Source organism: Bombus fervidus, chromosome 7 (genome assembly GCF_041682495.2).
Source record: "Bombus fervidus isolate BK054 chromosome 7, iyBomFerv1, whole genome shotgun sequence".
NCBI classification, from domain to species: Eukaryota; Metazoa; Arthropoda; class Insecta; order Hymenoptera; family Apidae; genus Bombus; species Bombus fervidus.
The window spans coordinates 6,920,467-7,208,824 of NC_091523.1; the positions used below are offsets into that span (position 1 = coordinate 6,920,467).

The following is a 288,358-nucleotide window of genomic DNA, read 5'->3' on the forward strand; positions in this document are numbered from 1 at the left end:
CGCCAATTAAATTAACGTTAACGCTCCATTTATCACAATGCTGAAGACCCGTAAATTATCGACTAATTTATTGTTTCAACCGGATGCTCAAGTTGAAGCCGCGATGAAAAAAAAGATGCATACTTGGGGAGCATTTTATTCCAAGAATGCAATTGTAACGGGCATATACGGCGGCGGCTATGAAAGCATACGACAGCAATGCAAATGCAAGTGTAGAGGGAGGAAAAACGAGAGAAAGAAAGGGACAGAGTCGGGCGAAAAAGAGAGAGAGAAAGAGAAGAAAAGGTTGGGTAGTGGCCGCGGTAAATGGTGCGAGAGAGAGGAAGGGAGAAGCCACGACGCGACGGTGAGGAGCATTCGAGTCAGCTTGACGGTGCCGGTCGCCTCAGTATGCCGCGCAGCGCGCAGGCTCGCGTACGCGTATTGTTTCTCTCTGTTCTCGTCTCCCTCGCTCTCCTTTCTTTCCTTGCTTTCCCTCTCTCTCCCTCTTGTTGTCTCGTATGCACGCAGCGCGGCTAGAATACGCAAGTACAAAACATCTCGCGGGTCACTGTTTTTGCGTTTACGTGTCGTCGTTCCGTTAAGGTTTTTTTTCTGCTTCGTTGGTCACGCGCGCGAGGAGAACCCAACGAAATTCAGGTTCTTCGTATACATATCGTAACACGTTAGACGTGTACAACACGACGAAATTTCTTCGAGAACCAGTTATCGACGCGTGTGCGTGCATATACGAGGCCAGTATACGTCGTGACACAGTGACACGGTGCGTAACGTTCGTAGTGAAGGAGAGTGTGGCTCGTAGCGAAAAGCATCGCGAAAGAGCGGGAAACTCCGATATACTCGACGGATTTTCAAATCGTTTGACACATCGGAGATAGGGACGAAGCATGGTTGGACACTGGAAAAGACCCGAAGCGGATAAGATGGTCTGGCAAGACGTAGCGAGTGCTGGAACGGTTACGAAACGCGGTAGAAGGAGACGTGGCACGAAATGAAGCGAGTTTATCCTCGTACGATCGATAACTATAGCACCACGGTGAATATCAAGCGGTTCGTATATCCAACGTGCACGAACCTAACCTAGCGAACTACCTGTTCGTTCTACCTTGTACCTTCGTAAACACGGTCGATGAAATTGTCTAATAATTTCTGGCTCGTCAGAAAGATGTTGACGTGAAGTTAACATTTCACACACGAAGACACAGCGTAGAAGTATCCAGAATGTCAGAATGAAAAGCTTCCAGTTATTCAGGAAGTAATTTTCCTCGCGCGCCATCTTGATCCGTCGATAAATAGCGATGACAGGTGGTGGACGCGATTGTTGATCGACGACCGCGCGCGATTCGATCGCTCATGATCGAACGCTCGATACATCTTGGTGCGTGCGCGCGTGCAACGATCGCGAGTAATCCCCGGAAGATTTCTTCCACGAGGGACGCCTACTTACGGGAAGACAGAAAATTACGAGAGGCGAGTGAAACAGCGAAGAGAAGAGAGAATTCGAGGCGCTTTTATTTTTAGCCAACGCCGGTTCGCGCATCGCAAAAACCGGTTTCCAAGTCTCTGTTCGAGCTCGGGCCACGAGGTAGTAAGGTGCGTATATACGCGAGAAGGGTTTTAGCTGAAAAGGGAGAAAGCGAGAGGGAGAGACACGCGATATAAAGGTGGAGTATGCTTCTTTCTCTGTCGGCGAGTAAAGAAAGAAAGAGTGACACGGAACGTGGAATTCTCCTAAGCCGATACATACCTCTCCCTACTCCTCTTCTTTATTCTCCCACCTCGAACTATCGATTGCGTGTATGCACGCCTGCACGCGCCTATCCATACTCGACGTGTTACGTGACATCGTATCGGGAGTGTATGATATTCGATTATCGAGTAAGTCGACGACGAAATGTTCATCACCGATGTAATTAGCCACCATATACCTTGGTATATGTATATGTCACGGGGCATCGATAAATCGTTAGTTTCTCGAATCGATTTTATTAAACAAGTGTAACAAGTCGGTGTGCATAAAGAAGAGAATGTGAATCGAACGAACGCAAGAATTAAAAAATAACGAAAGAAAGAAGAAAAGTAAAAGAAGGAAGTGTTTGTATTGGATTGTTGCGTGGCACACGAGATCGGCGAAGACACGAAAACGGCATGAAGAATGGCAACCGATTCGAGCAGCCGTCAAGGTGTAAGGGCGGTCGCCACAACGACAACCGATCCGCAACGAAGCGAAAAGCGCGCCGTCGCGGCGCGAGGCGCCGCCGGTGCTCTGGCCCTCAGTATTCTGGCCTTGGTCCTCCAATCGGCGACCACCGCGACCCCCACATGGGGATACTTCACCAATCCTGACGGTGAGTCATGCTTTTGAAATTCTTTTGATTCGAACGCGCGTATTTCCTTGATCCATCGTACGATGATGCGCGCAGACCAGTACCCATCGATTGCGCATGCTCAATATTTCTCGCGGTCAAATTGCCGACTCTCGAGTTCATAGTTACGATATCGATCGCTTATCGATTTATTTCACTGTTCGTGTCAAATACAAAAAGTGCGTCAAAGAGAGCAGGAGTTCGAAGTTTAATAAATTTGTTTTGTAAATAAAATGACATGCGTATAGCTCTTGAAATAATTAGAACATTTTGTATTCAGATAAAATAGTCAATGTAAATACAAAACTGATTACTTTATTAATTCTGCTGCTCTTTTCGAGTTTATATGACTGGAAATGAATGTTATATTTTAATAAATATTATTAGAATATAGATGGTTTTTAAATATTTGGTTTTAGTACTCAATATTATACTATCTTTCGCGTATTCTTTGCTTCTTATAGATAAAGTATTAAAAAGGAAGAAGATATCTAAAAAATACAAATATGAAGAAGAAGCGAGAGCAACAGCAGGACTAAACCTATCAAATTTTTCTAGTTATACGAAAGAAATCAAGTTATATACTTTTAGTCAATATTATATGCAAATATAGTAGGAAAAGTGAAACTGAGTCACAGTCATTTGAATATAACGAAGTAAAGCGTGAGTTATTACTGTTGCGCAACTAACTAATGCGGTTATCTTTGTGGTTCCTATTTCATAATTTCCATAGAAATTGCGTGCAATATGATTCTTAATAGCGGCTTGATAGTATCACGTAAATGGCTGTATCGAGAAGTGTTATGGACGCTAAAAGTTTTTGTAATTTAATATACCTATAGAAGCGAGCTTTTTCACAATATTAATATTTAGACGCTTTTATGCATCCACTTCTTATTTAAGTGTTACAAGGACATTCTTATAACAACTGTGTACAGGATGTCATTGTACACGAATTAAAAGTTCCGACGGATTACTCAATGTATACTTTTCGACAGAAAGTAGCACAACCTTTCTACATATATATGTTTCCTCGTAATCTTCGTATCTCTGGATAAAATACGTCGATCCACTTGCGCTATTGCTCAGAAGTAGCATCAGACTATGTCGCTATTATACTATATGTACATATTTGTTATTTGAATATCATTGGTTCTACTAAGACTAATAAAAAGTCTTTTTACGCTGACTTCTAATTCAAACATAAAAAAATCTGAAAATGGAAAATTTGTTATGTAACAAACCAGTTCTATTTAGTTTGACAATTATTAATACTATTTTTTATTATCGTATATTGTTTTTTGAAAACTAATTTAATCGCGTCACAACATTCCATTTTATATAGCTACGATGATTAAAAAGAATAAAGTCACGGCATTTCGATTTAGCCGTAATTTTCTAATTAACACCTCGTTAATAACATCTGTAATAACATCTTATTAAAAAAAAAGGAAATGTCCGTATACTTTTTGAGGGATAGTGTATGTTTCGATGATAATCTTTTTATTTTTGTCTCTATTCACGATGAATTCTTAACTCGGAACTGTTCTTTTCCATACGAACAAAATTCGACCCAATTCAGAGCACGATTTCCCGTGTATCGAGTAAATTAATTCCAAAGGTAGTTTTTACAGCTGCTGCGCATCGTATCTTTCATCATCATACCTCCCTTCGACTTATTTCCTCTTAGATAGCAGATACAGGTTGCCCGCCACTGACTCGTTCTTTATCCTCCAGCTTTTCCTGCTAGACTCGATGGAATGTTCAAGTACGAGCTAATATAGTAGCACGTTTATTGCATTATGCGACTTAGTAGCATCGGGTTAATCGCGCATCTCTAGGCGAAACATTCTCAATGACTGCACAGAAGTTGAGGAGCTATGGGTCGTAAGAAGTTTCGTTTATGACTACGGTAAATAATATGTATACGGCTAGAGTAATTACAGTTCTGCAGGGTATTAAGAAGTTTATTAGCAATAATCACCATACTATTTTTTTAGTGGTAGTCTAGATCCTCTACAATATCCTACAGGCGATATTTTACTATGTGCACTAAATAAATAAAATATATATTTTTACCAACTGCAATCTGTTTTAATATATTAAATAGTAGTAAACTATTATACACAAACATATACATATATATCAAACTTGTCACGCATACTGTGGTGTGCAAATATTGATACGAGTGTCGCTGTATGTACTATATTTCACACCGTGGTTCAAATAAATCAGAACCCCGAGTTTCGCATGCAACAGCGAAACACATATCACATCATAGCTGTAAAAAGATCAGTAGCATAAAACATGTACTATTTACGTAAAACATTCTCACGCGATTGAGTTATCGAAAGATTGTCCGAAAATTCGCGAGATCATTTTATTAATTAACGTAAAAAGCAAAATGTTACGAATCCAATAAGTAATCTACACTAGAATAATTTAAGCAAGTACCATTCGTTAAAAAAAATAATATCGTACATTTTATTCTTTGAACAGAGGGGTTCTGAGGATTTAAGAAGTTTGCTCTTTTGAATTTCCGACACGAACAACTTTCCATTTGCACGATACTGTATAAATCCTTTGTCTGCAGGAAAATTGAAATTATTTCTTTTGCGACGTCTGAAAGTCAGACGGGAACGAGAACGGTATTAACATTGTCCTTGTTCCGCTGGTTGTTTCTTGAAACAGTAAATACGTTGTAATTCTCATTATAATTCTCGACATATATCCTTTATTTCTCAGTGTTCCATGAAACTTCGAAGTGTCGCTCAATGCCAGCGTTCGTTAGACGTTGCGTAATCTTACTGAACTAATCTTACTTAAATGCAAATTACGCGCAGATCCTCGCTTCGTACGCGTTGCGTGTCCAAGTTTATTGGACTCGTATAACAAAATCTAGATCCGAGGTTTAGTAGCATAAACGGTAAATGAACTTGCGGATTAATCTCTTTATCTTTATAGTTTGTAACGTTTCATCGTGAAACGCTTAAGCACTTTCTGCATTTTCTAAGCGTGATAATTCCTTGCAATTTTATCATTTCTTTCATCATAAAATACGCTGAAGTATCTTTATCGCGGATATAGTTGACATACAGTTTTAAACATGATAAAATCAGAAAACAGAATTTATTGGAATAATTGCATAACAACATGCATATGAACTCAGTCGAAGATCACAGGGAAACCTACATACATGTTTTAAAATTTAAGGTGCTGTCATTTTATACTGTGTTTTCATTCGCCTTGGAGTCAATACGTGTTTCAGGAATATTATCATAAAAGTAGTCATGTCATTGATTTTTCATACAAGTTCATGAATTTAAAGTGTTTAAAGTATTAGGTTGTCCCAAAAGTATCTATCGTTTTATAAGGAAATGCACAACATGTTCCGGAACAAAAAGAGTCATACATAATTTGACAAAATAATATAAAATAAAAGCTGTTGTGCATCCATTATTTCCTTATAAAACGAAAGAAACTTTTGGAACAACGTAATATTTAAAGCATTAAAAGAACTTCAACTGTACCATATTATACTAATTTACACGTGCCAGAATTTTTCGTAATATTTTTCAAAATAATTTAATAGAAAAACGTTTAACTATCTGGTTAGGATAGAAATAAAGAACAAAACGTTTGCACAATTAGCCGCGCAAATAATCGATACCGAGATGACCATTCTATTGTGGCTGTACGAGGAACAGAACAGGTGTCGATAACCTCTCGTTTCTTTATCCATCAGTAAACGCTTAAATACAGTCGATGCGATTGACTGATCGGTTTTCATGGTTCGTTGTTCCATTGCGGTTTTTTTATTCCCTGGTCGATATTCGTTCCACACTTAAGCACAATTATCAAGGTGCATCATGGTTGCCCAATCCCACGAGTTGCAGACTTTCCGCCTACCGAGTACGAGGTCTACCTGTTGTCTGAAGAAAGTCTTGTGAATGCTTTATATGCACTTGCTATGTTCAGGTATAAAATACTGGTAAAGGCTGGTGTAACGACATGGTTACAAGATTATTCGATGCATAGTGTTGTGCTAGTTAAAAATTATTTCGAATACTGAATACGATGATTATGGATATATAAAAATTATTTCAAGTTAATAGCGAATAATGAATTAATCAAATTTATTTGTTATCTTTTATTCATTATCCAAAGTCTTCAAACAAACGAGAAGAATATAATTCTTCTTTCAATGAAATTTATCTGAGTTTTTAGCATTCTACAGTTATTGGAAAAGTAGATGATAGTAGGCTGCGAGTATTTATATAAATTTATATTTTATAAACATTTAAAAAGTAGCCAAAGGTATTCTTGTATCAGGTTGTCCGAAATGTTTCTTTCGTTTTATAAGGAAATAATAGACGCACAATGTTTTTTGTTTTATATTAGTTTATTGAATTATACACGAATATAATAATAGAAATAGAACGAAATGGATCATACCTAATTCAATAAAATAATATAAAACAGAAACTGTTGCTCATCTATTATCACCTTATGAAACGAAAGAAACTTTTCGGACAACCTAATATATCATGGATTATGTATTTTGTATATTAAAAATCAGCAGCTTTTATTTATATATACATGTAAACAACTTTTTTCAATTATTGTAGGATAGTAAATAGAAATTGGTTAATCGAAAAGCTGCACTGTGTATTGCAATAAAAAAGCTGTGCCGTGTGAAAAAGAGTACACATAAATATATTTCTTCTTAAATATAAAATTTATTTGAGTAACTTTTAATGTTGATATAATGTGTAATTAAACACGATGCAGGGTATACGCAATCACGATAAGTCCGGTCGATGTTTCGTTTGATGTATTCCTTTCATAGAGAATTTTGGTTAATCGAAACACAATGCAAATATTATACTGATTTTTAAATATGATTTCTCTCTCTGTTGGTATGTTAATAGAGATTTTGCAATACTAATGCAACGAACACACAGTTTGTTGTGGTAATGAACGTGGGGGTAAATGAATGAAAAATTTAAATTAGCGTGAAGTAATGGAACTTTTACGTGGACGAGTAAATGGAAAAGTTTAATGGGTATTTTTTTGTGATGCATCCAAGTTATATGAATGTTATTAAAGAATATCAGTACATTATTAATGACTTAGGTATGAGTAAAAGATATATATATATATAGAAGACATAAATAATATATTTACGTTAATAGTGAATTTAATATTCTTCGTGTATTATACTATGCATATACGCTATATATGGATAAATGTAGCTAGAATGAAACGGTATGCGTGACCCTAGCAGGTGGTTACTACGATGCTCTACCTGTGGTAAATATTTTATGTGTGTGAACGTGAACGTGTGTTTACGAAGGGTGCATGTGTGAATGAGCGTTACAGGTGCGTACCTACCCGTAAGGCTTCTTTCATTAAGAAGAATCCTACACTATCTTCTAAGGCTCTTCCAGCTCGAATATCTTAAAAAATTTTGAGTCACTTAAAGCATACTTAATTCAACGACAACCTTTAGTTCGTTACTTTAATCCTCTTAACATGAATTTTAATATGTAAAAAATTGCATATGAAAAATTTTTTCGAAAATTGTATCATATAGGATTTCGATCGAAGTCGATGATTTATAACAAATTACAGTATCCGACTTGCTTCTTACGTTACTTTCACGTTTTCTTTGTGCAAGAAGGTTCTCGGATTAACGCACGGTCAGCATAGAGATGCTAATTAAACCCTGAGAAAGGTTCCGCGATTAGTGCTTCGAGATTAACACGTGACACGAATATTCCACGCCTAAAGCTTCGTTTGGATTCAAGCAACGACTTAAACCACTTTATCACTGACAACGCGTTATTTATTCCACTTTAAATATCTTCTCTATTCAACTTCCAGAATACGTCGTTTTAAGCATCAATTTTATTTTGTTATTCTTTTGAAATCAGATTACACTAGAAATCCATTTATCTGATTTTAATTAATGTCCGATTAAATGAATTTCTCTTTATTTGACAAGCGAAATGACTCGAATTAAAACGTTATTAAATAAAAAGAAAGTTGTCGAGGAAATGGGTAATAAGGTAATAATGGAACAAAATTAGTGACTTCAAAAAAAGATAAATTAGGAAATTTTCTTCATCCTTTGCGATGCACACAACTTTCAGGGACGTTTTATCGATCCTGTTTTCTAGACACAGAAGCCCGAGTTTCTTTCTGTCCGCAAGACAGAATGGTTCTCAACTGTAAGAATTGTGGCTTTGAATACTGTTACTCGCGTGATTCACGTCTCGAATAATGTGGCCGTCTTTACAATAAAGCAACCAACTACCGTTTGTTGGCTGACTGGAATATCGCAATTAGAATGTGCTACATACATGTGGAGAACCTTCACCGTGTAATTTTTCTCGTCTTTCGTGGCCACAAAGCGAAACAGCCGGAGGGAACTGTCTGGCATCGATTAAACTCTGATATTCTAAGAGATAGATGTTCTTGTACGATGGTTAAAATAATTTACGAAGAGGTAAAGAGCAGAATGTTAGCACTTTAGGCTGGGTATAAGCAACTTTCCATAGGTTGTTCTTATAGTAGGTTTTTCCTACAGTTTCAGCAGTGTGTAATATCGATGTTACTAATATATTACAAATTTCTGTCTGTGGAATTTTTCATAGAATTAGTTTCCTCATATTAAAATATTAGAGTCTTCACTACGTGAAAGTGCATCCTTAGGAAACAGTAAATAAAAAATGTAGAAAAGAATTTTTTGATTGTCTCTATAGTTTCTAAGAAAAATAATTTTAAGTGGAAGCTTTGAATGAAAACTATTTTGTAATTATTCAACAGTGTAATCATTCACAAGTGTGAAATTTCTTGAACAAATATATAATAATAATACGTGTATACGATAATCTTCGGCTCATTGGAGGTAATCATTTTCCAATTACGTCAATCAAAATTCCTTCTGAACCTACTACATAGCCAATGAAAAGTAACTAGAACAACTGGTTTGATCGATTTTAGTATTTCCGTTGATTCCATTAAGAAGCAAACGTAAAACGTAAAGTATACGTCCCGCGTGTATCGCCATAAAAGAAGCAGTACGATACGCTGGTACGCCAGGTACGTCGTCCATACATAGTGGAGTAGCAACCTCGCAGGTGTAAGTAGGTGGCTTTGGATACTGTTACACACGCACACGCGCGAAACGCCACGGGGAACCGTGCAATGAGCAGGGAATACCTGAGTGCGTGTGGTAAAAATGATAATCAGAGCCTGAGAAACGGGAGCTACCGGAAAGGTTCCGTGATAGGGTTGATAAGTTTCGAGCTAGCACGAACATTTTTCGACACTCGATCGTAGCGGAATTGTGACATGTTTACATCGAGACGAGTGCTTTGGAACATCTTGAATCTCTTCCATAATCCATACACTCGAAGATGATGAAAAATTCAATTCGCTTCTTATATAGGTTTAAAGGTGGCGAGAAATTTGAATCGTTTAAAATTTAAACGATTCGGTACCTAATCGATAAGTCATAAATACTGAACTTTTACAATTGTTGCAAGTCTTAAATCTTGATTCTTGCATCTTGAATAACGTGTATCGAAAATCCTTGGACGTTCTGAAAGTCTTAATATAGATCTTGCAAGTCTTGAAACTAGGCCGTGAAAGTCTCGAATGACAGTTTTAATAGATTCCAAAGTCTTGAAACGTGATGGGTAACGAACATTGTATTCACAATCTCTTACATTATATTCCATCTTCAATTTCTTGTATTTACCTTCGATATCTTATGTAAGATATTGTTTACTCGATCTTTCAATACTTGGAAATTTATCAAGTATCAGTTGAATACCATTATCGAAGCTCTACAATTTTAAGACTCGTCGATTCTCTAGATCCGAGGTTTACCAAGGTTTTAAATATCGAGTCATGTCAGAAGTAATTCGAATCTCCACAGTACCGAGAATCTTCTAACTATTTCGAAACTTAGATCCAATCGATCATCGTTATTTACACGTAGACAATACTTGGAACATGCGTATTTGCCCGAGGTTCGTGGTGCAGGAGCTAAAATAGTTCCCGGTAGGAACCGTTCGATAGACGGGTTAACGAACGAATAAGTATGTATGTTCATACACGGTGGAAAAAGTGAGAGTATTACGAGGTTCGACGCTCGCACCGTCTATCTCCGTTACTTGCCACGGCGAAAAGATCGAGATTACGAGTCCGGTAGAGGGTGATGTTTGATGGTTACGGAAAACAGGCAGAACTGGTATAAGAAGTGGTTGAAGTAGGTTAATGGATTCGATGAAGTATCGCGTAGAACGGTGGAAATAAACGACGGAAGACCGGTTAGGAAGGATAAACGGGCGTGTGCGTAAAGCGGTCGTAAAATCGCGGAAAAACGACGAGGCGAAGATGTTCGAAGATATGTAGCCGCGTTGAATGGGCCCAGTGGTCGATTCGAATCGTTCCAAAGGATAAAGTTAGCTTAATGGATGGCATCGAGTCGTTATACCGTGCTTGCGTGGTAAATTACTCGTACGTACGCGTATGAGCATTATTCGATTTAAGACGATTCCCTCGCCGGAGAACCTGTTATAGCAATGATTACATCGCATCTGCTGAACGTATCGTCTGGAATACGCGATCATCTGATTCATTGGTTATACTGTTACTTGCATATTAATCTTGTTTTCGTTATACGGACCGTGAGGGATGCTGAAAAACGATTGATTTAATGTGGAAATTAAATCGTCGAATGTTACGTTAAATGTACTTGACAAACGGTCAGTTTCCAAGCTCTGCTTCATAGTCTCTTTTTATTGATATTAGTAAAATGTTATTAACTATTCCGGTTAGTTTTATTTGATAAAGCTTGAGGTCTTGTCGAGATTGGCCTTAGTAATGAGAAATGTTTTATTTACCCGCAGTAAATTAAATCGTTGCATAGCTCCCTTTAATTAAAATATTATTGATTATCACGTCTATCAATATTTCATAAAATTTAAATTCTTGTCGGGTCTAACCTTCCCATTAGAAAGAAGAATTACGACGAGACCTTTGGATTCGTTAGTTACGCTTTTACATGTAAAACAAATCTTGTTTTTCTTGCACGACTGTAAGGAATCTTGAAAATATTTGATTTATGCGCAGCACGTTATATAGTTGAATAACCAGTTTTCTTTTAAGATTAAGTCAAAGTTAGAATATACGATTTCCTTCAGTAACTCCTGAAATATCATCGATCAAATATCGCTAAAAGAAAGATTTCTTTAATCTCTAATTTGTTAAATATTTTTTGTGTTACTAGCATATACATACATACATATATAATTATTGATTCTTTTAGTGAAAGAAAATAAATTTTAACGTTACGCGTATTAAAACAGTGGTTTGGTGAAGGTTAAAGTCTAAATTTGTGCATGGTTTACTTTCAGCAAGCTATTAATCTAAACAGCATCATCATACGTTCGAACATCATACTTAAGGATCCATATATGTACCCTCAGAATTCTGGATAACGTAAAATCTTAACAAACACGCATTATCTCATTTCCCATCGATAGAATCATTCGTACCGCACACGTTATACGGATAGCATGTTTCGCGACGATGGTTTAGACTTGCATAGCTAAACTTCAGCGTAGCTTGTCCTCGGTAAGAGTTGCACAAGCGCTGTAACGTCTCTAATGTTACAGCGTAAAACTTTAAATAACTACAAACTCAGTGTTCGGCCTGTGAAACCTACGAATAAGCTGTTACTTCGAAGAACATTGTAATTCGTCTCTGGCAGTCTTTAATTCCCTTTCAACATGCGTATTACCTCTGTGGGGATCCCAGACAACATAAAATCTCTGTAAACGCTTTATTTCATCCTCCATCGATAGAGCCACTTATCGTTCGCATATACAAATACCTTTACCAAGTCAAAGGCAACACTCTCGACTTCTCTATAATGTTCGTACGAGTTGTGGCATTCTACGAGGACGTTTTCATTCGATCACGGGAAAAACCTGTTGTACGTGTACGTGACTATGCGTATTCTGCTGCCAGGCCAAATTGATGTGTCATTGTCGATTCCTCAAGCAGCACAATGTGCCGCAACGTAACACACCATTACCATTGGGAAAACAAGTATGCCACCCCGTCGTGAGTGTTACGTACGTGTACATATACACATATACGTAAAACGAGAGAGAGAGAGAGAGAGAGAGAGAGAGAGAGAGAGAGAGAGAGAGAGAGAGAGAGAGAGAGAGAGAGAGAGAGAGAGAGAGAGAGAGAGAGAGAGAGAGAGAGAGAGAGAGAGAGAGAGAGAGAGAGAGAGAGAGAGCGAGAGCGAGAGAGAGCGAGAGAGAGAGAGAGAGAGAGAGAGAGAGAGAGAGAGAGAGAGAAGCGTGTAAGTACCGCTATGCAGAGGACCAAGAAAGTCTTGGAAGAGCCATGGCGTGAGTGCAACGGCCTTTACCTGGACTCTTTCACTCGCCACTCGCCACGACTATGCCATCTTCCTCTGAAAGTTATAGTCAACGCGAGCCACTCGTTTACCTCAGTGCGAAGAGGCTCGTCCGTAACGGAACACGATACATTATTATAAGTCGTCGTGGCCCCACTGTCTTCTGTATTACGACACCGCTGTATCTAATGGTTCTCGGTTGTCTACGATACATAGCTAGTCGAAGGCATTGCGCCATTCGCGTACTTTCTTCAGCATCGTTAAGATCAAGTCAATCGGTGAAACGAGTACTTTTCGGTAATAAAGGCGTTTCAGAAGGTTGGATGATAGGTGGGTTGGGTAATTTATTCGCCTTCGTATAGTTAAGTCTTTACGGTTCTATATGTAGACTTAAACTTGACACTGTGTTATATTCTATCGGTTTTGGCTTCGACGTGTAGAAACGTATTCTTTTGCGTTATCATTTAATTCGATAGAAGTATGTCAATATAAGCAGGCGTTATTAGTTATAAAATATAGAAATACATTAAAATTATGAACATCTTTGGAAAGTATCTGATTGAATATAAATCGGTTGGGTTAATACGTCGAACGCTGCTCGAATCACAGAGGATTAATCACAGAGTTATAATCGAGGTGGACTCCAGAGAAATGTACTACTCGTGGTGTATGAGAAATAGGGTTCAGCAGTTAGTCGATGAAATATCACATGCGTGGTGGAATATATGTTTATGGAAATAACGAATAACATAGTACAATTTGTTTCTCATAATATATTGCAATTGTGCGATATTGTATGGAATTAATTAAAATATCATCGACTAGTTATGTTAAAAAGGATCGAGGTTTAGTTCCCGCGATTTCTCACCTCTGCTCACGTCTTTCTTTAAGAGATACAAATTTCTAATTTAAAACTGAATGATACGTTGAAGGATAATTGTAATAAACATTAGAAGCAATTCTTTTGTGCATCCGTATTTTTAACAAAGTAGTCTGACTTTGCGTAACGCACTTGTTCTCACGATCTAGTTACTTTGCTGTAAACTCGTCCATGAGGTAATTCATATCATATTAATCTGACTAGAAACAACCTGTAATATCCGGTCGAGCGAAGAAGAAACAGAACCCGAGATCACGATACCGATACAAATTCCCGCGGGAAACATATTGGACGGATATGGGAACGTCTGGTCGTCTGTGAAATCTTGAATCTTCTATTTTTCTTCTGTGATTAAACGACCGGATATAAGTGATAAATATCGATAATATTCTTCCGCGTTGGACATTTACAAGTTGTCGAGTAGGTCGACTGATCATAGCTTGATTGTAATTCTCACGGAAAATATTTTTAAGTAACCTTTAAGCTAGATTCACATTGGTTGTTACAGAACTCGTTGACAATGTATAAGTGGCTAGGAACATAACCGTTTTACAGTTATGGACAAGGTACCTCGCGATGCGATATGTCTTCTAATGAAAACATATGTACGCGAAATATCTTGATATTAAACCGTCGTATGGACAACGTTGCGCTACGAGATATCTCATCCATAAATCAAAGAAAATGAAATTGTACAACATGGTAAAATGGTCATAAGTAGATTGCGAATGTTTATGCATTTACGGGAAGTTTAAAGGTGAAAAATTTATAAAATTCATGTAATATGCAAAAATGTATAAAATATTCAAAATAAAGTACACACCTATTAAAACATTTAGCAGTTTGAAATTTTCTATTTATGTTCCATTTCGTTAGTTATGAAAATCTGAAATTGCAACTTCACTTAATATCTCATTTAATATTTGTTTCTCAAATTTTTTCTTTTTTTTTTTTCTCGCATCTCGTCGTTTCAGTTGAAAGAGGAGTTATTGATTGCAGTCGTTTCCTTCAAAATACGTGCGAATTCATCGAACTCTTATTCTGCGATCAGGCCGGCGTTCAATGGTGTATTTAGCGCTGGAAGCAGCCCTTTCACAACTCCTACTCAGCCATCATTTAAATCAGTCAAATTCACGGAAACATCGACGCGTGGCATTTCGTATGCGGAATATCAGCTCGAAAATCGCGCTTTCACGGTGTACCGTGGCTCGTTACTCGGTCCATTTGCGTAATTTCCATTTCGTCCCCATTTTCATGCTAAGTTTTTCAGTATTTAACGACCTACGAGAATTCACGAGAGAGTTATCCCAGTTACCGCACTAACATTGTATCTCGATGTTAACGAGAAATTGAATTTTCTACGATTTCGATCGAAATTCCATTCGCTAACAGTAAATATCTTTAGGATTATTCCTTTTGTTTCATTCGGCTCTTCCATTCGATGTATTCATTAACGCTAATTAGAACGTACGTAATTGTATTGTTATTACATCTTTTGCTAATTTTATTATTACATAATTTCAGACCAATGCTCTATATACGGATGATAATTCTTTTTGTTTATATAAATTCTTTACGAGGGAGTTTTCTAAGATAACGAAATTCCAAGTTGTCGTTTTTTTAAATTCTTAGTTTCTATAGAGCACACAGTGATTCCAGTTCTTCGCCATATTATAATTGGCATTGTTATAAAGACAGAGTTAATTTTCTAAATTTTGTATGGGCGAAGGAGGACAATATAGAAAGTTATACCGATATACTAGGAAATATAATCTGGCGATGATTGAAAGTGTTGTTGCGCAAGAGAATTGGGTAAACAGATATCTACGCGTAGTAAGTACGTACGTTTCGTCCATGACATTCTTTTCCGAGAGTAGACACGAAGTTGTTCTCACGATTGAATCGCTGCTGTCGCGTGGGCCGTCGCGTTCTGAATATTGCATCGATATTTGTGATATTTCTCTCTAAATGCGAAAATACCGTTGTCGCTTGAAAATAGACTCTGAACAAGGACGTCTTAGCGTTTATGCACGTTTCATTGTGGTTGGTTACCATTCTAATGTAGGTGGTTTGATTCTAATGTAACCAATATATTATGTTATGTATGAAGAATATGGTGACTCACCAAGGTATTTGAACGATTATAGTGGAACATTTTTATGGATATATTATGTGTCGTATAACACATTTCGAAATTTCATTAGCATCGTAACGTTACACGTATACGGCTGCAATACACCTCTTATAACTTGTATGTAAATTTTCCAACTTGTTCCATAGTTTATCAACGTGATCGTAATAGCGTATATCACTGTAGTGCTAATGAAATGTCCAAATATTTTTTCTAATGCATATAATATATTCGTGTGTAGCGTTGCTACGTTTTCCAAAGTTGTATATTTTTTCAGCCTGTAAAAAAATATTTTCTTAACAATAGAAAAAGGCTTTTTCGTATGATTTCGTAAAGAAGACATAAAATAGGAGATCACTTTTATTAAAAATAAATACATTTGTCGTTTAATTAGTAACTCTTAATTAGTTACGTATACACAATATTAACTGTAAAAAGGTTTATAATCATATTTAACTACCTTTATTGTACATAAATGTCTTATTTGTTTATCATAAAGGAATTAATTTTGGTATCAGTAAACTAATTAACTCTATACTATGCTAAATTGAGTTATGAAACTTATTAACCTACGATAAGCTTCTGTTATATTACTAAATATTACTAAATATTACTAAATATTAGGTTGTTCGAGAAGTTTATTTCGTTTTATAAGGAAATAACAGGCGCACAATGTTTTTTGTTCTATATTAGTTTATTGAATTATGCACGAACATAATAATAGAAATAGAATGAAATGGATTATACCAATTTCAATAATATAATATAAAAGAGAAATTGTTGTTCATCTATTATCACCTTATGAAACGAAAGAAGCTTTTCGGACAACCTAATATAATATATTTTTACCTGATTTTGAACGACGCATTCAAAGAGAAATTGATTTTATTTTTCTTTCTTTTAATAGCGTAGGAGATGAGAGTTATTTTATATCGATATGGTAGGGCTTTAATCTTTCCGCTATAGCGGAGAGAAGAATGTCAAGGAGGTGAAAGGAGCTGTTAGATTTAGAACGAACGAGGCCCCTAGTTCTCCGTTGCTTAATTTCCGCTTCCTCTTCCAGGTCGCCACATATGTACTAACGTAGACTCTCTTTTGGGAGGAAATTTAAAGCCCAGTCCTTCGTGTAAACGAGTGTATTTTGTTTCAGACCAAGTGATATAATATCAAAATAAAATAAAAATGAAAAATAGAATAACAATAAAACAAAAGCGTTGAATGTAAAATATTACTTTATTCTGTAGATCTCTAGAACATAGAATATCTCTCTACATTGTAGATCGTTCGATATTGTTGAATATTTACAATAGAGATGTCGATAGTTTCGATGCTTCGGGCATCAAGTAACAAGTTCATAGGAACTATCGAAAGAAGATCTTTTTCGATACCTGGAGGAGAATGTGAGTTTCAGTGAATGATTTTATTTAACCGATTTAACCTATCCCGTTAATTTTATACTAGTCGAGCTTACACCGGTTATTAATTTTAGCGACTGGTTATTAATTTCTGTGGAAACTGTAATCTACATAAATGTGTCTCGACAAGATCGTATTTGAAACGGCGTGATCCTAAATTAAAAATGACATTCTCCTTCGAGAGAATGGCGAAGCAATCGATATCCGCGATACACGGAGGTAAAGGAAGAATTTAAATATAGACGAGATATTTCTATTACCTTCGGAATTTAATTACACCATGGATCATGGATACATACACATCCACTGTTTACGCATCCGGCGAAGTTTTGCGCTAGTGTAATGCTCGATGCAATTAGCGAAATTTGCAACAAGTGTAAATGCACTGTATATTATACGTGCACAATTGTAAATTATACACCATAGACTAGAGTTTCCTTTCATATAAAATTTAAATATAAAATTCCTATAAAGATCGTATTATCGCTTGAGACTTATGGACGATTCTTGATTATAGTCGCCGTTAGAACCGGCATAACAATGTTGCTTCGAGGCGTAATTAAATAAAAATATCTGACGTATTCCGGAGGATGCGAATATCTTACCGATTATTCAAACATTATCTTACAATTATTCAAACCAGTATCCGAGTACAACAAGATTTCATGTAGTTATAGCAATACACAGTTCACTTGACACGCAGTAATAACAATTTATATATCATGTTTTAAAGGATCAAGTGCATATTTATTATGGAAGACCTATTATGGAAACCTAATTTATGTTTTGTGAAATAAAATATAGCACAAACAACTAGATGTAATTTTTTACGATGTAGAAAGGAAGCAAATTAATGGTTCGATCTTGTCCTTTTCAAATACGAAACTTTATCCGTTAATCAAATTTGGGTGTTTTCCCTTAATTCTCTTCAGAATTCAACAAGGAGAAATATGCATATAATTTATATTAACTAAGAAATCCTCTTCTAATCTCATCGAATCTCCGAAAAATATGTTGGCTAGTAAAAGCTTTGAAGCCTTAAAAATTTGCCAAATAACCTAACGAATATCAACAGATCATTTAATAGTACGTTATAATAATGTCTTATAGAAAATACGAAAACTTTCTATTCAAGCAAATCCTAATTAAATCATAAATTTCATCCCAGATGAAAGATCAATATAAAGATGCGAGCACACAAGTAATAAACTACAAAACGAGCAGTGGACGTTGTAGCAGTTAGATTGGTGCTTAGCAAAGACAGGATGGTTCCCTGGGAGTTGAACATCCGGCGCATCAAAACGGAAACGGGAGTGCACCGTCTAGTACAGTAGATAGAAGACTGGCCTCGGTCGCGGATATACACAAGGCGCGTGATTCGCTCGCACGCTCGGCTTTCGTACCAATTACAGATGGTTGCTTCGCTAGTAATAACCCTCGGGACTTAATGGAAGTCGAGGGGACCATGACGGAACGACGGATAGGACGTCCCACGGGTTTCTAGACCGCGCTCGCCGCCATTCGCCATGAGAAAATAGCGTAGCACGAGCCTCACGACTCGCGGAAACCACGTGCACTGGCACTCCGCACGATTGTTACAGACTTTCGCCGTGGAAGTTTCGCGCTAGTAGTCGACGTGGAAAGTCACGAAATTGAGATGCACGGCCAGTCACGCTGTATTGGTACCGTCGAAGTTGTGATTAGAGCAGTGACGCTTTTCGCAAATTAATCTCTTAACACACGTGCCACTGATACTGAACGCGTATGTATGTCGATTCACTTGTTCAAGCAACGCTATTGATATAATTTTTATAGTTTACGCGTGTTTTGACAAAATAACTTTTTCTCGATTTGAAATGAAATTGAAATGAAAATGATCAAATCTTTTTGCAATCGGAAATAACTAACAATGAGAATGTGATATATCTTTTGTAGAATATAAAATATATGTTCGTATAAGATATCGTAGCTGGAATTCATACAGATCAATAGCTAACATAATAATTGCCAAATGATGAGATTCTATTAATATAGTTAGTATAATATGAATTAATATAAATGTAAATTAAAGTAATATAACTGTATAACTATAATACGTAAGTAGATAAGCCTCGTCTAGGTCAGGCAATCGAAGGCAATTATTGGAAATTAAATTCAAATAAATAACAGATTTACGCTGGTCAAGAGGTTACTTAGATTACTAGACTAACTTGAACGAGGCTTAAGGTCGATCGTGTTCAATGACTACTAATTCCTTTTGAAGAAAAGAAAGCGTAACAGAGAATCGTTCTAACCTTTGCGAGATCACGAGATACAAAAGGAATCGAAAGATTATGCTACGGATTTTAATCAAAATTATTAACTTCAGTTCGCATGATTGAAGTCGATTGCGGGGTCACGAGAGGCGCGGTCATGTCTGGGTCAGGTACAGATCTCTGGTTCTCTGGTACCGTTCTAATAAAATCTGCGATATTTTTCTACTATTACTATTTTACAGCTATTATTTCGCAATCTTCCAACGAATAATTTTGAGAACAACATTTGGTCCGTAATTAGCGAGAATATGGGAACTTTTGTGCATTCGTAAGCCTGCGCTATTTGTGGAACGATGTGAATGAAACTTGCTATTTGTGGGAGATAATACAGGAGAAAATGTGGGCTGCAAGATACAAGGAAGATTAACGTGCAGTATTTTCTGTTTTTTACACTCGTTGCACTTCGTATCATTCTCTTTGTAAATACGAGAGAAAAGTTGATGGTTTTCCCGGTGTGATAGTTCAACTAGTTTCGAGCGAGGAAGGAAGGACGTGTGTACTCATCTCCGGACTTGCATTATTTGATTGCGACAAAAAGATAACTGATCGCGTTACAGAGACTCGTAATTTTCTTCATTCAAGAATAACGGGCGTTCCCTTTTCAAATAGCAATCGTCAGGCTGTATTTAGTCGATAACGATAAACAGATTCGTTTAACGACGTACTTCGTTACGTTCGCGTTGTTTGCGGCACCTTTCAGCAAGAATTCCATCTCGTTCTTTTTATGTCTTCTCTTTTACTTTACTATTTTCTCGCGATCTCGATATTTACGAACCTCTTACACCGTCGATTATCTTCCATAAATCGGAATTGTTGCAATTTCAACAGGAATAGAGCGCTTTGTCGTTTACGCTTTGTTGGTTTCAATGACTTTCTCGTGCATCTTTCTCCCTTTGCATCGTATACTAATTGTCCTCGTGGAAACAATGATTACGTAAACGAGCGACTATTCAACAGGTCTCGTACTTCACAAAAGTGTTTCGTTCTACGTCCACTGGACAAAATGTATCGCTATTGCTTGCCTGCTCGTGAAGAATCGATCTTACGTAATTCATCGTTAATGCTTTTGCATTCATTTTTCACGAACAAATAGCATTATTTCTGCCATGATCTCTTTGTCTTGTGTTCATAATTTAAAATATAGACAAGTAGAAATTACTGGCGGAAATTTAATGCATAAATAATTTCAGATAAAAAGCTTACCTCCGAATCTCATGAAATTGCTACGTTTTCTCCTCGAATTTTACCACTGGGGAAATAGAAAAACGAGTTTAAGGAATGTTACAAAGAATATCGTATTTGTCACTATTTTCTATCTTTCACCCTTACTATGCAAATCTGTTTTTACAGTTCAAGCAGGCTACACTGCTTTCTACTATCATTGCCACACTTTCAGAAGAAATATCATTTTTCTTTCTCTAACATGAAAGCTGAATTTCGATTGAATTCATAAGCGTTACACGGCGAATAACTCGTCACGGCTCAGATGTAGCCGGATAAAGAACGGAACTGTCGTCATTTTTATTTCGCAATAGTGATTGAGCGGTAGGCTAACGTCTATCATGAGCGGCCGATGGTTCGCGTGTTCGCTATGAACGTGACACGACACCGCTCGAATCTGCAGGATGTCATGCCGATGATACACCGATGTTTATGATAGTTAATCATTAGAACGATACTCGCGGGAAGCGGAACAGTTTTTTACTCTCCGGGTCCAAGACGGTATGCAAGGAAACAGGAAACGTTTAGCCGCGTTTCTTCAGGAGCAATTTACGAGCCCGTGGGTTCAAGGAAAGTCGAACGAATTAAATGTTAACGAACTATGTTCAGAGAAAGACGCAGCGTGGTTAGAGTTACAAATATTTTTAATATTTCCAGACTAAAAGAATAATATCGTAGATATCGTCAGAGTGCAGTAGAAATATTTTTGTTCTTTTTTGTGAGAAGAAATATCATTATATACTTTTTCTATATTATACTGTAGTATCTTGTACTACTATGATTAGTTTATTTACAATAATTGGATTAAACAGTTGTTGATTAAACAGGAAACGATGGTCATTTAACATGAACTAATCACAACAATGTATTATAATTAAGACAACTAAATAATTAATTAGCAGCTCTCGTCACCACGGATTCGACAACGCAATTCGCAGTCTCTGGCTTCTCAACTCATACTGCTGTTAATTCGTTTATGTCCCTTAGCAACCTCTTGTCTTTTGTCTTAGCCTCATATCTTTTGCCTTAGTCCCATTACGCCATGTTCAGCAACAGCTTGTTTATAATTCATACGACACCCCCCAGGCTCCTCGTCCACGATACTACAATACAATTATCTGATTTTTATATAAAGAAGATACTTGTTACTGAATATGAAAATTGTAAGAAATCTAACACGATCGAGGAGCTTAGCGGAAAATTTAAAAAAAAGAAGAGATAAATACACAAAATGATACGTAACGCCCATATTTTGATTTAAATTTTCATTGGCTACGAAGAATAATATATTTTAATATTTAGAGACATTCCTATATCGAAATTCAACCTGATTCGCAGTTTTTTCAAGCGTGGGAAGTTTTTCCGCTTTTTCTTCGAACTCTGTGCCAATCTTCACAAATATTTCTGAAAATCAAACACACAGTTCTTTGCGTAAATCCAATCGCGCGAAACATTGCCACGACCCGCATGGAAGTATCAGCTATAAAAATATACGAAATTCTGGGAAAACGGTCAAAAGGTTGCGTGAAACGATCGGAAAAAACGAGAAGATAAGTCAGAGACGTGCGCGACGTATTTGATGGCCGCAAAAGAGATATGTGGAACAAATCCAGGGAAGGTGTCATAGGGGCTGTTGGCTGGAATAATCCCAGCAACCACTATCATCATTCTACGATATAATCTACTTAAATCCGTGGATGAGCTCGAGTAGAAGGATGAAAAGGCTCGGAAACTAAGTAAAGAATTGGACATCGTGATGATATTTTTTCCAATCCTCACGTACGTAAGAGGGTTCTCTCGTTCGGTATTTCCATTGTCGTTATCGTGACAATACGTGGCTACACGTACACTTGTATGGATTGAGAAAAGGTATATCGTACACTGTATCGAGAAGTCTTTCGATAGAGCCACGGGATTTCAAAGCTGACGACGATCTGTATTTTCGTGCCAAATGGCGCGTACTATGGGAGCAAATGTGTAAAATGTGCATGTTATAGGATAGGAATATAGATATCGAGACGCATCGATGGGGTGTAAAGAAACCTACGGGAGTACCGCGAGAAATCGTAGAAATAATGCAACTGAAAGTAGAAAGAAAACTATTGCATATTTCGTTTCTCTGTTTTATAATGCAATGGTTTAACGAGATAATGAAATTTTAACTCTTCGTAGACAAATCGAATGGTTTATGTCGAAGACTAGTTTTTTTCTGTTTCTAGGCTTTCAAGAAAGCTAAACAAGCTCTGAAATAACTAGAAATATTATTCTACTACATTGTGCTCTCATTGCTTAAACCAAATATTAAAAAGTTTTTCCATTGAAAATACAAATTCGGAAGAGAAGCATTTAAATGATTGAAAGTTCGTTTAACGCTGATGCTTTTGCTGATGCTGTAATAATCTATACATGACGTTACTTGATCAGAAAATCCGCTGTAACGCGTAGCTTTATTTGTAAAATGTGCGTGGTTTGCCTACAGATGACTACCAAATTCGAGCCATCGTCTTGTAATATTTTATTTGTCGAATAAACAAAAGTAATCGTAGAAATCGAACGATTTACTGTAGAGAAATAAAGTAAAACGCCGTTAAAGGAGAAAATTACGTTCGATTAAGGTCGATTCTCGTTTTTTCACTCGTTTTCGAATTCCTAGTTGAAGCGGAAAAGGAGGCACGAACTTTGAGGAATACGTGGTTAGATAATCACGCAAGAAGGAACTGTGCAATGACATTCCACGAGCAGAAAGTCACACGATTGTACTGTTAAAACGGTTACACAGTGAGAAGCGTTCTGCGGAAGGGATTCGCGGCATTTTTACGGACGTCCCAGCGTGAACGGAAAACCGCTCGCTCGTTAGAAGATTGCGTGGTCACCTGATCGTTTTAGCGTAGCTACGTAGCCGGTTTCGAGATCCTTAGAGACTCCTCTGTTCTCTTCTTCTCGCACCGGCTGGTTCGCGTTCTCGCTCGAGCGACTTTCGTGTTCCGGGTGGCGGCCACCGGAAGTCCTTTCGACTCGCCTCGGTCCTCTCTATGCTATTCTCCTCACTTTTCTGCGTAACTCGTATTCTAGTACACCGCGTTTCATATTCTGTCGATGTTGCGCGGTTGTTTTTTAGGAAATATACCAACAACTATTTATAGATTACGATACTGTTCGTTTTAATAAAACAGTGTTGTGCGTTTGTTATATGAAATTGATACCAATACGCATTGTTTAAATAGAACGTCGCTTACTTAAACGACCTGATTGTTCAGTGACACGTCTGTTTATCATAGCGTGAAATATCTTTAATCGTTTTACTATTTTCGATACACTTACGAAACATTTAATCCAGGATATTTGAACGGAACTACGCTTGATAACGTTTGCTACTTATATTTTTTTTATACGTATTTCCAATTTCTTTCTCCTTATAGAGCCTCAGAAAATTCTTGTCCCATGATTTCCGGTCTTACTGTTAAGTCGGCCACCTGTCGCGTTACTTCTTTTTAATTCTTCTTTCTTTAATTAAGTCAATCTGCAATTCCAACACGTATCGAGCAATGGTCTTGGAAGTTCGTAACACTATCATTTACTATTAGAATTATCGTTACTAACACCGTTGTGTTTTATTGCGCTACCGTCCCGTGCTACTATTCTACTACATCATACAAGCGCAGACACGTATAACATCTAAGGCTCTGTTGTCCATTCTTTATATGGTGTAGAGGCTATGAATATTTCATTCAGTTGCACGAAGGTTATCTACCAAGAACTGCTTTTAGGTCAATTTTCGATTCTACTGAAATTTCTACATTGTGCGATTAATACTCATACGAACTTATCTTCCATTTTGGTCTATCGTTATATTTTGTTTTCATATCTTTTATCGTACATTTAGCCGCTTTCGTTGTTTGTAGTTGGATTCTTATTTTTTCACGTTGTTTGAACTGTTTTGTTTATATTTTTTACATTGTTCGTATTTTTATAGATTATTTTAAAGTATGAATTACAATGTGTAGTACGATATAAAAATCTACGTATATATCGTGTAGTACGTGTTGCAATGAATTCATCGAAACGACAGTTATTTTATTGTTTTTTATTCTACCTATAAAAGTACATATGCTGTTTCGTTTTATGCCACAGGCTGGTTATATTTATTTATGGAAACTATTTGTTTTAGTTAACTCACTCGTAGCTTCAAGCAGAATTGTATACAGCGATGTAAATAGGTTTTCTTTAATTTTATAAAGGCTGGCATGTTTTATTCACAACACATAGAATATTTTATTTCAAAGAGTCGAGATAAAATAGAGTTGGACTCGTTAGAATTCACGAAAGAAAGAGTCAGATAAAGTACAAAATATATAACTCGCATAAAATTAAAAATATACATACGTAACTCTCTTTCATATTAACAATTGCTCTCAAGGTTTCATAAATCGACGATTATTTTCTAAGAAACAGTTGCGTTTGAATATTTGTATCTCGATAATCTGCACGAAACTGTTTGCCATTGAAAGTCGTGAGAATCGAACGGAATTCATTGTACGGGAAGTATCGCGACGAGAAACTTTAGTAGAACATTTCTTCTCGCTGCTGCAGGAAAAAAGAAAAGACATTTTCTATCGGCTCGATGGCTTAACGGTAGTGGTCGATTGAACTCTATCGTTCTTTAGTTTAGACAGCAAACCAGTTAGTTTTTTTCGATTGTAAGCGTACACGTTAGCCTTTATCCTGCTACGAATCGTTTATGAGTAACTTTCCTTTTACGATACGCGAATAAAACTTCCATTGATGTAGAACACTTTAACGCGCGTTAACGTGCTTGTCGCACGTTCACAACGAAATAAAAGTTTTCATGAAAAATCTCGGCTACGATTAGATTTTCATTTATCAAGTGAAATCTCAACTTCTCACGTGGGGGATAGAATTTTCGTTATTGAAAGAATGGCGAGGAAAATTAATTAATTTCTATTGCAAGAACTCTTAGACGAAGATTTCTATGGGAATTTGGGATTCAATTTTATCTTTCTATCTAAAATAAAATACTTAATGTGTTCATGCGTAGATGTAAAATTAAATATAGCGAAAGATATGTAACTAGAAATTGTTTTTCCTATACGAAACAATTTTCGAATTATACGCGAGCGAAGAAAGTGTTATCGAATAGAAAGCTTGTGGCTGATAATAATAATACGCGTTTCTATAAAATTTTCGATACGATGGATAATATTAAATAGAAGTCGAATTACCATACCTCGGATCTTTGGCGAGCAACCCACGTATCGTTGCTCGCCCCCACGTATTCGTTCGCGTTGCATTGTTTTCAAGAACAAAACCATGCGCGGCTTAATATTACGACAATGATGATAAACGTTCCATCTTTTGTGCCCTGTAGCTACACGCGGTATAATAAAATTGTGTATTATATTATGCAAATAAGGATATGAAATTTCCGTGCAACCTAAGCACGATAACAAATGTCACACGTTTCATCAGCAATTGCAGCTGAAGTAATTTTAAATATACGTAGAATCGCACATTCAAACTAATACGATGATGGATATAACGAATTTCAGAAGATACGCAATATGAAAGAAATATCGTAATTTGCCAAAACGAAGTTACAGGTACAATAGATATAATATACATACATACATAATTGAGAATAAACAAATATTATTAATACAGTAAAACGCTATCATGCAAAATGTAGACGTTGCACGATATCGTAATTACAAAATTAAACTATGTTTCGAACATTTTATTTCGAATCTGTTTTATTACACTTAAAATTAGCAGGTGTCTCATAGCAAGCGTCAATTCCAAATTTTCTTCCAACCCATTCGCGTGTTTGTATTTCGCTCACGTATAAAATGCAATATCGATGGTATTTCAAAAATTCATTATGGACAGTAAATGAGATCGAAATCGCGTTACCTACAGAAATTTGAAATCTATTGAAATCAGAGAAGTTAAATCGCCGAGATCTTTCGTTCCTACGTTAATTTTGATGGAGTTGTAAATTAAGTTAACGCTATTACGGTATATGCGATTCAATGGCACCGTGGAAAAAGACAGGAGCGTTGTTTTCTCACGAACAAAATGAGGTACGTCGTCGTGTCGCAACAATTTTCATTCTGTTTGCCTTTAACGGTCGTAAAACTGTCGTTAGCGGGTATCATCGTGTCTGGATAACGTTCCACCGTTGTGAGAAGGAGAAAGAGAGAAACTCAGGCTCAGAAAGTTTATTATCTGCAGGAAAATTCTCATTTCCTTAAGGAGATTAAACAATGAAGGAAATAAATTCTGCTAGGCTCCCCTATAATTTCACGTTCGACGAGACAAGGTCGAGCAGAGAATAACTCTTGCCCACCACCCTTATCTTTGGCATACTCGTTTTTCTTTTCTTTCACACCCGCTGCGACTACGCTACCTGCAAATGACTTTATCGCTTAGCAAGCTGACTGTTTTGCGAATTCTCACGAGTAGCACTCGATCCGTGAAATTCTGTTATTCACTGGATTTATTCAGAATTTTGGTTCTCTGTCAGAGCTCTGGTTTTTCTTGGTTCATTGTCAATGATTATACGCGATGGGCATAGGAAGTCACTACTTAACGTCATTTATCCTTTTTCATCTCGGAGAATTCTAACACTTGAAGACGATACTGAAGAATAACGTGCGAAGTTATATTTTTTGATCTCTTAGATCTTTTAGATTTTTTTCTGCTTTTGGTTTAAGACGTATTTTTTAATGATAATAATATTATTGTCTTTTTATCAAATGTAATAAATTTGTCGTTCTACTTTTACAAGGTTTATATCTTTTATTCGTAAGTAATTGTTCTCCTTTTTAGTTTTATCATATCAAAATCGTCATATAAGAATAAAAAAAATAAACGAAAATAGCGTTATCGTATACCGTTGCTTGCGATCTTCATTTTTAGAGAACGTAGTTTTGTTCTCTAAACAAGGAAGCTTTTAACTTGTAACTTAAAAATGGGTTTCTGGTACAGGTGCTTGTATAATCAATCGACAAAGGTATGAATTTGCGGTATGAATTCGACATTCCCAACGATTCTTATTTATACCTTTGCACATGCAGCGTTCGTAAATGGATGTCGCAACGTATAACGCTGCATTTGTGCGACAATATCGTGGAACGCGATATTACACCATTCGGTCGCAGGAATGTCAACAGGCGCAAATATTAACGTTAATTTTCCTCTGTTGTTCGACTCAAAATTATATAACTTCAAGACTAAATCATCTACTAAAATTTCCTTTACATGATAAAAAATGTAGTTAATATAACCCTAAGCGACAATCTAGATGCACGACAATTAGTTAGTAGATATAAGTAATACTGTGCAATACATGTTTCCACGTTTATCATCAGTTAGATACGTTTAAGAGAGGAGCACTAACGAACAGGAGAGAAGACCTGAATATCCTTGTATGCTCTTGTTAGGTGGCCTCGGCTATGGTATTGTGTTAATGGTGAAAGTTGCATTGCTATAGTGAATTTTTGTCGCGATAACCGTTACTAGCTCAACATCCTTTCATTTTACGCAGATAATTATTAATTACAGTTGTATCCGTTAGATCTGTTCTTTTCGTAGAATTCGTCGTTTTAAATAATAACAATTTTGATTTATGATTTTAAATAAGTACACCAAATATTTCGTTAATTTACTACGATTGAAATTTCATTCATTTGTACGTAAAAATCATCATTTGTAGACAGATTGATCTTTAGACAAAAATTGATATAAAACGATGTTGCAATGGCAAGTGTATTCAATATTGAAATATTACTATATTTGCATTGAAAAATACTATATTTATAATTATATTATTTACTAATAATGCTATAGTACCATATATAACAATCAGTTTTTTACACAGTAAAAATACTACAAATTATAAACATTGTAATAAAAATACCAGAGAAAGGCGAACAGCATCAAAACTTGTTAATGTGAATTATTAAAAAAAATCGGTCTGAAAAAAGTAACGTATACAAAATTACTGACAATGTACTACAAGAAAACAACGAGGAAAGTGAAGTGGTCTTGGTAGCCGATTTCATCGTTCCTCGACGTAGTTGGCGGTCAAAAGCCGTCACACTTCGTGCATCTTTCGAAACGAATGACATTGAAGAAGCAAGGAATCATTTTTCTCCGCATGGGATTGATTCGTGGATCCCCTGTAGTTACGGTCCGGTAGTCGATACGGCAGACGAATCGTCGTGAGACCGATTTGTGCATTAATCGCGTGTCGTGTTGCGAATCTGCTTCCTCTACGTCGATCCTTTTACAACGTGTAAATTGTTTCCGTGATCGTGCACGCGATCACAAAAGATCGATGGCTTGCCCTCAGTGTCAGATTATTACAGAATCGCTCGTATATATAGGTAGGTCATAATCTGTGTCGTAAAAGTATCATTCAACTGTAATAGGGTCTTTAGTTTCTGTCAAAGTCTATCTATTTCTCAAACAGATATACTTAGGTAGGATAAAATAAAGTTCAATGAGATCGAATTATGGAATATACGTAAAATAGAAGCTGTAGAATTTCCAAGCAGATGCAGAATAAAAATCTAATAAAATAGAATTTAATAGAATCTAATAGAATGAGATGGAATTTACAAAGTTATGTCATTTCTCGGGATCTGCTATTTTTCTGGATTTGAATAGTTTAGTCCGCCTGGCCAGATCGTTCACTTTATTATTAAAAGAAACGTTGTAGGCTTAATTGCTAGTTAAATTTTCGGTAAAAATAAAGCTAACGAAAGAAACGTTCTGTTCTTGAATTTTCCTAAACTTTGTGAATTTCGTCATCTACTAAAGATTTCTGACATCTGTTTCACTTCATCTTTTTTTCTCTCTCTCTTATTTGGAATTCAATCGTCGATCTTTGTAAATATCTGTACTTTCAGCTGTAAACTGGAACTCAGTATATTTTATAATTTGGATGGAGGATAATTCTTAAAAAATATAGATACGCAAGCACACAGCTGCCAAGTTGTATTATAGAGAGTTAATTTACGTGGATCGTGAATCTTCGATAGAAAACCCAACAGAAAACCCAGATTCTTTTGGCTACGTGGTATAATGTCGTGACATTATATAATCCGACTCGAATGTACTCCATTAACGTGGATATCGTAACAGTAGCACCTCGTTAATTAATTTTGTTCATTAGACCTGTGCGCGATAAAACGTGTCCGCCGGATGCTTCTGTACGAAATGAGCAGACGCAAGAGCACGACTACATGACTATATATAACTATACTCATCCTAGGAACGAAGGTCAAGCACGTTTGACCTTGCCATTGGATTCATTATTAATACTACCGTTGATGCAGCCACTGCAAATACGCGTTGCGTAATTCACACGCGCATATGGAGTTTATTCCACGCGTCTGCATTACAGTATGTTTGTGCTTACACGTGTAATTTTTCGCTGCTTTTACTGTTGTATAATCTTCTGCGTCGTTTCCAACGATGCAGTAATTTCGAATATTATTTCGAATTTGTGTAACGTCATAAGGCAGCGAGGTTAATAAATTCGTTCCATGATGGTGATATTTTCGAGCAAATTAATTGAATCGACACTTGTCCGTGTTTGTGCATTTCCAGAAAAGCGAAAGAATATTTGAATATCTTTGAAAGATCTTTAGTTCTTGTCCGGTATATTTCTATTTCTTTGAACAAAATATTCATCATGTTACATAATTTTTCTCGTTAATTATCGGTATTTATGTAATATATTAATATTTTAATCGGTAATTATGTAACAGAGGGATATATATATATCTAATTAAATCAAGATATTGAAAATGAGAAATTTTCCAGAGCTGAATAATTTTCGATGATGAGTCAAGATGTAGATTATTTTTTATAATATCGATTCCGCTATGGCGCGAGTGTAGTTTTCGATTATTAAAAGTTCGATCGTGGTGAGATTTATTTTTAAACGCGTAGAAAGATCTAACATCGTTGCTAATATTTCGTTTTGCATTGTCACAGCTGATATTATATTTCCAATATCGAAACGTACCAACGAAGGGGGTTTCTTTTTTCGACGTACCAATTTTCACCGAATTGCAGAGTGTATGTTCTATTGAATTCGTCTATTGAAATTGACAAAAAAGAGAAAAAGAACAACGAAGGTAGCGCATCGTACTGTAACATTCGGCTACGGTCGATAAAGCGCGTTTATGCCAATACATAAATAAACGAGCACTTTATTTGATTCGTGCTGTGACGATAAAAATCGTTAGCAACTACAACGCTAAAATAAAACGTTGTTTCATGGCGCGAAACCATAAATAGAATACGATGAATTCACGGTGCTGGAAATAACAGCTATTGTTACAGTATCGGAGAATCGTATAAATCCTACTATGAAAGTGTATTTCTCACATTTTCCAATAATGACCGCGTTGACCAACAAAAGATCGTTAATTAATCGCAAGAAAACGAAGGAGTACTGTAAAATCAAACAACTTAAATTTTACGAGAAAATTGAATAATCCGATAAATCATACAAAAGGAGTAAATATTCTTCGAGTTTTCTCTACGAGGAAATATTTATGCGCTCCCATCGGCAACTGTTTTTGTATTTTCCAATAATCAATCCAACATTCCTCCAGCGAAGACCATCAATTAATTGTAAAGAAAGCAAACCATCCTATAAAATCAAACAATCGTGCAAATTCTGCGAACGAATCGAATAATCCAATAAATTTTACAAGACAAAGTTATACAATTCGATAAATCTTACGGAAAAAGATAATTCTCTTCAAAATCGTTATATCACTTCCTTTTCCAACGTTTCGTATCGGAAGAAGCATTTCGATATAAAATTTTCATATATATAATATAAAAATAACTTTCTATTCGTCAACTGGCGTAAGAGACAGAAAATGAACAAAAATCAACTTATCATAGTTTTCACCCGTGATCAGTTGCAAATACGTATTCTTCATTATTATATTTACGGCAACGTGGATTTAATGTCGCGCTATTATATTCTCCCCTCGTTTTAATTTTCACATCCGTGTCTCGTACGCGGAACACAATCGTCTAATTGTTTCACGACCTAGAACATTGTTTTCGAAGCCGACATACTTGTTGTTAAAGTTGCCGATTTCACCGCGCCATTGCAAAAATTCATACGATCGCTTCTTGTATGTATCGTGAGACGCTTAGAGTTCACGCAACGAGTTCGTTAAGTGTATCGCGAAACAGCTCGGCGCGAACCAACGATAATTAAAGTGGAAATTATTACGCGAACCGTGCATGACGTCCATTTCTGGATTAGGTTTCTCTCCTACGGGGCAATTGTTCGACGATTAGAAACGCCTGGCGATCGGAGTCGGCGCGGAAGGTCGTAAAACTGGTCGAAGCGGCGATTAGATTAGCTGGTTAGCAAGCGAACCGGCACCCACGCGGCCCTTTGACTGATTTTCAATGATCACGACGTGTATAGAACGCTAGTCACGTTGGAAATAATAATTCACCGTTGCGTTTCGTAACCAGTGTGGGTATATCACAGAAAACGGCTTGATATGGTTATTTCATAGAACTGATGGTTTGTCGGATTCTACGGATAGTATTATTGAAATTGATATTCGATTCTCTTCGTTAGCCAATCACGTTCATCAAATACTGGATTTACTATTAAGAAACGTGGGAAGCTTGTCGATGAAAATATAAAAGAATATTTTATTGAAGAGTTGAAGATATAACAAGTGTCGTTCGCAAAATTTGATGGATTGTTTGAACTGCTGATTATTCAATTTCTGCGTGATATTAATGGGGTTTTATCGATTTTATCTCCTTGCAATTAAGTATCTCTTTTAAATATTCTCTCTCTCTCTGTTCTTTTGAAAAGAGGTAATGAGTTCACAATGTTTGTAGGAGACGTATGATATTAGTTTAACATAATTAATATTTCTCTGTAAAATTGATATTCTTATCCTTTTTTTAAATATCCAGGAAGGTTACAAAAACACAAATTTTTATTCCAACATCAAACGCAAAGATGCTTTTAGTATGGAACTGACAACATTTTGCATTTTAACATTGCTCTTCTATGAAACTCAGGAAATACGACTTATCATATTCTTCACCCGTGACCTTCAATCTATTAGCAATTATCTTTTGCACGAACACTAGTCATTCTCAACCAATGATAATATTCTCGTTTTTGGTACTGAATTTTTGAAATGTTCCATCGAACCGTATGCATCGATGAAACAGTTGAGAATCACTATGCACAATGCGATAGAATACAGAGTGGAAGAATGGCGTTTCCAATGAAACTGATGCAAGTGCGACTCATTGTATCGAGCAGACGGTTTATGAGCAGACTTGAGAGAGAGAGAGAGAGAGGGAGAGAGAGAAAGAGAGCGGTGCTAATTGTGCACAACATTGATTTCAATGGAAACTTTTTAGATTCGATGAAAGATGGTCCTCGATTAATATCAGATTATATGATAATTATTATGGAATTAGGTATGCTTAAAAATGTATGAATAATTTTCTTAATTTATGAAGTGCGATATAATTTATAGATAGTAATGTGTGTTAGACTGTATCGATAGCCTACATATATTATTTAATGAAATGCGAAACGGCAAGTCCCAGTTGAAGGAACTCGACACCGATGCAACTCTGATCTCCTGAGACTATGTAGAAACTTCTGACCCGTAGAACTGCAATCAACTACTTCCTACACCCTGGGAATCTGTTACTATCGTACACAGAACGACGATTCCATTACGGATATGCAAATTTTTACTCATAAAGAAGTGAGACTGGAATGAAAATGTGTCTTACGTTGTAAAGATTCTAATATATATCTATTTTAATTTTAATATTTTATCTACAAGACTGGAGAAAATCAAGAAATCTGTAAGAATTCATTGTAAAACGGATTTAGGATAGAAGCGTTATAATTGTTAAAAAAATTGCACTATATTTAACAGGAACGATATTAAAATTTAGAATAGAACGATCTTAATCATTTTTTTTTTTTTACATGGAGTGCACGTAAATATTTTATTGGAGATTCTCAGAACCAGTGGGAATTATCTATAATATAAAGGAAACAACATTTTTTCATCGTTACGTGATTGAGTATAATAATTTTCTACTGCAATTAGACCTTACAGTTCGCTGTTAAATAATTAGAAACTAGTCTATCTACAATCGTAAATGAATTCTTATTAATTGTAGGAATTTTTCAAACAGACTCAAATAACATCAAGGAATTGAATTAAAAAACGAACGTTTCCTTAATTCCTTAGACAAATTGCGCACTAGTAAATGCAATAATTGCCATAATTACCGATCAAAGTTTTCAATTCTCTTACAAATTATTTCCACGATAGTCGTTTGAATTTTCAAACTTAAGATATACATCTTTGACAAGAAATTGGCTTGGCGATTTCCTTAAGTTCATTTGGAAATGACGGGCTTGATAATTAGTGGGAAAACGTAATCTGAACGCTTCTAACTTTCGAGAACTGGTGGTGGTGGTGGAGTGGACAACGAGATCTGGTCTTCGGGAACGCCGCCGAAGCGGAAAAGACATTAATACGAATTGCAAGGAACGCGTGTTGAACGTTTCTTGCCCCAGTTACTCGATTTTTTCACACGTCGTGTGCGAATACGCGAGCGCGAGCCACAATGCCGTGACAAATTGCATTTTTGTTCGCGCGCCCTGACGAGCTTACGATTTTCGAGAGGAAACCAAACCAGGCCGCGAGCACACGAACCATTCGGCAATCTGACACTATGTTCAACGTTTCGAAACATTCGCGTGAACTTGATAATTAATTCGCTTCTTCCAAGTTATTGATTCATATCGGCGTTATTTCGTAACAAAATTCCAAGTTGACAAATTGAATGGGTCGTTTGATGTTCTCGAATGATGGTTGTTAGGTTCCTCGAGCATCTTGATCAGATTTCAAGAAAATAGAGAAAGACCTTAGATCTTACATAACGTTTTGTTCGACTTCTTATTTTTATTTGCTTGAATAGTTACTTTTTTCTTTGTTATTTATTGTTCATCAAACTACTAATTGGGATTTATTTATCGAATTAATCAGTTGGATATTTATTCAATTATTTTATTTAATTAAACGTAATTTAATTGAATTAACTACTGAATCTATGTTGAATGTCTGCGTGGAGTTTCGTTAATTTTGCTATACGATAAGAACGTTTCGTGGATTATCTAGAATATTTACTAGATTGTTGCGTGATTGGTGATCGTAGGGGGAAGAGAAAGTTTCCTATCATCTTAACGAGATTAATACTGCTACGACTGGAGGATCTTAGACAATTATTAGTGATTGTTTAATAACGAAGATGTCATACACTTCGGTAAAACACAAGCCAACAAAGTAGAATAGCAAGGGAGAGGTAAATGGTGAGATGCCAAGGGAAAGCGGATTGTCTATGTCAGACATATTTTCCAGTCAATTTAACAGCAACTGTGTCTTTCTATAATTTCTGTGTTGTATGTTCATGACTTTAGACTTTTCTAAGTAAATGTTAGTAGAAATCTTATTTTACATTTTTACATTATTCGTATAAAATATAATAAAACATAATAACCAATTAAATATTGATATAACAGTATCTTTTTCTGTTTCTTATATTTTACCATGTTAAATGTACATTAAGCTTTTATGAAAAGAAAACGGATAGAAAATAGAACACCACTAGCCAATTTTCATTTAAAGTTATCAACGCCCCAGATTTACACCTCAATGAAACGCCTCACTATCACCTATCACGTTTCCAAATGTAACACCAAATGATAACACAAAAACCGTCTGCAAAATATTCGCAGGAACATACACTAATAAATTATCCATCCATCATTTTCTCGACTCGAACCGCACCCTGTCTTCCGCAATTTTTAATCCGCCACCATTCATCGGTCATGTAACAAAGCAATAACAGCGGAAACCATATTTCGTCCTGTGAAATATTATACGATACATCTTTCAAAATGCGTCCAATACTAAACGCAATATCCTCCTATCAACGATCTTTTATCAAGGATGAAACAATTACATACTACCGAGTAGAAATTGCATAAAGAATTATATAACAATACATTTAAATTAGATTTTTTTGTACTGATAAGTCAAAAATATTCGAATAATTTGGAGCTTGACCATATCACGCATACTACAGTATTACTTACTATACATACCAAATTTCAAAATTCTTTACATAAATTAGATTTCCTTAAATTATAAATTCTAAAAAAATAGGAATTTCTTTGTTTTAATATCAGAGTGCACAATATTGAATTTTTCATTAACCACGACAAAGTTGATCGGTGTAGCTTCTATTTGTTTTATATCTCAATCCGCTTTCAAGAAACGCGATTTCTAAATTTTAAACGTTAGCGTATCACTCCAAATTTTTGCCATTAAATGATAATATCTATTTTCCATTCGACGACGCAGGATAGATTTTCCACTTTTATTCTAGCAACTTCTGAAAGAAAGAAAATGAACGCAGAAGAAAAGCAAACGCACGCAAAGTATAGGTCAACTTTATGGGCCGTTTGAACGGCAAAACGAGCAACGCGAAATTGCGGTTTTCAATTGTCCGTGCTCTCCTCGAGATCGTCGTTGAGATCACGTTCTCGCGACTAGGAACGTCGCTCTGCCGCTCGTTATCCGTCTTTTTTCTCCTTCGCGGTCACGAGCTGCTCGAGTAGTTGCGTAATACTCGCGACCAGGAAGGATTTATCGGGTTGAAGATTTGTCGAGCTCAAACGAGTACGATAAAACCGATGACGAGTTGGATTTGTTATCGGTTTCGGAGACCGCGTCGTTTGCTCCCATGTTTTATGGTATCTACGTGCGTTAACTAGCTTGGACGCTGTGTCACTTATAGAAGGGGACTGTGGTAACGCTTCAGTGACTTTCTGATCAAAGAGAATCTTGGGTCGTTACGTCACAGAAACTGAGGACTTGTAGCTTCAACTTTGTGACAGTTGATCGTTGATGTTGAAACTAAAGTAAAAGAGAAGATATAATTATGTTAAATACTTGTAATATATTCTAAAAATGAGTATTACAATTAATAAATTACACGAGTATTTGGTAAACGTTCGTAGCAAACGACTAAGTACCAAGTGTTAAGAAGTCATGGAAAAACTGAGTATTTGAGACTAGGATAAGAAAGAAGAGTATTTTCGAATAGTCTTATATCATTTTACCGAAGATTATCAAACGTGATTTTACTTTTGACTTTACAGCTGGTTCGGCAGCCGAGAAAGGATACTTTGGTCCTTGGAGGCAATGCAAGCTTCTATTGTACGGTAGAGAAAGATGCGGCCAAGGGGTTTCCAGATTCCAGCCAGTGTGTGAGTTTATTTTAGATGTTATTACCTACCTTACCTCCCGTAGTCAAAATCATTTCTCTAAAAAAAAAAAAAAAGAAAAAAAGACATTTAACATATAACATTTTCATTACGTATAATACAATTAATAGTTAAATGAATCTTATCTGTAATAAAAGAAATGTATCCAACCAATGACCATGTTTCCAACACCATGAAATAAGTCAAACGCTTTCACTGCTTATTCCAGCATTTCTGCTAACAAAACATAAAAATCCTTTTGCAAAAAGTCACAGAAGATTCACATTCGCAAACGAATGTCTTAATATTATACGTTCATTGATATTACCCATAAAATACCTAAATAAGCCAAGGCAAAGTCTCCAAGACTGTAGAAACTTGGAAGTAATCTTTATCATGGAAATAATCCTTTTATCGAAGCAAATGGATCGTGGAAGATGAATCGAAAGTGACACAAAGGTTTTCTCTTTTTCAGTGGCTGTGTGGGTGGCAGGATTAGCCGCTGCGGCCGCCTCTGCCCTTTTGGCGATCCTGGTCGGTCTTGCTGTGCTACAACTGGCGATGGCTTCCTCGGCCAAACGAGTTATTATTTCGTACAGCACTGCTCTGATAGGGAAAGTGGCTCTTGCTACATTGGCCAGTGAGTATTTCTAAGAATATAATCGTTCGAATTAATGCGATAATATCAACTATTATTTACCATTCAGTGCAATGGTTAGACCGCAGATTTTTATATACAATTTTTTTTATATAGTTATATAAACATATAATATATATATAACGTATTCAAAGTGCTCGTTATAATATTTTAGAAACAAAATGTACCTAGGTTCTATTTTTAAAATTATATTTAGAAAAACATGCATTTGCATAGATATTCGCAGTCTAAGGATGTTTCGTATGCGCATATTATACTTTTAATAAATTAGGCATTATTTAGAAGACTAAGTAAAAACATACGTTTTTACTATTAATAGCTAATAAAAAATTTTCTATAAGGAAAACTTCGATTCTGATAAGGTTAATTACGACCCGCTTGAAATTCTTCTTGATCATTTACATCTGTTTAACATTCGCTATTGATAAATATCGGATAATCAGGTTGCAAACAGGAAACCATCTTATGCGAGTTATCTGTAGATAACTCGTTTATAGTTGAGTTCCATTGAATAATTGATAATTGCGAAACTGGTCTTCGAAACGGGATTGTTTGAGTGAAGTAGGCGTGAATATTAATTAAGCGTGAAATATACGATACAACTAAATGGGAAAAGAGAAGCAGCAAATGAAATTTGTTATTTGAGAATATTATAAATTGGAACGAAATAGTCGAATATATGGCATTGGGTAAATATTTCACTTTAATTGCAAATTGATTAACACACGTGTCTGATACAGATGGAACTTTATGATAGTCTGAATGGTCTCGTGGAAAATATAAATGGAAATGAATTTTAAGATTTATTTAATTATGGAAATATGCCTCAGTTTCATTTTCTACTCGCCGGTCTCTTTGTTTAATATGACTTTTTTTTATTTCTACCCCCACAATTGCAATTAACGATATATTGATTACGTTTGGCGTCTTTATTTTCCGAGATTGCAACTTTTATTTATATTTTTTATACATTTTAACGAGGTCGTATTACGCGTAGGGGAATTCGGTGTCTATACGATTCTTTAAATTGTTATAATTTGCAAAATTACGGAACACGTGGAAATTGTAAAACGTAATTCAGCCGGAGAAGTCCTTTTGCATCAGACAGTGTTGGAGAGTTTTGCAATAGGCTGACCACGGTAGGATTACCAGTCACTTGTCTACTTACTGGCCTACTTACCCTTAGACGAAGAATCGAATATCTGCGGTGGATCTTGTTGCTGTAAAGTGATACGCGTTAAACTCATAGATCGTGCAGTCAACCGCGTTTAATGAATGAATTTTTCCTCTTCGGTCAATGTTGCCTCTTCAAAAAAAAAAAAAAAAAAAAAAAAAAAGAATGAAAGAAATATTGCAATTTTTTAAAAATATTTTAATCGTTAAACAACAAAATAATTATTTGCTTACTGAATTAAAAAAATCTACATACGTATTATGTATAATATATTTTCTATGTATGAAAACTGTAGAGTATGAATATTTTTGTTCCAGCTTCCTTGGCAATAGTAGCAGCGAGTCTGTTTGCCCTACAAACCGATGACAGAGCTAGCAGCTTCGTTATCACGAGGGGAGAAGCGTTTTATATGCAGGTAAGCCTGAAAATCCTGTTTCTAAGTCTTTATTCATGCGCCTACAACCAGTCCACATACCAGGTTTCGTTGAAAAAATATATTTTTAAATTTCCTGAAGAAAAATGGTTGAATATTTTAACAGGAGGTATTTCTCAGAGAAGTGTTTAATTTACAAGATAAAGCTCTCGCGTGTATTCTTGTTATTCGAGCTTTGAGCCAGTATTCTCTATATATCTCTATAATAAGAGTTTTGCTCTAATGGCTCCAACTCTGTTTTTACTACGTTTATACATATATGCAAATATATAGATTTTAATTCCAGCTTATATTTTTCTATGGAAATAATCTCATTTGTTATCCTCTATTCTTATCTCATTTCCATTACACTAAATTACTTTATGCAGTCAATTCTATTTGAACTATCGACTCTTAGTGGTACACAGAGATGATTAGAATTGAAGAGATATGATAGAAATAAATACATATATACGTATAACTATTATATAAATATTTATGGAAGTTTATATTTTTATGAATATTTGGGTTACGATTGTCTATTTTGTATTTTTTCAAATATATCAAAATTAAATTTTCCACTCATTTGCACACATTTTAATAATGGGAAATACAACAAATCTAAAACCAACCAGTGTAATAACAAGTTTGGTCATTCAACTACTTCAATTCACTATCACAGCTGCTTTAATTCTCCGATTCCTTCGTTTTCCGTTGACTAAGTTCCTTTAGCTTTTTTTCCAAAATTTCCTCTCCGCAACCTCTTCGAATCTCCGTTTCGTTCGTGCTGATAAATTAGCCTGAAACTTTCACCAGCGTAATTTTCCTCGAGACCGATTAACTCGTCCATCGAGCTAGTTTCCTTCAGGATCCTTCTCATTAGCATAGTACACTTAACGAGGGAAACTACCGACCGCTGCTGTTTCTCCACGATTTTTCGATGGAGCGCGTTGCCTCTTCGTCGAAACCTGTTGCTCCTATCTGAAAGGAAGTGAAACCGTTGCACGTTCACCTGTCGAGGAACTAGGCTCTCGTTGTCTCGATAGTGGAATATGATTTATCGTGACAATTTCCTGACGAAGTCACTCGAGGACAGATGTTACGACTCTGTGGACAGATTAGCCTTGGTCCCGTGGCTTTTCCGAACAAATGCTACCTTGCACTTATAGTTACGCGTGATAAAGCTGATCTTAGTTCTTGTAAGTGTTCGCTATGTTATATCGAAGTAGACGTGTGCCGCAGGATATTTTAGTATTTCATATATGGCAGGGGAACTAGTTATTGGAATATTGCGATGAAACACGAGTGATAGCTTGGCGTTTAATATTAAGAGGGGCTTTTTGGATTTGTTACAGTAATTGTATTTACACAAGGTGGTCTGTAACTGCTAGTATAATTGGATACAGAGTGATTTTACATGACAAAAATAAGGCGAGAACACGAGGTAACATTTTTTCATATGACGCTTCGTTTGCTAGAAAATCGTGTGTGAAAATTTATCAAGTCTACTTAAAGTTGGCTAAGTGCAGACTAGGTAAAATAACATTCTTCCAATTATTTTCAAGAAAATAAAGTTTGAAGAACTTTAGGAACGTTAACTTGTCTGGTACACGTGCACGATACCAAAGGTTTTAAATTTATTTTTATCGAAAAGAAAGCCTTTTATCAAAAGTTGTATTTTTTTATTTATCTACTACATGTTTTACTTATCTTCGCATGTATGTCGATTATTTACTCTTGTTCAGTTTGGAATTAGCAAAAAGCTGAAGCATATTTGATTTTCAAGCACGATTTTCTCGGAAACGAAATGTCATATGAAAAAATTTGATTTCACATTTTCATCGTATTTTTCTACGTAGAATCAGCCAAGTGTACCCAATTGTACCAGCAGTTACGGATTATCTTGAATATTACATATGGAACCTCTTGTACAGAGATTTACCAATTCGTAATATCAGCGAATTGATAATTAAAGAGTTATTTTTGCACTACGATCTTTTGTCTTTGACGAAAAATAATAGAAACATTAGTTACTTGAAATTTCGAATTTTCCAGAATATAATCCGTTTCTTTGTCATCGTTTGGTCAAAATTATGTCATTAATTGATTCGTAGACTCATTAACGATGGTACACACCGATAGCCTTTTTATTCGTAGATAGAAAACTCCGTGGTCTATCGACGTTAAAACGAAACTGGTACGAATTTGCATGTAGCATAATGATGTCAACTTGTAGAAATATTGCGGTTATTGGAACACCGCAAGAGATAAGGATGGTGATGACGATACGCCTCGACTATCCATCGGTATATCGTAACATCGTACCGATGCGTCGAGTTTCTCTTTGACTGCAGCCAAGTTATTAGAACAGTAATCAATGGAATGACAAATGTATTTAGGTAGGAAATTCCGACTTCTTTTCACCGTTTTCCACGGTACACTTAAGTCTCGAAGTGACATTTGGAACGGTCGGCATATATAATTTTATGAAAGAAAGTTCTAGAGAAACTTATGGTGATTCCTTACTTTCGTATTTAAATGTAATAGCTACATTATATTAAAAAAAAAACTGTATTAAAAATGTTATTTAAAAAATATAACTTTTTGTAGAAAAAGAAATGCTAGATAAATTGGAAATCAAATATTGGAATATTTGAACAATTTGGAATTCCTCTGATATTACAACAGAGATTGACAATATGAACATTTTTATTTGGCTTTATTTTTCCGATAACAGATAAAAGATAAGAAAGAGGAACATGCACTTCTGTAAATAATTTTACAGCTATTTATCAGTAATCTCGTTTTCGAAACAAATCTTTTAAATACAAACGACGTCGTTGCAAATATTAAAATTGCCGATCAATCGTATTATGAAAGTTTATCTAGTGCACAGGATAGCAGAAAATAATTCCACTCGAAAGAATTGGAGGAGAAATAAAAAGAAACTTATGCCATACAACAGAAGGAAGCATCGTTCGTCGCTCAAAAGTCTCTAAAAATCTACACGCAAGAATCGGAAACAGTGTCTCTTAACAAGATTACGTAATATCACACTGACGTAATCATTGTTTCCGACAACGTATCGTAATTAGACACTCATTAACCATTATCATTCTTCTTGGCTCAACTGAAATTATACTTATCGCAGTACATTTACTATCTACCTGTATGCATTGAATAATTTCCACGTTAAATGCAATTAACACGCGACGGATTTTTTATCTGGTGGATCGAATCGATGCCACAGAAATCGATCGTTCTACCGATAATCGTACGGCATGTTTCAAATATACGTATCATATTGAAATAAATGTATGTACATACGTAATATGTGTACGGTACGCAGATTCCAAACGAAGTGTGAAACGTATACGCGAGTCGCGCACGATCGAGGAATTAAATACTTAAAGGCCACCTGATCAGAAACAGCTCGCAGGTGTTTCGTTAAGCCCCCCGCAGGGGCTTAGTTAGTATGTGTCAGAGCACCCACGACTGTTGGACACTTTAAAAACAATGAGACGACATTGGCGGACCCTCAGTGAACGTTTTGGCGCGGATCGTTTGCCAGCAACGCGCGTCCCCGTTCCTTCGTTTTACCATACAACTTTTCCACGATCGTGTACGCGGCCTACGAACTTTAGCAGTGATTTCTGTTCCCGTTTCTTCCTTGCAATTATTTTATTTTAACGACAGAGATTTTATATTCCATAATTTTGGTGTAATTCGATTAAGTTTGATTAGCGGATTGTTTCTTTTATTGACCCAGCTGTTGTTCGACGTGTAGAACAGAGATTTTGTCGATCAGTTTTCTGAATGTCGACAAACTTCCAGCGAGTGTTTGGTGTGTTAATTTGTTAATTGAGATTCGATAGATAAGCAGTAGATATATGGTGATTTTAGAGCTTCTTTTTTTATTTTTCATTATTAACAGGCTATTAACGAATGTGTGTATCAAGCGTATGTAAAATAATTTTCAAGAAACGAGATTGCGATTCGGAGCAGCCTCATCGCAAAAACGTAAAGCGTTTCGTAAGGATTGTTGTGTTTCATAGCGAAAGTTGTTAAACAGGTTGCCATTCGGTAGCTAGCTACGATGAAACACGAGATCGAGACGCGTTATCTATCGATACTGTTGCACGATTGATCAGTGATACGGCTCGCGTGATCGGTGGACGTTAACCTTAAGGCGAACATCTTCTTTGATCTACGTTCACCGATTAATTCAAAGACTATATAAAATTTCTAATTATGATAATCTATTGCTTCGAAATCGCTTCATCAGACCTTTGAAAACTTCTTCTAAAGAAATTTGCACAGTTAAATCTATAGAAGAAATTTCTATTATAAAAGAAGTTCTTAATTCTTCGACTAAAAGAAAGTGGAAAGAAGAATGGAGCGAAAGTTGAGAATGAAAAGTTACGAATGTTGAAGCACATGGAACCGTCATATTCGTGAATATAAAACTGTGCTGTGTGATACGTATGAAGTTTTTTTATGAAATACGCTTTATCAGTGTTACGTGACGATCGCCACACGGGTGTAGTACTATAGTACTGGATGCAAGATGATGGAAAAGAAGAGACGCAGCCTTCTGAGAGAGGCCAAGGACGAGATCGAGTTGGATAAAATGAACAAACAGAAACAGGGCAAGGTAAAATCAAGCTGCGATTTATAACGATGTAAAGTTAAGCCATGGGGATTTCACATTCGCCGGAAGTGCGTTTGGTATTCTACGATCGTCGAGATTCCATAGTTTGACCTTTTTTTTTTATAGTTTTTTTGTGAGATATAAGAGACATTTATTTTTTGTCCGTGACATTGATGGAAAATGAGATTAAGCTTTTTGTTGGAGAAAACGAAAGATACCAAATTATATTGGGACAATTATCATAATCGGTAATTACTGTAGATTTGTGTTGTTCGTTAAATTAAAGAATTTTTGAAAATGTTCACATTCAGGAATTTAGGAAAAATTGAAAAATAATTTATTTGTATAAAATCAATATTTTATTGAATAATACCTAGTAATTTCCTAATTGTTCTTTTAAAGAATTTGCTTATTTCAATTGCGAATTTCTCGAAGCATTTCTTTCAGACCTTGAAAATATTAGAAATCTCGCCATAAAAACGTTTTACGAGGAGGAGAATAAAAGAAAAAATAAAAAGGAAGATAATAGAATAAAAATAATAGTAGTGGAGTCGATCGGATGGAGTTGAAGGTTCGAGTTAAGATCTCACATCTTTCACCTCTGTTTCATTGAAAGATATGATCTAATGTTCCTATAGAAAACCGATGTTCCTTTATATTACAAAAATAATACCGTATACATTTTTGTCTCGAATCGATACATTCAATCTTTTCCTTTCATCAAGTATGGAATATTCGAAATATAATAAAATACATTCACTGTTGAAAACGTTACGTACTTTCCAGATAGATATTGAAAGGCTCGGCGGAATTATTTAATGCGTATTGTATTAATGAAAATTGTACGTTTCTTAATAAGAAAAGAATAAATTTGAAAATGTGGTAAAATTAGCATATAAATGTCTTTTAACACTCGAAGAAGAAATATGAAACTTTATTCTTGACGCCAATAATAACGCCCTTTCTACCCTTCCATGTGAACTGAACAAAAGAAAATCAGAGTTTGTATCATAAAGGTAATTTGTTGGTGAATATAGCTCGAATGTAAAGAGGGAGAGGGTCTACCCTTATCTTATTGAGCGGAGAAAATCTTTCCCTCGCAAGGGAAGAAATAATCGTTAGGAAATCTTTTTTGCAATTTCCAAAAAGTATGTTACTTCTGATCTATACTATTTTTATTTCTTTTACGAATCGAACAATTCCCCTAAACGCTTAAAGAATAATTATGTCGCGTCGTTCGATAAATAGAACAGAATGTAAAATAGAATATAAAGTAGAATATAAAGTATACGCCAGCAATTGTATTGAAAAATAAATTCATATTAAGTTCGTGAGTCATATTCAAATATAAAATATTTTATTAAAATAAAATACAGGTTTCCTACGATCTCGAGGGAGCACGTACGAAGTCTAAAATCCCCTTGCGAGCATCCCCTAATACCATGGCTTTATTTCACCAGCTTGATCTCTGTAGTCTCTTCCTGCGTACAAGATTTAACCGTGCTTCGACATTTTTTCATTCGGTCCTTACGTGTTACGCGTGGGTTGATAAATAAATCCCAGAGGGAGCAGCGTTTGTTAATCAAATTGTCACCGTATTCAGACCGTATATTTGGTTTTCCCGTTTCCTCTTTCCTTTTCTTCGGGCGCAGGTCGATATGGTGGAAAGGCACAACGGAAGCTAAAGAAGCAACGGTGAATTAATTATTGCGGTGAAACAATGGCTTCCCTGTGTCTTTTGTACATCTTAATTAAATCCCCTGTTTTCTTCCACCTTTTCTATGTTTTTTCCGCGTTCCCACCCTCCTCCGTTCTTTTTCCTACGTTCAATGATCGAGCGTATTTCACAACAAGAGACAACATCAGTTGACTACATGAAAACGAACTGTTTAATGTGTTGAAAACAAGCATTCCGTATAGAGCAATACGGACGAATTTTAGAACAATGGGAACGTATGATGTCCAGGTGGACGAATTAATGTACCACTGTTGCAATAACTGGAAGATACTGATGTAATTAATTAATTAGAACATTTTAGTAATGTTTTAGTGATGGTAAATTTTGGCGCGACAATGTCGAAAAACTAATTGTACGTCGTGGTGCTATGGATTGAAAGAAGTTTCTTTTTTCCGATTAATGAAATATTTTTTAGTTTTTTTCCTAGATAATATATATCCTAATGATATCAGCGTTCTGATAATTTTTGTTTACAAAAGTCCGTTTTTAAAACTAAAAGAGATAATTTATTTTTATGAATAATTTATTTAAAAATAGACCATGTTTTTTAAAGTATTATATACAATTCAGCCTTGTCCGTTCGTGGTAATCGTTAATTTATTGGTATTCTTTTGACAAAAGGTCGATAATTATGCGGCTTAGAATTGTCCATGATAACGAACTCGCTTCATTGATAATGAACGTGCATAATCGATGCTCCATCAGACTGCAAACTTTCGGTACGATAATTGCGAGTATTTGCGTTAATTGTTGGACGTCGTATTTATCGTGCTTTTTATGTTCCGATGGTCTTCTGATTTCATCGAAAGATTTATCAAGAATTATCGGCACAAGCAACCGTGTGTTTATCCGATGAACCGAAGTTTAATTTTTTTGGGGAATAATTTTACGGTAAATCGGCTACGACAGGAAACTTATGCTCGCTTTATAAATTCTCTCGATCTATTAATCACCACGATCTATTTTCCTAAGAGAAAATGAAACTTTATTTTAGAATATTTTGTAAAAATCGTGGTAAATTTGGTCTTTGTAATCGTGAATTCGAATGTTATCATTCGAATAATGCAAGGTATACATATTAAATAATAATTTACGATAAAATTATGTTTAAAATTAAGAAATAATTTATCTAATCAATCGTTCAGATATACATAGTTAGTTTGAAACTTTCATCAACCAAAGGATATGAAATTTATTGTTACAGTTGGCTGCTATCGCTTTGAACTTTGGTGTGCTGGTCACCGCAGTATATGAAGGTATTTATGCTCGACGAGGCGGTGATCCGACGAAGATTAGGGTTGTCGGTGATCCTCGTGCAGCTACCATAAATAATCCTGGCTACCGGGAACATCAACCCACGAATGGTAAGTTTGCTAGACACGTGATCCCCTTTTAATTACTAAACTACTCTGCTTAATTAATTTTTTTTCTGATCTCGTCTAAATCTAAAATTATAATAATCAACCGTACAATAGCGAAAAAACTATTCACGTTAACCATGAGCCTATTTATAAAAAAATATATTGAAACTCGTTTAATAAAGAAATCAAAATTTCATAAATTGTAAATTATGCAAAATACCGAATATTCTTCCTTCTGTGTTTGTTCGCATTCCAAGGTCACGTTTCTAAAACCTCTGTCATAATCGTATCGTCGCGTGGAAAATTTCGTGGGGAGCAATAATACTTCATAACAAAGGACAAAGTATTACAAAATGTATGGAGTGCGTGTATGGCATGGCAAAACGAAGTCGATCGAATTTTAGTATTCGTTTTTGTGTGAATGATACGTGAAGAAGTTCAGTAATTTGCTTATTCGTGTGGAAGGGAATCGGTAGATGCGGTAAGCAAATTGACACGATTTCAAAATTCTTGGAAGCTCGTGGATATTGCATTGTAGAATTGGACATTTTCGTAAGGCTCGTATCGAAACTTTCCACCAACGAATTTAGAAGCTTCGATATTAAATTCTGGAATTAAATAATGTTAAAATATTAAATTTCACGATATCGGATGATAGATTACTGTAGAGATTCGTTTGAAACATTTTACTAACTATAATTGCTATTCGTTTCGATTTATGGCTATTTGTATTCAACCTCTACATCATATCGTGAAGAGCGTCAGTAATTTATTTATATGATGCCCCAGGGATATGATGCTATGATACTAAATACATTTGTTGCCTGTAGTTTTGCGGCTCTTCGTTCGTCTTTTTAATTTCTGTTCCACATTTCATTTAAATTTCACATCGCGAAATTAGAATTCCTATCGCGTATTAAAAAGAAATCTGTTTGAGATAGCGCAACAAGCGACATTCGCCCATTTAATACCTTTATATCGCATTTGATAAACACTTGTCATAAGTTTTTCCCCACGTGCGATGTTACTCAATTTTCTACGGAACAAGGAGAAAGCTCTTAGCTCTCAACTTGAAGGTAAAGCTTTTCCCTCGTCAGAATATTATTAATGTGGTTAAGGAGGCAACATACCATTTAGTTCCTAATAGCTTCGCTTCGGTGCACAATTTCGAACGAGTTACGTTCAAGGTTACACGTCAACCAAACGAAACATTATATTGTGTACCTGATTTTCATGAATATTTCAATCAAATTTAGGAATTAACATATCATTCGTAAATTGCCATTTTTGGATCATCTATTATATTTCCTATTTCATTGAAGATAATATGAGATCAGGATTTTTCTCTTAAAAGATACTCGAGGTATTTTTAACAAATCTTCGGAGATATTTTTCCTTTGTAGAAAGATTTTTATAAAATGATCTAAACTTTCAAAACTTGTTACGTTCAAGGTTACGCGTCAATCAAGCGAAACATTATATTGTGTATCTGATTTTCATGAATATTTCAATCAAATTTAGGAATTAACATATCACTCGTAAATTGCCATTTTTGGACCACCTATTACATTTCCTATTTCATTGAAGATAATATGAGAACAGGATTTTTCTCTTAAAAGGTACTCGAGGTATTTTTAACAAATCTTCGGGAATATTTTCATCGTAGAAAGGGTTTTACAAAATGATCCAAGCTTGCAGAACTTGCAAGCAAATGAACCGATGTTTCAGTTCCCCTTTTTAAACGTTTCTATAGAGGGTTTCTCCAGCAAGATAAACTTTAAACATCTTCGTGCGATGCTTGATTTACTTGAATCGAGTGAAGTTCTTCAGGTTCCTCGCTTGTGGGAGAAAGTTGCTGCGTGGCTGGAAGTCGAAGGACCTTCGCCTAACAGCTGATGGAAACTCAATATGCCCGAGAAATGTGTTCGGATGTGAAACGCGATGAAACGTGACGGGAAGTCAAGGTGAAGGGAGCAAATAGATAGATCGTACTCGAGGGATCAGAAAAATAAAAAATAACGGGGGAGAACTTGCAAACTTGCGAAACTTGCAAAGAAAGGGGACAAGGAGCAAAGTTGCAGAGAGAAAGAACTAAACTGTAACACGAAACATGGCGTCACAGTAGGAAGGAAGCGCAAGTAATAGAAGAAAAACTAAACAGATAAACAGACACGAGGGGTAATCGAATAAAACGAGGAAATATTTGCTCGTATCTCAAGTAGAAAGATAGTGATTAAAATTTAGGGGGAGGAGGGAATAAATTAAACGGATGCTGTATGCAAAAAGAATCTTCTTTTTACAGGACATTTTACAAATTAAACGAATGCTACTGCAGTTTACGAATTTTGTACACATCTCAATCTGCCTCTCGTTTCGACCAACAAAAGTGATTGATCACGTTTTACAAAATTCTCCGGCATGAAATTTCCATATTCTCTTTCGACCTGGGAACTTTTTATCGATTGAAAAATGTGATGGAATCGGAAATAATACGATAAGGTTAAAATACATAGATGAGAAATTACAGTTACTTCTTCGTGTGTGTGTGCGATGTTAAAGCGTTTAGGAAGATTAAAAAAAGAAAAGATATCGAAGGCCATAGAAGAAAGGATGGACACGGAGTCGAGTGGAAAGGGGCGATGTAAAAATTTTTTCCCGAATAACTTCGCGTTTGGATGACACATAGAGTGGAAATTCAGCCGAGTGTTCATCGCGCTCGATCGTGCCTCGTGGTGAATTAAAACGTCTGGATGAATTTCCACGTAGCAAGAGTGCAGGTGCGCTTAAATATTACTGCCGCGTACGTGGATGCATGCGTGAAACGTGACACGCGTGTTCATCGAATTGCAACGTGCGCGATGCAAGATTTTTCATAGATTTCGATTTGTGCTTTTTCGCGAAAAATTATCTTTTCTTTTTGTTCTTGTGAATCTTCGATCGATCGAAAATTACGAAGCTCATCAATTATAGTTGGTTACTCGTAGCATAGCAGACTATGTAAGAAGCGTTTTGTGAAGAGTATTATTTATAGGTCTATTCGTCTAGTATTTAAAAGATGATAACCAAGAGTCTACCTTAATGAGAAATTCCAGAACTAGCGGTTGTTATACGTTGTTCCGGCTGCTTTATGCAATTATTTTGTTCTGTAGCTGAAAATTATGGTGTAATGAGTAATTACTCTTATAAATGATATTAAACGTTCTTACGTTCTTATTAACTATGATTTCTTCACAAAGAGATTCAAAGAAGCCCTGTAATTGCAAGAGTCTTCGCGACTATAAATTTTCTAATTATTACCGAATACCATGGAGAGACTATCTATTTCACGATTGTGCAATCTTACGATACCTTTTTAACGATTAAATTTGTTTATAAGTAGTTGTACATGAAAATATATTCATTATTTATTGTATAAAATGATTATGTGTAGGTTGTCCGAAAAGTGTCTTTCTTTCGTAAACGTGTTTTTTACAACAGTGCACCTTCATACAAACGTGGAACCAAGTCTGTGAAATGTCGTGATGTTTATCTCAACAGAACAAACTGGATCGTACGTAATTGGACAAAATAATATAAAACGAGAAAAGGTTGTACGTTTATTATTTCCTCGTAAAACAAAAGAAACATTTCGGACAACCTAATAGCATTTATCGATAATAATTATTTTTTATTTATTGAAGTTCCACGTGCCTCAATTAAAGTTAAATCGTGGAATTTAATTCAATGTACTCGAATAGTTGAGAAACCTGTTGACCACCTCGGCGGACAATCAATTTGCGAACTTTTTTTCCTATTATCGTAGAGTGAAAGGTTGTGGGACAAATCCACTGTCACACACACACAATTATCTGTTTTATAGACCTTGTTTGCTGTCTTTAACTTTTACGACGGTTAGTTTCTTTGGTTAATTAGTCGAAATTTATAGTCCAGTTTGTTTTCAATTAAACGAGTTTAATGTATAAAATTATACATTTAATGTCGAGATTATTGTCGCTACCTTCCTAATTCCAGCCAGGTTTCACATTCAGAATAGAAATAAAATTAATCGAATTAAAATTAGTCTTAATAGCCCCAAATTACAATTATAAACAACATTTTAATACATTCTATCGTGTAATGTAATATATATCGTAATACACACTCAGTCGTTGCAAATGAAATATGCCATTACTAAAAAAAATATGCTAAATTAGTATACACATAGTAGGCTATCTCATTAACGCCATTAACCACAATGTTTACGCAAACTCGTATTTTTACGATTACGACTAAATAAATGGAACCTAAATAAAAATTTATTTCACTCGTCTAATAGTATAATAAGTACGTACTTTATTGAAAATATTTTGTAAATTATTCCATGCTTTCTCACGTTTAAATTCTCCACAAATACAGAAACATAAATTATTAACATATTTTCTACGCGATTTCACATAAGTATACTAATCTAATAATATAGTTATAGTGTAGGTATATCATATATAAAATAGGAAACTTTTATATTTTAAATAAATAAAAATATATATTTGTCATTTGGAATTTCAGGCGGCAGCATCTCGATGACCGACGCTAGTGGCAAGCCCTACGTAGGCGGAGCCGGAAATGGTTCGATGGCGTCGGTAGCAACTTCCGGAAGTGTGACAAGTACGGCTTCGCCGCTTCGAAGCTCGTTGAAGAAGCCAAAGCCGCTCGGTATCCACAATCCTGGTTTCTCGGCGCACAGTCCGACTCTATCGAGGAACGGCTCGCAGAAAAAAGTGCGAATTCAGACGCACTCTACCGAGGTTTAAACAACTTGCGCGAAGACGAAAGCGTCGATGATATTTGTCCTCGTGCGAGTCTACTCGCAGCCGATTTCGTCGAAGAAGCATTCCGATACGAAACAAAAGTTCAGTGACGAGCGAAGCAAAGCAACAAAACTCGACGAAGTTCTTTATCACGAAAGCGGAGGAACAGTCCGCTAATTCTTTCTAGTATTAACTTTATTTAGGCACTCGTAAAAAACGTCGCGATACTTATCGATGAAGTCTTCGTTACTTTATCGGGTCTTTCAGAACTTTCCTACGCGTGAAAATAATATTGTAACCCTCTATAGCGAAAATGTTGATTTGTTTATGGAAAAGCAAATAATTGGATCAATTGTTCAAACCATCTTTCAATGGAAACAGAGTAATTATTCAACTATAGATGTTTCTTCAAGTTTACATCTTTCTCAAGGCAACTGAGAAAACAGAATTTACATTTGATCTATGCGCTAGATATTATTATAACAAGTAACTCTACTATAATTATCTTGTACAGTGGTGTTATGTTCCGTTTATTCTGTACATTTAAATTTCGCGTAGACGAATAATCGTGCGCAGTCTACGATAATAATAAGAATTTATCAGAAATTATACAGCGACGAAATGTAAATTAATATGTACATATGTAATTTTCAAGCGTGATAATATAGAGGGTTGATAGATTTTTCTCTTTACATAAGGAAGGACAAATAGGAAGCGCGAGGTACCTTTGAAACGCGGATGTCCTCGATAATTGCTCGCTGGTTTCGTTACTTGAGAACTTCCGACGATGTGACGCTCTCGAGGTGAATCGAAAAGACTTTCTTGCAATCTTGGACTATAAAGTTGCAACTGAAAGACCCAGATAGTGTTATCGCGTGATTGAAGGACGACCGTGAGGACGTAGGAAATAAACCCTGTTGAAAGTGATCGAGGGAATCGCAGAGGGAAATTGCTTCGACTACAATCTCTAACGGCGTTGCTACGTCTTCGAGAACATTGTAACCTTCGGCTCAAGGCGCCAAGCGTCTGACGTCGACCGATATTTATGGTAGACGTGACAATACTGATTCAAAGGTGGAGCTTATGATCCACCCCCGCAAGGATTTCGTCGTCGATTTACTCGATAAGAAACTTTCAACGATTCTGTAAGAGTTCCAGTTCTCGTTCGTTTTCTTCTTTCTTCGAGTCGCGCTCGTTAAGACGCGAAAGTCGTAATTTATCGAAGAGTATTTTACTTCTTTTTTTGTATTTTATTTCTTTCGAAACTGATATTAAATTGAAAGATGTAAGACGTTTAAAGATGTCCACGTTTCGAGAAAGAGGATGCTGATGGATTCAGTGCGCTCGATCAGCCGAGGATCGAGAAAATCAGCCAGTCGTGTTCGCTGAGATTACGATTTAAGTTCCCAGCGGTTCCAACCGCGAACAAGCAGAAATTAACCCTTTGCGGTCTGGTTGCTTCGTGCAGTAAGCTGTCCTGTGGTCCAGCTTGTTTCAGAATCGTATCGATTACTTGTACGAGCAAATTTTTCCTGAGTACTGTGCGAAGTAGATGTTGGATGAAAATATCGCTCTGTTCCTTCTCCGTTTTGAAAATCTTCGAAACGTTTCAAGTTGAGCGTATACGATTCGAGTGACGTTTAAAAATTCTCGACTATCTACTTCTTCGTGAAAATGTCCTTTTTTAACATCTTTCCACTTTTCAAGGTACATCGAAGTATTTGAAGTTTGCCGTGTTCTTTAATTAAAGTTATTTCGTATACAGGCTGTTGTAAAATAACGAGTACATAGCTGAAATTGATTAAAGAAAGGCAAAGACAGGACAATAAAAATGGTAAAATTTCAGTTATCTCGGATATTTCAAAATGCTAGATGGGACATTTTGATTGAAAGTAGTTCAATTAAAATCACTAATTTTCTTCGCTGATTTAACCAAATAAAAATATCCAAATCCACGGACGCCAGTCTAAATATCTGTGTAACATCGATCCGAAAATTTTTACTCAGCACCGTTTACGAAAAACATGACGAGAGTTTAGTGTAAACTTTCAGCTGTCCGATAAATATTCCGGGATCACGATATCATCCCACATCGTGTCCAGTAGACATGTTTGGGCCGCGAATGGTTAATAGAATTTGATCGAATCGATCGATAAACCGTATCAAACATGTGCATTTAATATTCTACGAGCAACTTGTAATTGTTTAATCGAGATTGGCGCGTCGCTAAATGACAAGCACAACGTCGAAGTGAAAATCAAGTGGCTCAACCATGACCGATATCCAGGATACATGTGGTATTTGGCGAAGAGATTTAATTATGCATTTACAGATAGAAGTTAATTAAATCTGGTAACGAGTCATTGATACGAAATGAATCGACGAGTATGATTTAAAAAACAGAAGAACGATAATAATTTTTGATACTATCGTCGTTCGATTTATGTCACGGTTGGAACAGCAATAATGCTATGGGTATTACGTTGTAAAGTGATGGTAAGGAGAGAATTAAAGCCGATTGTTAACTATCGTATTTTAAGCGTGAAATAGCCAGATCGAAACTAAGCCCAGGATATGGCGTACAATTAAAGTATAGGATTAAATTCGCGAATGGACTGACGTGTTATTACTGAAACGTACCAATCGATCCATGTTCAACAGTTTTTTCTAGTTACATGGCTTTTCCCGGTTGTGTTTCTTTGAGCGTTCTTCATCTTCGATTATTGCAATTACGCTCACGTGTGAGATATTTAATTTGGATTTCTACCAAGTATTTACCGTATGGATATGGGACGCTTGACGAAATTAATTTCATCGTTGGTAAGTTCGACGTGGCGAAAGCTTTCAACGTGTTCTAAAATCTGTCTCTTGAACGTTCAAGGTAATTTTCTATATTTTCTATCGAGCTAGTACCCTGGAATTACGTCTGTTTTTACGTTTATTCGCGCGTCTAAAGGAAATCCCATACGTACAATTTTTCCTTTGCGTATCCGGCAGAAATAAGGTGCAGGAGCTTCTTGCATCGAATATAAAACGCGATGAAATGGCATTCGAGATAGCTTACGGGCACATTCTCTTCCTATTCTTGAATTTTTACTCGAACAATTGTATCTCTCGCAATCGAGAGAAGCAGCATGAGAAACGAGAGAGAACCTGCTGTATTCGCTAGATTTGGAAAAAAGAGAGGAGGAAATGGTCAAATGGCGCGTTCCAGTAACAACACGTTGTCGTCCGTCTTGGAAGTCGCAGGATACGTGATATGTTTTTCTACCTTTTCCTCTCTTTTTCTTCCTCCCTCTCCTTTCTCCTCTTATGTTTCCCCTTTTTTTCGTTTTTTAATCTAACACCTTTCTCTTTTCCCTGTGCGCTCCTTGTTCGTCGCATTGTAGTTTCAACTCGGCGTTTCTTCGTTCGAGGAACGAAGTATAAATAAAATACTTATTGCGTCGCATCCGTCCAGCCCTACGTAGGCAGCTAGCCGTAAAACGGCAAGAATTATATATATATACAAATATAAATATATAAATATATTTATATTTTTTAGCGATTGTTTTAATATATATATATATATAAATATGCAGAAGAAATTTATATATAAATATAAATATATATATAAATATATTGTATGTTGCGCAGTATACTCGATACGTATGAGATCTTGTTTCTGCTCGTGTCATTAGTCTCGAACAGGAGAACACGTTTTACTCGTTAGAAATTATTATTATTATTATTAATATTATTTTTTATTACCGTTACTGTTGGTATCGTGACACTGTTTCTCTTTTTGTTTAAAAGAAGTCGTTTTCATGCTTCTTTCGCCGATGATTCTGGAGCTATTTATGATTTGTATGCGAAGTCGACAGGCGAGTCTTTACTGTATATCTTTTTCTTTGTAATTCGTTTTCTTCTCCTTTTCTTCTTACGTGTAGAACTGTGTGTGGATAGTTGTTGACGCTTATTTATTTATATCGAATGAAGTTCGATTGAAATTAATTTTCCAATCATTCCTATATGAATTTTACGAGTTATTTTTCTGCCCCCCCCTTTTTTTTTTGTTTGAAAGATTATTTTATTACGCTATTGGTAAATTATGAGTTTAATCGTTCTACGGTTAAACTGTACATTTTTCTTAATATCTTTCTTCGAGGTAATTCCTTTTGACGTTAGCATTTCTGGCAGAGAGTAATTACGTCGATATTATGTTGAGTGAAATACTTAACGATGCACCTACGCTGATTTTTATTGTTGATATGATTTGTCGAAACGAATCACACGAGCCGAACGTGTTTATAGGACCTACGCAAGAATTATTTCGACATCCAAGAATTAAACAATAAGAAGAAGCTCTGCCTTACTGAATCCAGAATTTCTCCATCTTACATATCTTTCAATGGTATATATATATCCTTAAATAATTGACTTTATAGTCATAAAAAATTATTCGTAGAAACATTTTCTCCTTTATTCGAAAATATTTCATCACCCGCGTGTTCAGTGTTAAGGTTTCAAAAACGTGAGATTCACTATCGTCTAATAAATCGTTGAAATTGTTAAAAAATAAAAGCACAAGAAATGAATAAAATTGCGAAAAAAAAGAGTTAAAGAATAAAAATTAATAAAAAAAAACAATTTCTCTGGATTTCGAAAAAGCGCTTGTGTGATTCTAACTATACCTTTGAAAAACGTAATAATAGAACACAGAGTGAGATCGAAACGCAGTTACGCGCGCGTAACAAACATAATTAGAACTATAAAGAAATCCGTGTTTTCACTTTTTGCACATTTTGCTACCCATTAAAGCGAGAATGTTCGCCTTATATCGCGAAGTTTGTGCGTCTCGATGAATTTTCTAACGACCAGTATGATGCTGTTTGAATCGTGTGAGGACTGTATGCGAGGAAATTGATAATAAAGGAATTTTTATGATTCACGATTACCCGAAGGTCCTCTTTCTTGCGTTTCATCTGTTCAAACAAATCCACGATCACAAATATTGAACGTTCAATGTAATGTTTGTGGAATCCTGATCCCAGTTATTTTCTGTTTTTAATACTGTAATCTGGCGTGAAGTTATTAGTAGCTTATATAGCAAACTATATAATAGCTATACGGCAAGTAAGATTCATCGCAACGAGTTTGATCAGCAAATTTTCGCGATAATTATGTGGAATAATAGAGGAAACTGGAATACAAGGTACTCAAGATAGTAAAAAAATTAACCTTCATTTATTAGCTTACAGACTGAAAATGAAAACTTAAACGACGAACAACAGCGTCTTTCGGGCCACGCGTCCCTCACGGCAGTACACGAATTCTTTCAAGACAACTTCTCGTGAACGAAGAGCGATTTAAAAAAGAAAGACGAAAAGAACCGAGAGAATCTCCCGGCGAGAAAAAGGAAGGAATAGAAACAGAGAGAAAGAAACGAAGAGACGAAATTCGTTAGTTTAGCTGTTCTGGCTCGTCATCGCTAGATCACAAACTACCGGTTCGATTAGGTACTTGTAATAACTATACAAAAATAATAGTCTACGATCGACGAACCACGTCTCGACAGAGCAACGCCGTATCATTCGTCACATCAAAACCAACAACGATGTTCAGCCGATCCAGAGAGATAGAATGGCCCGACGCGAGTTCAAGGGACTCGAGGCTGGTCTTCTTTCTTTCATTTTGGTTCGTCGAGGATTCCATCGTGCACGCGATAACATTATGGCTTTCACGAATTATCCACGAAAGCTCGATGGAAATCCTTCCATCTTGAATAGTAAAAATAATTTACAAATCGCTACTAACGTGTCGCTACTACATCAGAATGTTACGTTCGTAGATACAAGATCAATGTTCCATTTTGTTTTTTTCTTTTCCGTATAAATTAACCGCAAGGTAGAACATCCTCCCGTTTGATTTGTTTGTTACACGCGATTAATCTCGTTAAGAGAACGAGAAAAGTGGTAAAACGAGATAAAAGAAAGATCAAGGGAGACAGAGAGTGTAGAGAGGGGTCGTGCGTTTCGTCACGGAGATCTTTGCGAGCGCGAGGACGGTAGTCTAGGAACCAATAGACACCCCACGATACGTCGATCACACTTTCGAAGCGAGAAACGTGTCGAGGAACACTTTGCCAGGCCACGCCTGATCGGCAGTGACTATATTGTTTTTTTTTTTCTTTTTTTCTTTCGCGGACACTTTTGACGATCGAATCGTATGCTCGGTCCGGACCTCCTCGGGTTTCTTTTCAAAGTTTCTCGTAGCTTATCCAGCGCACAATTCAAATTTCTTCGCGTAGAAATATATAATTCAGCTGGATACGATCGAAGTGCAATTTACTTGTACGTTGCTCGAATAAGACTAGTTCTTTATAATCGTTAAATAGCTTAAATTAAATACCTTATCGTTTAGGGGAATACGTAATACTTTGGAATTTTAATACGTTAAGGCACAATGTTTCGTTGGAATATAATCCATCAGAAGCTATATCAAAATATTAGTCAAGCAACGTATGAAGGTGTTTCGTTATTTAAGTTCCTCTTCGTAACACGCTTCAACATAGGAAGATCTGTACAAGTGCGCAAACTATTCAATCTTATTGTCGTCTTTTGTATTTCACCATAGCTGACTGAAGATTGAATTTTCTAATTCGACCTTTTTACATGCCATACCTAAGTGCAAGCTTAGGGTACGATCTGAAGCAAGTAATCAAGTAGGTCACGCATTCGTACAAACTTCCTCGCTGAATCTCCAATTATCGTAATACGGAACGCTCTTTTTTCAATTTAAAATCAATGCGAAACTTTGATCGTGCGCTTAACTTTTAATAGAACTGTTTTGAAACAAGCTCTAAAAGAAAAATGTTCATCGAGATCCTTCGACATTCGATTCGATCGCCCACAGGGATATTCAGAGGTATCCCTCCCTGTCCTTGGGCGCGCTGGAAATCAGTTCCCGTCGTTTCCAGACCGGCTGTGCTCTAGTTCTTTGATTCTGCGTGCCAGCCGCCGAAGACGAAGTGGACATCGTCACGGATGGCAAGGATGAAACTGTAGCCGTGTTTTTCCCCGCCAACGTATCGGAATCGGGGATGTGACGAGTTTGATGCCTCGAGTCCGTGTAACGTCTCTTCGTATATTTCTTGCTCTCTGAGGACGTTGAAGAGCCGGTCTTACCCTGCTGCGACATCGAGATGCCTGCATCTGGTCTAGAGATGTGCAACATCCTCTCGATGTCTGCGGTCTTCGACCTGAAAAACGAACAAATAATTAAATTATTTTTGAAGAATTTCTCATTGACATTCAGTAATGTAATAATATATAAAAAATAAAGAAATTAAACGAGCAACCAAGTTAAAAAAATAATCGTAATTCACGCCTGATCAAAGTTTCACTGTAACAATTTTTATCGTAATACAAAATTCGAGATAGAACCAATTTCCAGGAACTCGTTCCAAACCGATTTAATTATCGAATAAAAATTATATTTTAATAATTCTATATCGCAGCTAATTCCACCTACGTCTGTTTATAAAGATCAGCTACGTTAATCAGTACACGAAGGGACAACGGAAGCCTAAAAATAAAATAGAAATGGCTAAACTGAATAAGAAGAAGGACCAGTTAGTACATATATATATGTAAATAACGAAACCCGATAACGAAAGAATGATCGATAGAATGAATGAATGAACCACGGCAAGAAACGCGAATAACCTAACAACGACCTAATACCGTGATTACAAGGTGAATGCACCAGGAGTGCATTGCACTAGATTCGAGGGGGGTGAACGAACTGTCCCAGATGTTGCGCGCGAATACCAGAACAGTATAGCCTGAATCATCCGGCCAATTCCTGTCAGCTACACACGGAAGCCAGCATAGTTTAGAGGAGCAGGATTCTCACCTCAAAACCGCACCACCGATGCTAGTGATGCTGGGTGTGTACGGGGCCGCGGTGCTCCTCGACGTTTCCTGACTGCTGCTCGACCTGGTCACTTGACGTAACTCGCTCGAGGTGGTGAACGACACCCTTTGGAGGACGGCCTGCTGATCGGGGATGTAGGAGACAGCGGTGACCGCACTGTCAGGGCTGGCAGGTGGCGATGACGCCCACGACGGAGGAGAACTTGGAACCTGATCGCCCGATAACGTGGCGGAGGAACCGACGGCGCTGTCGCTTCCGTGTCTTCCACCTGGTAATAAATAATTTTATGGAAATATAGTGGTTTCTTCCTCTTTGTTTCTTCGTTTCGTGACTATTGCGTTAGAGGGGAAAATGAAAGAGGAATCCTCTAGGACAAGTTGCTGGAGGAATTGTGTTTGGTGGTAGATATTTTGATTAAGGAATAACAAATTAGTTGTATGTATTTATGGATTGTAGGGTTAGTACGAGGTAAAATGGTGTAAGATTTTCATAATTTCAGAGTTTCGGTTGGTATGTTCGTTGGTTTGCTTCTGACAGAATTGTTTTTTTCTTATTAGCAAGTTTCTTAAGTTTGGAGAAAAGATATTTTGTTCGTTTTCATTGCGAATATTATTTTCTGAACTCTTGAAGAAATATTATTTTATGAGATCAGTTGTTACGATGTTCTTTGTTGTCTTTGCTGATTTGATAAGCAAAGAGAACGATATTCCGACAACGCAAGAATGAACATTACAACTGATTTTAATAGCTCGGATTTAACCATAGAACGTTCCAAATACTGTGAGAGAATTCAGGGAGGTCATACCTTCGCTGCAACCGGAAATCGATCGCTGCCTCTGCCTTCTTGGCGGTGCACTGGGTTGCTTAGGAGTTTCCTCGATGTAAGGAATGTCCGGATCGTCGAGGTTCAATGTGAACGCTCCAGACATCGGTATGGTAAGACTGGCGGTGATTACCATGGGCGAGGATTTTCTTCGTGGATCGGCTGGATCTTCGCTGGATCCACTGTCCACGCTATTGCTCCTGCCTTCCTCTTTTCGTCGACTTCCAGGCCTCTTTGGTCGTCTCGGCCTTGGACCTATATCACCGCCCACGCCAGCTGTTTGGTGCAGACACTGTTCCCTAGTCCACATCTTTAACAATCAAAATTGACCCAGTTTTCTTTTATATGGAACGTTAGTTTCATACAATTTTTATTGAGAATTTTAATCGTTGTTTCCTTAGAACTAATCATTTGAATGTTCAACGATGATAAATATATTTTAACCCGTTAAAGACCGATGTCGCGTTAACGCAACATTTCATTTGCAATTGTTTTCGATTATGTGCATTACCAAATCCTGTTCTTTCACATTGTGACTATGAAAGGAAGTTTCATGGATTCGTTTGTATTTTTTGTTTCGTCGTTATTTTCTTCCTTTCTAAAATCTACAATTTTATAACGTTTAAAGAAAACGTGAAGTATTTGTCGTGGTCGATTATTGTGCTTGGTCCTTAATGGGTTAAATTACTTTTTCTTTAACAAAATGTAAAGATCTTGCATTAAGAAACTTGCAGTTATATCTGAGAACGAATAAGAATCTTATTTGTGCACACAGAGTGATATGATGTAATTAATACAGCGTTTATTAGCAAAACATAACGCGTTATCATTGAGGATTATCAGATGAATTTTTATAGAAATAAAATAAAATTATCTAAGCTCTTTGTAGTACACTTGGTACTTTAAATTATGACAGTAACGTTAAAAATATTAAAAATCTACAAATATGATTGTTTATCCAAATGTTATAATTTTAACATTATCGCTTGTCAATGAACCCAATGGTATCATTAACAAGTCCAACATCCACTGCCACTAACGACTCTCATACCAACATTTAAGTGAACGTGTTAAAACATAAAAACTCTTTATTTCCATGACACAAGGAACTTAACTTAAATGAAACGAAAAGTAAAAAATACAGTGAAACAGGACCATTTAAAACGAAACTACTCAACAGACCGAGAAGAAGAAGAACAGAAGGAAAACGGGGAAATAAAAACGTCCAAGGTGTGGAAGAAGATTAGCCCCTGTGAAGTCAAGCCATATCTTTCCTCGATCTCGAAAATGTTCCAGGCGAAGACGTCAGAGTAATACCGCGAAATGGTCGAGGGATATCTCGTTCGATCTGGATCAGTTACCTTTCTGGTAGACGTGGTCGTCCCGGCCGTGGTCGTTGTCGACGTCGTCAGCGTCTCCTCGAGCGAGAAGGTTTCAGCTTCGCTGCACGGGTCCGCCTCGTCTCCGCATTGCCTGCGAAAAATCGTACGAAACACGCTGTCAGCTTTTCCTACGCGACTCGCCGACTGACATCATACGCGAGAACTTCGTTGGCTTTGTGCCACCAAGTCTCGCAAGTTGAATTAAAAATCGTGGAAAAGACGGAGCGCTCGAGCGTCTTTGGCAGAAAGATAAATAACGATTAGAATATTCACGATCGCCTGTTTAACTGCATAAAGGATGAAGAATGGCGCGTTTGTCTCCAATGTAAATTTAACGCAACATTAGTTACCAATATGAAATATAAAATTGTAATCGACGATAAGAGAAATTTAATGAAAAAGAGAATTTTAATTTAATAAGAATTTACTGCTTATATTAGAACTGTTATATTACTATTTCATATTAAGTTTCGTATAGCCAAAAATGAAGAGTAACGATGGAATTTTAAGAGAAAGTCAAATATAATAATTTTGCGATAATTGTGTAAAAATAGCAATACATAATTCTTGATACTTTAGTTACGTTTTATACGAAGTAGCGCTTGTTACACAAAATGGTCAAAATCGAATCGTCAGCGTTTCCTTAAGCATCTATTTCGAAGAAGAAGAGAGAAGGGACTTGATGGGATCGAAGATTAAAGATAGAAAATGCCCATATAAGTTACTCACTCTTCGGCACGTCGAGAAAGGGCGAGATCCAAATCGGCCGGATGGGTGTCCATCATGTGCAAGTAGACTTCGTCTAGAAGAGCGGCTGGCACCTTAAATAACGTCGCGGCGTGTTCCAAAAGAGTTCTGACCACATTTATCACGTCTATCCTCTCTTCCGCCCTTTCCGCGGATACTTCCGACCTTTGTCCAGGTTTCACGCAATGAAGAATATTTGGGGCAAATACCTTATGAAAGAAAATTGAAGAAAATTCATGAAAGGCTTTGAGAAAATCTGAGAAATTAAATATGTCTATGTAAATCACTACGGTGATTCGTTAGAGTTCGCTACAGCTGCTTTCTAAACATTTCGAATTATCCGAAATCTTCGTATAATTCGTCGTTCGATGGGTTTGGTTGTCTCGATGTTTTCGAAAGAAAAACAAAATACGAAAAGAAATTCCCATTTGAGAATCACCTTTTTCCACCACATGGATCTCTTTGAAATTCAATTGTTTTTTCTTTTACGATCCCTAAATAAGCAAAAATTGATAAAAACATTCAACGAAACGTGTGTTGTATAAATTCACTTTAGAAATCACTGCTATAAAAATGGAAAAGCTTCGCAAGTGGCGACAATGATTCCTTACGAAGATCTAGAAGAGCGAAACGTAAAAGATATTTAAAAAATAGCACCGATGAACCTCGAGTTCGAAGCTGATGTCGAACGAGATGTCGATTTTTCCACTCGTTCGATTAGAAATATGAAACGTCCTATCATCGATCTCTACACCTGTACTACGTGTCTTTTCCTCTTCGTTCTTTTCTTTTTCATTAAAATCTCACGGTAAATGGAAAATGAGAATCCTTTCGATTGGATTCGCGACAAGAGGACGCGAATGACACTCACCGTGGCCAAGTTGGTCGTGTCCATCTTGTTGCCCGGTATCCACTCGCCTGTCTTGTTCTTTTGATCTTCGCTGTTAGCCGCCACCACGCTGAGAAAACTCAAAAGTGCCCAGAGCGTCTCACGGTTCGGCGTAGGCAGCAGCTGAACGAGATGCTGAAGTGCCTCTTGCTGAAGTCGCCTGTTCCGGATCTCTGCGGGGAACGAGGGGTTCTCTTTCAGTCCGCGTAGACAACTTGTGCGTCAATGTCGCGAAGGGAAAATGTATCGACGAACAAGGATGGCAACGAAAGATGAATTGAACGCAAGCTCTTAACTCTTTCACCCCTATAAATACTTTCTGTGCAGCAGAATTGGCTCAAGACTTTCTACTACGTATGATAATTAGTTTGTACACTTACGAGAAAAAACAGCACTGAAATGTATAAAATATGTATTCGTAGTTGTTGTAATATTTAATCGGATTAATCTTTATTTAGTTTCCATTTCTTGTTTGTAAAAATTGTACTCGTAGAGGCAATTCTATTGATAAAAAAATTTAGTCGAATATTTAGAATATAATATTTTCATTCCACGACGAATATTTTGCCTGAAGACTGCTTTTTTATAGACTTGATAGGGTTAATGATTGTCAAGTTGAGAATTCAGACAATGTTACAGCTGACAGTACTAAGAATTTCATTGGCAACAATCATAGACGGAAGTACGTAAGAAAAATCTTGGAATTATTCTTTCTATGAAAAGATTGAAAGAGTTTAAAGAAATCTTGAGATACGTTTATCCTTACTTTGTGTATGGACGAAGGCTTGGTAGAGATCCCTGCAGAGTAAAGGGTCCGGAAGATCACGAAAAAACTCTTTCAGAAGGGCTGCTACATCATGAGGACATTGATCGGGTCCAATTTTTGTCTCGCGACCACAATCGAAGTCTTCTCGTAACTGCGGAAACAAAGAATATAATACGCTTTTGTAATGCGTAAAATGTGCAAATGTGTCAAACGTCTTCTTAATACTTGTAATAGCTGTGCAAATACGTAAACTTAATGTAAAATTAAGATACGTAAGACATACGAGAAATATGATTTTCAAATATCAGATGTGCTTTGATATTTCCAATGTAAAAGTCTATATGGTAAGAATCTCGTTGATTAAATCTCGTTGATTATGGGACATTCAATTTCAATTTACTGATTTAGATACAATTTAATTGCATCTAGTATAATGCAATGCAATTACATGTTTCGTGCGGAGAAATAAATAAACACGAGAATATTTAACATGGTCGAACACTCACCTGTCTCACTCTCTTCTTGGAAGGTGACACCCGGAAGATACCGAGCGTCCGAAGACCCGTGCTTTCCAGGTGCCTGATGCACTGTCTGACTACGCTTGGAACCAGGTCCCATTCCCCTGGAGGGCCTCCTCCGCCGCTATCGCTCAGCTCGAGCACCCCGGAGTCGCTTCCGGTTAAAGCTCCGCCTTTCGACGACAACGACTCGTTCGAACCACCCTGAAACAATTTCATTTCTCTCAAGCCCTGTGTTACATCTGCGAATAGTAGAATCCGACCTTCCAAGAATATGAAAAATTCCAGGAAATTTATCGAACGAAAAAAGAAGATAGATCTTTTGCATAGCGCGGTAGTCTCTTTTTTTCTGTAATATATATTTATATCGGCTATCGGGAAGCGAGTGCGAGCGACAACAAGCGTCGCGACGCGGCAGAAATAAATTTCAGAAAATAATGTCCGCGGGTTTTCATGCACTTCGTGCGAAATTTAAAGACGCAGAAATGCGGAGAATAATGTTCCGAATATTTAAAGAGTTTAACGAATAAAACAAAACTCATTAGCGTAGAAATAGAAATTCGCATAAAAATTCGTAATGCGATCATTAGCTTCCGCTACTTTTCGGACTAGAAAATTGATCGTACGATCTTTGCGCTGTCCACTGATTCGACTAAAATTGCATAAACAGTGGATCGATCCACGTGTCTGATGATAACTGTTAGCGTTCTTAATGGACGATCATCGTGTTCGTCCATCTAGTCTGACAGAAAAGTGTTGGAAATTTGGGGATCTTAATTAACCGGGGGCTAAAATTATCGCTCTCTGATCTCGGTTCTATTCGCGTCCCCGATCTGTGACGTCACGCAGCTCGGGATACGCGTGACGTCGACGAGGAAAATGCAACGTTGCGTCATTCCCGGATCGCTTTAAATCGATCAATCGGGCTACTTAAGCACGTGGCGTTTCCATCGAGTCATCGGCCAAACATCCCGACCGCGAACTGTTATCAATAAAACGCACATGTTCCGTGTTTCGATATGACGTTTTGTTGAAAAGCGAAATCAAACGAAAAATTGTATCGACTTACTGATATCGTTCGTCAACTCGGTTATCTGACTGTTTCCGGGGATTTCATTTATCATTGATATCTTTCTGATAATTGCTTTTATGGAAATTAAATATTGTTCGTTTTATCTATATTTTTAATTAAATTTTACATTGAATAAAGTTACAAAACGTATATTATTCAGTTGTATCTCTTTTTTTTCATAGCTTCTATTTTACAGAAACGCTAATTACATAAACTATCGTAGAATTTGAATGAAGCATCGGCGAATTTGAAACAGAAATTAATAACAAATTATAAAATGTTTATCGAGACGTTAACGAAGAAAATAGTTTGCGTTGAAGAGAAAATTCAAAGTGAACGTACAGGAAGAAACGATACATTTTTGCATGCCATTTAAAGCAACGACGAGCAACGATACAGATAAAATGGGTAAAATGAGTAAGAAATTAAACTTTACAATGACGCGTGAAATTGTTAAAAGATACGCGTCAACAGACCGAATGCTGACTCATCTTTTCACTAATATACACAAATCGAATATATATTCGATCGAGTAGCGGAAGTTGAGGGTGGCATTGTCGAAGTTGGCGCCACGATAAATCAATGCTATTTCCACAATGTGTGAATGAGGGCTCTCTATTTTGCCTGTCGATCGACTATTTTTAGAAAATGCTAAGAAATTTCACACTGGAATGCCTTAGCTTTCCTGTCTATCCCGAGAAACAACGCTAAAATTACTCGTGATTTACTAAAATTAACAGCGATATTTATCTCCGACTCTTAAAAGCTCCTATCGAGATTTTAAAAGTAATAAAGTCAAACAATACCACCAATTCAATTATTAATCGGTATTAAATAAACAAGAGGAATGTTATTATTTACACTGGTTACAAATGTCATGGTATTACTGGATGGTAATATTAAAAAGAAATTAAGTTAAAGTTTACACAGGGTGAAAGTTCATCCGTGATAGCCTTTAACGATTTAATCAATCTCAAAATACTTCAATGCAAGCTTTTTCCTCGAAAATCAAATATCGAGGATTTCTGTTTCTTCTAATTTTCCTTCTATTTTCATGTTCTAGAAACGTGCATGATCCAACAACTTGTGAACTATCTCGGACCAATAGCTACGGATCAATGTGTAACATCAGAAACTTGCAGAAAAAGGGGATTCACGTGGTAGATTTAGTTTCTGACTCGCAACCGGCGGAATTTCTCTCCACGTTGGAAAAATTCCGCCCACGAACAGAATGCGTCACGAACGAGCTCGCGAGCTCGTAAGGGACCCTCAATTATGTATTAACATTCCGAACAGATCGCACCAATTTTCTTGCGCGGAGTAAGTCGAGCTTCTTTGTATATACATTCGTGTAACAGTTGACGCATTGAATTTCGAGTTATTGCCTTTGCTATTAATTGTAAGAATGTTAGTTTACTGCTCTTTTGTATATGCGTATCTATTGTGTGTTTTAACGTAATGAAAGACAAGTCTGAGTTCTTTGAGTGTTCGCTACGTTTCCCTCTATACTACTCTATGCTACTATACTAATTTTGCATCTTTCAAATAGCATCTTTTTACAGGGTGCGTAGAATTTGTTATATTCTATAGAATTATCATATTATTTCAAAATTACGTTTGCTTCTCTTTACAGAAAATGGTAATTAACGCTGGAATTGTCGATCGCTAAAATGTAGAATTTCTAGCAAAGAGATGAAAATGAAAAGGTTGACGAGAGAATATTCGTATACTTTTGAAGTATGACATTGAAATTCTGAAAAATACTCTGTTCAAGATTTACAAAATTTCCACGAGGAAGTTGCAATTGACCATTTTGATCATTCTGATAGTCTTGCCATTAAAACACGAGCTATTATTATTTGAAACTTTTTACTTTCCAAATCACGAGAAAATCATTACGGTTGACTGGTAAATTGGTCTCGCGGGACGACAAAGTATCGAATGAAGATGACAGATTGACGTTGGAGCCAAGTAGACGCGATGAGATAAATTGATATGGAAGAGAAGAAGGCTGGAACAAAAGGCGCGCGTGGCTAAAATAAATTCTCGAACGTGAACAAATCATCCCGTTGAGCCGCTATAAACCGAAAAATCAATACGCAAAAACGTAAACGCACGAAAATTAGATCGGATCGTGTAAATCAAGAAGCGCGGCTGGAGTCTTCGACTTTCTTAAAATAACGCCTGAACATTCGAGTTCTTTGCGTGGAGAACGTATGAAAAAAAAAAAAAAAAACTGAAGAGAAGAAGAAGAAGAAGAAGGAGAAGATTCGTGTTCATCGACCAGGTGGCGCCGGTACTTCTCAAATCAAAACATTTACTTCCTGTCACGATGAAGATAAGTAGTTTCTCAAAAAAAAAAAAAAAAAAAAAAAAAAAGAAAATAGTTTTGACATGCATGCATTGCGATAGACAAACATAGAGAAAATTTCTGAATCTCGTTACTGATAACGTAGCAACGCAAAAGTTACGATGGAACCATTTATCTACATTTTTTAAACGTCACTTATAACTTCTTGAGCGAATAGTTTCTCTTCAATTCGAACATTTCATAACGCCTAATGTATACGTGTAGATTATTGTTCTCGGAAGAATAAAAGGCAGTCGAAGAATTTGGAGGGAAATTATCGAATTTTTTTTCGCAAAAATAATGTAACAATCGTTCGTATCGATGTGGTATAAATAGTCCCGAAACCTTAGTATTGAAATTACACTTTCTAAAATACGTTGATCAATACGTAATTAAAAATTCTGTGTAGGAACAAATTATTTTTCTAAATCGCTGTTTACCTTTAACCCTTTGCACTCCGAATTTTATTTCAATTTCGTTAGTCACAGTTCCCAACGTTTTTAAGCGTTCTATTTGAAATTTACTTTAACTAAAAAACAAGACAATTTAAATAAATAAAGGAAGAAACAAATTCACTTAAATACCAGTTTTATTCACACTATTGTTGTATTTTCTAATTTTTAAGTGTATGATATATCTCGAAACAATTTCCAGGTGCAATCCTAGTTTTCTTTCGCACGTTTCACAAAAAAGGTGAGACTGAAAGAATGTCAAGTGGGGCTCGACAAAGGGGCTCCTGAGATAAAAACTGCTGTCGAGTCACACTCGACATAGGAGTGCAAAGATTTAAACGAAGTATTATAACAGTGACATAAAAACCTAAAACAAAACACTCGTATATTTAAACGACATATTTAAAACATTTTTACCCAGTTTTTCTTGCACAATGCTAATTCATTTTCGCATAAATTTATACGCATAAATGGTGGAGCGAAATAGGGAACAGGCATCGTTGAAAATTTTTATTAATCACCGCTTCGCTCAATCTATTTTTTTTTTTTTCTTCCTTCGTTTTCCAAATTTCATGCAATCTAAATCGATCGTCTCGACCCAGAAACGTTGAATGGTAACGTCACAGGGTCGCCTATTGGCATTTAATTGCACGAAACTGTTAGCTTAAATCCGGTAAGAGAATCTGGCAACGAATATGTTGCCTCGGCCGTCTCGGCCGTCGTACACACCACAGAATATAGAATAAGCGGCTGTAAGCCGGCGTCGCGGCGCGTCGTTCTGACGTATCCATCAAAAAATAACCACTTGCGGTCCGTCGTTCGAACGTCTGGCCCCTGACTCGCATAGTGGCCATCGATAAACGCTCTCGTCGTGATCCGCGGACACTGACGCAATCGATGACGACGTTTATGATCGCATTCACGATCCGTCACGCGACGCTGCCTCCTCGAGCCCCTTCGCCGTGTTCTCTCGTAGTTTTGATAAAGCATCATCGAACGATCATGATGCAACCGATACACAAGTTACAAGTGGAACGTGCGTACGTCGCCATTCTGATACTTTGATATTGATTCTTCCGGTTTTGTACGTTTTATTTACGCAATGTTGTTGCGGTCAGGATATTAGAACTTGGTGTGAATCTCTCTAAAATGATCGAGATTTTTTATTCTTTCGTAGCGTAGCACGTTGCATTTTAAATTGATTTAAATATCACCGTATGATTGAAAATCGTAACGACGCGGACTAAGATTTTCAGAATTTGCATTCGATCTTTGGACTTAGTAAACTATGATGCGTAACGCAATTAGTAAAATTATTTATTGCCTGTAAGAAATTGTAAATATGTATCCTTTGTATCTAATAGGAGAAATATGAAAATCGAAATTAATGATATAAATAATATACATTTGCAATTTCCACGACAACGATTATGGCAAGTCGTAGTTCAACGATTTGCATATTCATTTACGTGCAATTTCTCCCCAACGCTACGATCGAGTAAATTACTTGGCGTGATCGATTAATCTATCCACTTCGAGATACTTTGCTTGAGAAATACAGAATAAGAAGAAAAAAGAGGAGGGAACGAGTAGAATATAGAAACGTGGCTATTCGCGTTTATTGCGTCTATTTTTACGGTAACTATATTTTCGCATTGAGAGACACTGAAATTTCTATCGGCTACGTTGAGAACGCGTTCAGCGTGCAGATTAGTTCACGTCAATCTAAAACAGGTGACTCGGATTTCTATTCGCGCGTGGGCGTGCTCCTCTATCGTGTTCTCGCCTCTTCGACCGAGCAGTCATCGAGAAAACCGAGTAAAATTCCTGATTGTGTATTCGTGCTAGCCATTCTCAACAATCTACTTGCATTTCATGTGTGTAATTTTGGTTTGTACGATTCGACAGTCCCCATCTGCCAAAATAAACGCCACATTGTTGCCGGTATCGCGATAAAATATAATACACCGCACGCATAATTTCCTTTTCCAAGTATTCCACGATATCTGTCGCTGATTTCACTGTAGAAATCCCCTTAATGTTTGAAATAGTAGCGCGAGTATTTGTGTGGAAAGATTGATGACAGAATCGATCGATTAGCGATCGACACGCTTGGCTGACTGGATACGATCTTATACTACTGCAGCAAGGACATTCTCGTTGTACATAGCGAAATATAAAATAGAATATATTCTAGGAAAGGAAGATGATTGTTTTTAGCATCGAATACGCTATTCTAAGAAATTAATGCTTTTTATTTTCTTTAGTAACTAATCGTAAAAAAATATTTTAAATTAATCAAATGGAATTTAAATGAAATTAATGAAATGTAGTGGTTGATCGAATAAATTCCACGTACCTGGTGATGTATATAACTCTGATTAAAAGATTAGATAAATCTTTCCAAGTATACAAGTATATCCGAAATACATAAGCATACTGCTACCAAGTAATATTTAATAGAAATTTGCTATAAGGATACAAATAGAAAAAGTGTAAAAGATAAAAGCAAGAAAAATTCTTCGGTTTTTAACTCTTCTTGACACTGATATTCTTCGAATCCGTATTGCTACATTATTACGCGATAATTGGGTTGTTGGTTGACACGCCTATGACGGATGAGAAACGAATGTATCTTGCTTATACTTACCTCGTCAGTCTTAGCCGCGACGGTGGGTTCGATGAGGCTCGTGAAGCTCGTCCTGCTACCGTGTCTGCTGTTCCTCGACAAACAACCAACGTCTGAGACCTCACCAGCGGCGATTCTAGCGATTCTATCGTTCTCCAAACACTGTGACAGCGGTATGCCAAATACTAGGCCACCCGACGACTCTGAAATAAAATACGAAAGAATAAAATACGTCATGGATCCTGTCAATCGCCAAACTATTCTTCCTTGCGTTATACAAGAAACGAACAGTGCTGGTACTTGAAGAAATAAACGATGCACGCGATGGAAGAAACAGAACGAACTATCAGTGACGTATTTGTAGATCGTTAAACTTTGGCTAAAGGGAAGGGGGACAAATGATATTCGCGTGAAAGTGATGGATTTACAAATGGAAAATTAGACGTGTCGCACTTTCTTAGTCGATAGTTTTAGTCGGTTCATTTGTTCATTTATTTTTTATTTCGAATCGCTTCCATCAGCCGACCAAAAAGGAGATTTGTTCTGTTCTACGATCTGTGGTGGTCAGCTGCGTCCCATTCGCGTAAACACGGCTTATTTACTCGTGCGCGAACAGTTCGCGCAATTCATAGGAAATTGTGTTTGAACGCTTGCTACCGAAACTACTGTAAATAGTTGCTTTTCGTACGGTTCTTTTAAATTTAAACGTCGTGTAAACGAACGTAACTGGCCATAAAAATTGCTCTGTATATTTGTTAAATATAACAGTTTAGAATATTACGCTTCTTTATTTCCCGATATACTAGGAAATACGCAGTGAGAGACGAATTTTTGTATGTATACTAAAGTAATATATTATAGCGTGGATGCAATGATATTAGAAAAAGTGAAATTTGAAAATTCGCGTAGTCTCTGGTCACCACTGACGACGTGAACGTTTGATAATATTCCGGCTGGCCATGAATGCTTCGGCCACTTTATTTTCGGTACTAAACCGCCCGTTTATTCGGCTAAGTTCGCGGAAACGCGCCGTGCCACCTTTCGAATTTCATCTTTTTACTTCTTAATTGCCTGCCGTCGCTTGCCAAATACACACGCGCGAATAACAATCATCGTCTTTTTTAAAGTCCTCGATTCCTCCTATTCCTGTTCCTGGAATACTTTACTTCGGAAGACCTCGTGTTCTTGATTTCTCTTTGTTTTATAGGAGAGCAATTATGGACGTTGATATGCTACCGATTAATTACTACAGAGAAACGCAACAGAAACGTAATTTTAAAAAAGGAAAAATATAAAAGATCACAAGTTGAGATTTAAATTGAAAATAATGCTTATAGATTATTATAAGATAATTATAATTATAATTATTATAACGCTTTGAATTCGAATAAAATTTTCATGACAATTCTTCTGCATCGAAACCGAAAGAAAATTCGTTCACCCTTTTGAAAGACACGTGTGCGTGGCTCACGTGTTTCAAATGTGGCAGCGCTCTAAAAGAGGACGTCATTTAAGTGACGTCCCCTCGTATGATCGAATATGTCAGACTTTCACGGGGCTCTTGTCTTTCTTTCTTGCACGACGTAGTCCCGAAGCCAGCTAAAAGCCGAAAGGCAACAAACCGTGTCTCTATACCGGTCCGATTATAGACCACAATCTGGGCCATCCCAGCCTCTCCAAACGACCTCTCTCTCACTCTCTTTCTCTCTTTCTCTCGTCGTGAAACGACCACCACTTTCAGAAGACGACAATGGACCCAGAGTACGAGCCTTTTCCTCGAATTCTCAAAATCATCCGCGACACTTTTCTCTCCTGTTTCCTCTACCGTTGGTGTATCAGTCGGTGTTCCTCTCTTTCCTTCGTCCTTCTCGTTTCGCTGAAATCCCCTCGTTGGTTATTTGGTTATTTGATTATTTAATAGTCTTGCATTCACTGTTCTTCAAATTATTTTCATTTCTCTCCTTATGGAAATAATCTCCATCTGAAAATTTATGCTTGCGGAATTTTATGGTGGCGATGTAAGACTATGGAATTAGATTATACGGAAACGAAGACGAAGGAAGAAAACTATTCCAGATTGCTTTATCCATAGATTCTTCCTACATACATTTTTCCATTTTTAGACACATGTTGAAATTTTCAATTTTCCAAATTTCCACAATCATCGATTATTCGTGTACTAGAACCAAACTGTATTACGCTTAATCCTAAGTTTATCAGCCAAGTATCAAACAATTTACGACTAAACAGATCCAAAAATACCACCCAGCACCTCTTGCTTCGCGTTTCAAAAGAAAAAAAAAAGAAGAAAAAAAATTCGCTCATAAAAGCTTAACAGAACCAAGTAATATAACACACCGCCGGCACGTGTTCGCAAACGACCCGATGGAAGGATCGCCGAAGGGGGTAAGCTCCAAACACGCGACCCCGTGGAAGGGCCATTCCGGTTCCCGTTTGACGTCCGGTGTCCCCGCGGCACTCGTACCCGGCGTGCACCGCAAATAAACCTGGTATATGCGGAAATATGCACCGCCACCAAGCACCCCGTGACTAATTTTAGCCAGCGAAATTGTGTCTCATACCAGGCTGGCCGACGTTAGTGCCGCGGTCTGCTGTTGCTCGCACATGGGCAAGCGCTTGCATTCCCTTTTTCCACTTCGTTCTCCAGAAGATCAAGAAGGTGCAGAATAATCGAGGGGCTTAGTTAAAGATAGAATTTGATACAAGTTCATTTTTTAATTTATAGAAATACATCATAGGAAACGATACGTGACACTTATTCTACTAGACACGTTCTAGATTTTGTTATAAATTTCTTAGATTTTCTGAGTAGATGTTATAATGCGGTTTACTTGCAATTACTATTTACCATTCTAATTTCCAAATTTAAGATTTTACACTTTTCTGGTGTGTTCTCTGAACTTTTAACTCCGTTTCTCCTCTATAAGATTTCAGACATCTTTGTTGTCTTTTTGCAAGCTTAATATTTGAGGCTTTTCTGGTGTATTTTCTAAGATTTCACATTCTTCTATCCAATTTTCTTTGTGTAAGATTCTAGATTCTTCTATTCTATTTTCCCAGGTTTATCTCTATCCAAAGTCTTATTTACAAAATGCTGCAAAAAGTTATAAACAAACGACATCCATGTTCTTCGAAGATGCAACAGAAATACGAATGAACCAAAAAATTACGGACTGCCAAACACACGTACACATACGTCACACGACTACTGAAGTACCTCGTGGTTAAGCAAACACTATTTTTTCCACGTTCGCACGAATTCCACGCGCAATTTTTGCCGAAAGTCGTCACTCCGTGAGTGCTTGACAAACAGAGTCTCACATCCACACGGTGAACGTAAAGCTGCTAGCGTGTAACAGCGTGGCATCCGCGAAACACGTCACTTGAAACGAAATATATTAGATTCCTGCAATTTCCTTGATTAATCTAACAATTAACTCTGAATAGTCGACAATTTCGTAATTATCAGTCAACAAGTAGAAAGAACAAATATATTCAGATTTTAAGTGATAAAACTCTCTTGGAATACTGACAAATACTAATTATATATAATAATAATAGTATATAAATTATACATAAAAATAATTCTTAAAATAGAACCTTTCAACATCTAACAATTAAAAGGTGAAGAAGAGAAGTAAAAAGTTGCTGTTTCGTTGCTTTAAATGAGTTTAATGAACATTTCCAATTAGAATAACAATTATATAGAATAATATATATAGAATAGAATTCTTTCGAAGAAAACAGGTGAAACAGAGTTACATTTTCTCACAGGAGTATCAAAGAAAGGTCGAATTTATTTTGTATAAATAATTCATAGGAGAGATCCTGTTCAACTTCCATCTCGAATTACAGTAATAATTTCTTTTGGAGAAAACAGGCAATGTAAACAGGGGTTAACATTTTCTCATGAAAAATCAAAGAAAGGTAGAATTTATTTCGTATAATTCATAAGAGAAATTCTGTTCAATTTCCAACTCGAGGAAATCTTTAGAGAACGATTTAATATTTTCCCATATGCTGAGAAACAAAAAAAAAAAAAAAGAAGAAGAAGAAGATTTCTTGTTTGATAAAATTCATACGCGAAGGATTCTGTTTAATTTCCAAGAAGAAGATGACGGTACAATTACGTAATTATTAGCGAAGCAATTCGAAATGGGAAGACATAGGGAAACAGTGCAGCAGCCGGAATTTGTCCTAAGGATAATATTTGTCTTTGCTTGGATTTGGTTAGATCAAAATACAGATATGTAAGGATGTCGTAAACGTATAAAATGATAGAAACACTACCTAGCGAACTCTTGCAAACAGAATCACACCTGAAAATAGCTGAACTAGTTATTCTCCAAACAAATAAACGGCCCATAAATCTCTGATCGTTAACTGTGCTGCTTTCCGCACATTAAACTGCGCACTTAATTTACCGTGTTTAATTATTGACTCTCTATCTACAATTACTATCAGCCAATTACTATCGCGAAAATTATGCTATCCAATTACAATAAATAAGTTGAAACTGTTGCGAGTATTAAAAAATATTGGTCGTCGAGAAATTGAATTTCCTGATACATTGGGATTTTGCCGAAGAACGGTACGAGTACATTTTTCTCAAAAATAAAACGAATACTTGAACCGATTCATGATATTCATATGTATTTATTTAGAGGAGTTTATTATCGATCTCCAAATCCTTACGATCTGATTTACCATCAAAGTTCCATTTCATTGATAGTTTCTTCCAATTAGAGATTTTGTCACTTGTGTCGTTGTTCCATTGAAATTCACATTTCACCATGAACTGCTGGGTATTGTATTTTCTCTACCTATTTTCGTTTTGGCTATTTTTATGAGACGATAGCTGAAGAATGTCTGTTCCTCGTCACAATGAAACAGACAACAGCTACTAGAACCTAGACAAAAGCTCAGACACAAATCTTCACAACGATACCGCGTATCCTTTCTCTTAGACAAAATTTTCTAGCAAGCTATACCTACATTGTTCCTATGGGATAGAAACCTTGATCTTTGGCATTTAGCTTCTTACACAACCTATCGCAATCTGCCAAATGAACTGTTTCTCAGTTTAATTCAGTAATTTAGTAATTAGTTAATTCAGTAATAAAGAGGAATTGAAAAGAGAAACAGTTTGAACGAAAATAAAATTTTCGATATTCAAACTGTAAGCTTTAAAAAATACGAAAATTAGTATCAAAGATTAATCTCTGAAGAAGATTGTGAGAATAAAATTAGTACGGCGTAGTCTGTAGCATTGAAATTACAAACAAAAGATGTTTCAGACGATTCAGCCATTTTTTCTTTGGTTAAGCCTCTGATAAAAATGCTCAAGCGAGATCACGCGATTAACAAATTTCTATGTCTGCAACTCACCTTTCTCCTTATCATCTTTTCCTTTATTGTCGAAGAAACCAGTGGTAAGAGCTTTCCTCTTGAGCAAAGGTGCTCTTCTTTTGGGCTTGGTGGCAACGGCACTGCTACCGAGTGACTCTGAAAAAGAAGAAAAAGAAATATGAAGAATGAAACAAAGATCCAAATTTATCGCTATTGTTGAACGTCGAATTTTCATGATGCAAGCGTAAATACGAAGGAGAAATTCTCGTAGCCTCTTGTGGCCCTGTCGTGGTTTCGTCTATTCACTTCCGCCTGTATACGGAAATGAAACAAAGAAACGTAGAACGAACACGAGGAAATGGAACTCGATGAAACGCGATCCCCCCTTGATTGTTGAGTAACGTCAATGACCACACCGAAGTGTACCGCGAAAAATTAGTTTATCATATTACGAAACGTACGGAGTATTTCTTAAACAACGTTCATCGTACATGACATCGCTTCTGGCTAATTAATAAATCCTTAAAATATTCTATTCTATCAATAAAACATTACAAAATTTTCGATCATTCCTCGTCTGGAACAATTTCTTATCAGTTAAATTTCATTTAATGCAAGGTAAAATATTCCACGTTTTGAAATAATTTACTAGCGATTTAGGTAGAGCGAAAATTTGAAAGTAATTTGCAGAAGGGTTTTGAAATAATCATTTCGAATAAAAGTAAAATTTGCTTAAATGAAACTCCATTAAGTAGTAAATTAAATTGTATAGTAAAATTGGTCTAACTACAATTACAGTTTTAATGCAGTAAAAGTAAATTTGCAACAAATTTACGACCATACTCGCCTGATACATTAAACGACTATCTTCCATTCTGAATGTGCACGACTATGTATAGCAATATAAGCAATCTGCATGAAACTAGTAATAAAACGTTCTTAAAGATTCCTTAAGAGCATCATAAACGATATCTGGTAAATTTAGAGAGAGAGTGTGTGCACGTGATTCCTTGAGAAAGAGGATACTTCGACGTTGAAGTTACACCCTATGTTCGTAAACATGTCAATCATCTAGAAGGCAGCCGAGATTCCATTCTCGACATTGAGTTAAGACACTAATTTTCTTGAGAAAAAAAATAGAAAATATACTAAAATTAATTACTTAATAAATACTAAACATTAAGAAATAATTACCAAATATTTTACATGTTTCCAAATTTTCAAGCTTCTAAACGCTAAATTTTTAAAATAACAATTATTCCAAAAAACAAACTTACCACTCGGCGGCCTAATGTGAACGCCCAAGTTGAGGGCCTGGAGTTTCGCGACAGCTACCTTGCATAGAACCTTCCTCTCGATTTCTGACAGTGACCTTAGCGGAGTATCCTGCAGGGTGACACGTCGTCCACCAGTGCCCGCCCATGTACACTTTCCCTGCAATTAAAGTTACACGCTCTGAATGTTCCCTCCACGATGCGATAACGTCGATTTACGTTACGTTGAGGAAGGTCACGCCGCGTTACGCGCAAGGAATTAATTGTGGCGGATTAACTATGTCGAAGCTAATCTGTACGACAATCCGCAGCTGTTGTTAAACTTTGCATATTCGTTTCCTGTACAAGATACTGCAGAAATTGATGGCATAAAGTTTCAAATTTCATAACATTTGAATATTTCAATGTATAACTATAATTATAATATTTCTTTAATACTATTCTATTTGCATAATTTTTGAAGAATTGAAATACCAAATTAAATAACAAACATTTCCTATTATCTAGTGAACGATATTTTTCACGTAATGCAGATGAAGATAAATTTCTATGAAAATAATAAGAAAAAGAAACGAAACGATGAAACCTTATAAAACAATGATACGGATGATTTCATAGCAGTCCGCAATAACGTGTATATAGGTAAAATGAACTTAAATGTGTGTTCAATTACTACGATGAACCAAGTGAAATTAAATACGAAGTTGAGCTCGTGTGGAAAAGTGGAAAGAACGGTGGTATTACGCAATAGACGTGATGTGTTAAAAGTATCGCGTTAACCATGATGAGCGAAATAAAATAATGTTGTTTGAGAACTTATACTTTTTATTAAACACGTGCTTAAAAAAAAGCCATTCTTTAGGATTTTTTAACGTAAATTGAAATAACGATGAACTACGTTGAAATGAAATATCCCAACGAAACTTTTTTCCTATTTGTTGCTCCTTTTTGAGTCCGGTAAAATAATGATTTCCTGGTACGCACGTGGAACAGGACAGGCAGATATCGTACTTTATACAATTTTTATTAGTACAGTATTAATGTTTCGCTGAATAGAGAAAAGAGAAAACATGAACGATGGTGGCTTTAATTAAAACTACGTCGAAAGAAACCACGTTATATTTTATATCCAATTTTTCATTATATCAAAGTTTTCCCTCAATGAGTCTTACACGATATGGCTACACGATAGAGTTAAAAGTTCTTAAGACATGATTTTATCGTCCTTGTCATTGACGTTCTTTTTAATTAAATAATACAACATCCAAGGAATTGAACATCGATGGATCTCGCGGAAACAAGGTCGACATTTTTTATTTTTTTAATTCGATTACCAGACCAAAAAGAAAACATCGCCATGCGTGAAAAGGGATTTTATTCTTCAGGCAATCTGAATATCCATTTTCGCGAAAAATGTGACAGGATTAAATAAAAGTTAAAATTTTCATAACATTAATAAAATTCTGCTTTTCTAGTTACAACATTTTATACAATATCGAAAGCGATGGTCGAGAAAAATAAGCTGCAAACGAAGTGACAGCGAAGATGAGTTCTCAATAAGAATTCACACTCCACGATAGATACAGAAAAACAAGTTCTCTGTAAATTTTCCATTCTAGTCCTCCTTAATCTATTTCTTTAAGATTCATTTTACACGAAGCACTAAACGTAAATTATTTACGATAATTAATTCAATTGAGTACGAGAACCAAAAAAATAGAACTCAGATGTACAACGTCTCCAAATTAAGTTAACTTCATATTAAACACGTGAAATTAGTGATATGAAAACATGCAATATGCAATTCTTATATGTGACGGAGCAATTTTGTGATCCATCTATGGAAGGTGCTCTCGGAAAACCCGGCGACAAATTCATTACTTCTGATGTAATGAATTGGCTCCTCGTCAATTCCGAGTTCGAATGTTATCCGGCTTTACTGCCCGAGAACAACAATGTCCAATAATTTACGATCACACGGTACTCTGGTTTATCGATTTCAGGAAGAACGCACAGGAGTAGGGTAATTTACTGTTGCACGTTTCCTGGACCCTGATATTCGAAAAGCTTAGCCGATTATAACAGACGATAAAATCAAAGCCAATTCCATTCCGTCAGAAAATTCTGTCGAATCGAATTTACGTAAAACGACGACGACGACGAATATTATTACTCAACTTTACAACTTTCAATTTATTCTTTTTACAAAAGAATTCGTAACCTGAATGATGAATCTTGTTAAATTGCGAATTCTTCAATTGTCTTAATCGCATTAAGTAATAAATTAAAACATCTGATCTATCCCATTAGAGGGTTAGATTCCGATTGTAAGTAATTAAAATGTAATCGTAATTTCGTACAAATTTGAAAAATTGCACGAACCAATGATATAAAAGAAATAAAAATCTGATATTAAAAGACGATTCAATGTTAAAGATATTCGGTGATGTTATGGCATAATAATAATAAAAGATGACTAGCCGATGGATGTATCGCAAAATTTGTTTACAGAGGAGGCTGAAATCGCGACACGTGGGTGAATGCACAGTAAAGGAGACAAAGGTGAGACACGATACGTTCGCAAAGGATTACTGCCAAGACGTGAATTCTACGACACGATCTATTAAAACGTTCTATTGTTACTTTCTCGTCACCACGACCATGGACAAGATATCTTTTGTACTGTGACATTGAAGTACTCGTACAAAAATATAGTATAATAAAAATCAACGAAAAGTGAGACACGTAGATTTAAATTTCGCAATATATTTCAAATCGAAGAACGTGAGAAACGTAGTTGTTTCTTAATCCGTTTAAAATTTATTCGAACGAAATAACGAAGAACTGCGTGAGGATCGAATACAATAGGCTGAAGAACTTTTTTTACGATTTTCGGATACCTAATCGATCTTTGGAACAAGTTTCATCCACTAAAAGTCATTCTTTGTATTTTTATTTAATTCTTGTACGATTAGTTGCGCATCATCGGGCAATTAAACGCTTCGAGTATCTTTTTAATTCTCGAAGAGATTAACGGAAGAAGATAAAAGAGAAAGGAAGCAAGACTAAAGGTTTTGTAAGATGGTTGAATGGAAAGGAAATTACATCAAGTACATCAAAGTGAAATTTCTCGAAGAGGGGAAGCGAATTAGCTCGTTCTTTTTTCTAACTCGAAAACTGCATGCAAGTAAATAAAACAACTTAAAAGTTCCTATCAAACGAAGCAATAGTTTTCATCGTTATTAAAATAAAAGCATATTCCATCCAGTCTTTATCGACGGAATAACGAACTTTCTTTAAGATGTTAACGATTCGATTCGAATATCCAATGGTCCATTCTACTCTTCTAATCATCGACTATAGATAGAATGCTTTATTCCCTCCGACGCGACGAGTAAAAAAAAACTTATCAAAAGATAGTTTCAAAGCAAAACAACGTGTGATCAAAATATTGATAAATTCTCTTCGAGTGATCTCCGTGTATAATTTAAAACTTTGAGGAACCAACGTGCGCTAGAGGGACGATTTTATAAAAAGAACCTCCTGCCCCGACTAAACGTTCTGTCAATGTACACGGTTGATAAATTCGTGTCTGAATCCCGCCGTTTTTCATCGTTTCCAACGTTAATGAATCGAGAAACATATATTTTCCAACTTTTCCTAATCTCGCCATGCAAGAGAAACTAATAAAAGTCAAAATACAAAGAGAAGAAGACGCTTTTACACGATCTATCTTTCGCAACTTTTCTCGGAACTTTTACTGGGTCTACCTTTACCAACATATTGTGGAAAACGCGCGTTTAGGGCCACGTGCGTATAGTGACTCTATACACGGCGTACATACATGTACATGTTAATTTACAACATTATTTAGTTTACTGCTTCTTATACAAAAAAAAAAAACTATGCGCATCAACTAAATCAAATTGATATTTCTACTAACTAGAATGAGCGTTGTAATATATTGGATACGATCGATTCAACGATACTGTTATGAAGAGATATGTTGAGCAATAATATCTTCCAAACACCTTAATGTCCGAGTATTAATAAAAGTAACTGCAGGAGAAGTAGAATCATCGTTTGTAGTGGCGGCACATAAGCTGTGGTTAGCAGACACGTAGTAGTAGTAGCAGGGGTTAAGTATAGTTTATACACACCACCGTTGGCTGACTATTTCTGGCGGCGCCGGCGAAATTCCGAGGCCCTAAATTGGTTATCGCGCTTACCGCTTAACGAGATGCCTGCCGCAAGGTCGACCTTCTTCTTCTTGTTCTTACATCTCGTCTTTTTCCTCTTTCACATCCTCCGAATACTCGGTCACACCACGGAGATATTAAACGTCGGCCGGGTCGGACGGTAAAGAAAAATAGACGAGCCGTCGAAGCTAAGATCGTCGAAGCGCGCCGTGAAGCGCCGTGAAGCGCCGGGAGAGAGATGAAAGCGATGAAGAAATGGGAAGAAAGGGAAGGTTAGAGTGCGGGGGAGCTGCAAGGGAGAAGAGATATATAGAACTTGGAAATAAAAAAGGTTGTTATATGTGAAAATTAGAAAAGAGGCAAATGTATCGCAGAAGAAGTTTGTGATAGGCGAAAATTGGCAAAACGAAATGAAATAAGTTCGGAAGAGAAAGAATTTTAATATGTAGAAATTAGGGAGAAGAACGATGGATTATTGCAACGGTTAGGAAAGGAGAGAAAAGAAGGAGAAGAAAAACGAAATGATATATATCAAGGAAGATTGGAAGGACAAAAGTCGTAACGTTAAATTTCTGGAAAAGAGATTAATTATTGAGAAGAAAGAGATGAAATCGAAAGGAGGGGAACGTAATTACGTAGAAATTCAATTGTAATACGCAGATAACGACTAAGGTCAATGGAAATCGGCAGAAGAAGATTGTAATACTGTAACAGAGCATGGAATTGTAGCAGAAGAAAGCTGAGATTAATGGGAATAAGAGAAATAGGAATTTTAAATGCGCGGATATTAAAAGAAGGAAGCTGAAGTCAATGAAAAACGAAGAAAACATTTTCCTCGTGGTAATTATTTATATTTTATCGTAAAATCTAGTTATTTTACCGTTCAATATAAATAACAAAGAATAAAAATATGGAACGAGGGAATTTTTATAAAAAATACCATAAATATTAAATTATAGGAAAACTAAAAAAGCTCACGGTAAGAAAAGAGAAATTGCCGAGTATCAGGGTTCTTCGTCTTGAATTCTTTTTCGAAAGAGGGTCGATAAAACGAGAACGACGAGAGAAGGTTTGACCCTTTTCCGGATGAACTTGCCGGGATCTTGCCTTCGATTCGGTGGCAAGTAAAATTAATTTACAAGTGCTATTAAGAAAGCTAGGCAGGCGAGTATTGTTATTAATAGCAACGCTCTATTTTCGTAACAGATGTTAATAGCGGCATCGTTAATTCGTTTTCTTTCTTATAACGAGGTGGACACTCCACGCTATACTGCGACAGGTGGTTTAAGCAAATTATTCGTAGACATGTTTTGGCAAGACAAAACTCTATATATAGAGTGCGAGATTCGTTTCTGCTTCGTTTACAATGCACGAATAAAATGCATCGAAATATTCAATAAAAGCTTTTCATTCTGGACAAGATTCGTATTATCGATCCGATTCAATTCAATCATTCTTTTATACTTCAACTTTATTTCCTTCCAAATATCTCTCTTAACCTTTTAATCTTCCAAACAAATATTGTCAATCTCTCGGGTATAATAATCTTTTTATCCAATAAACTTCTTCGTTTTTACGTGTTATTTCATTTCGGTTGTTTTAGAAACAAATCTTATTAACTTTTAGTCATATCCTTAACTTAAACAGAAGTTCCAAGATTGACAAACAAAACTTCTACCAAGAATCACAAATTTCATAAAACACTAACTACGTATCTCCCCCCACCCCCCAAAAGGAAAGGAAAAGAAAGAAAGGAAAACATGCGATCAAACAAAACGACAAAAATAAAAGAAAAAAGAGAACTCACCTGTGGTGTCCAGACGGAGGGTTGATTGGACGCCCTCGAAGTACTCTTGCTTCTGGACCTCCATATCTTCTTGGCGACCAGACGGCTGCCGTGATGCACCACGCTGCTCGAGGACTTGCTCTTCTGCATCGCTGTGCCACCTGCGGAATTGGTGGACGATGACGTAAGTGCTGGTGAACCCGGTGCCGAATGCGGTTTATCCTTGTGCGCGTTGGAACCGTGTAGGAGATGGGAAAGGAAGGACTGATGATGATGATGTTTAGGGGTCAGTGGTTCTTCCGAGCCAAGGCCAGCATCGATGCTGCTTCTCGAGCTCGCGTTTCTACTCGGTGGCGAGGTGGTCGTTTCAGCGTCTGACAGATTCTCCGATGGATTCTCAGTCGAGGACATCTCTCTGTAATTAACAGCCCAGTTGTCTTCGGTTTGACAGCCCTTGTTATTGCCATCGTCATCGCCGAGGCTCGTGGTCTCTCCTTTGGCCTTGATGTTCCTCAAGTTTCTGTCATAGTTCACTCGTTTGAATCTGTCCACTTTGTCAGCGTCCATCGACTTCTTTCTAGCCATTCGGAGATACCTTTTGATCGTATCGCTGACGGACGGTGAAACGTCATCGTTGTCTACGCTGCTTCGCCTGCGACCAGTAGACTTATGCATTGCCGCTTCTTTCATAGATAATTCCTCCTTTTCTCTCTCTAGAAGAATGGCGTCGAGAACCTCACGAGGAACAGGTTCTGTTTGTACACCGTTGTCTATGGGACCACGATCTGTACTGGGCTCTTGCACGGCTATCAGAGGTGGCAGGGAACTAGGATCTCTCCTGAGCGAAAGCCAATCTTCGGATTCCTTCGACGGTATTCTGGTCCTTTGATGAGTCCACCAACGAGAAGGTGGTGACGTGTAGGCGCCGGTAGCACGTGGACCTCTGAAACCCCTGGTGCACCTCAAGTCAAAATACAACTTCTCCAACAACTTTCGATCCGTTAGAATCGCCGAGATCACGTGTTCTCGAGTTGCAGATTTACTATAATAACGGCCGATAGTTTCCATCAACGATTTGTGCACGTAATCGCCCTGATACGGTTGCATGGTCTTAGAAACGTTTCCCGTGTGTTTCACTGTTGGCAAAGACCGTTGGACCGAAAGTTGCTCCAGTTTCGTCTGGGCAACCATCAAATCCAGATATTGTTGAAGCTTGTTTATCAAACTCTGATAATCGAAAGGTTCTTTTCCATCCATCTGCCCAAACACTTCTGATCTTTCTGTCGGTTTTGTCATACCAGCGACGTCGCTTTGCATGTTCAGGTACTTCTGCAGCATATCAGCCAGTGCTTTAGTCTCAGAGTCCTCCTGTATGAATTTCCTATGCTCTACAGGACTCGATGGAGTGCTCCCTCTCTCCGATGCCAGCAACCATTCTCTTTTAGCTTTCGCTAGGTCAAATTTTCCGGCCGTGGTGGTCTGAAAAATGAAATTTTGAGGCGGATTTCTAACATCGTCAGCCTCGTCAGCGGAACTAGCCTTCGTTCTACAACTGCCGCCCTTTATATGTCTTCGACGTCTCTGCGATCGAAAGCTTAAAGTCCCTGGATAGGAAGTTTTCCTCCAAAGCAGAAACCTTGGCTCTTTTTGACACACTTCCTGAAAGTATTGCTCTATCTTTGGAATATCTTCTGGCCTATTGTGCGTTCCATCGGGTATTAAACGTCTACCGGCGTCAGCCATGTACCGCCATGTTTTCCTAGTAAGCAACCACCGCTCTTTCGATGGTTTGCTCGATCGTTTAGTCCTCCTGTCTTTGGAGGTCGGCGGCGTACCCCGTAACGATCCGCCTGTTTCCATACTGTCCCGACGCGAACGTCTCCTACCCCCAGGACGCTCCGCCATCGTCGCGTCCTTTTCCTTCTTCGCCACGCGAACCACTTTCGCGGAATTATTTTTACTCTTTAAACACGATCATCCACCGACGAATCGAACAACCAACCATTTGCTCGAGAGCCACTAAATCATTACCGAAGAGGCGCGTGGCGATTCACTCGCGACCACGTCACCCAAGACGCTCGCTATCTGGACACATTCGACGAATTTGACCATTCGACGAACACTCGGAGATCTGTTCGTCTAACAGACGAATGGAATGGACGGGACACCTCACTTTTGCACACTGTGGAATCTGTCACAGCCGAGGAACTGAGTCACCGGTGAAATATTGCGTCGAGCTTTCTGCTTGATCTATAGACGACGTACTTTCGAGGAGAGCGATATCGTTTAGACAAGTAAACGAAAATTCGGTGAATTTAAACCGATGTAGCTTGCTCGTTTATGCTTGGACCAAGCTAGAGAATACGTGAACGGAATGATACAATGGTGTGTGGATCGGAAGGAGGCAGGCGAAAGTTTGCGTTCTCTTTTCTCTTTTTCGAAGGAAGAATACCGTTGCAATAGTAAGAACTTTCTTCTAACACAAAACAAAAGTAGCCACTTGTTTCGCTGAGTAGGAAATTACCGGTTGTTTCTGCAGCGCAACACGTGTAACCCTGCGTGTGGCAAAGCTGATCCAACTCTCTCGGTTCCCCGTATCACGCTTATTTTTATTCCGCGTACGAAACTTTACGCTCTTTTTACACCGGCTAGCAGCAGGCCCGCGTTCGGAACTTCAACAACAACGGGCTCCAGATTAATTTAGACTTCGCAGATCCCACCGAATTTCAGCTAACCACTGCTTCTCCTCACCTTCTCCTTCGTATCCGAGATCCACCGCGAACGACACGCTGTCCTTCTCCTTGGAAACGATCCCCGCGAACACCATCGACCTCGCGAGATCGCAAAGAAACAAAATCACAAAGACTTTCCCACCTAAACCTTCTTAAAATGGAAATCCAAGGCGACCAACTGTAATCTTTCAGAGATTCTTTGATAAAGTAAAATAATCCTCCACGTAAATTTAACTCTCGTCCTTGTTGCAAGAGGCTCGATGAAACTGAAACTGTACTGGATGGAAAAGAATAGGACGCACGTTTTCAGCAATTGAGAACCACTGGTTCGTGCTCGTTCCTTAAGCGTTCTGTTTGTTGTTCTCGGTAATGTTCCAGGGATCGGAGAACATCCAGAGGCGAGGCAAAACGAACGCGACACGAGGAGTGTTCGCGACAGCCGATGCTGCGTCGAGCAGAAACGTCGAGGAGAATCACGTTACATACGGCCGCGAGCCGGCAAGGTGGAAGCTGCCTAAGGTACGCGACTACTGCTTCTCAAGGCGTCGCGACGCTCGTGGACGCTCCGTGTCTAAAAGCGTCTTTGCCCCTTCTCTCCTCGTGCCTCTCTTACGCGAGAAGAGAGAAGCGAGTGAAGCGAGAGACGGAAAAAGGGGAGACAGACGCAGAGAGAGACGGTCGAACCGCGGGCGCGAGTTAGGGCAATAGTGGAAGAAGAGGACGATGACGACGATGACGAGGAAGATGAAGAGGGAACGACAGAGACGACGAAGGGTGGATAAAACGAATGGACGGTTGAAAGAAGATAGAAAAGAGCATGGAACGATGGAAGAAAAAGATGATGACGATAATGACGAAAAAGATGAAGACGGAAGGATAGAGATGAAAAACGATGGGCGAATGGACAGAGACAAGGATATCGCGATAGAAGAGGAGAATGATGACGATGATGATAGAAAAGATGAAGAAAGGGGGACAGAGAGGAAAGAAGATGGACGAAACTAAGATGAACAGAGACAAGTGTAAAGCAGTGGAAGAAGAGCGCTCTTCTTGCACCGAGATGACGACGACGATGACGAAAAAGATGAAGAGAGAAGGACAGAGACGAAGAAAGACGAAGGAAGATGAAAGAATACGAAGGACAGAGATGAAACGAATGAAGGAAGAGGAGGATGGAGGAAGAGGCAGAGGCTGCGGTCTAGGATACCTGGGACCGCAGACAAACCGGAGATGGTGTCCACGACGTTGTCATCGTTTGCCAAATACCGACGCCGCTTTCTGGCGAGCCACGTCTACGTGCACAGGCTCTCGCGTACCTCATAGTACGATAGTCCCCGCCTTGACGATTTGTTTATAACGATCTCGTGGCTACGCGTACGGTAGAGAGACGTTTTTTAGCAACGCGACGCCTGTTTTCGTAAGACTTGTCCGTCGTCCCAGTTCGACGATTGTGTTTCAGACATGTTGGAACGCCAACGTGAAAAACCAAGCAGCCTCCATCGAATCGAGTGGATAATATCTTTTCATATAGTAGCACGTGAAGAAATGGAATTTTCTTGAATGTCGAGACGCTGTTCATTTGGTCCAAGTTTCGCGAAGAATGTTTGGAAGTTGAAGATTGGCAGAAGATGTCTAGTTGTGAACAAGGATAACTAGCCTGTAACTGTAGGCACTACAGATCGGAAACTAGTAAATTGAAACGATATAGGGACCACCGAGGATGAAGAAGATCAGGAAAGGAAGGAAAGCAAAGGTAGCGAAGTAGTAAAATCCGGCAAATCGCGTAAGATTCTGTTGAAAATATCAATTCTGTTTGCCAAACGCTATAACAAATTCCTGGCGAACGTGCAATTTCTAAATTCGTCGGTTCAAGCAACTCTGCCGCGAACTTTTGTCTTCATACGAGTATACATACATCTATAATTCAACGAAAAAAATCTAACTTATCTAACGCACATTTTCCTCCATCGATCTGTATTAAATCGAAAGAATTGGGTGAAATAACCGCTCCGGGTTATATTTTCGTGTTTTCGTTCACCCGCCAAGCTTTCACGCGAATCTATAAAGAACATAAAGCGAAAGAAAACAAAGGAAATTTAAGAAGTTGAGATACTAAAACAACAAGCTATGCTATCCATGTACACGCGGTTTCCACAGTTCTAAGTGTGTCTATGAACAAGGTAGAAGAAGAAAAGTTGAGAAGTCGAAAAAAGTGAAGTTCGGATAACCGTAGATTACCTAACGTTTCACGGCGAAAATGTAGGACATTTCTTTATAGACGCGCGCCACTGACGTAGTACGATAAAAATCGCCATGAGGGCATTGCTTAATATTCTTAGGGATGTATTCCGCGTCCGGAACTATTTCGAGACTCATTCTCTAATGCAAGTCGGACCACACCTCGAGCCGCCTATAGGGGTGATCGTAAATCAGAGCTGGCCTAGCTCGCCGTGACTTTATTTTTTCGAGCGGAAAATTGCCGTCTGATTTATCGACGAATGCGCTCGGAATTTCTAGGCTGCGGGCGTTTAAAAAATACGAAACAACAATACGGTAACAATTTTGCGAATTCGTCCACGGCCTATGTCCCTTTCCGATCGATGTACTCTATGCGGAGGATGCAATAGCAAAGTTGATGGAATTTCGAAGCGAGACACGGATATGATTGAAAATATTTGATGACGATGGGATATAAGCGTATTCTTTCCGAAAAATGAGGTAAATAAAGAAAAAAATAGAAGGATCATAAGCCCCGTGTTCCTTTGGAGAATCTGTAAGATTCGTACTTTTGTATTATTTGTATTATATGTGTTACGTATCTGTAATCTATACGTATCTTACACATTTATAATATCGATAATCTGTTTTCATATTCGGAAGCATACAGATCTTTCTATTAACACGTTAAAATTACTAGTCTACAACGAAATATTTGCCACAAATCATGTTTCGTTCCTAGTACTTTTGTACAATATACGGATTTAATAATACGATATACTTTTATACTAATAATATTAATGCACTCTCTCCCTCTCTTGTATTATTCAAGAGCTTTCTGGAAAAAGGCACATAAGATAAAGAAATGAAATGAGTAAATTTCGAAACGTCTATTGTAGAATAGAATTGATAATCGTAATGATTCTTAAAGAACTTTATTCCTTTTATATTTATAAAATAAAGATTTTATAGTAATTCAATTATTTGACTACAAGTTACACCTGCTACATACATACAGGCGCTTTTTCCAAAAAGCGTCTTGGTTATTGAATTTTATTTCGATAAACTTTGCAATTACGAAGCCTCAAGCGATTGCAAGCGTGGCGGGATCTGATAAAAGATCGGCCAAGAAGCGAATCGCGAGAGGGACAACGCATATTGCGCTATCTTTAGCGTTTACGTTCGTGTTTCTCGTCGGGACGCCGAAGTGTCTGCCAGCCATCCTTATCTGTACTCGTCCACGCGTTTCGAAAGTTTCTTATCGTTAGGGAAACCGACTTTCGCGCACCTAAACGATCACTTCCGCCTGCCGATATACTCTTTGAAGGTTATGAGTGTCCTTCGAACCGGGGAAAGATGAACACGAGAGGAGAAAATATCTGTGATTTCAACGCGTAACCTCGCTAAACGACAAAATACACGTAGGCCGAGCGACTGCTTCTCGTTTTGAATCGTCTTTACAATTGTCTTGATTGTTCTAGTGAAGTCAGAGGTATTTAGACTGTAGGATACATGAACGATTTGATAGATTATGTAGGTGCAACGGAATCTAGATGTGCGTTACGCGCGTTTAACGGCACGTGCCACAGTGTGACGCTTATATTCGGGACAAAGATCATAATTTTTAAATTAATAAATTTTTTCGGACCAAGTTCTTTGATATTTTTTGTAAATAATTCATATATGCATCGATTGGCATAAAGAAAAATTGTAATGACCTTGATTGTTTATCGAATAAAAGATTCTTTGCGAATTTTTACTAACGCGATTTATTGCCAACCGAATGTTAAGAAACTTTTTGTTTTAACTTTTGGCTTTCAAAAACTTTTTCAGCAGTTTGTTAGTGGAAGTGCCTGAAAAATGGTACCGATCACTTTATATATATAGATTTCAGGATGAAAGGTCAAGGCTTATTGTTTGTTCAAGACTTTTTCATTTATTCACATTTGAAATGGAAAACTAAAACTGGAATGATAGATATCGTATAAACATTTGAGAATAAGTGGTCGGATGTTTAAGGTAACAGGAGTGTCTCATCGTTTAGCGAGAACATAGCACGAGTGCTACAGACCTGGTCGCTGAACGCGTTAGCAACGATCACGATTCGTTTTGGAAAAATTTCGGCAAACAAATTTGATGTCGATGGAAAGCTAAACGCGTCGGGAAGTAGTATAGTGGTATAAAATCACGCAAGTATCTTTTGGAATTTTTTTTTTTTAAATCTCTTTCAAGTTAATAAACATTTTATATAAACGCAGGACAATTTGTTATTATTGCATTAAAATTATTTAGCAGTCTTTAATTAGTATTCATAATATATGAAAATGAAATTAAAAAAGCAAGTATTCCGCCAATGGCACGTTTTCGGCAAAGTGCATTGATTTTTTCTGTAAAGTTTGCGTCTCAATTTTAACAACAAATCGGTACATTCAGTAAAAATTACGAATAATATTACAAATGACAGTTTGTTACTAATACTCTACGATAAGGGAATTTCGGGAGTTGACACTTGGAATTTTTGACTTTTGTCCATTGAGCGACACAATGCGCGTAGGCGTGAAATTTTGAAAACATCCCCTATTTTTGGCAGGTGTTTTGAGATTAATTTAAACGAGAATGTTGGCAATTTATCGCTTTCGAAACAGATCTTTTACAATGAACGCGATATAATACTATAGATCATGATACATTTAAATTTGAAAGAAAAATAGATTAAAGGAATTTTTCAGCTTCACGATGTTTAATTCTTGCTTGATCCTATAATGGAATTATATTCCATTTATAATGCAATTATATATGCCAATAGCTCTAAGTGGTGATATCGATAACAACACGATAGACTTTGTAAAAGTTACTTTATAACTTAACCCGTTAGTTTAAGAAGGGTCGATCGATCTGTCGCAAACATTCGCGAAAGTATTTGCCTTGAAACATTTTGTTTCAGCGTAGAAATTGAATTATATGTGAAAATTGAGTGAGATTCGATCTTTTACAATTAAAAATTGATAACTAATTTGTTTTATTCTTTTAATCAACCAGTCTGTCAACCATTAATTTATCTGAATTTAATAAATCATTAAGAACTGAAGAAATCGTTAAACAGCAGATTAAACGAAACATTGAACGCTTTCACTTGGTACTTTTTAGATAATCAAAGATAGTTTACGATTACGATAGTCAGGACTAGAAGTTGGTAAATGCAACATTATCGATCGCAAAAAACGGAAGGGGCTTGACGGATGTGACAAAGTCACCATTAAACGCTAATTGTACGAAATACTTAAATGATCGAGAGTATAGAAAACAAGGTGAATCTACCGCTTAAAAGCTTTTTAACGAGCCTAAGAAACCGTGAGATAATTGTAAATGTACCGTATCTGCAATTTCGCGTATATCATATTGCAGTAGTTTGCAATATCAAGGACGCGTTGCAGTATCTGTTGAACATATTCCTATTAATATTATACTTATAATATCGTGAAACATCAAACAATTTATCATTTAGCGAATTTATATTGTAAAACTATTTATTTATAAATTTTTCATTTAATTTAATTAAATTTACTGCACGTTTACATGATTTATCGTACAGAAGTTTCGCAATTTATTCAACGATGTTTAGAGCTACCTTAATCGTTTAGTCGATACAACTTTCACCATTTCACCATTCCTATACACGGTAGAACACGAGGCAAACGTGTCGGTGTTCATCATTATCTTTTGAAGGTGAATGAGCGCAGATAAAAACGTGTCGTGTATCGCCAAATGAGATTTACGATCAGTCACAGTTACGATCAAACGTGAACGTTGAGTACCCAAGTAATTATGGCTTTCTTAATTGCTCTCTCATCAGCAAACATTTGAACTCAATTCAAGTTTCCTATCGTCGACCAAACTTTTATATCGTCTAAATTTATTTACGTTCTATCGTTACTTTGTTCGCGTAGAAGAATTTCAAAGAATTCTACGCGAGTAGAAATTAAGATAACCAATTATTTCGCAAACTTTCTCAACGTTTCGAGAGCTACGGTTATCTTACAGAACGAACGTTACATTCGAGTGTCACACTCGAGTTTTAATGATATCATCGATCATTGAAACTTAATCAATTCAATTTCAACGAGTTAAAGTTGAATTTCAAAAAGTAAGTAGCAGAAAGAACAAGAGGCAAAGATCGGTGAATGGAAGCGGCGCTACTTGTCGATTAAAACACACGGTCTCCTCGTTATCGATCGATGACGATCCACCGGAATGAGTTGGCCGATGATCGATGTCGAACCGGCCGTCACCAGAGAGCAACGCGCAGTGTCATCGACTGATTTGTTGCTATTTCGAACGGACTCTCGGCCGGGCCTATTTAAAATCATTTGCATTGCCACGTGAGAGCCGGCATCATCAACAAACGTCAGAATGTCGCGCTATCGCAACCTCGTGACACGTAAATTAATTGTACGCTATCGCTACGGTTATCGGTGTTTTCAAACGCGAAGATCGAGAAATAATCTCGATAAATCCATCCTTGACCTTCGACGTTTTCGAATTGTGAAACGTGAATCTACGATTCTAACCACCTGGCTGAATTTCTTAAATTCAAATATTCTTTTTTTTAGTTCCTACGTTCAATGATCAGGTCGCCCGACATTCTTCAGTCTTTTATGTTTACATAGTGTTTCTTTGATAGCGTTTCTTTCAAATTCCAAGTGAAATTCTCCTTTTTCCAACTATCGCTTGATCTGAGAGCAACAGCGATTGTTGAGTAACGTAATGTCGTTTCTGGTATCGTGCTCATGTATTGATTCTCTGAATTAACTAGTTGACTATGCTGTGACTGATATTTATCTTATTTGCATGTCCATTTGGAGTATTCATTTTCCGTTAAGTATCCACTTGAAGTCGAATCACTTAAGTTCAAGCAACTTAAACTAATCTGAACGAGCCTTTCCAATCCATGATGAAATAAAACACAAGTGGAAAGAAATAATGTATCTTGGGGTCATTACAGAACATTCTAATACGTTATATTTGAAGAATCCAAAATCGTAGGGGTGTGTTCCTAACGTCAAGCTATTGAAAAAGTGTATATACGCAAATCCGAACGTGATAATATTTATAGCATCGAGCGTAAAAAGTCAGCGGCAAGAATAAATATACACTTCGAGCAAGGTTTGAATACCGAGTGCCTTGGGTATCCAAAAATTCGAATACCTTCGAAACCTTGAAACTTATCCAGCGTTTCGTATCCACAAACCGGCTAGATGTTGCACAACGAAGCTTATTACGCAACGATATAATGACACGTTGAAAACTTTTGTTTATCCATTGGTCACGAGAATTACCATGCATCCCCTTAAACGTTGTTCGTGTTTATTTAGTAATAAATCAAATAAGAAGTGCATTAAGACTGCAAATGATAGAATATTACATGGCTTACATAATTTCAATACCAGTTCGATACCATTCGAATAAGTTGAAAAGTGTAAAAATGTATTCGGTAAATATCCTTTAGAAGAATTCATATTTGGTAATAACACCTACTAAAAGGTACATCAAAACTAAAGATGGAGCGTTATACCGCCATAGAAATGAAAAATCAATATTATCCTATGAGAGATAAATTTAACGAAATAAGTTTAGTACGAGCTCGATGTTACCTAAATAAATTAAAATCCACCAGCAAAAATGGCATATTATTCTTGTATAAAAATTATATAAAAATATCTTCTATAAAGTAAATTTTAATTTTAATGTTAATAATTTCAATATTAGTTCAATATATTTTGTAGAAAAATTCTCGATATCGACAGCTATATCAGGAACAATAACAGCAACAAGTAGAATACGTGTGGCAAAAAATTTTGGTGAAGGTTGAAGGCAGCCGACAGGATATTAGCATTATTTCCGCTGCTGGAGCAAGCAGGGGGAAGAAAGACGAAGGTGCAAGAGAGAAAGAATTACGGAAGGACACGGATAGCGTAACAGCGCCAGAATAATCGTCCCAGTGGCGTCTTTTAATCCGAACCGCCATACGAATCTATTTTTCGCCGGACAATCGCGCCAGAAATACCGGATTGGTCCCCCTTCGTGTTAATTCTGTTCTGGTGCTCACATGATCGCCACCACTTGGTCTGTGCCGCGTATACATCGCGCGGATCCCGGCATTTTACCGTTTCTTTCATAAGAAACGGATAGATCGCCTCCTTACGATCGATCGAATCAGTGAAAATAAATTCTATTGAATTTTATTAATAACAAATAAAAAGCTTCCCTCATTTGATTTAGTAACTTTTGTTAAATATGAAACAGATACAAAAATGGTGTAAAAAAAAATGTATAAAGCAAAATTAAATTTTTAACACAATGGTTGACGTCTGTATGTAAATTATTTTAATTTCGGTAATAAAAACTGAACAAGTTTTCAAACGTAAAACGATGTGGATGGACGAGAAAATTGCCTAATTTAAAATGACAGCAAGTCTGCGAAGAAGTCTAGGAGACCTAGACAGTCGAAAATAACCAGAACTCGAAAATAAAATAATTAAATTAATGCTTTGCATCCGAGTGGGATATCGTATATCGAATCGTCTGGATGAGAGCATAGTCTAATAATAAACGTCTCTTAGATTAATGGCAATACAATTAGATAGGACTTGAAAAGCACCGCAGGAAATTCAATCGTACGCTTAAGAATCACCGCGTCGTGACACTACGTGACAACACTGATAATTATCGTCAAGAACCACGATCAAATGTCAATTAAATCAATTTACTAAAACTCTTCCCTGCAAACGTCTCAATCTCGTGCAACTTTACGCAACGTAATCAACATCATCCTCTGTCTACAAAATATCTCTTAAACTTAACATCTTTTATTTCTCAGTATTTAAGTTCATGAAAATGGCTAATTTTGGTTTGTACATACTTCTATCTATTTATTTATTTCTATCGAAACAGAAGCACGATTAATCTAGAAAATGTTTAATCAAGGACTGATCGAAGGATTCGATCGCGTTGTTGTTCGCCAGTGCATCGTTCGTTCTTTAAGCTTTCGAAATTATGGAAATGTGCAGAGAAGGCGCAACGAAACGATCGACGAAATCGGTGAAGCTCGGTCAGTCCTCACCGGTTGTATTATAAAATGTGCGAATTATTTTTAGCAGAACACAAAAATATCGCAAGGTCGCTGGTACTTTTGCCCGTTCGTCGCGTGCGCCTTCTTCGAGAGCTTGCTGTTCGAAAAGCTCGTAGCTTTTCGTCGTGGAACCACCGGAGTCGCCACCGTGCAGACACTACCAACTATTTGCTCAAAAGCTCGTCAGGTGGCATCCATGCTTGCAAGCTGAGGAATCACTAGCTTTTCTAATATCGGTTATCTCGGGCTGATCGAACAGATTCGACGTTTACTGGTCAATGGTCAACGCAACGATCAATAATGATCAACATTAGAACCTGGCGATCTTCAATTTTCGTCGAAATATGACGATCAATATTGATAAAAATCGATATTAACTTTGCGTAAAGTACCTGTAGCTTTTTAATAATTGAAAAAACAAAAAGTTTGAAGTTGCCCATTTCGACATCTTTGGTAATTCAAGTGATTGACTATGTACATTTTTATGAAAGTTGAACGAGATAGAAGATAGAAGATTTCTGTTACCACGTGTGGATAGTTTGTGGAGAAGAACTGTTCGTGGTTGATAAATAATTTATTGCACAACGATAATACACAAGAGCTTATTTTATTTTCGTAATAATTTAATGTAGAAAAATTAAAGCATTCGTTCGTATTCATTCGATAAGATTATCTTCTTAGCTACTGAATGGATTCTTTAAAGCACGTGTCGGCCTGACGATTTATCGACAATGTGTTTGAAATAAAGTTTATTTTACGTTAATTGTGAAAAGACATTAACCCCGTGAGGTTGCGGAAGAAAGTGCATAAAATAATAGAAAATAGTCGGAAAAAAATTAAATATTTGCAGCAACTCTATAAATATTTTTTAAAAACTCTAGATTCTCAATATGTCACTGTTCCTATCATTTGTTCAGAAGTTCGCAAATAACAGTAACGTTTCGTGTCATTAGCTTCGGTATTATGTCATGCAGTAACGTCAGCGCTATGTCATACACGAATTTAGAGTGCGTAAGCGTCTCAGGCTGCAGTGACACTTTTATTCAAACAATCCAGCGATAAATTTGAAAACCCAAGCCCGATTGTCAAAATATATACTCGGTTCCCCTACCCAACTTTCATTCCCAATAATTTTACAAAAAAAAATCGCAATTTATTGCGCCTCACAGAACCATGCTCTGTCTGACCAACGACGTCTCGTTTCACTTGTCGACGCATCGACTCTGCTCCTCTAATCCGCAATAATTGCACGCAACTCGTCCAACACTTGAACGAACAAAACGTCTATACAAACGATCGAGGATGCAACGGAAATGGTGGATTTCTCTTAGACTCGAGGATGAGGGGTGTGGAATTTCGATGAAAATTTCTTCCAAGAACGACGAATAAAAGCGGCAGACTGGCCGTCGAAAATAGCCGAAACACCGGCTATTTTCAACATTGACACGAGAGATTTACCGGAGCGAGATGATTAATACGGAGGCACGAGAGAGCGGGGCTAATTAAGCCTCAAGGTTCTATCCCATTAAACGCATGGTGTCTCCACGCGAGTTTAATAATCGTCGTCGCGAACGGTTGCTCGCGTGTTACGCTCGTATGTACACGGTCTAGCCGGGAAGCCGTGCAAGAAACGTTCCGTGTCACGACACGTGTGCGTGGCAACCGATGTTCGTACCGTTCCAAGACCCTCTAATACGCGGAATAGATCCTAGAACGTAGGAGTCTGAGCGGCGTTAGGCCTTTGGCCTTTCGTCGAGTATATACATGTACTGTACGCTCGTATAAGGCTAGCTGATAGTTGCTCTTTCGATATTGTGTATGAAACGCACACGAACGAAACTAATAATTTCGACTACCTGTAGTCGCGTTTACGCGCGACCAGGATAATATAGGCGATTGTGGACGTAGACGAAGTGGATAGAGCTTATTTATGGATTATATGGTCCATCGTATGCCAGTTGGTCGGCTACCGGAACGAGAATCTTTGCCAAATACTACACGACGTGTACAGGTCGCACGTATGTATATTGATCTAGTATTCGATCTTATTGTACTTCGTCACGGGATTAGTAAGGATCACGAGAGTTGTAAAGCTGTATGTAGAAGATACTGTTACAGTATGTATTATAGATCTGCACAGATCTACGTGTTGGTAGGTTATATTTTAAACAGGAAGGAATTCATCATTGTACATATCGTAACCGAAACTAAAATATTTGTTTACTGTTAGAAATAAATCAAGGCCATATTTAAAAAGAATTAAGAGAAATGTTTTAGAGGTGAACCTTATCTTTTCATATAAATGGCGCTCCAAAATATGAGGGTATTTTACAGAGTTTTAAATGATTCTAGACATCAAATCAATGAAAACACGTTGATTGAGGCTTGCCTTTCAAGTTACGATTATTAACTTTGATACGGACAATCGTTCGTAATTCGTTCTAAAACAGATCAGACCAGCAAAATAATTTCTACGTATGCTTGCTGGCAAATGAAATCGCAAGATACTACCTTTTGCTAGTAGGTAGCACGTACGATCGCATACTTGTTTACCTGCGTGCAAATGCGGTTCTTGGAAGTACAAGTTTCGTATAAACTGTTCGATCCTTGAATTCGAAGAATGAAATGAAATTACAGCGAAATTGAATGCCTGAAATCGTGTAAGAAGACTAGAACGAGAAAAGGTTACGTCCAGGAAAGAAAGAACTTGAAGGTATCGTCTCTGTGCATACAAAATGTTTCTTGCGACACGGCAATTCTTCTTGTTATGTTTACGATCGTTTGGCGAAAGAACTTTGCAAAAGCGTTCTCGCGAAAATTGCAATAATTCGTCGAGTCTCGTATATTACACGGAATTAGCCAAAGCTTCACGCTAACGTATCTAATTACTAGCCATGAACACGATGCACGCGTGTGCGTGTACGTGCGTAAAGGGAATGATGGATCGCGAATGTTGTGACCGTGTACGTTAAGGGAATGATGGATAACGAAAGAAAAATATTTAGATCGTTCGAAAATAGCCGTGGCCGGTTTTATTGAGCATCATCGTTCCTGCGTGTACCGAAGATCGAATCTAAAGCTGTTCGAAGGCTCCCGCGATGATAAATCTGCTTTTCGTTCACGAATCAAACGCGTTTTGCAGCCGTTTAATTTAGGCTACGTATACTACCTCGAGCAATTTCTTTCCCCATCTTTTCTCTATATAAAGTTTGGTTGAAATGATAGGAACTTCGACAAATGTTTGGATTTATTCTAGGCAGAAAAGCGAGAAGTTTATGGCACGTTGCGTAACGAAATAGCGAAGGGATTTCCTTTGGAACGATTTTTATTGCCGGAATCTGACGTACAAAGGAAAAGTTTGATGTACAATGATTGTACGCGCTGAAATCTTTCAGGAAACGACGACGATAAAAATCTTTTTGAACCCTAGCTTCGAATGAATCGAAGAGAAAAATCCAATCGATCTTCGTTAGAAACTTATCGCTCGTATCAGGTTATCGTGTAATAAGTTTCGTTGGCCGTAAAATCAAATTGTTTTAATCGAAATAAAAATTCATTCCAACTGATACGTTCTTCTTGCAATCGTATAAATATATTGATTTCGTTACTAAAAAGTATTTATTTTCTTAGTGTTCCAGGACTGCTTGAACCGGTTTATATTCATCATGAAAAATAATCTAACAATCGCATATTTATATATTACACTTTGAATAAAATAGAATGTTATTGTTTAAACCGGTGGAAGGAATAATAAACTGAAGTAAACATTCAAGAAAACATAGTAAACAAACCAAAGCAACTATCGATTATCATTAAATTAAAAAACTATTGGAACAAGATACCAGCAACCTTATAAATGTATAACGTAAGCGTTATGTCGTCGAAATTATACTTCGTCATTCTAGCGTGTGTTACGTATCCAATAATATACAATTACAGAAGATCTAAACCCAATCTGAGAAATAATCATTCGAAACGTTTAACAATGAAAATTCACGGAAATCATTTATTCGTGCTTGCCCTTTTGCTTCCACACGTATTATTTCAAAGTCGTGACGTAGGCGAGCATCTGTCAACTATGAAATTTTCCTTGACGTATAGCACGATCCGCTTAGATTATATACACCATACAAACATACAAACGCGTGGATTTCACGCGGGCGAGTACGTAGCCTCGTACGTATACGTACGAACACGCACGCGTACGACTCACGATAGCTGGCAGAAATCCATGGAAGCGATCCCTCTGGGTCTATGCACGAAATCGATGTACTATCTATTAACCTAAAATAAGAGTCTTTACGCATCGTGTGCGCTCGAAAACGGAGGCCGACAATCGCCAGAGGATAATAGCGTCGAATCGACCGTCCCTATACGATCCAATTTCAAACTCATTTTCTCAATCAATCCTGATTACGATGAATTTTACATTTGTCATAATTTTTGATATGTGCTTTTTTTCTTCGTGTAGAAATCTACTTTTGACCATATTACTCGATAACTCTGTAGCTAACGCAACGTTTCCAGTGTACTTTACCGCAATCAGTTTGCTCAATTGTTTCATTTTTCGTACTTCGTAACGTCGATCACACTTATTCGATCGCTTATTTAACGGACACGCATTATTATCCTTGAGTTATTATCGCGTTATTATGTTTGCATTATTATCCTTTTCAGAAGAAAATCATTTTCCCTGTGGATTATCTTTCATGTAAAAAAGAACAATGTCTACTAATAAGTGTACTAAGTACTAAAATTTGTAGGTGGACGAGTTAAATTAATCTGTAAGAGAATTATTCCATCTTCCTCCTCTTCTCCTCGCGCAAACTTCGAACGCGATCATCGCACGTTTACTCGCTCACCCATCGTATCATCCCTCTGTTCCAACAGCATTAAAATGGCGAGGGCGTGTTTCTCGTAACACGTGAAATTAAGCGAGAGATATATTTGAAAAGGACGGACGGAAGATAACATTGCGGCTCATTTCGAACGTGCTAACACCACGCTGTCAATAAACGGCGAGTTACGAGCGAATCGATTTTCCCATTAGCCAATGGTGCATCCTCGTGAAAGGCAAGGACGAGATCGCGTGCTGGATGAGCTAGGGAATCGCCACGATCGATCGGTTGCACGAGGCCTACGAAACGACGACGACGACACCGACGACGTCGACGTCGACGATTCGATGGTCGATGAATTATCGAACGCGTCAGTCTCCCTGACGTACTCAAGACGGCCCCGGGGAAAATCCCTGACGAAACGGTTTTAAATATATACGTAGACCCCACCCCGATCGCTGTCCGACTGTCGATCACGTTTCATCAACGGTTACAGAAACGGATATAAAATACGCGCGCCATCGTCGCGGATAGGCTCGCGGCCACCGGTTTAAAGTTTCCACCTCTGTTTCTTCTTCTTTTTCCTTATTCTTTTCGTCTCGCCTCGTATTTATAGATCGTTTTCGATGATACACTCGCGACACACGAATCGCGATACGAACGAAGATTCATCATTCGCAACGGATCTTGCAATGTTGTAATCCAAAACCGGACGATGAATTCACCGCAGGCAGGCCAGCAACAACCATCTTGAAATAAATCGTGCACGAAGAACGCGCGATACCTCGATATTTTCACTTGTTCGAGATTATGATCGTTTTTTGAGAAACGTAGATCGAGCGTGATTCGAAGGTAGGACACGCTGATACTTTCTTTCGTTTCGTTTCGACGAAGTGGCAAATGAGTCTTTATCGAGACTTTGATTTACGATCTACAAGCAAGTTTTACAGAAAGAACGGTTTACCACTGTCAAAGTGTCGCGGAGATTGAGAAATTGGAGGACAAAGTGGTAAGGGGGGAAAAACAACACGTGTTGGCATTCTCTTTGTATCCTTCTGAATGTATGTTTTCTGAATGACTTTGTTCTAAGGAAAGCGCGGAGAGCGGCAGAGGGTGATCGAGGATCGAGTTGGGATACGCGTTAAGACGGTTCCAAACGTGCGTCGGACATTGACCGAACACGTTATGACGTGTAAATATCTTTCTAAATAGAAATTTAATTCTTAACAATAACGTTATCACGTGCAAATGCGACTTTCAATTATTTTGTTGTTTTGCAAGAATGAAGAAAGAAATTGCGAAACTAATGCGAGACAATGATATGATATCACGTGAATATGTACCGATAAATTTATTATATGAAGGAATTGAACGACACGAATTAAATTCGACCGATTAATCGAATGTCAATTAAGAAAAGTGAATATATCAAACGATTTACACATACATAGAGGTAACAGTAATTGAGAGAAGTTTCATTATCCTGTTATTTGCAATCCTCGTTTAACTTTACGGTATTACGTTGAGATCGTAAACCATCAGGCAAAAATTGTACCGGCTTATTACATTTTCATAAATAAACTGCCGGCGTCATGTAAACGGGCCCCGCGTATGCAAGACGATCAGTTTTATTTCACTTGTACGTGCACCGCGGTGACCGAAGTTTTCAGCGCAGAACTACATTTAAGTTGGCAGATTTACGACGCCTGCGAGAATTATATCGAGATCCTACACAACCTCTGCAACGTATTATCGAAATCGCGTTTTCGTGCATCAGAAATTTATAATAAATCTCCATAGACAACAGCAACATGTGGAAAAGAAAAAGAAAAAGACTGATACGTCTCGCACTATTTTTAACTTACAAATAACGTAAAGTTAAAAAAATAACTTCTCCTTTTACTTACATTACTTGCACAATTTCTTTCTTTCGCTCAAGCTTTCCTTTCCTTAAAAGCAATCGAAAAAAGCAAACTTCCATCGAAATAATAAATAAAAAAGCGCCACAAAGAGATACGTAAACTCACCGATAATGTGGTGGTACTTCTCGACGAACTGTGCGGTACTTTGAATTCCCATGAGTGCCACGTCGATGTTGGAATACCAGGGTGCGGAATATCGTGACTCCGACTCGATGCAACCAACACCTGACATCTGCTCGATTGTCACATAATTCCCGTACGGGATTTTACCACTGAACACTTTTCCGGCCACGGGGAACGCCGAGACCGCTTTAACGATCGGCGACTCGCTGTCTGACCACGCACCGGCTTCAACCACTTTCTCCACTGTATCTGAACCGAACCGGTGAGAGGAGGGGGATTCACACCGCAAGAAAAAAAAAAAGATCACCTCTCGAAGAACACTTTCGATCTGACGCGCGCGCCTCGATCGTTCCAAATAGATGCACTTGTGTCAGGATCGTAAACGAATAAGAAACGAACCACGCGTGGAATACGCTTCACCGTCGTTGATTCTTGGCTTTCTCGATCGGCGATGCTTTTTTCAATCGGCCATCGTTCACCGCAGTTTCCTGTAATTCAAATATTTGTGGTCAGACACAATGCAACACGATACTCCACCGTGCATACGATTTAGACGACTTTCGACCGCCGAACGGTATTAAACCGTGAGGAATCGGAGCGAATCGATTACGGTCGCGGATAAAATTACCGGTAGATAAACGGAACCTATAAATTATCGCACGAGCCACTGATATCTTAAAGATCTGAAATAAAAATACGAAATCGTGTAGGATTTATCAAAGCTGAAGATTATACGAGAGTCCTAAAGGAGCACGCGCAGACTCGCAGCACAGCGAGAATAGAACAATATACAAACGAGCGGACACACGCTGTGGCGTGTTCCGTGAAATTGACCAAGGCTAACATCCCGCTAACGATCAACGAAATCCTTTCAAACCGCACGAAATCTCTGGTCGTCTTCGTATAATTCGAACGCTCCGTAAAAAATACGTTGGTGCGAATTGATATAACGATTAATACGTCACGAGTGAGCTGTAAACTTGACACAAATTGGAAAACTTGTTTTACGAATCATCTTTATGAGAAAGTCCTTTGTAGTTCTTTAGACACTCGTTCAAATTAATCAGGTTAATTTAAGTCGCTCGAATTGAAGTAACTTTACTCCAACTTTGTATTCATGCGGCACAAATTTATTCTTCAACTCGTTGGAATTCAGGCAACTTGCCTTCAAATGGAATAAAATAGCGTACATATGAAATTGACTGTGGTTTTGAGAACCAACATGGGAAATTAGAAATCAGATTACGTCTTTAAGATCACTATATTAATACGTTAATAAGTTGATGAATCTCGAGTCACGTTTTATAGGTGTTGTCCTTTCCTTTTTTTTTCTTTTTTTTTTTATGGTAAACTTCATTAACAAAATAATGTAGCGTTATATCGAAAGATGGTTTTTAATATTTTCTTGAAAAACTACTGTCCTTTGAGTTGTGTCACGTTTAAAAATAAAGGTAGGATATATTCATCTAAACAAAGGAGACGCGGCGGGAGACGCATTTCGCGAAAAACACGCTTGCGCGTTTAATGAAGTGCTACTGGAAACATTGCCCCTTTGATCGCCCATTTGCATCGACCATGCCTTTGTGTACAAACTCGTGCCGCTCTAATATCGCCTCGCGTTAATGTACAAGTCGGAGGAGGCTTTCGCAAGAACCAGCCTTCCTCGTCTTTTGTGAATTTATCGTTTCACTTTCTCCTTATTTCCTGTCCGTGTTGGGTAGTGCGACTCGTTCTTTCGCTATAAGCATTGTCTTAAAATAACGAAAACACCGTCGACCATACGTTCGACGAACGATACCGGTGGTCTGGCTTGTGAGAACGATTTTTCGAATATCTTCACTGCCAACTCAAATATTATGGAACTCCATTCACCTGAACCTGGGACAAACTATTTGTATAATAGTACTTTCTATTAAATCGAGGAAATCGATGGAAATTCATTTGTTCTTACTAATGGAATTCAAATAAACATATATCTACCGTAACTTTTCTCGACCAGAGCTCGCATTTGGATAAATAGACTCGATGAGTGTTATTCTTACACTAAATAAAATTCCGTTTCATGAAATTCCGAATGCAATTCTACTAGGTACGATCTCTTTCAATTACAGTTCACATTCCTTTAAATAAATCCAGTTGATGTTACTCGGACACTAGATAAACCTTCATCCGAAGTAACAGTGTCCGGACAAATAGAATTCTTACAGCAACGATCATAGTACACCTTGGTCACTTTAAATCGAGTCACTTTCCCAACGATCTATTCGAACCCGGTTCTATTCGAGACACTGATTACCTCCTATTTTTACTCTTGCGTTCGGTACGCGTTCCTTCGTAGCTGACACGGGAGTATCCTTTCAAGGAAATCACCTTCTCTGCAACCGTGTATCGTATGCACAGCGAGCACAGGTAGCCGCGTAACGCGACGCGCTGTCAAACGCGACTACGCGATACACCCGCGTACCCGTGAACTCTATAATAAATCATTCGCGTGGAACCCGTGTGAATCCGTGACGAGTATCGCCGCCGGACACGACCGACCGGCACCACGTGTCATCTGGCACACAAACACACGCTCGGTCGGATTTAACTTCAACTTCTATTTCGTTCTCTCTGTACTGTTGTACGAACCATTTACTTTACTGTGTTCTTTATCGTACGGTAATTATTCTCGGCGGAGAACCGAAATATCGGTTGGATAGAAGATAGAAGAGAAGATCGTTGCACTAGTAGCCGCGCGCGACACGTACGGCAACGAGGACGCTCGGTTAACGCGTCCGGTTTTCTCTGAGCTCGCGCGCGAGTCAGAACAACGACGACAACTGGTACGGTGACGACAAGTGGCCGGACGACGAAGACTACGACGACGACGGTTGTTGCGAGGACGGTGCACGATCAACGACTGCTGAAAAGGAGAGCGCGCACCGACTGGTTGGACCGATAGGCATTGGCAGAGCGCTGGGACTCTCGTGAGCTTATTTTAAAACCGCTGTCCTTCCAACTCGGGCGACCGTCCTGCGGCACACGCTCGTAAACGACGCGCACGAGCGCCGATATCGTGTAATCGGGCTTCTTGGCAGACCGTGGCAAGTGTCAACCGAGAACTGTCGCTGGTTTCCATGGAAGAAACTTCCCGGCCGCTAACTGGAACGTTTTCTCCTTTTACCGCGCTTGTAGCGAGTAAAGGATGACGTGTTATAACGGAGCCGGGGGGAGTTCAACCCTGAGGAACGATCGAGTTTCGCGAAAGAGGCTCGTTAGGTAGCGAAACGCGTGGTGACGACTGGTTTCCTTTTTCCTTTCTATTTTATTAACTTTAGATGTTTATTTTCATTATTCGTATAGGAAAAAAAGGTTGTGTATTTGGATTGATAATTTATAACGGGTTGGTATCGTCGACATTTCGTTTTTGCAAAATACCACGTGTTAGGTGTTCTGAACGTTGGATGTATGTAGTTACTAGATCGATACATCCGAGCTAAAAAAAAATTGATTGATGTGAAAAAATTGTTGATGAGACGATCGATCGAATAATTAAAGTGAAAATAATACTTTGCTTTTATGGCCGAGTGTACAATTCTTTTCTATATGTAGTAACTTAATTTTAGAATTTGACGATGATTTCGTGTATGACATTGTGCTATTATACAATAGTCGTAGATAATTTGGAAGTTTGGCGTGTAATATCGATTGTTCGATAATAAGGTAGAATCAACGTGACTCATGTTGTTCTTTTCTGTTTTCATTGGAAATTTATTTAGAGAAAGAACGTAATTATAAACGAAAGTTATACGATGCTAGATGATCGTGTATTAAACTACGCTAAATGTTATATTGTAAAATGTAAAGGACATAAAAAATGTAAAATTGCTGGCAAATACAGCTTTCTGAAAAATTGTGTGCAAAACTACGCATCGGACATATGGAGCGAACATGATATTCGTTAAACGATACACAATTGTTTATTGATCATTCTATATCAATTGTTTTGACCAACGCGGTAGTCGATTGGAAATAAAACTAACGACCTACATCTACATGTTGCACGATAACGAGTCACTGGTCGAACCCTGTACCGATTACTGTGTCATCGGGTTTCTTGGCAGACCTCGGATTCACGCGACGAAACGCGATGAGTGTCAAGATGACGATGGCCGCGTGATTCTACAAACTACGAGCGATTTCGGGATCGTTTACTTGCAACTAAAAGGCAATGAACGAAAGCCACCAAGCTTCTTCTACAGAAACGACAACGTGATTCAACTTTTTTCACGAAAAATCACTCATTTCGATAAAAAAAAAAAAAGAAAAGATTACGCTATTTCAAATGTTGCACATGAAAAAAGTTTCTCGTTTCTTTACTATTATGAAAAGACACGAAACATGGATCGCTATCATTCACAAACATTTCCTCCATTCACACAATTTTCCTACATCTTTTATATACTTGGAATATTCAGTGATATGCATCAAAATGAGTAAAAGATATTTGATCCACATAGATTATGAAATCGATTCTTTTATTGAAATTGTAAAATCTATCTTTATATTAAAAAGGAATCTACAGATATAAGTCAATCTGTTCGTAACATATTCGATTATTTCCTTTAAATCTGCTATAGATGCATCAATATCTATACGATCTATCCATCACCTACTACGATATTTCACCACGCAATTGTATAACGTGTATACGTGTATATGTATATATAGATAAAGCATATATCAGACGACAAACGTTGGCCAATCACAATAGCACAAGCAAGTAACAAATAGCAATATCTACATTTATCCATCGCGATTATGCTGAGCTGTCTAGCGAGCAACATTAACGAGTGAATTTCATTCGTCATGGAAATACTTGCGTTACACATGGTGCTTGCATTTAAACGTCCATATTTAGAAACAGTCTAATTATAATGAGAATATAGAAATAGCGTTCTATAATCGAGTTTGCCGTTGGTACGCCCGCTACGCGTTATCTCGTGTAAACTGGCAGCACGGTTAGGCGAGCTTTTTGGCAGACGTTAAGCGCGACGGAAGACGCGCGAAGCGTCAACCTGTCGGCGAATGCTAGAGGGATCGAAACGGAAAATGTCACGACTGTATAAATAACGAAACACCTCGTGTGTCTATACGCGTTGATGAAGAACGCACGAGCAAACCCGTTTTCCTTTTCCTTGCTTATCTTTTATTTTCTTTACTTTCCTGCGCGAAGGAATGCGATGGATTATCGTCAAGCATCATCGCGCTAACTAGCAGGTTGTTAACGAGGGTTTTGGCAAGTCCGTTTGTAACGCGATCCCAGTCGATTTGTCGACAGACGCACGCCTAATTAAATTGAAAAATTGTGCGACTTCGCGTAGAATATGCAGCGTTGCAGCCGTTAATTAAGCAAGTTGCACATTGTGTTTGGGTATTTAACTTATTCCCCTGGTGCTTTTGAAGCAACGATGCTGCTTTTTTCTGAGGGTAGTTTGTAGACGAGGGATGAAACAACGAGAAGTCAAATAAGTCGAAGAATTGATTTTGCATTGGAAGGGAATCTTTCAGTGTTCGAGTGGTTCTCTATTAATCGAGTCTTCTGCTTTGAAACGTTTCTAAAACGATATCTTCGTGGCTGGAAAGTGGGCACAGCGCGAATAATAAGGTAATTTTATCGTCTTATTATCGAGGATCTGAACAAAACTTGAAACGATATTGGAAAATGACGTTGATCAATGTAATAAAGCAAATATCTTTCATCTGACTGACTTTAGTCTCTCGAGTATTACGACGAATAACGAAAGTTGTATGATCCAAAAATAGAAAACACCGAGACAACTATAATAATAATTATTATTTTATGTCCCAACAAACAAGAATTTATGAAAGAGATAAACTTTAGGAGACCCTAATATCAATAATTTAAAACGTACAGATTAAGCTCGGTTGTCTTTTCATGGTTCTTCAAAATTCATAGAATCTATCTAAAATTAAAAACCCTAACTAACTGTCCAAGATAAATGATCGTCTCGTGGAAACGAGCCACGTTCGAAGATCGATCCTCCATTTTCTCTAACCAGAATCTTATTTCACGTGACTTTGATCATTGTTCAAATAATCGCGACACGCTGGGACAATAACCCTAGTTCCACGAGAACACGTTATTCGTCGAACAATGTTCGTTCACCGAATAATGGTCCATTTGAAAGTAAGAGATTTCGAAAGGGAGTTTGCATACACTCGCGCCTATGCTTGATCTTGGATGTTCCTCGAAATCCAAAAATGCTACACCGGCATCGAACTCGTATTCCAGGGATTTTGAACCGGCTTACATCGGTGTCCTCACACCTACCGAGTACTGTTTCCTCGAACAAAGAAACTGAATCAGTTCGCTAGTCGCAAGAAACGCGACGAAATTCGAAGATATTTTGTGAAACGGTGAACGTTCTAAACGATCGTGCGAAAAGCAAGAGTCGTTTCTGAAAATTAACTTCCTTGATGAAGTTAGGATTACTTGGAAGAAAACCTTGATAATATTTCGGAAACTAAAAATTCGATATAGATTCTGAGAAGTATGTTTTGGTTAAGAAAAGATAACCAAGGTATATTGGAAAACGCGTGTGTGTATATGTGCGTATATTAAATATCTAAATTACCGCTAAATAAATTGAAAAGTTAATAAACGAATTGTAAATACTTGTACGTTTTAACGATTCTTTATATACGGTCATATTATTTCATCGTATTTATCTCAGCGCGATCTTGATGATCGTTCGTCAACACTTTCATAATGTTCTAGGAATCATTTCAGTTCGTTGTCCCAATAAGGGCAGTACGTGCCAAGAATATCTAACACTACTTTCTACAGAGGCAGTTCTACCATGTTAGTGTATCCTAGAATAATGTTGCCATAATGTAACTGAGACACCGGCCTTAAAAACCTGACTACCCTTTAGCTCTCCTTTCTTACCATTTTACTATATAAAGATATTTACGAAGGAAACCGTGATAAAAAGAATATCAAATGTCCGTGTGCAGCGCAATTATTTGTAACACGATGTTTCGTTGTTGGGAAGAGAAATGCACGTTGGGAGTCATTATTCGCGGGAAAAATTGAATCGAAGGGGAGAAGAGAGTTTAAAAGACTGACGTTTACGCGCATGAATCTCGAACATCTCGCGCGAGACTGAAAACACGAAAGAAACACGGTTGAAAAACAGGAATCACGACGAATTAATTTGACGGCACGATCACCCGTAACGATATGAAGTAGTCATTTTACGTTCAGAGCAAAAGCTGCGGCTGATCCTCGGTACTTTATGCCGAAATTTTGATCATCGGATCACATTCTCGATTTTCTGCCGAGGCCCGGCGTCCCTCTAAATCAAATGATATTAAACAAGCGTCGTGTTCAAACCCGACGACAAATTCGAGAACATCGGTGTAAACGTTTTACTGGGAGAAACAAACGTAATTCTTATCCTAAATAACAATAATAGCAGCGATTCGTCTTGATGATCCGTACGAGATGAAGAAGAGAGAGAAATTGAGAAACACGAGAAATTAATAATCCAAAGTTCTGAAATTCATTTCTTACTCACTGTGTTAGTTGATATTTACAAAACCATTATATAAAATATTTCTAATCTATTTTCTTACTCCAATATTATAATTTTTTGCTTGTTTACCATTTACGCTAAGAATACATCATATCATCTGCCCTTTTAAGGATCATAATCAACCTAAAACTCTCTCGTATCTACCGTTAAACACCATATCTGAACACGCTTCTAATAGAAAAAGAACAATAGCACGAACAAAAGAAAAATAGCACGAACCAACTAACAATTTAAAAAGAAATAAAAAAGCATCGTGACTTGTAAAATCGCAATAGAACCACCCGAGTAAAAACGATTTGAATCCAACCCCATAAACCAACGATGCGAAGGTGACTAACAATTCTCCAACCTGACTAATCAACAAAATTTACCCACTAAACGTTTACGAAAACAAATTAGAGGAATAAGTAAGAGGCTGTAAGAGGAATAAATCGCTTAACTCCTCGGCAGTGATAAAACCATCGAGGAAGAAGGACACGTAACGACGTCGTTAAGAAGGCTGAAGAAAAAGGGCGGCCTTGGCGTGCACAAGCTTGCCACTGTGGCCGTAATTTCTCGCGCTTTGTACGAAAGGGGAATCGCGTCTGGTTCCGCGAACCTCCGTCGCGAATTCTCTTCTCCGGTGAGTCCCCTTCGAACGCGGATTATTTTTGCCGGTGGCGACAGTGTCGCGCGGACACGATGCCGGTCGAAAGTCAAAACACGGGGGTCCACCCTATATCAAACGTTTAATTGGGTGCTACGTCGTCGGACAGGAATGTGAACGTCGGTATAAATTTAATGAGACTCGCCTGACTCCTCCCGTTACCCGTTGTCTGCGTGTAAAACGCGAATGATTTTTAATTTAACGCCGCACCCGCCCAATTTGTCTCCCTGGGGCAGCGTATACGAGCAGCGAAGTCTTCGATCGAGGGTGAAACGACACAACGAGAAAGTACAAGTTCCATAAAATAAAAACGAATATGTAAATTAGCAAAGACAGTTGATTAGAATTGTTTCCTTCTCGAGCGCGATTTTTTATTTAACGCAACATCCGCGCAATCTGTCTTCGTAAAGCGCGAAATCTTTGATCCGGGATGATACGACAGGCGGCTGATGGTCAGCTGAAAAATACGAGCTGTGAAAAGGTGAGTTGATAAGTTTGCGAGGATCGTTTACTGCTTTGCAATTGCTCGTGCTCTTTAGTATTATTCCTCTTCGAGTATATAAAAGATAATATCGTATAAAAGATAATATTTGGTGGTTGGAAGGAGGATAGAGGCACTAATGCACTAATGAATGCTAATGGGTTTGGAGCTATTTTGATGGAGTTGGTCTGCTTCCTGCTGCGGAGAGATGAGTAGGCGACAGTCGACCAGACCACTATCCGTCTTGTTTCTATACGATTTTAGTTTTCCAATTGCACGGATTTCTGGAAGATGCGTCATGTCTGATTAACGACGTCCTCATACTTGGAATACGGTCCTTCTCTAGCGTACCACAACCTCCCGTCGATCCGCTCTGAATCACCCCTTTCGCTCTCGATATAGATACGAGAGGGAGTTATGTAAGTGAACTAACCCTTTATTTCATCCAAAGAACGAATCTGCTTAATACATTTACAGTGTTAATAAAAAGTGTCAGAAAACTCTGTCGATAGGTTAATTTATCAAATAACATATATAGCGAAAGAAGAAAGTATGAAATATTTAGTTTCATAATAGAAGTTCGTTTTGAAGAACAGGAGCAAAGAATTTGTGAGAAGAATGCGAAAAAAGACACGAAACGCGGCGCTTCAGGGTTAAAAGCCCCGGAGAACAAGTAGAAAATAATACACGGATTAATTTGAAGCAAGCTGCAGCGGGTCTCTTTGTCAGCGAGTTCTTTCGAGTTAGACGGCGTTCTCCATGCCAGTCCATCGACTCTTTTTTCCCTTGTGCTTGAGTCACACCGTAGCACTCGGGAACGCAGCACTTCAAAAAGCGAAAAAACGAAAAGCGAGTAACTTAATGTCAGTAACGCCACGTTTCTCCGCGACTTCGTGTTCTCCACGTGCGCTTTTGGTCAGATCTTCGTTGTTGCCTGGTCGTCTTTATCCGGCAGCAATAATTCTTTCCACTAAGAAATTTACGGTCCGGCTCTTGTCAACGATTTTTATCGGCTATGTACGCGCCGGTGTCATCCTCCTGTTATTTTTTTACTTTTCACACCCTTTCCCTTCAGTCTGTCTTTTCGAGCTTGCAAACCGCGAAATTAAGCCACGAAACGAAGAAGCACAGTTTGGCGATAAATTATAGTTGCTGGTGTCTGAATTTGATCTTCCTTTCTTGTTAAAAACTTCTACTACTTGTAGTAAGGTTTTCACAAGAAAGTTTTCGTTTTCGTGTTTGTAGGAAAAATTCTTTGTCGTCCAGTGACATCGTATTTTATATCTGTAATTATATTTATAAGTTTCGTCTCCGATTATCGCTACCTCTAATCGCTAAATTAAGGAAAAACATTCGACTACACGGACAAGGTTGTCAAGGAAGAATAGAATCTAAAATTGGAAGGACTTAGCAATCATTAAGAAAAGAAAAGAAGCTACAGAATCGATATGGATGTTGAAAGCGATACTTTCGGTGTAAAATGTAAATTTGCAGGTCTTTGTAGGGACACTTAAACGAGTATAATTCGACTCGTCGACCTGAATTACGCTTACGAACGTAACAATTTGCAATGGAAAGAGGACACGTTCTTATGAAAGAGGAAATAAAGTCTGCTCTGTTAAATACGTATTCTTAAATTCCTTTGATTACTGAATGTAGATGAATATAAATAATACTCCGCCTGATCTCAAATTCTAAGATCACGAGACAAGATCAAGACGTTAAAACACACGACTGATAAGAGATCAATCAAGACCGAAACTTTTCGTAAAACTTGGAATCGTGGCGTAATCAGAGGAAAAGTAGGAAGTGTTTGGAACAAAATCAGAATCACGGGGTGGCTTTCGTAGGATCATGTTCATCGTCGACCTCGAAGCGTATCGCATTGGCTAACTGTCGGTGTACGACGAACCGAAGAGTTAGTATTCGTTCGTCGACGAACAACGACGTCACGGTTCTATTCCTGGCTGCGTGGACGCAGCGATATCTTTAGAGCAACCATCAGTAGTACAGTCCGTTTCCGAGCTTTCCTTCCTACGGGACCAAACGTTTTGCCAAAAGATGAACGAAGACGACAAGGATGATTCGTTTCGACCGATTATTTCGTCGTCTGGGCGTTCGATAGCCTGTGACATCATCGTTTCGCTAAATCGAAACAGAAGATGCATTGGATACATCATCTGAAGATCTCAAATTTGCTAAATTAACGTCGAATATTATTTCTGAGATGTTCTTCTAATTTAACGTCTCCTTGGAACTTATAGAAACAGAAACATTAAAAAGTTTGATACATTTGTATACGTGAAAAATAACATACGAGTCGTGAGAAAGATGCAAAAGAATAGTTTCATATTAATTCTTCGAATTAATTTATAACGAGAGTAATTTATACGGAGGCTAGGATCAAAGGAAAGCTTAAGGTATCCCGATGAGGCAAGTTGTATGTCACTGTCTGGGCAGAATGAGTCCCGTGATTCGAATGGAATTCATTCGTTTGTCTGTCCCCGGGACGAAGAAGACAGCGCGGATTCCGGAAGCAGAGTGACCGAACTTTCGAATTGATGTATCTCTAAATAAAGCGAGCACGACTTTGGTTGTACCGTCGATTGAAGTCGGTAGCCTATGTCTAGAGTCTACATTGAACTATCTGTTGGTCTTGGAGCCGGGCCAATCACGATAGAAAAGGTAGGGGTGAGAATAAGATTAATGCCGCGCAGCCGTCTCTAATGTACAAAATAATCGTAATTAAAGAGGAATTTCGTAAAAAGGAAAATATCAATATCAAGTATCTCGCGTTGGAACGATATAAGAGAAAAGAAACGATAAGGAGAAGAAAGTTCTCTAATAGAGTCGTCTGTAAGATGAAAGAACATAGAAGAATATCTTTTTTCTTTTTTCGATGTGATTCAGTCAGACTGAAATATTGACCTGGAAAATGGATAACTTCTATTGAAAGTGGCACTACGCCAAACACAATAATCTTAAACGAACGGTGCCATGTTGTGTGGCATCTTTGTTTGCGATTGCACGTAAACGCGTGAACAGTATCGTAGTCTACGACTATTTATTGGGCAAAGTTTATTTGCACAGCGGACGTTGCAACTTAAAATCGCACGCGCCGACACCGTTCTCCAGACGGGAGTTGTACGACCGCTGTGGCCGTTTGTTTGAACTGGCAAAATTAGTGAACTTTCGGGTCGCTAACTGTTACGACGTTCGGGAACGATGAAAACGCCTGAATGTCGCCAATGGTTCCCCTTCACTGCCAGAACTTTGCTGCTTAACTGATCAAATTGTGTCAACTTTGTCCGTAAATTTTCCGCCGATTAACATCGACCAAGACATGTACCATAAAACTATGATGATTAAGATAAAACCATTAGTCAACGAAACACACACGCAGATACAAATGATGGAGTAACGTTTAATCATTCAGCGTTTCGATAATCTCTGAAAGAAATTCTAGTAAGCAAATATACACAAGATATGGGTTAATCATAGATATCGTGACTGAACGAAGATATAAGTGGAACATTGTCATGATGAAACAATTATTCTGTATTAATACTGTCTATGATCTTTCTAATTGCTGACCATAAATTTCGGCAATTGCCATTTGATTTTACCTTCGAAATTCGAACTAGTAAAGCAACGGATGATACTTTTTATGGGATGGCCTGATACAAAAAGATTCGACACGAAATTTAATTATAACACGCATGACTCACGAAATATATACCTTTCATCGAAATTAGGCTGATATGAAAAATGTGAGATATAAAAAGTCTATAATAAAACCATCAATTCAAAAATAAAATCACCGCTGGAAAATAAGAGGTGAACGCACTATGGCCCAATATCTTACGACGTATAAAAAGGATTATACGTGGCCTTCGACCAGGTACAAACGTAAGATAACTTCGCTAAGCGAGTATGCTTCTTGTAAATGCCATGATCGTCCACGAGAGATAAAGCCCCTTGTACGTTGCGGGGACGATTACGACTGGAGTCGCACGGGTCCCATGGGGCGGCTTCTGGACCCAAAGCTTTATCCTGCAAAAACGGGACCGCATCCGGAAACTGAAGCCACGAGATTCGATCAACCAGCCACGTACATGAAAAAGGTAAACCAATAATGGTGTAAATCGCTTTACAATTGTATTACGTCGAGACGGTCGTTTCAGTTGGAGGAGAAACATCCTAATCTCTATGGAGTTCTACAGAGCACTCCTATCGACGAAGTAATTAAACGCGTTGACGAAGATCGACTGAAGACAACATACCAGTTGGATTATTCTGACAAAGGTAAATTTTATGAAAACGCAATCAAGAATATACGCGTATAATTTCGGAGAACATAATTGTCGATCGAGATAAAAATGTAAAAACTCTGAGCCAATTAAAGAATTTGTAAAATATCTTGTAATTTGAACGTCACGTACCTACGCGTCTATACCTGGTACATTTTATTTTATTTGCTACCAACGCACTGTTCGTTACTTTCGGTATTATCGGAAAACAAATTTTCTGAACCATCGTTCGATATTACAACAGCCGCGCCAATGGAGGATACGGGGCCTCCCTGTGGTATCAGACAAGAAGAAGCAAAGGATATAGACTGTCGACCCTCTACTCGAGCTAAGCTATTGAAAGTATCTAGTCGAGATGACAGAGACAAAATAGGAAAGAGGCGGTCGAAGAAAGTGGCCGGGGCTGAAGACGAATCGCAGGAAACGCGATTACTTCCATGGCGATCGGAATACCAAGATACTATCAGTAAACTAGGTCAATCGATTCTAAAATATAACATTCATCAAAAACACGATAGTGCACCAGCTTGGGCGACAGCTGCCTTGTAGAAATTAATTGTATCGCTGTGTTCAATAAACGATATTCCATCCGGATCCAGTTCTCAAATACGTTTAACGTGATCGCCAGAAAATATTTGCGAAACAAAATTTATTTCCATTTTTTTCACTGCTATTGTTAATGAGTATAAAAGAGTGTTCTTATTTCAAAAAAATACGTAATGTCCCTTTCCTCATAGAAATAAATAATATTCAAATATTCGAAGACATTCAGAAATATCTAAAACCTTGAAGTTGCTCGAGGAACTCAGTCGGCCTGCTCGCAGTATGGAAGACAGACAAATTACGTAGAACTAGAAAATAATATAGTACATCAAATTCTGTGTAATAATGCACAAAAGCGCTATGCATCTGTCGACAACGTGTTTCGCAGAATAAATTAAAATAGCAACTTTCTCTTCGAATCGTGTACGCAACAAACTATCCAACGAGTAATCTCCCTCCTTTAATAACCTACATCTGCTGTAACTTACAAATTTTCTTCGAAACTAATATTATCGTAATTATTTTTTTTTATCATATATTTCTTTATTTTTATCTTCTTTATTTTTATCATATATTTCTCTTATTATATATATATGTATTTATTTATTTATTAATTTTACCGTGTAATATTATGTAAGACCATAATCGAAGGTACCTTCAAAGCGAGATGGACAATCATCGGGAAACATCGTCGCATAGAGAAATGCACCATAATTTGCCACGATATAGTACTTCGAACGCTTATCAAGAGGTTTACAACAGTGAGCACGATATCCGATTACCAGAAGAGAGATCTTCCGTGGAAAGTGTCTCCGAGATTGAGGAACCTGGCATTAATAAAAACAACGTATGATTAAACGGCGTTTATTTTAGCATCGTTGCGTATTTATAAATCGAATTATATGACGTAAGAACGCGAGACATTGTAAGTGCCAAAAATGAAATTTTTGGAATTGTACAAGCGAGTGGTTTTCCCTTCTGTTTATTTATGAAATTAAGTAGAAATTGAACACGAAATTGGATTTCTACGATTTCAGTGTTCTTGTTGTTCCTGCGTTAAGCGTGGACCAACAATTTTTAATCTGTTCGACCTATGAATCGAAAAGAAATTACGATTCATTTAAACGTGCGGTCGGAATTTTTATTCAAAGCTTTTCTCCCTTGCAATTTCACCAGGCGGATATCTTTTTTTTTATAGATATATAATCCATACCCAAATGAACCGGTTTACGGCAAAGTGCTGCCAAAGAGTAACCATGCCACGCTTCGTGAGAGATACCAACGATTCAACGATTACTCGGAGCTGAATATGCCAGAGGCGGTAACCGCGATGCAAAAATTACAAAGACTGAAGGAGCTGCAGATGAAACGGGACATTAGCGAAAGATACTACTCGCAAGAAATCAAACGATTGATCGGCGAATATTATTTCGGCCCGAGAGCTGCCTCACCGTCCTCCAAGTTCACCACCGGAACGTTGCAAAGTTCCAGTTTTCATCCATCTTCGGGAGGTCGGTTGAAAAACGTATGTAAAGTATCATCGAAAGACAAACTACTATTTAGATATAAAATATTTTATACGTATAACATTTTACATTACAAAACTTGTTACTTGATAAGATGTCCAACTAAATTTTGATCTGTTAACTGAGTTGTTCCTTAGCTATAAATCTCTATAATTATGAAATTAAAAATGAAGAGTAAAGACAATTTGTTTTAATTCATGAATTTTAGTATTTGTACATCTAAGTACGATATAATTTATTTTTAACAGAACATGAAACAACACGTATAAAGATAGAAAATTTCTAAATATGAAAATTATTATCTATATCCGAAAGGTTAATAAGTTAACAACGAAATAAAATTTCCGCTGTAGTTAAAAGTATTTTTTAAATGTAGCGTTTAACAGAATGGAAATATTAAAATATATTTTAATTGTATTTAATTGATTAATATCTAATTGGCCGTATTGTAATTGTCTGACAATTCAGAATCTCGAGCCATGTGGCACAATGACGACAATCACACGGTTGGATTGTGGGTGTATTCAGGAGACGACGAGGCCAATTTTTACGACGGCAAGGGGCCGCGTTCAAAGGAGGAAATGCAATCCATCTCAAGATGAGAAGCTTTTGAAGTTGACTTCGTTGAATCCCCAGGAACACTTGTTTTCGTCGTTAGAGCAACCTAAGGATACGTATCGCGCGAAAATGAAGAAACGGTTTTCCCTAGACTCGCGAATATGCCCGAAGATCTCTCCTGCCGGTGATCAGGAGTTTGAGACGGAAAACGAGAAGAAAAACAAGGAACCAGAAGAAAAAATATCCGAACATATTTCGAAAACAACGTCCCCTCAACGAAAATTTAGCGATACATCAGCGACTTCTTATTAAAATGCAAATTTATTTTCTACTTAAACGTACTGTATTTCGTGTATAATTAATAACGATATGTCGTCCTGATACGTACTTTTATTAGCGATGAAAATTGTCATATCAATTACTCTCGTTTCGAGCATCATGAAATTACCTGAAAGTATCTAATAAACTTGAACTCTTTGAACTGAATCGTTTGTATCAAATATCAGATTGGTAGAACACGAGTCAGTTTCGATAAATCACCAGTGAATTATACAAAGCTTATTACGTCTATGAACATTTGAAACGACTAAATCGACGAAATAATTCCCAAATTTCAAGATGAACGATTTAAGATTAACAACCGATTCCGTGATCGCGCACATTGGTATCACTTTTTTAAATGCTATATTACATTACGCGCTTTACAGAGCTGTCATTGCCACGATCATGCTGATCAAAGAAACGATACTTTGGCTGTTCCGGAAGGTGATGAAATTTCGTAATACTGGAACCGACGAATCGATTCAGTCCCCATTGCCATGTAACGTTTAGTCGCTGTTTTTTTTTTTTTTTTTTTTTCGCCAAGAAATTTCTGCTAAGACAAATTTTGCTCGAAATCCGTTGATTTCGATAAAAATGAAGATTAACCAGGTATGATGTAATTCAGAATCTTTTACAAAATATTTCCTTTAATTATAAATGTTTCTTTAAGAAAAATGTTAACCTCGACGAATGAAAAATTGTTGTTTCTCTATTTTTTTCATTTTTGACGAATTAATTGTATTTTCATACAGCGAAGAAATATCGTATATTTAAACGAATATTCTTTCAACAGAGACCCATGTAAATTCTGATTGTATGCTCTAACTCGCGATTAAATTACTGGTATACAAGATGACCACCACGTTGGAAAATTTTATCACGATCACTCATCGTGATTTTAATTGGCCGTATCCTGTACCTCTTATTACGAAACCGGCACAACCACCGAAGAGTACGGGAATTCGATTATACACCCCCAGAATCGATCCTGAGGATTGTTCGTGCGACGAACATGGCCAACAGAATAATAAAGATAGGTAAAAGTAAAATAAAAATTATCTGGAAAGAAGTAGAACGAAATACAAAGTAATTTGAACAATATGAATATTCTACACGCTGTATGATCCTTCGTTAAATTAAAAACCAAATTTATATCACAACTTTCAATGTCGTTATCCGTGGAGAAGGAATGGCAATTTAAAATAATACTTTAAAAAATGCATCCAGATACAAATACCTGGCTGACAAGGAACGACAATTTCTGGACCAACTGAAGAAAGTGAACCGTGAAATGACGAATCTCACGAAGGCTATGCTAGACACTAACTGCGAGCCAATGGACGAGACGATGAAGAGTATTTATAAAACGGATTACGCGAAGAGAGGTATGGAACGGCATTGAAGGAACGTGATATCGTGCAAATAACTCGTTCGAATGAATTCAGGATTGCCTATCAAAATGTACAGACAGCTACAGGCTGCGGTCGATTCATCGTACTGTTCACCTTTTCCGGCGGAAGTTACGAAAATAAAGGAGGGTTACAGAGATCCAACGAGATTTCGATACACTGCCATCGAAAGACCGCATATTCAGCCAGCCAAAACGATTAATTTGTTCCAAGGTATGAAATATTTTCGAATGTCCCCGTTTGTTTTAAATCTCCAAACATTGTAGATGAAACATATATTATTAAAGGAAAAATGCTATATTTTGATCTAAGAAAAAAATGTTTAATATTTTTGGCGAGAATATTAAATATCACCAACTAAATGTATGCTTGTATATTATATTATTGACTAATAACTGTTATGACAAAAAATGATACTTCGTTTTGGCAGACGTTCTTACTCAACGTCTTTAAAAAAATACAATTTTTATGGAGGAAAGATATTTCGTAGAATGTTTTTAGATTTCTGATCACGAATGTTTCTATGATAACAAAAGTTAAACGATGAGAATTTAATATTACGAAAATTCATTTGTAGTTCCAGAATCTTTCTCTATGTGGGAGACACCTTTCACCGGTCGCTCGGAATACATGGATACTATCAGCAAGATGGGTCTCAGTAATATAAAAAATCGACAACAATATCTGGAACCACTACCTTCGTCAAGAAGAAGATTTGGGGACTGTAAATTATAAATTCGAATGATGAAAATTTCTCTCATCGACCAGACACTACCGATTTCTAAAATATTTTATTGTACAAATTTTATTTTGATTATTGTACAAATATTGGATCATATAAAAGCAATTGTTAATTATTCACTCACATTCTTGTGTTTGTAATGTATAAAAAAAGACACGAATTTCTTAAATTTCCCAAAAAATTCACCATAAAAAAAAAACATATGATTACTACCATTTATTTATTATTATAACCAATTAAGTTCAAACCGACGGAATCATATGCGTATAACCTAATTTTTTGTATCTCGCGTTTTTTTTTTTTTTTTTTATTTGTTTAACACTTCATAATGGCAAACTTATGTGAATTTTTTTCTACGGAATATAGTCGCAACTTTAGGAAGAAAAAGATACAACCAGCTGAGATGTAAGAAAGAAAGATGTATATTATCGAAATTATAAACAGATCGACAAATTTTATCTAGGAACACGGATTATATATATTTTCAGAATATATCACAAAGATTATTTTACGGATCGTATAGAAGAAGGAGAAATCGATCCTCGTACAGCATCGATCCCTACACAATTGGACGAAGCTGCTGAACAATTGGTTCATAAACATATCCTCGATAGACTGCAATCTGTTTATCAAGTCACCTATAAACATCCTAGTAAGCTAATAATGTATAGAAATGACATAAATAGTTGATTTCTTTAAAAATTTGTATATGATGAAGTATAGAGGCTCCGCGCGATACAAGAGAAGTTGGGGAAGAGATCAAAGAAAAGGATCTGCAAAGTGAATTAGTAGCGTATATTCATGATTTATATTTCAATCCTCAAGATGAAAAAGTTCTTGCACCTCCAGTGACGGCAAAAAGAAGTGAGTACAAAGATTTTTAAATATAACTTCAACTTTAATTACTAAAATACATCTAAATATATTTAAATATATATAGTGCTTGGCTATATAAGACCAAAACTATTGCACGGAGATCTTTCGATATACCAAGATACTGTCAGTCGTACAGGTGCAACAATAATTATAGGAGAACACGAGAAGAAAAAGGCAAGAACTTCCAAAAATGTAAAAATACCGAAAAATCTTTGTGCGGATCTTGATTATAAAAAATAAATAATTTAATTTTTCTACCTTTCTTTATATTTATATTAAATTTGTTGTAAATTTACTACATACGCAACGTACACAGTGGAAATAGGCCTCTTACTGCTTTCATAAGTGACACAATTATTTGGAAACTTTTACATTGCACAAATAACTATAGAAAACACTTATCTATCGTTTGGTAATTAAAAGATATGTGAGGTCATCGTTTACGCAATGTTACATATATGTAGGTATAGCATAAAAACTTACAAATGTAAAAAGTAATCGAATTCTTGTACCTCGATTTCTCTTCACTTGTCGAATATGAAACATCACAGAGGAATTTTTACGCAACCGGAACACGCAGATGAAGTATATATAAATTATATTCTCTGCAAATATATAAATAATATTATCCACAATAATTTTTAAATAAACTAAATGCGATTGTAAAGTCTTCACTAAAGTCAGAGAAAATATTGCAGTAAAATTGGCAAACATCATTTCCACGTAACCTCGATAGATGGCGCAACGATTTATCAAGGAGTGACACTCATTTAATGGTTTTAAGTTTGGTTACATGAATTTCACCAATTATTCAGTACATATATCATATTTACAAATGTTTAGAATGTAATCCAACTTAGAAAAAAAAGTTCAACAAAATACTTCTGAAACTTCATTAATACAATAATTGTAAAAAATATTATTATTAATTACCAAAAGCTTATTTTGTACAATTTGAAATATCAAGACGGGTATCTGCACAAGCAAACTAAGTTTCCTTAAGACATGACTTGATATAGTCGACTAGTGCACTACGTAGTAGATAATTACAAGAACCTAAAAATGCCGCGAGGTGTTATAATACATTTAATAATAAGCGTTTTTGGTATAATTTTTGCTATATCAGCATTTATTGTACTCTTTATTGTGTATAGGAATTTCGACGTTGGATTTTGGTCCATCTTATCAGGTTAGCATCACACATTACATGATGAACATCATATTATATAAATTATCTAATTTTGCAACCGTAAATATGGTTTAAAATTAATAGCAAACGACTTAAAAGTTCACCAGACAAATATTTTACAGTAATAACAAACGATATTCTTCATTTATTACATACAAAATAAAAATTACTTCTTTATTGCTGTGCATATTTATCTTCTAATAGTTATGGTTTTAATTATGGAACTTTGTTTTTTCATTCAATAATTAGGCAATATTTTTCGTAATATTTGTAGGAATATTACCTTCTGCTCATTTTTTAAACATATCACAAATAGTAGAAATTATTACTTCAGAAATTTCATATTATACATAATAGTTATTCATATAATAAAAGATATTTTTATATAATAAATTTAACACAAAATTAATATAAATAAAATCTTGCTTTACTTCACATATCTCATAGGTATGTTAGCTGCTGTTTGTTTTCATCTGCATTGGCTTAAAGGAAAAGAAAGTTTAGAAAGATGGCATACCAAATCTACGTTGAACAGTTTAAATGTTGTTGGTTTTGTAAGTGCAGTAGCAGGAATTACTGCACTAATTTGGTATCTCTTCCTCACATTTTATTACAAGATCCGTATGTATATTATTTAATCTTCAGATAAAATATATATATTATATATATATATATATAATATGGCAAAGTAAATGTAAACACATATACATATTTCTGATATTTTAGCCATTGTACCCATTGGGGAAAGTACAACGATATCAGCTATTTGGTCTATGATTTGTGGAAAGTGGGGAATTTTCTTGATGTACTATTCTCACAAATATAAATTAATTATTGCAATAAACTCTCCAGCCATATTAATAGAAGATAATGCTTAAGAATTTTTTATACAAATGAATATAATAATTTTTATATAGAGTATTTTTATTAAATGTATTTATAAAAAATGTTTTGTTTGCAAATATAAATTTATTTATAATAACATAACATAGAGATAAGTTACATTGTAAATATTATGTAAGTATATTTACTGAAATATAATTTTATGATATAAAACAGATTTTTCAATTTTATATATAGTATTTTATATTACTTTCAGGATACTTTATTTAAAAATTTACAAAAAATTGGTCACAAAATAGTTATTTAAGTATCACAGTGTAGTAACATATAGTTTTTTTAGTACATAGTATATAGTAAAAATATATACACCAAAAATGTATAAAAATCATGAAAATCCATAAAAAAATATTAATTTAACTTTAATAATATACTTCCTTTAATTTGAATAAATGCTTTGTAATCATATTCATGTACATAAAAAATAATTATTTCAATTAATTTTAAGTTGGTGTTAATTTATACAGAGGATAAGTCAATGTATACAGACTTACAATTGAAGATACCACACCAAGTACACCAATTGTTCCAGGGGTAAATTTAGTAAAACCTAGTGCTGTTAGAGGAATACACAAATCACATCCATTTTTAATTGTATCCATTACAACATCTTTGTGATTTCTTAAATGATAGAGTAATTTATATTGTTTCCATAAATGATGTGAGAACTTTGATGTCCTCATTAATACACTCTCTTTTTCATGTTCAAAAATTTTTATGATTTCATAAATATCTCTTATTAGGTTCATTATAATACCCATTAACCAGTACTTATTAGATATTTTGCTCCATTTTTCAATATTAACCCTATATAATCCCACACGGCCGATCCAAATTATATGATCTGTTAATAAGAATAGAGCATTGGCAATTTTTGATAATGTCAAAGTGGCTCTTATAGTTAGATCTGGATATTTCATCATTTTTAAAGCAGAATATAAACTGTCCAAACATCTCCCTAGACGTAACACTATAAAGAAAACGAGAATAAACTGTTATTATCGATAGTAATTGTATTAGAATTATAAATATTGCTTTAAATACATTTTCTAAAGGAACTAAATGTATATTCTAAACTTCTTAAGACTTCTGCAGAATGTTGTGTACTACGAATATTCTGTCCATAATACCAATAAGCTCTGCTTCCATATTGTAGCAATCTGTAAAAGTATTATTAAAAAGTAATTGTACAATGTTAATATTATCTATTTACTTTTACTTGTAATAAATTTGTTAAATAAAATTGGTATATTCTTTTATGTAGAAAATTAATATACAGGTTTTTATGGAATTTTTAATGATATGCATTTTTGAATATATTATGAGAAAAATAGTATCATTAAACATGATGGTAAATAACAAAATTTAGGTTATGTAAAACATACAATTAAATTTATATCGATTAAAAATAATTTAAATCATATAATAAATTCATATTAATTAAATCAATTATTCTTAATGCGGTTAAATATGTTTCAGAAGTAAATAAATTATATACCTGATAATTCTGTCTCTGCCTATTGTTTGCTCATTTAGCTTTATTACTATATCCATAATGTTTTCAGGTAATATAAAGAGCGATATATTTCAAACACAACAATTAATTGCAATAAATTTTTATATAAAAGTAATTTATGAGAGTTTCATCATAGTAACGTTTATTTGTAAGCACATATAAACAATTAATATAAACTATCAATATTCATATTGAATAACTTAGTCTAAACGAATTGATACGTAAAATACCGTTTACTAATGATTATTAAAGAATCCATATTGACGATTATGTGCAACATAATGACGCAAAGCATTTCTTGCTTCAGTCGCAATATTTATCTCGTAATATACATAAATTAGAAAAATTAGGTACATATAATATGCTTATTTATACCACTAGCGCCATCGGATATTTAATTTAACTTACCCGCCATTTTCAAACATTTTAAATTTGATGTTCATAAAAGTACAAAATTAACGCTAATATTTAATCCAATCTCATTAACGGAAATCTCATTACTTAAGTAACTACTTTCGTGGAAATAAAGTCTGATGAAAGATGAAATAATTTTATTGTTATCGATGAGTGAAGAATAATGTGGAAATATATTTATATTATAAAAGTGCGTGTAAAACGAATTATGCAATCTTAAATATCACATAAAACGATGAAAAGAGATGAAGACACAATTTATATTACAGTACTTGTACGTTTAAAAAGCTGAAAAGCTAGTTATCCCTAATTATGAATTAATAAATTACGAATTAATTTATTGTAGTTAAAGTCTCACAGAGAATAAAGAGGAAAACACATACAAAATGATGATTATGATTGTTTTTCGTGAAATAGAAATTCGCACACATATGCTATACTAACTGACATCGCACGTCCCTTATGTCTGAATCCTGGTGTAAGTAAAAGGATACTCACTGTAACATTCCAGTTAAATAAAGTTTACATTAAAATACACTCATCTTGTATAATACAATATCAAATAAATTAATTAAAAAATTATTACCTGCAATATAAAATAGAAGCAAGTTATTAACTGTGCTTCCAATCCATATACAAAGAACAAGACAAAGTATTATGCCTGGATAATACTGCAGAAGATAAAAAATAGTTTAGAGCAATTCTTTTTGTAAATTCTGTACTTAATATTTGTTACATAAATATCTTCTAAACAAAGATTCCTTTTATCTAGGATAGCTTAACTCACCACATTGGGACGATCATTTCGTGTTTTTAATATCAATTTCCACAAACTTTGTAACTGTAAGATTATTACAGATAAATTTTGACATATCTCATTTAATTTTTTCTCTTTCTGACCTGTCCATTTGTTGACAGGACTCAGCAATGATAATACAACTGGTACAAGATAATCAATCAAAGCCAATATAAGAAGAGTTACAGATATTATTGTAAGTATAGCAGGTTCCAACATCCATATTAGACTACAAGCAAATTTTTATAAACATTGTAAAATATATATTAACATATAATTATTTACAAATATGTAACATATAAAAATAATCAATGACTGATATAGTAATATTTTATTCTAAAGTCAATGTTAGGAAACAATATTAATTTTTATTATTTTATACATAACATTATCAAAAATTCATAAAAGAAAATGAAAAATTTTAAAATCTGAGGACTATAAAATAAAATGAGAAATAAGGAAAAAATGCATTTCTTTTATAGTATTAAAAAATAACACATAAAACAAATAACTTACAACAAAAAATATGTATGGTTATATATTTTAATATTTCCACTCACAAAAATGTTATGGTTGTAATTCCAAATATAAGGCCAGGGTACCAGGACCGTTCCCATAATAGAATGGAATTCAATGGAAGTATTACTTCACGCCAACATTCCATTCTACGTTTTAATTGTTTCATATGCTTTTCCTGCAATGAGATTATATTGTTTGAGGACAAAAATGAGTGTCACTGTCATTGATTTTTCTACCATTGTAAGACTACATGGTATAATACAAAAATTCGGCATTGATTAAATATTCAATAAAACGCATTGATCATATGTTAAATATTTAACCTTTATAAGATGTGAAGTCTTACCCTTTCTATTGCTGCACTATCAGCCATCCTGGCTACTAAATAAAGTATTCAAATTCGCTGTGAAGAAACAGTATAATACGACAAAGACTTGAAACTATGTCGAAGTTATAGTACAATGTAACTACAATTTATTCACATCATCCAGGTTTATATTTCGTTTCATTCAAACATTTCTTTATTCTTTAATTTGATTATCGTGATGTGTCCTCGGTAAAAGTCAGAGACGCCGGATACTTTTTGCTTGAAAACACACGAAATGACGAAGAATCGACTTCTAGTTTCGAGATTATTGTAACTCGCACGCGATTGGCTATCAGTTCAAAATGTTGGTTATTGCAGGCGATACTGTGCTGATGTTGTGACGTTAAAGATTTTCTAACAGTATACTTCAAACTATCGCGTCCTAAACGCGTTTAATTGAAACTTTATTCAAAATTTGCTAAATATGGCTGCTGTGAGTTCTGTAAGTACTCGATGATACGTATTAATTTTTGTCTGCGAACTTTAACAGCGGTACTTCTTGTTTATGTCCTGGTTAAGGGGACAGGTTTCTCTTAATATATCTTCGTTCTCAAATAAATAAATCACCTATCACCGTCTATTATTTCAGATATCAAATGTCGAAAACTTATCTCCACAAATTATTCGACGTGTAGCTAAAGAAATGAGTGAATTAGCTGAACAACCACCCGAGGGTATTCGAGTTGTTTTAAATGAAGAAGATGTTACTGACATTCAAGCTATTATAGAAGGACCCTGTAAGATTAAAGTTCATTTAATTACTCCTCTTGCAAAATTTCAATGAAGTATTATGTACCGTATAAAAAATCGCACAGTTATTGAAGTATAACCTATCCAAATGTCAGATTTACATGCACACCTAAATACATTTATGTATGTATATATACATACATATATATAGATATACATATAAGTTTATTTCTATCAATTATAAGAGAGAATATTATTTGCCTAATCAACTTGATAGATCAACAGAAATAATAATAAAACCTATATATTCTATAACATAACTTTTAATATTCACATCTATTTAGATATAATTTAATGTCATTGAAAGTTTTTATTTAACATTACTTATTTCACAAATTTATATACATGTATGATGTTTGTTTCATTAAAATTTATGGAGGTTTGTGTATATTATAATGTTCATAAGTTAAAAATATAAATTTTCCTAATATTAGCGGGAACGCCATATGCTGGCGGTTTCTTCAGAGTAAAATTAGCTCTTGGCAAAGATTTTCCTCAAGGACCACCAAAGGCATTTTTCCTTACAAAAATTTTTCATCCAAATGTTGCAAAAAATGGAGAAATTTGTGTCAATACCTTAAAAAAGGATTGGAAATCAGATCTCGGAATTAAACATATATTACTAGTAAGCTATTAATTGGTATAACTGATACAAGAGATATTTAATGGATTTATTGAATTAACATATCTATTTTATATTTGCAGACTGTAAAATGTCTCTTAATAGTGCCAAATGCAGAATCTGCTTTAAATGAAGAAGCTGGTAAATTATTATTAGAAAGGTATGACGATTATTCGGAACGAGCAAAAATGATGACAGAAATACATGCACAGGTAAACCTGTTGTCATATACATATATTAAAATTGAGTTTCGCATACATAATAATAAATAATGAAAAATACATTTATGCTTTAGGGAGGTGGGAAAGGCAGCAAAGCAGGTCTGGATAGTTGCACATCCTCTGAAGTCGGAGGACCCCTCCCAAAAAAGCATGCAGGAGATAAAAAACTATCAGCAGAAAAGAAAAAGATATTGAAAGACAAGAAGAGGACACTCAAAAGATTATAAAAAGATCAACATAATTTATCTATCTTTTATAATTTAAAACACTGGTGTGGTAACATTGCCTCATATTGTACACAATTATTGCATAGTAAAAATTTATTATCTAAACTCGACTGATCTTATTATTAAGTATTTAGAAAATTAATAATTCTAGAAGCATTAAAAATGACTTCCTAAGATACAAACAAGTACAACTTTGTAGTGATCTACTTTACAATCAGGAGTGGAAAATAATATAGTCCACTCTGTGGTATCTATTAGCGAATATTTTTACATATGTACAAAATGATACCTCATGTGACTATTTAAATTAAATAAAAAATGTTCTTCAAATAAAAGTTTTGTTTCTACTTTAATATTCGTAATTATGTACTAATTTTGTATACTTTTTAAATGAAATTTATTTCTGCAATACTTAAGAAAACTAAACATAAATCTTTGATTAGGTGAGAAATGAAAATGGTCATTTTCAAGAACATTATTCTTTATTAGGTAATGGCTCATCAGTTTCTTTGCTTCAGTCTTGTACCACTGCATTGGCATTCATATGCTGCATGAATAAAACCATGTACATTGCCTTACAAGCCCATTACTGTGCAGTAAAATATTTCATTAGTAGATGACTAGACGATAACAGTATGTCACAGCCTTATTCCACTAGAAGCTATTAGCTACATATAGTGGTACGTTTTATTATTCATGGTAAAAAACAATTCATTAAACATAATTTACAAAGATCTGATGCTACTAAACATAGTGATACACGTATATTAGTATATAAACTATGTTCAAAGATAGGTTTAGAATATTTTGATAGTTAATTATTCGTATAAACTAATTAGATTGTGGGCTAGAAGCACTTCTGTACTTAGATAAACAACAACTTGTAAAGATGAATTTTACTGTATTTTTCATCTGATAACCACACACGCACGATAGTACATACAAATCCATACAGTCTTTACATTATAACTTTTTATTATTATTTTTTTGTTTTTGTTACGATACCATAAAAAAATCTATGAACTCCTACAAATCATTTTCCTTAAGTGTCTGTAAAAATTGTATGCCAATTTTCAAAGAAACCGTCAAAAATAAAAAATACCCACTTAAAAAGAATTTCTTACAACATTTTGCTAATAATATATTTATACTTATTTTTATATATTCTCGTGAAAATTAGAGAAACACATTGTATTGTGTTAAGTCAGATCAGAACAAAATCTTAAGTGTGAAGATTTGTGACGTTGTTACTTTACTTCTTTCACATAAGCTTCCAATTCTGCATCTAATTCTTCAGCGGTAGGAGTTTTCGTTACTTGCCGACTGCCGCCTCTGCCACCACGTCGACCAGTCCCACGACCTTTAAAAAAGAAAATATTAATGTACTTTTTGATAACTCACTCATCTCTTTTTTAATGTATACCAATTACATACCTCTGACGGATCCTGTTCCACGGCTACCCCTAAAGCGGGACTGAGGTCTCTGTGTAAAATTACTGCCGCTAAGTCTCGGGCCTCCTCGGATAGATGTGACTGGTATTTCAGAGGTAGCAACTTGTATGTTCATTTCACGACCTGCCGATGTATACCACATATTGCAATAATAGATGTGAATAGTTGTGCAAATCATAATTCACAATAACTTCTTTGAAATTTGTTTTTCTTTAATGTCATCCCATGTTGGAGTATTTATGGAAGGATAAAAGAGAAAATGCTCAAACTGTATGTTGCTAGGTATAAACTGGAGACCAGATTAATAAGTGATACTGAAACCCTAAATATAGGCGGAATTTTATAATTAAAAAGAGACATTCAAAGCAAAACTTATAGTACAGACACAAATTTAACTACACACCATCTAAGGGTACGCCATTATATTGTTTCATTGCTTTAATGGCATCTGCTCTTCTTTCAAATATAACATCTGCAGACCCTAATGATCGACCTGATCTATCGTAATGTACTGCTGCTGACTTTAGGGGGCCAAATTCACTAAATAATTCCTAGAACAAACACATACATGAATTATTACAATTTTATAGTAACTTTTTAAAAATGAAAGAGCTAAGTGATTTTTATGAACTTGAGACTGAAAATTTATCTATTTTTTGAATTTGAAGTAATATTGAAGCACTAACTTTAAGACTAGAACTACCACACTAGTCAAAATGACTGGTTTGACAACTTTATTTAAAATTTTTACTTCATGTTATATTTCTTCTCCGCAATGATGTAATGACTTTTGTAGGGATAGCTAAAGGAATAATATAATAAACTTTAATTTTGTTTTATTCATTTAAAATAAAAGTAATTTTGTATCATGGATATTTATATCAGTACCAGTCAATTTGACTTGACTGAATTTGACAATCAATCTGTTTACTGAAGCTGGATTCGTTTATTTAGATGGGGTATTGGATATCTAGATAAATTTATGGCTGCCAAATTTGCACTAATATCAACAGTGTGTGATAAGTTTATTGAAAACAGCCAGAATTGCTATAAACCTGGTACAAACATTACAATAGACAAGCAACTTTTCCCAACCAAAGTCAGATGTAGGTTTATGCAATATTTACCGAATAAACCAGACAAATTCGGAATTAAATTTTGGCTGGCATCTGATGTTCAAACAAAGTATGTTGTAAATGGATTTTCTTATTTAGGAAAGAACAAAAAACGAGTACCATCGCAACCTCTGGGTGAATTTGTATTACTCAAATTTATTGAACCATATAGTATGAAGGGAAGGACAATTTTTTTACAAGCTTGTCATTGGCATATAAATTATTAGCCAAAAGAACCATATTGGTTGGCACAATACGCGGAAACGAAAGAGAGCTCCCAAAAATTTTTAAGACAAAGAAGGATACAATAGCTCACTTTTCATCACTACTGTATCGATCAAATGAGATTACATTCACAATTTATAAAAGTAAGCCGAAAGAGAAAGTTTTTATCCTGAACTCAAAACATAAAACTGTCAAAATTGGGAAAAACAAAAAGGGCCTACCTGAAATGGTCGAATTTTATAATAAAACAAAATTTGGAGTAGATATAGCAGACTAAATGGCAAAAAAATATAGTGTGAAGTCGGGATCAAGAAGATAGCCACTTCAAGTATTTTTTAATATTTTAGATTTAGCTGGCATAAATGCTTGGATTTTATATAAGGAAACCACAGATAAGCAGATATCCAGAAAAGATTTTGTTTTAATTAGCAGATGAACTTGCCATTGACAATGAAAAATCATGGATAGAACAAAGAGCATCCAAGATCCAAAGTACGTCAAAGAACTAACTTACCTTATTCACACAAATGGCATCATATAGGGTACTGTAATAATAAGACCACCACTATTTGCAATCTTTGTAAAAAATATGTATGCAGAAAGTACACATAGAAGAACTTTTACGTTTGTAAGAAGTATGATGAATGGTAACTTTTGTACTTAATAATTTAAGTTATATTTGTATTTTATTTATTCTATTGCATTTATTATTATATTATTATTATAATATAATATTTTTCATTAATATTCTTAAATATTGTATATTATTGTAGAGTATTGAAATATTCTTCATTATTGTACTTATTGTTATTATTATAGTTGTTATTATATAGTTTTTATCTCTGAACATGAAGTTTCTTTTGTAAGGTAATAATAAATCAATAAATATAAAAATATTCTACTATTACGTATTTTTTAAAGACCAATCATTTTACCTAGTTTTGGTAGAGATAACTACATCTCAAATATCGGTAGTTCTAGTATGAAATAATAAAAAGTACCTGAATGTCTGAATCAGATACTCCAAAGTCTAGATTTGATACAAGAAGCTTGGTTGTCCCTGTGCTACCTATTGAACTTCGGCCAACTTTTTTTACTCCATCAAACATGTCGTGTTTCCAAGCACTGTTTACATCCCCCTACGAATGAAAATTATTTATTACTGTACAAAATTTGTGGTATCTTACAATACTTAAGAACATAGTATTAGTCACATGTGTATTTTTATAAACTAAAAAAATTACATCTATAACAATTACATCTAAAACTAAAAACATTTCATATATATATTTTTACTAAACATTTCACATTATTTTATATAATAAGCTATTCTATGCTATTATATTAGCATTGGAATATATAAAAAATACACATGGTCGTCCTTAAAATTAACGAACATCCCACCATAAAAGCGCGGACTTTTATCATTTCCGAAAAATTTTAAGTTGAATTCTCTCTCGAAATACGTAAAGTATTCCTCATCTGAACAGTATAAGAATCACAGGAATCATAGGAATCACGTTTCTATCTTACACAATTATTTTACCTTAAAATACGATCGTTAATCTATCTCAAGATTAAACTGTTTCATACATAAGCACTTAAGACGGAAGTAATACGATAGGTTCTCATATACGGTACACGTGACAAAATTAATATAACATAAATAATGTCAATAATAATAAAAAGAAGAATAAATAATTTGATTTCTTACTCTTGTGTATGGAAGAGAATTTCTTGTAATGCCACCACGATTGCGTCCCCGCATGACGCCACCACCAACTCTTTGCGTTCTTCGTGCTCCTCTACGAGGTGAATTACCGGCACCTCTTCCACGTCTGCTACTGCCGCCGCGTGGTCTTGTTCCTTTATTTTGCTTGATAATATCGTCGAGACTCATGTCTATTTTATCAACCATCTTCATTTGTGCTGGATTTCGTATAATGACACTGCCACACGAAAATGAATGAAACCAACCTCTTTCGTCTTCGTAATGATGGCGACGAACGAAGACGAAACAAGCGCGCACAGAAACCTGGGTATAAATGATCGTAACTCACAGAACGATTTCTTAGAACCCCTACGTATTTGATTCGTCGATCAGAGCGCTCTCTATCGGGAAGTCAATGAAATAAAATAACGGTTTTAATAAATTCTTTTAATAAATATTGTCGTTTATTATTAAAGTATTTGCATTTGTTACTTATATCTAGCATATAAGCGCATTTTTTTCTTAAATAAGTGAATTTATATTTTAACATTTATATTTTTGTAGTTTATTCCTGTTTTAGACATGTTACATTATAAATAGTGTATTTAATTTTTTATTTTTTGAATATCAAAAATATATATAGATACAAATGTATCTCATTTTTTCCTATACATTACTATAATTCATAATGCTCTTCGTTTATATCACTTTCCTCATTATCTTCGTCGTCCTCATTAAGATCTGTAGAATTACATAGCTTTGAAACATTTGTGCATAATTGTTCTTTAATATCATTTTCTTTGCGAACAAATAGTGAAATCATAGAGTCTTCAAATTCTTCCACTATTCCCTCACACTGAAATAAAGCACATCAAAATAATAACTGATAAAATATATTATGAAGTATAAATAAAAAGAGAAAACTTACATAATATTTTAAACTTTTATTTAAATCACCATCCTGAATAATATCAACTTTACTCATTTCAGGATTCATACTACCAGATGGACTCATTAAATTTAAGATTGTTAATTGACCATTTGATTTATATGTTGCTCTTACATAGTCTGACATTTTTTCACAAATATTATCTAGGATGTCAGATATATGTACCTCAGATTGTACAAGTGGAATCTTTAAATAAACGTACTTATGTAAAAATATGTTTTGATTATAATTCAAGAAATATAAAAATTTATTATTACCTTCTTATGAATAGCATTTCCTTGTGCATCTAATCTATAATTCCCTATCTCGATTTCTCTTGAAGGATCAATTTTTGCTAGTTCTTCTTCAATTTCTTTTACTGTTGCTCTACAAACTACACATTACAAATATTAATTTATTATAATCATTTTTTATACTCAAGGTAAATAGCTATAACTTACTATTAACACTTATTTTACATACCTAAACATTTTAAAAGCTTATTGTCAATTTCCGCAGTTTTGACAAAACCATTTGTGAAAAAGAGGGAAAATATTACTATTAGAATTTTCATCTATAATGAAAATATGCATTAATAAGTTGAATTATTAAAAATGACATAAAGAAATGGAATTGTAAACATTTAATTAATACTTACATCGTATTTAATTAACATATTTAATAATATTTATCTATTTTTTATCGTTGAAAAAGACACGTGTATATTACTTATAATTTTATACGTACATACTGATGTGTATATATAACTATCATATATATACTTAAATACTCTACAAAACACGAATAAGCTTTCATCACGTGTCACTTTGAGAAATACCAATATAAAAGAATATGGACTAAAGACACTACTAAATGCAAAAAGACACTACATCATCGCAGTTTAAAACTGTAACAATGTAACCAGCTATAATTAATCTTCCAAAAATCAACTAATTTTCTAAACAAAATCATAAAACATAAATTTCAATAAATGTATGGAACAATTTCTAAAACTTTTCATAACTTCAAAGAAAATTTATTTATTGTTCCTGTAATTTTTTAGGATAAAATTAAATTTTAATTTTAAAAAAACAAAGAATATTTTAACACTATATTAACAGAATAAAATGTTTTTATTTTATACTCTAGAGAATTATATACATATATGCGTATATATGTACATATATATATCAGTAACTAGTGTATATTGTATATGTACATATGCATATGTATATATATCTATCCACCATAGCCTACGGATCACGGTCGTTGTCTCTACGGATCATCTCATTTGTTACTGCAATGTGAACACGTGCCATCCCTTAAAGTGGGAAGTCCATGTTGCTTTTTAAATTCAACAACCATGCTTCAACGTTTTATATAAAATTACGTTTATATTTCGAAGTCATTACATAAATAGTGGCTATAATTCCGCTCGTGTAATATTTATATTTATTTGTTAGTTATAAGTCTTCAAAAAATAGAAAAAATAATTATGCGAAAATATTACAAATTTAATGACGATTACAATAAAAGAAAATATAAAAATGTATGAAACTTCAAATTATTTATAGTACATGTTCTATTCAGTGGTTTGTTATTGAACTATACGCGTTAAAAACTGATTTTCGCTAGTACTATACTACAAAATATAATTTTTCTGATTCTGAGTTGTTTAAAAAATAAAACTATAACATCGTATGATTTAGACAAAGATTAAGACAATCCTGCCTTAGTAACTTATATATTACAATAATTTATAAGAAAATATGACTTAAGTTAAAAAGGATATAATTGTCAAAATGGAAATATGGTGGATTTCTCGAGTAATAGCTCATCATCCTTATACCATTCTAATGGTAATACTTATTTTTTCTTCAACATGTTTGATTGTTCCCTTAGCTATTAAAAAGTTTCCTGACTTCTCTGATCCTCAGTTAGTAAGTATATATATTAAGGTAGAAATATAATATATGTATAATGTTTTTATTAATTTATATCTTATTTGTGCTATTAAGGGTTTTGAGGCAAGAGGCACAATGTTAGCACAAAGACTTATTGCTTGGCAAAACTTATTAGAATCGAATAAGCCAAGCGGTCAATTGATTGATAATCCTTTGGAACATTATCATTATATGCAACAGGTATCTCTGTCAAGCTTTATATGTAATATATTATTGTAACTGTGTATAAGTTACCTAGGATATTGCATTTAAAATAAGCCATTGGATTTACAAACTAACATTAAAATATTTCAGAACTTAAACGTAAAAACAAAACCTAAAAATAAAAGAAAAGGAAAGAAAAAGTATCAAAAACAAGTAACTAATAAGGAAGAAAAAATAAATAAAGCTGAAATTAAAGATAAATGGGAAGAACTAATAGAGCTAAAAAATAAAAATGCGAGTCAAGACTATATTGAAAATGAGAAATTTTTTTGTAATTTACCATTACCTGGCTATGCACGTGTGGTTATTGGTAGAAAATCTAAAGATTCAAACTTATGGTCAATGGAAGGTGTACTAGCACAATGCTATATTGATGCAGAACTTAGATCAAACCCACACTTTCCTTCTTTATGTCAAACACAAATAGAACATAATAATATAGGACAAAAGTGTTGCAGAAGTTGGTCACCAGCAAATTATGTTGCACTTCTATCTAATCGAAGTTCTTGCCTGGGTGTAACAGAAAACGATCTTAGCCGTGTAGAAACTCTTTTGAAACAATGTGTTTATTATTATAAAAATGGTCATTTAACATCAAATTGTGAAGAAGACTTAAATTGTCAAAAACATGTTCCAAGTGAATGCTATACGCACAATGCAGCCTATCACTTGTTGCATTACTTATTAGATATTGATTTTATTTCAGATCATGTAAGAGAAAACTTTTATATCATAGAGATTATTATGAAGAATAGAACAATTGTCAATAAAACGTTTCATATTTTGTTATAGAGACAAGATCCTCAAAATAAACAAAACTCAACGTTGAAGTATGCAATGTTATTTTTACCGATTGCTACAAGCTCAGCAACTTTAGACTTTTATAAAGGACTTGATGATAATGATCTATCCTATGGAAAATTTTGCGTGAAGGGCATGCAATTGGGTTTAAAAAGTACATTGTTTAACCAATTGTTAGTGTCAGATTCTATCTTATTGCTTTTTGGTTTTGCCTTTGTAACAGTTTGCATATGGGCATATACTGGTTCTTTTATATTAACTGTCACAACCATTATTGCTGTAATTTTTAGTCTTGGCATTTCATATGCATTTTACACTTTAATTTTACATATCAAGTTTTTCCCATTTATGAATCTCTTGGCAATCGTCGTTGTTGTAGGTAAGAAACTAAAGAATATATGAAAATGAAATGTTAAGTTTACAATTTTTAATAATAAAAGTTATTTAATATACAATTTTATTTTTTTAAAGGAATAGGAGCAGATGATGCATTTATATATTGTAAAATTTGGGAGAAAGGAAAGGAAAAAAAAATATCAAATAATGGATTGGTAAAACTGGTGCAAGAAACAATGAAACATGCTATTCCATCTATGTTTGTTACATCTCTAACTACTGCAGTAGCATTTTTTGCATCAGTTGTTAGTAATGTTACCGCTATAAATTGCTTTAGGTACGTGAAATAATTGTTTAACTAATATTAAAATATTAAGGAAAGATAATATAAAAATAATAAAGAAATATGAACTTTACTAATCCCATAAATACAGTTTATTTTCAGGAATTACTGTTATTGCGAACTTCTTCTTAATGATTACTTGGCTACCGGCATGTGTCGTTGTGTCGGAACGATTCAAACTAGGCGTTTTATCTCCTGCAAATTTTATAACACGAAAAATTATTCGACCTTTACGATTATTTGGAGATAAAGTGACGATAGGTTTTAATACTATCCTTACAAGGGTAGTTATAAATTTTCGATGGTGCTGGTTGTTAAGTTTAGGTATTATAGCAATAACATGTTGCATCATTGTTTTTCAATACCCTGGCTTACAATTGCCAGATACTGCTGATTTTCAATTATTTGATAGTTCTCATCCATTTGAAAAATATGATTTAGTATATTCGCGAAAATTTTGGTTTGAAAAACATGGGATGGTATGTACAGAAAATTACAAAGTTTCTTTTAACATATTTCTCACAAAAATTTTGAATAATTAATAATTGCAGATTGATAATGAAGATGTGTTACCATTAAGATTTGTATGGGGTATTAAACCAGTTGATAATGGCAATTATTTAGATCCTAGTTTAATTGGTACACCAGAATGGGATGAATCTTTTGATGTATCTCATCCAGAATCACAAGTATGGCTTGAAAAATTTTGTCGCGATTTACGAGCTCAACCTTTCTATCGTGATACATTAGGACCTTTATTACCCAACTGTTTTATTGAATCATTACATCATTGGATGCAAAGACGTTGTGAAGATCCCATTGATTCACATATTAATTATACACCGTGTTGTAAAAAAAGTGAATTTCCATATAATGCTAGCACTTTACAACGATGTGCGGTTGAAGCAAATGCAAAATTGTATAGTACTCCATCGTATTTGTGGGTTCGTAATGGTGTCACTGCTGGTTTAAAATTTTTGAATGAACCAAATCTTAAACAATTGCAAGTATCAAATGAAACAAATTCTATAATAATGCCAACGCCTAAAATTAAAGCTCTAGTCGTCGAGTATGACAGCATATATAATTATAGTCTTTCATTTTCAAGTATGGATCAATTTTTTCATCAGGTAAAATAAAATTATATTTCATAAGTATGTATATATATATTTTTTAATATTTCATATTTTTAAAAGCAATCATAATGCTTAATTACTAATAAAACATTAATAAAAATTATACTTTTACAGGTTGAAACATGGATGCAAAATCAGTTAAAAAAAGCTCCATTGGGAATGCGCGGTGGTTGGTTCGTTAGTAGATTAGAATTTTATGAATTACAGAGAACATTGTACGAAGGAACGCTTTGGGCAATGGGCGTTTCATTGGTTCTAGCTCTCATAGTGTTAGCTTTAGTAACATTTAATCCTCTTATCAGTTTATATGCAATTGTAACAATTGGAGCAGCAATTGTAGTAACAATTGCTTGTTTGATTCTTCTTGGTTGGAAATTAAATGTTTTAGAAAGTGTTGCAATATCTACAGCAATAGGTATTTTTTAATATAGTAATTTTAATCTTCATAATGTACATAACTGAACATATATTATTTTTAGGTTTGACTGTAGATTTTAGTTTACATTATGTAGTAAGTTATAGAGCATGTACTTCTAAAGAGAAAGAAGATAAAGTGAAAACAGCTCTTGCACAGATGGCTGGTCCAACTTTAATGGCTTCTCTTACAAGCGGTGCAGCTGGTGCTCTTATGTTACCTTCATGTGTATTAGCATATATACAAATTGGAATTTTTTTGTTCCTTGTAATGAGTATTAGTTGGATATATGCTACATTTTTTTTGTGTTCAGTATTAGCAGTAATAGGTCCATCATCTCAGTTTGCTCAGTTTCAATATCCCAGGTAAATAACGCGTAATTGTAATTTCGCAAATATCAGTTTAAAATGTTCATATAATTTAACATTTCAAACTCATGCAGATTAAATCTATTATGGAAATATCTTCGCAAGAACAAGTCTCGAGATGTGCCTGAATCAAGTACAGATAATAGTGGAGCTAGAAGAAAGATTAAAGGAAGAGGAATGTGGTCAGAATCTACTTTAAGTACATCTAGTACAGTATGTCAATTCCACTGTAATGAAATAGAAACTTTCACAAGACCACCACCATCACCATCACTACCTCCATCACCATCATCAGCATTACTTCAGTAAGATGAAGATTAAGTGATAAGATGGTCATATTTTAGACAAAAAAGGAAAAAATAATTATGATATGATATATACACCTCCGGATTTTAAATCAATGAATTTACTTGTTCATGTATAACTTATGTCCTATATAATCTATGATAATGTGTGTGACTAATGTGTCATTGGCTGTGTTCAAAATAGTTTTAGGATAATTATTTGTATATTTATCTATCATTAACATTCAGTGGGCTTCCTATCAGTTACGCAAGAATATGCATATTGTATACATTGTGATATGAGTCAGGCTTTATGTGCCAAATATATCGCAGACTGTTTTATATTTTACGATCTATTTTAGTTTCGGTTTCTAAACAATTTTGAAATTGCTCTATATTCATAGATGTAGCTTTAATGTAATTGTTACATCCGATGACTCTTTGCGTACCGCAATAATTCTAGGATTATTCCTTGCGGTCCGATTAATTCTATCGGCCGCCTCGATCGAGGGATAGATTCTGGGCTACGCAGAGTCACCGGACGTAACAGTAACTGATGATACTGATAGACTATTATACTGTTAGACTTGCATTTACATATCTATGAATGCATTTTAACTTCAACTTTTTTATTAAAACTTTTATATTATGCATTTATATTTAATTTGACATAGAAATAGATATCTTTTACATTTGAGTATTAATAGGTCTAGTTACTTTTTTTGATAACATTAAATTTATATATTATAAAATAATTTTTTAAAATAAATAGACTTTAATTCTACGAATAATTTAATATGTTAATTATTATACCAGTTTAAGGGAAAGATAAAAAATGTTATTTCCGATATAGGTTTGTAAAATTCATAACAAAGTTTACATACAGAGACTGTTTAGTTTTCAAATAAAATATTACAATAAATTTAATGGAATGAATGGATTTATTACATATTAAAAAATAATGAGGTATCAATTCAGGCGTTTTACTGAATAATGCTTTCAACCTCATAAAAAGATGTGTATGTCTGCAATTAAATTTAAGAAAAAGTAACGAAATGTGGTATAGATATCACACATGATTTTGTTTCAAAATTATCTATATTTATAATCTGTATAAAGTATATACTAAAAAAAAAAAAAAAAAAAAAAAAGACTGACGGATTTTTATGATTTTCATCAGTAGATATTATTAAATATGTAAGACAACTTTTAAAACAACTTTTCTTGTCATAAGCATTTATTTAGAAATATCTTTTGAGCTGTCATGTAGTACAGTTAGTATTACATATAGCAGCAATATTTAATGTTAAATGAATATTTATTACGTTTTTCGATAACTTGATTAATTATCTATTACATGTAACACAAAATGAAGTTCACCACCTTATACACATTTCGTTATTTATAAAAGAAGGTACGAATTGACAGTTTATGTAGTACAACATTATGCTTTCGAAAACATAAGAATTTATGCTCTTAAAAAACATCCATTTTTGTAATTACTGTATATGTGTTTATCAATTATTTAAATATTTGTAACTATCGTATGTTAGAAATATATATCGATATTAATCTAGAATGTACACTGGCAATCTTTCATCATATATCTACAATATATGTATATACTATATGTATATCTATGTTACAATATATTAGAGTGAGCTTGTTATGTATGTTAAATATTTCATGTTAATATTTATCCAGCATAAGCTGTGGTAAATATAAATTATAAAAAATTACATCTAAGTTTCACTATTTCATATCTATATCTACAAAAACTTTTTACTAGTATTTTAACTAACAATTATTTAGCATTTACAAGTATATTCCGAATAATTGTTATGTTTTATAAGAAATAAGACCGTTCGCGGAGAAACACGATCGCGAGGAAGCGCGCCAAAGGGAGTTGTAAATTTCCGTTACGATCGACTCCATGAAATGACTGATCCCCTATTTCGTTTAGGACAATAGAGGTGACTAACGATGTCGACTGAGATAAAAATGTAAAGCCAGTCAAGAAATGTTGACCACCACTGGTTGTTTGCGGGTTCTATTATGGGAAAACGTTTTCCCCTTTCACCTGATAGAACAATAACCATAAGAAAATGCTTTGTTTTATTACAATTCCTTAGGATTCTTACGGTCAGACTAATTATTTGCACAGCTAGTGGCCGACCGAGGGATGGAATTCAGCCCGTATTGTATAACGAGACGTAACAAATGTTATTTTGAGAAATTGGAGGTACGCATCCAAGGAAATTGCCTTTACTGACAAAATTTATAGAATCAAAATGTATATAAATATACTACTATATTACTAAGTGTAATATCAAGTATGAATAATTTACATCATTATATAAATATATTTATTTGGAAAGAAGGAAGTAAAAAGAAAAATATTTCAAACTTAATTACTAATGTACTACTATGAATTAGATACAGAATCTGTACTATGTGCCATACTATTCCCGAGATATACATATTTTAAATATTTATATGCGACGACGACGTTTCAATACTATCGGACTTACAGGATCAGTTAAAGGTCGTTTATTAATTTTCGGTAAACCAATTTTATATTTGTGAATTGGCTGAGCTTTATGAACCATTTGTTTTCTTAGTAATGCAATTTCTTCCTCCTCTTGCTTTTTCTTAGCAGCAATTGCCTATTATATATATATATATTTTTAGGATATATACTATAATATTGAAAACAGAATATTATTTAATTACAAAATTACAGAATATTATTACCATTTGCATCATTTGTTCTTTTTGTTTGTTCTTCTTTTGTATATTTTCGTCAAAGCGTTTTCTTGCTTGCGCTCGAGACGCTGTATGTAAAGGTGGAGATTTTGGTGGTGGTAATTTCTGTTTTGACAACTGTGGTACAAATGGTGGTTTCTTCCACAGCTGGTTTATTTTAAAAGTAGAAAAATATATTTATTATTTGTTAACGTGGAGTGTGATGTTGTTTATACTTACGTCGGTACTCTTCTTAATTTTCTTATCGCAATTATTAGAGTTTTCTATCTTCTTCACTTTGTTTTCATCTTTCAATATCTAAGAATAATACAAAAGTATATATTCTTTTAATAGCCTGTAAGATTAAAGGATGTGATTTTCATACCTTTTTAATATTTTCTTGTTTTCCGTCTTGCGTATTTTTTTTTCGTAAATCAAAAGTAAAAGGATATACGACCCCGATTTTCTGCATCATTTTCGTTTTATTAGATGCTTTGACGTTAGCTTTAGGCTGCTAAAATGTTAACCTCAATTTTTTACAGATCAATCATACTTATGACAATATCAGCTATGTAAATTGACATACCAATTTCCTAGCATTATGAACCACATATTTTTCTTTTTCTTGACTCTGAGAATCATCACTATTTACGTATGTTTTTTCATCATTATCAGATGTTATATCGGATAAACAAAAATTATTTAGAGATCTAAAAAATATTAAGTGATATTTTTTATTATCAGATGAGAAGAAAATAGATTGAATCTGATTTAAAGAAATTCACAATTTTAACCCTTACGCAACCAACGTTTCATCGTCTGCTACCGTATTCGGATGTTTTGTGTTTGTATGATTCTGATATGGCGTGCTTGTAGTTACAATTGCTTTGTCTGAAAATAATAAAGAGGAATGAACACCAGGATTCAAGAATTGTCCGATCTTTATAATTTTTATTTACTGAAAAACGAATCTGCTATATCCGGTGGATTAAAAAAATCCACAAATTGTGGAGATTCGATCTCATCCCAATTGTCATCTTTTTTCGAATTTCTATATGCTCTCCAACGATATCCAGCTCGATGATTTGAATTGCTGTCTCCACTTTTCGATTTTATGTTCTCCTGCCAAAATTTCCAGAATGGTACTTTTGAATCATTCTTCGTGGCTCCTACCGGTGTTAGTGTTTGTTCAGATTTTGTGTCCATTATTATCGAGTATGCCCGTATTATCCTTAATTCTAAGAGAATCCGTTACAAAATGAACTTTGTCAATAAGGGTGTACAGTTATCGGTTTAGAAAATTCGATGTAATGTTTTCACAACTCAGCGAAGAATTCATTGAAAAACATGCTTCATCTTAAATCCGTTTTATATACATACTATATAAAGGTCAAACTGGATTTAATCTCTGAAGGAAAGGAAACATGCGACAATAACAATGATTTAAATAGAATCTACCTAAAAACATAGAATAGGAACGTTACCTGAAAACATAAAGTGAGAAACTAAATTTTACGATTGTCTCATTAACTTGAAACAGAACTATTAGTATAGATTATGAAGAATAGTTTGTGTTCATAAAAACTATTTTTTAAAGATAATCTAGGTTCACTTGTACCTTATATTGATTAAAATTCTACAATATCTGATATATAAATTATTTCTCATTCATTACGATGTAATATTGTTTCTCTTGATATTAAATGAGACGAGTTGCGCGCGATCATTGATATTCTGTGCACGTGAACATTTCTATGGATACAAATGTTCACAACAAAGCGCGATTCATTGGTATTGTTTCATTCTTTAGCGAGTTTTCTAAACAGATTTTCCGATATGATCGATCTTTCTTCCATTCGAAAATTACAATTGGCACAGTGTTCATTTAGATTTATTCGAAAAAAGAATTCTTTTAGCCCAAAAAGACTCATCAGCGTATTAATAACGATATGACAATCTATTACGCTGCGCTATACTACTACTACTACTGTACATAGAATGCGTATGGGAAACGTTTAGACAGACATACTAATAATGCATTTTGATTAAAGATAACAGTTTGTCGTAAACATTAAAAAAAGGATTTTCGAACATGCACGGTTTACGGTAAGAAAAAATTATTTTTAATCCTTTTAATCCTTTGTATTCAACATTAATTTAATCGCGATTAAACGTGATAAGATATAGCTACAACCTGTAAAACAATAGGTACATTCGTCTTTTTATTATTTTGTGCAATTTTTAGGGCTGGACATAACATTGGTGATCTTGGTACCAGTCGATGGTTGGAAGCGCTTTGGGAACCAGCAACCCGATTATACACTTTACCAAATGCGCTTGATATGTTAGATGTAAGCGGTGATGGAGATGCTAGACTTGTCTGTGTCGATCTAGGAACACTCGGTGTCAATTCGCCTAAAGTAATGAAATAGAATTTTCAAAACTAAAAAGATATCGGAATTACATTCCTCGATGTTCTAATATTTTATTTTTAGATAAGAGTTTATAAAGGAGGTGACCAGATAACAGAGCACAACATGATAGATCCACCCTGTGGAGTGGTTGGATTTTACACAGAAAATGGAGAACCTCGATCGTCCGTACTGGCAGTGGGTGTTGGTTCTAGCGTCTACATCTTCAAAAACATGAGACCGTATTTTAAATACTGTTTGCCACACATTGACGTACACCCGAAAGAACGGGAGGTACAGACAATTTTATGATTTCTTAGTGACCAATACGTCTCTGATTTTCAAAGTTGAAACAATAAATTTATTCATAGATTTGGCATAAGGCTGGAATGGACGAGGAATTGAACGTGTTAACACTAGCCGATGAACTGGATTTATTATTAAAGGAACTAGGAGCGGGATTTATCTCACCGCGAACACTAAAATTCCTATCCATGGATCCGAATTTGAGGTCTAGCTTCGCGGAACAATACAGAAGAGTTCCACTGATTAAAAGTAATGCTTTGACTGCGATTTCCGTGATTCGAAGAGACTCATGGAACGATCCAGCGAGTAGTTGTCTCGTGCTGGGCACGGAATTCGGAGAAGTACTTATTTTGGATCCTCGGTACCACTTCCCTTTAAAAACAATTCTTTATATGAATAACGAAAAATTATAAAATTAAACGCTTCTCGCGATTCTTTCGTTGTAGAACATTTTCTGTTATGGACAAACATTTATTGGAATGGCCGCCAGTTGCTTTCGCGTGTACAGGTTTATGGACCGGCGATGGGAGTGTAGTAATTGTTGGAAGAGATGGTAAGATAGGCGCGATAAGAAGAGGAAGACCCGTGAAACTTTGGGAAAAATTACCATCGCCGGCTGTAGCCATTTCAGCCCTTAATAACGGAAGCGTCGCGGTTACCATCATGGATAGCACTTTGATCGGCTTCTCTAGGAAGGTATGTAGAATATTTTTACTTGAGCCATGTATTTTTACTCGAATCGTTACAAATAATAATAAATTAATAATATAGGGAATTAAAATTTGGCATGTTCGTGTTCCGGGTGCGATTTTGGATTCGGTAAGTTTACCAGTTCCGCAAATTGGACTTTCTTTGCTCGCTGTGAGTACCGCTGGTTATGGCATCCGCGTGTACGACGGGAAACATCACGTGGACACGTTAAAAATCATGGAACCAGTTTCTGCGATGAAGGTAATTTACGAATAATTATTATTCTATGTTGAATACTAATAAGATAGAAATATTGTGCATTGTCTTTTCGAAACAGTACGGTAAAATGGGTCAAGAAGAACGAACGATGGCGATGGTCACCGTAGGAGGTGGACTGTGTGTAAAAATTCTAAAACGGACTGCGGATTTCAATATTCACAATGCGATATCCAATTTACCGTCAACTGATAGCACTAAATTTTTAGTACCAAAGAAAACGCGATTGTTCGTTGAGCAAACGATACGAGAAAGGTCAGAAGCGAAGAAGATTCATTCTACTTTTCAGCAAGGTCTTCTTCGATTGAGATTGATGGTAGCCAAAAAATTAGTCGAATCTTTGAACGATAGTCAAGTTGCGGGACCACATCTGCTTACCATGGAAGCTACCGTTTTGGGATTGGGACCCAATTATCAGATTCGTATTTTATTGACGAACATATCCGACGAATTATCCGATACGGACCTGTACATCGTTTGCAGAAGCGAAAACACGGAAGTGAAACCACGAGTGATGGACGTACCTTTACTACCAAACGCCATTTCGATTCCTATGATGATCAATGCGATTTTGAAGAGTAACATTTCAGGAAGGATAGAGATCTTGTTGTGTAAGAAATCGAAAACGAAACCAGTAACTGTGACCACAGTAGTTTTGCCTGCTGCCGAAGAAGATATCGAAGTTTAATCTTCTAGAAAGTAGAAGTCTATGAAAAGATATTTTTTATGTGCTTTGTATAAAAATGTTCATATATTACGTTGTAGTATTATAATATATCGTTGTGTAAATATTGATTGGAAAATGTTGAAGAAAATTTTGTAACTGTATTGTAAAAAGCCAAGAAAATATTGCGCTAAGAATATTTGCTTCATTTTCTTCCTATCCTTTTGTTATCATAATTATATTTTTGTCCATCTCATTTGTGTATTTTATATGTTATTATTACTCTCATTATATATTTCCTTTGCGCTAAGACGAATACAATGCTTCTTCGAAATGTTTAAAATATCATGGTGTTCCATCCATCCCTCGGTCGACGCGGCCACTAACTGTGCAAATATAATTAGTCGGACCGCAATAATCCTAAGGAACTGTCATAAATCTAAGCTGATTTTACCGTTAAGGCCATTAATTGGTATAAAATATCTTCAAGTTAAGAGGTTCCTTATGGTTATTCCTTCGTCACTGAACTTCATTAGTTTATCATCTACAGATGAGTCAACATTTCTAGATTGGATTTACATCTTTAACTCAGTCAACATCTCGGCACTGGTTTTACATCTTTAAATTAATGATCTGTTTAACTTATATCTATACGTACCGTGCGTAACTATCTTGTCTGCAAGTTGTTGGAATAAAGTGCATTGTAATCTGTTATTCTCAATGTTATAATCAATTCAACCATCTCTAGTATCCTAATCGAAATAAGGGATCGATCATTTCGTGGCGTCGATTCTATAATCGTAACGGGAATTTACGACTCTCTTTGGCGCGCTTTCTCGCGATCGCGTCTCTTCGCGAACGGTCGAACACATGATATTTTCATTAGACCGCCACAAAGGTCACTATCGCCCTGTTGCGCCAGCGCAGCTCCGCGTACGTCATCTCCATCGCTTTCCAAGCAATATCGTCCGCGCATGCAGCTTCTGCTGTCAGACGAGGCCAAGGAGTGAATGTTATCTCGGGGCGACTTCGCTAGGCAGTTACTTTGGCGCTCATCTCGAGTACGGTCGTCGCACGTGCGCGCTTCATGGAAGTTTTTAACATTGACGAAACTAAAGTATTCATGCATTCTTAAGCATTAAGCATTAAGTATCATAAATTGTTGTGAATAAACGTTTTCAATAAAACCAAGTTAGCATTCGTTTATGAGTTTACAGTTTGTATTCATTCCACCCTTTGCTATTTATATGTCGTCCACTACAGCTGATCGAAGGATACCTATATAGACTAAACACGCAAACATTGCGGGCTAGCTAGTCACAGTGATTTATTGTCTGTGCAAAATGTACAGTCAACACAGGAACGGGAAAATGATCGATAATTAATAAGAAGTGGATGGAAACATCCAATTGAAAAAAATTTTCATCTTTCTATGATGTCAAAAAATATTATCATGCTTCCGATACGTTATTTTTCAAGGCGATATCTCATGATTCTTCAATTTCACGTCGTTTTAATCTTATTACTTTTTCCAGGTAAATTTGAAAACATCTTTTCGTTTACAAAATTGATAATTTTGTTTCTATCTTTTATTTTTTAATAACTTATATCTTTTAACAGTTTATATTCTAAGATGATACTACACTTTTTTTTTTAAATAACATTTACTTAAGCATGAAGAATGTTATAATTTTCATCTTTATGAAATGTATTTTATATAAATAAATTTATATCTAACTTAGAACGTGCAAATAATTTATATTGATAGCTAAAGAATGTACTATGCCGGAAGCAAGTCAGGAAGGATTACTACATTCGTTCAAAAGTTATTCAGATATAGCCATGTTCCATTATACAGTTCCAAAAGAGGTGCTTAGAGCTACTTGGCAGTTTGCAGCATTTATGGATGGGCCAGATTGCCCAAGGAGAAAAGTACATATGTAAATATTTATTTTTGCTATTATGAACATATAGATATTCGTAATATGATATTTACTTTTACTATTATGATTTTCAGATACCTGCAATGGGGCAGTTACCCTGTGATATCTATAAATAATGATACATTTCCTAATGATATGTATCATAAGCGTAATCATACCATTAGAATTTCTGCAATTACAACATTTGAACCAAAAACCTCTGCGATTATACCAGTTTATGGACCAGAAGCTGGAGATTGGTTTGTTGGAGCATATTTGTCTCACTGGGATGAAAAGGTTCAACAGCAGGTATATCTTGATTTTATCTCTCTTCCAATGTTGTATTATTTTATATTAATTCTAAAGTTTTATATAGGGACTTGGCCATAAATGTCACTACAGTATAGGTTCTATAGCTGTATGGACACAAACCAATAGTATTGAAAATATTCCAATTGGTTACCAACAAACATTAAGAACAAAAGAATCTACTTCTTACTACAAGTAAAGAGTATAATTATCATATCCAAACCATTATAGAGATTGAGAATTACTAATATATTGCATTCTTATTTAGGATATATGTCCCGTCAGGAACATGGAATCTTCGTGTAGATATTTGGGGTTGCAATTTTACTGTGCATAAATCTCGTAATGTACATGAACTTTGTATTAAAAATATGGCACTAAAAGGGCGTTCTTTGCCCGTTTTCAATCACTCTGAATCATTTGAAAATGTAAATTTAACTATGCTGGGTTCATATACCTTTACAGAATCTTCCCCTTATGAAGATAGTTATTATTATTTAATGATTATTTCGGATAGTATCATTGAAGTAAATGTGAAGGTAGTCACTTCAGGTAAATTTACATTACTTGTGACTTTGCTTAGTTACATTAATGTTAAACTCATAAATTATTTTTGCTCTATCTTATTTTTCAGAATGCCCAATTATAATAACAGAAAAATCTTTTATAAGACAATATTTGGATGCACCTTTATTTTCTAAAGCATTAGCTCAATTGCGCATGAAAGATATAACAAAACATCATTCACATCATGGTGAAGATAAATATAATGAATCATTTTATAATGGAGATGTTATGAAAAATCAATTTCGTATATCAGATGAATATTTTGATGATCCATGTTTCCCAAGATATCAGCTTGCTAGAGTTAAGCACTCACAAATATTTTCAGGAGTCTATTTACTACAGGTATCAAGCATTTCATGAATATAAATATAACAAATAAATATGAAGTATATTAATTATTAAATGTGTTTGTGTAAAAAACTGATTTTCAGAATAGAGAATGGCTAACTTCTTGGATAATGTTAACTGATGTGCATCCAGTAATAACACAGTTTGATATTTTGCCATTAATTGATATTGGTGGTACACTTGATATAAGTGTTCATTTGGAAATGGATAAAGTAAGCAATAATTACTGAAACTCTTGTATATAATTTCATAAACTATTCAACTCGTTATATATATCTTTCAGATAGCAACAAGGCAATTAGTTAAAGTTATACTTTGCGTTCAACGTGGGCGAATTCCAGATAGAATTAAAAATAATATGATATGTGAAAAATCCGAAATGTCAATGATCTTGTCTTCATTTGATAGACACGATGGAACATTATTGATACCATATCCACAACCAGACACTTGGTATGTTAGTTTAGATGCAACATGCTATTTTAATGGGTAAGATCATATTTTTGGAAATATAAATATAAAATATTAAAATTAAAATCAAACTACAAATACAAAATGATATTATCCATTAAATAGAAAACCTGTAAATTGTGAAATGGAAGAAATTTTAGTATCATTGGATATACGAACTAGGCAATGTGTATTTGATGGAAATTATCCATGTGGTCATCATGGAATTTGTCAAGAAATTCATCGTGATATTCTTTATTATACAACATGCAAATGTTTTGAAGGTTTGATTACTAGTTAGAATAACTACTATTTATAATTTATACATATAATTCTTTCCATTACACCGATATATTTTATTACACAGGATACAAAGGATGGGGCTGCACTGATGCTACTAGCGCCAATCCAGAATCTTCTCTTATAACAACATTGATACTAACTTTAAGTAATGGTTTCTTCATACCTGCTATATATTTAGCTGTTAAGCGCGGATTATATACTGAGGGATTAGTCTATTTGGCAACTATGCTCTTTTCATCTCTGTACCATGCTTGTGATCAACATGTTATGACTTATTGTGTTGCTAAATATGAAGTATGTAAATTGTTTCATAACAATTGTATCATATCTTTTCTTTTATAAATAGTTTTATTAAATTTATTTCAGGTTTTGCAATACAGTGACTTTTTTTCAAGTATATTAGCATTTTGGGTAACACTTGTTGCTATGGCTGAAATACCGATTCGTTTTGTATCGTTATGTCATATGTTTGGAGTTCTTATTATAGCTTTTGGCGTTGAATCCAATAAAACAAGTTTAACTAGTATATTAGTACCATTTGGAATGGGCATTATGATCCCAGTAAGTAATTTAGAAGAAACATTTATAATAGCGTTATTTTTTTTTCATATATTTTCAGATGGGAACATATGCTTATCGTTGTTTTCACTTGAGAAGGCTGAAAAAGCCTGATAGGATCTCAAAGTTATTAGCAGGATTAACACTAGCTATTGTAGGTTTATTGCTCTTTTCTTTAGTTGAGACAGAAGCCAATTATCAGGTACGTACATTATAAATTACTATATATTAACAAAGGTGGAAAATTATCTCTATTATTATAAAAAGTATTTGTATTTTCTTTGTAGTATGTTCATAGTGCATGGCATATGATAATAGCGATCTCATTGATATTTCTTTTACCACCACCGCGGTTAGAACAAATTGGTTCTTCGGGTACCAGCTCGTTTAGCGATGACAGTGAATTACTTGATTATAAGGATACACCGGGTAGTCCAATTTTTACGGTAACGAGTGGTCAGGAAAATCTGGTAATTGCATCAAATTGAAACTGCAGAAAAAATAGGTAGGGTAAAAACAAACCAAATACGTACTATTATTTAAGTTATTTGTGCCAAAAGAGTGTTCTAATTCTCTAAGCAAAAAGTAGATTATAGCATTATGATAATCAAAATTTAAAAAATGAATGCACATGTACAAGTATCATGTATATGTACATAAAATATTTATGTATAAATTTTATAATAGTTCCTAAGTAAAGATGCATAATTGATTATAGGGTAATCTATGCCGAAGTTTCCAATTTAACACAGCTCAATGTAATATACAACTAGTTTCAGCCGTAAAAGCTGAATGAACTTATAAATGGTGCTATTCTATTATTACACTATGTTATTTTTAGAATATAACCAATAACACTAATATTTAACGAAATATTTTTTATATTTTTATTGTTGGAAATTGTATTGTATCGTGTTAAAGAAGTCACAAAGAAAAGTTAACATCTATTTTTTCTAGGAAGTTACGTCATCAAATAATATGTATCATCAAAATATTGATGACGATTTATTGAGTTTATTATATCAGTAATAATTATATTTCATGATCTTCTTTATAGCCATAGGTATGATTTTTAGAGGAAACTTGTTATAAAATTTATTATATATATAAATACAAATACACGATTATACATGTATTCTTATATTTGTTGATAGTACTTAATATGCTATTTTGTTCCATTTACTAAAATAATTTATTTCTCTCAGAAGCATTCTTATATGTATGTAATTTATGTATTTTATGTGCCTAATAGTACAGAAAAATATTAATTGCATAGATTACCCTATACATATTGTCACTGGCAAATTACATTCAAAAATATTTATTATATTTTATTTTTTATCTTTTAAATATGTTTTGTTATGTATAAAAAAATATAATATATATCATGTGCATATTCTGTGTAACTACTATAACTTTGGGAAACATGAAAATGTAATGCAGTATATATGTATCTTAATAACGTAGAAGAACATGTTATGTGTCTAATATTGTTACATCTATTTTTCACATTTAGTGTTTACACTTGTGTAAGGGACCACAAAATATAATAAAAGGTACTAATAGCATATTAGGAAATGAAAGTATGAATGTTGTGCCTAAATACGGGTAAATTATTCGGGAATAGTATTCAAATTTCAAAAATTAAATAATTGAGTGTTTACAAGAATTTTATCGTTTTTGATATTAAAATTTATGTATAAAAACTGTAACAGTATTCAATTTGATTTATGTTCTAAATAAACATTTCTTAGAAATTTTCAAATGGAAAGGTAGAATATAGTAAGTAAGAAATTGGAAATTGTTTTAGACATTACATGAACGTTATTTAATATTAAAAATTCCCAAAGTTAATTAGTTTTAATACAGAAGATACACTCATGCTCTCTATAAGTAAATTAAAAGTTTATATATATATAAATATTTCAATATTGTAATTTCATTCTTTTTTTGTGATATTCATTCATTTTGTGATATTAATTGCAATATGTTATTCAAAAGATTTTTATAATAATGATTTAATAGAATATAATTTATTATTATTTTCAATTGTGACTACAACCTGTATGAATTCATTTTGATATGGTAAATTACTAAAGTATAATATTTACTTTAGTTACTGTTCAAATACCTCACAATGTGTAAAGTGCCATCTGAGATTTCTCTTTCATCCTATGCCAATTATATTGCAAATCTTATTTTTACACTATTACAAAAAGGCAGGGTGATTGATAAGAAGGAATTCATATAATGCAAATCTTTGAAAGATCTATGTATGCTATATTATTTTAGATTTTAAACAAATACAACATGTAGAATGAACTTTTATCCTGAAAAGTATCAACAATGTGAATTGTATTATAAGTCTGTTACAAATTCAGAGTGAACATAAATAATATAATATTTCGTATCAAATAAAATATAAGAAGGTATATATTCCATATTATGTCAGATAGATATTTAATTTTTTAATTTGATTTCCTATCATTTCTTTTAAGTCGAAAATAAAACGACATATATTTAAAAAAATTACGAGTACAGTACCCCGTACAAAATTGTAACAATATCATTATTTTGATAATGAAGTGACAGAGGAAGTTCTCGTTATACAAAACTTTTTAAATCAATTTTTTATTATTTTTTTCTCTTAAAATGAAATTATTTTTAACTTTTACCACAGTTTTAATAACATAAAATTTCGCATTATATATATTGCGTTCCATTTGTTGTACTGTAAATGTTAAACATCTTTCTTCTCTTGTCAATTACATCTACTACATGTTCATATCGTTGCAAAACACAGCTGAAATCATGCATAATACGTCCTATTCAGAGATACGAATGTAGAGAAATCATATTATAAAAAAGATGTTTAGCAGAAAGGAATAAAATATTTAAAGAAGGAAATCTATCATTTCAATAAATCTGTTTAAATAATTTGGGTTGTTTCACTTACTTTCCAAAATCGCAATCTCCTATCCAATCTAACGCATTTGTAATTATAGAATGCTGATTTCTTAAGTATTGTAAAATGCATAACAAAGTTACACCAATATCAGTCTCTTCCCTGGATCGATTAATCGCATTGATGTAACAGTGTTCGATTTCACTACTAAATATTTTCCATACCTAAAAATTTCTTTATTACTATTATAAATAACTTTTACTAGCGATCAATTAATACACACAACATTGATATATACCTGTATCCATTTTTTTTGCAATAATTCTCGTAAATTCTCTCTTTTTTTAAATTTTCGTAAAACGTAAATTGCCTCGATACCTTCTTCTATATTCTTTACATTTTTAAATATATCATTAATTAAATTTACTACCATATTTTCTAATTGCAAATCTATATACCTAAATTGTTTAATCTTTATAAACCAAATGGATCTTGTAACATCGAACACGATGTCACGTGCCATTATAATTTCATTTAAATTTTCGTAAAATAAATATTCAATTTCCCGTAAATATGCTTCATACTCGGTTCCTTTTGGGCCTCCAATTAATCCTATTTTAACGTCTCTATGAAATCATATAAAAATGATTATTAATTTCTATCTTACTTTTTTTTCTTCTTCTTTCAAATACCTTCCGAATACTATTAAAGCTTTACAAATTTCAATGACATCGTAGCATCTTTGTTTAAAAATATTAATTTTGCTAAAAACTTCTTGCTGGTTTATGTCCCATTTTCTGTTAAGATTGATATAACATGTAACATTTATCATGACCTGCAATAAGTGTTAATAATTTACCAATCAACTGTTAATACAAAAAAATATATTTTATAGAAAACATACGTTATCATATATTGTTTTATAAACATTACAACAAAATATACATTTCTCTAACATCTGTATTCCCATTTCAGGATTACTCCCAAGAGCAACGTCCAGTTTGATATATTGTTTACATTGTTCCATTATTTGTGAGCTTAATGCTTGACATAATATTTTTATATTACACCTAGAAATATTGCTATATAGAAATATTACATACAGAAATATTATTATTGAACATAAGTCATTGTTTTTACTTCGTAGAATAAAATGACGATTCCGTCCAAATGAATAATATAAGAAGTAATGCTTCTGTCACAGAATTTTCGACATCTTCTGGAATGTTTAAATTTTTACAAAAACGAAGTAGAATATTTAAGTACATTAAATTTGACGACGCTTCCTCTAATCTATCATTAATGTGGATAGTTAATTTCTCTAATTCACTTGCGCTTGGAGAATGCAAATTTTTCAAAATGTCGATGATTAATCGAACTTCCGTATTAAGAAGTTGAGCACACAAATGATTCAAATTTGAATCTATAAGGAATTCAAAACAGACACCTTTTATTAAAAAAAGATGTAGTAGCTGAAAATAGAAAAATTAATTTAACTAATGAGAAACTGACGCTTTGCATTCCAATAGTCGACTTCATCTTGTATATTGTTAATTTGTCTTCTCATTGACGTCATCGTTGCTCTACGTATCTGTCTGATCCAAAAGCAAACTACTTTTTCTAGCCTGCCGACTAACTTTCGTTTTCTTTCATCTTCTTCGGAAATGGTCGTTGTTTTATTTGTACCCAACAAAAAATAATTGTCTGTATCCGATTTTAAAAATGTCTGGAGAAGACGTTCTTTTGGTACGTATAAAATAGTTCTACCCATTGGTTTATAAATTTCCTCCATTAGATGTACGATAAACTCGTGTAAATTTAAAAACACGTCGTTTCTTAAAACTGTTCGTTATGGGAAATTGTAGCTCTAATATGGGTTATTTTTGTTCGAGATAATGAGATAATGTAATGATAACAAATAGAAATAAAATTTTGAAACTTGGTAATTATTATACCACATATACTATTCTACATGAACAAAAAATTATAATATTTTATTTGGATACATGAAGCGTAATCTTCACTGTGCAGCACCATCGGTGCATACAAATTTTCCATAAATTTTAGGATATTACTCTTAATATTATTGTTAATACTGCCAAATGAAACGGTCTTTAAAAAATTTTCTGGGGTATAAATTTGCCATGATGATCTTAAGAAATATGTAAATCCCTTAGATGTATGTATCGGGATATCCAACATAGCATTTAATTCATCTTTATCGTAAAAAGTAGTTAGCACTGTATATGATGGATTCTTAAAATATTCTTGAATTGTTTCATCGGAATGCTCGTTCCAACTTACGCCATTGCAAGAATATATCGTTAAATCTTTCACATATTTCACCTAAAAGCATATTCAAACGAAAAAATTTAATCGTTTCAATGAAACCTACAAAAGTATTTCTACTTCTGTAACAGGATCTTAAAAGTCGCGCCGTAGATGGCATTACAGTAAATTCCTATCATTAAACTGATAGGAATTTTTTATAATACTAAAGTGTGACTTCTAATCTAATTCTTTTTCATTCAAACTATGAATTAGTTCTGCAGTAATGTTTCATTAGACTGATTTATAACAATTTTGTAATACTATATAAAATTTGATGCATAATTAATTAATAATTAATTTAGTATTACTTCTTAGATAGAACGAATCAAACGATAATAAATAATCGTAAGTCCACAATGTTTTTATCTGCACATATATATATATTAAGTAGATATTAAAAAAATATATTTTGCAATAAATTATCTTGTTATGGACTCTGATGACTCGATTTGGGCAACACATAAGTTTTAAAATTTCAAATTGCGGGGTTTACGTTGGTGTTCTTACTAAAGCAATTAAATCTTTCTCGGAGAAAATAGGCTTTTCCGGTTCTGAAGGAACGACAAATTCTTCGCCTGCATCAGGTGATTCTACAATACAATTAAATATCTTAAATTATTTTCTCAATTACAGAGAACAGAGATTTAGATATCGTAACAGAAATTAGAATTATCATGCATATATTTAAAATTGTTTTACACATTTCCTCAAAATATATTCAAATTTGGTAATTCAATTTAATATAAATAAATCTTAACTAATCGCTGATCTTTTATAATTTAGTCGAAATTTTAATTATTATACCTTGGTGACCAAAATCTTCTTCATCGGTATCCATATCCAAAAATTCTCGATGAGTATCCATCATCTTATCCGATTTTTTTAAGATTTCAGGTTTTTGTTCTTTCTTTACGATCATTTTTTTTTTTTTTGTTCTGTATAATATATGAAAATAAGTATATAAAAACGGATATAAATATTTGTATAGCTTCGGTACGATATTAGTTTTATCTTCTTATTGTTTGTTACATCGATAGTTTTCCGTTACTATACTATAAGAGAATACTATACTATAAGACAATACAATACGTACCATTCAAAGAATATAAATGAATTATTTCTAAAAAAACAAGAATATTAATAAATAGGTGAAAAGTAAAAAAATATACAATATTTATTAATGATAAATATTAAGAAAGATAAAGAATTGTTGTAACTATTTTATATTACATTTATCTTATTCTTAAACATTTATGGTGCGCGTTACAGTAAATTTGGAATATCAAGAAAAATTAACATAATGTCTCAATCTGCCAGAGAAAAAGTATTTGTTGGTCCATTTATTCACTCTAACAATCAGGGAGATTTGATTATCGTCGACCGTGGTATGATACACGTTAAAAACGGCAAAGTATGTATCGGTCTATTTTTATTTATTTTTAATTTGCAATATCATTATTTATCATAATAAATTAAGTATTACGCCTAATGTAAACCTTATATTTATTAAATTATATAATATATTTTTTTATGTTTAGATCTCTAATATAGTAATAAATCCGAACTTAGATGATATAAAAAACGAAAATGTTAGTGTTCTTAGCAATAGTCAATTTTTAGTACCAGGATTTATTGATTGTCATATTCATGCTGTTCAACTTCCTAATTTAGGAGTTGGATATGATAAACAACTTTTAGAATGGTTGGAGACTTATACTTTTCCTTTAGAAAAGAAATATACAGATGAAAAATTTGCTGAAAAAGTATTTAATACAGTTGTGGTGAGTTCAATGTAATGTAATATCAAAATATTTTTTAGATTATATTTTATATAAATGATGATCATATTATTTCTGAAATTATAGAAACAGACTATAAAGAGTGGTACAACAACAGCATGTTATTTTGCATCTCTCTATTCAAAAGCATCTATAATCCTTGGACAAGTAGCAGCTAATAAGGGTCAACGAGCATTCATTGGGAAAATAAGTATGAATGTAAAACGTAGTGATAATTATTATGAAACTACTGAACAATCTATAGAAAATATAAACAAATTTATAGAAGATTTGGCTAAATTAAATGTAAGATTATGAATATCATTTAAATTTACATTTTACTTCTTCTTTATAAAGATCAAATTTTTATTTATATGATAATTATTATAGAGTCCTCTAATAAAGCCAATTATAACACCAAGATTTGCCTTAAGCTGTGATATGACACTAATGAAAAAATTAGGAAAACTAGCAAAAGAAAAAAATCTTCATATACAGGTACTATATATGAGATATTTTTTATGTACAAAATATTCTATGTGTACGAATTGTTTTAACATACATGTAAAATATTTCAGACTCATGTATCAGAAAATCAAGATGAAGTAAAAGCTGTGAAGAATAACTTTCCTGAATATCCTTCTTATGCAGCTGTATATGATGCAGCTGGACTTCTTACAAATAAGGTATACAAAATAAATAATTACATATATACATATATACATAAATACATATATACAAAATATAAAAAACTAAAAACTGCTTATTTTCAGACAGTGTTAGCTCATGGGATATATCTTTCAGATAATGAACTTGTATTATTAAATGAGCGTGATACAGCAATTATACATTGTCCTTCATCAAATACATGTTTAAAAAGCGGTTTTTGTGATATTCAAAGACTGAAAAGCAAACAGATTAAGATTGGACTTGGCACTGGTATAAATTTATTATTTTTATTTAATAACTTTATAGTTATATGATAATTATGCAGTTTATTTCCATAAATCAATTTTTATTTTTAGATGTATCAGGTGGACAAAGTTGTAGTATTTTAGATGCAATGAGATCAGCTTTACAAGTATCGATCCATTTGTCCTTAATGAAGGATAATTATAAAGCACTTAATTATAAAGATGTATTTCATATGGCTACTTTAGGAGGTGCAGCAGGTACTGTTCTTAGAATTAAATCAAGATTATTTACTGCATCAAGTTACCGAATCTCTAATACAATATTTTTTTAGCCCTTACGATAGATAATCAAGTAGGGAATTTCGAAGTCGGTAAAGAATTTGATGCTCTTATTGTGGATACAGATGTAAGTGATGGACTTTTGAATAATTTGCAAAGCAGTACCTTGGAAGAACGATTTCAAAAATTCATTTATTCCGGAGATGACCGTAACATTATTGAAGTGTATATAAGTGGGTGTAAAGTTAAATAAGAATAATTTATATTCATAATATTTACATATTTCATGTTTATTCCAATATACAATAGTTTATATATAAGTTATATATAACAATGCAATTATAATCAGTGTAATTATGTATTTACAATATCTGTAAAGGAAATTATTTCTTGATAAGATAATATAAAAATAAATTATTTGAGTGACTTAATAAATGAAATATCATGGAATATAAAGCTACCTTTATGTTGTTCCAGAAATACTTTTATGCTTCTTGCAGCTTGCTCGAATGCCTTTTCAAATCCAGCACTGTCACTGTCCTATTATTTTAATTGAAAAATATTTAAATATTTAATAATAACAAAAATAATTTAACAATAATAAGTTAACAATTCTTACAAATAACGGGTCTCTTATATTTAATTCTCCATTCGGATCATATTTTCCAAGAAGTTCAATTTTTGCTTGACTATCTTCTGGTTTCATTTGACAGAGATCAAATACTATTCCACTATCCATTCCAAATATCCAATCAAATTTGTAGAAATCTTCCTTTGTTATCTGAAAACAGAAAGACACGTTTTATGTTACATTTTAAATAAAACAATTTGTTATATATACCTGTCTCGCTATGTGAGTATAATGTGTAATACCCCTTTTTTTGAGTGTAGACATAGTTCTAGGCTCTGGACTGTTACCTACGTGATACTGTAAAAGTGCAGCACTATTTACTTCCCAAACATCAGAGAGATTTAACTTTTTTATTTCATTGTAAAATACTGCTTCTGCTATTGGAGAACGACAGCTGTTTCCTAAGAATTTTTAGTATTGATAGAACAAAAGATATGTTTACAATATTACTCTGCATAGACAAATAACATTCTTGATATACCTAAACACACCATTAACACTTTCTTTTTTGGTGACATGTTGCTGTTTACTAATTTTAAATTAATTTTTACCTTTAAAAATGTATTTATACAATAGTGTCCTTAAGGTTATGTAAGAAACCTTGTAAAACGAAGTAAATACATATATATGTTTTATCTTAAATAACTGTTGCTTCTAAAAGTAAATATGTAGTTACACGAGTATTAAGTTAATAGAAATCAAAATAGGTGTAAGTTACATGTATTAATATGATATGAAACTAGAGAGTTATTTTACATATGAAAGATGATTGAGAATTTCTTTTAAAGAATACTTGTAAATGATAAGTAGTAATGAATCAATACTTTAATTCTGTAATGAATTTTTATTGTTTCAAAAAATTTACATTTTCACATTACATTTTACAAGAATTTGTCTCTAAGAATATATACATGATATTTTAATAATTTTAATTATACATATTAATAGCTTTTAAGACTCATTTAGTTTTTTTAAAGTATCATCTGGAAATAAGAAGCTTACTATAATTATATTTCTTTAAATTTAATTTATAAATTATTACAAGTGCAATACATTTTTTGATAATACCTTGTAAATTGTTGCAAGAAAGCTTTTATACACCGTTCACTCTGCTCATATGCCGCATAAAATCCATCATTGTTGTTCATCTGTAAATAAATATTTTTTAATTTAGTTCTTGTTTTATCATAGAAAATTTTACATTAACATTTTGTATTAAAATAATTATGTACATAGTAAGGATCTTCGATTATGATTTCTCCCTCTGGATTGTACTTTCCAAGAAGTTCAATCTTAGCAGTACAATTCGCAGGTTTCATATTATTTAATTCTTCAATATTGCTATTATCCATTCCAAATATCCAATCAAATGTGGTAAAATCATTTATGTTGACCTATAATGACAAAATACATTAATACTAACATTAGACATTTTTTATATAATAATAAATTTACTCACAGTTCGTGCTTTATGAGAATAGTTAGTGATACCCTTTTCTTTTAGCGTAGACATAGCTCTACGATCTGGACTTCTACCTGTATGATATCCTATGATTGCTGCACTTTCTACTTCCCAAGAATCATTCAAACCTAATAGATTTATTTCGTTGTTGAAAACTGCTTCTGCTATTGGTGAACGACAAATATTTCCTGTAAAATTATGTTATATTTATTATTTATTTATTTATTATTTTATTAAATTATGTTATACCTGTTGTATGTTAATACCTGTTATGGTATACGATTTTTTAAATTTATTATACACTCAAATATTTTAAAACATACCTAAACAAACCATAAGTACCCTTTTCTTTTGAACCATATTTTTTTTTTTTTACATAGATATTAAATTATAAAGGATCAAAATGCATTATTTTCCGATCAGGTTTGCCAATTACGCATTATTCGAAAAATGTACTATGTTCATTGAATATAGAGTGCGCCATCGCCGTATCCTACCGGTGACTTTCCATGTAGCGGGTTGTTGCATAGATTAATATCGTGATTTCTTGATAGCAGTTGTTGGCAATGCTTGTTTAAGAAAAATAAGCCATGTGGTAGGAGCAAAAGAGGTTAAAATTCGTTTGAAAAAGCATTTTGTAAATATGTCATTTTTTATTCGAAATAAACAAGGCAGCGGAGGAATTAAAAGAAAGGTATAAAAAATGTATATATATTTATAAATATTTGATTTTTGATATATAAAAATTATTCTGTGTTGCAAGATGCAATTGAATTTATTTGTAATGTATTACAAAAGATTATAAATTTATCATATTTTAGTTTAATGGTTATAATAAAACAAAGGGGAAGACAAAGAAGATAAATAAGTCTATACCTGATGATAATGAAAGTATTGCCAGTACAGACGAAGAACTTGCAGAAGAAAATCAGAGGTATTTATATATTTCCAAATCTAGATTTAATAATTTTATTTTTAACTGTTATTAATTATTATTTTGTGTAGAAGAAATGAAGAATATGAAAGCGAGGAAGAAGAAGAAACTGCTCAGGAGAAGCGTGTAAGACTTGCAAAAAAATACCTTGAGCATATTGAAGAAGAAGGTAAATTATTATATGAAATGGTTTTTCTATGTGTTCACTTTTTAACACCAGTTTTGTAAATAAATATAGAGAGAGATAGAGCAGAATTTGAAGAAGGAGCAGTAGCAAGAAGATTACAAGAGGAATATTTAGAAGAAAAGGGAAGGTTACGGAAGACTGTAGCTTCAAATTATATCAATCATGGTGAACCAATTGTTCTAAAATGTAAAGAACATAAAAGTTCAATTACCTGTTTATGTCTCTCTAGCAATGGAAAATTTTTATACTCTGGTTCAAAGGATGGTAGTTTAGTTAAATGTATGTTATTTTTGATAAAACAACCATTGTATTATGAAAGCAATTTTACTTAAGTGAATATTACATACTAGGGTGCTTAAAAGAAAGAGCAAAATTGAAAGGCGTTAAAGGAAAAAGGAAATCAGAGGCTGGAATGAAATATGTACAATGTTTGGCAATTAGTACTGATGGTAAATTTTTGGTAAGATTATATAAACTTTCATTTATAATATATCTGCATTCACAAGTATATATAAATATCTATTTTTTATGATTAAAGGTAGCAGGAGATAGCGGTTGTAAACATATTGTAGTATTTTGTGGAGATACCTTAAATCACATAAAAAATTTGCAAGGTCATAGGGATAGTGTTACCAGCTTAGTCTTCCGTAGAGATACACACACGTTGTATTCCGGTTCTAAAGATAGAAGCGTAAAAGTATGGAATTTAGATGATATGGCATATGTTGAATCTTTGTGAGTATATCATTATCGTCATCATTATTTTAACGTAGCATACTCTATTATAGTCTCATTTTATTACTTTTTTAGATTTGGACATCAAAATGGTGTTACATCGATTGACGCGCTTACGCGTGAACGAGCTATAACTAGCGGTGGTTTCGATGGGACGATAAGAATTTGGAAAATCGTAGAAGAATCACAACTTATATTCAATGGACATGGTGGTAGCATAGATACCGTAAAGCTTATAAACGAAGAACACTTTTTTAGTTGTGGAGACGATGGACAATTATGCGTTTGGGGTTGTTTAAAGAAAAAACCTTTGTGTTCGGTGCCAGACGCTCATGGAAGAGATGAAACCAATAATCAACCAATGTGGATTTCGAGTATAGCTACTTTACTCAATACAGATCTAGTTGCATCAGGTATTTTTTTTAAAATATGTTATTCATTTATCTCTATGAAAGAATTTTAATCGTTTATCGTAATTATCGAATATAGGATCACGAAATGGTGTTATCAGATTATGGCAATGCTGCGATTCCTTCAGATCATTGAATCCGCTATTTGAAATACAACTAACAGGGTTCGTGAATGCATTATGTTTCACTTCGGATGGAACTCAACTTATTGCTGGAATTGGTCAAGAACACAGACTTGGAAGATGGTGGCGCATACCAGAAGCAAAAAATGCTATAGTTATAATACCGTTAATTCAAACAAAAAGTAAATAGTTTATAATATTAAGAAGAAATGAACAATTGTAAATTGAATATAAATAGTTAGGTAAATATAGATCATATAATTTTTTACATTTATCTCAACAAACTTCTTTCTATATTAAAAAAAATATATTGTTTATTATTTCATAGTCAATGTTTGTAATTTATTTTTCATATAACATTTGTCATATGACTTATTATCTTCGAATATTTCATTTATAATGAAATCGAGTCGTAAACATGCGAATGAAATAAAAGAAATATTGGTCCACAGTACAAGTATTTATTTATTCTGTACAAAAGTTGAGTTATAAAATATTATGTCCCCATTTTAGGTCTTGTTCTTAGTCTTGTATACCATGCCGTCTTGAGTTCGTTCGTATAATAACAATGATCGCCGCAGAGGACATTAGCGTTTACAAGAATGAAGTGATACGGCCATTGATTTATTCGCGCCTACTGACTATGAACCAGAAAGAAACGAGTATCGATTTCGCCAGATCTCTTCCTCATTCATACGTAAATGCACCTGTCCTTGCACGAACCTCGGGCTCACCGTGTACATATACAAATCAAATCGACTTTTTTCCCCTTATATTCGCGTCAACAAACGAGTGTACAGCAATTGTACGCTACTTCTTGTATGCATTCTTGCAGGAAAGTTTTTCAAACGAGTGCGACAACCTAGGCCTTTCAATATGATTTTCTTCCATCGTTTCGTCTTGCATTATTTAAATTTCTTTCTTCACTCTTACTTAGGACCTTATAACTGCAAGTATGCTTTTACGCGGATGACTGAAGCAGCATTGCTTCCCGCCCGATTAGTTTCTTCTCCATTGGCTTTACTTTCACGAGAAGTCTATGTACTCCGACACGTCTTGCCTAAAATGCTTTTCTTTTCTCTCGTTTGTCTCGCGCTTCTTTTCTCGAGTTGCGCGATCCTTAAGTTATGCGCGCTTCAAATCAGGCATCGCTTTCATTCGATCTATCCGTTTTTCCTTCTCGTTTCTTCCGTTTTCTTTTTTCCGCGAGCTCACCCGATTGTTTCCATTTTCAGCAAATCAATGAAATTTATCAGTGGCATTGTTATCTCAAATTGTTATGGAATTTAACGGTGAATAATTTTTCTATTCGTCTTATTTAGCTGCCTGAAAAGAAGGGAAGTGATGGCACAAAAATGGCACCTGTTAACGCTAATTTTCAAAACTTAATACTAAAACTTGTGATAAATATAGACCACAGTTTATCGTTGCATTCTTTCCCATTATAGAAGTGCCTTGGAGAAGCGCTTGGAGAAGAAATACGTGCGAGTGTATTTCTTTGGTGGTTCAAATAGAATGCGTGCGAACGTGTAAGACAAGACTTATTCAGCGTGACCGCAAACGAATATCGTAAACACCGGAAATCATCATACAGCACACTTACAAGCACACTTAACATTTTTCCGCATCGTTCTATATAATATAAATTCGTTCTATATAAACAATCGTACAACGATTTAGGCTCCAAATCTCGCGTATATCTCAACACGCCACAGAGGAACTGACTTTTCATTTTGCGAAAATTTTGCACCGCAAAAATATTTCGTTTTGATGTGTAACATTTCGCTTCGGATTTAAAATCGATAAATAGCTCTAAACAACGTGACGAGCATACCTTACAGATTCAAGTAGGGGAAACGATTCGTTCGAGCGCATCTTCTTCCTTTCTTTTTTTTTTTTTTATGCCAAATACTCTTTTTTTCAACGATTTATAAGTCCTGTCCTACGTGACGACAGTTTTGCACTTAAAACAATTGCATCGAGGGATCGCAGAAACTATTGTCAGTCGCGAGTCGCTTGGTAAGTCGAGAGATTCGTTGTCTGTGAAGCATACACGGCTGAAAGCCTTAGGCGAATTGAATGGGGGCTTAATTAATCGGATCGAATCGATTGAAACGAAGTGGCATGGTCGCGTGTCCGTGAAACATAAGCATCTTCCTTTTCGGCATTGCGAATCGTCAGATTTCGTATATTACACGCCACCGCGATTTTTTCTATTATGTATACGCTATGTACATTTGATATTGTAAAGCACATAACATCCGGATCGATAGTTAACTTTTCAGGTGAAATTATTATTTTATTAAATATAAAATATCCAGACTAATGTATAACAGGCTTTTACAACTCCAAAGATATGGCTGATATGTTATTGAGTAGTTTAAACGATTGAAATGTTTGGATAGAGACAAAATATCTTAGAATTAAATGAAAGAGAAGAAAGTTTTGTGATTTTTACTTAGAGGAAGAAGGAGGGAATGAAATGATGGATTAATGAATTCAGTCTCAATTAATAATCAGTCAGTGTCGATCTTGTTTTTAGATTACTAACATTTTAAACCGTAGGATAAGATAATGTTGCCTCTTTTTTTCTGTATCTAAAATTTCAAAATAATATATTTTAGTATTCTACATTTTGTATGTCTTTTAATGTCACATATATAAAATATAAAGCGACAAGAAATTTCCGGCAACGCTTTGTTTAAAATTTTGAATTCTTCATGACATCGTGGATATTATGTGCTTTTTAAGATGTACTGCTTGTGAATGTAGCGTGTTCATCTTTGACAGACGGTATTTCAACTTCGATGGAACGTGGAACGAATTGAAACGATTTTTGTATATGATCAGTGTCGAAAGACTCGCGAAATTCAAGAATGCGATCGAACCGGACATCCGCTTTCGCTGCGAACTCACATTCCTCCATACTCTATAGCTTCTACCTCTCTTTTTTTAACATTCGTTTTGCAGGGTAGGACAACGAATAAGTTACGGCTACGATAATTACCAATCGCTTTCGAGGTTATCGATTACGTTAATTAAAAATGGCAGTTTTTCGTTTTAAATTACATTTCGCTCGTTTCACGCGACGCAAGAAGGATCGTCGTCTTTACGTCTGTGCGTTTGAATTTCACGCGTTCAACCATTGATTAAAACATATGAAATCCTTCGAATCGATCAAAGCATATACGTATATATATATATAACAATACGAAATTTCATGAAAAGTTTGAGCTTCGATAAAAACGTAATTCAACCTATCAATTTCCTCTTGCATCTCGTGTTTACAGCGTTTCGAAACAGCGGTAAAAGATGTGTATACGTAATATCGGTAAAAGCCGAAAAATCAGTGCAACAAAGCGTATATATCGTTTATTTGTGTTCTCACCGTTTTCAATAAATATCCATCAAAATGATCGCGAATGCAGTTTTACTCGCAAATCGTTTTCATTCGTTTAAAAAATAGAAATATTTGGAAACGAACCGCGAGGGGATTCACGGATGCGCTTACAACCTTTCGAATCGAGCAGGCAACGATCGTTTAAATATAATTCTTTTTACAACCAATTTGATTCCAGGAACTCATTAATGCCTGTCGAGGGTTCAACGAAAGAGGCGTGACACGCGATTTCCCCAAATTTACCATTCAGCACTGTGAATCCCTCTGGTTCGTATACAACCCACGCAATGGTGCTCGTCGCTGATGGCCTCAAACTCAAAAAAGGAAACCTGATTTCTTCACCGAATCCGCGAACTAGAACTCGATACCCTGGTATCTGAATCGCGTGGAACGTGGATCGCACGCATCTCGTCCATCGAGAAGAGCATTTCTTTTTCTTCATCATCATCATCTTCTTCTTCTTTTCTTTCTTTCTTTTTCTTTTTTTTTTATTTCTTTGTACTTAAACGATTCGAGACGACTCGCGCAAGGTACTTTCAAAATGAAACGTTTCGACGCCGACGTATTTCGTCGTACGCGTCGACGTACTTTGTATGTGTTATGTGAGTGAGTATGTACGTGTATTATTATTATTTTATCGGGGGACGCCCGGTCTCCCTGTCCGGCATTTTAACATTTTCCAGTTATTTTTTCACTTTTTTTTTTCATTTTGTTTCGTTTGGTTTACTTTCATTTTCCATCGTTATATGTGACCGTATATCGACATGCATAATACAATATAACTATATAAATCGCGCGACGCCGACGAGTTTACGTTTAGAGCATCGTCGACCCTCTTTTCCACCTTTCGTCTTTCTTTCTTTCTTTCTTTCTCTGCTTCTGCGAGTGAATTCACGCGCTTTTGCGTTTTACGTCGCATGGTCGTCGAAGTCGCGTCGCTTTTGCATATGTGTATATCGTGTCTCTGTATCTGTGTATGAGTGTACATTTAAATATATACTTTTTTTTTCTTTTTTTTTTCTTCATATCTTTAGAGTAACGCCGCACCTTTTCTCGCGACGCCCTCGACAGTGTTTGAAACTGTTTGTATCGCAATATGTGCCAGTATACATGTATATGTGTCGTGTGCACGTGTCGTAGTGTGTACATGTGTGTGCGTGTCTTGCACGTACTTCATGAAGATCGATTCACGTTTACTGTGTACTTTTTATGGTTACCTGTAATTTTTTTGACGATTATGTCGTTTTTCCGGTTTTTTTTGGTTGTTTGGTTGTCTGTTTGGACTGTTTAAACACTATTTCGCTACAAGTGGACTACCATTATGAACACTACGCTACTTTGTATTGTATCTGTAATGCTTTGTAATGAACGACTGTACTGTACTGAACGTGCATACTTAGCGAGCACACGCAATCTATAATTGATTGATCCTGTTCACGAATGCCACACGTGGACCGCGTTACTATTTTTACAATTTTTTCAGCTTTTCCTTTTTATCTGTTTACTCGGTTCAAATTTAGATCTAGTGGAGGTGAGGCAAAAGAGAGATAATTGCTGAATAAATATTGTTGCGTCGTAATTGGAAACTAGGTCGTTTGATTGTCAGACAACGCTAACCGATCGAACTATTCAAACCGTTGATACTTTCTTTCTCCAAGCTGGTTTTGATATTTCTTTTTTTCTTATCCTCGATATATCGTATCGATTGATCGAATAAACTGTGTGATATCATCTTTCGACTTCTTTTTTTCATTTTATAAACATGATATCCTGACTGTTGTTTAATTTATATGTAAATACGTGTACCGTGTTCAGGAGAGAGAAAAGAAATGATCTAACGGTTGCTCCGGTGATAACGTGGCGCCTCCCGTATGGCTTCCGTGACCGTGATCGTATGTGTCATGTAATGTACCTGTTACAAAATTAATATATGCAACGTGAGAGAATTCATGACCTGGCTAAAAAGTGTGGTTCTGTATTCAAACGCTCTTTTGTTTAATTAGTACTTGTGTTTCTCGATTATGAGTTAATAATCATAGTTTAATAATAACCACTTTGTGTTTTTTCTTATTTTTTTTCCATCTTGTTAAAAATCTTAGACATCAACGTACATTCACTTTTATAATAAATTGTTATTAGAAACCTATCCTCATACTTGCTATGTATTTAATATAAATTTCATCGTGTTATCGTTATTGATCGTAATCTTTTTCTTGTTTTTCTTCATTTCTCTATTTACAACGACGTACCTACGAAATCATCTCGATCCCATTTTCACGCTCGATAAATCCGCGACGTTGTCAATTCGACGCGGTAAATCTAATTAATCGATCCTTTCATATTTTTTCTTTCCCATCTCTGTTACTTCTTTCTTTCTCGTTACTGTCCGTTTTATCTCATCCCCATTATACCCCCTGTCTCGAGAAGAGAGGAACAAGCCCTTTTCGCGTACGAATAGTCGCCTGCTGTGATCTCCACCCGCGAAGACCTCTAATCTCTTGACATTGTTCCAAAACACGCACACGAGAGGATAACACAATGAAATAGCGAAAATGAACGATAAAAATCGCAATGAAGGGGAGGTTCGAACGTCTTTGGATTAGAAAACTGTGAAACCTGTTCCTCGTTTTGTTCTTCGTGTATTTCCGCTCGAAACGTGCGATCTGCAACGCGTCTACGTACTTATGCGTACCGGTCTGTGTACGCGATTAAGAGCGAAGACTAATCTTAATGCGCGATCTAATTAATCGTAATCTTCAGGTTCATCGACCTTATGATTATTCCTGTGTGTTTCTGTTATATCGATGTCGTTAAACTTTCTATTATATCGAGTATCTACATATACTTTCTACTAACGATTTAAATACCTTATTGGTACGATGCTTGTCCCTGTTCATGCTTACAAAAATAACTTTCGAGGAGCAGCGTTTCACGTTGTGGTCGGTAGTAGTGGTGGTGGCGGTAGTGGTGGTGGTCGGGATTGGTGTTACGGATGGATCGGAGGGTGCTTTCGGAGCGGATCGGTCGAAACGAAAAAAAAAAGAAGAAAAGAAGAAAGATAAATGAAGGAGAGAAAAATAAAAAAATATTGCAGTGAGTGACCTTGTCTATTTTCTATCGATAGTTCGAGTCTATATTATTGTTATACTGTATTCATCTATCGTCCGTAAGAATGAGTACCATTCACATTGGATCTATGTAACTTTGCTGCATTGCTATTGCATTTATGTTTAATTGATTACGGGCTTTCATGCTGGCTCTGATTAATTCGATTAATTCGAGTCGATCGATAATTCGCCGCTCGGAGCAGTTCTATCGATACATCCACGATTCAAGACGTGTGTGCAAACGTTACATGGATCGTCGATCATGCCGATCGAAACGTAAACGCACTCTACTATTTGCGTCCCTTTACAAATGTACGTTACTGTGTGTAATATCCTCTGAGACCCGCAAAGCGAACTTGTACGAGAAACGTTTTGTACAATCATGTGTTAAATTACTTCTACTTCGTGTGAGAGGGTTAACGAATCGTATATATCTAAATGATATCGTGACGCTATAGTAGACGATTGATCTACACAGAGGCGCTTCGAACGCTTTTCCTTACAATGGTGCAGGTGATTGTCTTTGGGTTTCGTTTTGCGGGTTGATCAGCGGCTCACAAACAATTCCACGTGTATACATGTGTGTGCGAACGAAAACGACTAGAGAGAAACTAAAAGAAACTGTCATCGTAGCAGCTATAGTTAACGAAACGAAAATATGATCATTTGTGAGAAATCTACATGCTAAGAATCGTGGAATCGCAGGTATCGTTGCGAACTGCTTTCTCGTAATCGATCGCTCGTACGTGTACGAAATTGCTATTGCGGTTAACACATGGGTAAAAAGTACAAACTGTAGACAGACGAACGGACAGACAGACAAACAGACGTGGATCGGAGGCATGTAATACTTAGGCTTACAATACTGTAATGGATAACATTATACACGCATTTAATTTCCATCGTTTCCCTCAACATTCCCGGCTGATCGTGGTCATTGATTTCCATTTTAATTGTCGCGTATAATTAAGGACGATGAACCATCAATGAACGATGAAAACGAGTCGGTCAATCGAGCAGCCATCAGAATACATCATTTCTTTATTATCTACGATTCGGAATTGGGGTCTCTTTTTCTCTCTCTCTCTCTCTCTCTCTCCCTTGCGCTCTCATTAATCTTTCTTACACTCTTTCGCTCTGCCTTATACAATACGTAATTCTCTCCGCATATTCGTATTTACAATAATTCGTTACTCTAGTTGTCGTTCGGTCGAACTCTTTTGCCCGTGGCCAACGTGAAACGATCATTTGCTCGTTGTTGTTTCTTCTCTTCGCATCCTCGAGCTTCGAACGCTCTTCGGTCGCTGTGTGTGCATTTTTACGCGCGCGGAAACAACTATGTGCACTTATTAAGCTCCATTCACACTGGTGCTCACGGATTCATTTTTAAGATCAGGTTGTATGTAATTATATTCGCCGTGTTGTTCGTATCGCTGATACAGAATCGATAGATACGTTTGGTATATTATGATTGGTCGATCGCCAAACTACACGTCGGACGCAAAAACGATAATTTGCATTCTGGAAGATGAAATGCGCGTAAATAAGAATTGTGTAAGTACACAAGCAATAAAATAGCGCCATCGTAGCCGTGCGGCCAATCATCAAATGTATTGGCGGGAACGCAATTTTAAAGATTACAAGTTACGTTTATATCATACGATACGCGACATGCGCAAGATGCGCGCGCACTATATAATTAATTGCCGGTACAATGTATTCCGCGCGATAAAATCCAAGACACATAGTTGACGTTTGTCGTGTGATTATGGTAAAATTATGTGATCGATAGAAATATGGATCCGTGATCGTGATCGAGCGAAACATGAGCTTACGGATACGTACAGGATACGCGTACAATGTTATACGTTGCGCGTTCGTAACGAAAATCGGCTACGATCGCAGCGTGAACAGAGCTTGAACGTTAGCGAAGAGGGCGTCGTTATTGACGTACGCGACAAATCAGAGCGGGATCGCGTGTAACGATCGTGACCACTGTGCATGTATACATGTAATCCCGTACGTTTTACAAATAAATGCGATTTGCATGCGCGTACGTTCGTCAGTACGCGGATGGAAACGAAATCTGCGTGGCGGTGAACAATAAATAGAGTATAAAAAAAAAAAAAAAAAACAGGAGAATCATAGGGACAATTGAAAAGAACGATGTACATAGCACAAAAGACGATACCGAAATCGACGAAATGAAACCGACCATCGCACGGCCAATTTATTGAAGTAGCGAGCACACGTCGAAATAAGCACTCGAACGCACGCGTTCGACGTTTTCGAGCAATACAGCACGAAGAAAATTAAAGAAAATAGAAGGAAACAACAAATGGCAGATCCGATGATGACAGGGGTCGAGAATTCATCGTTTTGCTCGCATCATGTCGTTTCTTTTATCATTACCCCGCCGAATACGCAATTTATTCGCTATTAAATTTGATATTTTTTACTAGTAAATATAGAATATCGAGTGTGATTATTCGTAGCGTAATGATAGCGGATAATAAATATAATACAGATCTATAGATAAAGTTCGGTATGGTACAACTATGATACAAAAATTTTTATTTCGTTCGCTCCGCGATCAGTCTCTCTCACGCATTACATACCATACTTTCGTTCGTTCGCCATTTCCCTTCAACGAACTCGGTCGAAGAGAGGAATTTTCGAATTTCTTCGCCGACAATACTTCACGTGTTCGCGAAAGTGTCACGATTGCGAGAACCGCGGGCGGAACTTACAAAAGTTTATCGCACCTTACACAGTTTTGTGTCCTATCCAAATGGGCGATCTTTGAGTTCACGAATGTTCACATACGCCTCGCAATACACCCACACACGTCATACTCTGTCACACTCGGAATTTTCACTCACGCTGTATCGCACTCTTCCGTGTGTCATATATAAGATTTTACCTAGTATACGGCACTCTCTTAAATTCCTCTGCCCCGAAGACGAGGCAAGAGCCACTTGTACATATTCATTAGGAATTTATTTACACGCGTGCTAATTATCCTGTTCGCGCCTGTTTACGCAACCCGAACGACCCTCCGCCATGACTGTTTCCTTCGATAGATTTCGATCCGAATATTGGCGCGACCATCGCGACTAATCGCGAATTAACGTTTGATTCGATTATCGCAATAAGTCACGTGATTGATCTGAAATCTTCAGTTAAACAAATGACGTATCTACATTTGCGCGGACGTGATACTGAAAATATTAACAGAAAAATGAGTGCTAAGTGATACATCTACTAAGATGGCAAGTTTTAAATCATACTAACCTAGTAAGTAATTGGTTCTCTATATACATATAAGTTTCTAAGTTAACTTAATCGTTTGACTTTTCAAGTACAATATTAATTCTCAAGCAATCGAGGCATAGATGACAGAGGACCGTTCGTCAATCAACGTCGATGTCAGTCGTACGATATTATCATTCGAAATCCTCACACGCGAGGTTATGATATTTAAACGAAAGAACTTTCGCGCTTCTCTTTAACGGACGTATTTATTCACTATGCGGCGTATGCCTCGCTCGAGGATATTTAGCACGCTGTCCACGACTTCGTTCTCTTTCTTCGTATTTCCAATAAATACCTAGAATTAGCGTAATGATAAGAAGGACAACCAATACGACTACCATTTATAGTAGTGATAATAGTGGGCATACTATAATAGTGTCTAATAGTAGCGTTTCTCCTCTTTTCGTCTTTCTTCGTCTTTGTAATCTTACTATCTACGTCTTCGTTCTTCGTTTTCGAATAGTTTCAATATGGCGTTGCTGCTCGTGTGTCGTGCATGTCTCTTCTCTTGACATTTACGTTTATTTTCTTTTTTATTATTTCTGCCAACTCCTCGTTCTTCTTATAACTCGCATCTTCTTTTATTTTCATTTAATTTTTCTTTTTTCTCTAAACCATTGTTGTTCGTTTTTTTCTTTCTTCCTTCCCGATTAAATTTTCTCGTTCTCTTTCTCTCTCGAGGCAGTCCGACCATAAATCGTGCGCGTTTTATTTTTCATTTATTTTTCACGATTGAGGGGCGGCCACGCGAGCGTGCGCGCGCACGCGTGCCTCAAGAAATTAATTAAACGTAGGATAATCACAGAAAAAGGGGTTTCGACGTATGGGATATACGTTCTCCTCGGTAGTGTTGTCGCTTCACCGTAATAATTGCGGCATGATCGCGCTGATAAACAAGCTTCCCGTCAACACCATCACCAGCTGGTAGTACCGATCTTGAACACGGCTGGAACTCGCCCCGTTGTAGGTCAATTCTTCGTTCTTCACAACTTCGTTCGGATGGTCCGAATATTCCTCTGTAGACAAAGAAAAGTCAATTGTTATTTCCGGACAATAGCCATTTGATTCTTTATCGTAGTACTTTAAAAAAGCGTTTATCCGCTAACTTAATTGATTAACGTGGATTAATAAATGGAAATTTTTAATTGCGAATTCATTTTTCCAATGAAATAGAAGCAAATAGAAGTACTTCTTGCATAATTTTGATAATATAGAAATTAATACTTTACAGCGATTAATTCTAAGATCCTGGATTTTTGTTAGCAATTATTAATAATTCGAGCTCTTGAGATTAACTTTATTTTTCTTTATTATTTTTTCAATAAATAATCACGTTATTCTTGCAGAAAGGAGGTCAAGAACGTCTCTAAATTTCTCCTGTTCGAAATGAAACTTCCATGAGCTCCGTGGGAAAAAGTTGCTTCATTACCAGGGCTAGGAAACGCGGCGATATCGGAGCGGAAGCTTCAACTTCCATCTAGGTTCCGGCTTATTGGTGAGTACTTGGAGATTGATGTACTTTTTGCTTCTGCTGGATACGAAACGCGTTGTAACAGATATATATCGTCGGTCACGAACCAAGTTATAAATTTCGTGGGACACGATTCGATTTCGAAGGGACGATTTTAATACAGTGGAGAAATTCGAATCGTTGTTACAAAGGAAGGCGGAACGGGGCCGACTCGAGTAATTTCAATTCAACACCTCCGGAACACGAATTCCCTGTTGCGTTTCGAGCCAAGCAGGTTGCCTCGTTAATGTCCGTGTCCTGGCTATCGATGGAATGCAAATGTGTGCATATCCGCGGCGCATTTTCAAGTCAAATTATCGTAGGTGACAACACAAGAAGGGCGACTAGACGACAGATGGTTGTTGAGAGAGTCACCTAGAATCGAGTCACCTATTGCGTTCGATTGTTCTCCATCTGGCACGCGTTTTGGGGACCAAAGGTGTTCCTTCGTCTATTATGTTTCTTATTCCTAATTTTTAAAATAATTTCCTTCATTCGCGGTATTAACTGATCTAACTTTTATATTTGATACTTTTCGATAATAATAGTTGGAGAAATTAATTATACGAGAATGAGTATAGAACGTTTGATCTGAACACGAAAGATAAAGATAGGATCCTCAAGGTATGTTTCGGAAGTTTCACGTTCGGTCAATCAATACAATTTTCAACAGATCACTATTTTCGATATTATTTGTAGGATGCATTAGTAGTGATAATAAATAGAATAAGACACGACGAGCGACAATATAATTTTAAAACTTGTTAAAATTTATTTGCTCGTTATTTACTTTATCTGATTCAATACGAGCAAACGATAAGCCAAATGAATTACGTAAAATGATTGTTTGGCATGCAGTGGACCCGCCACGTTCAACTACATAACGGTAATTTAATGACCGAAGTGACGATGACTCTTCTCTTCGACTTTCGCACTCGCGTCTAGCTATCGTGAAAGAACGATGGAAAAGAAAGACTTTCGCGCGAGTATGGACTCACGCTTGCTCCGATCGAAAAGAAGAAATACCGATTATACGGTGTTAATAACGAAGATATAACGATAAAGCGATGCAACGCAGTAATTCCTTTATCCTGAGAAAACCATTTACACAACGATAACGAGCGGTAAAATCGTCGAGTGGTTTATCTTAATTTTATGCAACAGTAATCCCGATACGAAGCGATAATTATCAGCCGGACAAAACGAAAGTAACGATAAGGGACAAGGGATTTAGCGGCACAAGCAAAGTTAGAAAACACGTTCTCGCAAAATATAGACGCGATCTGATGTGATTGTCATCGACTATTTTATTCGATGATATTCAAATTTCTCATTACTCTATTCGATAATTAAATTCGACCAACTCGGCGATGCTCGGAGATACATTATAGACGATCTAATTCGTGTCGATTAATAAAATGACCCTCCTCTTCCATGATTAATTTCGACAAGATGCGACGACGAGAGAGATTTCGCGTAAGAAAAGAAAATGAAAAAGAAGAAAGCAGCGAAGGAACACAGAAAGGTAGAGAAAGAGAGAAGGATAAAAAAAAAATAAAAGAATCATTGGCCGAGATAATGGTCGCGAGGAGCATCGAGAAACTCGTTTCGCGGCAAAGAGAGCAGGTGGCAAGAGGCGGTGGGGCGCTGTGTTATACGTACTGTTCTTCTTCTTCTGGCCGATCGAGGTCTTGGGCGGCGAGGAGGACGGCGGTCCATTGTGAATCGGAGGCTGATGCGGATGCACAGGGTAGATGGCCGGAGGGGGTACGTGGGGCAGGGTCGGCGCCGCCGTGGCCGGTTGATGATGATCGTGATGATGATGAATGCTGCCCCCTGGGTAGAATCGATCTGGGCCGCCGTTCTTGACGACGCTCGGTGGTGGCGGGGGTGGTATTCCGACGGCTCCTCCACCCAAAACTGCGGTGCTGGTCGAGCTGCTGCTTGGCACGGTGCTGCTGGTTACAGCTACGGCTGAAAAATGACATAGATCAACGTTAACGTATTCCTCTTTCTCTAACATTCTTATTACATCGTCATGTTCGCGAGGCACGACGCGACGACGCGACGTGCTTTCGAGAGAACCGTACGTACGACGTAGTCTCGTCTGGGCTACATCGTGCGGCCAGAGGTATACTTTGTTGCGGCTATTGAATTTTAGCGTGTAATCTCCGCCAGTGATTTTTTTCCACTGGTTCACGAGTTGCGTGCAATTTTCAGCCAGTCTCGATTACTGTTGTTACGCGCGCGCGAGCGCCCGTGCAACATCGTCGTTCACCGGCATTTCCAGCCGGATGATTTAGGATAACGTCGCGTCGACGAGCGTTTCGATTTTAACTCCGCAATCGCGGTCCAAATCGCGCATCGGTTTTGCGTAATTTTCAACAGGGGGATTCAACGACGGAGAACGCGACCGCCGTTCGACGATTGCTCGTAAACGGGACCGAGTGTCCGGTGAATCGACATCGATTTCAATTATCTATGTACATACCCGCGTTCGCCAGAGGTCGATATTTTAAAGCCGGCCTCCGAATCGAAATACAGGCGGTTATGATTGCGTCCGTTAAATTTTATTTAATCGCTCCGGCGATCATTCGCCGATGCCGATCGTACGTAATAATAGAATCGCGCGCAAACCGTTACAATCATAACCGTAAATGCGGTATCGTAAAAGTTTGATCGAACATCCGCGATGATCGCCACGGGAAAACGATGGGAACGTGAATTCTTGTTACTGCGTCCGATGTCCGTTTAAAACGTTTATGTAATATATAAAAGAAAAAATAACCTTCTTTATTACGCGACTTTAAATCGAAATTTACGCAATTTGCGGTCGTAGCTCATTCCTGAAACTGATCGACTTTCGACGATAAAACAAAGAGAACCTCACCCCAAAAAAAGAAAAGAAAAAATAGGAATAAAAAATTGAAAGGAAACACGATAACCGTAATGAATGACAAATGCTTTATGTTCTCGGCCGAAATTCACAGGCACAAAGACCTCGGGGAGAATGAACTTCTACCGGTGGAATAAAGTCGAAGATTAATTTCGCATTTTCGCCGGCTAATTGCCGGCGTAAATGTCTTTCGCCGCGCAAAGCGCTCGCGGCGCAAAGCAGAGGAGCCAGCCTGAAATTTTCCGCGAGATTAACATTTCTCGCGGTTCGTGGCCGCTGATAGTAATCGTAGGGCATCGTACACGAGCGTCGGTGCTCACGGTCTGATCCCGCAACACAGCACAGTAGAAAGCCGCGGAAGGATTTCGAGGTCGGTGGAGAGCCTGCTGGAATCTTGAATGCCCGAGACACCGAATGGTGAAAGAGGGAAAGAGAGAAAGGGAGTTCAGAGTTCTCGGCCGGCGAAATAGCTAGTCATTACGGCGCATGAATCGTCTCCGACGAGTGTTGGGTCGGTGGTAGCGGGTAGGAGGTGGAGGAGGTGTTGGGAGGACGGTTGGAACGAATTAGGGAGAGAAGAGAACGGGCTAGAATGAAATAGTGGAATTTATTGTGTTCTGGGTCAGCGTTAGTCCTCTAACCGCAACAAATGGTGTGCACGGCTAAGAATTATAATTGATAGGGATTATTTAAGAGGGGAGGAGCACGGGCTGGCCGTCTGTACGAGCGGGAAAACAGAGAGGGGGATCGAGGGTGGATCGTGTTCGCAGCGGAAGATCAAGGAATCGGCGTAGACCGTCTGTCGTTACGAGTAGTCCTTCCCTTTGTAACTGATTAGGGGATAATGAATTTATGACACGGCCCTTCTTCCAATCGTTTCATCCACGAGTGTGGACGAAGGGAGCTCGCACGTTCAAGCGAAACCGTGAAGGTTTTAAACGTGATTTACACGCGAAATGAAAAGGCGGCGTAGACGACGTATACAACGACTATAATTTCAGATTATGATAATCGGACCCCATTAGAATACTGGTCGTACACGTGAAACGTGTACCTTTTGGAAGGACAAAGGTTTTCGTATGTCGGAACGATTTTGGAATAGGAATATTTAAGGAATGCTTGTAAATGGGACCGAAGGTGAAAACGCTCGCAAATTCAATTGTTTCTTTAATGCATGTGCATCAAATGTCTTCAAAAATTTTGCGTCAATGCCAATAGAAGGAAGGATCTTCTGGTTAAACGAACGAATCGATATTAACAAGAAAATAGTGATATTTGTATCGGTGTTTACAATAAAACGAAGGATACTCACAATTGTTGCGCGATGTGGCCGATGACGACGAGGTGTCAGCCTCGTTGCGGCAGCACACCTTGAAGACCACCTTCATGTTGTTACTGGTGCATCGTCCACCGATGCGTTTATGAAGGTCGTCCTTGGACGAGGTGCTGATGAAATAGTAATCGTGGCCTGGCAGGAACTCTAGGCCTTCAGGTTGCGGTGTGAACGGCCTGAAGGTGATCGTGAAGTACATGGTCTTATACGGGTTGTTGCAAACTGCTATCACCCGCGGATTTGGATTCGTTATCCGACATGTTTCGTATTCCTCTTTAGACACCTGTGAAACATACGATGCAGCTATAAGTTCCCGGTACCAATCGATTCGCCACGCTAGTTGTTTGTTACGTACGAGTTGAACGTCCTTGAACGTTTTCTTTATCGTTTTGTCGAGTCTATACAAACAAAGATTCTTTACAAAGATTACTAATCGTTGATTGACTACCGCGATAGTTCTTTGTCATTCTTCCTAACGAATAGACGTGAAAAAAGCTGATTTTCGTCGTCTACTAGTTCGTCGCTACCCACCCCCCTATCAAGATACGATTAAGGGGGAGAAAGTATCTATTGTTAAGTTCGAAAGAGACAATACGAGGAGGGTAGGATAAGATGATTAGATCTCCGCGATGATTCGTGATGTTTGCGTTGCTGCTTTTGGAAACTGCGTTGGGATCTCTGATAAAAGCAAGAACGGGGACGAAAGGTCTTCACGATGCTAACAACAATTTGATTTATGAAACTCTGTAATTTTCGTTTCAAGAACAAACATCGTTATCGGTCTCGTATATACGAGTTTCTCTAATTCGGGAATAATGGCGACACGGTAGTTTGTCATGAATATTTTTAAAAGCGGGTGAAATAGAGTTGGAACAGCCCCTCGAGGGCAACGCGATGTCAAGAGTTGGCTACGAGGCGGAAGTCGTTCTTGGGGGTCCGATATGAGCGAGTTAACGAACGAGTTTCGAGTAGCAGCAGCTGTCTAAACAGCACGGAACGCCCTTTGACAATTTTTTATTTCGCATAATGGGTCGACAGACGTGTAACTCGATTTATCTGTTGATCCCACTATGGATGGCGGGACCAGGGTACACGCTCGGACTCGTGACAATCTTTCTACCAATGTCGAGAGCAAGATTCTTAGCATTACGATTCGATACGAAAGTACTTACGTTGTAAATAATATACTTCTCCGCGTCCTCGTCATACGTCCCTGGCTGGTACACAGGACATATTATGTTCACTTGATCGTACTCGAACGCCGCGTTGTTCTTGTTCACGTCTATTATGTGGTCTGTGTTGTCTATTCGAAATCTGTAACAGAAAACATTAATCATCGATATATATCTAATAATTCGACTCTCGTATTATTGAATGAAATATTCTAAATCGTATACGCATAGTAAATAGGCACAAACATTCATAGTATACATACACGAATACAACGAGGAAGGAAGATCGAACGAAGTTCGAACAATAGTCAAGAGAATCATTTATATTTCCAACGCCTGGATCTCGACGCCGCTCAAAACGCATCAAGTAAAAAATTAATCGTCGGATATCATCGGCGCGATTAAATATATTAACAGTCACGTTTCACTCAGCGGTGTTTCTTTCGCCGCGGGATATCCTGCCGTTGCGAGTCGAGTACAATAGAATTCTGACTGGGTTTCCGCGTATCGGAAACAAGGCTATCCGTGAAACGCTCGCGAAATTCCAACGCCCCCGGAGGGTCCTCAGAAGGAATACACGGTTCCCCAGAGTCCGTCGGTAGCGAGGTCAGTAAAGAAAGAAAAAAGAAACGTCGCGGACTCGCCCTCGTAGGCAGGCACCCAATGTCAGATAGGCAGGCGCCCATGGTGTCGGGACCTCACGTAAGTGTACACTGTACATACAGAGAGTCTCTATACGAGCACACACACATGCACGTGCTTGTTTGTATGTATAGGATCGCTTGTATTATGTAGCTGAGCTCGCTGGATACTTGGCGAGGATGGAACGAAAGGTCGGCGAATGAGTAGGAAGGAAAGTAAGGAAGAAGGAGAGGAACAGGCAGAAGAAAAGGAGGAAGAAGCAGAAGAAGAAGTAGAAGAAGAAGAAGAAGAAGAAGGTGGAGAAGGTGGAGGACGGTTGCTATATAACCGGTTCTTTCCAACAGCGCTCACACACGCCAAATACACGCGTCTCTCCTACTCCACGTTGCATGGTGTATAGTAAAGTTTCCTGCTGTTCACACCGCCCTATTTTGGGTCTACGAATCGCCGCGCGAACTATTTTCTTGCTTCTCGCGGACGTTCCACTTGTTCCGTCCCGTATTTATTTTCTTTGCTTCTACCGCGCTTTACGTACGCGCCGTACGCTACCACGAGTATATTTGTTCTGTGTTACATAAATTAGGCGCGCGGGCGTATGTGATGCGCGCGTCCACGCGGGAATTTTAAGGCACAGACTGAAATACGGTTTTCCCTGTTTTCTTAGCGTCCAATCGGAGACGCGTCGTTCCTTTCTTCGACGTTCCATTTAATTTTATCACGATGCTCTCCGTCATACGACTGCCCTTGCTCCGTTAACATTACACTATCCCAGCGTTATCAGGTTGTATGCGCATACACGACGCATTTGGAGGGAGCGTTATCGATGTTAAATTTGCAAATACCCTTCCTTTTTCATAAAATGCCTCTTGTATTTCTCGTTTCCCCTGTCGTCTTTGAAATTCAAATTACAGGCTACCTTTGATGAAAACCTTAAAAGCTTAGAATTCCTTTTGTCTAGAACGCTTCTGCTCGTAATTAGAGCTCTAGTTAACAGAGTTTAACTTAAAAGCATGCTATTTAAAGTCTTAATAGCTGCAGTTCTAAACTCTAAAAAGCTCTAACGTCTAGAAATGTCTAACACCTGCAGATCCACTACCCTTCATCTCTAAGACTTGCTGCTCGAGTTGAACTCTATTTACCCTTTCAAGTATATACATACGGTACTCTGGCAACACGTGTGTCTCGTATGCAGAGGCTGAGAGCGTCTAAAGTCTAAAGAGAAGCCCCGTCCGAGATGTACCCGTCGGCCGTACGCGAAGTCCGTGGCGGTAAAACGCGGGCGTCGAAAACGCGTCCCGACGTTTCGGAGCATTAACGGACAATCTCGTAAGTGGGCGTGTAAGGGCTCGAAAATTGGAAGGTAGGCCGGGCCTCGACCAAATTAACGTTTGGCGATAATATCCGCTCTCTCTTGGTGCCCCCATGTCGGTTCGTCGGCTCGGTACCCACCCTAAGCGCGCAACCAAACGCCAACAACCTCGGGAATCGAGGCACGCGCGCACACAACCATAGACGAAACCCATAGAAAGAAAAAAGAGAGAGGGAGTGAGAGCGACCGTTGCACGATGGCAATTCGTGTGCGTTACGCGTGGGTGTATAGAACATTTCAGTCGCTGGCTGGCCATTCACGAATTTATTAGACACCGTATACGTACGATCGTGGCCCGAATTACTCGCGATAAAAGCACGGCGTGGCTCCTTTTGGTACTTTGGACCGGGCAGCTCGGTTTCCTCACGAAGGTTGATGTACCATGGCCGTCATGTTCCCCGGTCGTCGACGCGTTAATGGCCGCGATGCGCGGTGAATTGTGATGTATAAATTTACCGGGGCATTCGTTTTGAAGGGGGGAAAAAAAGATTCGCTTTGTATCTACCTTATTTCGCGTTTCAACTGTTCCAGTGAACGAGCTGAGATAAGAAGAATACGGTGGGAAGGAGAGAAATTTAAATAACCAAGATCTGTCTGAAATTTGTCCGTGACGGTAATTTGCTCACCTATCTGCATCGTCGGAGATTGTGTAATTCTTGTAAAAGTTCTTTTCTTTTTGCGCGCGCGAACGTTGATTGCGGATTTTTCATCTTTTATTTCATTTAGGTATAATAAGATGCAAATTCAACGGTATAATAAGATATCGCGTGAAACTTGGAAGTTGTTACTCGGTTGTTCGTTTGGAACGAGATATCGATAGCGTGTCCGGTAATTCTATGCGAGAATCAGGTCCCCTGGGAACGATTAACAAACTTCGTTTCTTATAAAAACTTGTTGCTCCACGTCAAACGGTGTATGTTAATTACGACATGCAACACGCGTCGCTCTCTGGTCTATTTGTTATTTTAATCCTGGTACGAATTATATCCGATGAAAAGCTGTTATTGCATGTTACGGTACTTAGAACGTGATCCTTTTAAAGTCGAGGACGAACATCTTGCTACTCTTGCTGGTACAGCGAGCATAAAGGCGGTCTTGTATTATGATCGTCGACGATGTTATTGGTAGCCTCGATGTGTGATTTAAAGGTTTCCTCGGCGGGAATGGTGTCATTTGCATATACCTACGTATTCGTAGGATCTTCGAGGACCCTTGCATTAATGCGATACGTTGCTTTCGTTCTTAACAGTTCTTTTCTGGCCTTAGGTAAATAGTCGGTATGAATATGTATTGGATGCCTTCAATGACCCCTCCGAACCTACAAACCTGTGCGGTTACGAATATTGCAGGTTTGCTTAGAAACACATTTTGCTTTTACTCAATACAGACGATAAGACTATTTAATCATCGTTATCGTTGCTCTTCTTTTTTACGGATTTTTTCGAACGCTGATATTGATATTTCTTTATGTACATTGAAAGATTGAAACGTTCATAAACCATGTTGAAGATAGATAGAGAAAACTGATAGTATAAGAAATATTATTTTTAGAATTTATCTTTAGAAGACACGATACTTTATGTTATTCTCTTGTGCTAAAAAAAAATTAAGGAAGTAAGATATTTATTCTCTGAGAAACTTAACGCACATTATATCTAGGTAAAGATAAAAACCTACAAAATCTCGTAGTAAAATTTCGTAAGATTTTACATGAACAAAAATGGTCCTTTAAATTTTTGCACCTTCTCAAAGGCTCACCTCGATCATCGATTTACTCCGTTCACATTCCTAATTTCCGTCGATCGTATAAACACGTGTATCGCGGATATCCTATTAGCAGTCTAGTGGACCGTGTTGCTGCTAATTGCATTGTCGACTAAACACCTGTAAAATCCGCGAATTTCAGCGAAATTATTCGAGGGCCAATAACTGTTCGGCATATCCTACCCCGAAAACCGTCTTCATTAATTTCCACTACTGTCTGCTCGACACCAATCAACTACCAAATAAAACGTGCGCAAGGGTCCTCGCCTAATTGGAACAGCGAAAAAGTGGGCGTGTACCGATCAAGGACCTCCATCGTTTCGGGAGCTCTGGAAATTCTCGTCGATCGTTCAGCCAGACCAATTTTATACGTCACCCTTTCCTTTCCCAACTTCATGTCCCAATCGACACGGTTCATTGGTCGGCGAACATATCCGTGTCTAACTTTTTTCTCGTTTCCTGACGAACGTTGGATCAAGCTCTATCGACACCTTCCCTCTTTCCAGTCATAGGAGAAGAAAATTAGCCACGATGCCTAAGAGTTATTCCAACCACGTGAATTATGCGAGATTCTTATCGACGTAATTACCGGCGTTCTTCGAGGAATCTAGGAATCTTGGAGCGTCGAGGAAGCAACGGAAACCGCGGGAATTCGCGTCAGCGTGTAAACGACACGCTCTTCTCGCCAACGAATCCTTTAATCGTCGATCCTTGACCCGCGTTTCATCACGTTAGGAGAGGGGAGATCCACGCGTGCATGGTATTATCCTAGCGAGGTGAACACCAAGCAAGGAACGTTTCGCAAACCGTTCAACGTCGTCGCGTCGTCCCGTGGAAGACGGGACAAAGAGTCGGTGAGAAACGTCGAGGAAACTATACCCACGTGTGTTAGAATGTGTGCGCTAGAGAGGAGGAAGGAAAAGCTGGAAACGTACGACAGGGATAGTGCAAGCTTGGAAGAAATGGGGTGCGAGTGAGAAAGGACAATTGGAAGAGAAAAGCGAGAGAGAGTGAGATAGAGAAGAAACGAATAGAGAAGAGCAGGCTTATGCGCTAACTATAAGTGGGATATTCTGGCAGGAATATCAAAGCTGCGACTGCATCAAAGAGGGCGAACAGAGGGAGTAGGAAAGGGGAAAAGAGAGAGAGAAAGAGAACTGGGAAGAAAGCAAAACGACTAAGAGGAAGCATTCTTGGACGTTACCGGCTTTGGGGCCATCGTTCGACTCTTTCATTCATCATGTTCATTCCTTAGACAAGCATTGTACCCGTATAATGCATATTTTTCCCTCTTCTTTCTATTTCGTCACCGACTCGAGACTCATGATTCTAATGTCTGCGTGAATTAGTATTGAAAATTGACGGCGTGACTGAGAGACATTAGGAATTATTTGAAAAAGTCGAAGCTTCGAATGATTCCTGATTTTTTGATTGGTATCTTTTTTGCTTTCTTTTTCCCTATTCTCGTAAAGATAGAATACCCAAGAATATCTTCGATCTTGTTTGTTTCCTGATAACTCACAGTATTGATCTAAGCATCGCCTGCCGATATCGAAAATATCGAACATTTTAAATTTCTTTAATTATCACAATATGTGATAACTCAATGTTCAAATCTTAAAAAATCCAGTGATTACTTTTGATAGAGTCAATCGACTCTTCGAAACGGTTAATTTAATGACCTTGGAACGTAGAGGAAACATCAATCGCGTTCGAAGGAAAGGTGTAACGTATCGGTTCTCTCGTTTGCACCTGCTTGTCTCCGCGACATCAAATACGCTCCATAATTGGTTCCCCTCGGCTGATCTTATTTTTACATCGCGCACACACTAAGCCTTTGTTCTTCCGGAGCTGGCAACCGCAGCCAGTTCTTCAGCGTTGAAAATCGACGTAAAACAGCCGCGAGACTATGGACCGAGTTTATTGTCGTGGTTTTTATGGGCGTAGATTTAACGAGTCCGAATGAACGCGAACCGTCCTCTACCAAGCTGATTTCCTCAATTCAGGCCATTGCTACACCGAAATCATCGTTTTATGCCTTGTAAAGCGTAACTATTTCCTCGAAGATTTCAAGAAGCTCTCATAAATCAGCCCGAATTTAATCGTTCCCCTAAACGAATTCTTCTCTCAAACTGTGTTTTATAAAGACCGAGAGCTAACGATTTCGGACGGAATCCAACTCAATTCTAATACGAAAGTTACATCTCGTGAAAATAGTATACGAGCCTTTAAAGATGAGGCTACCTACCACTTCTTATAAATTAAGAATAACGAAACCAATCAATGATTGAAAGAGTACTCGATGATCGAAGAATACTTTGATTAAATAATATATTTCAAGGAAAATACCTTGTAGTTCTATTTGGAGAAAAAATATTTTACGACGTTTCATATGCATCGACGTAACAATTCACGTCAACGTAACTCGTCAGCGGTAGAAATATAAAGGCGGTAGCTGCGTGCACTGGATTTCCGTCGATCTATTTCTATCTCATAGGGGTCAGAAGCATTTTTGCCGAAACGTGGCCTGGTTCTTTAGCGGGGGCCCCTTGAACTTTTAAATAATTTATAAAAGAATGCCGCTTGCATTCCCGCGGCTTTCCCTACCGTAACGAATTCCACGGTCTCGTGCCGTATTTATAATAACTTCCTGCAAGATGGTCCAGTATACAGCGCAGTCGGTCCATTTAATGCACGGCATTAATGCGTTATGTAAAAGCAGTGCGGGTGATTCTCTTGTCGACGTCGCTGGGTAAGACCAGTCGTCGTGGTTGTCTTCGTCATCGCCTTCGTCGTCGTCTGCGTCGTCGGCGGCGGCGTCTTTTCGTCTCTCCGTGCCATTAGGACGTGCCGGCGTTATTATTAGTTAACTTCAAATATTTATCGTATTTTTTCACCGACCATCCGCCCCTTCCTACCCATGAATTTTTCTCGTCTTCGATCTATTTTCGTATCCTGGATAATTCGAATCGTTTTCTGCTATCGTATTTTCTGCGGTTCCTGAATTTTACCTACCTTTTGTCGAGTATCTTCTTATCATCGTGGAAAATTTTTTACGAATTTGTTTAGAAATTCTAGTTCAATACGCGCCACTCACGCAGCTAAAAATCATATACAAAATTATTTGATAGCTGTTGATCGAGCAATCAGAGAAATTCGGACATTTACACCGGTGCGAGAAACTTGCGCTTTAGATATGTGAAACGTTTCCTACTCTAATTACGCCGATCCACCGCAACTTTTTTCTGAATGGTGCCGATGATCTATCAGATTTACGAGCACGGGAAAAGATAGGGGAAGAAACGATTCGCGTGAAAACAGAACAGGGAAGAAGACGAAACGAAAGTTAACGAGGGCGCCTGGTAATTCTTCCTTCCCTCGGGGCAAAATTTTGTCCCGGCGCGAGCTCGCCCGTTAAAGAGCTGAACGATTGCGAATCCGGAACCTGTTATCGTTGATAATTTCACGGGATTCCGCCGTGACTGTCCTCATCGAGTCGCAGTTAATCAGTTGTTTTGTCGTCGACTTTTGTACGATCGATCAATTCACTCTGATTTTGAGAGAACTGTGAATATTTAAAGATATATGAAATTGTGACATGTCGACTTTCGAAGAGAAAACGACGAATCGCCCTCTGTTTTTTTTTTTTCTTAAAGACACGACCGGAACCGCGAGGTTTGCGGTCGAAGCGTGCGGTTTACATTTACTGGGTCGATCGAATTTGCCGTCTATTTTGAGTTGCGGTCGATTCTGACACTGAAAATTGACAGGCATCTTCGGTATGTACAATTACGATTTATGATTACGTAGGTTTCTTGTTTTTTTTTTTTTTTCTTTTACATTTTGGTTGATGCATTGAAAATATCGTAAGTGTTTAAGTAGATTCGATCGGCCGGATTGTATTTCGATCACTTGTCACGAGGTTCAAAGGAGCGGCAGTTTAAAAGTTAAAAAGCCCGCTTAAAATACAGCTCCATCAAACGGGTGGTCGTTAAAAAATCGGCGCTGTTTCGCGAAGATAAATCTCCCAGAGAAAATATAGCGCGTGCTTTATGAATGTAAAAGAGGGGACAAAGTGATTATCGTCGACGAGAGCATTTAGGAAATTTACGACATTCGAAGACGTCAGCGACGATTCTCCGTTCTTTTCAATATCAACTGTATTTTTTTTTTTTAACAAAAAATTCTCCTATCCGATCAAAATAACCAACACACGATCAAAAGAAAAAGATACATTACCTACGCCAAAGGAAAAAATTTCGACATCTACAGCACGATCTTTTGTTCCTGGAGCGCTCCAAATTAAATTACCACGTGTTATTCGAGATCGCAGACAATTCGAGGACGTTCGAGGACACGGGGTGAGGAAAAATCGACGAATTGGCGATTCTATTCGAGGTCGAAACTCGCTCGGGGTCAACACAGTCGATCGGTGGCGCACGAAACAGACAACACACAATTCTGGTTTGCTGGCGTAGCGTGTGGCTTCTAACCGAAAGTTCATCGATCCACGCGTACCGCGACGTTGCGTCCTATTAAAAGCCGTGCACAGTGTACAAACGTTCTCGCCGTTCCACCTCCCTCGCGAGGCGTGGAATGGAGGCACTAAAGTGGCTAGACGGAGTGTCAGAGCCGGCCGAAGATCAGAGGGCCGCCGTTGAAAGAAATAGTCCGCCGGGGACATTATACCGCAGCCACGTCCGCGCACGTGTTTTCGGGGTTCCGTCTCGTAGCGTCGATTTATCAACCGCGTCGAAAGCCGCAACACGATCTTCTTCTCCCGTGGTCTGGCCGAATTTCCTTCAAACAGGTGACGATGCTTTTTTCTTTTACGTATCGTGTTCGTTTAATATGAATTTATAGGAGGACGGTGTTGCTCGACGATTTATAGGTAAAGGAGAGGCTTTGAGTTTGGGGATTGGATATAATCGTGTTTGCTTCGAGTCGAGAATATGGAATTTGGAAATTTGGGTAGTGCGGTATTTGAGTGGGTAGAGGATATTTGTTGTTCTCTTTTTCATCTCTGTTTATTCGTTCTAAGTAGGTGTCGTTACGGGTGATTGTAATATTTGTAAATATTATTCAATGAGCAAATTGCAGATATTAGTAAGCTCTCGTTGTGCAATGTCGTCACACTTGTGGTAAGAGATTAATTTAGATTTCATTTGAAAGACAGGTTGTATACGTGTCAATTTTATTTAGAATTATTGCCAAGAATTACTAACGAGTATCAATGCCGAATAACATTTCAATGTCATCGGATTTGTACAGTAGCGTAGAGTGACCATAAGGATTACGTATATCTAGAAAAATATCCCAGATACCTTTAAAGAATGGTACATTTTAAGAGCAATTGTGTTTGCAAACTAAAGCCCATCCTACTTATCTAAAAATATTATTGAACCAATCCTAGAATAACTATTAATTACGGAATAAAATAATGGAAACTGAGAGACGTTAAGACCGAAAGATTTCCACTATTCTCGTTTAGGAGCCGTACAAAGTAACCTTCGAGTATAAAAATGTCGAAACAGGCTATGATTTGCCTATTAGTCTGGTCTGTGTACAAATACGGAGTAACATCGTGAGTTAAACCATAGCTGAGTCTCGATACAATTCAGATTGTCCCAGAGCTCGTGTAATTTATGTGCAGCAGCATGCCACTCCTTTGTAATTGGACTAACGGCGTAAGTAGAGGAGTGTCTGTCCCGATCGGAGATCAAATGCTCGTCGTTGAAAGAAAATAGTAGTCGGTCGGAGTCGAGTCTGAAACCACGTGGTTCAGGCATCCCGACGGCGACGACGACGACGTACTTCTCGGAGTTCCGTGCTGGCTGGCTGGCTAGCTGGCTGGCGGGCCAGAGATTTATCAGTCTCGGCGTTTCGAATGTGTCGAAAGCGACCGCAGTTTTCACCCTTTGAACCTTCGAGTTGCAGCCAACTCGGTTAATGCGGCGGAGAAGGTACGCGCGTTGCCGATGCGGAGACGTAGGACGTAGGTAATAGAGCCGTGTGTATCGCCGACTCGTTAATTAATTTTAACTACCAATTAGCGTTCGTAAGCCGCTTCACCTTTGGTTACCATTAGTTTCCGAATATTTTTCTCCTCGAAGAACGAACCACCGGGATAGCCCATAAACGTCGTCGTTTAGTCAAATTCTTTCTCGAGGAATTTGTATTTCTTGAAAAAATCCGGTCGAACATGAGAAACCTCGTGTGACGTGAATAACTTTAACCCTTTCACCACGAACATAACAATCATTTTTATTTCTATATATAAAGCAGTTAACTCTTCGTGGACAAACTATCCATTTACGTCGTTTAAGAAACCTTAAAAATTGTCCGATACTTGTTGAAGTTTGTATCACATCAGCCGCAAAAATATATATATGTATTTAAATACGAGTATGAAGATATGAAAATCAGATTTTAAATCGAATATCTCAAAATTTAGAAAATTCGATTCGAAGAAATGCACGAGTGTTAATGACCCAGGATCCTTGTGAACGTTTAAACATGCATATATGTCTTTAATTAACGCAAATCCTTTTCATCTGTATATCAGAAATACCCTTAGCCTCGAAAACGACCGTAGCGAAAGGATTAACACAAAGTATTAATTACCATGATTGAAAATTTGGCGACCGATTGCGACCGATAGTATTTAGCGAAATTCTTCTCCAAGTAATTTTTGTTTGTTTCTTCTGGTCAAACCTTGTAATCGTCGTGAAAGCAACGAGAGATCGAGCGACCCTCCGTGACATTTAACGACGATTTAATTTTACGATCGCCAACTTTATGGCGATCTCGAGCGTCGATTAGACGGAGCCACTCTTCGGTCAAGTACCGTTCGGTATATTAGCACTCGAGTTTGGGAAGAAAACGTAGAGCTTGCGGTCTGACCTTGCTACGTTATAGCTTCTTCAGTTTTATAGCTGATACCAGCTTCGGTGTACGAGGGAGCCGATGAAAGGTTTACGATTATGGAAATGTTTGTTCCTACGACGGGGAAACGCAACGTCGGGATCAGTTTTCGAACAGTCCGCAGCCATACGGTGTTATGGCACGCCAGATACTTTGTTTCGGTATCTTTCCAGGTAGCGACGCGTACTTGGAAAATATTCTTATACCCATACAATCTCTGTGTCCTCATTTTTTTTACTGAGCTTCCGAGAACGCGTAAACATTCGATCGAATAGAAGAGAATAAAATAAAGATAGAGGGTACCATATTGAAATATATTTTATATAGTGGAATATAATATTTTAATTTTATCTTCTACGACTTAGATCATTAAACTTTAACACCTTTCATTATGATACTTCAACCATCATACTTCCTATGAGGTGGAAAAAGCGAAAGTAAGTAATTGCTACTTACGTGTAAGTACATATAACCATATTACTAAGGTATGGAGAGAAACCAGAACAATATCAATAACGATTGAACAATTTAGAAGGCACATTGGTTAATTCCACAAATTGAAAAGGAAAGGGAGGTGCCACCTTGGAATTTACTATTTATATCGTTAAATAATAAACTCTATCGTTGTTAATAGGTTGATGGTATAGGAAATTCAACAGAGTCACGAGAACTGTCATGTATTCTGGTAGAAAAATTAAGAATTCAGAAAAGAAGGTTGAACGGCCATTTGTCGTTTAACAATTGAATACCAATCGTGTACCCAAGCAATGAAACGGAGAATCTTCCAAAGAATAGATCCGATTATCTTCAACGCAATCAAACATACAAAACAATCCACCTAGATCTCCGTCAAAACCTTCGATCTCGCCAGAAAGATTGCAAAACGAAGCTCTATAATAACCCCAACACAAGTCCGGTACATCTTCTCCGCCCTATTATTGCTCGGTTATCCGAACAAAATAATAGCAATAGCAAACCGGCATCGATCAAACGCGTTATCTCGTAGACACGATTCCACGATCCTTATTATTAATCTGTCCCTCGGCGGTTTGATCGCGAGGTTCGGCGCGCATCCGTTTAGAGGATTTCCTTGACAGAGACAGACCGGCTGCACGGTATTTGCACCTTCGACAAAGATCCGCATTGCGCATTGAGACATTTCTGTCCGGCCGATATGGAAGATAACCCGTGTCCCGGTGCACGTTCGGGGTCAGGGCCCCGTTCCTGGGTCAGATCCACGGCTTGGCCATCGTGTTGATATCCCCGAGATAGCTCCCATTGTTTATGGACATTGTCGTGCACAGGTACGCGGGCCCAACGACAGTTCGGGGTCACTTCCTAGTGCCGTGACGTTTCACACCAGCGTGACACATCGTCGGAGATTCTCGGCATTCAGTCACGAATTCGCGTGACTCGCGGAAAATCACCATCCCGACTCTTTCTAGCCGTTCGTCCCCCTTCCTCCGAGGTGTTTCAAACAACCACATCCTTCCAGAGTCTTCTTCGTTTACTCGGCGTCGCATCGTTGAGAGATGTATAGCGTATATCGCGGTTCTGCCGCTTCGTCTGGGAAAACGGGGCGTGTAACCAGCCTCTGTGTCGCTGATTTGCGCCACGTCAGACGCGCCATGTGTGTATACACTTTGGCTCTCTGGCTTTTTGCGAGGTTTACAATTGTGTTACGGGTTGTAAGCTTATCTGTGGGTTACCAAGAAGAGAATAGAACGTGTTGGGAGATATAAAAGGTTAATGAGTTTTCCTTTCAATCTGAAATGGGACTTAGAGGAAACTTGTAGCCAATTGTATATCTCAATTTCACAAGAATAACACTGAGCCAGTGTTTGCAAACACGACGCGAGAACAGGCAACGACAGTTTCAACGTTCACGAACTTTCAAAGCGGTCCAATCGTCGCTATTCGTTATCGTCGATTCCCTGGTGACCCATGTTTCTACTTAACGCGATAACATTCGGTCTATCATTATCGAGATTTCCAGGCGTGTTAAGTCGGTTCGTGGCAACGGAGCATTCCCATACCAGGGTTATTCACGATCCATAGGGTTTGCGTCTGTCTGCCGAGAGTCGATTTGCTGTTCGTAGCTGCGTTCCCCTTGCACGGTCTTGCTGATGTGTAAACAAACAGGATTGTATGCGAACGGCATATGTTGGAGCGGCTCGTACACGAATTCCTTGCGTTCGTCGTTTGAGCGAGCATCGAATCAGGAAGTTGTCATTATCGTTTACTCTTCGACCGCGCCAGATCCTCTTCGCGGCAGATAACTTTTTCTTCACGACTCTCTGTTTTTTCGTGTCTCATCCTCCTACTTCGTTCCACCTCTTTATCATCTGCCTCGTATTGCCTCTCTGTCCCTGTTCCGTTCTCTCTGTCAACAACTCAAGGATTTCTTCGACAAGTCCTCTGCACATACATCAAATCCCTCCTCCCGTTGCCCTGTGTGTCCTCGCCATTCGTTTCAAGGAAATAGACTCGTCATCCCTTTACGACGTGCTAAGCAGTCGAGTAAACACGAAGGTCTTAGTCCTCGTTGAGACGCAGAGGATCTCTGGCCCAGGCAACGACTTTTACGTTTACTGCTTTCCGCACGTGACTTTTCTGGCAAAATCGTGTTCGCGAGGTACAAGGTCCACTAGCTGATACCTGGACGCACCACATGCGGCGTCCTTTAGGACAAAGGGACTTCTGGGATAACTAGGATGCCTTCGGTAAGGACGAGAAGGAGGAGGAGCAGGGGTACTGTTTAGTTAGAGAACGCGGTAGAAGAAAATGTCCATGCCAATACACGCGAGCGACAAGTGGCGTAAAAATCAACCTTGAGGAACCCTCTCTTCTTTTCGTTTCTCTTTTATTTCGTCTCTTCCTTTTTTCGACGCAAGCACAGACACTCGAAGCAAACGGATGTGAATAGCTAGGCCTGCGGCCGTCGGGTTCAGGGCGGAGTTACCTTCGTATATGAATCCCGTCGTTACAGAAGACCAACGGTGCAGGGATTCCGTGCGCGCATTGGTATTCGTCTTTGTTCGAATGACGATGACACGTATTTATCTTGAGCTCTAGGAAACCTTCGACGAGCCACTGGCTAAATGAAACGGACGAAAAAGAGCTTAAAGTCACGTGAAACGGAAAATCTGTCCGCAAGTAAATGGAGGATTTAATCGTGTCGAACGTTATGCTCTATCTTATGGAAAGCTTCGAAGTCGATAAAGTTCATCCGAACGACCCTCTAACTCGTTTTCACCCCCGCTTTTATCCTCTATATATACATCGTTGAGTCGGAGACTCGTGTCGTTGAATCACGATAGGGTACACTCGTGGTGTACGCGATTTCTTCTACGCGTCATCTCTTTCAGTTTGGAGCGTGTTTCACAATTTGTTTCTTCTCTGCCGTAGTCAGTGGTCCCCTCACGTGTTTCCTGTAACATTTTCCCTTGCGCAACACCACGGAATAGCATCAGCGCGCGACTTTCACCCGGTTCCTCGTGCCGGCTGCTGCTGGTAGTACGGAGCCATAAAAGGTGGAACTCTCGAAGGCCCAAGGGCGGAGTAACCTCGGCATAAATCCTGATGTTCTAGACAAATGGGGCCTAACGGTGCGTATATACTTCGGGAGACTCTGCGCGCTTGCACGAGCCACCATCGTTTCGCTTCGCTTTTGTCCCGACACGCCAAGAGCATCGGCTTCTTTTGCTCTTTGGTTTCAAGGACCCGCGTAGAAGAAGAAGAAGGTTATGTATACCTGACGAGAATTAGACGAGGAAGAAGAAGAAAACGATGCTCTATGTTGACCCGGAGATATTCGAGGATACCTGACGTCTTTTCGTGTCTTTTATCTTGTACGATTTTCTTATTGGCTCCCCTCCTTATTTTTCTCTTTTCTTCTCTTTCTTTCGACCATCCTGTCGTGTTTTCAACAAATAATAGACTACTTGATTGTGAATATCCTCGATTAGGGTGTTAGGATAGAGAAAATGTGACCGAGAGGGTCGTCATAGTCCGTGGCTGATCTGGATCGACACACCGGGAAAGGTTCTCCATTGTGAACCAGATACCAGAGGCAGCAAGGGATGAAAAAAAATTATTGCGGATAGAAGTGCAGCGTTTTGTTTGCTCAGCATTGTTGCCGTGGGTTAATAGTTGGTAGGGTATTTCGTCGTTTGGAGATTCTTTTGGTGGAGTGCTTTCCAGCTGAGTGCTTTTTCGGAGCTCGATGGGCTCCGCGTAACAGTTTAATGTCTATGAATGGAGGATTAGAGACGGTAATGATCACCGAGGATCGTTTTAGAGTTTGTAAGCTTATGCTCCAAAACAAGTTTAAAGCCGCGGTCGCAGAGTGTATGAACTTTGAACGAGGATTTTTATGTATACAGCTCGTTTATATAGCTCCCTTTGCTCGCAAACCCCGACCTCTAATAATTTCATTTCATTCTTCGTCTCTTTTTGTATATTCCTCGTTATTCTTTCTTTGAATTCACGCTGAATCGTACCATTAGCGGCGTAACAGGCATAAATTCCACGCATACATAAAAAAAGCGTGTCATGTGAACTTTACAAAAGTTTGTGAATAGAACAATATGTGTACTCGTTGATAGATAAAAAGAAAGTTTGCTACGCAATGCCAAACGTATTCGTAAAATTACACAACCAATTGATGGAATCAGAGACAGAGAATTATGTAGCTGTTTAAAATAACTAAGTGACCGTAATATTCTGCTATTACTTCAAACATTAACTGGTTCCTTATTGGAGCGACGTAACGCAAATTCTAATCGTGACATGGTATCGCTGGAAAGGAAGCGAAGTCGTTCGGAGGTAAACTAATGAACAATGTCAGCAACGATCAAACCATCGATACTTTTCTAAATCCCGCGACCGGCCGCAGAGATTACCGATATAACACCGGGGGTCGTCCCGTTCGGATGACAAGGAGCCCCCATCGTTCGTCATTAGACGTCCAACTGTCTGTCGACAATACCATGGAGCCACGGTCACCGACATCTAAGAATGTTCCACGGCATCAATCTTGCCGGTCTCGAAAATTCAAAGAATCCGATTCTCGTTTTCGGAGCTCCTAGCACAGGACACTCATGGGTCTCGCGAGTCTTTCTCGCCTCTTATTCTCTTCGCGCACCTTCTTGCACACATCCAACTCCCACCCCTTGGCATTTTTCTTTTCTCTCGTCGATTGTCCTTCTTCCTCTCTCGCTGCCGTTCTCTCCTCCGCCTTTCGAGGATCGACCTACGGCTGTTCTTTTGGAAACCATATATTTTTCGTTTCACAGTTCGCGGCGCCGTTGAATGCCCTGCCTCCATTCAGACGAGGGTGCATCTCCGTAGCAGCCGCCAGGTATAAATTTTGGCGTCGGTTCGAAAGACCAGGGTAGGAGGCTAGTGAAACAGAGAGAGAGACAGACAGTGAGAGAGACAGAGGAAGAGTGGGGGTGGGCAGATGAAGGGAAAAAAGGGAAGAGAAAAAGAAAAGAGAGAAAAAAAAGGAAAGGAGGAGGAGAAAGATCGGTCCCATGGTAATCGATTACCTCCCCCGTATCCCCAGAATCCCATATAGTGACCGGCCCCATGGCACGAAGATTGAACCTTCGATAGCCGATGCTCCACACTCTCTCTCGCTTTTCTCTCTCTCCCCCCTCGCCCCCCTCTCTTTGGATCGATCTCTGTCCACGGGTCCCCGTTACTCGTCTATTTTTCTCCAGCAAGATGCACGAACACGTAATTTCCAACGGTCTGGGAAACGAGTTGCGCTAATTAAGCGCGCACAGATTTGACACCTGCTGTATTTTGCTTCAAGAGGAACGCGAGTTCTTCTGCTCTTCTTTTAAGGATTAGCTCGGTGTTGTTCGTACTCGGGAAAATTTGTACGTTTCACGAATAGCGTCAAGAGGCGAGAGTTTAATTACTTTTTACAATCCGGCGGGTACCCGATCAGAAGATGTTTGGTTATTCCAAACAAAAATGGTAAAATGTCAAAATACTAAGATTCTGCGATTCCAATGACGAAAATTATTTGACGTTATAGGAAGCTGTATCTATCGTGCAATATTTGGGAAGAAGTTCTCAGAGATGGTACAGGGATAAGGGGAATATTGTATATTCTCTGCATTCACTGTCAGACACTGTCATTCAGTGTCATGTAATTCTGTTGATGGATGTGAACTTTTGTCCACCATGTACTACCATTTTTACAGTTGTGTTGGGTTTATTAGAAGTAGCTAATCAGATCTGCATTCTTCCACCAAAGGTACGTATTAAACCTCTTAAACTCGTCGAGTTGCCGCTTCCCTGTCGTCGCGTCGTTTATATACTGACTCACGATGAGTTAATCGGTACCCGGGTCATGCGTCGTAACGAGCGTAATTTGATATTGCGGCGACACGTTTCTACCGGGCCGTGTTTCTAAATTTTCGAACCGACATGATTGCACGACGCGCGTTCCGATAGCCCGAACCTGCTTCACGGACAAATTGTAAATGTTTAACGAACCCGATCCGCGTCGTTCATCGACAAAAGACAGGCCAATTTAACTTTATTGCAACACCTTTTATAAACATCGTGTTCGGTAATTACCACGATGAACGAACGAGCAAAGAGTTGGAAGGAAAGAGACGGATGGAAGGGTAGGACGAGACCGAGGGAGCAAAGGGGACCTTCGCTTTTAATTCGGTGTCAGTTATGATTCAGTGTAGCTTGACGATGAACAGAGGAAGAGGAGAGGGCGAACACGAGGAGGGAACATCGCTCGAGACTAACAAGCTTATCGTACATCGGCAGATTGTTCCTTCTCAGAAGCCAGTTATCCTTCGGCGTATTTGATAACGTTCGACGAGAAATATAGCATAAGCCCGCGCACAGCCGTGAGATTACGGATCCGAGATATGTTCTTATCAAAGCAAAGGTGGAACTGGCCAGATGCGCAATTTCGAGATCCTTTGCACCAGGTTCCTCTATCTTTCAACATTTTGCACTTGGCTCGACACTAGTTCAATCGTTTCTACATTTATAAACTGATCAAACTTAATAGAAATTCTTTCTTCTTAGCAGAATATCTCTATCTATCTATTAACTGTCTATGTTTCATGTGTTAACCTACGTAGTCCCAGTCGCGAGTACATTCTGCTCGATTTTAATGTTTTTGGCTATTTTGTATACTGTCGCTCTGAAAATCTGAATTCAAAATTTTAAGCTATCCGGTATCATCGATTTCATGCAGTTATTTGGACACGGGATATGCCGCAAAAGCTGCGGAAAGAAAGCCTTCGCTACACACTGGGATATTTCGAAACGCGTATCGCTGCCTTTTATTGAAAAGGGGCAGCAGAAGGCGACGAATAGAATCAAAACTTAAGATTCGAGAGAGAAAACATGAAGGAGAGAGTGAAAGAGAGCGAGAGAGAGAGGGAAAGGATAGTTGGGTGCACAGGGTGCAGCTGCTTCTTTTTCTGGATTCTTGCATCTGCCTCTGCCTTCTTGCCCCTCTGCGTCGGTTCACCAGGTTGTGGTCATCCTTGCTTCGGGCCTCGCGGCGCATTACGTGGCACATTTTCTTCGTAGTACGCGTTATATATACTTTCTCTGGAAGACTCGCCCTTCCAAGGACCGGGACCCGATCTCCATTCTTGGCCTTACGTACGAAGAATACCCGGGTCCCGCGTAATAACATCTTTCGCATTTCGGGATACATGTAATATACGAAATATATTCATGAATATTTCGGCTGATCATACGGTGCATGGGCATAGTGTGCGCGCCTATATGTTTTAAGAAATTCAAAGGAAAAACGTCGCCGAAAGGAAAGTTTCTCTCTTTTTGAATGGAGGGAGAGTGGACGGGGTTGGGACTGCGTGGACGATCCTGTTGGCGTTGCCTCAGGTCGGCGCAGTGCAACGATAACGAAAATTCCAGGATCAAGTGACTGACGAGAGAAAGAAAAAAATTGTTGCCGAGAGATTAGGGTTGATCGGAGATTAAAATGGAACGGGAAAGGATGGGCAATGAAGTTACTGACTTGTTAATTTATTACCGTGTAGATGTATACAGGTTCGTTTTATACAATATAAGCATAATTCCAGGGAGGAATAATTCCTTATGCAAAGCGTGCAATCTTAATTGCAAATACTTCAATGGAATCGGTACACTCACGACTCTGATTGAAATCGTTCTCGTCTATTTTTGCGAGACTATGTCCACATAAATATTATATTACGAAGTAACTACGCTACAATACGGAAGATGAGATGATTCGATTCTATAATCGAATCTCCTGTTTCTATATTTAACCGTCGAAAGTTGTCACCGGTTTGACCAAGTTATATAACATGGTCGCACAAAAAACAGGGGGGCGAAATCTCACTTCTGAATATATACCAGTTCAAAGGACCTAGCTTACCAATCTTGCCCCCCTGTTCCACCCTAACGCGTAAAAACTCCCTACAATCTCCCTGATACGCCTTCGAAATCGAACTAATCACCGACAACCCCTCGTGACTTCTTTCATCGGACGAACCAGCCAAAACTCATTATCGAAGTTTCCTCTCAATCGACGCGGTTCGTTTCTGCTTTTTCTTCGGATAGTCACCTAACTGTTACAAGAACGAGACATTCTTTTCTCAAGAGGATTGCGTTTCAACGCATGCTGTTTACACTGTGCTGGAGAGCACTTTGTATCGGTGCGTGCGAACCGTGCGCACCATAAGACGGTCGAAAGTCGACGAAAAGCAAGAGGAACCCGAAACTTTCAATTCGTGCATTGTAGAAGAGGAGGGGCACTGCGTTTAACCTCCATTGAATGGCGCAGCGCGCAAATCCCCTGTAGCCGGAGTTCCATTCAGAAAATGCGGACATAAGTCGCTCAGCAAGCACTTCAGCTGCACGAAAATCTTGGGACGGTAGTAAACACGCACCCGGCCGATCTTCTTTATCTCCGTTGTGCCCCAGGGTATACATGGATGAGGAAGTTCCGCGAGAAAGACGCGGACGAGAGGATGACAAACGTGACACTTGAAAACCAGTTTTCGAGGACGCGTGAAAGTCGGCGTGCCTCACCATGCAGGAAAAAGAATTTTTACCACTTCCGCCGTGTACGTACGCGTTCCGGTGCTTTCTGACCGTCTCGACCTTTCGCAGCATCGCTTCGTACATCAGAATCGCATTAGGCCGTGCCACGTTTCTGGCACGCAACAAGACGACGTTTTCTGGCGGATCGTTCAAGTGGACCAGGGTCGAGAGATGCGCAAACAGGGCTTTCGAAATAGAACGATTTCATTTACCTTCGATGTAATCGTCGAATTTTCGTGTCTCGTTCTTGTTCTCGTTTCTACAGGCACAAAGACTTTGGATGTGTGAACAACATTACTAGCATAGGTTTAGCATAGGTCAAAGATTAGTTTGCAGCAATAAACAGGTAGGACAGAGAGGAAGTTCTCAAATAAGATTCGAGCATCGTTAACCGTTACTAGATACGATAGACACTCGCGTTTTGTAGAGTGAATAATTTATTATTAGAATTATTAAAATATAGTGTATTTGCATGCGTTCAATGGCACGTTTGTTTATATCATCGTTTATATGTATGACTAATTAATTGTTTATATACATACGTTAAAGTTATTCATACGTAAATATATCCTGACAGAGAATGGCAATTTTCATGTTTTCTGGAATTTTCAATCCCATGTAACGTTTTCAACTAAATGAAAAGCGTTAGATTCTTCCAAAATTCTATCAGTCGAAATTGCACGAAGAATTTTCAACGATTGTAGAGGCGTTACAATAATTTGTAGAGATTACACGATACGCGGTTGTCCGACGTTGTTTCCTCAAATCCGGAGAAATACTTAGTTTCCATTGTCTTGGCGCGTTCAGAGATCGTTTAATAAGAAGATCTAGGAAACAGCCACGGGAGAGGAGAAAAAGGAAACGAAGAAGAAATAAAGCGATACGACTTTATTAGCCCGAGGGTAGGGGCGCGTATTGCTCGAAAGTGCAACTATGTACGATCGCGTATCGAGTTATAGTACGAAGAAAAGACGAAGAAGAGATGGCGAGGACGTGCGAGACAGAGAATGAGATTTTTCGTCATTGGGTAACGTCTACGTATGATGGGAAATTATAGACAATCGTCGATAAGTTATCGATAATTTTAGAAGAAAGCCGCTGAAAAATGACGCTGCTTCGCATTTTGCACCGGGTATACCCGACAATTTGCCCGATATTATGGACTACTCATGCTACGGCTTTTCAACACTCGTGGTTGTCGTCGTTACCGTTACAAATACGATATCCAGTTTCGTACGATCAATACGTTTTTATAACCCCGAATTGGAGGTTCAGAACGTGGATTCGAAAAAGGTGCGAACACTGTAACCAAGCATTTTGCTCCGATACTTTCACGAGTCTTTCATACTTCTTGGCCAAACGTGATATTTAATATAAATTAGGTCCTGGTCAACGATTGCGGTATTATACGATAGTAATGAGAATAACGCAATTCGATATCCTAACAAATACCGGAGTTGAAGGAATATTAAAATTGTTGAAGTAATATTTAATAGGTTTAGAATTAGAGTTTAGTTGATCTGAACACTAAAACATTCTTAGCATTGCGCCACAATTTGTCCGAGGATAGATTTTTTCTAGTATTCCTGAACTATATAAACTGTACGGTAGTGATCAGTGAAAGTATCTTACGTTATCAGCACTTATCTTTTGCCGCCATCTAAATGACAGGCAAAGAAACGAAATCGACGGCCGGAAGGAAGCAAGAAAGGAAGGAAGGAAGGAAGGAAGGAAGGAAGGAAGGAAGGAAGGAAGGAAGGAAGGAAGGAAGGAAGGAAGGAAGAAAGGAGGGAAGGAAGCTTACGACAAGAAAGAGCTTCTCCTCTGATCTAAAGTAGCGACACAATCTTCCCCGCGGACTCGCCCATAATTAAATATTACAAATGATCGCGCATCTGGAGTCGGCCTGCTCCTTTTGCGTTTTTTGTCAGGTCGAACTGAGAGGGAGGACTGTACTCTTCCACGCGATAACGATCCACGATCGCCCCGAAGGGAACCGTTCCGGCTTTGCGAGAGCGTAACTCGCTCTCGCTTCTCTTTCTCTTTCCCGACACGCTTCCAACAGATCCCCTTTTACGCGCCTCTGCCTTTAAATGCAAAAAGTCGGAAGAAATTAATATCGAACCGTGTATCGAAATGACCTTCCCTGCTCCGTGATCTTTTCGCGCTTTACTAATACACTTACAGAGAAACATTTCCTGTAAAAACACGTACATAGCAATCCTAGCGTGGATTTTTTAATTTCTAAGATTAATAAGTAGCGATTAGTATAATTTGTTTGAAAAATGCACGAAGAATCGGTAGTTGAGTTATGCAAAAGGTAATTATCGATTGGTAATTTTGCAAGTGGATTTCCTTCGTGGGAGTCGTATGTACTTTCGCCGAGATTATGAAATCGCGATCTGGTAACGGTCGTCCTAGAAAAAGTTTCGCACATTCACCTAAGCATTCGTTGCCCATTTGGCGATCACGATGATTGTACGAACACGAGTGTAATCGCTTTAAGAAGCGGTACAGCATCGTATTTAACTGTAACTATATGTTGTAACCGTACTATATACCATTTAGAAACCAAGTAAGATATCGAAGAACATTAATGAGAAAAGGAGAAAATGTCTTCATGAAAAAAGGTCTTCATGCAGGTGATTTCTTTCGTATATAAACTCTCCTTCAAGTTTTTATAGATTTTAGTTCAAAGTTTCATTTAAATCTCTTTCAAATCTCTCGCGTAATTTATAAATCATTATTGTTGCTATACAATTTACGTTAAAAATGTTTTTGTTATTACGCTCGTATCGAATAATAATTTCTCGAACGCGAACAGAGGATAATCATTACGACGACAAAAATAGCTAAGGTAACTCGTTAACTGCGTCATAATGATCGCTAATGTTCGGTATTATTTTGTATTTTGCATAAAATAATGAGAATGAAAAATAATATGATAACGATAATACGGTAATACAGTGTGAGTAATAACGAGCATACGGGAGCATAACAATTAGACGAAAGCTATCTGATTACTTCCAAACATTTTATTTAGCCCTGGAAACGTCATTACGGTGTTCGTTAAAATCGCATTGCGCAAAGCTTGGAATTACTTTCATTGCGCGTTCGTGTTAAATAGGATTCCCCGTTAAATTCGAAATATTCTGTTCCACATAACGCGTACGCACACGCAGTCACGCATATTGTCAGGTTACGCGCTTAATTACGCGAGTCACGTACCGTTGCTCCACGCGCCTATGGAATTCTATGCGAGGTCCATGAGCGTTTTGTCGAATCAAGGATCATCGACAACCTCGGAATTTCCATATGGAAAATTTACGAGACGTCCGATTGAGAAAAATCTAATTTCATCGCATGTAAATTATCCTTTGTTCGTTTTACTTATGAACGCTCGTGGAATTTCCTAAATTTTATTTTATCTCTTATCGTTCTTCTGAAATTTAATTACAAAGAAATTGCTAGTTTTACATCTAGTTACACGTTGTATGACTCCAAATTCGTCAATCTGCTTCTGGACATTTACGGAACTTTATTTTATTTCTTATTGTTTCTATTGCATCGGAGGATTGAGGAATCATTAGATTTACATTAAATTACTTTCTTATACAATTCTAAGATCTGTCAGCCTTACATAAATACCTGTTTACACCCATGTCAAAGTACATGCAATCCTCTAGAATGTCAAAAGTGAAATCGTTACAATCTCTGGTATCGAGTTTCTCCAATTTCAATACGAACAAACGCAGTCAGTCTTATTCTACAAATCCATGACGTCACTCTGTCATGAAGATACATTCTTAGAAATGAACATCTGGAGCGCTGGACAATCACAGAGACCATCACGTGGCTGCATTCCCTGCCAGTCTCTAAACACGCTTCGATATAACTCGAAACCCGTCCCTCATCGTCAAGAAGTTCATTCTACCCATGCAACATATGCACGACATGGTTAAACCAGCGTCAAAACGAACAGGTTTTCCGTGAAAGATGCGAATGGACCCAGGTGCGAGGCGATCCTCCCCGATCGTTCCAGCCTACTTCCTATATCAATGTCATTCGCGACCTCCATTCAACGTTTCGCTTTATCAGCATAACCGGAAGGGAAACAGTGAGAACGCGCGCTTATCGGCCGGCAGTGATTTCTAGTTGAACGTTACTATACTCCGCTGCGAGTAACTCGATTCCCTGTCCGTAGGCAACCGGTGTTGCGTCTATTAATGGTCGCGCGTCGCGAGAAATCTCTTTTGCGCGGGCGTGTTTAATTATAAAACTTTTGCTTTTTCTTCGATAATCTCCCGAATAATCTCTCGTGAAACGAAACGATGGCCACAGAGAAAAGTACAATTTGATCATATTAGGTCGTCCGAAAAGTTTCTTTCGTTTTATAAGGAAATAATGAAGGTATAACATTTTCCGTTTCATACTATCTTATCGACTTACGTATGATCCATTCTGTTCTATCAAATTAAAGATCACAACGTTCGACAGATTAGGTTTCATGTTTGTATAAAGATGCGTTGTTGTAAAAGAAAGACACTTTCCAGACAACCTAATAGATCGCGCCTTTTATTTATCGTACAAAGTGCACACGAAAAGTTCGTTGTTATTAATTTCATGATTTGTCACTTGAACAATTCGTTAGATTCTGTTGGAACACAACGATATTTCACGCATAGGCATAAGTATCCTTACACAGGCACCCACACAGGTATTTGAACAGGACACTTACACAGATCATATTCATTACTGTATGGAGAGTGGGGTTCAAAGTACTTAAGGGATCATGGGTTACTACCTTAGTCTGAGAGTAACTAACCAACAATCAACAATTCTTGTATACGTTGTTAATTATATCACTCGCTTATATACATCAGGTTCTGTAGTTTCTGTTTAATAAACATCACTGAATATTATTTCAACACAAACATTGTGTCTTCCAAAGGTGTTTTTTTAAAGTAGCTGATAAATCTATAGAGGTTAAGAAACAATCAAGCAAAGAATCGTTATTGGAATGTTCAACAGCATGCCAAAAATCGTACAATCAAGTCAAGGTTTTGATAATATCGAATTGACTATTGAATTTTTCAGTGATCACCAGGCGAATTATAAAATGCGCTACTTTGTGGACCAATCACGTAATATCGAAACTGTTGTTTCGTTGGTTGTGAGAGTTTCAATGAAAATATTGATCTTGAAAGTATCGAAAACCATAGTTTAGGTTTTAGGTATGTCATTCTAATCTCTAGCTCCTTCTAACCACGAAATAGTACAAAAATTATTATTTTCCTTATGTTTTCTCCAAGTTTCCCTCAAAGTAATCTTCGAACGTAATGAAGCAACGAATGCAAAAGAGGAATAAGAAGAGATAAGAGAAACAGTGGAACAGAGGAAAAGGAGAAGGAGAGCTTTGACCTCTTTGCTAGGTTCGTGGTTTCGAGGTACGGCGCGGCAAGTCGAGATCCATCTAGATAAAGACTCGCGGGGCAACGATCCGTATCGACCGACTGGAAGGACAATTGGAACTGAGATTTCGTAACGGCGACATAAACGTAAAGGCAAACGATCGCGGCACGACGCCTTCTCCTTGTAGACACAATCCGGGAATGCTGCTGTATCGTTCGTTCCGGCGTGCTCGGATACGAATTAAAATTCTGTGAATGCCAGCTCGTTCGTGAACGGTTCGTTAATGGTACGCGGTGAGCGGTGTCGAATCGATTTTTTTCGCCGGACCTCCACTTTATTCCCAAGATGTTCTTGGGATGTGAACAGAGAGACAGAGAGCGAGAGAGGCAGAGAGAGAGGGAGAGAGACTGCTCGCGGATAATCGAACGCCAAATCACGTTTCCCTCGTATATACTTTATCGTACGCTCGGAATCGATTCTCTATCGTGTGACTAATTTCTGTGAATTATCCTGAAAGATGAAAGACACGTGAACAGTGAACAACGGAGAGACCAAACTATAATTTTCATCGAGTGTACGGTCGAAGAAAAGGAGAAGTTTCGACGAAAGCTGCGTGCCACTGCGGGGTCCAATCCCACGGCGGCATGGACGTTGAATTATCGTCGAACCGTTAACAGGCGAAGAAATAACGAAGACTGGCTGCCCGGCGAGTTCTCATCAGGACATTCACGAAATTTCTCCTCTAGGATACGTGTATATATATGTATATGTATATGTGTATGTATGTGCATGTGTGAAACAGAGGTCAGGTTCAGGCTGCTGATGTATCAGACAAAAATTCGATACGATCGTAGTTTGGTAGGTCTGTCGGTGCCGACAGGACTTTTCCTTGTTTCGGTGGTCGGTAGTCCAGCGGAAAACACGTGTTCTAGCTACAGGACGTACAACAAGAGGGTTGTTCCATTCTCCTTCTGTGTTTCAGCATTCCTTGACTCTTGTCGAGCACGAGGAATGTCTTCCCTCATCCTTGTGTCATTGAGGAACACCGGGAAGATGAAAGACGTATCCTTACGTCATCATTGACGATCACGTTGGAAAAGCTGGACCCTGATCAGCCAGATGCTGGACGAAGGGAACACGAAGCAGAAGAAGAAGCAGAAGATGAAGAAGAAGGAGAAAAGACGAGCATGAGAGCAAAGAAGTTGAGAGAGGGAGGAGTAGCGAAGAGGAGTGTAGGGAGATACGAGCTGGCACTGAGAAGGGAGAAAAAAAGGTGAAGGTGCAACGAGGTAGAAAGCAACCAGTTCAGGTCCAGGTATTCTATTATGCTCGGTTATCTAGATTATGGCATTCCTGCTTCGAGGAACCTGGCAACCTGGGGTGGACGGAATGGGGTGTTTCAGGATACCCGACTTCGCTCCGATCTCTCCCGTTCTCTCTCCTTCTGCGTCACGGTTTCGTTGCTTCGGAGCACCCATTAATCCTCTTCTGTCGGGTGAAACTCCGAAATTAAAAAAAATATATGTGTAGATATGTATGAAGGAGGATCTCCGGGCCAGGGAAACGGTCGGACACGAGGTGGCCAGGGACCCAGGTAGGCCGTTCCGAGGCGATCCCTTTTTCTGACTTCGAATCGTGGAATTTGTTATATCCCATTGAATTACGTTAAACCTTTCTTAAAACCGAGTGGTTCTGGTCGTTCGGTATAGCCTTTATACACAACTCGGTTCTCTTTCACAAAAGAGTCGTTCGTTAGGTTGACGTTATTAGCGAGAAACGCATCAACGGAACCTGGCCGTTTCGAAGGTGGCGCGATCAAATCAAATTATTTATTTGTCAATGCTGATACGATAACGTCATATAAATTGATACAGGATGTTCTTTAATATTCAAGGACCTATCTACACGGATTTTCGGGAAATATCGGCTCTTCATCGTGCAAGTATATGAATAGGTAAACGCGTGTAAAAGAGGAACCTGGACAAAACGGTGAGCCGAAAAACCCAGCAGCAGGTAGCCAGGTCCAGGTGTTATGTTGCCGTATCCTAGGTTTTTACGTCTTTGTTTTTAAAACCTCCTATCGTATTACACTAGTAGATTCCTTAGATCCGCGATCAGATTGTTCCAACTCGGAGCACATGGCGCCTGGCTGTAACTCGCGCGCAACCAAAATTTTCAGGCGGCCGACGGAACAAACATTTTTAGGTAGATTGTTTGTCGAGATAAGCGAACAAGGAGACGCAAGCCTTTTAAGACAAAAGCACTCTCGCCAGGTATTTCCATTGTCTTACCGTGTGGGTATAGGATCTTAGGAACTCGTGATTAGTCCATTCGCAAATAACCTCTTGGCGCACGGCGCCTCTAGCAAATTGTATTCGTACAAATAGACCGAACCCGTGTCAACACGTCGTTCCATTAGCAGGCAAAATTCTAACTGTTTAGGGTGTGTCCACGTGAATCCACGATTGTGGAGACCGCCATTAGCGCGGATCAGAGGAACACGACCGCGAGTACCGGTTTTGTGTACGTCATCAGATAACTCTGTTAGATTTCTTTGTCTTGTCGAGGAATAGATAAGGGAATATGGAATCTAACACGATGATTAGAATGGACGACGAGAGTCGGCTAGAACAATGGACGGGGTAAAGAAACTCCGGGAAACACGATGCTCGTTGGAGAGATTAGAGGCGTACAAAGTACGGCTAGGTATGAGGAAGGAAAATTCTATGGTTTTTTGAATGAAAGAAAACGATGTACACTTTCGAACGAGTAAATAGAGGGAACAGATACGTCGATGCTGATAAGTAAGGAACGATTCGTGGAGCCGCAGCAACGAGGGAATTCGAGGTATTTCGAATCGAGTGGATTCTATGGAAACGCATGAAAGTTTCGCGATGGTATCTTCAGACGTGTTCGGTTTCATTTCGGGATCTCTGAATATCTTGGTTTTTGAATTAATTAAGGATTTAATAGGCTGAACTTTTTACAGGATAACTATAACGTTCTATGCAAATTTTGCTATGTTTCTTAACAAAAACGTACGATATCTCCGGATAAGATATTAACATATCCACTTACTTTTTAAATTAAAGAAAAATCTCTTTCTAAATATCGCATCGTTAATCCTTTCGTATTCATGGACAAAGCGTTTCTCGATTTCAATTTCGAAACTGATTGTTACCCTCATCGCTGGACTTGGCACCAAATGAAAAATCTCACTGAGAGCGTAGTACGATCGATGCGAAAAATCTATATTCCTCGGCTTATTATTTCGAGAAGAACGTTGAAAGAGACAGTAGATAAACGCATGGCATCCTGAGAACCTCGCGGAAGCTCGAACAAAGAGACGTAGATCGTCAAGGATCGTCGATGATCCTTCGTTAACAAGTAACAGTACCGACATGTTTGCTCTTCGATAACCGCTATACCTAATGAAAATCCCGAGAATCCTGTTTTCCATTCTCATGCAACGGCATCATTGCGGAAAACATCGCGAAACTCGCGACGAGATAGGATCGAACGATCGTTTTGGGTGTAACGAACGACGGCGGCGTCGCTCGGAAAGGCAACTGTGCCCGCTCCTCGAGGTGGATCGATTAATGAGGGCCGATAACGGGGATGATTACTTCATTACGCGTCGCCGCTTACCGTCCGGTAACGCGAAAGTCGTACCGTTCATCGAAGGTATGTCGAGGACTTGGAGGCGGAACAGCATTGAACGCCAGCAGCAACGGCAGCAAGGGAGCGGGCACACGGTGCCAGGCAGCAAGGATTTAGTGCGACCAGGTCCTTGAAAGAGTCGTAAATGAGCGGTCCAGTGGTTTCTTGCCTGCCCCAGAGATGGCGCCAGTTGTATCGTTAAGAAAGACTTCGCGAAGGCTTCTACGAGGTTCGAAGACCTTTCGAACTGTTCCATCCACTTTGCAAATTACCCTTGCACCCACTTGCACGATAATTTACAAAACTAATATTAGCGAATTGGAAGGTTACGAGTTTTTTTTGTAAATACATTTATAAGAGAGATTTGTAAATATTAGGTTGTCCGAAATGTTTCTTTCGTTTTATAAGGAAATAATAAAAGCAGAATGTTTTTTGTTTAAATATTAGTTTATTGAATTATGCACGAACATAATAATAGAAATAGAACGAAATGGATCATAGCTAATTCAATAAAATAAAACAGAAATTGTTGTTCATCTATTATTACCTTATGAAGCGAAAGAAACTTTTCGGATAATCTAATACATATAATTTCTCTTATTAGCAAATTTGTTACTGTTATAGGAGATTTATTGGTATCGGCAAGTTGTAGGATGTAATCGATAATCGATAAAATTAATATTCTTTCTGCTGTTTGATCCAGCTTCGTACGATCTTATAGAGTAAAAAGACTTTTTGAAGAGGTTTACGTGAATTTTGAAGCAAGAACGTAGGGACGTTCCTTCCAATTGGTATTAGTGGAATTGTGGTTTAACGATAGAAGATCGACAAATTCTTAACAATTGATTATATTTGATTAGTTCTAGGAATTGCGTGACTCACTTGGGCTAATAAAACAACTGTTGGTGCCACTTGTGTTTTGGGGGAGAAACAGGGTAAACTAGTAGAATAATATTTGGGGTGGACTATGTGTGATCGAATACCTGGTTCCCTGTGACGAAAAAGTCTTCGATAATTTCGAAAAGCTACCACACGTCATGCAGAGATCCCATTCGAGACACGGAAAGAACCGATTAGAAATTAGAAATCTAAGACAGATTAGAATATATAGCTTGTAACTATCGATCGGCGTTCATGTACTCTATTCGTATCTGTGTCGTATGCATTCGCCTTCCGCGAAGTCTATAAAAGTAGCTGTGTGCTAGCTTGATAAAAATAGATAGCCATATCTACATTTAACACGGAATAAACAAGTATTACTCATGACCTCCTGTAACGTTAAAACAGTCTATGTACCAGGAATCCGTCATAGAATGATATTTGCGATAGTTGCATCACGTAGCACGAAGCAGTATTTAATGTTTCCAACTGAAATTGTACTTCAATTCCATTGAAAGGCTATAAAAGAACAAATAACCGCGTGTATTATCAACATTTGACGAAGAATTTGTGGTTAGAGGATACGTCTTCGAGACACGCGCAGCTCCTTACGGACGAAGAAGCCTGTAACAGCGTTTGCACATCGGCCGAGGCGAACGACTCACGAGCGGTGACTGTGTAAATGTAACATCATTGCGTGGCGTGGCCGCGTATACGCGAAGAAACACGTATGCACACGTGACCAGCGCTGCGTACATCCCTGTGTGGACGTGAATGCACCGCTCATTACGGGATAATGGGTTATTTCGATCCTCCTCGAATTACCGAGTCGACAATGAGGGATTCGATTCGAAAAAGCCTCGCTGCTGTGCTCGCTCCCTCTCCTTTCTGTCTGACGGAGCCGCGAGTCCTTTCAGGGTCCCAGCAGCGAGCGATGGATTGGAAGCGAGATGGCGTAAAGAAAAAAAAAGGACGATAAAATGAAAAGGAGGAGGAAAGAGAAACAGAAGAGGAGCGGCTGGTGGCAAGGGTGAGAGAGAGAGAGAGAGAGAAAGAGAGAGAGAGAGAGAGGGAGCACGGTCAGACGAAACAGGCCGAAAGAAAGGCACGAAGAGTTTTGGCCGGTGGCTCGAAAACCGAGGAGACAAATGAGGACGAGCGAGCGAGGATACGTCGGTAGAAGGGACCGTGAGGCAGTTGCTCTCTCGTTCGTTCTTCTCCTTCATCCTCCTTTTTCTCAGCGTGTTCAACGTCTCTTCATGGAACGCGCACCGCAGGACCTCGAGGTGCAATCTCCTGCACGGTTTTGCAGACGAAACGTGCACTTATACGCACTCATCATGTGCATATGCTTCCCGTCCTCTCTCTCTCTCTCTCTTTTTCTCCCACGCAACACGCAAATACGCATGTTCTTCCGTAATACCGAGTGAGTCTCTCTTTTATTCGAAGCACGGAAATCATTGACAGCTCGACGACTCTCTTCCCGGTGCGGTGAAACGGAAATTGGTATTTTACGAATCCTTTCGTGGTCTCGGGGATGTCCAAGCGATGCGGCAAAATCGTTCGACAAAAGGTGGAACGGAATTTAGGACGTAGGAAACTGGGAACAAAGGGTACGGTTAACGCGATTGGTATCGATTTAACATAGCCGACATCGCAGTTTTTCTTTTTGGTGAGGAGGGCGATTTATGACTCTGTCCTGAATTCTCCCGGTTGGTTCGTTCTCCTATTGGTTTTTCACGCTCGAACGAAGGGTTTCTTTCATTCGGCACCGATGAATTTGATTTCTATGTAAAAAAGAATGTACACGTTACGAGGAAGGTCCCGAAAGCTCTGTTAGTTCCAAAAGTAATTAAGTAAAGATAAAAATAAAGCCGAAGGATACGGCAAGTGGCTTTATTAACTTGATCCAGTATGCCCGTCGTTTCCACTGAATTCATAACCGAAGCGAAGTCCGTTAGGTATTTTAAAATTCATCCTGGAACGTTGCACCAGGCCACGAAACGTGATGTTTCAGAAACCGGACAGCTTTTCATTCTCGTTCCTAACACTCCGTCAATTACGATCGATAATTGAGCCGCTATAGCCGCGCCCGGGGCCCCATTAAAATGCGTTAAAATTCTCAGCAAACGAAGGGAGTACGAGGCTCTCTGGCCAGAGACAAAAAACGAACGCGTCGATTATGAGCTAATTGGGACAACGCAGGACGACTTATCCCGCGAGTTCCCGTGGGAATAAAATTATTCGTCCGTTCGGCGCACACCTACGGCCGAACAAATATGCGGCTTCGTCTTCACGCAACCCACACAAACGCCACGTGCCTCCGTGAAATACTCGTGTGTGCATACACGCTGCTCGGGCCCGCAATTATTTTAAGTGTATAGCGATATCCGAGCAGCTATTAATGACGTTCCTCCGCAGATGAAATCGCGTGCTGACCAGGGATAACGCGTCCAACAGCGTATAGTGTATACACGTAGGCGCGAATTAATTGGTATAATAATGATCATTACGGTGCACCGTCTACAATCAAACGATACATTTTTTTTTTCTGGCGAACAAACGTGTAACGTAGTCTCGTGCAAATGTTCGCCACCTGCTGAGCCGTGGAAATTTCTCATTGCGCGTATCCGTTCGCCCTTCAGGTGACGAAACCTATGGGAACATCGCGATTCGTGACGCTCTATCGACTGACAAACGCGGACGACCACACTCTGGGGGATCATCTGGGAAAAATGGAATGCGTGGGTAACGCGAAATATCGTTCACGCTCCGTGCTAGATGATGGCTATCTGTCGACACACAATACGCGATTACTTCGTAAGTCTGATATACGACCGCCGGTCCCCATCGATCGTTCCCCTATCCTCGGTTCTTGTTGGGCAAATATTAATTTCCACAGGCGGGAAAATTGATTTTAACCGCTGGCCGGATTTTGGGGTGGGCGTACGCGGTCTGTTCGTTGAAATTGCAACGTTATGAAGAAATTTTGAGAACGTATGAAGCTTTGATCGAGCATTAATCTATGTATTATTCTGTTCTTTACCTAGTAAAGATTTAGGATATCATGATATTTATCCTAAAACTCGATATTTATCCTAAAAATCCATAAACTCTGACGCAATTTTCCCTCTTCCTTTCTATCCCTCTAACCGACAACCCATCCATCGTCCATTCGTAGCAATATAACGAGGCGCACGAGGAATTAGGACATAAATTCCTGTGGAACGCACGCGTTTTATGGATTATGGTGTCGTACACGCCCTGCGAAGAACATGTAATCGCATGTAAGTCCTAACCACAATGTTACAGGGGGATTTTTCGATGTTGGCGAGGGTGCCCCTTCTTTTTCCCCGAGCATGGACCAGAGACACGGATAGCCGTAGAGGGGTTTTGTAACAGGAAACAGCTGCCGTTCGGGAAGGACACTTTTCTGACGATTTTACCGGGCTCCCTTTTCACGGATGCGATGGGCGCCGTCGCCTTCTCTCCTTCTTTCTTTCTGGACGTGTTTTCTCGACGCGTCTGGTTTCCAGTTTCCAGGCGATCCGTAGCTATTGGCCAAAGGCTCCGTTCGCGTTTAATTAACCGTAACGCGGTCTTCGTAGCTCGTAACGCCCCGACGTACGCTTTTTCTCCCTTACGCTGGTGACTCTCGAGTGTAAGGCATCCGTATTGTTGCCGGAGCAGGAAGCGGGAGGAGAGAGCACCGGTTGCACGGGACACACCGAGTAATGATGTACACGCGTGCTTACGCTAATAATGATCTTTTGTTTCTCGGCCTCTTTGTGGATTTTTACGAAAGATATTTAATACTGATAACGCCAGGATTTATTACCAGCCGCCAGAGTCTGCTGGAGATAAACGTGCCTCTTGGAGCTGCTTCTCTCCCTCTCTCTTTCTCTCTTTCTTTGAGCTACCCACAGAGACACAAGGGGTGGAGAAAGAGGAACTTTTTCCATGGTTGGAACTCTCAGAGTTGCTTCGCCAGTAAACGCTAACGACGAAGAGAACGGAATATTCCTTTCGCTTATGGTTCCTTGATATCGAGAGACGTGGCCATAGGATATCAGTGTAACTCGCGTTAAATTAGTGATATCGAGTTCGGTTAATAACAAATCATACCCACGCCAAGGAATATCTCGTCAACGATTCCGTCTTCCTTTTGTTGTGCGTCTTTTATTGCCTAATTAATCACGATGACTTCCTCTTAGTGAGATAGTCGCTTTACAAAGCGATAATAGTCTCGTCGTCGAAAGTAAATCACACGCAAGTGGATGGATGTAACTTATAATTCGTAAATCAGTCGGGAGACTTTCCGATCGGTGTTTCGCGCCACGTTTTCGCACTTTTTCGCGATCATAAATCGTTCTCCGCGAATACCACATAGAAGTGTATAAGAGAGTATTAGTCGTGGAAGAATTAAGAGAAGCTCTCTCTCTCTCTCTCTCTCTCTCTTTGATCTGTGCGAGTCGTAGAACGTTAAACACGTGGTAACAGGAAGAAGGCGTCCTGCTAGTTCATGGAGATATTTACGCGCTGTCCGCGTACTCGTAAACGTCACCGGTGTCTTGCGTCTCGTTTTTCTCGCGTAGACCCGCGTTGACGCGATGCCACTACGGCCCGTTAGCTTTTAATGATGAATAATTAATTTGCCGCTCGTTAAACCCATGCGCCACATCCTCCAGACACACGCGATTTAACGATGCTTGTAATCAGCTGATTTGACAGAAACATTTCCTTCAAATCGAGTTTTCTTCTTCTATAATTACTTTAATCATAGGAAAATGACGCGCTTCTGTTCGTCGTGGTTTCGCGTATTTATCTAAAGATGCAGAAGCTCCGAGACTTCCTTCTGTAATTGTATGAAATAGCATTTTATCTGCTTAAAACAATTTGTCGTCTTCTATTTTCAATAGTTAAACTACTGATCACTCAACCGTCGTTAAACCAGGAATAAAATGTAAGGTTATTAGATGAAACGATTAGACTGGGATACAGTCGATTTTATAGGTCGTTATTCACCCGCTCCGCGAGGCGGATTTCAATTTTCCTGTAGGAAGGGCGTCGCTTTAACGAGAAGGGAACCGATGACTTCAGGCTGGCGGTACTCGCAAATGTAGAGATTTCACATTGTTCGTAATGATACTTCGCAGAGCGAGCTATTTGCAGTGTACCATTTGACTTCTGTGCAATTTGCCTTCAGCATAGTTTCGTCGTTTATTTTCCCAGACGTGATTAAACGAAGATCTCATTTTTCCTGCACGAAGGCCGCAAGATATCTCCTCTAAAGTTACATTTTTTTATAATTTTAACAGAAATTCTTGTTGCTATTTTTGTCAGAGTTAGCGGAGCAATTAGGATCGGTCAAGTCGTACGTGATCTCCAGGTTGTTTCCTATCGTCCCGTCGTGACGAAGGTGTTTCTTTGTTTCCGCGTGATTCGACACGGCAACGGCGTGCCGGCCGTCGGTTATTTCCATGAATCGGGCAGCGAATTCTCAATCTTCGGTACGAAGGGTACTAGTTTCCTCGGGGAAACCACTGATTTGTGGCTGCTGCAAATCGATGTTGCCTTAATACTCGAAGCTATAAAGCGCCACGAAACGAAGCTACCGAGAGCCGGATAATAGGAATCTTCGGTGGTTTTCAAAAACGAGCTTCTTGCTGCGTGTACACCGGCAATTTAATAACGGTACCGAGGCCGTGTTAAAGTGTAACGGTTTATGAAATCTACACCGCGCCGAAATTAAGATTTTTCGGGGTAACGCGCCACGGTGCACTCTAATTTTAAGCCGTGGCGCATCGTTAACGCTCGACTTGATAAAACCGCCATTTTCGTACAATTAGCAATTTCTTCGCGTGTATATACACATAGATATTTCGTAAGTAACGAACAATGATGCTGTAGTTAATATGCCATTACGTATCGGTTTCGCAGACGATACGTTCGATTCGCAATTGTATCGAAATCTGTCACGCTTGTCGCTAGCATTATGCGTTAGCAGCATAATTCTGACAGTCGTGAACTGCTTCGAAACGAACGATTTCGAGGAAACGATACGGGATCGAAGGCGTTAGATGTCGAGGATTCTGAACAGGATCTGTCACAACTGTTTGATAGTAAATTTATTCATGTTATATACCTGACATACTGTATGTAATACTTGGACTCGCGATAAAGTAACGCTAGTTAATAATTTTACGTTGCTGATTCCCTAATTTTTCATATTATTGCTTGCAAAGCGACAAGCAGTTTTCATGATTTTTCGACTCGCGTTGCGAGATTGCGAGTAAATTAAAACTGACGAATCAAAGGAACAGGTGACTGTACAGAAACGTTCTCTTATCAGATCCAGATATATCACTTTCTTTCTACTGTATACTATATAATATAATAAAAAAATTAATTTACACGATCACGTTATTTGACACTAGCTCGATATGTTTACGCGAAGCTAGGTAAAATGCGAAACATTTTTGACACACTGTGACGAATATCGTTGTTTGAATGCCATAAAGTATCAGCAACATAGTACATATCGTAACGTGGAAACGAGTGTCATAAATATATTCTAATACGAATGCGTATAATCGTCTTTCAGGTGTCGATAATACCGGCACTGTTATCGTGAAATATAAAGTACAATTTAATACTTTGTCAGCACGTTGGTCTTGTTGCAGAATTAACGACGTGGCCGATCAAAAATACGACAGGCCGTGTTACGCGTATGTGCGAAACAAGTCGAATACGAAACCGTAAGCGCAACGACAACCAGAAACGCTTATTGCACGGGCCGTTCCATGCCTTCCTGAACCCGATAGAATCGTCTAGCCGCGCGCGCGCGCTTGGAAGAGTAGAGAGTTCAATAATCTGCCGCGGCAGATCTTCTTGTCCGGCATTGAAGTCTCCAGCGGCGCTGCAGCATCTGCTGCCGCGATCGTGCCTCTGTCGTCGTTATTTCGCCAACGACATCGTGATCGTTTAAAATTCTTCTTTAAATCAATTATCTCCACGAAACTTGCCTGAGTAATTGATCCCATGGCGATTTAGATCCATTGCTGCTATGATTAAAAGAATAGTTCGAACGTTTCGTCGTATTATTAACCAGAATTATCTTTCACCATATTTTTATTGAATATTAAATCGTTTTAACGTGTTCGACACAGGCAGGTAAAGAGATGCCAATCGTTTTTAATACGTTCCACCATAGTTACAATGAGTCGAATTCTCGTCGAAAACACAACGAGGTAGTAAACGTCAAGTCTGGCGCGCTCTGGCCCGCCAGTAGAGAATACACTGCCCAGCGTAACATCGTGGAAACAGATTTATGATAATCAACGAGCCACTGGTCTCCATGCCTCGCATGACAGCTTTTTTCTCGCCGCACCCCCTCCTATACCCTTGTTTTACGCTGAATTTCTTCAAGCGAATTTCGATTTTCCAATAAGCGGCCGAGATTTACACCCTCTTTATGCGCGCGGTCTCGCTTCTTTCACAAGAACACACTCTTCTTTCCAGCAGTATTTTTCCCTCATTTTTCTCTCTTTCTGCCCTATCTTCTCCGTTTTCTTTTTGCTCGCTATATACGTGTTACTTCCTTTTCGATTTTTTTTCCGCGCGGGACGTGTTTTTTACTGCCCTTCGTACGTCCCTTGAAAAAGACAGTCTGACAACGTCCTTCTCCTTCGCGAAATGGATTCTCACACGTACGGGCACGCACACGTTCCACAGTCCACCTCGTCCTGGCTGTAAGTAATGCATGCGCGACTTCAAACCGATCGTCAAAGTCAGCCGGACGTCGGGGCCTTATACGAGAGAGGAGAATAGGGTGCCCGGATTTCGTTGTACGATGTGCGCTGTGCACGCACACACTGTTGCGCCGGGCAACTTGAATACGCGCATTCAAGTTCTTGAGCACATCGTGCACGATAAAAAGTTATGTTAACTTTCCGCCGAATATCCACGCGATACTTTTCGGGGCGTTTCTTCAAAAATTTCGTTCTGCTGTGGTAATTTCACGACATTCTTTACGGCAGAACTTCTACAAAATATCCTTTTCGATCGTCCAATCGAATTTCTGGTAATTTTTCGTCAAACTTCGACCGATCTTCAGACCGCGTCCTTGAAAGTTCGATGGCGAGCAAAAATTTCGTTTTACGAGCCTTCTTTCTCGGACCGAATTAGTTGGCGGGATTTGCGCCGACAACGATGGCGAGATCGAGAAAACGATCGGCAAGAAACTACAGACGATCGAGAAAATTACGAGGCTGGCAAGTTTTTCACGCTCGTCGAAAAGGAGGCAAAGCGAGCGAAAAAAGAAATGATATCGCGTCGATTATAACGTTGACGCGAATCACGAGCGTGTTTCTTGTCCAACGCGTATCGTGCGCGAATTTACGCATTCACCGCCGCACCGGCGAGGATACTAAAAAGTAGTGCGAACTACGCAAATTGCCGAGCAAAACCTGCAAAAGAAATTGCTCGGCTAACAAGCTGCTTATAAGGACACCGCTTCCTCGAGTAACAAGAAAAAAAAAAAAAAAAAAAAAAAAAGAAGAAAAAAGAACGGGAACGTTACGAGCCTCTTACTAGCTCAATTCGTCGACAGGGTACTGTTACGGTAGCCCAGGATGATTTTCACGCGAAATCTAACCAAGTTACACGCGAATTTTCGGTACTTTCTTACATACGATGAGAATATGATTTTTTTACCGTTGTTTCACACACGAAACGAGTTATCCGGGACAAGTAGAAAAATACCGTGACAGATTAGATTAACTACGTAATGTGGATTTAATTGGCAGTGTGGTGAATCGAGCCTGCCGCTTCGGTTTGACGAGCGCCACTTTGATTTCGCTCGTCGTCCGAGCAGGAAGCGAGCAACAGAGAACGCACTTATAGATTTTTTTTCCAGATAAAATAACGAGCCTCGTTACCCGGCCAGATTTACACGTTTCGCGTGAAACTATGCTTATGCGCGATACAAAACGCGTGACGCGTAAATTCTGATGAGTATTATACACCTTGAATTACCGTAGCTTTCTTCATTCTCCCCTTTCTGCATGGATATGTTCTAGTTAACACTTTATAGCCGATTGTTTCTCGCGCACGTTCAATGACGACTGCGAATATAGAATATTCCGCATAAAGTAACGCGTCTGTCGTAATCTTTCTCCACGCGAGAAGATCATTGAGTTGGAAAAAACAAAACGCGATACTTGATAAAATATTCGTTAATAAAGCCGAAATAAAAATTCCCACAGATAGCGCATTTAGAGCTAAGTGCACGCGTTAACCTATTGCCCTATAATATACAATCACACTCGCGCCGCAAATTATGGTCTAAACGCGGCTTAATATATCTCGACATTTTTCACCTGTCACGGTGTTCGAGCAGTTGTTATATAGGCAACACTGGCGCACGGAACCATTAAAAGGAACCGTATGGGTTTAACGGTTTAAAATTGCAAAGAACATCGGTACCGAATAAAAACGACGTAAGGAAGTTGACACTCGCTAACGAATTTTACAGCCAGTTAGTCAAAGTTTAAGCATTCCTGTAGGACGAAGAAAATTGATCGGTCACGCGGCTACGCCGAAACCAATTTCCCGTGGTTCTAGCTGCTGGAAATCGCCGTTTCTTTGCTTTTATCGTCGACGATTTGGACCGAGTCGACGTCGGAATGATCCCCATGGCTCGGTTCATTTCGCGAGCGCATTAAAGCGTGGCCGGCGTCGCGATGCGCCCCTGTAATTTTGGCAGACACGATACCGCGGCTTCGTCGCGATAAAAGCTCCGCCGCGCCGGAAGCGCAGGATCGTTACTCAAAAGGCACGACGCCGCGAAAAATCGATTCTCCGGCGAGCATCGCTGCAAGACGCGTTTGGCACGCGTGCCAACGCGTGTATGCGTATTTGCACGAGACTCGACGAGCAGCAGACGCGAACAAAATGAATCTTTCACTGTCTCAAGGTCTGGGAAGAGTCACGTGGCGGAGGATTTTCCTCGCGCAAAGGAGAAAATTTGGATTTGGCTTACATGGAATTGGTGGTGTTCCAGTACATGCTGATCGTCTTTGCGCAGTTGCTCACAGTGGAGAGTAGAATCGTTTGCAGGCAGACGAAGAACACCAAAGTTACAAAGGACGTGGAAACCATCGTAACAACGTGGACGAACGAGCAGCGCGCACCGCGTCACCACTGCTCACCAAGAATACAACAATCAACAAACAACCACGACAAAAACAAGAATAACAAACAACGACACCTGCACTTTTGTTGCTGTCGTCCACAACCACCTTCCACCACTGTTGCACGGACACCACATCCACACTTCACTATTTTCGTTAGAATCGGTTTTCGTTTTCTTTTCTTCTTCTTCTTCCTGTCCTATCTCTTTTTTCCTATTTTTCTCACGTCGAAGATCGAAATTCTGGGACTCGCGTATCCTCGTTCGTCCCTCCTTATCCTCGATACATTCCCGACAACTCTCAGCTTTCGTCGAACTTTCAACGACCAACAAATCTTCCCACGTTTTTTGCACGCTCCTCTGGTTCGGTGTGTTCTACCAGAGCGTCTAACAGATCGAGAAAGTCGTCGAACGTTGATTTGACGAGTGGCGAAATTCTTTGATGAAATCGTCGGTGATGCGCGATTGGTCGTTAGAATCGGCGAAATTTCTCCGGTGTTCTGTTTCCAACGGTGTCCACCGTGGTTCGCGTTCCATGGGTCCACCCCGTGTTTCTCTCACCTGGAGCGCACCTTACTGGCCCTCTCATTGGTCTAACTTTACCGGAATCCGATAGAAACGACGACGAACTGTCGATAGAGGATTTTGTCTAATAGCTTCGTCGAACATGCGGCGCATCGGACAGATGATTTTACGAAAAATCCACCGTTCGATAGATGGAAGGCTGTCGTTCGCAGACAGTGAGGGTATCCGACGCTCAGCGACGGGATCACGCGAATCACCGTACAACCGTGAACCTGCTAAGCATCTCACCAGCGACCCTTTTCTCTCGGATCGACGTTATTTCAGATGAATGAAAACCTTCGGCTAAATAACTATCGAAGATTTCTCACTGTAAATGCAAACCCTCACTGAACAATAAAAGCACCAGTCTCCTCTGTGACAATCCTGGCAGCTACCAGGAACAAGGAACAAGAAACTCTAGTCGTCTGAGATCGCACTGTGAAATCTCACGGGTGGACCAGCACCAGAAATCTAGCGAAACGGAGCGGTGCCCTTTTACACCCGGAACACACCCCCGTATACTTTCTCACGCACTTACGATCCACACGGGTCGCATAACCAGTGAAACGGAGCGACGCTCTCTCACTTGTTCGATCAAGATCCGAACCGATATATCGGTTTCTGTATAAATCCAAGAGGACGATAGAACACTGAGAAAACTTCTTCGTTGACTTCTCGCCTCGATATGATCGTAGGCCGACACGCGTTACTCCGTCGAGGAACGACTCGAGCAATGGTTTAAGAGGCACTCGCTGCGTCGAGACGAGCCCCGTGAACGCAGAGAGAACGGTACCTTCCTGCACGGTGTCGCGGACGCGTCTGTCGGCCGAGCGGACTGTCGCGGCCGTTCGTCTCGCGTCGGCAGACTCGAACGACGACCGGGGGTGTCGGGGAGCGCCGAGCGTTGCCGGAAACGCACGAAGCCCGAGGACCCTCGTTCCCTCCGTGGCTTCGCCGACGTGTCTTGCCTTGGTCCGCGACTACGCGGTATTACGCCGCCTGCTCGCGAGACGCGAGTTTCCGAGTGGCTCTCCCTGCGAGCGTGTTCCCGTCGCTTCGCTTCGTCTCGAAGCTCGGTTCGAAGCTCCGGATACGGAGAGTGTCGTCGGTACGCGATGCGAGATTCTCGTTTCTCGCACGAGGTGGAATCGTCGCGACCACCCGTGTGGATTGCACGCGGTGAATTTTCACTCTTTGGTCCATCGCGTCGCGCCAGAAAAGCAGTTCTCAATTTCGAGTTCGTAGTTGTTCGAGTTTTTAACCGAACTCTCTCAGTTGACAGGTTTATTTGTAACTGATCGACGTTGTTCAGGTATCCATGTATATCTTCGAAGAGAAGGTGCAGATCGATGTCGACGACGATAGGTGATTTCGATAGGAAGGTGGCGGAAAGTTGGATAGGAGTTCGCGGGCGATTGGGCGCGGACCGTGAACGTGAGAGTATTGGATCGGGACGGCACGAGGAGGAGAGGCGCGAATTTCGGACAAATTTCATCGCTGCGAGCTCACGAGGTGCGGGAATTGGATTTTTTTAAAAGCAATTTTCCCGTGGAATTACGTTTCGTGGGATGTTAGTGGGGGGCAACTTTATTCATCGCGTGCCATGTTTGGCCCGTGAGGCCCAAGTTTTCGAAGTTGATCGAACACTATTAAATGAATTCGCATAATTACCGCGCCGTTGATAAGATACGTAATTTCCTGTTTAAGATCCTTGCTTATCGTTCAACGCACTCGTTTAATATCACCTCGTACACGGATGCATGGTGTGTTTCAGTTGTGTGCAAAAAACTTTTACTGTAGTCTCTGTAGTTATCGAAGGTGCGATTACTGAAACTTTGATCGCGATCGTAACAATCTCTTAAATTGTATCACACTTTTGACAGCGGTAAAAAGCTCAATATATAAATTCTCAATTGTATGTTGCTGAGGTTCGAAGTTAATAATTGAACGAGTTAATAATTGCCAGTTGGATATCGCTTTAATTATTTGCCATTTTATTTCTCGGATCTTCCTAGTTTCCTTAAAAAACCTATTGTGCACTTTATTACGTTACATATCGATAGAAAATATCCAAGTATTTAACCTAAACGGTAATCATTTACAGTTTAGCTCGATTGTGTTAGTACTTACTATTTCAGTGAAGTTTTGAAATTTGAAGTTTACAAAGTGTGACGTATTTTTTATTTCAAAGTTTCCAGTGTTTGCGATATTGTAAGCTCTTATTTTCCAGCTACGATATTGCACGTAGTTATAAAATTGCCAGTGTTGTAATTTTCGTGTTATAATTCAATTTATTTGAGAGATACGTCAACATATTTAGACGAGTTACTACGTGTAAGTAGCTTATTGGACGTAAATCAGTTGAGATAGAATGTCAAACGCAATTCGGATCGTGGAGGGTTAAACTTCTATCATTACGTAAGTAGTATCAACAAAATCTATCCACATAATCCTTCCTTGAAACAATCTCTCAAAAAATTTCTTAAAATTCTGCAGATATATGTCAAAACACCTCGTTTGTATCCGGCACCGACTTTCTAACTTAAAAACAAAAGCAATTCGTTTTGAGAAGTAATCGATCCCTTTTATCAACTATATCGACCGTGACTCTTCTATTTTTCGTGGCGATTTAGACGAGACCCTCTGCAATTTAATGAAAACGGCAACGAACACGATGATCGAGTTAGGGAAAGTTCGCGACGATGTGTTTTCGTTTAATCAGGGACCGGAGGATTCCGGGGTGTCCAGAAACCGTTCTGAGATTGTCGTGGCTGGCGTTGCGGCGGTACACGCCGGAAAAGACAGTTTGACGTTCATTAACAAAAGCAAGCGGCGTGATAAATAGCAACGCGGGCAGTGTGGCGCGGAATTGCGAAACTCGGATGGAATTTAATTTCCAGAACGACGAACGGCTGCCCTCACCGCGCACGGCAACATTGTTTCTATCGAGTTGGAGCACACTGATTACACAACCGTCCCTTAAGCCTCATTACCGTCACTGAAAATTTCCATACAGCTGTAGGCATGAGCGGGCGAATGCAGAACCGCGCGTGGTAGAGAGGAGGCTCGTCCGGATCACGATTCGCCTCGAGTCCTATGAATTAGCGTCCCTCGTCGTTTTCTTTTCTCCCATTTTTATCATCTAGACGCGGGGGCTTTTAAAAGAGCGAGAGTGCTTTCTTGACTTACGATCGTCGTTAGTCCTCTCGTTTCCTGTTTCAATTTCGGCACGCGCCCTCATCGTTTCTCTACTCTTCGCCGCGTTTCCCTTCTCCAACGTGTGGCGCTTTCACGTCTTCCGAAGGTTTTAATCTTCATCTAGTTTTCACGAGACTATTCGCGGTTGCAAATAATTCTTCGTGCTCGGTAAAAAGGATGTCGCGTAGGAAGCTTCTTTTTATCTAAGTGTCTATTAAGCTGAGAGAAAACGTGCGAGATTGTAGTTTCTTTTAGAACAAGTAATCGATAGTCGCTCGTTTTGTATAGAATCTGTAATAAGCACTTTCCTTTGTCTTCCATGACATTTCATTTTTCCTATGATTCTATGTTTAAACGTCTCATCCAATATTTTCCAAAGCGTGGACTTATAGAAGAAGACGAATGCAGACGTTCAAACAGACTACGTATTACATTCAGATCAGAATACATGAATTAGAAAGAAGAGAAAGGACGATAGGGTGCATAGTTTGCAGCGTGTATACGTGCAATCGCGTCGAATGTGCTCGAGTACGTGGCGCCCTCCACGTAAGCCAGACATGGTGATCATCTTCTGCATTGCTCTGCCGTCTACAACGATCTTCTCGAGGGCATGGTTGTTGGTTCTCTTGGATCTCGAAGAACCGGTATCTACCCACGGATAGTCATGTCGGTCATTAGTTCGACTAATGTAACGCTTCAAATTCTATCGGGCCACGGCGCCGGGCTGCATTGCATCCTCCCACTAGAAAGTCGATGAATCGTTAATATAGAACAAGGAACACGCCCGATTCTAGAGAGATTCCATGCTTTTCACTTGGTCTATTTTTTTTTCTGCCCGAATGGAATATAGATTATGCCGAACTGTAATTTCTTTCGACCGTAACTATTCCTCTTCTTTCTTTTTTCTCCGCTTGTGTTTTTATGTTTCAGCGTTGATTGTTAGTCGGACTAGGTATGTTTTGAATTAATCGACGATGGAGAAGAGTTGATGTGACTCGTTAGTTAAAGAGGGTTCCCCGTTGCTTGTTTTCTCCGGGTTTTGTGATGGAATGAAGCGATCAGGAATGATAGAATCGTCAAGAGAGTGGAAGTGGAAATACGGACAAGGAGTACAACGAATCGATTATAACCGCCGGCTTGCTTTTTCCCTCGTTATGGGTGATTAAACAATCGTGTTTCGTCGCGTCTGTTCGTGTCTGCGGCCAAGTCTCGAGTGGCTCGTTAATGTTCGATGGTGTGTCTCTGTTTCATCCCACGAGGCTATGACTGCTAATATCGAGCTTATGTGAGAAGAAAGTCGACACGAAGTGTATTCGTCGTGTAAAATACTAAGGAGAAATCTGTGTAAAAGTGTTCAATGATAAGTTACAATAAATCAAAGAATCTTTGTGGAACATCGAGCGTTGTTTATTCTATATCCATTCTATTGAAAATCCTCTTCCTATTCACAGCTTTTCCTAACGACCGTCTTTCATCGAACTATTGTATTCTTTCTTTTCTACTACTTTTTAATCAGTGTATCAACATTATGGAGAAAGAACCTTAAAAGCAGTAAATAAATTGTCAATAAAAAGTTGAAGCAGTCTGTCAAACAATCTATAAAGCAGATGGAATTCTGTCGTTGCATAGAAAACTTAGCCTAAGAACCGCTTTCAGTGGACCAATAGAATACAATTATTATCACCTTCGTACTTTTTGATCAATCGATCTATTAACATTTCAAAGAACCTAAAGATCGGTAAATAAAAAAAATCTGTATTCAACGAAGGTAAAGAAAGGAGGAAGAGCCGAGTTTAGGGTTAACCAGGGTATTAATAGAGTCAAGTCACGTTCCATACCGCGATATCCTTAAATCGTCTTCAAACCGAGAGAACCGATCGAGGTCTCGCGATCGTTGATCCACGATCCGTTTGTTACACATCTTCGCTTACCGGCTACTTTCTTCCTCGTTATCGTTCCTTTTTCTCTGGTGTATGCGGTCTGATCGTGCACGATCGACGAGGAAAAGGCACGAGAGAGCTCGACCAAGGCGATGAAGATATCAAACGGATGCACGCCGGATAAAGAGGCGAAGAGGTACTCCAATCGGTAGGTTGTATAAATACCAGCAGTCATGGAGACGAGAGTGCTTCGTAAATATTGATCGTTATTCTTGCGGTTCTCGCGGACTTGAGGAAAAGAAACGTCGTTGGATAAGCCAAATCCTATGTACACACGAGACGAAGGATGCCCATTTCGAGAGCCTTCTGTCGAACGATTGATCAACAACTGCTAGACTCGTCGAAACCGCAGGCATTCCGGAAGGCAGGTGTGTCTAGTTTTGGGAGAAACTCTCGCTCACCGTTTATACGGAAAACCTGCGAAATGTTCGGTTTGTGTTTTCATCGAACCGGGATTCATGCTCGAACAAATTTCCTACCGAGTTTATGATCGAACGCTTTGTTTATTTGTCTCGATGTTCTCTCTTTCTGTCGATTCATACGTTTGTCTCTTTACAAATTTTTCAAAATCAACTATTTCTTGGAATATTTATATCGGTTGCAAATGTGATACTTTTAGAAGGAAACTCGATTTTACACAATTTAACTGGTCGTTAAAGTACCTATGATTTCCCAGATGGTTTGAATCACACGAATTTGCTATGAATTCGCCGATTGAGTTCGTGCCGCGCTACGTAATCGAGAAACATGTCACTAATGTAGAAAAGATTCGGTGAGAAATTTAATGATCAAAATGACTAGTTTTATAGATCTTCGGCGGTATATTTTTGAGGATTCAAATAATTTCTTTAAAATATATGTACAGAAGTTATATATTATAGTATATGTATTGAGTTAGATATTTATTCATGTCATTTTTCATTTTGACTTTTCTGATACAAGTTTTATATCTACTTTTGTCATCGGTAATTTAGCTTTTAACTTTCAACAAAAAGTTATATATACCCAAACTGAAATCGTGGACCGTTTAACCTCGAACCGACGCACGGTTTGCCGACAAAAGCATCAGGAAAAGTTTTGAAACGAGTGCAGCCCCATAATGAATTTTCAAGTGGTCGTCGTAAAAGGAGTCTGGGACAGTGAAAATCCTGCGCACACATTAGATCCTACCAGCAGGAGGTTTCAGGGTTCTTCGTTTCTCGAGGGTCTATCTATGGCCCGAACGAATCCGCAGTCATTCGGTAATGTAGGTGCAACGATCCGGAAATGGTAATTCCATGGAAAGTCCCAGGGCGGAATACCAAATCGGAAAGTTACACTTACACTTGGCCGAATGTGGTGCATCAGTGTCGATAATTCACCGGTGTGTGGCTTGTATAATCACCTAATGGTCCTTGAGTTTAATATTCTGAGCCGGTTTGATTATTTCCCCTACTTCTCTGTTCGCCCTGTCGGGGTCGAGTCGCGAATCAAGAAAGTTGCAGCATTATTAATGCATCGGTATCGATGACGTTACCGCTGGAAATAAATCACCCCGAGGCGCGGACCGATGATAAATTAATCCATCGCTGTTGCAGCGATTTATTACACGGATTTCGACGATCGATCTCGCGATAGCGGTTTTCTAGCCGGCTACCAACCTCTCGCGCGTCTCTGCATAACGATCTCATGGCGTACGTACATAAGTAACCATTACCTCGATTCGTTCTTCTGGTTCCGTGGTTTCCGCGTCGATCGTCGGAGCACCGATTAATATCAGCGAAATTACGAAAGATCGTTTTCAGGCCTGACGTCCTTGGTTTTTTAGAATCGTTCACCGGTCGGTTTCGCCGAATTATCATATTTTAATAACTTCGAATACCGAAAGCGACCGATTCGAGGAGTCGTATCGTTGCTTCGTGATTCCTCGTTCTCGCGTTGTGAAACGCTTAACGCCCATCGATCATCATTATTCAACGGCGTTTGCCGAATTCACCAGCTGTGTTCCAACGTGCTCGCACACTCGTGTATCCATACGTCTCATCGAGTCGAATCCATTTCGCTTCATTACCGATCCATCGTGGCGATCCATGTTGACCCTACCTTGAACTACGATCGAACGCGCGTCGTCTCGTCGAATCTCCTGTTTGCGATTCGAGACGTCCGTCGAACGCGTAAACGCGTCTCTACCTTCGTCAAACGGTTTATTTCTGCGTACAGGAATAGAAAGACAGGGATCCGATCGAAGATGATCAAAGATGAATCTTCGGTGTATAGACGATATCGTCGGGGTGTTATAGTCGGTGGGAGCTAATTGATCTGGGGCTTTGACGAGATTGACACCTGTGTGACTCGAAAAATTTTCGGCAAGGTGCGTGTGCGGCGATCGTGAAAGATCGCAGAGATCCATTAGCCATTAGCGAACGTTTACGCGCGTCAAGGTGTCCGCTGGAACAATGGGAGCCACCGGTATAGGAATCGATTTCTACGGCTTTCTTTTATCCTACCGGTTTCTCGCCTCTCCGGATGAGGGAGGAGCGTTGCTTTTCGCTATCTTTTTCGCATAATGCATTAACTCCACGGCACCCGCGGGTGTACGGATTTAATTTGTAAAACGATCGACTGTCCTTGCCGATGAGGCCGAGAACACTGGCGTCGAAAACTCTCGAGATCAGATCCGATAATTATTATTAAGAATTACTTCTTATATTCGTAGTTACGAAATTTCTTTTCAGACGAGATTGTATATATTTTTAACCCCCGAGATATCTACACGACGAAGATCGAACCATCAAATCGATGTACCGCTTCGGTCAAGAAATTTGCGAACCGAATCGTTTATGGATTTGTATCGTTGTAATTTATGCAGATTCAGTTTCTCACGGCTTCCCACCGATACACCACCCTTCCAACCGAACTAACACATCACCCTGAAAACTTTCCCTCTTCTAAAAGTCTTAAAAATTACACGTTTCGAATCACTCGCAGCGAAATACTCCTCGATCTTAATCTGCGTTTTAACAGACAAAGGATATCCCGGGAGATCTATCGTCGAGACAGGTCGGCTACGCCACTGAGCGTATCCTGGAATTCGACACACGGGCGATCTCGAGGCGCCGAGACAATGGTCCCTCCCCTCATCCCTCATTGTTTCGACCACGTCTGGAATCTTAAAAGACTATCCATTATTATACTACCACCGAGAGGAGAGAAGCGAGAACCACCTCCTTCCTCCTCTGTGGCCGCGTAATAATTGAAAGTGCCACAAGACACCTGCCCATGAAATCGACGCGGGAATGCCCGTGGAAAATCGTACCGCGGGGCCGTCTCCTCGGACTCGCTCTCGCTTCCTTACGTTTCCATGGCTCGTGTACTTCGTCACGAGCCGCACTCTCGCTCGTAGTACGTGCTTAACTCGCATCATTACGCATTTCAATGGCCGACAAATTATGCTCGTGGCGCGCGTGTGCGTCCGGTTTGTTCGCGTGTGTCTCTTGAATCCGCGGCATGAGACGAAAAGAGAGAAAGAGAGAGAGAGAGAGAGAGAGAGAGTAAGAGAGAGAGAGAGAGAGAGAGAGTGGACATCGATGTGGAAAGCGACGGTTCCTTGAATGGGGACGCCTTTTCAGGAGTTCCCGGGACGATACACGGGTTCGAAGGACGGTACCGTGGATTCCACGAGAATTGAACGGCCATAATACGGCGGACATACGTGTGCGGGCTGCATAATCTTTGGTAAAACGCGCCGACCAGCATAATGCCTGTTGCCCACCGTAGGTGTACCATATTACAAGGGAGGAAGGTGGCTGCACTTTATCTAGGCTCTCACATGCGTCTATTTGTGTCTACGTTTATACACTGCGTAGTGTATACGTATATATATACAAGAGAGAGCTGGATGTGGGAGAGAAAAGGGGGAGGTTGAAAGGGAAAGAAAGAAAACGAGAGGTATATATGTAGTGGAGGTTAGAGAAGCGGAGAGGCAGAGGGAGGTAGTTAGTGGCGTTGGTCGAGAGGAAGAGAGACGGATAGGAACACAATAGGAAATGGTATTCTATTATTCCAGATGGGCATCGCGGTATCTCTCTCGCTCTCCGAGGAATGCCGCTATGAAATCATTCTCCAATATTTCACCGTGGCCTCTTGTTTCCTCCCTTCGTCCTTTTGTACACGTCGCGTAACCACTGTCATCGGCAAGTAAACCCTAAACTAATGTCAACCCTCTTAGAATCCGTAGCCGTGGCTGCGATCATTCATCATCCGGCTTTGGTAATCCTCTTTCATGCGGCGGTGCATATTAATCGCGAGCTCGATCGCGCGCACACGTGTCGTTTGTAATCAACGGGATTGATAGCGTTTAGATTGAAAGGATTAATCAGCTGACGGTGAACCTGTCTGCTCGTCGCAAAGTCTAGAGAATCCACGAGGACGGTGTCAAAGGAGGTAAGAGATAAGAGATAAAAGAAAAAGCCATGGTAATGAAATCGATTTCGATGGTAACGCGTGGCTGTTGTTTTATTTATGAGCGCTGGACAGGTATTTCGAGTCACGAGGCGACGCTAGACGATCGCTCCTTTAATGCTTTCATTTTATCGTTACCCGAAGAATCACGGTTAACCTATTTTCTTTTTCAACCCCTTGCGCAGGTTTCGCGAGGTATATTTAAAATCACCGTGGGCCGTTTCCTCCATTGCCTTCTTGTTTTCTTTCCAGAGACTCCTCCACGAGTCCCGCTGTCCCTGCGGTTATGAGGGAATAAGAAATTGCGGGCAATGATTCGGAACAAGTCCCCATCCATGGTTCCACGGTGGCGTTTTTTCGTGTCTCGTCGTTTGTTTGGCCCGTTACTTTGCGCGCCGGCACACAGGAAATATTCGGTCCACGGAATGAACGCCTGTCGGAGAGGCGGGCCCTATGCTCGTTTGTAACGCAACATTTATGTTTTCGATCCCGTAAACTTTGGCAGATACGCGCGAGCAGCCATCGTTTTGCCTCGTTTTTTCAACTGCATCCGCTCTGACGGGATTATCGACTTTCAGAGTTACTTTAAATATCCCTTTTCACTCGTTAACACATTTTTCATCGGAGATCCACCGTTGTCACCAAAAATAAGACTTTCGCTGGAGCGAAGATATCTCTTTCATCGACCATTTAAGCAACTTAGATACGAAAGGAAATTAAAAGCTATAATATTTACTTCTAGATATTAATCACAAATTTTAAAGAGATTCGTAGATTTCTCGCGATAGGTATCGATAATTGATGTTGCGAAGATTACAAAATTGATTTCGGGATGATTGAGATCTTCTCGATGAAAACCAAGAGTAGCATAAAATTATTTCAGAATGTTGGATAGCTTGAACATCGTTCGAGGACATTTTTAGAAATATCCAAAGATAGCTTTGCGCGCGACGTTGCTTCGCACTGAGACGGCATTACAAATGTTTGGCATTCAGGGATTAACTGTAAGACATCGAATGGAACAGGGAAACTAACGGAACTCGTAACTTCCAACAGAACAGATTTCGAATCGATTCAGGCTCCCAATTTCCTATTTTTTTCTCTTAAGGCAAGAATTGCCTCTATTTTCTTCTATTTTAATCGTCTAAAAATATTGCCATACCTTGGAACCAAAATAAGATACAACATTAACACTTTGACTGTCACGATGGTCATATATGACCGGTTTCTCCTGTGACGCCATGGTGGTCATTGGTGACCGGTGCGCTTGAACTTTTTATAATTATAAAAATTGTATGAAAATTGACAGTCAGGGCATTTTGAATACAACCGATAAATAGAAGATACTTTGAAACAAAAAGTGCCCCATTTAATAATTAAACATTTTTATTAGAACATCAATAAAAAAAAAAAAAAAAAAAAATGAGAACAAATCTTACATTTAACTGTGAACTGTATTTGCATCCATATCTTTGAGGGGTAATCTACGAATATTATTATAAAATATTGTTGGAATATAACGATATTACACGCACAGGCACAAGTACTCTTACAGAGACACCTACACAGGCATTTAAACAGGGCACTTACACAGGTCATACTCATTACTGTACAGAGAGTGGGGTTCAAAATATTTAAGGGATCATGGGTCACTACCATGTCTAGTTTGAGAGTAACTGGCCAACTGTCAACAATCCATAAATTCTTTACCTGCATGGTTTGTTAATTATACCATATTACTCGCTTATATACATTTGGTTCTGTAGTTTCGTTTAATAAATATCACTGAATATTATTTTAACATAAACATTGCGTCTTCCACAGATTATTAATCTTAACTCTAAGATTAAATTCTAACAAATATTATATTAGAAAATAATCGTAAATGCTTTATAATCGTATAATTGAAATTAGAAGTGTGCACATACCTTACTATCATATATAGAATGAGTAAATACCGTTTACTAATATCTTCTACACGTTTCAACAATATATTCTGCACGTTTTGTTTACGACGAAATAATGCGAATGGTTTGTTGAAATAAACGAAGCCTTGTTATAATATGTCGCTATCAATTGTTACCAAGGCGCCACGGTGGTCACCCGTGACCATCAATAAGATAAACGGTCTATTGGGGAGGAATGTTGTCTTACATCATCAATTTATTATTATTTTATCATTATATGCTTTGAATAATAAAAATACTCCCGTGGCAGTCAAAGTGTTAATGTAATAAAATTATTTTTAAAACTGACGACAATTAGGAATGGCTTACACTATGGCAAATAATTGCGCAAACAATAAATTTCATCGAGAAAGGAATAACGGTCGAGGCATACTTTGGTTCAACACCTTCGTTTGCAAGCGTAACGATCGAAGATGAACGTTGAACAGCTGAACATTTCAGCCCGTATAAGATCTCAATGGCTCGCTCTTTTGAATCTATTATGCTGAAGAAGTATCACTCCGTGTGTGCGACAGGTGTGCAATGCGCTAAACAAGAGAGTTCGATAGCTTTCTCGCAGAAGGCGAGTCTAAGCCCAATTTCACCTGCTATGGACTGTGCCAGTTGTCTCTCAGACACATACGGAAGTGCGAATCCGTTGGTCGACGCTTAATACCTGCCTGCGTGCCGATAAATCGTGCCACGTGCTCCGTTTGCTCGAAAAAGTCACGCGGATGTATAAAAGATGTATACTATCTAATTCTCGATCTTTTCTCTTCTCTTTAGCTACTTGCTAACTTTCCTTTCGTAATTTCTTAAACAAATTATTTTCTTACACCATTAAGCTACAATTTCTATGAAACGAAGGACGTAATAGTATAGCGATGTAATGTGTAGTTTTCAGTACTTAACTTTTTGAAAAAATCCGCCTTTCGACTGAACCAGTCATTCGAGTTCTACCAGACGTCTTGGTAGTACCTCGTGAGTTATCGTCCTACTGTCGAAGTTCTGTCACTTTCGTGAACTTTTGCTCAAGAATCTAAACAAGCATCGTTTCCTTGGAAAACCTCGTACTCGTAAATAGAATTCTGAATTCTGCAGAGCAATGTCGAAAGAGTGAACGGGAGCTACTTTCCAAGTAGCCGAACGAACAAGCGATTCCGCGACAGGTAGCGATCAAGCAGCCCGGTGGTTGGCAAGATTTACAGTCAGTCGATACCATCTTGAACGTACCGACGTTCGCCGTAAGTAGTTAAAAACAATTACGTTAATTGTCCACGGTAGCAATTAACCGGGATCGGAAGCGAAAAGAAGACCGTTCCCTTTTCCGCTGGATCCACTGGTAACATTTGCCCCTTTTTACGGGGGGCCCAACTCGAACTTCCATCTTGTCGCCTCGATCTCTGGTAAAAGTTCGATTCGCCAACGGATAACGACCGAGAATTCGCACTGCAATTTTTCCTGTTCAAGGATTCCATAAAGAGGCACATAAAGAGCGCGTGTGCAGCGAGCTTAATGTTGGTGCACCATGACCGACTTCGTTTTCTTCGCAGAGTAGTAGCCTTTGTGCTCGCCCACGCACAACTGATTTAGCTTTAATTAGCTTAGGCGCATGTTAATGCACACCTATGAGAATTTTGTGCTTTTACCTCTCTTTCTCCTTGGCCCTTTGTGTTCAACGTAGAACGTAAGTACTTAGAGACGTGTCGAGAACAAAGTCGAACAGAGGCGGTGTGTCGCATGATGGCGTAATATAATGGCGATCGACGCGACGGAATATCGAACACTTTCTCCCAGTATCGATAATGCCTCGATTTATTGACCGGTGTTTAGTCGGTGGCCCAGATTCCTCTGGCTCGGCTGTGACCGAGTCGCGAGCGGCACAATGCGAATTAGCTTCGCACGTTAATAGTCCGCGTAAACCGTGGGCGTGGTAATAAGTAAGGTTTATGCCTTCTTTCGGCTATAAAGTCGATCGATAAAGCGAAAAACTACATCGCCACGATACGCGCGGTTCTCTTTCACCGTTCCTCTACGTTTGATTCATAATGGCCGGCTCGCCGATATTTATCTTCTTCCGCTTCGAGAATCGGTCTGTCCTTATCTGCCAGGGAAACGAACGCCTTTTAGCGCTCTACTGCGTATGCAAATCGATCGAGCGATCGTGGTAGCGAACTTGGCTGCTAGCATAGCCAGATCTAGTAAAAGTGAATCATCTCGCGGATGAAACGGTGAGACTTTTGCAGCTTCGCGAGGCCGTAAACAGAATCGAACGACGTTTGAAAAATTAAAATAATTAGAAGTAAGATATAAATGTTTCCGAAAGGAATAATCATCTTTGTTCGGTTGCCGTTTGACAATATTTATCAGAATATTTCAATGCGTCCGTCGGATGAACCGCAATGCTCGCAGGGATAAGCCGAAATCCAATTGGTTTCGAATTATTGGAGTAATTATGGTGTTTCTAATTGCGATCGTGATAATGATGCTCGATTCTAAACGAGTGATCATAAATAAACAAATGACTGAAAACCGAGGTAGTCGCTACTATGAATTAGTTAGATGTGTAGAAATTAACGCGTCGATATCGAATCGCGTTACATTGTTACGTTGTATCAGATGAGAGAGCCGGTATGATATATCCTATAATAACAGCAATATTCAATTGTCAGGATAACGTTTAATTAATTACATCGGCGTGGAGCGAACCTCAACGAGATACACATGGTTTCGCGGTGCCACGCACGTTGCAACTGTTTGAAAATATTTGAATAGAGGACAGGATCGGTGAATTGTACGCGGTGAAATTCTGGCCGCAACGAATACCCTGATGGGGCGAGGAGGTGGATGGTAATAAAACCGATCCGATGGATTTGTTTCGACCAGAAAATTGGATCAAAGAACGGTATCATTATGAATTTTATCGAGTCCGCGCCAGCTGTTTGGAGCATATGCACGCTTCATGAACTAGAAACCAATCATCCGGACTCGTTATTGTCGTGCGGAAAAACAATATGCATTGGCGGCATCCTCGTTGAGGATAAACGAATCGAACGTCGTGTCATCTGGGGCTTTTGTGCTCAGGAAAAATTACGTAAGCGACTAGCAATCGCAGGTGGTGAACGTGAAATTGGCGAAGTAACGAATAACCGATACATATTAGGTTGTCCGAAAAGTTCCTTTCGTTTTAGAAGGAAATAATACACAATGTTTTTTGTTTTATATTAGTTTATTGAATTATGCACGAACATAATAATAGAAATAGAACGAAATGGATCATACCTAATTTAATAAAATAATACAAAACAGAAATTAATATAAAACATCTATTATCATTTTATGAAACGAAAGAAGCTTTTCGGACAAGATAATACTGTAAATTTTGACCGAATAATTTTCCGTGTTTAACGATGAACGACCATAGTATGAGAGAACTCTCAGGCAAAAAGTGTGATGAGTCATTTTTTGCTTTTTAGTGAATTTAAGATTCGTGGACTGTGTTAAAACTTAACAATATTACTGAAATATAGATCGAAAATATAATTATATAAATATAACGAAATATATATTGCTTCTACCCCCTTAAATATTAAAAAAAAGTTGGTATGTTATTAAAGTTAATGTCAAATATTCTAACACAGCTAGCTCTAACTCATAAAATCCGAAGGAAATGAATCTGTTAAAAACTCGACAAATCGATTCTACGCTGAAATCAAGTAAAAGGGAAAGGAGAAGACCGTAATCTCCTCTACTCGACAGTTTTACGCGAAAGCGATAAGTGGCCGTTGGTTGGTGTTCATAAAAGGGAGTAAAATTTTGTCCTGTTCGAAGTACCCGCAGCAGAGGAGCAAATCCTGGTGCGAAACGATTCCCGGCGTGGACGACGTTAACTTGGTTCGCGTTTCGGCTGTTCCATCCGACGTTTACGACTGGATGGCGATGGGCGCGTACTCTTGGAACCGGTTGCTACCGAGCGCGAGCTGATTTCGTCGGTTCGAACCGTTTATGATAAAATAACGCGAATCGTTTCGCAGGTGGGTAACGTTTTAAGAGGCGACGATCGGACCACTTGCCACGCGGCCACGTTTCTACGGAGGATGTCTCGTCGTGAAATCGCGCATCGAACGGTCACGAGCCCGAAAATAAAAGGCGAAATTGAAATATCGTCGGCGTGGTTTCTTATATAAGTTTCACCTCGCGGCGCATAAATTATCTGCGTTATTACGCTGACAGAAAGTAGAGGAGATAAATTCGCCAGATAAATAGCGATACGCCATAAAGCGAGTCGTTGTTTTACGAGGCCGGGACATATCTATAATATTCAGACCGTATTTCACCGGTCGGTTAGCGCGACGAAAAGTCGACCAACTTTTTAACGATTACAGTGCGAAAGCTTCTCACGGGACCCGCGAGATCCGCATGTGATATGCTGATCACGTAGCCGTTGGCCGCTGGTGTGGTGTTTCTTTCTATCTTGCGTTGCCTCCAGCCCTTTTACGTCGATAACGTTTACGTTTAATCTCTTCTCTCTGTGAACAAGGTGCTTCCGCAAAAAGTTTCTCGCTGTTTCTATATAAATCGTAACGGTAACAATAGAAGTTGAAAACAGTGCGCGTTCCTAACGAAGGGAAGAGATTGTCTGATTTAGAGAAAACAGTTGGGCTGACGATCGAGATTCTCGACCCAAAGGAAGGCATTGCTCGAATTCTCGAAACGCGAAGCGTTTGCACTTTGTGACTCGCATAATTGCGGAGGAATGCCGTGATTACGTAAAAATTATTCGCTTATCGCGCTCGTTGAATTGTCGCTTCCAAGAATCGAACGAACCACTTTCACCATGGGCCATGCTGAAAGAACGAAATATTTTCATGGCTACGTGTCTGCGATTCTGAAGCAACGCGGTTGATTCGACTCCTCTGATATCGCAAAGACGAGCGACCTTAAGACGTCTTTTGTCGTTGGGTTCCACGGACCTTCTCCGGCTCGTGTTCCACGTGAACGCGCGGAGAATCACGAATTTTACAATGAATACCATTCGGAACCGAGCTTTGTGGTCCGTGTTCTCCGCGATTATTCGTGCCTACTGTCGAAAAACACGCGGCCCTGACCGTGGCCTAACACCTTCTTCTTGTCTTCGCGACGATTGTTTCGTACGTGACGTGAAATCAATCGCTTCTCGTTGTCGTTACGCACCTACACATCGACTTGGGACGTTTTTATGCATCGTTTAAGTCCCTTTAGTCGAGCTTGTTGGTAACGTCTACATTGTCTGGCTACTGAATGATGACTGGCGTTCCTGTTGAATTTAAATATTCAATTGGTGACACTTACGTGAACCTGTTAGCTTTGTACGTTTAGAGAATTCTATATACATAGTTGGTTCAAATTTGTCTCTTTTCGAGTAGGTAAAAGATATAGTAGTAGCAAAATAAAATTCCCAAATTCTATAGGAATTCAACGTTCTAAGCGAATAAACGACTAACTGTCTATGATTAACATTTTACCCGCTTTTGGAAAAAACATCGTAATTAATTACTCTTTCTTACTTAGGTCTGCAAAGTTGCGAAATAACAGGTAAATTAACACAAATATAGTTTGGTAGTATTTTTGTGACGATGCGAAGAATGAACTCCGAATTATATAACAGAGAATTAGTAAAGTGTTTTTCGTTACAAACGTTCGCTCAGTTAACCCGAGACTTTTTCCAACTATCAACTTCTGACGTAAAAAGCATAAGAACAAGTAGTTGTGCGATTCTCACGAAAGAGTGAAACGCAGGAAAGGGTAATCGATAAATTAGCAAGCAGGGTGACGTGCATGCCGGAGCACACAACGATAACAAGGTGGCGGACAAAGAAGAACCTTGGTAAACCTGTCCGACCCTTTTTACCCCAGATTCTCGGGGTTCATGAGACGAGAGCACGCAAAGTCGGCGGAATTTATGCATCGACGGCAAAAAAGCCTTCTCTCTTGCTCCCCTTTTCGCGCGTTTCTCCACCCCTTGACACACGTGTTCACCGTTGTAGGAAATCATCGCAGATGTACTTTTCCTCGTTCCTGGAATCAGCGTGCCGCAGATGTTGTTTTGAAACAAGACGACGAAAGAGAATCTAACCAGATTCGTCGTAACGCGCGTACACGCGCGTGTGTCATACAAAGTTTACGTACCACGAGCGTCCTCTCGATGTGAGACGATTGCGTAACGAGGTGAAGCGGTTGGACGCGAATCAACGCCGGGTTCAACGATGCTCGAAGATTCGAAAAACCTAAGAAGGGTGAGAGAGGCGAGCTGCCTCCGCGACGAAACGCGTCGCTTGATCGTCGGTCTTAATGTCGATAGGAAATGACTCACTCCTTAACGCCGCAATGATATCATTCTCTGGTCGTGCGACTGTCAGAACCAGAGTCAGCCCGCTGTTTCACGAGATCGCGATTCGATACGCAGGGATGTCGATGCGACCTCTCTTACGACAATGTGTTGGCTGAGTCGTTATCGAGGGAGTTTAGGGGTTTCAACGGCTACAATATCGATTGCTTTGTTCTAACTTGGGGTGATTTCAATTTATTGTAGGTGGATATTGAGAAGAGGGACGAGGAATTGCTCTTTCGTGATGCAGAGACTTTACGTTCTGTCGAGGAGTAGAAGCATAATCCATTGATGCGATCCACTTGAGCGACTGTAAGAATTGTCTCTTACAATTATGTTGGTAATTTAGAATCATCATATTGTGATACATCGAAGAAGAACGTTGGTTCGGTCGAAATGAATACACACGATACAATAAATAAACGCAACTTAATTTCCTCGATCGCCTGGCGAGACAAATTTCCAAAATTCACAGCGAACGTGCACGCGCCGTACATCCACGATGCTTTTATAATACGCGGGAATTTATAGAAGAAGTGCAATGAAGTAAAACACATAGCTACGTATAAATCCAGAACACACAGCGCGCAACACAGCTGAGAAAAAGGTCGATCGCGTTTACTCGCGAGCTTTATGATGCTATTTGTCGCGGCTAATTGTCAATTAGAAAGCGCGACAAGCGTAAATTATTCATAGAGCGGCAAGATTTAGAGGCCATTGAATCGCGGCTGAGTCCGATGGTGCGCTGCGTGCGCGAAAACCAGAGCGGTAGACCGTCGAGAGAGGCCGTCCCGTGTATCTACATAGAATGGAGAGGCCTGTACCTTTCGAAAGCTCGGTCGAAAAATAAAATAAAGGGCGGTTACTATCGGTTGTAGAAGGGTGAGCTCTGGGTTCTATCGTTCGCGCGGATCTCTATTGTTCGTTAGATCGAAGCCGCGGTCTAATGGCGGGGAATTCCCTCGAGCTTCTCCGCGGCAATATTGAATCTGGGTCACACGGCTCGCCTATCGAGAGCAAAACGAGATAAAACGAATGCAAAATCGTGTACAGCCGGTCTAACTACGCGGAGACTATACCGGCGGCGTAGGTGTTTCTCATAGGCGTCGCTAGGAATGCCGATTGTACGGTCTTTGTAATTATTTAGGTCGTCGAGGCTCGGATTGTGCAACGCGAAAACGAGACAAGGGACTCGAGACGACATTTAAAAAGGATCGTCGTCGTCTATACAGGCTTTCATCGAAAAACCATCGACACGATGGATGAACTTTTGTCGCCGTCCGCCATTGTGGACGCCGTGAAAGCTCGATCGTGATCGATTAATCGTTGGTCGTGTCTGGCCTCGTGTAAGAAGGCGCCAGGGCGTCTTGCTGCAACGAACAAGCAAATTGCAAGCAGTTACGATACGAAGGAATAACGAGATGGTTCGAATTTCATGCTGAAAGTCATCTTGGTTTTCTATAGGACGAAAAGGAGATCGAAAGGGAAAGGGAGAGTGGTAAGCACGGCGTTTATGGACAAGGGGAGCATTTAATAAATTTCTTATGTAAAACGGCGATCGCTTATTTGTCAAAGTTAATTGGCAACTTTCTACGCGGCGCGAGGAACTTTAAAGATGAAGCGAGGAGCTGCATCGACGCGCGCAATGGCGATTCAACGTCCGAGGAAGATGGTTTTCGTGCGACCCGGGAATAATCTCTGCTACTGTTTGTTTCTACCGTTCGATTCGAATGTCGTTCGCTAGCTTGAATTTATTCACTTTCCATTTTACAGATATTGCACAACCGAACCAACTTTCTAAAAAATCTTCAAGTTTCATTGTTTCCTTACGAGATTTCAAATTTACGAGATTATTAGACTATAATCTAGCAAACTTATTGTCTCTAATCCTTTTCATAATAATGAAACATACACGTATATAGTATACATATATATCCCTATTTAAATCTCACGTAAATTACCCAGAAGCGAAAGGATTCGATCGAGGCTAAGCTCTCGGACGACAATGTATCTCTCATCACGAGCGCCAGCGTAACGGGTGTCGCGTCTTTTAAAGAAGCCGATTTCTTGCGAGTTTCGCTGTGTGAAACGGTGGATCGTGCGCGTCCAATGCCCCGAATCCGTGCAGCCGGCAAACGAGCTTGGCTAGAAAGACGAGAAAGCGCAGCGTGTCTCCAAAGATCGCCGGTATATCTTGCAACGAGATGAGGTAAGCGAGCGATTCCGGAGCAAGAACGATCGTAAAAGCGGCAGCAGCCAGCAACTAGGGCTTAGAAACAGCGAAAAGGAAGAAGACGAGAAGCGACAAGCAAGTATACACAAAGTGTGACGATGGTGTTAGTTTCAGACGCGGAGGAGGTGGTGGTGGATGAGGAAGAAGTAAGTAGATCTACATAAGAGATCATGACTCGAAGCTAGCCGAGTTTCGCCGCAACCGAGAGAGGAGAAAGTTAGCAGGAACTGCTTGAATCTGCCCGATTGGCAGCCTCCTTTTCCATGGGGCCGGCTATTGTAGTCACGAGCATGCAACTATAACAGCAACGATAATGCTCGACGACAACGATGACACAACTACAAGGAGGACGATGAGGAGGAGGACGTGTCTTTTGTTTCAAGCTCTATTCCTATCTCCGTCGATTCTCTAGCTGTCGTATTTACACGGTTCTCGATCATCCTCCGTCTTCGTCTCTCCGTGTCGTTTTGCTGTGTCGAGCTCCCGTAGCGACGCCTTCGAATCGGTTTTCGCAATCGATCCAACTGGCAGCTTAACCCCGGCTGATCCTAGTCCCAGGCCATTAGTCGCAATTAGTCTCAACGATGAATTTTCTATGAGCGAATAATCAGCCACGGTGTACACGTAACGTGTAGCAACGGGTTGTCCCTGTTGCCCCGGCAATTACACTTTCATGATCATGAGAGTCGAGATGCGAGGAGCCGCGGCACACGGTACGCGGAACGTCGCAAAGAAATCGATCCATCGAGAGCTAGCAACAACCAAGTCTCGTCCCTCCCAAGCTACGGCTTTTACGCTCATTTTCGAAACCGACTAGCGGCATTCTCGATACTCCCGGTTCGAAACCGATTTATCGGGAGGCGGTCCGAATCGCGGCTGTAAGAATCGTTCCGCTTAACGAGCCACGATTACGATCATGCAAATTTTCTTAATTAACGGCGACCCGTCTCGTGGCCGGGTGTTTCAAAAGCGAAACCGTTTCGTGCTGGTCCGTCTCGATTTCAATTTACCTCTGCCGCTTGCCTCGACCTATTGTCCACGAACAATTCGCGAACACAGATAGATCGCATAGATCCCCACGATCTCTCACGTCTTCTCACTGCCGTCAATTTTATCGCACAACGTCACGAACTATTTCAATGTTGCGTAAAGCGTAATCGTCCTAATAATCGATGATACTACCGACGCGTCGGATCGCTGGAAAATGGAGAAGAAGCAGAAACTTTCTTTCCAGAAAATTGCCAAGTGATTTACCGTAAATCTCCTCGTTGAGGGAAGATTGACAAGGTTGATAGGATCCATGTGATTTAATACGATGTTCACGCGTCGGAATATTAAACACGGCTGAACTGCGGTGAACGGAGGTTCACCTCGTGTACCAGTTTCTGAAAGAAACTTCGCCGCGTTGCTCGAGATAAGATAAGGGTGTTGTAGGAGTGGTAATTAAAACTGCGACCGACGTCTCGTACGGCAAACCCAACGGTGTATTCACGGTCGATAATGAGACGCAAACAGCATTATAAAGAGCCAAAACAACTATGTATCGAGAAAGCTGACACCAGCTTTTTTTTTTACATTTTAAGTCGATCGGTTCTCGACATTCCACCAGCGAATGTTTGCTATAAATAATGATTTTTCCTTTTAGCGTAGCTAGTTTAATTAGGAATTACATCGAGAAAAGAGTTGTTAATAACGCGATTAAATTAATTGGTAGAAAAGTAAAAAATTTGGATTCCAGTTATAAATAGAGGACTTGGCAACTTTTTGCTATTTAATTCTTAGAAGCGTAATTTTCGTGTTTTTGTAACGAAGTTATAAACGGTAGCGATATCGATTGAGAAACTGACTGAAAAAAAATTTATGCTCGACCTAAATAATTTAATTGCAACGAGATATTTAAATATTTTTCAAGTTTCGATACTGTGTTTAGCCTCACGAGACTTTCGTCTGTCGTGTCAAAGATTTAGATGAAGTTTTAATAAACAGATCGTTTATCGTTCATGCAGCTACAAATATTGCAATTGGTAGCTTTCATTGGCAATCAGCTGTAAATCGCATGCAAAACTAAATGGCGTGTTAAAAGTCGATGATTGCAGACTGTACGAGTCAATAAAAAGTAATTGGGGCAGACGGATATCTTAATTAACATAAATCCAGAAGCTTGTTGCTTCGTAAGTGTTTAAGTTTTTATAGGGACACCTGAATATGCGACTGCTTCGATAATATCATATGCAGACTACGTACAATGCAAGTGGCAGAAGTTTTATATACTTTCGACTCAGTGCGACATTTATGAGAGAGGATATTCAGAAACGAGGCGACGTTTGCTCTCAGAATTTATGAAAGAGTCGATTTAATAAGTGTCAAGTATAACGAACATCCGAAAATTTATAATAAATACAAAATAATTATAATAACCATAATAAACATAAAAAATTCGAAAGATACAAGAAAACGAGAAACAATAGCATATTAAATTGACAATTGAGGAAGCCGAGTTAAACAAATTCTCAGATATTAAAACTTTCATCGGAGAATTTTACAATTCCTCGAAATTTCCGACAATTCAAAAGATGTCGAGAAAAGAAGAAGTAACGATACATCAAACTCACGTTTCACGATCCAAAATCAATTGTACAGAATTTCTTCATCCGCTTCACGATTTCTTAATATTACTCGCTACATAGAAGATTCCGTAGATCGACCTTAACTCGCGCGCAGTTCACGAACCGATCGGTCTGCCGATTGCGCATGCATCTCTGACTAAGGCGTAACAATGCGAATAATTAATCGTGTAATGTCGCTGCAACTGTGTAAGCGCGCGTTGCGCGTCTACCACGTGCAAGAATCAGGCCTGTCACAACGAACGGTTATTAATAATTACTCTTTCCAACATGGCTTTGATACATTTGAACGTCTGGGACTACCGTTGAGCGAGTTTTGATGTTTGTATCGTCGTAGCGCGAACGCTTAATTACGAAGTAATATTTCTACGAGATGAAACGATCGTTTCGATCGTTCTCGTTGGTCGAATCGCGACGTAGCGAACGTTCAATGAAAAATGCATCGCATTAACGAATAGAATGTTGCCGAGTTGCATTAGTTGTCTAGTTCACGGACTGGTTTGGTACTTATGCCGCGTTGGTCTTTTCATTTTCGCATAACTGGCATGCGCTACACCCGCTTGTAATCTAATTAGCATATCCTAGCCTTTGCCCTATCTTGCGTCTCTTATTCAACCGTTTCTATCTTTCTCACTCACTCGTCTCTTGTTAAATTAACCAAAAGATTTAGAACAACTGCTACTATATTTTAGGCTATGTCAGAGCCGGTACAGCGTATTTATACGACGTACTATAAAATAATCGACGTATCGCGGGCACAAACCACGCAATAAAGGAGGAATGTGCAGGATGAAAAGTAAAGTCTACCAATGAGTCATCGAACACTTTCTTAACGACCATTGTCGAACGTGTCGTTAGTGGGCAGTCAGTTAGAATTTTTCTAACGCCTGCTATGTCTCACCTGGTGCTTGGTGGGCTTCATACCTGTTATTTTAACGTTTACAACGTTATAGATTGTTTTATGAGAACGATTTCTGTAATAAAACTTTTTATCCTCGTTACATCTGCATTTTGCCTTGAAACATGTGTTGCTATCTGGTCAGGCAAATAACGGATACTGTCTTAGTTTTTGTACAGTTTTAATCGCGTTATATAGCTTTTGGTGAGGTCATGTTTGGTTTATCCAACACGAAAGCCGATAGTAGCGAGTAGTTTAAGTTTATTAATCTTCGGAAGATTTTACACTCTGTTCCTAAGCGCATGTTCTACCATTAATGATATACAATTCCTGCATGATTATTCATCCATCGCCCAACGGAGGAACATAATTCACGCCCATTACGATGGCAAGCGTAAGTACCAGCTACGCCTAGCTACCGGGTCCGTAGAAACAGGTCAAACGGGCGACTTCGTCCAGCAGGGAGGACATTAAATATGCAGGAAAAGTCGCGAATGCAAAGTATTCGAAAAATGGCAAACATACAGCGTAGAAGAATTCGTGTTTCGCGTATATACGTATGGAGCCCTCGGTATATAAAATATTCAACGAAAACAAATTTTTCGAAGCAGGAAATATTATTCGCCTGGCAATAAATAACGCGTGGTCGGTGGTGCGAAAAGTATCAGGGAATCGCTGAGCATAACGGCTGGTCGTTCGTTAACGTGCAGTTTCTCTTTTAAATAAAAAAAAAAAAAAAAAAAAAACGACGAATCATAAAACGCGCATAAAGCGTTGGTTATCACGCGGTGAAACGCGACGAGATCCCGCGTGCGTATCGATGGCTTATTAATAATTTACGCGATCGTGTCTAGGTTCGATCGACGAATACCGAACGCTTGAAAATGTCAATAAGATCGGGTGAAATAAGCTTTTCGAATATGGTAGTATGGCAGTCGAGCCAAGTTGAACGTTCAATATTTATGTCAGAAGAACGCGAACCGGTAATGTACTTTCTCGATAATCCGTAATACACCGCGAAGAAAAACCACGCCATATTTGAAATCAAGATATATGTAAATTCTTGGTCGTTCTAGCTACCAGCAAGATTGTCGTTACGCTGTTTTGCTTTGGGAACGGTCGTGTTCCTTTCTTTTTTTCTTGTTTTTGATTAGTACGTTTTTGTTTCTTATAGAAAGCTTGAGATTAAGGGGCGAGTTTAAGCGAAGATAACATCGCCGTTTGCCATTTGCATTAGGGCTGAACAAGATAGTAACAACGGGTTAAAGTGGTAAATGATAAGTGTAGATCAGAATAATGTTTCTGTGGATCGAACGAGAATATTGGAAAGATAGAAAAATAGAATAAGGTAGTTCAGTCTGAATGTAGATCATAAATTCTCTTTATTTCAAAAGAAACTTATGCTGGTAATGCAAGAATAGATATTGATTTTATTAACACGTATGAGATTGTTCTTGTAGTTGAACGATATTCAATATTTATCTGTTTTATTTACCAAACACTATTATTTGTAGAAGATTTCGAAGCTTTCATCGAGTTATATCCTTTGAAGGTTACGGTACGAGTATAGCTCGACGTTCTGTTAGCGTCGTATACATAGTTAAACAGCTTTTTCAGGGGTCAGACGACACACTCGCAGTATGTTATATCGATGTGTCTTTACTTAATCTATCAATGTCTCTGTATTTATTCATTGTAAAGGTATTCGATCGAGTTGAAGGCCCCTATAACCGCGAGAAAATAATTCAAGCTAATTAATTCATTAGGGAACTGGAGACGTTGAACAGTAGGAAACGTTTGGTTCGCCAACTTTACGTAAGAATGGTTGGTATCGGTCGCCTCCGACTCTATTATTAATAATAACGAACATTAACGATTTTACGGCCGACAGTTATTAATTCTTAGAGGCTCGATTCGACGGCCGTGTCAACGGATTTGCCTCGTTTGTCTCTGCGCGACGATTAATGCATCGTTGGTTACAGGAGTCGATTGGGCTTGGAACTTTGATACTCCGCTAGTGGTTGCGAAACTGTAAGCCCTATAATGTTCTTAAGCGATTACCAGACGTACCTGTCGTACCGACAGCAAGATAGGAACCAGTAGTCATGGGTATTTAATGAGCCTTTGCTCGACCTGTAAGATCATCGATTTGGAATGACGTAATTAATATTGGAATTCCCTCAGCCAGTTTACTGGACCATGAAAACGAGTATTAATTGCTGAAACGAACTGTAATGTCTTTTTTCTTCCATATCATCGTGAGAGAAAGTAATTGGGATAAATCGTATTTTAACATATTATTAACGAGCCCCTTTTAATTGAATTTTATTACATGATGGAACTTTTGATGGAAATATATTTCCATGAAAATTTCGAGTTCAAAGAATTACTTTTAAAAGCGTTTTATTACGGTATAATTAAGCTTCCAATCATCAATTATTCTTTATCAAATCGTAATGACTCTTTCCAGATTTTATGCTTTATAATTTCACATATTTTCAATTCGTTCGTATGTAAAATGGCAAACGATTAACCTATGTCGATTTCGTTCAACAGACTCAATAATCCACGCTATAATCAGAGAGAGGAACCAAATTAAGTATATCAAATGCAATTACGTACTTGGAAAGACCCGAAGCGATAAAATATCGAAGTACAATTCATCACGAACCGGCAGTTAAGCTAAGAATATCACCTTTGCTGTTATAAAACCATCGTTTTCATTTCATCGACGCCCCTTGTTTTCGCATGGTTTCGTGATCGTAAGAAAAGATCGAAATACCACGCGAAACCTTCGTTCTATCAACTGTATATACCACTTTTACAGCTGATGTTCGTCAAATGCGCATCGGTTTCGCAAGATAAACCTATGGTTATCGATGCTTGCACGATACACGGATTCCGCGGGTTTGTATTTAACCGCGATACACGTAATGACATCCGCGCAGACTCTTAAATCACATCTTCCGTCAGCTCGCTGAACCCAATATTTGCTTCTTTCCTCTGAAATGATATAATAACATGGCTGTCCGTCGTGAGACAGTTTACCCGAGCATATTTCCACGAGGAAATAATTTTTTCGCCGATCCCCAAGCCATACACAGACGATTGTTGAAACACGAAAGCTTAGCTTGGGTCGTCGAATACGGTTAACTGATAATTACGCCAAGTCTAGTTCTGCTAATGCGAGTCGATTCGACCTCGATCGCTTTTTTTCCACGTTTCACTCATCTTCTCTGTGCTGACGTAAAACAACCTTTCAGGTATATTGAGCAATTGTATCGGCTCGTGTATCATCGGATGGGAACGAATTGTAAATCTCTAGATGTGTCAAAGATAACTTTAAAATTTGATTAACGAGGAGAAATTTTAGTTGGTTTCGCTCGGTACTTACGTTAGTGATTTGATCCACTTCGAAGGAAACTTAAGACGGTGTTAAGGTGTTTTTACTGCGAGAACGAGTATTTATCGCTGTCTATTACGCTCGATAAGTATGTAATCGAGTAAGTTGTTACTCGTAGTTAAACGAAGAAAATCACTTACTCGTATCGAAATAAAAGATAAAAAAAGGAAAAACATAGTTAAAAGCTGTAAACGGGAAAGCATCAAATGGAAGAGATTCGCCATAACTATGGTACACGCAATTAGAGATACTGACGTTTTAAGCTGACCACTGAAAATGCCAAGAACAAGCAGGTACGATTCGAGCAAGAACTGTTCCACTAATCAGCGTAAAGCTGCTCAGCCACCTGCTCGATTTGAATTTAAATAAGATGGCGTACAAGCGGAGCCATAATGCGGAGTGCGAAGCAATAGCTGGCGTAACGAACATGTCGCGATTCAAAGTAACACGTGCACACGAGCTGCATTCCTATCCAAAGGTTCAACAGAAATAGTTTCTGGAAAATAGTGTGTCTGTCTGGTCGAACTCTCTGACCATTCAATTCGAGTAAATTCCACTTCGTTTCCGCTCCGTTTGGAAGCCCTTAATTCTCATGAAAACCATCGATGTACCGACCAAAAAAGAAACGATTTGTTTCCAACGAGTTTTCGGCCGAGACAAATGTTCGTCACCGACAAAAATCCGTATTTCTTGGCAGAGAGATACGAAGATACGGGCGTGTGATTCTTTTGGTTGAAAGTCAGAAACCCACGTGTCTCTTCCCACGTCGAGATCGGGGCGCGATTGTCGATTCGAGTGCACGTTGCGGTGCATGGAGTATCCCTTTTCTCATTCGACGATCGTGCCGGCACGTATGCAATTAGAAATTTCCTTTCACTAACTCGTTGACACTAATCACACGCGGGTCTCTCTCTTTATCTTTTTCTCTCTTCCTCCCTTTCTCTCTTTTTCTCTTACTCTCCTCTCCCACACCTCAACGAATCTGACCTCGGCCGTCCATTCCGTACTCGCGCCGCTACCAATTGGCTTAACGATCGCCGCTAAATACCAATTACGAAACGCTTAATTACGTTTTCCGCGTAAAAGGATATACATATTCGCAACCGATGCCTCTTTACGTCGTCGACACGCCTTCTGCTGCTTCTTGCCCAATCGAAAAGATATCGAGGATACAGAGAACAACGAGCCTATACTGGAAGAACCTCCTCGATATTCCTGCATTAAGAGAAACCAACCACCTATAGAGTTTCTCCGAAGGAGCAACTCGTTTCTAACAAATACCTCGCGAGCTTCTTCTCTTTTCATCTCATCTAAAGGCAGGATAAAAAGGAACGTTCGAAAACGACGCAGTCTCGAAGGATTCTCACGGCACGGTCGAACTCAGCCTGGTTCACTGACTTTGGCCCCTGGTACCATAATATACATTCATATATACCAGACAAAGAAACGTCAGTCTTTCTTCGTCATTGGTTTCCAAGACGAATAAACGTAGGAAGCAAACGAAACGAAAAGGACACGAAGAGGCAAAACGAGTGGTGTGGCACGCTCTAATCTTTGGTAATGGCTAATCGTTGGCGGGCCTACGGGCCACGGAAAGGAAAAAGCAGCAGCAACAACGATCACCGGATAGGACTAGGTGGAGCACGGGGCAACAGGTATTAGCAGCAGGCTAAAGTGAGGCTGTGAGTAGAGACAAACCGTTGGAAACGGGACGAACGTATATTTTGACGACTGGAAATCGGCGGGTATCGGGCACGAGCCCCCAGGCCTATTCCACCACCGTCCTTTCGTGGTGGATACAACTGTACCAAAACCATGAATTCGAAGGATATTTTTTCAGCGGCGGAATTTCATCGGAACGACTCACCGCGGCCCCCGTGTTCCGTTTAAATATCAGGATTAACAGCAAACCGGCGAACTCTTCTCTATCATTTCCTCGAAGATGGTCTAAACTGCAGTCAGTCGGTTACGTTTCCTTTCCCTCTGTTTCATCTCTGCTTTCTTCCACGTTTCGTTTCTCCTTTCCAACAGATTCCAGGTGCATAAAATCGGGCCAATTCGGCGCCATCCTGTGTACGCGACGGCGGTAGATCGCATACATAAACCGATTGGAAATTACACACGGACGAAACCGAGAATTTTCTGTCTGTTTCCATTCGGCCATCGTGAACATGGTAGTGAAACGAAATTAACTGGGCGCAACCATGACTTCTACGAAATACTTTGTTGATTTCTTCTTGTTGCTGTTCGTCAGTGTCAGCGACTTTCTTCGTTCTGTTTCATCGTGTGAATCGATCGTTGAGGGATTGAGTCAGTGTAGGGCTAGAGCAACTGCGTGTCTGTAGTTTCAAACATTCGTTTCTTTTTTCCGTCTGGAATGCTACGGGTTATAATGGCGCAGGTAATCGATCGTTCGAGACGATTTGGAAACCTGAGAAATAGAACGTTTCAGTTTTACTGCCTGTACTACGAACGATTCGTTTAAGGTAGTTAATTTGTAGGCATTTTGAACGATTGTATAGAAACGAAGATAAAAATAAATAAGAATAGTAAAAGTAAGATTGCATCATCTTTAAGCTTTCAATCGCGAGACTATTAAAACACAAAGTCGAAACAATTTAATATAACTATGTACCACATTTGTGCTGTTTTTACATATTCCACAGACTATATATTTAATCAACAATGCAATTTCATTGTCCACTAGTATATTGTAAACCTTTTAACCTTTGCAATCCTTAACATATCGATTTCGTAATGAACTTGTAATAAATAGTATTAAGGTTGTAACTTCTCAGACGATTTACGATTACTTTAACGACTCGTCATAACCGACTATCATAAAGCTTCTCTTCCTCTTCCTCCTTAGACTTACGACCTCGACGAGGCTCCACGTTGATCGTCCATCGATGAACTTAATTTGCTGCTAGATTTCGTTGCAATGAAATTAAACGGCGCGCACGGTGCACGTTAGACAAACGATAAAGGAAGAGGAAGATCGTGACATAGTGGTAAGGGGCTGCGCGGGGAGAAATCCGCGGCTCGATGAAAGTACGATTGCCACGACATCGGGGACAAGAATCGGCTTGTATCGGGCCGTATGGATAGATACTCGCAAGAAAATGTCGTAACGATGTTCGCGACTTTTTTCCGCGATCGTAGAAGGCTCGCGTACACGTTTCGAAACAACCTTTTATGTCGGTTAATTCTCTGCTCGTTGCGAGCGTCCACGATATCGAGACCGAGAGAACAGGGGAGGGAAAAAATAAGTGACGTAATTTCGTTATTCTCGCTTGGAAAGGTGTACGATGGTTAACGAGTTGAAGGTATAAAGGACATACAGTATAGAAATAGGTAGTAATTGGTGGTGAGAACAATCGGTGATTGAAATCTGCTAGTAGGTAAGTGGCTTTCAATCAATCAAATTACTTTAGCCGCTGCCTGTTTCTTTTTGTCTCGCTCGTAAGGGTTAGCGTGTCCCTAAAGGATCGATTGTGCTCCTTACTCTTTGATGTTGCCTTGAAAATTTGTTACGTTCACGTGACTCTCGAAGCTCGTATCGAAGCTTGCAAAGATTTTTGTCAAAAAAGAATTTACCATCGAACGAAATTTTTTGCTTTCTAATTCCTTTTGAAAAATTTTCTGCGAAAAAGGAATATGCGGTGCGTTCAGTGATCCTTATTCAAATCCAGTAACTTATCCGTTTTGTTTAGCCACTCTCGACACTTCGTTTAAATACCGTGTTACGCAAGATTGCAGGTTCAGCGAGTTGTCACCCGATCGTGAAACCTAGGAGGAATTTCAATCGGGATGCTAACGCGATTCCGCCGAGTTATCGCATGGCGGTAAATAAAGTTATGCAAAGTGTATTAGAAGTAGAACTCCGGGAACGCTTCAAGTGTCTCTGAATCTTCGAAAGCGGCGCTCTACGACTTATGAAAAGTTTCGTCGTTCGTTGCTTCATCGAATCTGCAATTTAGAAATCCGAAGCGTGCGCCGTATTAAAAGAGCGATTAAACTTTCTCTCCTTTACGGTGTACCGATTTCATCAACATTTTCTATCTGGAATTTATGCGTGTACCGCGATGAAAAGCGAGTTTTTACAACGATGTCATCGCGATTGAAAACTCCTTGGTCGCCTTTCCTTTCTTTTTTTTTCTTCAAATTAATACTCGATTTCCAAAGCGCTATGCCGCTCTTTTGATGGGATTGTTGGTCCGCGCGGTTCGTGTAAACTGTCACTTCTAATAAACGAGAGCCGAAAGCTCGACGCCTTATGGCCGCCGACGAGGTAGTCGCTTTCCTTGCCGTGATTTCGTCGAAGGATTTAGAGTGACCAGGAGGCACCTTCGACGCCGGTGGTACTTCCAAGTATCTAATTACGACCGCTCCGAATACACGAGTTTCTACTTGCGTGATGTTCTAAACGGCTCTACTCGCCCTCCAACCATTCTTCTCTTTCTCCACTATTCTCTCTTCTTTTATCTTAGCAGATTCGACGCGTCTCCCTGGACGGGATCTTGTCTGATTCATTCGTCGTTCGAGAGGCAATTAATGTCTTGGTTAGAAATTAATAACTAACTCTTCATTAGCACTGTGAAATAAAAATATATTAATCGCCAGGTCAAGTTTCTCAAGATAAGCCAATGGACATTTTTACGTAATATGGAACTTAGTTTCGACAAAATTAAAAAATAAATTGCAAGAATAGAATTAATAACGTCTGGGTTATTGTAGGATCCTACCAATGATAATTAATATCGTATCGCGAATTACTCTTGGAGGACTACAAATTGGTATTTACTGCTGTAGTGTGTTGGAGTTGTATGTATGGAGTTTATTGCGGTATATCGCGCTAGGTTTCGATATGTTATCTAATAGATAATAAATCGAATGCTTTGAAAATTGAAAAGAAAATAAACCAGAGTAAAAACTTGTCTCGAAATAACCTGGAATCGAACATCCGGTTGATCGTAAATTCCTCGTGGCTCTTTGATTTTCAAATCATGTATTAAACATGTGGCTCGCGCGATAAATTACGAAGCGATTAGGTAACTACATAATTCGATGAGGGGCTCGAACGAAAGTACACGGCGAACTGTTCTATACCACCAAAGATGACAAGTCGTATCGTTCCTATTGATTTTAATTACATAGCATAGAATCGTCCAGAGTCTACAGAATATTATCGCGCAATCGACGACCAGGTTGGGCATAATTTGTGAATGACCAAGTCGATCTGGAGAACGAGAACGTTCAAACATCTTGTTATTTCATACTAAAGCGAAGGTGTGGTGGATTAGGTTTTCGTAATGTCTCGAAAAGAGAGAAAAAAAAAAAAAAAAGAAAAAATAAAGAACAGCGGAGGACCCTACGTGGTTGGTTATTACACGTTCGCCGACGCTTATGAATTATTACCCGCCTCGAGGACGTTTTCATACATCAAAATATACACACGTAAAATTTCACGTAATATTTTGTCCCTCTCTAACGTTTTAAAAAGCCCGAAGCTCGAAGGAACGTGTAGATTCTCGATCGAGTTTCGTATATTTCATGCTGTCCCGGATGATCGGCGCTAAATGTCGCGAGCGTCGATTAGAAATTAAAAATGGCCATAATTAAATCAGTCGTTAATTAATTCCGAATATGAATTTATTAGCCCACCGCGCCAATGAGAGGGAAGGACGCCGCTCGTTAGACCCATCCAATTTCTCGCAGCGTCGTTAGGCCGGTCTGCCATGACCTCGACTCTCAAAGAAGAAATATACGACTGCCACCGGGAGACGAATTCTTTCGATTCGTCGCAGTCTCCTTCCTCGTCTCCTTCTGTCTCTGCACCGAGTCCCACACTTTCGCTTTGGAAATATTCAAAGCTCGAAATCGAATCGGACCGAGGGGAAAAAGAAAACGAAAAATAAGACCGAGAAGAGGGAACACGGAGAATGACTCACCCACCCTTTTGTAAGTCCGACTTATTAAGAAATGTTTCTTCACGATCTTTCGGCCGCCTCGTCACCTATTTCCACCTTCTCTTTTTTTCTCCTTCTTTGCACACGAGTTCGAAGACACAGAGGGCTGCCGGATTGAGAGAATTCCACGCTCGAGCTGCCCCTTTCTCCCTCGCTAATTTCTCGTTTCGAACGAACGTCAGGAAAACCGTGGGTGGTGGAAGCAGAGAGAAGACGAAGGGTGCGTATACTCGAGAGTAGGACGGAGAACGAGAGGGAATGTAGGGTTCGAGGGACACACGGAGGGAAGGTGAGAGAGGCGGTCGAAGCTAAAGGGCAACGCGCTGTATTCCGAGCGTGCGAGGGACGAGCGGACCGTGAGCGGATTCCTTCGATTCAGTTCGGCTCGAGTTAGCTGGATTTGGCGAATACGGCTCGTTTGTAGTCCGCCGAGGGGCCCCGCGGCGACTGGAGACCGCTGCTGTTGCCGTGAAGCCGAGCCGAGCGGAATGAAACCGACTCGAAGAGAGCTACCTGGTCGCGACGACGTGCGAGCCAAGAATCGAAACGAGACGACAGCATCCACGCAAGCGAACCATCGACCAACCGACAGAGACAGGTGAACACGAGCCAAACAGAGAGCCTCAGGAATTACGAACAGACCTGTTGTTCGTAACACGTGTTTGCGTGAACCCGTCTGCCGTGTCTTCGCCGTCTGTCCGTACGTCCGTCTGTAAGAGGGCAGCCACGAAGGCGACGATGTATTACCATCGGTGACAGTCCATCTTCGTCCTCCTCTCTCCTTTATCTCATCCGTTCGTGACGTTCTCCTTCCCCATTTCACGATACCCTTGTCGCGGATCCCTCGTTTCTCGCACATTCGCTCCAGGGAAATGAGCAAATAAAGGCGGCACCGGCGGGCGCCTCGATTCGCCGCCCTATTCCCGATTTCGGAATGCGGCCCTAAGGAAACGCCTATACACCTATACGTCGTACGTTGCACGTTCCGGGCGCGTCGAACGGACCTGGCCAGATGGAGGAGACGCGATGTTCCGCGTTCGGGAATTATTCTGTCGTTCGACTGGCTTGGGATAACGAAGCCGATCGGGAGACCGGCTATGTCTCTGTTCTCACGCACGATTGCGAATCGGTTCGATCGGTTGGCCGAGAGGCTTCTTTTCAATGGAATTTCAGGAGATTCTTTTTTAATCGTTTTAATACCTCGATCGTTTGTAACTGGCGCTAATAGTATGTAGGAAATATAGAAGCATGATTTCTCTTACGATGTATTGTTCCCATTTTGTAAAAAGTAGATCCGATCGTGGATCCAATTAAAACTCGCAGCCGCTCGCAGAACCACTCAATGGGTTCTACATAAAAGATGAGTGATTTTTCCCGGCGAGAGTTGAAAACGACGATGAAATCTTAGGGTTGACATGGACGGCGATTGAGTATACAGTGACGGCCGGAAGGGAGATTAATTTTTTAGAATCGGCCGCTGAGTCAGCCGAGTAGCTTCGAATCAAAACAAATTCTCCCCATCGCGCTGGCTCAAAGCGATTTCTTCCTCCTACCCATTCTATTCCTCCGTGTTACCGATCCTCGAGGAGAGGACTCTCCGTAGGCGAGCGCAAAGGAGTGCCCTCGTGTAAAAGCTCCCTTGGAAAAAAAAGAGGGATGCTAGGCACAGTGCATGCAGGCTGGTATATGCAGTCGTTGGTCCGTCCTCGACAATGAAGCGTGTTCTACCGTGGCAAGGGTTGCGAAGGGGCGCAGGGCGGTAAAGGGGAGGTCTCGGCCAATGAGAGCTCGCTGATACGGCGGCCATTTTAATGATCGGCCCTAAGGTAAACAAAAGGGGAAAAAAGGGTACCGAATGACTTCCAGCCCCTCTTTCTCTCTCGTGGGGTTGTTGCATGCACGCCCGAGTATACTAACCCCTTTTCTTATACCGGGTGCGCGCACAACGTAGCTACGGAGGTGCGTGTACGCGGCTGTCACACCGACACATTTCAATACCACGTATGCACGCCCACGTGCATGCAAGGGGTGCGCCATCGACCAATCGTTGGCCCGGATCTTCTTACAGGGCCCATGTTCGAGAACACCATGGTTTCTCGTATGATATTCTCGCTCTTCCCTTGGGTACGCGTTACGTACACCGGTGACGAAGCTCTCTCTTTCTCTCTCTCTTCCCCCTCTCTCCTCTCCTCCCTATCTCACGCAACACCCTTCTCTTGCCTCTTGCCGTGTGTCTGTATGTATATTTTTTTCTCTTCCCTTCCTCTACCCCGTCTCCTTTTTCCTGTCATTCGTTATACATTTTATACCTATGGGAGGAGGGGATCATCGAGCTACGGGGAAAGTTTGATTGGAAAGCCAGGATCACGAGAAGTTCTCGTCGCGGACGTCCCACGGTGGGAGTGAGGGAAGAAAAACTGAAAGGGCTTTCCATCCAGGGGACCCGATTAATTAATGCACGCGTGCCGATCCTAACGAGAAAGAGACAAAAATGATCGGTTAACGTCAGCCGTTCCTCTTAGTGGCTGGTGATTATTATCGAAGCTAGGGAACCGTGGCTGCTCCGCGCCTCCTTCACCTTTCACAGCGTACGACCGAAACAATGATTTCTTGCTACGGGGCTTCTATGGTGCTTGATGCTGCTGAGTAATGATTCGGCGCGGGTTGTTACCCGATGGAAAAATAAATAAACCGGCTGAATCGACCAACGTTCGAACGAGACGTTTCTCTTTGGCCAAGTGTCTTCGCTCTTTCTATGAGAAACCAAGCTTTGTTCGGTTTTTCTAATTGCGTCTGAGTAGTTTAAAGCATTGCAGCATTGCCTGGGAGCAGATGTAGCTTATGTAAATAGGCTGCTTCCATGAAGTTTCTTCTAAAATTCTTCAAATCAGTAATAAAAAAAATCTTATCTCCGTCTTTGTTTCGTAATCAGCTATATCGTAAAAGGCCTAGTAGAACTACATTTCGCTTCTTGGCTAGCTCTACTAGACGACCTCCATATACAGCTTCTTGCGACGTTACCACGCCAGGCGATCGAAAAAGAAGGCAGAAAACACGGGGCAACAGTCTCGCATGGAGATTCGAAAGAGGGTCGCCGACAAGTCTTCCGACTCGCTTGTCGGCTAGGTAAGAAGACGACCATGGAACAAAGCCGACCCGCGAGCAGCTCACGAGAGAGGCGATATATTTTACGCGTCTACCGGAAGTGCGGTGGTATGCGTCAGGAGGGACGCAGGAAAGGAGGGAAAACAGAAGAGGGAACGGTGCACGAGTACACACGCAGGGTTTCTAGAGAATACGGTGTAGAATACAGTTGTTCCTCGTGAGAATGGCGGATATGGAGGCGAGCATAACGGGAGTGGGGGCGTAAGAAGGGCTCGAGGGGGTGCGTTTCTTCGCCTCCATACATCCTCCCTCCTTTTACCTTTTCTTCTTCCGTTCGAGTGTCGGCCGATGCGAGGCTGATGTGATTTGACTACATTCACACCTATGTCGACGTCCTGCTCCTACTCGTCTCCTTTGATGCCACACAAGCCAGACCATTTCACGTGCACTACCCGATTTACGACACGAAGCTGCAGCAGCAGCAACCTTCCAACTTGGAAAAAAAAAAAAGACCGTCGGCTGCAGCGGCTTTCGTAACCGTGGCCCTTGCTTGTATAGTACACCTATAGCGTACCTATAATACTCTTCTAACCGAGGCCTGACCGAACCGAGGTATTATGGTGGAGCTGTCGCGAGCTAAGCGTATACACGATTGAGGGTCCAGCACTGCCATGGGTTTCGCGCGTTGTCCGCGCGAAGAATGCGCGTGAATCAAGCAAACCCCGGGAAGAATACCAAAGGAAAGAGACGAAAGACTTCTGGAGATCCAGTTACTTCCAGTTTTGCCCGACGACTCTTTCTGCCCCGACTCTTTTGCAGATATGTCCAAACTTCTCCTCTTTTTTCATCTCCTTCTTTATTTCTTCTCTTCTTCTTTTATTCGCTTGCTCTCTTGGAACAGGTTGATGTGGTGACAGGGGACGAGCTCTGGGGTCACGGTCTCGTAAACTTGGTTCCTTTTGTTACGAGAAATCCTTGTAGCGGTGTAAATTATCGCTGACATTGGTCATAGATAAGTAGGAAGTTTTATCGTCACGCTAATTGTTTTTTTCGTTCCTTCTTCAAAAAAGCTCTTCGCTACAGTTGGAAATTGGAAGTATCGGTATGTATTGGGTTGGCAACTAAGATATTGCGGATTTTGTCATTACCACCTAATGCAAAATCCGCAATCACTTAGTTGCTAAACCAATAAGTAGGGATTTGGTTTCAATATGTCCATTTACTTTCTTCGTTTTGTGATGCTAGATGACACAACATTCGCGTGCCCTATCTTTGCAGAGGAGAATACACCTACCGATGCATTTTCGTTTGAAAAGAAAGCGTGCACTAGCTTTCGCAATCTGCAATTTTATAAATTCGTTTTCCTAAAAATCATTCATTTCTCGCGATCCGCTGATTTTCGCCGTTCTAATCACTGTGATTCCCCGTGATTCTCCTATGCTCTCTCATAACGTCGAATATTCCTACTACAATGATACCGACAATAAAGTGTATAAACGTAATCGTGGGAGTAGCTAAGACGATTTCACCAGGTAGGTCAACGTGACCCAACAACTGGCGGGAAAGGGTTAAAGCTTTTATTATACGGATGAAACGATTGCCCGGCAACAGTAAGAGAGTAAGAGAGAGAGAGAGAGAGAGAGAGAGAGAGAGAGAGAGAGAGAGTTAACGAATAGCCGCCAGAAGCGTTTCCTGACGTCTACTCGACACCACTTTGGTCAAGATTTTATTAATCCTATTCATAAAGTAGTTCAAGTTTCATCGAGGGAGGTGAGCGAAGATGGAGCAAGAAAGTGCTACTGCCTAGTCCCGTATAATCTTCCTTGCGGTTGTTACTTCGTGTTTCATGGAAACGCGTCTTCATTAAGCTCCTTTCTGACGCGTGTACGCGCTCCAAGTTTCCTGGAAGAGATGATTCGACCAAGTGTCTAGTCCGAGCGCGTTGTGCTTTCGTTTTTTAACGAGCTCGCCGTCGTCCCGGGTATCAATGGTCTGACAGACGGTCTCGTTAACATGTTCCATAACACTGAGATCCATTGGTGGTCTACGATGAACAGATGTAAAACGTTCATTAGATGAATTAAGTTATGTACTTCTTCCTATCAAATAAGACGAATGTAAGACAAGATCAGAGTGTCAGGTGCGTAGTACAAGATTTTCTCGAAGTGTGATTGATTTATTCCACTACTTTCGTCCGAAACCTGCTTTTTATAACGATAGCACAAAGAATCTTAACAAATCCAGGCATTACGTAATTTACTACACCATAGTTATAGTTAGCTGGTTCGCTTTAATATACACACGACTGAAATTACCTTTCCATCAACTGGATGTAACGAAAAAAAGAAGAACACGCTAACTGTCGCAACGTAACTTTTTTTACTAGAATTTACATTTCTTGGAGGTGAAAAGTGTCATACAATCAAGTTCTCTTCCTCGCATCCATCACCGAGTCTCTAGTTTCCTACCTATAAAAACCGTAAGTAATTCCTAAGAAGTTCTTTTACTTCGAAGAATCTCATTACACATAACCTAGTGCCGATCTCGCGTGACCCATGTTCCGCGTTCAAATACACACGTCGACTGCGCAAATTACAAATTGTCTGCTTGTAGCAAAGATCGTATTATCGTTAATTTCCGATCGTGATAGGTGAGGCCACGGCTCGCATATATTCGTCCGGCGTAATGGAACGAATCACGAGGTCGCGTTTTAAGACCACTGTGGCGTCTAAGGCGTTCAATTAAGACTTGAACGCGACTTCGCGGATCGGATTTCATTCGACGATGGCACGCGGTTCGCTTCTATTATGCTCGCCACGAGTTCGTTACGATGTTTTTCTGCTTTTTCGCCGGACTAATAAACTCGTTTACAGTCCCTGTCCTGAGCACCAGGCTCTCTCCTCGGCTCTTTTTCTCTTTCTTTCGCGAGATTGCACGCCGATTGTACTCCGCTATCCTTGATTTACGTCCCAAAACCGGTAGTGGTTGCGCGCACCCACCCCCTCTTTCACCCGACACCCACACATTTGTTCGCCAGCTCTCGAGTACCACCGTCCGTAGGTACCGAGTGCACAGTTCAGCCGCGAGTACATTTTACAACGCTATTCTTAGGTTTCGATTGCGAAATCAATCTCGGTCTCGCTCGTAACGCGGAGCGTGTGCTCGCTTGCTCGCTCCTTCGATCGGTGGCGAGTGAAACGAAGGAAAAGAGAAAGAGAGAGAGAGAGAGAGAGAGAGAGAGAGAGAGAGAGAGAGAGAGAGAGAGAGAAGGAGCGAGGTAAGAAGACGAAAGGAAGGAGGAGAGCGATCGCCCACTCTCGTAGTATCAGCCACGTCCTCGTTCGTTGTTATATAGCCGGTACACGCCGATATAACTACTGTACGTCTCATAATTCATTAAAGCGGTATTCTTGCCTTCAGAGTTCGATGGGTAGAAGCTGTTATCCTACCGAGCTCTCTTCTTCGGTTCGCGTGAAAAGAGTACAAGGCTCGGGGCTAGCGTGCTGGTACAACGAAGAAGGAACGTTTCGTATTAATTAGTGGTAATATTGCCAGCCTGCAGATCGTTTCCGAGGTTAAAACGTCGTGTAATAGCCGCTCTTAATCCGTTCCTGGTGCTATCCGTTATTACGACGTAAAGTGTTTTAATAAATGTGTAGAGGTTTATGAATGCTACTTGTCCTTCTTTCCTGGCATTTACATCTATTCATGGTCTCTAACACGTCACACAAGTTATGACTAATTTACTCGAATCACAAACGTTGACACCGACATGATACCACAGCTTCGCAGCAAATTAGGTTTGAAAGTTTCGGTTCAACGAAGATACACAGTGGCCTCTTTTTCCCGCGTCTAAAGTACAAGGGCCAAGACAAATGTTTGCTTTAACCTTCTTTTGAGGTTATTAGATGTATGTGAATACAAAGGAACGCGTGGATAAATTGTAAGGTAGAAAATATATATATTTTAAATACTGAAGTGTAAATACAAGTCGGAATATAATATGAGTTGATCCAGTTCCGCACGCTAGCAGTGTCATCTTATGACTGAAAACCCTGAAGCCAACGTTGCCTGTGTACAGTTTATGGTTTGCCTTCGAAGCAGTCTTTTGTCTATAGGCTGTCGATGGCTTCAATGCTTGAGAAAACTAAAAGATCAGATGTAGAGTTTTCTTAAAAGTGATGACCACTTCAACACCTTCGAACATTCTAAGATCGCAACGAGAAATCAAAAAAGTTCGAGTTACGATTTGGACATCACTTAAGACGAAGGATTAGTTGGCGCGTTAGTTATTCGCGAATCGAAAACGAAGAACTCGATCTCGCATCGTTGATACCTTTCCCAAAACAAGCGACGACTACATCAGACCTCCCATACGGCACTCATTGATTTACCATCCAATAACAATGGCTTATGTAACTACCGTACACCGCGTGATTCACCGTAGAGACGTTCTCGATCACCCACGGTCCATAGTCTCTTATTCCGCCTCGTCTGCTCCGTAAGGAACGACAATTAAAATCGACCGACAGGCATACAAAGAGAAAAAGAGAAAAAGAAAGGAATACAATGCATGTATTAATTATCCGTATCATCGTACGTGTCGGGCTCGAAGTTTCTCCTTTACGTTTCTATGGCCGACACGCAGATATTCCGAGAGTCGTTGCTTAACGCTCAGTCGAGCCAGATATCGCGTGTGGCAAATTGAATCGATACACCAGCCATGCGCTAAAATACGCTGTTCTCGGGGCGAGTAAATCGAGGGTGACGTCACCCACGCAAAATCGCGACGATGTCCGACCGATATTGGTCATTCTGGATCAGCGTGTAGGCGTTAACCAACGATGTAACTACTGTACGATCTATAATTCATTAAACCTTGGAGATCCTTGCCGGTGGATCGCGACCTAATGGGGCGGCTATCTGGTCGGCTTTCTCGTGCCTCGTCGTGCACGATATTCTCCAGGGACCTACTACTAATGGAGAAGAAAGGGGCGTGTTTGACGGAGGGGAGGAAAGAAAAGAAGGCGCGTATTAATTATCGGTATCGTCGGGTCTTCGTCGTTTCTCAAGAACCAACAGATAGATAGGAATTATATAGAGCTATTATAGAAGCAGGAATGTAGTACGTAGAGTGGAAGATGGTCAATAGCGGAGACCATATCGACGGTGGAACGCGTGTTCTCGCGTGTTGCCCCGTGGGTGAAGATAATTCTCCGTGGGGAGTTTTTAATTCCGTATCGGGTCACGTCGAAGTATTTCAGATAGCCTGATAGGGCAGCGGGTAAATTGCGCAATGTCAAATGATGCAATCGATGCCACGTAATAAGGGTGATTGAAAATTCAAGTACAGGATAGAGGCTGTGCGCCGCCAGACCTGGTTTTCCCATCGTTTCACGTGGGCAGCGTTTTATCTACCGTTGCCGATTGACGAAATGTCAGTACTTGAATGCAAATTACCGTAGATTACCGGTTACCAGGAATCACGCGACCTAGCCGATACTTTTTCTACGACCTTTCTCCTTCAGCCACCTATTTCACTGGAAATTCTGCTGATAATCTTCGGGAAACGAGACTAGAGAGAAGCAGCCATCACAGACTCTACGTAAAAATGGTAACATCAAGGGAATCGAGACTTTCTGTCTGTTGTTTCTGGTATTCGCTGTACTCTCGTCCCAAATCCTCGGGGAAAGAAGCACGCAAAGGTCCGAAAGATGGCTGATGCCTGTAACTAACACCATCCAGGGCAGCCATTTGCGAGACATAAGGAATCCGATACGGGATTTTGATCTCCATAAGCCCACCCTCGATCGTGTTACCCGCGGACACCTCTCTTGCGACCAACGAACATGGCCGTGCTTCTCACTGCGATATTCGCCATTATGCGAACGATGACGACCAGCCGCTCTGGAACAACGTCGATGCCCTTTTTTGACCTCCGCTTTCAGGTTAATCATCCTCTTTGTCGTCCCAGCCTTCGTCTCTCGGTTACGAGATCCTTGGAAACGGGCCGCACGAACGAGGAACTCGGTCGAATCGCTCGTTACCGGGAAACGAACGCGAACCAGGATGTGCCGTAATTCTTTCCGCTGGTGTTTCGGATTTTTAATAAAAACCAGTATGGTAGATAGAGGATTCTTTATGATAAGGGATCCTCGTTCTAATTTTTCGATTTTCTAGATGCTTCATGGTTCAATTTTTGAATACTCGAAGTCAGTGTTAATATCCTGACCGAGTAATAAAACTGAAGTTTCTGGAAGAGTTAGGGTTAAAAGTGGCCGATCAATTGTAACGTGAACTTCTGCGGTTGAATCCAATTAGGTCAACAAGGGATAATAAAAGAAAGCAAAGATAGGAATTTTATTACCAGTATAACCTAATTTTATTGAATAAGAATTAAAGTAAGGAATTAAAACTGCAACGGTTCAAGCGAAATAGAATATCTAGTCCCCTTCGACGTAGCATTCGACCATTGAAAAGGTGTCTAATCGGTTTATCATCGTCCGTAGCAAGTTGTCCAAGCGACCCGTTATCCGGCGATCGAGCGCGATTCAGTGTAGCGCGGCGACCACGAAAGGTCACCAGGCCCGGTCTCGTTTTATTTCGTACAAGCGCGCCGGCAGCAGGAATGCCCCGGAAAATAATCCTTTAATCTCACGGTCATCGTTTTCACACGGCGTGCCATTAAAACGAGCCGGTAATTTGTCCGTCGATACGCCCGGTCGATTTAGCTCGCGTACCGCTTTTGCTCGCTCTTTTCTCCCAGTATTCCCGTTACTAATACCTTGACTCACTGTAAAACAGCAAAAACAGAAAACTTCTTATCGGTCGTCGTCGCGGAGGAGACCTCGAGACCGGTCGTCGCGGAGCCGGTTTCTCTTCGGCGTGCCGCACCGCACCGTCTTAAAAAATTCACGAACCCGTTCGCATTTTCGAGACGACAACCAGCTACTCGATTAATAGAATTTTCGTGCCGCTGGCGCGATCGAGAACGTCACGAGGGTATTTTTCTTCTCCCAAGGTTACCGGTTTTGCGTTCGTTTCTTGTGTTAAGGGATGAATAAGTTCGATGATCGTGGGTTAGGTTGCTATTTTTTTTCTAATACCATACGTTGCATACTGAATTTAATAAAAAATTTGTTTGATCGAAGGTGTGAGGTATGAATGATTATTTGCGATTGGGATGATCGTGAAGTAAAAGGATGGTATGAATGTAAGAAATTGATGTGGAGACTGCGAAAATGATGGTTGAATAGGCGATTAGTAGAGGAAAGTTTTCTGCGGAGGATTTTAATTTTTGTAAATTATTTGAATTCTTGGATCATGGAAATATTTATGAAATTGATTTCTTGATATTTTTTGGACATTCCGACGCCCGCTAAAGTTCAAGAGAGGGATCAAATATCCACTTTCGAATATTCGTGTAGAACAAACAAATAAATTTACCTTCTATAATTACAACAAATTTATTAGCCAGCACGCGATTTATACGTTGTTCTTGCACGTTTCAAAAAAATTGCTTAAAACCTCAGTCCTCGATATGATCTAACATTGAAGTCTCTCCGCTTCTAGAATATCTGCATATTTTCAGTTTATGCTTGCACAAAGCCGACACAAATAGAAAAGATACAATCGGTGTAACAATATACGAAGATAAATAAAATTCATCTCTGGAGTGGAGGCCAAATCTTCGAAAATATGCAACATGACAAAATTGATTTCTATCCTTGAAAATAAACTCGAAGATGACGAAACTTGCATTATCGCATATTCGCATCAATTCCATTCGATTCGTTCTTGCACGTATCTCTATCTCACGGCGAAACGTAACCCCGATTTCTAGAATTAATTAAACCTCTAATTATCTCACCTTTGTAAAACGAGATCATCTATTCAGACTCGTTAAAACGCGATCGACGATTCGTATCGGCCATATTCCCCTATTCTCTTGCATCTTCTCATACCTCGCCAGTCAACAAATTTCCTGTGTGTCGAGATAACGCGGCAATACGAGAGAAATCGCGAAGCCTCGAACCAGTCTAATTATCCTTGTAAGGCGATGAAAACCGCCCTAGGAAAGGCGCGAATACGACTCGGTTCGTCGATTCGATTCACACGCGATTTCTCGTCGCTCTCGTTTGCTCGATTCCATCCGATATAAATATCATTGCCATCGATCAGGCTCTCTCGTCGATTTACCTTGCCGATATTCGATCGGCGACGAGTATCACCGTCGCTCCGTTAAAAGTTCCCGTTAGGCGAGTTTCGCGAAATGAAAAGCCGCCGTTAAGCGATAAGGCTGACTCTGGCCGTTAAGAGATCGCTCGCGCGAGCGTTTTTCACGCTTCGCTGGACCAGTCGTACGCCACACGTGTCGAGATAAAGGGTTGCCTCTCCGTTAAGCCTGCTTTCGTGTACCCTGCCACACACCTACGTAACCAGGCGTATATAAAGTCGGAATATCGCCATCCGCTTGCATTATGCGACGCTGAACATCGGCCACGGATTTGTAATGAGGTCGCAGAAGGAGCCATTAATACCGCGATCTTATTACTCGCACGAAATTTTTACCCTACGATTTTTTGGTTGAGCGTGGTGTTATGTTGACACGGGTTCTCGTGTAAGAAACGCGTTGTTTTCACAGTGAGAAATATCGGTGGTGTTGGAGCAAGGGATTTAAATAAATTTTGCGGATACTCGGAAGGACTGGTTGAAAACAGACTAAATAATTTTTTAATTGCGTGAGATATTTCAATGTGCGGATACGTAATGAACGCGCGTAACGTGAAAGAATAAATACGTGGAAAATTTTTATTCTCACGTTTAGAGGGTAAAACTTGCTGTTCGTGTTCACAAAAATTTGCATGAACATCCACCGTCCAGAAATAGGATATAGGTCATATAGAAGATATTTATGTTCGATGAAGCTTTATGGGACGTAAGTGCAACAAAGATAGATACAAGTACCTTTAGAGATCTCATCCGATGAGTGCAAACTATGAAAACCTTTAAATCACTTTACTGCCGCAAGAAATAATCTTAAAATAACGCTTCGAAGAAGAAGGTATAAAGCCAAATCAAATTGAATCTTCCGTCAATCAATTATACGAAGCAACTAACTGGGTCTCGAAGATTTAATTCTCTCATCTATCACGATAGAATCTACCGGAAAAGTACGGCAATGGACTTGCAACTCATACTCGTCCCAAGAAACGTATCGTTCGCCAGTCTCTACTCTATTCCCGAGTCAATACGACTCGGACTATTTTTATCGCGGATGATTCCATCGAAGAGAAGCTTTCTCAGAGAAATTTACTTCTCCTAGTGCGACGCTCGTAAAACAGAGCACCATAGTATCGATGGTTCCGCAGTCGCCATGAGCCAATTTTCCAGAATACTCGTACCATTCTAACTTCTCTCTTTCTAAGAGAGCTCACGCTTCCGCGATCGTATTTTACGATTCCCAATTGCGGTAGAAAATCGAGAAAACGCGCGAGCATCTCGAAGAGGAAGACGTATCGCGCGAGAGAACGCAGCCGTGGAATTCTTGTTTCTCACGTGTCGACGTGTTGCGTCGATTTCCTTCGTTTTTCTCTCGTCTCTTCCTTTTTATTTCCACCTTCCACCAGTCTGGTCTGCACACACATAGCAACGTAGACAATTTTCACCGTTCTTACGCTCGCTGGTACGCGGTGTGTAAAGCGCGCCGATAAACTGGAAGCTTTACTTGGTATTACGGAGGTACTAAAGCCTTATTCGCACCCTGACTCGATGCCACCGTGGTCAGTATTACACCATAAAACCACGCAGGAGTATATCCACTGGCACGTTATCGCGTGATGTACCTAGCGATGACGCGCGGATGCGCTAGCGATACTTCTCTATATTTCGATACTTTTGCCTATTACGCTGTTACGAAGAACGACTGGCCGTTTTTTCAATGGATCGTATGGAATATCGTACTGTGATTGCTCGTGGGATATGTATTGTACTGTGAGTTTCTTTTCACGGTTGAAGTTAGATTTTGCGAGGCCTTTGTTTGTAGCATTTTTTAAAGAGCTACATAACGGTACACCACAAGCAGGTAAAATGTTCCTTTATGTCTCTTATCAATTACTTCCGTAGCTCGTGAAGGTATTTGGATTTTCCATAGAAAGTATTTACGTATATGTTATATGTGTTATATAAAACATTTGGAAGTTACGAGTCTCATTAGAGTACTTATGAAATTTCATACTTCGTATGGCACATATTAATACGTTTCTGAAAAGTTCAACTCATACAAGTTTATGAAAGTGTTCAATTGTTTTTGTGTATTTTCGTTAATGTAGAAGATCATTCGTTCGTCTGTGCCATCAATCGCGATGTAATAATTTGTTGTTGTATTGTTCAAGGAAAAGAGTGTACAAAAATGTAAGAGATGAAGAACATTTAACCCTTGAAATGTAGAGGTGGGTATTTCATGTCCAAGTTATTTTGACCGAGTTGAGTTTCTCGCAAGAGAACAGGTAGAAAACGTTCTCAACCCCCCGCCTAAAAAAAATTATTTGATGAAAGTTTTAATGATAATCTTAATTTAAAACACTTGAAGATATCATACGAATTTTTGAGGATTTTTCTAACAAGTGTTACCCACTGAAAAATGCATCGGACACAAAAATCGGAGTTAGAGTTATAATTAGAGTACCGTAAAACGTTTACTTTTGACATTTTGAATTTTCGCGGGAATGGAAGTCGTTTATTAGAATCTTTCGTATTCCGGGTGTTCGATCAGCGCAGAATAAATTTGGTGAAGTTATTGAAGTTATTATCAAGTTTTCAACGTATTACGCGTAGTTTGCTATACCGATATATTTACTGGGACCGATACGAATGCGTGAAACCCCGATATAAGTCGCCGGGGTACAATGCGGGGTACTCGCGAAATAAATATTTCGCACCGAGAAACCTCGAAATTGCAGAAAAACGAAAGACCTATATGACTTCCTCTTTCACAAACTTGAGTCGTCTCAAATAAAACATTAACTGTTTATCATATTAGATTCTGAGAATTGTGGATCGTAATCGCCGAAATATATATGTAAGAACACTTTCGTTACATGTAGAGATTATAATAAAATATAATAAATAAAAAATATAATAAAAAAAATTTTTATTTATTTATTAACATATGATTTACAAGATATAGAAAACAATTACATGTGTTTCACTGGTGCACCACCGATCCGGGTGTACCTTACAACACTTCAGTATACTTACTACTGAAGTATTAGATACGTTTTGTTTCCCGTATATAAAGCAACATACTATCTTTGCGACAACTAACGGAAAAGCAGATATTTTATAGGCCACCTAGCGGCACATCGATGTACTACAAACGGAAGATTATTTATTATTTACTGCATTAAAGAGCTACATAACAGTGCACAACAAGCAGGTAAAATGTTCATTTATGTCTCTTATCAATTATTACCGTAGCTCGTAAAGGTATTTGGATTTTCCATAGAAAGTATTTACGTATATGTTATATGTGTTATATAAAACATTTGGAAGTTACGAGTCTCATTAGAGTACTTATGAAATTTCATACTTCGTATGGCACATATTAATACGTTTCTGAAAAGTTCAACTCATACAAGTTTATGAAAGTGTTCAACTGTTTTTGTGTATTTTCGTTAATGTAGAAGATCATTCGTTCGTCTGTGCCATCAATCGCGATGTAATAATTTGTTGTTGTATTGTTCAAGGAAAAGAGTGTACAAAAATGTAAGAGATGAAGAACATTTAACCCTTGAAACGTAGAGGTGGGTATTTCATGTCCAAGTTATTTTGCCCGAGTTGAGTTTCTCGCAAGAGAACAGGTAGAAAACGTTCTCAACCCCCCGCCTAAAAAAAATTATTTGATGAAAGTTTTAATGATAATCTTAATTTAAAACACTTGAAGATATCATACGAATTTTTGAGGATTTTTCTAACAAGTGTTACCCACTGAAAAATGCATCGGACACAAAAATCGGAGTTAGAGTTATAATTAGAGTACCGTAAAACGTTTACTTTTGACATTTTGAATTTTCGCGGGAATGGAAGTCGTTTATTAGAATCTTTCGTATTCCGGGTGTTCGATCAGCGCAGAATAAATTTGGTGAAGTTATTGAAGTTATTATCAAGTTTTCAACGTATTACGCGTAGTTTGCTATACCGATATATTTACTGGGACCGATACGAATGCGTGAAACCCCGATATAAGTCGCCGGGGTACAATGCGGGGTACTCGCGAAATAAATATTTCGCACCGAGAAACCTCGAAATTGCAGAAAAACGAAAGACCTATATGACTTCCTCTTTCACAAACTTGAGTCGTCTCAAATAAAACATTAACTGTTTATCATATTAGATTCTGAGAATTGTGGATCGTAATCGCCGAAATATATATGTAAGAACACTTTCGTTACATGTAGAGATTATAATAAAATATAATAAATAAAAAATATAATAAAAAAAATTTTTATTTATTTATTAACATATGATTTACAAGATATAGAAAACAATTACATGTGTTTCACTGGTGCACCACCGATCCGGGTGTACCTTACAACACTTCAGTATACTTACTACTGAAGTATTAGATACGTTTTGTTTCCCGTATATAAAGCAACATACTATCTTTGCGACAACTAACGGAAAAGCAGATATTTTATAGGCCACCTAGCGGCACATCGATGTACTACAAACGGAAGATTATTTATTATTTACTGCATTAAAGAGCTACATAACAGTGCACAACAAGCAGGTAAAATGTTCATTTATGTCTCTTATCAATTATTACCGTAGCTCGTAAAGGTATTTGGATTTTCCATAGAAAGTATTTACGTATATGTTATATGTGTTATATAAAACATTTGGAAGTTACGAGTCTCATTAGAGTACTTATGAAATTTCATACTTCGTATGGCACATATTAATACGTTTCTGAAAAGTTCAACTCATACAAGTTTATGAAAGTGTTCAACTGTTTTTGTGTATTTTCGTTAATGTAGAAGATCATTCGTTCGTCTGTGCCATCAATCGCGATGTAATAATTTGTTGTTGTATTGTTCAAGGAAAAGAGTGTACAAAAATGTAAGAGATGAAGAACATTTAACCCTTGAAATGTAGAGGTGGGTATTTCATGTCCAAGTTATTTTGACCGAGTTGAGTTTCTCGCAAGAGAACAGGTAGAAAACGTTCTCAACCCCCCGCCTAAAAAAAATTATTTGATGAAAGTTTTAATGATAATCTTAATTTAAAACACTTGAAGATATCATACGAATTTTTGAGGATTTTTCTAACAAGTGTTACCCACTGAAAAATGCATCGGACACAAAAATCGGAGTTAGAGTTATAATTAGAGTACCGTAAAACGTTTACTTTTGACATTTTGAATTTTCGCGGGAATGGAAGTCGTTTATTAGAATCTTTCGTATTCCGGGTGTTCGATCAGCGCAGAATAAATTTGGTGAAGTTATTGAAGTTATTATCAAGTTTTCAACGTATTACGCGTAGTTTGCTATACCGATATATTTACTGGGACCGATACGAATGCGTGAAACCCCGATATAAGTCGCCGGGGTACAATGCGGGGTACTCGCGAAATAAATATTTCGCACCGAGAAACCTCGAAATTGCAGAAAAACGAAAGACCTATATGACTTCCTCTTTCACAAACTTGAGTCGTCTCAAATAAAACATTAACTGTTTATCATATTAGATTCTGAGAATTGTGGATCGTAATCGCCGAAATATATATGTAAGAACACTTTCGTTACATGTAGAGATTATAATAAAATATAATAAATAAAAAATATAATAAAAAAAATTTTTATTTATTTATTAACATATGATTTACAAGATATAGAAAACAATTACATGTGTTTCACTGGTGCACCACCGATCCGGGTGTACCTTACAACACTTCAGTATACTTACTACTGAAGTATTAGATACGTTTTGTTTCCCGTATATAAAGCAACATACTATCTTTGCGACAACTAACGGAAAAGCAGATATTTTATAGGCCACCTAGCGGCACATCGATGTACTACAAACGGAAGATTATTTATTATTTACTACATTAAAGAGCTACATAACAGTGCACAACAAGCAGGTAAAATGTTCATTTATGTCTCTTATCAATTATTACCGTAGCTCGTAAAGGTATTTGGATTTTCCATAGAAAGTATTTACGTATATGTTATATGTGTTATATAAAACATTTGGAAGTTACGAGTCTCATTAGAGTACTTATGAAATTTCATACTTCGTATGGCACATATTAATACGTTTCTGAAAAGTTCAACTCATACAAGTTTATGAAAGTGTTCAACTGTTTTTGTGTATTTTCGTTAATGTAGAAGATCATTCGTTCGTCTGTGCCATCAATCGCGATGTAATAATTTGTTGTTGTATTGTTCAAGGAAAAGAGTGTACAAAAATGTAAGAGATGAAGAACATTTAACCCTTGAAATGTAGAGGTGGGTATTTCATGTCCAAGTTATTTTGACCGAGTTGAGTTTCTCGCAAGAGAACAGGTAGAAAACGTTCTCAACCCCCCGCCTAAAAAAAATTATTTGATGAAAGTTTTAATGATAATCTTAATTTAAAACACTTGAAGATATCATACGAATTTTTGAGGATTTTTCTAACAAGTGTTACCCACTGAAAAATGCATCGGACACAAAAATCGGAGTTAGAGTTATAATTAGAGTACCGTAAAACGTTTACTTTTGACATTTTGAATTTTCGCGGGAATGGAAGTCGTTTATTAGAATCTTTCGTATTCCGGGTGTTCGATCAGCGCAGAATAAATTTGGTGAAGTTATTGAAGTTATTATCAAGTTTTCAACGTATTACGCGTAGTTTGCTATACCGATATATTTACTGGGACCGATACGAATGCGTGAAACCCCGATATAAGTCGCCGGGGTACAATGCGGGGTACTCGCGAAATAAATATTTCGCACCGAGAAACCTCGAAATTGCAGAAAAACGAAAGACCTATATGACTTCCTCTTTCACAAACTTGAGTCGTCTCAAATAAAACATTAACTGTTTATCATATTAGATTCTGAGAATTGTGGATCGTAATCGCCGAAATATATATGTAAGAACACTTTCGTTACATGTAGAGATTATAATAAAATATAATAAATAAAAAATATAATAAAAAAAATTTTTATTTATTTATTAACATATGATTTACAAGATATAGAAAACAATTACATGTGTTTCACTGGTGCACCACCGATCCGGGTGTACCTTACAACACTTCAGTATACTTACTACTGAAGTATTAGATACGTTTTGTTTCCCGTATATAAAGCAACATACTATCTTTGCGACAACTAACGGAAAAGCAGATATTTTATAGGCCACCTAGCGGCACATCGATGTACTACAAACGGAAGATTATTTATTATTTACTGCATTAAAGAGCTACATAACAGTGCACAACAAGCAGGTAAAATGTTCATTTATGTCTCTTATCAATTATTACCGTAGCTCGTAAAGGTATTTGGATTTTCCATAGAAAGTATTTACGTATATGTTATATGTGTTATATAAAACATTTGGAAGTTACGAGTCTCATTAGAGTACTTATGAAATTTCATACTTCGTATGGCACATATTAATACGTTTCTGAAAAGTTCAACTCATACAAGTTTATGAAAGTGTTCAACTGTTTTTGTGTATTTTCGTTAATGTAGAAGATCATTCGTTCGTCTGTGCCATCAATCGCGATGTAATAATTTGTTGTTGTATTGTTCAAGGAAAAGAGTGTACAAAAATGTAAGAGATGAAGAACATTTAACCCTTGAAATGTAGAGGTGGGTATTTCATGTCCAAGTTATTTTGACCGAGTTGAGTTTCTCGCAAGAGAACAGGTAGAAAACGTTCTCAACCCCCCGCCTAAAAAAAATTATTTGATGAAAGTTTTAATGATAATCTTAATTTAAAACACTTGAAGATATCATACGAATTTTTGAGGATTTTTCTAACAAGTGTTACCCACTGAAAAATGCATCGGACACAAAAATCGGAGTTAGAGTTATAATTAGAGTACCGTAAAACGTTTACTTTTGACATTTTGAATTTTCGCGGGAATGGAAGTCGTTTATTAGAATCTTTCGTATTCCGGGTGTTCGATCAGCGCAGAATAAATTTGGTGAAGTTATTGAAGTTATTATCAAGTTTTCAACGTATTACGCGTAGTTTGCTATACCGATATATTTACTGGGACCGATACGAATGCGTGAAACCCCGATATAAGTCGCCGGGGTACAATGCGGGGTACTCGCGAAATAAATATTTCGCACCGAGAAACCTCGAAATTGCAGAAAAACGAAAGACCTATATGACTTCCTCTTTCACAAACTTGAGTCGTCTCAAATAAAACATTAACTGTTTATCATATTAGATTCTGAGAATTGTGGATCGTAATCGCCGAAATATATATGTAAGAACACTTTCGTTACATGTAGAGATTATAATAAAATATAATAAATAAAAAATATAATAAAAAAAATTTTTATTTATTTATTAACATATGATTTACAAGATATAGAAAACAATTACATGTGTTTCACTGGTGCACCACCGATCCGGGTGTACCTTACAACACTTCAGTATACTTACTACTGAAGTATTAGATACGTTTTGTTTCCCGTATATAAAGCAACATACTATCTTTGCGACAACTAACGGAAAAGCAGATATTTTATAGGCCACCTAGCGGCACATCGATGTACTACAAACGGAAGATTATTTATTATTTACTGCATTAAAGAGCTACATAACAGTGCACAACAAGCAGGTAAAATGTTCATTTATGTCTCTTATCAATTATTACCGTAGCTCGTAAAGGTATTTGGATTTTCCATAGAAAGTATTTACGTATATGTTATATGTGTTATATAAAACATTTGGAAGTTACGAGTCTCATTAGAGTACTTATGAAATTTCATACTTCGTATGGCACATATTAATACGTTTCTGAAAAGTTCAACTCATACAAGTTTATGAAAGTGTTCAACTGTTTTTGTGTATTTTCGTTAATGTAGAAGATCATTCGTTCGTCTGTGCCATCAATCGCGATGTAATAATTTGTTGTTGTATTGTTCAAGGAAAAGAGTGTACAAAAATGTAAGAGATGAAGAACATTTAACCCTTGAAATGTAGAGGTGGGTATTTCATGTCCAAGTTATTTTGACCGAGTTGAGTTTCTCGCAAGAGAACAGGTAGAAAACGTTCTCAACCCCCCGCCTAAAAAAAATTATTTGATGAAAGTTTTAATGATAATCTTAATTTAAAACACTTGAAGATATCATACGAATTTTTGAGGATTTTTCTAACAAGTGTTACCCACTGAAAAATGCATCGGACACAAAAATCGGAGTTAGAGTTATAATTAGAGTACCGTAAAACGTTTACTTTTGACATTTTGAATTTTCGCGGGAATGGAAGTCGTTTATTAGAATCTTTCGTATTCCGGGTGTTCGATCAGCGCAGAATAAATTTGGTGAAGTTATTGAAGTTATTATCAAGTTTTCAACGTATTACGCGTAGTTTGCTATACCGATATATTTACTGGGACCGATACGAATGCGTGAAACCCCGATATAAGTCGCCGGGGTACAATGCGGGGTACTCGCGAAATAAATATTTCGCACCGAGAAACCTCGAAATTGCAGAAAAACGAAAGACCTATATGACTTCCTCTTTCACAAACTTGAGTCGTCTCAAATAAAACATTAACTGTTTATCATATTAGATTCTGAGAATTGTGGATCGTAATCGCCGAAATATATATGTAAGAACACTTTCGTTACATGTAGAGATTATAATAAAATATAATAAATAAAAAATATAATAAAAAAAATTTTTATTTATTTATTAACATATGATTTACAAGATATAGAAAACAATTACATGTGTTTCACTGGTGCACCACCGATCCGGGTGTACCTTACAACACTTCAGTATACTTACTACTGAAGTATTAGATACGTTTTGTTTCCCGTATATAAAGCAACATACTATCTTTGCGACAACTAACGGAAAAGCAGATATTTTATAGGCCACCTAGCGGCACATCGATGTACTACAAACGGAAGATTATTTATTATTTACTACATTAAAGAGCTACATAACAGTGCACAACAAGCAGGTAAAATGTTCATTTATGTCTCTTATCAATTATTACCGTAGCTCGTAAAGGTATTTGGATTTTCCATAGAAAGTATTTACGTATATGTTATATGTGTTATATAAAACATTTGGAAGTTACGAGTCTCATTAGAGTACTTATGAAATTTCATACTTCGTATGGCACATATTAATACGTTTCTGAAAAGTTCAACTCATACAAGTTTATGAAAGTGTTCAACTGTTTTTGTGTATTTTCGTTAATGTAGAAGATCATTCGTTCGTCTGTGCCATCAATCGCGATGTAATAATTTGTTGTTGTATTGTTCAAGGAAAAGAGTGTACAAAAATGTAAGAGATGAAGAACATTTAACCCTTGAAATGTAGAGGTGGGTATTTCATGTCCAAGTTATTTTGACCGAGTTGAGTTTCTCGCAAGAGAACAGGTAGAAAACGTTCTCAACCCCCCGCCTAAAAAAAATTATTTGATGAAAGTTTTAATGATAATCTTAATTTAAAACACTTGAAGATATCATACGAATTTTTGAGGATTTTTCTAACAAGTGTTACCCACTGAAAAATGCATCGGACACAAAAATCGGAGTTAGAGTTATAATTAGAGTACCGTAAAACGTTTACTTTTGACATTTTGAATTTTCGCGGGAATGGAAGTCGTTTATTAGAATCTTTCGTATTCCGGGTGTTCGATCAGCGCAGAATAAATTTGGTGAAGTTATTGAAGTTATTATCAAGTTTTCAACGTATTACGCGTAGTTTGCTATACCGATATATTTACTGGGACCGATACGAATGCGTGAAACCCCGATATAAGTCGCCGGGGTACAATGCGGGGTACTCGCGAAATAAATATTTCGCACCGAGAAACCTCGAAATTGCAGAAAAACGAAAGACCTATATGACTTCCTCTTTCACAAACTTGAGTCGTCTCAAATAAAACATTAACTGTTTATCATATTAGATTCTGAGAATTGTGGATCGTAATCGCCGAAATATATATGTAAGAACACTTTCGTTACATGTAGAGATTATAATAAAATATAATAAATAAAAAATATAATAAAAAAAATTTTTATTTATTTATTAACATATGATTTACAAGATATAGAAAACAATTACATGTGTTTCACTGGTGCACCACCGATCCGGGTGTACCTTACAACACTTCAGTATACTTACTACTGAAGTATTAGATACGTTTTGTTTCCCGTATATAAAGCAACATACTATCTTTGCGACAACTAACGGAAAAGCAGATATTTTATAGGCCACCTAGCGGCACATCGATGTACTACAAACGGAAGATTATTTATTATTTACTGCATTAAAGAGCTACATAACAGTGCACAACAAGCAGGTAAAATGTTCATTTATGTCTCTTATCAATTATTACCGTAGCTCGTAAAGGTATTTGGATTTTCCATAGAAAGTATTTACGTATATGTTATATGTGTTATATAAAACATTTGGAAGTTACGAGTCTCATTAGAGTACTTATGAAATTTCATACTTCGTATGGCACATATTAATACGTTTCTGAAAAGTTCAACTCATACAAGTTTATGAAAGTGTTCAACTGTTTTTGTGTATTTTCGTTAATGTAGAAGATCATTCGTTCGTCTGTGCCATCAATCGCGATGTAATAATTTGTTGTTGTATTGTTCAAGGAAAAGAGTGTACAAAAATGTAAGAGATGAAGAACATTTAACCCTTGAAATGTAGAGGTGGGTATTTCATGTCCAAGTTATTTTGACCGAGTTGAGTTTCTCGCAAGAGAACAGGTAGAAAACGTTCTCAACCCCCCGCCTAAAAAAAATTATTTGATGAAAGTTTTAATGATAATCTTAATTTAAAACACTTGAAGATATCATACGAATTTTTGAGGATTTTTCTAACAAGTGTTACCCACTGAAAAATGCATCGGACACAAAAATCGGAGTTAGAGTTATAATTAGAGTACCGTAAAACGTTTACTTTTGACATTTTGAATTTTCGCGGGAATGGAAGTCGTTTATTAGAATCTTTCGTATTCCGGGTGTTCGATCAGCGCAGAATAATTTTTGGTGAAGTTATTGAAGTTATTATTAAGTTTTCAACGTATTACGCGTAGTTTGCTATACCGATATATTTACTGGGACCGATATTTCTACGCTGCGAATGCGTGAAACCCCGATATAAGTCGCCGGGGTACAATGCGGGGTACTCGCGAAATAAATATTTCGCACCGAGAAACCTCGAAATTGCAGAAAAACGAAAGACCTATATGACTTCCTCTTTCACAAACTTGAGTCGTCTCAAATAAAACATTAACTGTTTATCATATTAGATTCTGAGAATTGTGGATCGTAATCGCCGAAATAAATATGTAAGAACACTTTCATTACATGTAGAGATTATAATGAAATATAATAAATAAAAAATATAATAAAAAAAATTTTTATTTATTTATTAACATATGATTTACAAGATATAGAAAACAATTACATGTGTTTCACTGGTGCACCACCGATTCGGGTGTACCTTACAACACTTCAGTATACGTATTACTGAAGTATTAGATACGTTTTGTTTCCCGTATATAAAGGAACATACTATCTTTGCGACAACTAACGGAAAAGCAGATATTTTATAGGCCACCTAGCGACACATCGATGTACTACAAACGGAAGAGTATTTATTATTTACTACATTAAAGAGCTAGATAACAGTGCACAACAAGCAGGTAAAAAGTTCCTTTATGTCTCTCATCTCTTTATTAGCATACTCTGCCTTTTGAGTAGTACTTAATAGCACCATCTAATTCATATTTTCTACCTGTATAGGTTATATTCGCAACACGTTATTCGCCATGATTACCGTATTACTTTTTTTTGCGGTAATAACGTGTATATGAAGCAATATCGCATATATTGTGTTAATACAATAGTAAAAAACTGATTAAACAACATTGTAGAATATTTCAATCTTTTTCATAGAATTACAAATAATTGAAATCTTTTATTTCGCTAAAATTTTCCAAAGCGAAACTTTCAAAATCAATCCTTTTATAGCAATAGTATACTAAGGAATCATGCATTTAAAGAATATAGTAAAACATTTTATTTGCTCTTCGTTTTCTATTTTGAAGCGACATTTTGAGGTTGAAGATTCTAAAAAATTATAAGAATACAGATCGGCATGTTAAAGAGAGCATCTAATAGTGGTATATTTATTTTAATGGAATACAATTGATATCTGACACTGGTGTATCAAAAACAAAGACTATATATTCTGTCTGTATATTGTTAACACTATTATAAAACGTTACGAGGACAAGAAAAGTGTGAAGCAAGACAAATGAAAAAGATCATTTAGTTCAAACGTTGAGCGAATAAGTAGTACAGTGAGCCACTATAGTGGCGCGTCGTAATATAAGATAAAATCCGCGAAAGCCACTATAGTGGCGCATCGTACCTTAGAGGCTAAGTAGATTTTATAGATGAGAATGGTTCGAGCGGATGGTTAAACTAAATGGAATATTTGTTAAAGTAACGCGTGACTCTGTACCGTGATTTAAAACGATCCTAAGACGGAAGTATTATTCGCTATCCCAAAATCGTATTTATCGAAGCACGAGTTTATCTCCGCTAACGAATTAGGAGACAAACTGAAAACTTTCTGAGCAAGTCTGAAATCACCATCCTGATCTAATTTCAAACCAATTGCTCCCTGTTCAATATATTCCCGATGTTATAAATCTTCTTTCTTTCCCGTGAAAAACCAAATGGCTCAAATTCTGGTCCCGCATAAGCTCGATTTACGTGTCTAATTATTCACCCAGTTAGACGAGCGAGAATCGCAGTTGAAAAACTTAAATAGAAACACGAACGGGCGTTAAAAGTGAATGGAGACGAAGAGGTGGACGAGAAAGAGCGACGAGGCGGTTTCGCGTGGTGGTTGCTGAATACGCGAGAAAGGGAAAAGGAAGGAAGAAGGTTATGGAGGAAGAAGGGTGGTAGTAGGGACAGCTAATACATTATTGCATTACGCACAACTAGGTAGGTAGTTAATTTAACAGTGGCATGCCTCCATCGCCGGCCGATTGCTTCTTGTATTGCCTTCTACCAGTCATATGCATAATGTAATTGACTTCATCCCGCGCTACCACGCTTTTCGCCTCGTCGCTCGCCTTTATTCTCCTCCGTCTTCCCCACGCGCCAACCCTGACCATCTTTTTCCCCCTTTCCGTTCCTCTCCAACGCCAGTTCCTCCGTCGATCCTCGAACGAAACGAGCAGGACTCGAACCTTGCGATTCCAAGCGGAAAATGGATTCGCTTGCGGTTGAATATGGGTGTTTCGATGTTTGGTCGGAGAGTTCAGTTCGAATCTATTGAAAGATGCATGAAGTTGAAGTTTCAAATTGTTTCTTCTAGCGTATCGCTTTCGAGCACGCAGAAGAAATAATTATCGCGAAAATTTACGAAATAAGTGTAAGATGTAAATGTTTGGGATTTACAAACGACATTTGTTGTGGATAAAAACGTAAGATTTTATGGGATATCAGATAATTAGCTACGGATTTTTATTTACTATTTATCGTAAAGTTTCCAGCTACGAGTTTCGAATCGTCTGAAATTTATCACTGACAATAGCTTATGCACTGGTAACACATTATTGGACTGTTACTTCGATTTATTTCTAATATCGACCGTTAAACTTGTTTTTCCTCTACGTGATAACACTTTCTCGTTTAAGCCTTTTAATCGACACTTACTCGAGATCAGCAGAGTCAAAAGGAGACGATGCGCGATAGAGTTCGTGCAGATCGATTCTCAATCTCCAGATATATTCAGACTCTATTCATAGATAATACTCCTCTATTCTTTTTCTTTCCTTCAATAAGCAGTATATTACCCAGCGCCGTATCCTACAGACATTTACACCGGCGAGACGATGATCATCCACGATTTTTATCGAATTCCATCAATTTTTCTGAAAATCCTCGATTTACCGCGCTCTAGAACGAGTTTCTTCGTTTAAGGATGGTGGACGCGCGTACACATACTGTTTCAAAGAAACTCGACTAATACTTCATCGATTATTTCCCACTCTTCCCTTTAAATCAGCGTTTAAACGGGCTGATAAAAGACACAGAGAGAGGGAGGAAAGCCGAAAGGGAATTTCATCGAATCACGGTTATGCTCACGACGCGTGACGGAATTCTGATGGATCGTGGTCGCGGGTCGTTACAGCGTAATTGTCTCACGGGTATATCGGCCCGCGGACCGATATATATGTCCAATGAACCGGAAAGGTCAGTTTAATGTTTCAACGACTCTTTACGCTGACGGATATATCAGAGGTCCTGCGGCTGGACGATGCAACACAATGATTTCTCGTGATCTCGGTCGATTGCGGCAATCCTGAGGTCGTTCCTCGAGATGTCGGCCCGATTTCATTCCCTCGTTTATCCGCCATCTCTGTTCGCTGACACGAACGGAACGACGTTTCTTTGCACTTTAAGAGCGTCGATCGAATCCTGAATCCATCATCTTTTATTATTTCTTAACCTTATCCATCGTGAGAGCGTGGCCAGCTTTGGCGCCGTACCGTTCGAAAACGGGCCGCCGGATTATATCGTAAAACGAGGGGTAATATGGGTTCGAAAGCGTATCGAATATCCCTAAGGTAATAAAACCGCGTACCAAGCTTTAATAACGATATGAAAGTTTAATGTAATTGATCTTACTTACCAACTATTGTATATAGTCTTTCGTACGTTTCAATCATTACAGAGAAATCGATTCGGATAATAGCGCGCTTTATATCTCCCGCAAGATATCACTAACTATTTGTAAACACCTTCATAACCGTTCCATTTATCAGTTTCAATCCGTTCTCGCGGTTAGAACGGTCTGACAGTTAACAATTTCTAATAACGTTTACCGCGAAGACAGGCAACCAAGACCGATATACGGACAACGAACAAGAAACGGGCTCGACAAGCAGATCAGATAGGACACGGCCGTTTCGTATATACGTACATACGTTTCTTTCCTCCTCTTATTATTTTTCACCTCGATGCGAACGCGTCCATATTTTACGGTGCACCCTGGTACAATGCATTCCAACGATAGCGATAAGCGGCCGCGTTTCCATCGCCGCTTCTCTGTCGGTCGTCGCCCACACGAAGCCCCTCCACCGACAACATCGTATCGCTAATTATACCAGTTAGTCGAGGGCCAAAGCGGAGCAACCTTTCCCTTTCGTTTCGTTTTTCTTCCCGAGAACGTTTCATCGATGCTCGATCCGCGATAAATGTCTTTATGCGGTCCGAGTGGAGACGCAGCAGCGCGCAACCGATGGACCTGGCGTATCTCTCCGGCGGCCATTTCTCGAAACGTATCCGAAGTAAACTGTTGCAAATTAAGGTTGCACAAGGAGCCAGCGGTCATTTCTCAAGCTGTCTCCCCGCATAAATTATTGCAAACGAAACCCCGCGACGAAAGAAACGCATAAACCTCCTCCTCTCCTCTCTGCCATCGAGCCACGTTCCTCTCTCTCTCTCTTACTCTACTGACTTTCGTTTCTACCTTTCCCTCTCTTCAAAGTTGTAAGTTTTAACTCCCTTCCATCCTCGTGGTTCCTGGACCACGTAGCCAACATGGAGGATGGTGTGCACGCACCGGTCGTAGCCGATATCACCGCTAATCCGGCAGGTAAAAAGGAAAGAAAATCGCGACGGCTATTTGGACGACGTGGTGCTGATTATCAGGGCGCTTCGGTGGCGTCGTAAATTAAGAGGAAAAGAAAAAAAGGAAAGACGAGGGCCCTCGAACTCGGTGGTCAGGCACGGCCCCCCTCTCACTCTCTCTCTCTCTCTCTCTCTCTATCATTGTTTACCTTGACTTAATTGAGCGTCGACGGGGAATAGGAATGAATGGGCCTCGATTTTCGAACTTACGCCGTTACGCGGGCCGAAGCTCTCTTCTAAATGACTGATTGGATTTACGTACCTGGAACAGAGAAAAACGGACGTCGTAATTAGAAACGTGCCTCGGACACGAAGAAATTTTTGGGTATTGTTGTTTATGGGACTGGAACTTCGGGCTGGCAGCTTATTACCATAAATTTTGTGGGTGGGTTATTTATGCAGAGAGACGGGCGAGACTCGCGAGAGACGCAGCAACGAGTCGCGTATTTCTGAAACTCGTTCGAACAGGTAAGATTGCGGCGTTGCGTAATTTCGGGCGCGATTAGGTCACGTTCCAGGATGATTAACGTGATTAATGCATGGTGAAACAACGAGTCGTTAAGGAATAGAAAATTCACCTTTCAGGAATTTCATCGGCTTATTAGCTTTGTGGTTTAGTGTTGTAACGAAATGCCACAAGTACCCTGGACGATCGTTGTTAACTTTCTGTGACTCAAGCAGCAGTTGACATTTAATCGGAACTAGTTTGTAAAAAACTATTCTTAAGAATTGTTTACATTTTTTCATATATTTTTTAATCAAGATATAACCCGTTTTTATGTTACAACGAAACTGAAAAAAGTCGAGCGATACAGAATACCGAGCGAATATTCGATAGGGTTAAAATGGTTTTGAAGGTTACGATTGTAGATAGAAAGTTATAGGTATATTTGCAAGAGATATGATATCTGTTAAAAAGTACGAGCGAAATAATTTCCTCTCACTCAGTATCGTGGAATTGGAAGGAAGAGATACGAGGAAGTTAACGTTAAAATCGTATAATGGGAGAAAATCTTGCAGCAAGACCGTGGAACTTTTTAGCGTTAATAAATTTGCTTCTCGTTATATCATACAAGATAAGAGCTGAAAGTGCTATTAAGGATAAAACTAGCGCGTGCTACCTCAAGATATCAGCTCGTTAGAGGAAATAAAAAACGAAACTCGAATATTTTTGTTACTAAAGTTTCGTAAATTCGAGTGGAATAAAGGATGATTTTTCGTGAGAAAATATTTCTAAAAATCTGGAATATTAGAAAAGTACGCTAGAAAAATTGGAGAAGGAAAATATTTGAATTTCACAGAGGAATATGCTAATAAGGCTAATTTTCTTAAGGTAACACGTCATCTGCGGAGAAAAAGTTCCGAATTATCGTAACGAAGAGCATAAGTGAGAAATAAATATAAAAGTCTAATCTTTCGTTTAAATACTTTCATATCGTTGATTTGATTGGTCTTTAATCCCATTCAAATTGCGTAAATATCGTTTTATGTGACAGTGTCCTGGATTCGTTATGAACACTCCAAAGATTACAGAACATTAAACGAACGGACAGAAATTTTTCTCGTTAAGCTTCGGCTAACAAAAGACGAGGGAACGCAGCGGCTCTGTAAAGCGACCAATCTCCCAAAGGTCCTTTTCATTTCCGAAACTTCCTGGATTTCGTTTGCAATAACTGCAGAGTTCGGATACGAATAATTACAACTCGTTAAATCTTTTTTATCTTGATCACAGTATAGTCTTTGCTTTTCAAACTGAAGCGAGAAAAAATATTACAAAATCGAAGAATAATTCTACGGTATAACTCAGTCTATTTTATACAGGAAAATTTACCAAACCACTTTCAAAAGCCTCATCCACTCGATCCCCATCGTTCATCGATGAGAACAAATAGTAGATCGAAGCACATTGTAACGCAAACGCGCCATAAATTAATTATTCCCCAAATAATCAACGATTACGCGACGCTGTGTAACAACGCCGTGAACGAGCGATCGTCATAGCCATAAAAAAAGGGGGAGAGTAGACGAATATTCGATGGAAGACGAAAGGTCCGCGCGTGAACATGGCAACAAGACGCGACGTAATATGGCTCGGCAGAAGGTTAATTCGATGAAAATTGCGAGGCCTGTCTGCCCTTATCCATCAATTTTAATTCAGCTGCAGGCCCACCCACCGAGGGTGCGCCGCCCCTGGCAACTTCCGTTCGCGGTCTTTCCGTGAAAAAAGCCTCCTCTCCTTTCACCTCCACCCCTTTCTCGTTCTCCTTCCGCACTCTCATTCTTTCTCGACCATTCAGCGCGTTATGCACGGATGCGAGCAGAACGGACGAAGGTGGGGCGACCTGCCATGAAAAATCGTTATTAATCGTCGGGTCGCCGACCTAAAACGACTACCGCGACTTTCATAATGCTCCGTTACCAGACTTCCAAGGTCCCGTGTGTGTCATCGGAGGATTAAAGACCGCGAATTGTATTTACGAGTTATCCGTGACTGGCGTTCGTCGAGCCATTAGCAGAGAAGGTGACGTTGAAATCGTCGGATGAACATCTCGCTGTAACCATCGTGATTCGCGAGCGTTTGAAGTCGAGCGGGACGATAATGGTTTTACACGGTCGAAACGTTTCATAGACAGGAGATGGCTCCTCATACGATGATACTGTCTCTACTAGGGCTTCGTTCTAACCTATTTTTCTGTACCTTCGAGCTCTCACGCGTCGCGGTTCGCTGTGTTTTTGCGAGCTGTTTTCATGCACGTGCCTAAAAGACTCGTAGTAACACGGGACGAGCTATGATTTAGTATCTTAAACGACTTCTTTTGGGTTTGAAGTCGCGCACACAGGCGTCTGGATTTGCACCAGGTGTTGATGCGCGCAAAAGATTACTTAAAAGCGATAATTTTGCGCCTGGCTTTGTGACTTTTCAGCTTTTAAGACTCATAAAGAGAATAAAAGCGTGCTTTTCAAACAGTTAGAAAAACTACGACAAAGATTTCCCGAAGATTGTCAAATTTTCTGATTTACCATCACTTTCCGAAAGTACTTTTTGCAGGTCTGTTGTTTCCTAACAATAACCGGACGGATTTACGAGGTCCAAATAAAATTACCCTTATCGACTTTTGTTCATCGATGACGCGCGTTTTTACAAGATTTATAGACCGGAAGAAGCTTTGTCCCTGGTACAGGTCGAGAGTTTCGAGGTCCTGGCTCGTCAAGAGGATTAGGACCTAACATTTTCGAGCTTACCAGTTACTCCGGGGGCGTCTACCTGTAACACATTTTTCTCTCTTGCACGATTCACAAGACAATATCCCGGTACCCTGATCGTCGATCAGCATAAATTAGAATAAATAACGAGCCTTACAATTCATCGGAATTAGCATAAACCGTGAAATTGGCCGATAAAGGGAATCAGTCTCGTCTAGATGCGCCCGATAGTTCCGCCTCGCGTTTCCCTTACCTCAAACGCTGCTAATCCTTTGAGATTCCCCTAACGTGAAACAAGGACAATTCGGACGAAGGCAATTCTCGTTCTGTTTTGTTTGTCTTTCCTTTAACAACAACAAAAAAAAAAAAAAAAAAAGAGAGAAGAAAAGGAAGGCAGAAGAAAGAAAATGGCTCTGTTTGAAAGAGAGGAGCGTTTCCTGTAAAAGAAGGCCAAGCATTGTCGAGGTTGTAAATATCAAGGTCGAGTAACTTCTTGAAGGAACGAGGTGAATTAACGGATCTTTGCTTGCCGCCGGGGTTTTTTCACAGCACCAGTCAGTTCAACACCTACAGCACCGACCCTTCCAAAAAGTCTCTCTCTTATAGTTATAATGCACCATAATTCCCCGGGATTATTAGGGCCGGTAATAATTTCGTGCAGGCAACCCTTGGCAACGCTTCCACGTTATGTCCATCGCCGTTACGAGATGCTAGGAGAGCGTTCGAAGGGTGGCCGACACACTTTGTCCCATGAGAGGCGGCTAAGCTCGCGCAATCTTCTTTGCACGGGGCCGCGGTTACGCGTCACAGCGGAAAGTGATGGTTATTAAACATGAACGAGAGCAGGCTTCAACCATCCGCGCGAATCCATCTTCTCTACCATTTCCTGAATCCTCGCCGTGCGATGGTTTACTGGATGACAACGTGCCTGTGATCGTATCCGTGTCGTGCACCAAGCGCTGCACCCCTTGTCCTCCCTCGATCTCTTTCCTGTGTCCCTAGGCTGCTGATGGTTTTTAGAGGGACGTCGAGAAGGAGAACGAGAAGTTCGATTACGACAGTGCAGGATATCTCTTGTTCGCACCATCGGACCCCTTCTGTCCTTTCCGGCTGTCAGAGAGTTCACGAGAAGCGTGTACGAGAAAGAGAGGAAGGGTTGTATCGATAGGACGAGGACGAGCGATGTCGTTAGCGAGAAAGAGAGAGAGAGAGAGAACAGAGAGGCTCTTTGAAGCCTTCGGAGCGTAGACAGTGGTAGGTGCGAAGTGCGTATGAATTTCATACGAGGGTTGTAAATCTTTCTTCTTTTATAGTCCCACCTCCTCCTCCGTTGCTCTCCTCTTCCCTGGACTCTCTGTCGTTCTTTCTAACTCTTCAACGGTGTACTCTCTCTTCGCTGGAGGGGGTGAGACGCGAACGTATCCACGGGGGTTGAAGTCTGTCGCTGAATGCGTTCGAGTTCACCGTAGGGTGCTGTTTCTATGTAAAATAAGGAGGGTTCGAAGCTAGAAAGCATCAGCCTGCACAAGGAAACCAAAAAGTTGAAGAGGGACGAAGGTAACAGGAAGAGTACGTGCATCATGGCTACCCCAAGACGATGTTCCGTACACACTGCTTCTTTCCATCCTCTGGATTTTCAGTCTCGTCGTTTCTTTCTACTGTCATTCTTCCTTTTCCTCCCTTTTTTGCTCTTCTTTTCCTCCTCGTTCAGCCACTGACGTGTCTCAATTATT

General features: G+C 38.2%; 21 protein-coding genes across 32 annotated transcripts; 11 read left to right on the forward strand and 10 right to left on the reverse strand.

The window, feature by feature from the left end:
• The first annotated feature begins 368 nt into the window (after positions 1-368).
• On the forward strand, positions 369-56,888 carry LOC139989039 (uncharacterized). Of its 2 annotated transcripts, XM_072006940.1 has the most exons (7): positions 369-1,878; positions 1,971-2,348; positions 37,067-37,174; positions 37,647-37,811; positions 39,321-39,418; positions 47,009-47,168; positions 51,711-56,888. In XM_072006940.1, exons 2-7 carry the CDS (start codon positions 2,156-2,158, stop codon positions 51,953-51,955), a joined length of 969 nt encoding a protein of 322 aa, XP_071863041.1. In that variant the 5' UTR covers positions 369-1,878; positions 1,971-2,155; the 3' UTR covers positions 51,956-56,888. The 2 variants fall into 2 exon arrangements, with proteins under 2 accessions (XP_071863041.1, XP_071863039.1); XM_072006938.1 differs by having other exon boundaries at positions 369-2,348.
• Positions 56,889-57,156: 268 nt separating this feature from the next.
• On the reverse strand, positions 57,157-123,614 carry Rhogap102a (Rho GTPase activating protein at 102A). 5 transcript variants are annotated; one of them, XM_072006929.1, is made up of 14 exons: positions 122,616-123,614; positions 103,070-103,575; positions 84,148-85,605; positions 78,145-78,301; positions 76,907-77,023; positions 71,519-71,700; positions 64,983-65,198; positions 64,477-64,627; positions 63,693-63,883; positions 62,804-63,030; positions 62,054-62,165; positions 60,675-61,002; positions 59,849-60,137; positions 57,157-59,192 (listed from the first exon to the last, which is right to left on the reverse strand). In XM_072006929.1, exons 3-14 carry the CDS (start codon positions 85,462-85,464, stop codon positions 58,853-58,855), a joined length of 3,627 nt encoding a protein of 1,208 aa, XP_071863030.1. In that variant the 5' UTR covers positions 85,465-85,605; positions 103,070-103,575; positions 122,616-123,614; the 3' UTR covers positions 57,157-58,852. The 5 variants fall into 5 exon arrangements, with proteins under 5 accessions (XP_071863030.1, XP_071863028.1, XP_071863029.1 ...); XM_072006927.1 differs by having other exon boundaries at positions 122,587-123,614; XM_072006928.1 differs by lacking the exon at positions 122,616-123,614 and adding an exon at positions 105,384-106,005.
• On the forward strand, positions 114,709-116,722 carry LOC139988825 (uncharacterized). Its single transcript, XM_072006589.1, has 3 exons — positions 114,709-115,942; positions 116,003-116,123; positions 116,373-116,722. Exons 1-3 carry the CDS (start codon positions 115,667-115,669, stop codon positions 116,675-116,677), a joined length of 702 nt encoding a protein of 233 aa, XP_071862690.1. The 5' UTR covers positions 114,709-115,666; the 3' UTR covers positions 116,678-116,722.
• On the forward strand, positions 117,265-119,697 carry LOC139989048 (uncharacterized). Its single transcript, XM_072006951.1, has 3 exons — positions 117,265-117,518; positions 117,870-118,196; positions 118,666-119,697. The coding sequence occupies exons 1-3, from the start codon at positions 117,339-117,341 to the stop codon at positions 119,065-119,067; spliced, it is 909 nt and encodes a 302-aa protein (XP_071863052.1). The 5' UTR covers positions 117,265-117,338; the 3' UTR covers positions 119,068-119,697.
• Positions 119,719-121,278, forward strand: LOC139989042 (uncharacterized). The gene is made up of 4 exons (XM_072006943.1): positions 119,719-120,113; positions 120,304-120,461; positions 120,522-120,698; positions 121,063-121,278. Exons 1-4 carry the CDS (start codon positions 119,929-119,931, stop codon positions 121,218-121,220), a joined length of 678 nt encoding a protein of 225 aa, XP_071863044.1. The 5' UTR covers positions 119,719-119,928; the 3' UTR covers positions 121,221-121,278.
• LOC139988862 (uncharacterized) lies at positions 121,556-124,352 on the forward strand. The gene is made up of 5 exons (XM_072006648.1): positions 121,556-121,632; positions 121,716-121,879; positions 121,951-122,091; positions 123,740-123,913; positions 124,019-124,352. Exons 1-5 carry the CDS (start codon positions 121,556-121,558, stop codon positions 124,168-124,170), a joined length of 708 nt encoding a protein of 235 aa, XP_071862749.1. The 3' UTR covers positions 124,171-124,352.
• Pex11ab (peroxisomal biogenesis factor 11ab) lies at positions 123,702-126,105 on the reverse strand. Its single transcript, XM_072006942.1, has 3 exons — positions 125,691-126,105; positions 125,237-125,352; positions 123,702-125,162 (listed from the first exon to the last, which is right to left on the reverse strand). The coding sequence occupies exons 1-3, from the start codon at positions 125,744-125,746 to the stop codon at positions 124,636-124,638; spliced, it is 699 nt and encodes a 232-aa protein (XP_071863043.1). The 5' UTR covers positions 125,747-126,105; the 3' UTR covers positions 123,702-124,635.
• A 137-nt stretch (positions 126,106-126,242) lies between these two features.
• Positions 126,243-128,038, reverse strand: Arl6ip1 (ADP-ribosylation factor-like 6 interacting protein 1). Its single transcript, XM_072006948.1, has 5 exons — positions 127,784-128,038; positions 127,479-127,612; positions 126,910-127,147; positions 126,709-126,793; positions 126,243-126,619 (listed from the first exon to the last, which is right to left on the reverse strand). The coding sequence occupies exons 1-5, from the start codon at positions 127,808-127,810 to the stop codon at positions 126,516-126,518; spliced, it is 588 nt and encodes a 195-aa protein (XP_071863049.1). The 5' UTR covers positions 127,811-128,038; the 3' UTR covers positions 126,243-126,515.
• A 50-nt stretch (positions 128,039-128,088) lies between these two features.
• On the forward strand, positions 128,089-129,729 carry LOC139989043 (ubiquitin-conjugating enzyme E2 S). 2 transcript variants are annotated; one of them, XM_072006945.1, is made up of 5 exons: positions 128,089-128,246; positions 128,394-128,541; positions 128,989-129,179; positions 129,260-129,388; positions 129,472-129,729. In XM_072006945.1, the coding sequence occupies exons 1-5, from the start codon at positions 128,229-128,231 to the stop codon at positions 129,622-129,624; spliced, it is 639 nt and encodes a 212-aa protein (XP_071863046.1). In that variant the 5' UTR covers positions 128,089-128,228; the 3' UTR covers positions 129,625-129,729. The 2 variants fall into 2 exon arrangements, with proteins under 2 accessions (XP_071863046.1, XP_071863045.1); XM_072006944.1 differs by having other exon boundaries at positions 128,233-128,296.
• Positions 129,730-130,087: 358 nt separating this feature from the next.
• Positions 130,088-134,470, reverse strand: Ref1 (RNA and export factor binding protein 1). Its single transcript, XM_072006941.1, has 5 exons — positions 134,131-134,470; positions 133,418-133,555; positions 131,480-131,627; positions 131,059-131,199; positions 130,088-130,984 (listed from the first exon to the last, which is right to left on the reverse strand). Exons 1-5 carry the CDS (start codon positions 134,338-134,340, stop codon positions 130,872-130,874), a joined length of 750 nt encoding a protein of 249 aa, XP_071863042.1. The 5' UTR covers positions 134,341-134,470; the 3' UTR covers positions 130,088-130,871.
• Positions 134,471-134,759: 289 nt separating this feature from the next.
• On the reverse strand, positions 134,760-135,865 carry Sel (canopy family protein seele). The gene is made up of 5 exons (XM_072006946.1): positions 135,714-135,865; positions 135,539-135,629; positions 135,334-135,449; positions 135,056-135,262; positions 134,760-134,983 (listed from the first exon to the last, which is right to left on the reverse strand). Exons 1-5 carry the CDS (start codon positions 135,729-135,731, stop codon positions 134,804-134,806), a joined length of 612 nt encoding a protein of 203 aa, XP_071863047.1. The 5' UTR covers positions 135,732-135,865; the 3' UTR covers positions 134,760-134,803.
• Positions 135,866-136,272: 407 nt separating this feature from the next.
• LOC139989501 (protein dispatched) lies at positions 136,273-141,464 on the forward strand. Its single transcript, XM_072007957.1, has 10 exons — positions 136,273-136,995; positions 137,074-137,199; positions 137,314-137,934; positions 138,016-138,403; positions 138,496-138,697; positions 138,795-139,182; positions 139,255-139,833; positions 139,954-140,254; positions 140,319-140,619; positions 140,697-141,464. Exons 1-10 carry the CDS (start codon positions 136,858-136,860, stop codon positions 140,929-140,931), a joined length of 3,279 nt encoding a protein of 1,092 aa, XP_071864058.1. The 5' UTR covers positions 136,273-136,857; the 3' UTR covers positions 140,932-141,464.
• A 1,890-nt stretch (positions 141,465-143,354) lies between these two features.
• LOC139989503 (uncharacterized) lies at positions 143,355-144,989 on the reverse strand. The gene is made up of 7 exons (XM_072007961.1): positions 144,611-144,989; positions 144,452-144,542; positions 144,238-144,361; positions 144,037-144,165; positions 143,892-143,969; positions 143,661-143,819; positions 143,355-143,572 (listed from the first exon to the last, which is right to left on the reverse strand). The coding sequence occupies exons 1-7, from the start codon at positions 144,855-144,857 to the stop codon at positions 143,399-143,401; spliced, it is 1,002 nt and encodes a 333-aa protein (XP_071864062.1). The 5' UTR covers positions 144,858-144,989; the 3' UTR covers positions 143,355-143,398.
• A 9-nt stretch (positions 144,990-144,998) lies between these two features.
• On the forward strand, positions 144,999-148,197 carry LOC139989502 (BBSome complex member BBS1-like). 2 transcript variants are annotated; one of them, XM_072007960.1, is made up of 8 exons: positions 144,999-145,148; positions 145,568-145,757; positions 145,897-146,071; positions 146,147-146,356; positions 146,434-146,729; positions 146,815-147,064; positions 147,140-147,319; positions 147,396-148,197. In XM_072007960.1, the coding sequence occupies exons 2-8, from the start codon at positions 145,744-145,746 to the stop codon at positions 148,020-148,022; spliced, it is 1,752 nt and encodes a 583-aa protein (XP_071864061.1). In that variant the 5' UTR covers positions 144,999-145,148; positions 145,568-145,743; the 3' UTR covers positions 148,023-148,197. The 2 variants fall into 2 exon arrangements, with proteins under 2 accessions (XP_071864061.1, XP_071864060.1); XM_072007959.1 differs by lacking the exon at positions 144,999-145,148 and having other exon boundaries at positions 145,236-145,757.
• A 584-nt stretch (positions 148,198-148,781) lies between these two features.
• Positions 148,782-155,392, forward strand: LOC139989282 (post-GPI attachment to proteins factor 6). Its single transcript, XM_072007483.1, has 13 exons — positions 148,782-149,533; positions 149,767-149,938; positions 150,016-150,229; positions 150,297-150,424; positions 150,498-150,781; positions 150,864-151,138; positions 151,228-151,356; positions 151,428-151,633; positions 151,721-151,878; positions 151,962-152,191; positions 152,264-152,458; positions 152,517-152,657; positions 152,743-155,392. The coding sequence occupies exons 1-13, from the start codon at positions 149,431-149,433 to the stop codon at positions 152,941-152,943; spliced, it is 2,436 nt and encodes an 811-aa protein (XP_071863584.1). The 5' UTR covers positions 148,782-149,430; the 3' UTR covers positions 152,944-155,392.
• On the reverse strand, positions 155,159-158,792 carry LOC139989283 (uncharacterized). Of its 2 annotated transcripts, XM_072007485.1 has the most exons (10): positions 158,496-158,792; positions 158,199-158,281; positions 157,367-157,706; positions 156,873-157,202; positions 156,501-156,783; positions 156,265-156,430; positions 156,053-156,195; positions 155,659-155,986; positions 155,412-155,584; positions 155,159-155,258 (listed from the first exon to the last, which is right to left on the reverse strand). In XM_072007485.1, the coding sequence occupies exons 1-10, from the start codon at positions 158,608-158,610 to the stop codon at positions 155,159-155,161; spliced, it is 2,061 nt and encodes a 686-aa protein (XP_071863586.1). In that variant the 5' UTR covers positions 158,611-158,792. The 2 variants fall into 2 exon arrangements, with proteins under 2 accessions (XP_071863586.1, XP_071863585.1); XM_072007484.1 differs by lacking the exons at positions 158,199-158,281; positions 158,496-158,792 and having other exon boundaries at positions 156,265-156,442; positions 157,367-157,828.
• On the forward strand, positions 157,904-161,122 carry Dhpd (guanine deaminase). 3 transcript variants are annotated; one of them, XM_072007490.1, is made up of 9 exons: positions 157,904-158,036; positions 158,961-159,102; positions 159,230-159,472; positions 159,557-159,775; positions 159,860-159,967; positions 160,048-160,155; positions 160,243-160,408; positions 160,495-160,641; positions 160,716-161,122. In XM_072007490.1, the coding sequence occupies exons 2-9, from the start codon at positions 158,992-158,994 to the stop codon at positions 160,913-160,915; spliced, it is 1,302 nt and encodes a 433-aa protein (XP_071863591.1). In that variant the 5' UTR covers positions 157,904-158,036; positions 158,961-158,991; the 3' UTR covers positions 160,916-161,122. The 3 variants fall into 3 exon arrangements, with proteins under 3 accessions (XP_071863591.1, XP_071863590.1, XP_071863592.1); XM_072007489.1 differs by lacking the exon at positions 157,904-158,036 and adding an exon at positions 158,151-158,275; XM_072007491.1 differs by lacking the exon at positions 157,904-158,036 and adding an exon at positions 158,152-158,275 and having other exon boundaries at positions 159,052-159,102.
• Positions 160,932-161,884, reverse strand: LOC139989288 (low molecular weight phosphotyrosine protein phosphatase). Its single transcript, XM_072007494.1, has 5 exons — positions 161,775-161,884; positions 161,504-161,694; positions 161,282-161,443; positions 161,124-161,202; positions 160,932-161,033 (listed from the first exon to the last, which is right to left on the reverse strand). Exons 1-5 carry the CDS (start codon positions 161,809-161,811, stop codon positions 161,017-161,019), a joined length of 486 nt encoding a protein of 161 aa, XP_071863595.1. The 5' UTR covers positions 161,812-161,884; the 3' UTR covers positions 160,932-161,016.
• Positions 161,885-162,531: 647 nt separating this feature from the next.
• On the reverse strand, positions 162,532-163,194 carry LOC139988863 (low molecular weight phosphotyrosine protein phosphatase 2-like). Its single transcript, XM_074111847.1, has 3 exons — positions 163,079-163,194; positions 162,830-162,943; positions 162,532-162,687 (listed from the first exon to the last, which is right to left on the reverse strand). Exons 1-3 carry the CDS (start codon positions 163,113-163,115, stop codon positions 162,674-162,676), a joined length of 165 nt encoding a protein of 54 aa, XP_073967948.1. The 5' UTR covers positions 163,116-163,194; the 3' UTR covers positions 162,532-162,673.
• A 67-nt stretch (positions 163,195-163,261) lies between these two features.
• On the forward strand, positions 163,262-165,594 carry U3-55k (U3 small nuclear riboprotein factor 55K). 2 transcript variants are annotated; one of them, XM_072007486.2, is made up of 8 exons: positions 163,262-163,449; positions 163,577-163,689; positions 163,761-163,858; positions 163,928-164,155; positions 164,227-164,336; positions 164,415-164,611; positions 164,687-165,024; positions 165,101-165,594. In XM_072007486.2, the coding sequence occupies exons 1-8, from the start codon at positions 163,399-163,401 to the stop codon at positions 165,331-165,333; spliced, it is 1,368 nt and encodes a 455-aa protein (XP_071863587.1). In that variant the 5' UTR covers positions 163,262-163,398; the 3' UTR covers positions 165,334-165,594. The 2 variants fall into 2 exon arrangements, with proteins under 2 accessions (XP_071863587.1, XP_071863588.1); XM_072007487.2 differs by having other exon boundaries at positions 163,764-163,858.
• A 3,632-nt stretch (positions 165,595-169,226) lies between these two features.
• Positions 169,227-221,913, reverse strand: Ephrin (ephrin). The gene is made up of 5 exons (XM_072007492.1): positions 221,653-221,913; positions 181,877-182,018; positions 180,684-180,987; positions 178,138-178,449; positions 169,227-175,981 (listed from the first exon to the last, which is right to left on the reverse strand). Exons 1-5 carry the CDS (start codon positions 221,769-221,771, stop codon positions 175,824-175,826), a joined length of 1,035 nt encoding a protein of 344 aa, XP_071863593.1. The 5' UTR covers positions 221,772-221,913; the 3' UTR covers positions 169,227-175,823.
• Positions 221,914-288,358: the final 66,445 nt, after the last annotated feature.

Bases quoted from the DNA above. Each gene is read 5' to 3' on its own strand.
- LOC139989039 (XM_072006938.1), top strand. From the start codon at position 2,156: ATGGCAACCGATTCGAGCAGCCGTCAAGGTGTAAGGGCGGTCGCCACA. The intron at 2,349-37,066 runs GTGAGTCATGCT...TTGACTTTACAG, and splicing joins ATACTTCACCAATCCTGACG to CTGGTTCGGCAGCCGAGAAA. The intron at 47,169-51,710 runs GTAAGTTTGCTA...TTGGAATTTCAG, and splicing joins GGAACATCAACCCACGAATG to GCGGCAGCATCTCGATGACC.
- Rhogap102a (XM_072006926.1), bottom strand. From the start codon at position 86,031: ATGGCGGAGCGTCCTGGGGGTAGGAGACGTTCGCGTCGGGACAGTATG. The intron at 64,628-64,982 runs GTGAGTGTTCGA...TTGTTTCCGCAG, and splicing joins CCAAGAAGAGAGTGAGACAG to TTACGAGAAGACTTCGATTG. The intron at 62,166-62,803 runs GTGAGTAACTTA...GATTTTTCGCAG, and splicing joins CTTTCTCGACGTGCCGAAGA to GCAATGCGGAGACGAGGCGG.
- LOC139988825 (XM_072006589.1), top strand. From the start codon at position 115,667: ATGGCCCAATATCTTACGACGTATAAAAAGGATTATACGTGGCCTTCG. The intron at 115,943-116,002 runs GTAAACCAATAA...CGGTCGTTTCAG, and splicing joins CAGCCACGTACATGAAAAAG to TTGGAGGAGAAACATCCTAA. The intron at 116,124-116,372 runs GTAAATTTTATG...ATATTACAACAG, and splicing joins GTTGGATTATTCTGACAAAG to CCGCGCCAATGGAGGATACG.
- LOC139989048 (XM_072006951.1), top strand. From the start codon at position 117,339: ATGGACAATCATCGGGAAACATCGTCGCATAGAGAAATGCACCATAAT. The intron at 117,519-117,869 runs GTATGATTAAAC...TTTTTTTTATAG, and splicing joins CTGGCATTAATAAAAACAAC to ATATATAATCCATACCCAAA. The intron at 118,197-118,665 runs GTATGTAAAGTA...CTGACAATTCAG, and splicing joins CGGGAGGTCGGTTGAAAAAC to AATCTCGAGCCATGTGGCAC.
- LOC139989042 (XM_072006943.1), top strand. From the start codon at position 119,929: ATGACCACCACGTTGGAAAATTTTATCACGATCACTCATCGTGATTTT. The intron at 120,114-120,303 runs GTAAAAGTAAAA...AAATGCATCCAG, and splicing joins CAACAGAATAATAAAGATAG to ATACAAATACCTGGCTGACA. The intron at 120,699-121,062 runs GTATGAAATATT...ATTCATTTGTAG, and splicing joins AACGATTAATTTGTTCCAAG to TTCCAGAATCTTTCTCTATG.
- LOC139988862 (XM_072006648.1), top strand. From the start codon at position 121,556: ATGGCAAACTTATGTGAATTTTTTTCTACGGAATATAGTCGCAACTTT. The intron at 121,880-121,950 runs GTAAGCTAATAA...GATGAAGTATAG, and splicing joins AGTCACCTATAAACATCCTA to AGGCTCCGCGCGATACAAGA. The intron at 122,092-123,739 runs GTGAGTACAAAG...CATATCTCATAG, and splicing joins TCCAGTGACGGCAAAAAGAA to GTATGTTAGCTGCTGTTTGT.
- Pex11ab (XM_072006942.1), bottom strand. From the start codon at position 125,746: ATGGATATAGTAATAAAGCTAAATGAGCAAACAATAGGCAGAGACAGA. The intron at 125,353-125,690 runs GTATATAATTTA...ATACTTTTACAG, and splicing joins GGCAGAGACAGAATTATCAG to ATTGCTACAATATGGAAGCA. The intron at 125,163-125,236 runs GTATTTAAAGCA...TTTTCTTTATAG, and splicing joins ATTTAGTTCCTTTAGAAAAT to TGTTACGTCTAGGGAGATGT.
- Arl6ip1 (XM_072006948.1), bottom strand. From the start codon at position 127,810: ATGGCTGATAGTGCAGCAATAGAAAGG. The intron at 126,794-126,909 runs GTGAGTTAAGCT...TATCTTCTGCAG, and splicing joins GAAATGATCGTCCCAATGTG to TATTATCCAGGCATAATACT. The intron at 126,620-126,708 runs GTAATAATTTTT...GGAATGTTACAG, and splicing joins GCTTCTATTTTATATTGCAG to TGAGTATCCTTTTACTTACA.
- LOC139989043 (XM_072006944.1), top strand. From the start codon at position 128,258: ATGATACGTATTAATTTTTGTCTGCGAACTTTAACAGCG. The intron at 128,297-128,393 runs GTACTTCTTGTT...CTATTATTTCAG, and splicing joins GTCTGCGAACTTTAACAGCG to ATATCAAATGTCGAAAACTT. The intron at 129,180-129,259 runs GTAAGCTATTAA...TTATATTTGCAG, and splicing joins GAATTAAACATATATTACTA to ACTGTAAAATGTCTCTTAAT.
- Ref1 (XM_072006941.1), bottom strand. From the start codon at position 134,340: ATGAAGATGGTTGATAAAATAGACATGAGTCTCGACGATATTATCAAG. The intron at 131,200-131,479 runs GTGTGTAGTTAA...ATACATCGGCAG, and splicing joins TAATGGCGTACCCTTAGATG to GTCGTGAAATGAACATACAA. The intron at 130,985-131,058 runs GTATGTAATTGG...TCTTTTTTAAAG, and splicing joins TGGAACAGGATCCGTCAGAG to GTCGTGGGACTGGTCGACGT.
- Sel (XM_072006946.1), bottom strand. The intron at 135,450-135,538 runs GTATGTAAAATA...TGTAATGTGTAG, and splicing joins TAAGCTTTTAAAATGTTTAG to TTTGTAGAGCAACAGTAAAA. The intron at 135,263-135,333 runs GTAATAATAAAT...GTTTATTTAAAG, and splicing joins GAAATGCTATTCATAAGAAG to ATTCCACTTGTACAATCTGA.
- LOC139989501 (XM_072007957.1), top strand. From the start codon at position 136,858: ATGGAAATATGGTGGATTTCTCGAGTAATAGCTCATCATCCTTATACC. The intron at 136,996-137,073 runs GTAAGTATATAT...TGTGCTATTAAG, and splicing joins ACTTCTCTGATCCTCAGTTA to GGTTTTGAGGCAAGAGGCAC. The intron at 139,834-139,953 runs GTAAAATAAAAT...ATACTTTTACAG, and splicing joins TGGATCAATTTTTTCATCAG to GTTGAAACATGGATGCAAAA.
- LOC139989503 (XM_072007961.1), bottom strand. From the start codon at position 144,857: ATGGACACAAAATCTGAACAAACACTAACACCGGTAGGAGCCACGAAG. The intron at 143,970-144,036 runs GTATGAAAATCA...TATTATTCTTAG, and splicing joins AACAAGAAAATATTAAAAAG to ATATTGAAAGATGAAAACAA. The intron at 143,573-143,660 runs GTAATAATATTC...TATATATAATAG, and splicing joins AAGAACAAATGATGCAAATG to GCAATTGCTGCTAAGAAAAA.
- LOC139989502 (XM_072007960.1), top strand. The intron at 146,357-146,433 runs GTACAGACAATT...ATTTATTCATAG, and splicing joins TACACCCGAAAGAACGGGAG to ATTTGGCATAAGGCTGGAAT. The intron at 147,320-147,395 runs GTAATTTACGAA...TTTTCGAAACAG, and splicing joins AACCAGTTTCTGCGATGAAG to TACGGTAAAATGGGTCAAGA.
- LOC139989282 (XM_072007483.1), top strand. From the start codon at position 149,431: ATGATGTCAAAAAATATTATCATGCTTCCGATACGTTATTTTTCAAGG. The intron at 151,139-151,227 runs GTATCAAGCATT...ACTGATTTTCAG, and splicing joins CAGGAGTCTATTTACTACAG to AATAGAGAATGGCTAACTTC. The intron at 152,658-152,742 runs GTACGTACATTA...TTTTCTTTGTAG, and splicing joins AGACAGAAGCCAATTATCAG to TATGTTCATAGTGCATGGCA.
- LOC139989283 (XM_072007485.1), bottom strand. From the start codon at position 158,610: ATGATCGTAAAGAAAGAACAAAAACCTGAAATCTTAAAAAAATCGGAT. The intron at 157,707-158,198 runs GTAAGAACACCA...ATATGCTTTTAG, and splicing joins AGAAAGATTTAATTGCTTTA to GTGAAATATGTGAAAGATTT. The intron at 157,203-157,366 runs GTATCCAAATAA...CATAACGAACAG, and splicing joins CAGTGAAGATTACGCTTCAT to TTTTAAGAAACGACGTGTTT.
- Dhpd (XM_072007490.1), top strand. From the start codon at position 158,992: ATGTCTCAATCTGCCAGAGAAAAAGTATTTGTTGGTCCATTTATTCAC. The intron at 159,103-159,229 runs GTATGTATCGGT...TTTTATGTTTAG, and splicing joins TACACGTTAAAAACGGCAAA to ATCTCTAATATAGTAATAAA. The intron at 159,968-160,047 runs GTACTATATATG...AAAATATTTCAG, and splicing joins AAAAAAATCTTCATATACAG to ACTCATGTATCAGAAAATCA.
- LOC139989288 (XM_072007494.1), bottom strand. From the start codon at position 161,811: ATGTCACCAAAAAAGAAAGTGTTAATGGTGTGTTTAG. The intron at 161,695-161,774 runs GTATATCAAGAA...AAAAATTCTTAG, and splicing joins AGTGTTAATGGTGTGTTTAG to GAAACAGCTGTCGTTCTCCA. The intron at 161,203-161,281 runs GTAAGAATTGTT...TTAAAATAATAG, and splicing joins ATATAAGAGACCCGTTATTT to GACAGTGACAGTGCTGGATT.
- LOC139988863 (XM_074111847.1), bottom strand. From the start codon at position 163,115: ATGGTTCAAAAGAAAAGGGTACTTATGGTTTGTTTAG. The intron at 162,944-163,078 runs GTATGTTTTAAA...ATAATTTTACAG, and splicing joins GGTACTTATGGTTTGTTTAG to GAAATATTTGTCGTTCACCA.
- U3-55k (XM_072007486.2), top strand. From the start codon at position 163,399: ATGTCATTTTTTATTCGAAATAAACAAGGCAGCGGAGGAATTAAAAGA. The intron at 163,690-163,760 runs GTATTTATATAT...TATTTTGTGTAG, and splicing joins CTTGCAGAAGAAAATCAGAG to AAGAAATGAAGAATATGAAA. The intron at 163,859-163,927 runs GTAAATTATTAT...AAATAAATATAG, and splicing joins TGAGCATATTGAAGAAGAAG to AGAGAGATAGAGCAGAATTT.
- Ephrin (XM_072007492.1), bottom strand. From the start codon at position 221,771: ATGGTTTCCACGTCCTTTGTAACTTTGGTGTTCTTCGTCTGCCTGCAA. The intron at 178,450-180,683 runs GTGAGTATCCTT...GTCATTTTTCAG, and splicing joins GGCCACATCGCGCAACAATT to CCGTAGCTGTAACCAGCAGC. The intron at 175,982-178,137 runs GTACGTATAACA...CTTTGTCTACAG, and splicing joins CGGCCAGAAGAAGAAGAACA to AGGAATATTCGGACCATCCG.